The sequence below is a fragment of the Oncorhynchus mykiss genome, chromosome 7 (assembly GCF_013265735.2).
Source record: "Oncorhynchus mykiss isolate Arlee chromosome 7, USDA_OmykA_1.1, whole genome shotgun sequence".
Classification (NCBI taxonomy): Eukaryota; Metazoa; Chordata; class Actinopteri; order Salmoniformes; family Salmonidae; genus Oncorhynchus; species Oncorhynchus mykiss.
The window spans coordinates 43,868,557-44,103,295 of NC_048571.1; the positions used below are offsets into that span (position 1 = coordinate 43,868,557).

General features: G+C 43.3%; 9 protein-coding genes across 28 annotated transcripts; 3 read left to right on the forward strand and 6 right to left on the reverse strand.

Moving 5' to 3' along the window:
• Positions 1-223: 223 nt before the first annotated feature.
• Positions 224-91,988, reverse strand: LOC110527824 (forkhead box protein J3). The gene is made up of 12 exons (XM_021609355.2): positions 91,440-91,988; positions 63,433-63,890; positions 27,008-27,082; positions 20,921-21,004; positions 18,610-18,711; positions 13,496-13,624; positions 10,490-10,664; positions 8,468-8,971; positions 8,016-8,117; positions 4,825-5,025; positions 4,550-4,618; positions 224-4,075 (listed from the first exon to the last, which is right to left on the reverse strand). The coding sequence occupies exons 2-12, from the start codon at positions 63,754-63,756 to the stop codon at positions 3,963-3,965; spliced, it is 1,878 nt and encodes a 625-aa protein (XP_021465030.1). The 5' UTR covers positions 63,757-63,890; positions 91,440-91,988; the 3' UTR covers positions 224-3,962.
• A 3,932-nt stretch (positions 91,989-95,920) lies between these two features.
• Positions 95,921-98,313, forward strand: ppcs (phosphopantothenoylcysteine synthetase). Of its 3 annotated transcripts, none has more exons than XM_021609357.2 (4): positions 95,921-96,017; positions 97,097-97,638; positions 97,741-97,844; positions 97,931-98,313. In XM_021609357.2, the coding sequence occupies exons 2-4, from the start codon at positions 97,107-97,109 to the stop codon at positions 98,252-98,254; spliced, it is 960 nt and encodes a 319-aa protein (XP_021465032.1). In that variant the 5' UTR covers positions 95,921-96,017; positions 97,097-97,106; the 3' UTR covers positions 98,255-98,313. The 3 variants fall into 3 exon arrangements, with proteins under 3 accessions (XP_021465032.1, XP_021465031.1, XP_036839194.1); XM_021609356.2 differs by having other exon boundaries at positions 95,954-96,017; positions 97,105-97,638; XM_036983299.1 differs by lacking the exon at positions 95,921-96,017 and adding an exon at positions 96,088-96,219.
• Positions 98,314-100,351: 2,038 nt separating this feature from the next.
• Positions 100,352-108,413, reverse strand: utp3 (UTP3 small subunit processome component). 2 transcript variants are annotated; one of them, XM_021609360.2, is made up of 15 exons: positions 108,167-108,413; positions 107,759-107,846; positions 107,497-107,553; positions 107,340-107,396; positions 107,127-107,229; positions 106,933-107,001; positions 106,660-106,781; positions 104,817-104,957; positions 104,546-104,658; positions 104,365-104,461; positions 104,098-104,229; positions 103,639-103,778; positions 101,341-101,404; positions 100,949-101,056; positions 100,352-100,683 (listed from the first exon to the last, which is right to left on the reverse strand). In XM_021609360.2, exons 1-15 carry the CDS (start codon positions 108,181-108,183, stop codon positions 100,594-100,596), a joined length of 1,398 nt encoding a protein of 465 aa, XP_021465035.2. In that variant the 5' UTR covers positions 108,184-108,413; the 3' UTR covers positions 100,352-100,593. The 2 variants fall into 2 exon arrangements, with proteins under 2 accessions (XP_021465035.2, XP_021465036.2); XM_021609361.2 differs by having other exon boundaries at positions 101,341-101,401; positions 108,167-108,412.
• A 2,911-nt stretch (positions 108,414-111,324) lies between these two features.
• On the reverse strand, positions 111,325-116,841 carry fam83e (family with sequence similarity 83 member E). 2 transcript variants are annotated; one of them, XM_021609362.2, is made up of 9 exons: positions 115,546-116,841; positions 115,084-115,230; positions 113,738-113,862; positions 113,195-113,644; positions 112,683-112,745; positions 112,466-112,525; positions 112,070-112,316; positions 111,697-111,909; positions 111,325-111,534 (listed from the first exon to the last, which is right to left on the reverse strand). In XM_021609362.2, exons 1-9 carry the CDS (start codon positions 116,005-116,007, stop codon positions 111,334-111,336), a joined length of 1,968 nt encoding a protein of 655 aa, XP_021465037.2. In that variant the 5' UTR covers positions 116,008-116,841; the 3' UTR covers positions 111,325-111,333. The 2 variants fall into 2 exon arrangements, with proteins under 2 accessions (XP_021465037.2, XP_021465038.2); XM_021609363.2 differs by having other exon boundaries at positions 115,084-115,246; positions 115,546-115,904.
• A 1,890-nt stretch (positions 116,842-118,731) lies between these two features.
• si:dkey-264d12.4 (epithelial membrane protein 3) lies at positions 118,732-132,009 on the reverse strand. 2 transcript variants are annotated; one of them, XM_021609365.2, is made up of 5 exons: positions 131,777-132,009; positions 121,176-121,298; positions 119,766-119,868; positions 119,383-119,523; positions 118,732-119,179 (listed from the first exon to the last, which is right to left on the reverse strand). In XM_021609365.2, exons 2-5 carry the CDS (start codon positions 121,251-121,253, stop codon positions 119,004-119,006), a joined length of 498 nt encoding a protein of 165 aa, XP_021465040.1. In that variant the 5' UTR covers positions 121,254-121,298; positions 131,777-132,009; the 3' UTR covers positions 118,732-119,003. The 2 variants fall into 2 exon arrangements, with proteins under 2 accessions (XP_021465040.1, XP_021465042.1); XM_021609367.2 differs by lacking the exon at positions 131,777-132,009 and adding an exon at positions 123,694-127,443.
• Positions 132,010-133,999: 1,990 nt separating this feature from the next.
• si:dkey-264d12.5 (myosin-11) lies at positions 134,000-166,587 on the forward strand. 7 transcript variants are annotated; one of them, XM_021609368.2, is made up of 21 exons: positions 134,001-134,292; positions 134,531-134,578; positions 137,247-137,423; positions 137,597-137,717; positions 138,210-138,442; positions 138,773-138,856; positions 139,617-139,776; positions 140,071-140,142; positions 140,362-140,477; positions 140,640-140,711; positions 140,892-140,977; positions 141,144-141,540; positions 149,899-150,081; positions 150,401-150,537; positions 150,695-150,860; positions 153,339-153,451; positions 153,576-153,717; positions 159,067-159,203; positions 159,432-159,564; positions 165,738-165,799; positions 165,940-166,587. In XM_021609368.2, the coding sequence occupies exons 1-21, from the start codon at positions 134,278-134,280 to the stop codon at positions 166,178-166,180; spliced, it is 2,895 nt and encodes a 964-aa protein (XP_021465043.2). In that variant the 5' UTR covers positions 134,001-134,277; the 3' UTR covers positions 166,181-166,587. The 7 variants fall into 7 exon arrangements, 6 of the variants coding, with proteins under 6 accessions (XP_021465047.2, XP_021465043.2, XP_021465044.2 ...); XM_021609372.2 differs by lacking the exon at positions 149,899-150,081 and having other exon boundaries at positions 134,000-134,292; XM_021609369.2 differs by having other exon boundaries at positions 134,001-134,578.
• Positions 166,588-187,989: 21,402 nt separating this feature from the next.
• Positions 187,990-200,783, reverse strand: LOC110527833 (alpha-1,3-galactosyltransferase 2). Of its 7 annotated transcripts, none has more exons than XM_036983301.1 (6): positions 200,233-200,783; positions 199,921-199,959; positions 197,522-197,614; positions 192,316-192,411; positions 189,288-189,425; positions 187,990-189,143 (listed from the first exon to the last, which is right to left on the reverse strand). In XM_036983301.1, the coding sequence occupies exons 2-6, from the start codon at positions 199,923-199,925 to the stop codon at positions 188,456-188,458; spliced, it is 1,020 nt and encodes a 339-aa protein (XP_036839196.1). In that variant the 5' UTR covers positions 199,926-199,959; positions 200,233-200,783; the 3' UTR covers positions 187,990-188,455. The 7 variants fall into 7 exon arrangements, with proteins under 7 accessions (XP_036839196.1, XP_021465052.2, XP_036839197.1 ...); XM_021609377.2 differs by having other exon boundaries at positions 197,522-197,611; positions 199,921-199,995; XM_036983302.1 differs by having other exon boundaries at positions 197,522-197,546; positions 199,921-199,995; positions 200,233-200,782.
• A 2,269-nt stretch (positions 200,784-203,052) lies between these two features.
• znf362a (zinc finger protein 362a) lies at positions 203,053-215,241 on the reverse strand. Of its 2 annotated transcripts, none has more exons than XM_036983306.1 (9): positions 214,256-214,396; positions 211,424-211,487; positions 210,771-211,023; positions 210,260-210,385; positions 208,699-209,035; positions 208,361-208,585; positions 206,213-206,291; positions 203,558-203,716; positions 203,053-203,321 (listed from the first exon to the last, which is right to left on the reverse strand). In XM_036983306.1, exons 2-9 carry the CDS (start codon positions 211,484-211,486, stop codon positions 203,205-203,207), a joined length of 1,359 nt encoding a protein of 452 aa, XP_036839201.1. In that variant the 5' UTR covers position 211,487; positions 214,256-214,396; the 3' UTR covers positions 203,053-203,204. The 2 variants fall into 2 exon arrangements, with proteins under 2 accessions (XP_036839201.1, XP_021465050.1); XM_021609375.2 differs by lacking the exon at positions 214,256-214,396 and adding an exon at positions 214,976-215,241 and having other exon boundaries at positions 203,054-203,321.
• A 2,067-nt stretch (positions 215,242-217,308) lies between these two features.
• On the forward strand, positions 217,309-223,979 carry LOC110527834. Of its 2 annotated transcripts, none has more exons than XM_021609378.2 (3): positions 217,309-217,450; positions 221,252-221,401; positions 222,622-223,979. In XM_021609378.2, the coding sequence occupies exons 2-3, from the start codon at positions 221,254-221,256 to the stop codon at positions 223,779-223,781; spliced, it is 1,308 nt and encodes a 435-aa protein (XP_021465053.2). In that variant the 5' UTR covers positions 217,309-217,450; positions 221,252-221,253; the 3' UTR covers positions 223,782-223,979. The 2 variants fall into 2 exon arrangements, with proteins under 2 accessions (XP_021465053.2, XP_036839203.1); XM_036983308.1 differs by having other exon boundaries at positions 222,649-223,979.
• The last annotated feature ends 10,760 nt before the right edge of the window (positions 223,980-234,739 follow it).

The following is a 234,739-nucleotide window of genomic DNA, read 5'->3' on the forward strand; positions in this document are numbered from 1 at the left end:
CCGTTTCAACACAATTGCTGTCATTTTACACAGTGCACATAGAAAGTGCAATTCCACTACGCACAACTATTAGTTGAAATAGACTGCAAAACTCATTTGTGACTGATGGCAGCTACTTCTACTGTTCAAAATAGTAAATCATGCACAGGATAATTCACTGTAGCACACGTTTGCTTCATATAACTCGTTCAAATACATACAAAATATGACAAACACCACACCATTCCACAGTGAAGTTAACATATTTTATTTCTTTAAGTGCCATTCATGCATATTGGGGATGGGGGTGGGATAGACAATTCTAATAACACTGGAGTTATTTTACAGCACTAAACCAATACAAAGAGTAGCTGTGTCACCTCATTGGACAGCAAAAGTAATAAACCGTGCAATAACCAAAAAAAGGACAAAATGAAAACAAATACAAGAAATGACAAGACAAAAATCAAAAAACAGAAAAACAAACATTATCAACATTGAAACACTGAATGTAGAACCATAGTACAGGTAAAAGGTAGTGTCACACAAAAAGCCAACCATTTTCATCACATATATACAATATAGATATATACATACTGTGTCACCCTCTGATTGGACAATAACAAAATACTCTATTCTTTTCCCCTCCTCTCATGAGTAAGTCCCTCCCTTGCCTTGATGCCCCACCCCCAAGAGGAAATAGGGATGATTGAAAATACATGTATTTACAAGAAGCACAACACACCAGCACTGAATAAAATAGGCCTCAATCAGCAGTACTTGTTGGCAGTTCTCCCATGTAACAAGGCTTATTTTTTTATTTTTTTTGATATCATAGTAATCTCTCTGGCAGGTACATCTCCAGTGGTATTTTAAAAATTGAGTTAGTCTTTTCAAACAAAATGTACTCTCTCACACGGACAGACACACAGACTCAGTAAAGAGGGTGATGCATAAACATGACCCAGTCATAGTCTTTCCCTTACTCGTTAACGCGCATCACATCTATGAGCTCTTCCCCGCCCTTCCCATCTCCTCTTTGCGCTGTGGGGGGTGGGTTAACAACTACATACCCTTTGACGGTCCTCTAGTGTTTTTCCATTAGTGCCCTCATCATTACCAGTGATGAAATGCAACATACCAAACATGCCCTGCCAACCATGGGCTGCCAAGACTTCCCTATCACATTTAGATCCACATTCTAACACCCATTCCTTGGGTCAGTCTCAATAGAGTCTACAGGACCCACGCTGACCTTATCTAGCAGTCAAATGGTAAATTCACGATCACTACTACTTCATAAAGTATTCATTGTTCACTAATGAAGGACTCAATGGTTGAGAATCTGAAGTAACCTTGGCATTTTAACTGAATGAGCATTCTGACTGTTTTAAAGGGATACTATGAGATTCTGGCAATTAAACCATTTTTCTACTTACCCATACTCTAGCGTACCTGCAGACTTCCAGTCAATGTGCTAACAGAGGCTTGCGAACTACCTCCAACTTCCTTTATACTGCACGTAGAGACATAAAAAAGGGGATCCGCGAGTTCATCGGACTCTGGGTAAGTAGAAAAACAATTGTCCGAATCCCTCAGTATCCCTTTAAATGACTGACTGATTTGGGCCAATAAACAAAGCCTAAACACTCAATGGGTATCCACAGGCAAGAACATGAGCGAGCCACACACACACACAACGGTTGTTTAAAATACAAGGAACATTTGGGAATCTAACCCAAAACCAGCTACAGGAAAAGGTAGAAGTAGCAAGACATGATGGATAAAGACAGAGGAAAAGCAAAAAACAATTAGCCTAAAATATCAGAACAAAATGGGTAGTATGAACCATTTACAGAGTGAACTGGCTGGCAAAAGATCTGTACAACCTTGCAGACACGCCTGGCAGTATAGGTTTTTGTGAAAAGCTCTAGTTCCATCCAAGCTTTCCCACTTATGTCTTCTGCAACCTGTTTCAAAAAGGACAGCCACACAGTATCTACACATGTATACTAACTGTTACAACAGACAAAAGGTGTCTGGGCTCAGCTGTGTTAATGTGATACTACAAACCTTGTCGCGATTGTCGTTAGATCACACACACACACAAAAAAAAAGCAATGGAGAGAAACAAAATCCAACCCAAGCTAAAGTTTGTCTAAAGGGGGAGGGGGGGGGGCAACAGTGAACGTTTAGTTTATCTCGGTAATCCGTAGTGAAAGAAACAAAGTGAAAAGGTAAGCTGGACTGTGCTAGACTCAGCCCAAGCTCCCTTATAGGTTGCGCAAGCAACCATGTTGAGGGTTCAGGACAAGTCCGATTCAGTAGCCACTACGGGACATGACAGGTGAACAGGAGTGTTTCCAGCACTACTAGTCTCCCACCCATTTTTTTCTCCTCTCTCTCCCCCCCCCTTGGCTGTTGACCAGAAAGTGCTCATTTCTCTGAATAAGAAACCCTGCCTAAAAAAATGCATCTCTGCCTCTAACCGTTCATTTTTCTGTTTTTGTGCATCTGTTTTGTGCTCATTGATAGCATATGCAGATGATTGCAGCAAACAATCATAGCCCTAAAATTACATTAAAATCACACACTCTCACACACACACACCACATTCCCATTGTTTTTTATTTTATTGTTCATGATTGTATTACAGCATATTCTCTGCCTTGCAGTGCAAGTCTGACTGGGTCACAGCAAAGAAGATATTGGGGGAGATCGATACTGATTCAGATGTATAGCATCTGAATGAAGAACATTCCTACTGCATGGCTTGTAGTAGACCTCACGACTGAAAAATGAAGTTAGCCTGTCATTTCCTGCATCAGAAGAGAACAGGGAGATATCCTACAGTTCTTTGTGCAGCATGTGCACAGAATGTAATAGGTGAAGAGACACCTACAGACAATAGGGCGCACACATGTACTCAAATTCATTGTGTATGACTAGTGAAAGGATGTAGTGATTGAGAATGAGACTGTACTTGCAGTCTTAAGTATTATTCAATAAGTCAAACAAAGGACAGAAGGTGAAAAGGAGGTCTGGATTTCTTACAGTCACCCACTCATGCATCTTTTTCAGTCTTGTTGGAGTATTGGAGATTTAAAAAGGTATGATACATTGTTGACAGAATAGACAAAACCACAAATACTGCCGGTAATGTTGCTGAATTTCCACAATTAGCTTTTCTTTTTTTTTTTTATGGACCAGATGGGTTGGTTAAAGGACAACTGGATGGATTACTCTATGATGAAGCATCTGTGATCTTTATATCAAGCAGAGTTCAATGCAAAACACCCTGGTCATAACGTAACCTTAGCTACTGTAAACCTAACCTCACTACCAATAAACCCACCATTGGGGATCCATCGTCCACCCACAAGGTGACCAACAAGCACCATCACGTTACTCAAAAAGGCTGCCTGCGTTTTCCATAAAAGAACAACGAAAAAGAGAGAAACTCATCCAAGAAGCAGCTGAGGCCTAAAGTCAACACGAGAAGGATAACAAGCCGAAAAAGGTCGCTCAAAATCACACAACAGTTACGGACGGACCTGGGGGGGACTTTGGATAGCTGCTGGCTGGGAGGGGGGGAGGGGGGCGAAGGAGGCTGGCCGGAGAGGGCTGGCCAAGGGATGAAGGCTGGAGCATGTGTTTTGACATGAACGTGTGCTACTTGCCTCGTCAAGACAAGCACATAAGCCACCACTTTAAACATGTTTTACTAAATATGATTGTCTTCAAAGTAACACTTTTTTTTTTTTTGTAGGTTTTGTTTTTGTTTGTAAAAATGTCAGGACTCTGAAGTCTCTCTCTCTTGCTCTCTCCTCCGAAAGTGACACCTGTTCTATGGTTCTGTATCCCACCAACAACAGTTCCGTCTCCTTTTACTGTGAGCGTACAGCTCAGCCTGGCTTCTTCCTCATACACTCATCTCCTCTGCACCTCCTGGAAGCTCCTCGTTAGGGGCAGAACATCTAACGTTAGACAATGGAGTCCCAGTCAAAGTCATCCTGGATGTCATCTGCTGGCATGCGGTGCATCTGGAAGTTTCTGGGAGGGATCATGTGCTGCTGGTTCATCTGCGCATGGGGTCCTAAGAGGGGGAGAGAAGGGGAATGAGGGCATACTACATATACACAGTAGAAGCATCATTGGTTAAATGAGTCGTTTTGGGCTTCCGAGTGGCGAAGCGGACTAAGGCACTGCATCTCAGTGCTAGAGGCCTCACTACAGACACCCTGGTTCGATTCCAGGCTGTATCACAACCGGACGTGATTGGGAGGCCCACTGGCCCAGCATCATCCGGGTTAGGGTTTGGCCGGGGTAGGCCGCCATCGTAATTAAGAAGTTGTTCTTAACTGACTTGCCTAGTTAAATAAAGGTCAAATAATTGTTTTGAAATAATAGTCAAATGGGGAAAGGACCCGTCAAGGTGTTTTTTTTTTCCTAGTGCTTGTTTAATGTGGAAGGACAGGTTTGATGGATACCTAGTGTACTGTTGAGACCATGCCCTTGGCTGAGACCTAGTTTAGTGATTATTTGAATGGGGACTGCAGCTGTACTGTACCTGTCATGTGGGGGTACCCTGGGGGCCCCATCATAGACATGCTCTGTCTGGAGTCCATGTAGAGATTTCCTGTGGAGAGAAAGACCAACTTCACTGAAATACCATAATCCCAAAATAATGTATGCGCTAGCTTAAACAATCCTCCTCATCCCCAGCGTTATTGCAATGTAAGTTCACATAAGAGGAACATGTCGTCAATGTCCTGATAATGGGAGTGGTCTGAAATGCTAAATGCAATAATAGTGTGAGCTAGGATGTGGGTGAGGGTCACTGACCTGTGGTGATGTGCTGGCTGGGCTTGTTGGGGTGCATGGAGCCATGGCATACGGGTACGGGCGGCGGCTGCACTGCCCCCTGTGGCTGAATGACACCAGTGCGGGTGAAGAACTGGTTGATAGACGAGCAGAGGTCAGCGATCTGCGTGGGCTCCAGAGACCAGTTGTTCAGCTCCGCTTGTCTCATGCTCTCCTTCAGTCCTGCACGGGTTCAGACCCAAATGCAACATCAGCCAAGGAAAAAAGCCAGACATAGCCACCTCTGCAGCACACCAGTCAAACCATATCAGTAGTACTAGCTGCCAGTCACTGCAGTGACAACAGTGGAGTTCTAAAAATCACACCACATTAAAAAAAGGTCAAGAGGGTGTAGATAAGTTTATGTAAAAAAAAAAAAGATCCTCAAATGTATCCGCTTCATTATCATCCTTGAGATGTTTCTACAACTTGATTAGAGTCCACCAGTGGTAAATTCAATTGACTAGACATGATTTGGAAAGGCACACCTGTCGATCTAAGATCCCACAGTTGACAGTGCATGTCAGAGCAAAAACCAAGCCATGAGGTCGAAAGAATTGTCCGTAGAACTCCAGAGGCAGGATTGTGTCGAGGCACAGATCTGGGGAAGGGTACCAACAAATTTCTGCAGCATTGATGGTCCAAGAACACAGTGTCCTCCATCATTCTTAAATGGAAGAAGTTTGGAACCACCAAGACTCTTCCTAGAGCTGGCCAACCTAAGCAATCAGGGGAGTAGGGCCTTAGTCAGGGAGGTAACCAATAACCCAGTGGTCTCTCTGACAGAGCTCCAGAGTTCATCTGTGGAGATGTGAGAACCTTCCAGAACTCCAACAAACAGGCCTTTATGGTATAGTGGCCAGATGGAAGCCACTTTTCAGTAAAAGCCACATGATAGCCCACTTGGAGTTTGCCAAAAGGCACCTAAAGACTCTCAGACCATGAGAAACAATATTCTCTGGTCTGATGAAACCAAGATTGAACTATTTGGCCTGAAACCCAAGCGTTACGTCTGGAGGAAACCTGGCACCAAGTACAGAGATCCTTGATGAAAACCTACTCCAGAGTTGGGGCAAAGAATCACCTTCCAACAGGACAACAACCCTAAGCACACAGCCAAGACAACAAAGGAGTGGCTTCGGGACAAGTCTCTGAATGTCCTTGAGCCAGCCAGAGCCTGGACCTGAACTCGATCGAACATCTCTGGAGACCTGAAAATAGCTGTGCAGCAATGCTCCCCATCCCTTCCTGACAGCGCTTGAGAGGATCTGCAGAGAAGAATGGGAGAAACATCCAAAATACTGGTGTGCTAAGCTTATTGCGTCATCCCCAAGAAGACTCGTTGCTGTAATTGCTGCCAAACGTACAAGCATTTCGCTACACCCGCATTAACATCTGCTAACCATGTGTAAGTGACAATAAAAATAGATTTGATGTGCTTCAACAAAGTACTGAGTAAAGGGTCTGAATGCTTATGTAAATGTGATAGTTTTTTTTTTCTAAGTCAAGGGGTCTGAATACTTTCTGAAGACACTGTATCCCAATCAGATGCCATGGATTACAGGCAACATCCGTACTCGAACGCTCGTCGGATGTGGCAGGACTTCAAACTATAGTCCCTGTGCCCAAGAATGCCAATGTAACCCATCTATGGCCCCGTAGCACTCACATCTGTAGCCATGGGGAATTTTTTTTTGAAAGGCTGGTCATGGCTCACAAACACCATCATCCCAGACACCGTAGACCCACTCCAATTCGCATACCGCCCCAACAGATCCACAGATAATGCCATCTCTATTGCAATCCACACTGCCCTTTCCCACCTGGACAAAGGGAACACCTCCGTGAGAATTATGTTCACAGCTCAGCGTTCAACACTCTAGTGTCCTCCAAGTCAAGGACCCTGGGATTAAACAACCTCCCTCTGCATTTGTATATTGGACTTACTGATGGGCCGCCCCCACAGGTGGTGAGGGTAGGCAAAAATACATCCGCCACACTGATCCTCAACAAGGGGCCCCTCGGGGGTGCGTGCTTAGCCCCGTCCTGTACTCCCTGTTCACCCACGCCTACATGGCTGCACACGACTTCAACACAATCATTAAGTTTGCAGACGACATGACTGTTGTAGGCTTGATGACCGACAACGAGACAGCCTACTTGGAGGAGGTCAGAGACCTGGCAGTGTAGTGCCAGGACAACAGCCTCTTCCTCAACTTCAGCAAGACAAAAGAGCTGATTGGAGACTACAGGAAACGGAGGGCCAAGCACTCCCCCATTCACATTGACAGGGCTGTATTGGAGACGGACTAAGGACCCATCGTGGTCCAAACACACCAACATAGTCGTGAAGAGGGTACGACAACGCCTCTTACCCCTCAGGAGTCTGAAAATATTTGGCATGGGCCCTCAGATCCTCAAATGTATCCGGCAGCACCATTTAGAGCATCTTGACCGGCTGCATCACTGCCTTGTATTGCAACTGCTCGGCATCCAACCGCAAGACGCTACAGAGGGTAGTGCATACGGCCCAGTACATCACTGTCATGTCATACTTCAATCAATCACCTAACCTACATGTAGATATTACCTCAAGTCACCCCAGCTACCTCACTCGGGACTGGTACTCCTTATACATAGCCTCGTTATTGTGATTTTATTGGGTTACTATTTTCTTTATCCATTTGCAAATGTTATTCATTGTTAACTGCATTGTTGGGAAAGCGCTCGTAAGTAAGCATTTCACAGTCAAATCTACACTTGCATTCGGTGCATGTAACAAATAAAATAACATTGGTAATTGGATCAACTCTGTGACCTGCTGAGCAACACTGCATTTGGTAATTAAACTTGAAGGCAGCGTTCTTTAATTGAAGAGCTCCTTCAAATGAAACCCTTGATTGGCAACACTTCAGCACACCAACAAAAGAGCTCCAATAAACTTGCCTGTTGGTGCTCATCACAGGCATTATGGCATGAAATAATTTGGATAAAATGACTCGTAATCACAATAAACAGCTTTTGAAATGTTGGTAAAAAAAAAAAAAAAATACCACAGGTTGACAATAAGAATAATAAAAATAAAGACAAGTGTATAATTAGTTAGCTTATTGAGGCTTAAGTTGGATATGCCAATGCAATGGAACTGCATTCACAATCCTTCATGGCCGCACCTTGAAAAGGTGAGAGGTCGACATCAGCCCAGTTATAACTGCTGGCAATACGGCAGCTCTCTTTCAGTGCGTCCAGATTGGGGTACCAGTCAGAGGGCAGACCTGCAAACACAGAGAGGAGCACAGATTGATTTTTAGAGGCTGGAGAGGAATCAGCATTTTTTGTGTTTTTCTTTTGCAACAGTACTCTACTTTGGCCACGGGGTGGAGTCGGTTCCCTCTGAAAAGGTTGCAGGGCTCCAGAGGTACTGTCTGGATGCAGCATTTGCTTTGTTCTCATTACAGCAAACCGCATAAATCAGATGATAATTTACTGTCTGTTGACCAAAATCAGGTCTCTGTACTTAATGCAGAATAAATACTGAGGTAGCCAGGTCCAGCTGTGTCTCACTGGGTTATCTCTGAATGCATCTGAATGTGTGTGTGGTGCAGAGGAAAGAGGCAGGTCTTACCTGTGTTGCAGGCCATCTGTTGCTGGGCAGGATGGGGCTGGTGAGCCAGGCTCTGGTGCTGCTGCTGGGAGGGGTGCTGGCCGTGCTGCTGGGAGGGGTGCTGGCCGTGCTGCTGGGCATGTTGGGAGGGATGCGGGGTGTGCTGTGCGTGTTGGGAGGGGTGCGGCGTGTGCTGCTGCGGGTGCTGGGCATGTGAGGGGTGCTGCCCATGCTGAGAGTGTGGAGGGTGCTGTGGGTGCTGGGTGTGTTGGCCGTGTTGGCCATGTTGGTTGTGTGGGCCATGCTGGCCGTGCTGGGAGAGGTGCTGTGTGTGGGGCGAGCCGTGGCCCGGGTGGGTGTTCTGGCCAGGGAGCTGGGGAGGGTGGGACAGGGGCACCTGGCCACCACTGCTGGAGTGGTTGTTTGTCAGGCTGTTCTGGGTGCTGATTGTGCCACTGGGGGAGTGCTGATAGGAGCAGGCGGTATGGGTCTGCTGGGACGACTCCGTCGGCATGCCCATCAAACCTGGAGGTCCATATACACAGTCATACCTATTACTCTGTGCTTCAACAAAGTCATTATTTGATATAAAACATACAATGCAACAAACTACAAGAAACCACTTAAATATTGCAGGTAAGTCATTAACACCAAGGGGGCTTGTAGGTTTCAGTTGTAAAAGCACCCATTCAAGTTAACGACGACAACATCATCATGCAATCAGTGGATCTGGGATTCCCTTCAAGGAGCACTACACTTGACGACACAGCTGCCATTTTGAACGAGCAGCTGAAAGGAATGAGTCAGCGGCGGCAGAGCTTCTGAAAACCACAGAGAGCCGGGGCATTTCTTCTTCCGAACCCTGCAATTCTTTTGACACTGTGTTGCCGCACTATTTTGAAAAACAAGCACGACTGGAGCGCGAACATCTGCACATCCAACAGCAATAATCTGAGTGTAGGGGGAGCGGTTCTTAAGAGGCCCTGGTCCATCACGGCTTTGGCACGGTAAAACCTATTTCACTGGAGTGCTTTTAGAGCCGACTCCTGCCCTGCCGCAATCGCCCCCAGAACACTCACTGCAGGGGTGACAAAGGTACATCTCTTATCGGTACAGAAAGCCCATTGTCCAACCAGGGAAATACAGAAAGCAATTAGCGCGCAGCCCCAGAATAACAATGCGAGCTCATTACCTATTATCAAAGCCAGTGAATTAGCTCACTGTCTACAGCACCAGGGTGTGAAATCCTCTCGCTCGCATATTTACACTTTTTAATTGCAAGGGCTTGTCTGACTAAGAGATTTCACTTTTATGCATATATAAAATGTAAAAAAAAAAAGGTAACAACTTTAAACTAATGAAACCTAGATGATAGATTAAGGGAGAGGAACACTTTTGAAAACATTAGCATGAAATGCATTTGATTTGTGAAAGTAGGTTATACAAGAAAAAGCTTTGTCGGCGTTTGCCCATAACCCGCTTGTCAAGTGCTTTTTGTTCATCAGTCAATCAGATTACAAACAAAAAGCATTCCGTTCTAAAGGGCTGACAGGCTTTTGGAGTGCCACACTTAATCCGACCCTGTGCGATGGGCCTACACCATTATGAATATCATCGTTATGGAAATTGCGTCAACAGACAGAGGGTTTGATGCTGCAATCTTGTGATCGTCTGAAAAAAAAGAATAAAAGTATAAAACACCGTAAAGATATACGAGATGACAGGCAGAGTAACAAAGCTGCATCTACACGTTTACAAAACGGCATTATTCTGCTATGAACTCTTCACTCTATCGTGCATTCGCATTGGGAATGAGGCCAGAGGATTTAGCATGTAGACCGTGTAAACAGCCATATGGATTTGCACTAGAGCTACTGTCTATCGAATCCCGACTCATCCAACCCACTTAACCTAATTAGTGCCAATTCCACTCTCCTTCCACCAACTGTTTAGTGCAAAACAAAAAGGCCATAGAATCATCCTGGCCTCTTGTGCACAAATTTGTCCACTACAGTACCTGATGTGTAACCCTTCTTGACTCACCCTGTTGGCTGAAGGACTGCTCAAAGACAGACTTGTAAAGGCTGCGGAAGGAGGCACTGAGATCTTCAAAGTCGGAGAAGAGGAGTTGCTTGTCCCTCTCTGGCATACTGTACTGGGGCTGGGGCGGCTGCTGGAGGCTCATGGACTGAGACACCGACTCTTGATGGTTAGTCACCTGGGGAGGAAGAGAGAGCAGGAGAAAGAGGAGAGATAAAAGATTTGGGAGCCGTGAATTAAACCTATTCTGCTCTGCTTAGAACCTGAGGGCTCTTATTTCAGTCATTCAGAACAAGCTAGCGGTCACACCTCAGTCTAAAACTAACCACAATACAAACCTATTCCAGACAGACTACAACTTTCACTGTAACTGTTGAAGAGTGCTGATTACACCGTCAAAACTGACTCTCTCGACTGGGAAACATACTTCTCAGACATCGACGGATATCTGCACATAGATCTGCCGGAGAACAAGAGAGACACTGAAACATTTCACGCAAAACATGTTTCTCCATTTAGTGCAACAGATCTAGGCATATAGATCTATATATCTTAGTCCAGTCCACTAAGCTAATCAAACTTCTAAAGACATAATGGACATGTATAAGCAGCTAAATATCAGTGTTCATTCTTCAACCTATCGGCGACTTGCCTTTGACAGTCTTAAATCGCTGCTTGCAGCCTCATCTCAAATAGTAGCCAACACGAACACAAAGCCAATAACTCAGATGGCCGGCAAAATGTATTTAAAACAAAACAACAAAAAAAATCAATACCAAAGCCTTGTACAAATAACCATTCATTTTAGTCATGTCCAGCATATGCCTGGGGGTCGATTTTTATCTGCGGGTGTATGAGAGTGCAGGCAATGTTGCGCTCTAGCAACACTGTCTAATGAAGTTCATCATGAGAAGAACACTAACATGGAGTCACCACTATTCTATAACTGAGGACACAAAATGAGTCTTCATGATTTAACTCCACATCACAGAGGTAGCTTTCAAGCCATACCAGGTTTAACATTTGAAGGACACTAATAATTGAGCCATCACTACTCTATCGCTAGGGAGACTCCTTCAATTAATGTATGTTGGAGGCCACGTTATTTACAACAGCAAAGGCTTTGAAGCCTTACTCGTGGGCTACGGTATAGATTGCCTTACTATAGAATTCAGTCAGTGTGGCTGGCTGAAGTGAGGCAGTAATAAGAAGAGACTGGTCTCAGCAGCACTGGAGAAACATCCATCAGTCTGAACAGATCGATGCAGAGAGCCTGGAGCAGAGAGCACCCTGGGAAGCGGGAGGACCACACCAAAGAAGGGGGCATCTCTGGTGGGAGGACATCACAGGCAGCAGCTCTCCAAGAACGTGTACAGATCTCTCTTTCCCTTAACCCTCCCCCCTGGTCAGGGGCACGGCCCTCAGAGTGGAGCTGCTTCACTGTGTTAAAGTTCCAGGCTTTCAGCTAACTAACCGCTATGTAACTCTGTGATAGTGAGGTTAGGGATCGGCATGCACGGTCTAAATGACTATGTCTAGTGGTGAAGCAGACAGTTGCGGTTTTAGGATCTCAGTCTTAGAAGTATATGGTTGTCAGTGTGATTACAGATTGACATGTATAGTCTATATTACTATATGTCTAGCTGTGATACAGTGGCAGCGAAATGTGGTGTTTCTTTGGTCTTAGCTCGTGCTTAGCCCGGGGCACTGTGGTTAGAGGTTGATATACTGTGCATTCGGAACGTATTCAGACCCCTTAACTCTTTCCGAATTTTGTTACGTTACGTCTTATTCTAAAATGGATTACATCGTTTTTCTCCCCCCCAATCTACACACAATACCCCATAATGACAAAGCAAAAACAGGTAAACATTTTTTTGCAACCATCACATTTACATAAGTATTCAGACCCTTTACTCAGTACTTTGTTGAAGCACCTTTGGCAGTGATTACAGCCTCAAGTCTTCTTGGGTATGACGCTACAAGCTTGGCACACCTGTATATTTGGAGAGTTTCTCCCATTCTTCTCTACAGATCCTCTCAAGCTCTGCAGGTTAGATAAATGAACTCAGTACTTTGTTGAAGCACTGATAAAATGTAGGTGCCTTTTGGAAAACTCTAAGCTGGCTGCCATGTGCCTTTTACTGAGGAGTGGCTTCCATCTGGCCACTCTACCATAAAGGCCTGATTGGTGGACTGCTGCAGAGATGGTTATCCTTCTGAAAGGTTCTCCCATCTCCACAGAGGAACTCTGGAGTTCTGTCAGAGTGACCACCGGGTTCTTGGTCACCTCCCTGACCAAGGCCCTACTCCCCCGATTGCTCAGTTCGGCCGGGCGGCCAGCTCTATGAAGAGTCTTGGTGGTTCCAAACTTCTTCCATTTAAGAATGGAGGCCACTGTGTTCTTGGGGACCTTCAAGGCTGCAGAAAATGTTTTGGTACCCTTCCCCAGATCTGTGCCTCAATAAAATCCTGTTTCGGAGCTCAACGGACAATTCCTTCGGCCTCACGGCTTGGTTTTTGCTCTGACATGCACTGTCAACTGTGGGACCTTATATAGACAGGTGTGTGCCTTTTCAAATCATGTCCAATGAATTTAATTTACCCCAGGTGGACTACAATCAAGTTGTAGAAACATTAAGGATGATCATTGGAAACAGGATGCAGCTGAGCTCAATATCAAGTCTCATAGCAAAGGGTCTGAATTCTTATGTAATTTAGGTATTGTTTTTTAAAATGTTTTCTATATATTTGCAAAAAAAAAAATTTAAACCTGTTTTCACTTTGTCATTATGGGTTATTTTATGTAGATTGATGAGGGAACCAACATGATTTAATCCATTTTAGAATAAGGGTCAAGGGGTGGGGTCAAGTCAAGGGGTCTGAATACTTTCCGAATGCCATGTACATGGTCTAAATTGTGTGTAGCTGGAATCTTGTCGTCGTTTGTGGTGCTTGGTCTGAGAAGTGTGTAGCACTGTGGTTAGAGGTCGCAGTGCAACGTCTTACCGGTGTGTAGCTGTGCACGCTGCCAACACTGTTTAGATTGACTGAGGCCAGACTCTGGTCAGACAGGCTGTTGTTAAGGCTGCTTCTTGGGCTGTCACTCCCATCCTGATCTGGGTTGTATAATGCCACCTGAAATAAGATGAAGGCACTGCATTAGCTTTTCTTGCATACCACACATCCTGGAGATTCACCAACAGGGTTTTTACGTAATGACTGCATGCCATCTATAATCATTATCCTTCTGACAGTAAAAATGCATGCAAATCAGTTTGGTTCCGTAACAAACTGAATTTGGTGTGTGTGTGTGTGTGTGTGTGTGTGTGTGTGTGTGTGTGTGTGTGTGTGTGTGTGTGTGTCTAGGAATTCGATAACTGTGTGTGCGTAAAGCTGTTGTGTACTGGATGTTATCACTTGTCATTACTGCAGAGCGTTTTCTCTGAACTGAAATGTTGGCTGGCCTGGAACACCTTTACGGAGGCTACACAGCCAGCAGAGCCCCAGGGGTCCCTTCTGAATGAGTGTCCAGGTAAAGGCTCTTCTCTCTGGGTAGGTAAAGTGGGACCGCCCCCTTCTTTACTAAAGGTCACACTACTGGCCGTGTCAGACCCATCTGCTCACAGTGCGCAAATCGGTTTGGGACAACCAACAAAAGGTCTTCGGCGCAACCGAGACCCTGACCTTTCAATACAGCGACGCAAGCAGCCAGAGCACTTCAGAACACTTCATTATCATCATCTGAAAAAGGTTTTGCTAAGGGGGGAAAAGTGTATTGTGGCATAACACAACAGACCGCAAATAAGTAGCATTGGTGGTAGAAACAATCTGGTAATGAATATAATGAGATCCGGAGAGAATAGCAGTTGCATTCAGCTTTTTCCATAGTGTGGAATGGCAGCTATGTGGGATGCTGCTGGCTGGTGTGTGTGCAGGGTTTCCCCTCAAACGCATCGTGGACACCACTGCAACGTTGTTGTTTTTACAATAAAAAAAACACTAAACTTTGGATGGTATAATATTTTCAGTGGAAACGTAAACGACTAAAACAGATACAAAGTAAGTAGAAAAGATAAATGGACATATTTTGTTAATAAGATCATCTTTGAGAACTAACAATCACCAAAATAAAAACGAGAAAATCAGAAATTCCAAAAATGGCGTGGCCATTGATTTTGTTATGCCATCTGAGTGACTCAAACATTAGAACAAGGCATAAGCCATGGCAAAATGTGTAGAATTGCAGGACATTTGCCTTAGAAGCAGCAACATTTTGTCTCTGCATCCAAGAAGGCCTCTAAACCCTCCTCCCACTAACTATGCCACCGCAACTGAAAAAAAAACTTGGGGAAACACTGGTGTGACAAACCATGCAGATCTTGGCAGCCTCAGCCTGGATGGTGCTGGTGATGAATCCGAGTCTTGCCCAGTGGCCGGTCGGGGCTGCCTGCTCATCAGGCTGAGTGGAACAAGGCTGGGCTCTGTGCTCTGCACAATGAGACACACAGCCCTTGGGCCAAGTGGCTGTGGCCTGCCTGCGCCCTCTCTATAGCGCCCTCTGTCTAACACACAACAGCAGGACATGGCTGCTTTGCCTTCTGAGGCCAGAGGGAAGTCCAGGCCTGACTGCTCTCCAGTACTTGTGCGTGATTGAGCATGACGGGCACAATGGAAGTCACAAAAGTGAAAACCCAGAAAATCTCAAAAACAGGAAAGCTGAATCAAACTAAACGCTCAAAGTATTGATCTATTATGAAAGAAAACAAACATTAAAACCCAGATGGGGCTGCTGTCCTTATTGTTATGTCGCCAGTCTGAGCACAGACACCGACACGGAGCACTCTAAACTCAGTTTGAGCCGTCTGTCATTCTAAGCTCTCACTTTCTCAGCTAGAGAATGACACAAATGTTGTGCTTTAATGACAACAGCCAGAAGAGAGAGCATTGAATCCAGTATTGTATTGTATTGTGTGTGGGGTGGGGGAAGGGGATGCAAGAGAAGCTCATTAGTCGACTCTAGCCTTCCACCACTCAGTGTGGGCTGGGCTCCAGTGTTCATTAGCGTGAACGGGGAACTCAATGAGCGGCTAAGACTGAGGGCTTAGGCACGTCTGAGAATCAGCACTACAATGCTGATCAAACTCAGTGCGCTGCAGAAATATAAATGGTATGTGTAATGAAGTCATAAAAGAGGCTTTTAGCCTTAAGCTGCTCGCCATAAATCTATTTTTACTCTCCTCATCCATAAAGTGTGATGATTTCCAAACCTCACTGCTCTGTGGTTTTAAACAGACCCCAGAGACCCGGGAGTCAAGTCGCCCACTTGAGCATGTACGACACACAGTCACAGACACCCAATGTCATCATGTCGCACACACATGCACTGTTCTCCACACAAACAACCAAACAGCTCACCCGACACACACACCCACACACAGCTCACCCCAACACACACAGCTCACCCCAACACACACAGCTCACCCCAACACACCCCCCAGCTCACCCCAACACACCCCCCAGCTCACCTCACTCCAACACCCCCACCACACACACACACACATACATAAACACACACACCCCCCCCCCCCCCCACCCGCAGCTCACACACACTGCTCACCCCACATGCGCAGCAACTCCCTCAACAATAAATCCTGATGCGTGTTTGGTGGTAGCGAGTCAGTGTGTGTGATAGTCTTAGCCATGAATTAGGTAAAAAGCCAGGAGTATCTTTTACACGAGTCTAATCTGGAGCATGAGACACGGATTATGAAATCAAAGCGAGATTCACCCAGGTGTCGCTGACAATGCCAGCCAGTGTTCCTCATAATCCCTCTTCATGGGATTTAAGTAGGGAGAGAAGCAAAGCACAGGGCAAGACATTTCCTCGGTAAACACACGTCTTCTACAATCCGCCTTCCTTTATCACACTAGTGCCTGACTTCCGTCTCATTCACGCCACTGCAAACAGCTACCTCAGAATAGAGAAATAATGTGTGTTTGTTTGAGGGGGAATGAGAGAGGAAGAGGGCTACTTGAGAAATGTCTGAGGGATCGTGGGGGAAACACTCATTGGTTCTGTAGTCCTGACAACCTCACATTGACCTCAGAGAAGGCGGGAATTTGAGAGAGAGAGCAAATTCCTGTGGTTTGGCACAGCACACTGAAAGAGGCGTGGCCAGTTGTGTATTTACAGTGTACTACAATGAGAAACGAGCTCTCTGGCAAGAGCAGGGCTCCGATCTGCTGCTGCTATTTCTCCTATCCACTTGATCTTTGCTTTACCATAGCAACAGTTACAAGCAGGAGAACAAAAAGACACATAATAACATCCTCACACACAGCCCTGCTGTAACCTTGCCTGGAGCGGGCATGTTCAGAAGATTTGTTTTGTTTTCCTGCTCATGATTCTTAGCATGTGTGAAATCTAACTTTTGTTATTCTATGGAGGACGTCCGTGTTAAAATGCCCAACTGAGGTTCGAAACCCCGGCAAATCAATGACAAGTGCTTATTTGTTGAGATGAGAGGAGGAAAGACAGACGCGTGTGTGTGTGTGTGTGTGTTTACAGTGCCCCATCACCACCCACCCCAAGACAACAGGCAGCCACTCACACAAACAAGACTCCTTTAACTGCACACTGATTTTACAAGCACCCCCTCCCCCCCCCCCCCATTTATATTAAACCCCGTCTTTTTTTGTGCCTGCTGCAGTAAATTAATAAGCGTCTTGCAGGCTTTTTAAAAGTACTCCAGAGAGCTGCCCCCACTGGGCCCAGAGGAGAGGGCTTAAGGTTAAAAAGCCTATTTCAATTCCAGAGTGAACCGCACACTCAGAGCCATCAGCTTGCAGTCCCTGGGGTTTCTCAACATCTCTGCAGTATCGGCCCCACCCACACACACCCCTACAGCAGAGAGGGTAATGTCCCCAACCACACTTGATGGACAGAGAAGGACTGGGCATCAACTTCCAGGTGTGTCGGCAGTGGGGTTGGGGTCAGTTCCATTGCTCCTCAACAAGTAAACCAAATTCCAATTCGACATTCTCTTCATGGAAATTAGAAATGTCAGTGTACTTCCTGAATTGACCCCAACCCTAGTGTGTAGAGTATCACATTGCAAAGTCTGTGTAGGGTCGATCATATTGCAGAACGTCCAAGTATCGATACCGTATTGCATAGTACGAGTAATCCCTTGTTGTGGTGCTGTGTGTGTGAGCGGAATGAAGCGTGCCTAATTTGGCTGGAGCGGATTTTTAAAAAAATGTTTGGCTCGACCTTCCCCCCCACTCCAATTTTTCTCCGGTACCACTCAGCCACGAGCTCTGGGCTCTGCCCAGCATTTTGCTTCATTTCCTTCATCACGGTTCTTTTAAAAAGCCAGGGCCTCCCGTTGTATTTATTTAGCCTAACCCACCACTAATGCGCAGAGATGTTGACGTGAGTCGACTGAGAAATAGGTCACACGGCCTGTGTTATTGATGGCAAGACAACCAATGAGCCGACGCAGCAGCACGGAGATGTTTTGATTTCTATATAGGCTATTGTTAAAGAGGAGTCTGAGTTTGTAACTGTCCATCAACTGTCAAATGTGAGCACCACGGCAACTGAAGTATCCGATTATCAATTGATTTAAAAAAAATGATATATATTTTTTACACATCAGGTAGATAGATCCTTGTTGAATAGCCTGCCCTACAACATGTTGAAATGTTGACGATTGTTATGATAGCCAACTTCAAAACCAAATGGTTGAAGGAGTGACTTAAATTATATTTTAAACCCAAAATTTGAGAACATTTGGAGCAGCATTTTTATTTATTTTTTTTGCGGAGGAGGAGGAAAAGGACATTGACCGGTCTGAGCAACGAGGGTGGATTTCTGACCGCTCAACTCCACTCGCACACTCACCACTACAGTACTTTTGTATACAGTGCTTCTTGTGCTGCATTGCAGCTGGGCGTTAGTGTGAGATGTACTGGAAAGAATCTGTAAATGTGTGTATGTGTGTGTTTATCCCAGTTGAGTGCTACTCTCAGGGGGGGGAATAAGCTGTGGGTGGTTGGGTGTAGGGGAGGGAGGGTCAGGGCGGTGCAGTGTGTGCAGGTGCATGCTGGGTAGGTACCTTGTTCGTCACAGTGTTGATTGCCAGCGTTGGAGAGGCACTTCCAGAGATCATACAGTCCATTCCCAAAGACTCCGACTCCAGGCTGTACGGTGTGGAAGCCTGGAGGAGGGAGACCAAAAATAAACACTCTTAGCTAATTATCAAATAAAGGAGCACAAAAAAACAAAAAACATTCTAAACTAATTATCAGAATGATACAGGACCTCAAGCCATAGGTGGAGGTAAAGGTCCTAACACTCATGTTCCAGTGTTTGTTGGGAAGCTAGTTTTCCTTCCAGGCAATAGGGAGGGATGCAGATCTCCAGTATGGAAAATACACCAGGACCATTTATAAAACAACAAAAAGGAGCAACACCTTTATTTAGGTCACATCGGAAATATTTCCAGAGGAGATGGAGAGAAGAGCACAGCCCCCATTGCTCCCTGCACGGCTCGGTCGGAGGGAGATAACTCCACCACGCCTGTCTCCCAAAACTGCTTACTGTAAGAGGATTGGCTGGCAACAATACCATTTTTAATTCATGATAAACATAAATGAGATTTCACCATTTCTAATGTCGGAGGACTTAAATGGGATGCCTTGTAGGCAGCCAGTCAAAACTGTAGGGGAGGATGGCGTGCACGTGTCATACCAACAACATACATGTACAAACTTGAGTAAACACTGTGCATGTCATGCTTTTGAATTACACAACAATTACTATATTTAAGCTCATTTACACTGTGTCACACATGTATGGAATGTGCGTTGCTCTATCCCTCTCCCTATCTTACAACCGCAGATCGACACACACACACACGTGGGTGGTTAACGGAGTGAGTGGGTTTGCCTTTCCACTGATTCTTTGTGTCTTCGTCTCAGTGTTTCAACCGAAGCCCCACATGTCTTCTTGTAGCCTATGGCGGGCCACACAGGGGAGGCCAGACTGCAGTAGCCAGGGAGGAAGGGATGGATGCCTCGTAGCCAGGTCAATCTGGGCAGTTGACTAAACCAGTATATTACACTGGACACGACTCATGCATAATTAAAAGACAAACGCTCCCACTCAGAATAACCAGCCAGAGGACATCAATTGATGTTATATATATACATATATATACATATATATACATACATACATACATACATACACACAAAAGTATGTGGACACCCCTTCACATTAGTGGATCCAGCTATTTCAGCCACACCCGTTCCAGACAGGTGTATAAATAAATAAAAATCTGCACACAGACATGCAATCTCCATAGACAAACATTGGCAGTAGAATGGCCTTACTGAAGAGCTCAGTGACTCAACGTGGCACCGTTGTTACATTCCTGCCCTGCTAGAGCTGCCCTGGTCAACTGCAAGTGCTGTTACTGTTAAGTATTAGGCCCAACCGCAAAGTGGTAGGCCACACAAGCTCACAGAACTGCCGAGCACTGAAGAACGAAAAAAAAAAAAAAAAAAGCCTGTCCTTGGTTGCAACACTCACTACCGAGTTCCAAACTGCCTCTGGAAGCAACGTGAGCACAATAACTGTTAGTCGGAAGCTTCACGAAATGGGTTTCCATGGCCAAGCAGCCACACACAAGCTTAAGATCACCATGCGCAATGCCAAAATTCGGCTGGCGTGGTGTCAAGCTCGCCGCCATTGCATTCTGGAAATGCATTTTCTGGAGTGATGAATCACACGTGGCAGTGCGACGGCTGAATCTGGCAGACACCAGGAGAAGGCTACCTGTCCCAATGCATTGTAGGAATAATGGTCTGGTGCTATTTTTCATGGTTTGGGCTACGCCCTTTAGTTCCAGTGAAGGGAAATGAACACAACAGCATACAATTCTGTACTTCCAACTTTGTGGCATCAGTTTGGGGAAGGCTCTTTCCTGTTTCAGCATGACAATTACCCATGCACAAAGCAAGGTCCATACAGAAATGGTTTGTCGAGATCAGTGTGGAAGAACTTGACTGGCCTGCACAGAGCCCTTACCTCAACCCCATCTAACTCCTGTGGGATGAATTGGAATGCTGACTGAGCCAGGCCTAATCTTCCAACATCAGTGCCTGTCCTCACTAATGTGCGTGGCTGAATGGAAGCAAGTCCCTCTAGCAATGTTCCAACATCTAGTGGAAATGCTTCCCAGAAGAGCAGCAAAGGGAGGGGACCAACTCCATATTAATGCCCGTGATTTTGGAATGAGGTGTTTGACAAGCAGGTGTCCACATACTTTTGGTCATGTAGTGTATGTAAATAATGGCATGTGTTAAGTGAGGGTATCTACAACTGTAGACAAAGAATCATGGTGTGTTGTCTGGGGGACTTACCCTCTCTCCGGACCGTGGCCTCTTCTTCGGCCGTGTGGGCAAGGCGTCTTCCTTTGGGTTGGTGTCGATGGCCCAGTAGGAGCCCTGTGGGGGGGGGGGAGGACCATTGAGCACCGCAGTAAAGAACAGAACAGACAAAGCCTTGCCTGGCACCACAGGAATGTTAGCAATGGACATATGGCTTTCCATCTCAGGACAAAGAGTAAAATCTGACTTTTCTTTGGTACTGCCACATTAGTGCTTTGACAAAATGCTAGCAAAACACAATCTACACAAAAAACAAAAAAAAGTAATCCTGTGTGGGTATTAAGTGTGTACGTGGGTTTTGTTTGTAATTGGAGGGAGCTGTGTTTCGTGTCAAGGCTTCCCTTTGTCTTTGGTGCTCGTTAGTTAGAGACTGGGGCTGTTGAACTGGTAAACCCCTCCTGAAGCAGTGCTAGTGTATCCAACTGTAGCTGGCCTGCTGTCGTCAGGCGCGGGAGCAGCGCTTTGGGTTTCTGTTCCATGTCTGAGCCCAGCTAATCAAGGAGAGAATAGACCTGCTGGCTCGGAGGCTGCAGCTCCACACAACTCCACCCCGTGGCTGTATTATTTATCTCTGCATTCAGACACATTTAATTCATTTTTCAATGGCAATTCCTCCCTGAAGCCACAAGCATCACTGCTTACAGTGGTTAAAATGAGATTCTCACCCCCAGGCCATTACAAGTTGTGATTTAAAAAAATATATTTTCTATTACTCCTGATAGAATCATTCACAATTGTCCGGGGAAGTGAGATCAGGACCTTTAAAATGACTTCCTTAGCAGAGAGAATAATTGATATTTACAGAGAAATTGTCAGTCTAGACAACAGAAGAGAAAGTGCTGTTGCAACAACCTGTGTCTAAAGGCATCCATACAACACGTGTCCCGCAGTAGGCCCCAGTTCATACTCGTCACGATACTACTGCCATCTAAAGCACGGTCCTGTGTTTCTCTCCGAGCTTTCATTTTGAAACGCTGCAACTTTAACCCCACTGCTAAAACAACACAATGTTGAGAAAATATGTTTTCATATTTTTTGAAGCTCGAGGTCAATTAGTGTTTCCCTCAGAGGGAGAATAATTCACAATGGAAATTAACCAGAGACAATTAAGCGGTAATATTATACATATAGAAGTCAGAAGTTTACATACACTTAGGTTGGAGTCATTAAAACTCATTTTTCAACCACTCCACAAATTTCTTGTTAAAACTATAGTTTTGACAAGTCGGTTAGGACATCTACTTTGTGCATGACACAAGTCATTTTTCCAACAATTGTTTACAGACAGATTATTTCACTTATAATTCACTGTATCACAATTCCAATGGGTCAGAAGTTTATGTACACCAAGTTGACTGTGCCTTTAAACCACTTCGAAAATTCCAGAAAATTATGCCATGGCTTTAGAAGCTTCCGATAGGCTAATTAACATAATTTGAGTCAATTGGAAGTGTACCTGTGGATGTATTTCAAGGCCTATCTTCAAACTCGGTGCCTCTCTGCTTGACATCATGGGAAAAAGCTAAAGAAACTAGCCAAGACCTAAAAAATAAAAATTGCAGACCTCCACAAGTCCGGTTCATCCTTGGGAGCAATTTCCAAACGCCTGAAGGTCCCACGTTCATCTATACAAACAATAGTACGCAAGTATAAACACCATGGGATCACGCAGCCGTCATACCGCTCAGGAGACGCGTTCTGTCTCCTAGAGATGAACGTACTTTGGTGCGAAAAGTGAAAATCAATCCTAGAACAACAGCAAAGGACCTTGTGAAGATGCTGGAGGAAACAGTTATACAAGTATCTATAATCGACAACCTGAAAGGCCGCCCAGCAAGGAAAAAGCCACTGCTCCAAAACCGCAAGAAAAAAAGCCAGACTACAGTTTGCAACTGCACATGGGGACAAAGATCGCACTTTCCTGGTCTGATGAAACAAAAATAAAACTGTTCAGCCATAATGACCATCGCTATGTTTGGAGGAAAGGGTGAGGCTTGCAAGCCGAAGAACACCATCCCAACATCATGTTGTGGGGGTGCTTTGCTGCGGGAGGGATTGGTGCTCGTCACAAAATAGATGGCATCATGAGGCAGGAAAATTCTGTGGATGAATTGAAGCAGCATCTCAAGACATCAGTCAGGAAGCTAAAGCTTGGTCGCAAATGGGTCTTCCAAATGGACAATGACCCCAAGCATACTTCCAAAGTTGTGGCAAAATGGCTTAAGGACAACAAAGTCAAGGTATTGGAGTGGCCATCACAACACCCTGACCTCAATCCTATAGAAAATGTGTGGGCAGAACTGAAAAAGCGTGTGCGAGCAAGGAGATCTACTAATCTAGTTATACAGTGCCTTGCGAAAGTATTCGGCCCCCTTGAACTTTGCGACCTTTTGCCACATTTCAGGCTTCAAACATAAAGATATAAAACTGTATTTTTTTGTGAAGAATCAACAACAAGTGGGACACAATCATGAAGTGGAACGACATTTATTGGATATTTCAAACTTTAACAAATCAAAAACTGAAAAATTGGGCGTGCAAAATTATTCAGCCCCCTTAAGTTAATACTTTGTAGCGCCACCTTTTGCTGCGATTACAGCTGTAAGTCGCTTGGGGTATGTCTCTATCAGTTTTGCACATCGAGAGACTGACATTTTTCCCATTCCTCCTTGCAAAACAGCTCGAGCTCAGTGAGGTTGATGGAGAGCATTTGTGAACAGCAGTTTTCAGTTCTTTCCACAGATTCTCGATTGGATTCAGGTCTGGACTTTGACTTGGCCATTCTAACACCTGGATATGTTTATTTTTGAACCATTCCATTGTAGATTTTGCTTTATGTTTTGGATCATTGTCTTGTTGGAAGACAAATCTCCGTCCCAGTCTCAGGTCTTTTGCAGACTCCATCAGGTTTTCTTCCAGAATGGTCCTGTATTTGGCTCCATCCATCTTCCCATCAATTTTAACCATCTTCCCTGTTCCTGCTGAAGAAAAGCAGGCCCAAACCATGATGCTGCCACCACCATGTTTGACAGTGGGGATGGTGTGTTCAGCTGTGTTGCTTTCACGCCAAACATAACGTTTTGCATTGTTGCCAAAAAGTTACATTTTGGTTTCATCTGACCAGAGCACCTTCTTCCACATGTTTGGTGTGTCTCCCAGGTGGCTTGTGGCAAACTTTAAACGACACTTTTTATGGATATCTTTAAGAAATGGCTTTCTTCTTGCCACTCTTCCATAAAGGCCAGATTTGTGCAATATATAACTGATTGTTGTCCTATGGACAGAGTCTCCCACCTCAGCTGTAGATCTCTGCAGTTCATCCAGAGTGATCACGGGCCTCTTGGCTGCATCTCTGATCAGTCTTCTCCTTGTATGAGCTGAAAGTTTAGAGGGACGGCCAGGTCTTGGTAGATTTGCAGTGGTCTGATACTCCTTCCATTTCAATATTATCGCTTGCACAGTGCTCCTTGGGATGTTTAAAGCTTGGGAAATATTTTTGTATCCAAATCCGGCTTTAAACATCTTCACAACAGTATCTCGGACCTGCCTGGTGTGTTCCTTGTTCTTCATGATGCTCTCTGCGCTTTTAACGGACCTCTGAGACTATCACAGTGCAGGTGCATTTATACGGAGACTTGATTACACACAGGTGGATTGTATTTATCATCATTAGTCATTTAGGTCAACATTGGATCATTCAGAGATCCTCACTGAACTTCTGGAGAAAGTTTGCTGCACTGAAAGTAAAGGGGCTGAATAATTTTGCACGCCCAATTTTTCAGTTTTTGATTTGTTAAAAAAGTTTGAAATATCCAATAAATGTCGTTCCACTTCATGATTGTGTCCCACTTGTTGTTGATTCTTCACAAAAAAATACAGTTTTATATCTTTATGTTTGAAGCCTGAAATGTGGCAAAAGGTCGCAAAGTTCAAGGGGGCCGAATACTTTCGCAAGGCACTGTACCAGCTCTGTCAGGAGGAATGGGCCAAACTTCACCCAACTTATTGTGGGAAGCTTGTGGAAGGCTACCCGAAACGTTTGACCCAAGTTAAACAATTTAAAGGCAATGTTACCAAATACTAATTGAATGTATGTAAACTTCTGACCCACTGAATGTGATGAAAGAAATAAAAGCAGAAATAAATAATTCTCTACTATTATTCTGACATTTCACATTCTTAAAATAAGTGGTGATCCTAACTGACCTGAGACAGGGACTTTTTTTAAATGTCAGGAATTGTGAAAAACTGAGTTTAAAATGTATTTGGCTAAGGAGTATGTAAACGTCAGACTCAACTGTATATGTGAGTATAAATCCCATTATTCCTCACTGTTCTGTAGCCCAATTCCATTGTTGGTATATTTGGCGATGTTGGTCTTCACTGCAAGAGGCTGAGAGTAATGGACAGAGAAACGTCTAAGGACGCCTGAAGGTGAGCTGCCTGAGCTGCGTGTTTTGATCAAAGCATCTGGTTCACTGCTAGATGTATGAGGATTTTGGGGTTAACTGTTTCAATTAGAGCTCTTGGTAGACTCAGACTCACTGCGCCGGTGGAGAGACGGGCGGCGTTTCTTTTAATTAGGCAAAAAATATATAATCTTTAAGCACAAACCCTTGGGGAGTTTCTGCATTTCTCCACACGCCCCTCGAGACTCGACGGGGGAAGAGACTTCTTAAATAAATCACAAATGCACGGCATCATAGTGAAGCCGGCAAAGCAAGAATGTCTGTCCATAATGTAAGCTACAAATGTAAGGAAAACTAAGCTCTACCATCCATGTAGTCTCTACACAAAATGCCATGGACATGTGATGATTCCACCAGAAGCCCTGATGACCTGTTTCTCTCAGAGGCTGGTGATTTTCCTACAGTATTGTATGTCAACCTATTTTTTTTAATCACGGTGCACATTTAGCATTCCTAACCGGTTAACACGTGAAATAAATAGGTCTCTGCAGTGGGAGCCGTAACAGCACTTTTACCCCCCCCCCCCCCCACGGTGAAGGTGCACGCCACGCATGTCATCTCGCTCTCCATCTCAGAGGTAGACACGGTGCTCTCCTATCTCATCCGACCAGCACTGCTCATATCCCTGCCACATTACAATACTGATGGAACCTATCTAGAGGCTAGCACTTCTTTGAAGTTGTCTTGGGGGGGGTGAGGAAAATTCCAAATTAAGTTGGCCATGCATTTGGAATGGGACTCACAGCAATAGATTATTTTGTATTTAGTGCAGCTCCCAGGAGTGTCAATATCAGAGGATTACAGCAAAACATGAAATTAGCATTCAGTCCCCAACCTCTACAGTACATAGCTTGGCGTAGCTCTTCAAGCCACTTTGTGCCTGTTCATGTGCCTGTTCACCAGACAAAAACTCTTACATATGGTTCGACCAATTCACATAACCAGGATACACTAAATATAGGCCCACATGGTCCAACCACGTGAGAAACAAAGCGCAGTGAGAGATACTAGTAAGACAAGGGACAGGGCGAGAGATGGGAGCGATTGTGTGGTAAAACAGGCTGGTATGGGAGCTGGTGGTGTCATAGCAGCAGTCCCTGCCGGCCTTAGATGGGGCGGGAGAGGCAGGTGCTGTATGTGTCAGCATGGCCTCCCTCTCTGATCTGAGGGCTTTTCTCCTCATAACCCAGCCCGAGAGGCACTTTTGTAGCGTTACTCGAAATGCACTGACTAAGGCCTTATTTTGGACTATTCTCACAAGGACAGTGACTTATTATCACATCTTCGTACTTAGTCTGCCCGCAGGTCTAAAAAGCAAAAACATGGTCTTTACATTTGACATGCAATTTTGTGGGGGTGGAATGTTCAAAATAGATTACGAGCGTGCCATGCATTTCCAGACTGTCAGAGCACACTGGCAGGCGTTCACAGCAAACATGTTCCTCATGCAGACAGCATTAGATCATAATGGAGGACTACTTGCAAAGAGTGAGTCTAGACTAGTAGGTCTGTCTGTGGACACCAGCCGCTTATTTCCGCTACGTTCAGTCATCTCTGTATGTTGGGTTTGAATGAAACACGGTCGTCTTACCTTTCCCGGGTCGTCTTTGGAGCGAGGCACTTTGAGAAAACACTTGTTCAATGACAGATTGTGCCGTATTGAGTTCTGTGGGGAGAGAGAGAGAGAAATTTGGGGTTAGAGATAAGGGATTTCATTTTTTCCCCACTTTTTAAATCACATTAAAAAGTGAAGAGGTCTCGTGTCTTTGAGCAGAGAGCATGTCATAGCCACAATGGCTGTGCCATTGTGAGAAAGACCAAACAGGGACCTTCGTAGCATGGTACAACGTCATCCTTTGGTGTCAAGTCCCATTTCCTGTCAAAATACACTTGTTTTAAAAATGAAACCTTGGGAGGAAATAAACTGCTATATCTGTGACTAGATGTCAGTCTACACACTGAAAGCTACCAGGACCGGGCCTAATCTACCCGGTAACAGCAGACTGGCTTCTTCTACTTCTCAAATTACATGGGCGCCAACAATCAAAGCTCAGCTTGAATTAAGAGACACGCATCCCAAATGAATCCCTCACTGGGACGATGCCTGATATTAATTAATGCTACACAAGTCTCCTTGGGGGGGGGGGGGGAGAAATAAATTATGTAGATCATTCTGAAACTTAACTCATTACGGTGTTAGCTATTCCTCACCCACAGAGGCTGATATATATCTGCCTGGTCGGGGGCTCGAAGCAGCCATGATGATGGCTGTAGAGTGGAGCGGTGCTCCTGGTTTAGTATCAGTTAGGGTGGAGCCGGCCAGCCTCCTGGAATCAGCCGGGGCTGGGCCAGCCACAGGCTTAACGGACTAGCCGAATGCACACATCTCCACACCATTCTAGTATTGACAGATGGCTGCACTAAGAACCTTTGAGATCCTCAGACGAGTCGGACGGTCGTTGGGCAGATGTGTGATGTGTACAGCCCAAAGCCGATAAGATGGCGCTGATTGTAACAGCAGTATAGAGAAATACACCTCAGGAAGAGAGGACAACGACAGTCTTGTTATCAAGCTGTCAATCTCCGGTGGTAAAATCCCCTGAAATGCTAAAATCCAATACACCAAAACATACACAACAAAAAGTGGCAGGACCGTTTCAGGAAGGGCAGATTGTGTTCATTATAGAAAAATAAAACGTATTCATTTTTTAATTTATTTTTTAAACTCAATAACGAGGCTAATCAAACCCCAAAATCTGTGTCACCGTCTGATAGCACCAGTGCTGTATCTTCCAGTCTAGTGTGGGACTGGAGTGCATCAGTCAGTGTCCGTGGTTGATGGAGAGATGGTCCAGCAAGCCTGCCTGCTCTACTGGGAATCTGTTGGAGCAGCCGTTCAGTCAGGCCTGGCAGGGCTTCCTCACAGACGGCACTAAAATCAGTAGGATGGTCTGTATCCAGTCTGCCCGCCAGTCAGTCTTAGCCTACACGCCTCCTGCATTAGGGCAGGGGTTCTCCAAACGTTTTCACCTCAGGCCCCCCTTCCAGCATTGGGGAGCATTCAATATTTCAATTTGTGTGTGTGTGTGGGGCTGCCATACCCAACAGTTTGGGAACCACTGCATTAGTTGATATGACCACATGTCAAGTGGGGACACTCAGCTGTGTCTGACACCGTGCATGTGGATACATCTGTATAGACATACAGTAGACTATGCAGAATATTCATAGCCTACATTCAGGTCCAGGAACAAAAAGGTGTGATGCAAGCCATCAGTTTGGAAAACATTAAGGCCATTAGGTCCCTAGGAAGACAAAAGAGAGAGAAAGGAGGGCCCGAGTGTAATGCTGACCGTACAATGTCTTACAAGCGTAAGCACTTAAGACCGAAGTAAAACCCATCCACCTTCCACAGACTCAGCCGGCAAGGAGCAGGAGGGCATGTCGAGCACTTGTTGCCACGAGGTGAGAAGGGCAAGTAGCGCTCAGCGAGATGTTGTTCAGTCGCCATTTAGTGCCTTCTTGCAGGTCTAAATCATTGATACGGTCATCCAGGTCTGACCCAGCCTAGAGTACTGCCAGTGCATTAACAGGTTGACTTTTTAAATGAACTCTTCTCTCCGACCGTCTCTGTGCGCCAGCGACACACTGTAATCTATCAAACACGCTCCCATCTAAGCTTACAAGTCACTGGTGTGAAACTAACAGGCTGAGGGTCAATCATAGGAGAAAGGGTGAAATGGAGTGGATAGAAGCGTTTAACACGTTACGACCGCAGCGTCTCGCAGAGAAACGTCAGGAGAGCCACTTCGGCTCAATTTGAGAGACCCTAGCATCCTTGCAGGGAGGCAGAGCACAACCCGTCAATAAGATGACAACGCGCTGGTGAGAATCCTCCCAATTAAAGCCAGTTAGCTTTTCCAAAACAAACACTTTATGGCTATACTACAATTAGCCTTAGCATCTCCAGCATGCAGCGCATCATACGGACACACAATGATGACGGAGCAGCCAGATCAGTAACCCACAGTGTGGTCAGAAGTACACTGAGTAGAAGGATTTATTCCGTTAAGGCAGTATTGCAGGGGTCCATCCAAAGTACTGCCCAGCACCTGCAAACCCCACAGTGCGGTTCACGCCCAGCCGGTGTGCGTGTCTCCCACTGTCGCCTCCCACACACACACACACACGTCTCAAAACTAAACGTGGTGATCCAACGCCAGGAGAGCACCATCCCTGCCCCGTCCCGCCTTAACGTCACTCACCACCACCACCACCACCACCACCCTCCCGACGCCCCTGCGGCTCAGCAGAAGGGTAGCCAGGGGAAAGTAGGTCACGTTGACCTCGCGTCGCGTGTCAAACGTTCAGAGTGAGGCAAAGGGACAGGCCGTGTCACTGCCCTGCGCCTCACAGGGAGGAGTAAGGGGGTAAGGAGTGGGGGCCAGTGCACCCAGCGGTCCGCAGCCTCACCGGGATGCAACTGCAACGCAACTGCGACGCAGGGAGGTGGAGTTCTCTCACGCAGAGAGAACCCGTGGAGAAGAGGACTCTCCACAGGTCTAACGCAGTCCTCTGCTGCTGCGCCTCCACGTGTCCTATTGACAGGCATGCCAACACATGGCATTTCTCCCTCATGTAAAAGTTGAGTATTTACTTGTGAGCCCATTTAAAAATAAAAATAAACAAATCTTAGTAAGGGAAGGCCCAAACGAGCTCTTTAAACATTTAAACTCCAAATGGAACAGCGCTTCAATGCCTTCAGATTTGCAGCAGTGTGTGATCAATATGCTTTCCCACAACTGTGCAGTGTCAGGATTGGAACCCATTATATTGCATAACCCGGAGCTGTTGTACTGGAGTTGCACAGTTTCTTTTGACACTTTTCCCCAATAATAACAACACTAACAACGTTCCCACAAGTTCACTTTACATTTCCAAACATCTCTTCTCAACATTAACCATTAAAAACAGACAGCACCACAAGGCTTTTAAGAGCATCTTAAACATGCATGTAAAAAAAATTAATAGAATACAGGCCTTTGCAGCCAAAAGCAAATAGTACAAGGATAGCATGACCTTTAAATGACCTGTGGGAAAACCTCCATGTGAATGACTGAGGCAGACAAAAAGAGTTGAGCCACTGCTGCTGCAGTGCATACATCAGATCTAGTCTTGTTATACAGAAAAGGGATGTGATCTTTCAGATAAGGCCTGCAGCAGCATTCTGTGAGCGAGGACAGAAAGAGAGCGAGAGAGAGGACTGAGCCACAGCACAGCTATGATACAACAAAGGAAGGAACCAACCAGCAGTGAGGATAAAGCATTGGTACAGTAGATTTGTTTGCATTGTTGTTACACACATTCTATACAAGGTCCCATTCCTACACAAAACATAAACCTGACCTCAGCGTCAGAGATCTCCACAGGGGCTAAGGAATGTAGCACCTTTGCTGTCTATTTGTTGTGGGAAGACGTTGAACGCCACAGCGCGTGCACACACACATTCCTTCACTCCCCCACCTAACACAGTTCTCCCCCCAACCCCACGCACACCAACTGAAGAGTAGACGCACAGTCAAGCACAGGCTCAACGCACAGCACACACCGACAATCTCTCATAACCAAAGTACTGAGACCCGTAGCCCACACTTGAAGAACCACGAAGTCAACCGCAACGATTTTCAACTTGATTGTTTACAGGCTTCAAAGGCATATAATCTGCTTCCCTTGGTATCATGTAGCAGTCTTGGCATGCTAGGCTTTAAACCCCTTAGTTTCTGATCTTTACTCGCTTGTATGTCGTTTTAATAAAACATCAACAGTTTGCTTGCTGCAGCAAAACGCATGCCAAGGTATAACTAATACATTTAAAAAACCCTACTTGGCCTGACTCCATTTAGTCGACTAGTCAATTGTTTGGTCGATAGGCTGTTAGTCGACAGAGATTTTTTTACATTTTTTTAGTCGAGCCACGGCAAATAGATATAACTACACACATACAGTACCGGTCAAAAGTGTGGACACCTAATTCTGGGGTTTTAAGTTTGACTATTTTCTACATTGTAGAATAATAGTGAAGCCATCAAAACTAGAGGTCGACCGATTGATTTTTCAACGCCGATACCGATTATCGGAGGACCAAAAAAAGCTGATACTGATTAAAATCGGATAATTTTTATATATTTGTAATAATGACAATTACAACAATGCTGAATGAACACTTAATATAATACATTAAATATATTTAGTCTCAAATTATGAAACATGTTCAATTTGGTTTAAATAATGCAAAAAAACTGTTGGAGAAGAAAGTGCAATATGTGCCATGTAAAAGAAAACTAACGTTTAAGTTCCTTGCTCAGAACATGAGAACATGAAAGCTGGTGGTTCAATATTCCCAGTTCAAGTTTTAGGTTGTAGTTTCGCTCCATACCATTTGTATTTCATATACCTTTGACTATTGGATGTTCTTATAGGCACTGTAGTATTGCCAGCCTAATCTCAGGAGTTGATAGGCTTGAAGTCATAAACAGCGTTGTGCTTCAAGCATTGCTAAGAGCTGCTGGCAAACTCAGGAAAGTGCTGTTTGAAGGAATGCTTACGAGCCTGCTGTTGCATACCACCGCTCAGACAGACTGCTCTATCAAAATCAGACTTAATTATAATATACACAGAAATACGAGCTTTTGGTCATTAATATGGTCAAATCTGGAAACTACCATTTTGAAAACAAAACCTTTATTCTTTCAGTGAAATACGGAAACGTTCTGTATTTTATCGAACGGGTGGCAACCCAAAGTTTAAATATTATACGCAAGAGAAGTGACAATTTCCCTAGTTACTATTGCCTGCTAACATGGATTTTTAAAAACTAAATATGCAGGTTTAAAAAAAAAAAAAAATACTCTGTTTTGATTTTAAGAAAGGCATTGATGTTTACGGTTAGGTACATTTGTGGACAAAATGGTGCTTTTTAATCGGCAATGCTCTTTTGTTAAATCACCCGTTTGGCGAAGTTGAAGTAGGCTGTGATTGGATGATAAATTAACAGGCACCACTTTGATTATATGCAACACCGGACAAGCTAGTTAACCTAGTAATATCATCAACCATGTGTAGTTAACTAGTGATTATGTGAAGATTGTTTTTTTTATAGGATACTTACCTTGGCTCCATGCAGCCACAAAGTCCATTTGACGCTGCTTAACAGGTGGTCAAGCCTGCCACGCAGTTTCCTCGTGGATTGCAATGTAAATCGTCCAGAATCGGCATTCAAAAAGGCCAATTACCAATTCTGAAAAGTTGTAAAAGCGGCCCTAATTAAAATCGTTCGACCTCTAATCAAAACTATGAAATAACACATATGGAATCATTAAAAAAAATGCATTTCATTTAACTAGGCAAGTAGCTTAAGAACAAGTTGTTATTTACAATGGACGGCCTAGGAACAGTGGGTTAACTGCCTTGTACAGGGGCAGAACGACAGATTTTCACCTTGACAGCTTGGGGATTCAATCTAGCAACCTTTTAGTTACTGGCCCAACTCTCTAACCAGTAGGCTACCTGCCGGCCCCAATCATGTGGTAACCAAAAAAAAAAAGTTTAAAATCTTGAGTAAGGAAACACACCGGATTACTTTTGATCCCTTGCGTGAATAGCCGACAGCCGTGTCTGTCAGGAGCTCACTGGCACAGGAAACTGAGGGGCCAGGATATTTTATACAATGCTGCAAGTTAGCTAGCACAAACTTCAGGCTGGACCAAGTTAATAGTTGATACATTGTTTCAAGTTCCTTGCAGGCAGGCCATGGGTATCCAATGTGATTTATATATATTATTTTCAGCATTTTTACCTATGGGCTGCAAATGTTATTTGTTGGCTTTATGTAGGCCATTTTTACATACTGGCAATAGAAGTTAACTTTAGATTTGTACAATTTTCATTTAGAGAGAATTTTGATTAACCACATGTCCTTGATTTTGAGATATGAAGATAAATTCAAATGAAATGGTTCCATGAACATCCTAACTGGCACGCAGATCAGTAGAAATGGTATGATTGTCCTGTGGCCATGGTCGGCAGGTGTACGGTGTTCCCTCCGACACATTGGAGCGGCTGGCTTCCGGGTTAAGTGGGCATTGTGTCAAGAAGCAGTGCAGCTTGGTTGGGTTGTGTTTCAGAGGATGCATGGCTCTCGACCTTCGCCTCTCACGAGTCCGTACGGGAGTTGCAGCGTTAGACAAGACTAACTACCACGAAAACTGGGAAGAAAACAGGGTAAAGAAAAAGAAACCCAAAAAAATGAGAAGAGGTACAATAACTTGGCACTCCAAATGGAAAAGGTTGCCAACCGCTGGTGTAGCCGATCACTGGCAATTTCAGGAGCTTAATGGCTGCAAAGGACAGTGGGAGGAGTCAGGAAAATGTTTTTCCTCTTCTGTTTAGGCTATAAAGATCCGGGCTCGGCTCAGTCTTCATTTTTAAAATCACAGAGCTTAAAAGCTTCCGACGTGCTCAGTAGCTTTACATATAGTTGATTTTATTCAAACATAGGGTATCTATATGGAAAAATACACTTTTTAAAAATGTAGACCAAGCGTGCAAGTTGAGGCCATGTGAATTAAAAGACGGAGAAGGCAGTAAAAAAAATAGAAAAACATGTCGATCACAAAACGCACAGTTTGTGAAGCAGATCCTACCTAGCCTACCTGTGTGTAACATGTTGAAGTAGGCCTAATCTAAACCAAAAACCAATCCTCTGCAAAGTGAGATTATACCAACTGGAAATTCTATTTCAAATGGTTAGATTAAACCCATCCTTCACAAGTATATTAAAATGATGAAAGCGATAAATGCTTGCATATGGAAATTTAAAAGATAAGATGCATGCGCATAGCCGGCAGAGAAATCAGTGCTCAAAATAACCAGTGATAACTCCTGTTTCTACTGTACAATAAACTATTTGCTTAAAATCAGATAAAGCTTTTCAAAAACGTACTGACTATTTAGAAAGGTTTCTCCTTACCATTTGGTGCTGAAGAGCTTCAGATCCAGTACAATAAAAAGCAACCCACGCAAGCCGTTTTAACCCCAGTTGAAGCTGTGCCGTCTACACCCACTGGATAACCATGGTGGGAGTTGCCTGCTAGGGTCATTTAGTTCCATACAGATCTTAGATTCACTTCTGTATAGGCTGGTGTACATCTTCCATACATATGCATTGGGTCATGTTAGGTAATAGGCAGATGAGAGATGGGCTGGTTCCTGTCCATCAGGTGGGTATGGGATCATTAAGCCTCGCTTGCCAGGCTTAGAGAGCTACTAGCCGATATTAACTACACTTTAGTGCAGCGGTGAGCGAAATACGGTCAGGGGCCGGCCCGTCGGCTGATTAAATATGGACCTCGGTATAAACTCTGAAATAACTGCACCTTTTCTGGCCCGCAAACTGATTGTCCATTTTTTTTCTCCATTAAAAAAAAGAAATAATAAAATAGAAATACATTTGTGCAGCCTTCAAGACACAATTATTACCCACTCCTGCTTAGTGCGTGGCTGGCTGTGAAGAGGAGACATGACTGGGAATGAAAATAGGTGTGGGAGACACGGAGCCCCTCCCAGGCAGGTATGCAGGGGACAAGAAGATGCCAAGAGAGAACTGGACACCGACTCACACGCCAATCAGTCACGGTCGATCCAAAATGCACTGATAGACACTCTGCTATTCGAAACAGAATATTCCCCATTATCTGGCTTTTCAGACATCCATCTTCATCTGAAGTTACTTCATGAAAGTAATCCATACTTACACCCACATTCAGTTTAGGCACAGACAAAACTCCTATTCTCCGGAGTGGCACAGAAGTTTATGAAAGCTGCACTAAGGATGTTCCCTTTTCAGCAGTAGGAGGGGATTGGAGACCAAAAGCACTGCAAAGAAAGCGTTCTGAGCTCAACCTCGCTCACACCCACATCTTTACCTGCTTTGTTGGGTAACCTTGAGCTCAGTCTGCGGAGAAGGAAAAAAAAAATCCAAACTCTTCTGCATTATTTTCTGGATGCATTAAAGGTTACAGACCTGACTCTTCAGTGCAACATTTGAGATTTTTCAACGTTTCCTTTCAAAATTGGTAGCCAGGTTGGCTGCTGCAAATTATTTTTGAAAGGCTACAGGGGGAAATTTACTTAAATGTAACACTGAATGACAGGTCAACACAATGACAAAAGAGCTGAGCCACTCGTCTGAACCCTTTTAATCATAGTCCTTCAGGAGCGCTCTCTCGCCTGGTGCTGAGAGCAAAGCACACACAGTCAAAGGGCTTTCCACAGTCGCCAGAGCATAGCAGCTCCACTCATAACTAGAGCCTTTCAAATTGTTTTATTTTTGGCCTGATTCGGTTTAGTTTTCCCCAAAAATTGTGTTTCGTTTTTTCAGGTTTGAGGGCCCCCCCCCCAAGTTTCGCTCTCAAAAATCACGAGGACATGGACGTTGTTAAAAACAGTCAGAGAGAGGAGAATAGAGGAGAGGGATGGAGCCACTGTTCTGTCATCATTCACTGGTCAGCACAGCACAGGAGACTAAGAGAATAATTGGGTCTAGAGGAATGGACGAAAGAACCAGGTGGTCCAGAAGAGTTGAAAAAAAAAAAAAAAGTAGTGGACATGTAGGCCTAGCCTAGCGTTTGCTACGTTGCCCAGGTTCTGTCTATTTGGCTCCTCTTACCATTCTGGTGAGATTCAAATTGAACTGAAGGTCTCATACAATTGATTTGCAGACAAAATAAACATCTAAAAACAAGATCTGCATCATCTAGATGAAGGCCAATTGCACTTCCACTCTGACTTGATCCCCGAACTGTGAAACTCCAAGAGAAAACAAAAAGACAATTTGACAGGTTTTCAGAAGGGAAAACAATCCTCACACATTGCATTCACCATTTGACATAACATCGCAAAAAAAACAGTTCTGAATTCGCAATATTTGCCAAAAGAGAGAAGCACACAATAAGCCTGGCTATAAATTGGGTCTGTTCCATTCTGACGGATGCAAGCTTGCACTTTCGTGCTTCTGTGCAATACATGGCTCTCCCCTCCCTCCCTCTCTGCGGAGGCAGCACAAGGCCATGAGAGATTGGAGGCAAAGTGACGTCCTCCAGTTTATCCTCCCTGAAAGCCTTCGCATGCTCTCAGTTCCACATGAGAGATCTGATGAAAGCCGTTTGTCAGCACGCCACTTAATTATCAGGCAGTAGAGCGTCCGATAGTATCCTTCCACTAACAATAGCTGCTCACAGCAGCCCCCTATAGTGCCCACACTCACACCGCTCCATCGGTACCAAGTAGTGCCAACGGCCCACTTAAGAGTAGAACAAATGAAATGCTACAAAGACGTATTGGGTATAAATTCTGATTTCTATGGCCTTGTCCGTCTCTAGCCTTGTAAGCTGTGGAAAGAAAATAGACATATGTAAAATGTGGTTACCAGACAGATTTTTTGGACTAATAAAAACACCTTCTGTAAAAGACCACAATAATGCTGTATAACATAGCCCATGTCACCAAAACTAAATGCATTTACCCTTTGAGGTAGAGGGCATAATATTGAGAGGCAGATGACATGGTTTCAGGTTACATTTTATCTTGACCCGACCTCTTGGACGCCGATCTCCTAAAGACAATTGAAGGATCTGAGAAAATAATGTGGTCGTTTTGTTTCATGAAGTCTGGCAGAGAAACTAAACACATGGACCTGTAATTTACTTCCATTGAATTTAGAGCTTATACTCCCCAATAATCAAAACATAGAGCAAAATGTAGGCAACATTCTTTAGGTCTACCATTCTTGGCAGAGTCAAATTTGTTGACTTTTAAAAAGCCTGAGAATAGCAAAATGTCTCGAGGATGGAAGAAAGATAAAAAATAAATGAAACAAACACCATATCTAACGTAGCGAGAAGGTCAAAGTGGAATAATATGAGACTGAAATAAGGCATATGAATTTAGTATTCAATGTCAGAGAGACGGAAATGACTTGCCAGCCATGATTGAGCACCACTAAAAAAAAGGCAGGAGGAAGTACGTTTTGCGATTGGGATGATCTCTTCAGAAACATGGTGGAGTTCTCTGGAGGCATCATATATTCACTATGCCTGGTGAATGCAAACTGACTGCCTTTGGGAGTTTGGTTGTTTAATGAATTGCAAGAAAATAATATTCTCAGTGGAAATACAGGTCCATCGTTTCATATTCAGTCGTGTTCTTCTCCCGTCGCTCTTAGAGAACAAGCAGTGAAAAGACACGGATAAATAAAGGTTCACAAATAGACCAGGGGTCTTACGGTCCACATTTACCTCCATCCAAAGATGGGGGCGTCAAACTCATTCCATGGAGGGCCTAGTGTAGGGCTGGGCTGTATACAATATTTGACTCTACACACACACAAACATATTGCTGCACGGACCGGTTTGGGTTTTTACTTTGCCTTGTATAACTGTATTTCAATGTTTGGTTTATTAAATGTGATACGCCACTCGGCCTTGTGTCACGTCCGTTTTTATAGTTTACTATGCAACTTGAGTGAGTCGTCCTTCTCCGCCTCTCACCAAGCCCCGACCCGTCACTCAAGGAGCACCGTTGTTGTTGCTCGCCCACTTCAACCGACTTTAGTCTGCATGATCAACGCAGCAGCTGGCAACAAGATGTTGATGAAAAACTATGCTGCTTTCCACTTTGCGTCTTAAATGTATAAAACCACAGCGTTCTATGACATTATTAGTTTGTGCGTCTTACCGTCTGCAAAGCTAGTTTGTCTTTTCTTAGGTAGTTGTGGCTAAAATAAATTCTGTTAGCCACTTATCACTAGATAGTACATTTATTAGCGGAGTCAGAGCAAAAACATAGCTAGCTAATACAGCCTGATTAATACCAGTGCTGATGTAGGCCTAAATCAGCATGTTGCTTGTACAACACCTTCTAAAATCAGAGAGGAGTAGGTGAAGAATGAACATGTTAGCTACATGTACATGAAGTAAGAGAACATAGTTAAAATGTTGGCAAAGGCTATAGGTTTCCCTGGGAAACACATTGGTTCCCACCCTGACACAAATTCCTCCCTGGCTTTTTCAATAGTTGTCATGTCAAACTGTATTCAAAGTGACCAATATTATATTCCAACTATATATTTAGAATAATCATTATATTTCCATGATCGCAACGGTTCACCCATGTTTTGATCTAAATCAAAATTGCAACATTCGGGAAAATAGAAGCGCTTGATTGTTTGCCCAGACCTACGTGGCAGTGTAGAAATTCTCTCAAGTGCAAACATTCAGCATTTTCATCAATTTCTGAAAATGATTATAAGCGGTTAAGTTTGATTGAACAATATCAAACAAATCAGAATTGAGAAAGACCCATTGAAATCACTTAGAATGTATGTGTTGCCACCAATGTGTATAAACCCTGGATGACTGACAGGAGGCGTTGTATTGAAGCCACTGCACAGCCATCTTGGTACATCTCAAAATAAAGTTATTTATTCATGTCTACGTTCATTTGACAAATTTTTTCTACTACAGACTCCTAAATTTATCATTTAAAAGTATATGTGCGCCAAAACATTTTCCTTGGTATTTTTTTGTTGTTGTTGTGAGGTAATGTTACTGTCCCCACTACAACCAAAATATTTCAAAGCTTGTAATTTTGTCCTTTAACTGAAACTGTAGAATTGCATTGTTACCGTCAAAAATGTTTAAAAAAAAAAAGTTTAAAAAAAAATATATATATTGCCATTTATCACCCAGCCCACTGTTTGCTGGTTTTTCCTTTCAATTAAGACCTACAAACCAAATGAGGGGAGTTCCTTACTAATTAGTGACCTCAGTTTGTCAATCAAGTCCAAGGGAGGAGAGAAAATCTGCAGACACGCTGCCCTCCGTGAAATGAGTTAGAGGCATGCGATCTAAAGCCTCTGGATATACAACCAATCCACCAATAGGAGAAACTATCCTACCTCGGATTAAACTATACAGAATCAAATAAGTTCATATGGGGCAACCAAGCACATCATGCCTTTGCATCACAGGCAGACAGAGCATGACACAACCCCGTATCTGCGGTAGATCTCCCATGGTAACCTGTCCTCAGGGTGCACTATTCGTCCTTACAGGAATGTACAGAGGAACAGAAAAACAGCCTTTAAAATGTGAAGTGTTGCCTTAGCTTCCACCTTCAGACCAAACCAGAACTTTCCTGAATTCTATTTGACTTGCTACCGATTTAAAAAGCAGCTACAGACCTCCTTTTCAGCCCATTAGCCAAGTTAATGTTGAGCTGACAGACTCGCTGACCCATAAATAATACATGGCAGTGGTCAAGAGAGGCCAGACACCTCAGAGCACCCGTTCATCCCTCTACACGACCGCATTAATGGGCTAATTCAGAGGCAATTAACTGGTGGGGAAGAGGGCTGTGGCCTCGCGGCTGCAGGGCTCAAAGCCGGGGCAAACAATTGCTCTGAGCATTCACACACACACACCATCTCCCACACGGAGCCCCATTTACATATTGTACTAGGACAGAACTCCCAGCATCTAGATAGCGCCTGAGCAAAACCACAAGGTAACAGTAAACACGTGTTAAAACATTGGTTTCCGTTCTTCCTGGTCACGGCTAAGAATCCAGAGTACAATCCTGTCTCAACACTGGCGACTAGTAAGCATAGTCAAACTGTGCTGCTGTGAGCCATATTGGTTTTCTACTGCAGCCTTTATGCTTACACAGCCCCTGCCTCGTAGCAAATTGACTTAGACCATTTCTTTGATGTTTTTCAAATGGGACTTTCATTCGATAAATTAACTGCAGAAAACTTGCATTGAAAACGGTGACATTGACAAACGAGCAATTACAACCAGCAATATTCATGTGTCATATCCGTGGGTGTAGTGACCTGCGATTAGCCACACTGACGCTGGACGGGAGAGTCGTGGCTGTCAATAGGAGTGGAGGGAAGGCTGAGCAGCCCATTCTGACATGTCATCCATCACTGGTTCCGCTCTGCCGCCACAGCTGTGTCACTGTCCCCCTCTCCGTCGAGCACCGACCCCAATGAGGACATGCAGGCACGGGGCTCAAGTTTCTCACTCAGAGACCGTCCAGACATGAGCAAGGCTTACAGAGAGAGGCGTAGAAAAGCTCTCAGATGTGGCAATGACAACGTTAAAATAATCAACATGTCGCCACGTTCTGCTTTGCACATGGTGATATCTTGACATTCACGCCACATTCATGCCATTGCAGAAAGCGGCGATCGCAAGCGGCAGCGTGAGGTCATTAGCTCTGGGACAATGACCGAAGGGGTGATCAGGGTTACGTAATTACCATGGAGGCTCGAGGATGCATTAGAACAAAAATGAAATGAAATAAGCCAGGAACCTTCTCACTATAATTACTACCCATGCTGATTAGATGAACATGCCAATCATTAGGGCTTGTTACCTCTGCTTTTAATTCCTATCAGATGACGGTGACCTGCCGTGTGGCTGTATAGGCTAGTTAGCTCAGATAACCCTCCAGGTTTAACGGTATATGCTCAGTGAGGGGCTTTACCTCAGCCAGCCTCCAGAACTCCGGCCTGATCCCCAGTCAGTCAGTCTCATGATCCCCAGGACCTTCCCACAGGTTCTAATAATTAGTCCTGGCTGGAGCTTTATTCATTTTTTAATGTTTTTTTTTTTTTAAAGAAAAAAAAAAAAAAAAACAGGCGCACGAGAGAACAGCTGACAAATTAGCAGCGAGCTTCACGGGAGGCAAACGATCTACAGGGAGAACAGACTACCTCAATTATGGATATTATTAATGAAATCAAACAAAGACCGGGAGACAGAGAGAAGGGAAGAAATCCGTCACACATACTTTATTAAAAACACGAGAGCATTGATTGTTTGATCGTTCATGTTTTCTGGAGGATTTGTGAAAATAGTTTTTATATAGCAGAAGCCAGCGGCAGCAGCAGTAGCCAGCCTAGCCCAGCTTAGGTGGATTTAACAGGGAAGATTCAGAGTTAAAGGCGGATTCCAAGGACTTGGCTCTATTTATAGCATGTAGAATTCATCATGGCTCAGCGCCTCTCCACCCCTCTGTCTATTCCCCCTCTCTCCACCCACCCCCCCCCCCCCTCTTTCCGGGAGAAATCAAAGTACCTATGAGAGGCCATGCTTAGGCTCAGATTGACCTAACACCGAAAGGCCATGAGTAGGAATTGAATTCAAACGACGAGCTTAGGGTTTCAATTAAAACGAGACCGGCAAAGCAGGGGCTTTCATGATTGGGATTCAGTCTTATACTGAAGCCATGGTAAAGCCTTCAACATCTCTCAAACTAGGGTCCTGTGTTCGCGCGATCATGTGACATGCATGATTTTAACCTTTATTTAAAGCTTTTTCCATGAAACTTTCCCCCTTTTCTTTTTATGTCAGATGGTTTAGCACCATCCTCAGACAACCGCTTTCATTTTGTGTAAGGCTTTAAATAGAGGATTAAACTGATGATGTCACATGACTGCGCAAACCACAGAGCCCTGCACTTAGGACTGTTAAATGCTCGCTGCCCTTGCTACAATGACAGGAACACCCATAAGGCCAAAATGGACACCACCTCAGAAGAGCATCACATCTAAAAAAAATGAAATAAAAACATCAAAATTCGGATGGGTACAAAAAGGATGACTGAAGGATTCTCATACTCCCCATCCGTTTTCCCTTTAGAAGAACCTGAGGACTAGCTAATTCTTTTTCAAGTTTTATGAGTTCCTTGCAGTTCATAACTCTGTAGCTAGGGTGATTTCACCCCCGCCTCCCAAATGGTCTCCATTTCCAGCCTTACATCTGAGACAAAGCATGGGCACAGCCCATTGGAGGTGATGATCTCAGTCGCCACATAAGCGAACAGATCTGGAAAAGCCATAAAAATACAGAACCACCCCCTTTCTTCAGTTATTAAATACACACAAATAAATCTCAGCCAATCCAAATTCATCCCTATACTGTGCTTCACTGCGTTGCTGAGTCTCAGTCCAAACCCTACCCCCAGCTACTGAGCAGCTGTAGAGACCATTCTGCTTCCTCACTGCTCTAGTGTCGTCGTAGCACTCAGCGGCTGAGCAACATGCCCCCATAACACAGACCGAGACGCACTGCTTTTCAGATAGGCCAGGAGCAGGCCAGGAGCAGTGACTCAGCAAGTATGCACCCCATCCAGAGCTCAACAGTGGATCACTGTCCAACACCATCGGTGGAGAAATAAACAGCACAGCAGCAGTGCTACTACTACTGGGGTCTCAGTCAGGCAGCAAGTCAGGTATTGACTTTAAACAGATTTCATTATCACAGTCGAGGGAGCTTCAGCGATCAATTCGTGACTAATGACGGATGGTAAAATGTGTTGCTCAGCAGGGAAAGGAAAAACCGTAAAAAAGGTTCATATTTAGGCTAAGATATGCTTGTATGGAATGGAAGCTATAGATGAACTGAACTGTGAAGTCATGGTCATGAGCTGGGAAAAGACAGTTACATAAAAACAGAGCCAAAATCAGTACATATGGGCCACAAGAGACAGCTCCAGAGCCCCGAGCCCTTTCATGTTCCTCAATGTAGTCGACTCCTCACTCAACGGGGTGTGGGGACAACAGCTCCTGCCAAATGGATGCGAGGCATGCCAGCCAGCATGTCCTCCCCACCCACTCCAAGGGGCAGAGTGTGAGCAGTGGGGAGGCGGTGGGGGGAGGAAAGGTGAGGCTGGTGGGCGGGCAGCCAGGCAGGAGCTTCCTGACACGGGAACCCGCCACACAGCAGGATCAAACCGGCTGCCGAATGATTCACTACCACTCCCACCACCAACACAGTCGGCACCGGGCCTCCACACAGCCACTTCTGCTGCATCTACAATTAACAACAATCTGGGGAGAGACGGAGTTGCTAAAAATAATCCCACACGCATCTCAAAAAACAGGGCTCTCACTTTGCACTGTCAGTGCCTTTGATACAGCATGATAAGACCGTGTTCTAAAATGGTCGTATTTTTTGGGGCCGGGGAAAATAAGCATTAGTTACTCTAAATATGTATCTCAACTGCTGAATTATTGAATATCTGCAAAGCATTTAAAATGTAACTGCTTGCTTAGCGGGGTAATGGAGAAGTAGATGGAGGTATCAGAGTCTACCGTTGAAGCAATTTTACACTTTCACATTCCACACCCTGAAACCCAAGCTTGAGGTGGGAGATAGCAGGGGCAGAGAGAAGCGCAAAACACGCTTACCTGACTGATCACATTTAAAATAGGCAACAGGAGCTGCCTGGGATTTCTGTGCTGCAGTCAGTCACTACGTTAGTGAGCAGCAACATTATCTCCAAAGTAAATAATGTCCCGGAGGAACGGCAGCTCCCCAAATCACTTCTTAAAAAACAGAAACCGCTCCAGGCTGCTATTATTAAACTTGCGCCATCCAATGGGAAGGGGAACCTTTGATCCCTTTAGGGTGCAGCGCATTTGCATTTTATAATGAGATCAAAGAGGCTAGGTCTGTCCAGGGCCCCTGCAGAAGGCAGCGCCGTACCCCATCTCTAGTCTGCAGACTGGCCCGATTTATAGCCTCCTAGACACTGGAGCCGTTTCTTAATCAACATGACACAGTAGCTGTGAGGACATGTGGACATGCAGTAGGGAGATGGTGTTTGTAGGGCAATCGGCATCCATTATTTGCCAGCTTGCCTTCACGCAGGTGTGGAAAACATGGGAAAATCAGTCTCAACAATCTCCTCAACAGTTAAAGTTCAAGAGCAAACATTTCAAACCTGGTTGAGAATTGCGCCACGTTCTCTTTGGCATCCTTCACCTGCTAGAAACGCAGCAGGGAAAGAGTTTCTGCCTGCACTGGACGACATACGGCGTGGGAAGAAAGATTTGAGACGGAGGTGGGCGGCTCCACAGTCAGCGACTATTGGATTGGGTGTACATGCGTGCGCGGGTGTGTTCCATCCGAGAGCACTAACGAGTTGGTTAAGGGGTTGGAGCGGGCCGAACAGGAGCTCCGCTGGCGTCATCTGTGGGTGCTCTAGCGTCTATACATTTAATACCTTAACACCAAGGTTTATACTGAATGTGTCACACGTCGAAGAATCCCACACTACTGCATTTCAGCGGTAGCCTATAGGCTGTGTGGTCGGAGGAGCGAACAAGTCACTGCAGGGCCGAGGTATGAGACCCAAGCAGGTCAGGTATTTCCTATTAAATTCATTAGCGGTGCGCCCATCTGCCAAGGCCCGGCCGGACACACGTTTTCAGAGGGCCTGATCAGATTAGATGGCCGGTTTGAAGCGGGATTATAAACCTGTTTTGTAAACAGATTTCAGATCTCTGCAGAGCTTTTGCATGGACTGGGTGCCCAGTAACCCTCTAGTGTCTATACATTTAATACCTTAACACTGAGGTTTATACGGAACGTGTCACTAAACAAAAAGGATCCTACACTAATGCATTTCACCGGTAGCCTATAGGAGAGAACAAGTCACTGCAGGGCCAAGATATGAGACCCAAGCAGGTCAGGTAGAACTTGGATCGCTTTAAGTTCATTAGCGGTGGCTCAGGCAGGAGCCAGCCAGTGTGAAACTAATAACCTTAGAAACTGACCCACAGCCAAAACGTCTTGAAAAAAAAAAAAAAAGAAGTCTCATCAGCATCAAGAGCTTTGGACAAGCGAAGCAGGACATCTTAACCTGGGAGAGACCAGATCACACTGATTTGCCTTTAAATCTGTAGAAAGTCATTAGGGCCACATATCCTACACTGCAATGACAGACTGGAATGGATTAGTTTGAGCAGCAAGATTGCATTGGACTAGAGGGAACAGCAGACAACACAGAAGGGTCTGTTTTAGAATACAAGAAGCACTACCTACCTACATACATACATGATTCTCCCATGTAACATGCTCGGTGATGTTGGTACAAATATATGCTATGGGATGAAGGGGGGGGTGGGGGTGGACTATAGAAAGGATGATATATCCTTAAGCAAGTATCCATGTAGTAGGCATACTGGGCCAACATAAGTCAGCACTAGCCAGTGTTTCTCAAAGTACTAGCTATTCCCCAAACATCGTTCTCGTCAGCTAGTGTGACCTACAGCACAGGCCTATAAAAAAACCCAAGAGGTCTCTTTTTATAACTCTTCTGCATCGCTTAAGAGTGCAAAAATGTATCCAAAAGTGCTTTAGAGAGCTGGAGAGTTTAAGAAAGCCTCTGTTTAATTGCCTGCTCGTGGACGCAGTGTGCTTATTCACTCCTTCAAAAACAACCACGCTCATATTTTTTGACCTTGATGAATTAGCTGTTCCTATTGACAGCACTTATTGATATTTCTTAAAAGCGTGGGCTAATGGAGTTCTATGGAGATGATTAAATGCCTGGATTAGCCCGGTCTCATCTCGGAGGCACAGCCCGCATTATCATACAGAGCAGACGCGTGCGTGCTCTGGCTCCTAAATTCTTGCAGCCCGCCAACATCTCTCCAGGGGAATAGCGGAGTGATGACTGCATCCGACCTACATTCACCCCGCCCAGACATGCTCACATCAGCCCCTCACACAAACACGAAAGGAACTAGACACACGCTATCCACATTTTCGCATGTTGCTATGTGCACAGACAATGGAAGTGAAGGATTCGACTTAGAGTCCATTTTTTTTGAAGGAGTCAATTTCTAGTCTCAAAGTCAAGTAAACAAGTGAAATTGTATATGTATTTAGTTAAAGTTCGCTAATGTTAGCTATATCTACAAGCAGTTATGTTGTGATAATTAGGTTAGTTGTGTAAGAGTTAAAACCTCTACAGGATTGGTGTTTGTCCCGCGGGTCGGTTGAGCTAACATGCGTTAATGTGATTAGCATGACGTAAGTAACAAGAACATTTCCCAGGACATAGACATGTCTTATATGGACAGAAAGCTTAAATTATTGTTAATCTAACTGTAGTTTCCAATTAACAGCAGCAATTAGAGTGAAAAAAATACCATGCCTTTGTTTGAGAGCGCACAGCAAAATATTTTATCATGGCAACTGGTTTGATACATTCGCATCTGAAGGTAAATAATGTACTTACATTCAGTAATCTTGCCGATTTGTCATCCTGAGGGTCCCAGAGATAAAATGTTGCATTGTTTTGTTTGATAAAATACATTTTTATATTCAAAACATAGGCACTGGTTCTACAGTTTGAACCCCTGCTGTGTCTGCTCCGATCTAGATGGTTCTGTGAAGGTTAGTGCCTTTTCTGTAGGGAAGCCATCATTTATGACATACCTGGGAGTGTGTAAAACATATTTTTTTATTACCATATAATTTCTATATGTTCTCTTTAGTTATGTACTTAAATGTATCAATTGACCAATTTGGCACTTTTGGCTTGATACAAGATTTTGAACAGTAATACAATGGTTCATTGGATCAGTCTTTAACTTTGTACATACAGTGGGGAGAACAAGCATTTGATAACCTGCTAAATCGGCAGTGTTTCCTACTTACAAAGCATGTAGAGGTCTGTAATTTTTATCATAGGTACACTTCAACTGTGAGAGACAGAATCTAAAACAAAAATCCAGAAAATCACATTGTATGATTAAGTGATTAATTTGCATTTTATTGCATGACATAAGTATTTGATACACCAGAAAAGCAGAACTTAATATTTGGTACAGAAACCGGTTTGAAATTACAGAGATCATATGTTTCTTGTAGTTCTTGACTAGGTTTGCACACACTGCAGCAAGGATTTTGGCCCGCTCCTCCATAGACCTTCTCCAGATCCTTCAGGTTTCAGGGCTGTCGCTGGGCAATACGGACTTTCAGCTCCCTCCAAAGATTTTCTATTGGGTTCAGGTCTGGAGACTGGCTAGGCCACTCCAGGACCTTGAGATGCTTCTTACGAAGCCACTCCTTAGTTGCTCTGGCTGTGTGTTTCAGGTCGTTGTCATGCTGGAAGACCCAGCCACAACCCATTTTCAATGGGGAAAGGAGGTTGGCCAAGATCTCGCGATACATGGCCCCATCCATCCTCCCCTCAATACGGTGCAGTCGTCCTGTCCCCTTTGCAGAAAAGCATCCCCAAAGAATGATGTTTCCACCTCCATGCTTCACGGTTGGGATGGTGTTCTTGGGGTTGGACTCATCCTTCTTCCTCCAAACACAGCGAGTGGAGTTTAGACCAAAAAGCTCTATTTTTGTCTCATCAGACCACATGACCTTCTCCCATTCCTCCTCTGGATCATCCAGATGGTCATTGGCAAACTTCAGACGGGCCTGGACATGCGCTGGCTTGAGCAGGGGGACCTTGCGTGCGCTGCAGGATTTTAATCCATGACGGCATAGTGTGTTACTAATGATTTTCTTTGAGACTGTGGTCCCAGCTCTCTTCAGGTCATTGACCAGGTCCTGTCGTGTAGTTCTGGGCTAATCCTTCACCTTCCTCATGATCATTGATGCCCCACGAGGTGAGATCTTGCATGGAGCCCCAGACCGAGGGTGATTGACCGTCATCTTGAACTTCTTCCATTTTCTAATAATTGCACCAACAGTTGTTGCCTTCTCACCAAGCTGCTTTCCTATTGTCCTGTAGCCCATCCCAGCCTTGTGTAGGTCTACAATTTTATCTCTAAAGTCCTTACACAGCTCTTTAGTCTTGGCCATTGTGGAGAGGTTGGAGTCTGTTTGTTTAAGTGTGTGGACAGGTGTCTTTTATACAGGTAACGAGTTCAAACAGGTACAGTTAATACAGGTAATGAGTGGAGAACAGGAGGGCTTCTTAAAAGAAAAACTAACAGGTCTGTGAGAGCCATAATTCTTACTGGTTGGTAGGTGATCAAATACTTATGTCAAGCAATAAAATGCAAATTAATTACTTAAAAATCATACAATGTGATATTCTGGATTTTTGTTTTAGATTCCGTCTCTCACGGTTGAAGTATACATATGATAAAAATTACTGACCTGTAAAAACCTGTAAAATCGACAGTGTATCAAATACTTGTTCTCCCCACTGTACACTGCTGGCATCTAATTGCCTAAATCACACCTAGACTCCTAAGTGATATAATGGCCTTTCAATTGCATTTCAAATATGTTTTTTTTTTTTACCAGATCTAATAATGTGTTAAATTCTCCTATATTAATTTCACATTTCCACAAACGTCAGTGTTTCCTTTCAAATTGTATCAAGAATATAAACTCAGCAAAAAAAAAAGAAAAAAATGTCCCTTTCAAGACCTTGCCTTCCAGATAACTTCACAGATCTTCATTGTAAAAAGTGTTTAAAAACTGTTACCCATGCTTGTTCAATTAAATGAACATGCACCTGTGTTCCACAGGCACCTGTGTTCCACAGGGCAATAAGACACTAACAGCATACAGACAGTAGGCAATTAAGGTCACAGTTATGAAAACTTAGGCCTCTTAGTGTCCTATCTACTGACTCTGAAAAACAACAAAAGAAAGATGCCCAGGATCCCTGCTCATCTGCACGAGCGTGCCTTAGGCATGCTGCAAGGAGGCATATAGATGTGGTCAGGGCAATAAATTGCAATGTCTGTACTGTGAGACGACTAAGACAGCGCTACAGGGAGACAGGACGGACAGCTGATCGTCCTCGCAGTTGCATAACACGTGTAACACCTGCACAGGATCGGTACATCCAAACATCACACCTGCGGGACAGGTACAGGATGGCAACAACAACTGCCCGAGTTACACCAGGAACGCACAATCCCTCCATCAGTGCTCAGACTGTCCACAATGAGCTGAGAGAGGCTGGACTGAGGGCTTGTAGGGCCTGTAAGGCAGGTCCTCACCAGACATTACCGGAAACAACGTCACCTATGGGCACAAACCCACCATTGCTGGACCAGACAGGACTGGCAAAAAGTGCTCTTCACTGATGAGTAGCAGGTTGTGTCTCACCAGGGGTGATGGTCAAACTCAGCTTGTTGGCATTGCAGGCAATCTCAATGCTGTGGTGTACAGGGAAGACATCCTCCTCCCTCATGTGGTACCCTTCCTGCAGGCTCATCATGACATGACCCTCCAGCATAACAATGCCACCAGCCATACTGCCCTTTCTGTGTGTGATTTCCTGCAAGACAGGAATGTCAGTGTTCTGCCATGGCCAGCGAAGAGCCCGGATCTCAATCCCATTGATTACGTCTGGAACCTGTTGGATCGGAGGGTGAGGGCTAGGGCCGTTCATCCCCCCCCCCCCCCCCAGAAATGTCTGGGAACTTGCAGGTGCCTTGGTGGAAGAGTGGGGTAACATCTCACAGCAATAAATGGTAAATCTGGTGCAGTGCTTGAGGAGATGCACTGCAGCACTTAATGCAGCTGGTGTCCACACGAGATTGAGAATTACTTTTGATTTTAACCTGTTAGAGCTCTAGGGGCGCTATTTCATTTTTGGATAAAAAACGTTCCCGTTTTAAGCGCGATATTTTGTCACGAAAAGATGCTCGACTATGCATATTCTTGACTGTTTTGGAAGGAAAACACTCTGAAGTTTCAGAATCTGCAAAGATTTTGTCTGTAAGTGCCCCAGAACTCATTCTACAGGCGAAACCAAGATGATGCATCACCCAGGAATTAGCAGAATTTCTGAAGCTCTGTTTTCCATTCTCTCCTTATATGGCTGTGATTGCGCAACGAATGAGCCTACACTTTCTGTCGTTCGCCCAAGGTCTTAGCAGCATTGTGACGTATTTGTAGGCATATCATTGGAAGATTGACCATAAGAGACTACATTTTCCAAGTGTCCGCCTGGTGTCCTGCGTCGAATTCGGTGCGCAATTGCCAGCTGCTTCTACTTTACCATTTGATTCAGGGGAGAAAGCATGTGTCCAAGAACGATGTATCAATGAAGAGATATGTGAAAAACACCTTGATGATTGATTCTAAACAACGTTTGCCATGTTTTCAGTCGATATTATGGAGTTAATTTGGAAAAAAGTTCGCGTTTTGAGGAATGAATTTTCGGATTTTTTTTGGTAGCCAAATGTGATGTATAAAACGGAGCTATTTCTAATACACAAGGAATCTTTTTGGAAAAACTGAGCATCTGCTATCTAACTGAGAGTATCCTCATTGAAAACGTCAGAAGTTCTTCAAAGGTAAATTATTTTATTTGAAGGCTTTTATGTTTTTGTTAATGTTGCGTGCTGGATGCTAACGCTAATGCTAACGCTAAATGCTAACGCGAAATGCTAACGCTAGCTAGCTACTTTTACACAAATGATTGTTTTCCTATGGTTGAGAAGCATATTTTGAAAATCTGAGATGACAGTGTTGTTTACAAAAGGCTAAGCTTGAGAGATGGCATATTTATTTCATTTCATTTGCGATTTTCATGAATAGTTAACGTTGTGTTATGCTAATGAGCTTGCTGATAGATTTACACAATCCTGGATACAGGGGTTTTTTCATAGCTAAACGTGACGCAGAAAACGGAGCGATTTGTCCTAAACAAATAATCTTTCAGGAAAAACTGAACATTTGCTATCTGAGAGTCTCCTCATTGAAAACATCTGAAGTTCTTCAAAGGTAAATGATTTTATTTGAATGCTTTTCTGTTTTTTTGTGTAAATGTTGCCAGCTGAATGCTAATGCTAAATGCTACGTTAGCCATCAATACTGTTACACAAATGCTTGTTTTGCAATGGTTGAGAAGCATATTTTGAAAATCTGAGATGACAGTGTTGTTAACAAAAGGCTAAGCTTGAGAGCTAGCATATTTATTTCATTTCATTTGCGATTTTCATGAATAGTTAACGTTGCGTTATGGTAATGAGCTTGAGTCTGTATTCACGATCCCGGATCCGGGATGGGGAGATCAGAAAGGTTAACCCCCTCTGTTCAGAGACACATCATTCAATTTCTGTTAGTCACGTCTGTGGAACTTATTCAGTTTATATATCCGTTGTTGAATCTTATGTTCATACAAATATTTACACATGTTAAGTTTGCTGAAAATGAACACAGTTGACAGTGAGAAGACGTTTCTTTTTTTTTGGCTGAGTTTACATAGCCTTGCTTCAGGTCCTGAGCTACAGGCAGTTAGTTGGTTATGCCATTTTGAGGCGAAAATTGAAAAAAAGGTTCCGATCCTTGAGAGGTTTTAACTTCTTATGGCTGGGGGGCAGTATTGAGTAGCTTGGATGAATAAGGTGCCCAGAGTAAACTGCCTGCTACTCAGGCCCAGAAGCTAATATATGCATATTATTAAATTTGGATAGAAAACTCTGAATTTTCTAAAACTGTTTGAATGATGTCTGAGTATAACAGAACTCATATGGCAGGCAAAAACCTGAGAAAAAAATCCAACCAGGAGGTGGGAAATCTGAGGTCTGTATGTTTTCAAGTCTTTGCCTATCCAATATACAGTGAAAAAAATTGGTCCAATTGGACTTCCTAAGGCTTCCACTAGATGTCAACAGTCTTTAGAACCTTGTTTCAGGCTTCTACTGCAAAGAGGGAGAGAATAAGAGCTGTTTGAGTCAGGTGTCTGGCAGAATGCCATGTGCTCAGTCTCGCGTGCACCCGTGAGAGTTAGCTGTGTTCCTTTTCCTTTCTAAAGAAAAAGGAATTGTCCAGTTGGAATATTATTGAAGATTTATGAAAAACATCCTAAAGATAGAAGCAGATTCAACGAACTGTAATGGAACTGTCGTCTGAAATAAGTGCCTGCCCCTTGTGAATTTGGATTTGTGAACTAAACGAGAACAAAAAGGAGGTATTTGGACATAGACTTTATCGAACAAAACTAACATTTATTGTGGAACTGGGATTCCTGGGAGTGCATTCCGATGAAGATCAAAGTTAAATGAATATTTATAATGCTATTTCTGACTTCTGTTGACTCCACAACATGGCGTGTATCTGTATGGCTTGTTTTGGTCTCAGCACTGTACTCAGATTATTGCATGGTGTGCTTTTTCCGTAAAGCTTTTTTGAAATCTGACACAGCGGTTGCATTAAGAAGAAGTATATCTTTAATTCCATGTATAACACTTGTATTTTCATCAACATTTATGAAGAGTATTTCTATAAATTGATGTGGCTCTCTGCAAAATCACCAGATGTTTTGGAAGCAAAACAATACTGAACATAACACGCCAATGTAAACTGAGATTTTTGGATATAAATATGAACCTTATCGAACAAAATATGTATTGAGTAACATCAAGTCCTATGAGAGTCATCTGATGAAGATCAAAATGTTAGTGATGAATTTCTCCATTTCTGCTTTTTGTGACTCCTCTGTTTGGCTGGGAAAATGGCAGGGTTTTTCTGTGACTAGGTGCTGACCTAACAATCGTTTGGTGTCCTTTCGCTTTAAAGCCTTTTTCAAATCAGACACTGTGGGATTAACAACAAGTTTGTCTTTAAAACGGTGTATAATACTTGTATGTTTGAGGAATTTTAATTGTGATATTTCAGTTTGAATTTGGCACCCTGCACTTTCACTGGCAGTTGTCAAATTGATCCCGTTAACGGGATTTCAGCCGTAAGAAGTTTAAGGGCCATCAAGCCAATAACTATAAAAACAACGATAAAACTATAGGCTACAGGACTAGAAAATGTTGGTGAGTATCCACAAGAAAGTTCATCGTTCTACAGTCCTGCACCGGTCGACTGAGCAACACATCCTATTACATGTTGCCGATTAAAAAGGTGGCAACAAGACCATTCATGGCACTTAACACACTGATTCAGACCATTCAGTGCGTGTTGGTCAGTGACAACTGAAAATAATACTTTAATGTACATGTAGGCCTAAGGAAAAATAATATATATAGTAACTTCTATTTAAAAATAATATTTTTTATTTTATGTCGCAATTCAACCAAAAACCGCTATTTAGGCTGGGCTAGGGATTTCCATTTTTCTAACAGTTGTCAATTCCTCTGGGTCTTTCACTGTGCTCATCTAGGCTACGTAACAGTGTTATCATAAATGGCCAAAAGTGATCACACCAATGCACTTTGTCCTCAACTTTCCCCTACATGCATTTTATATGCTGTAGGCCTGTTTTACATTCAGCAAATTAGTAAAAGTAAGCCTGCTTCTTTCCCCAAAATAGGCCATTAGGCTTGAAATATCAAAAAAGTATTTAAAAAAATAAAAATAAAAAAATCCCATAGCTTTGGTAGCCTATAGCTTTCATGGGATTTCACGAAGAGAGGACTGGCCTATTATCGGAGAGGCTTGCATAGCCTAGAGCCTGTTGAGCACAGGAACAGCTCTAACAGAGGCTTGTGATGTGTAGCTGAGGTAAGAAACTAAATATTAGTTACCTATATTAGGCCATTCATTAGCTTTTGGTCACTTTTGTTTGAACACTTTTGAATTTAATAATATGCATATATTAGCTTCTGGGCTACTCAGGCCCAGATGCTAATATATGCATATTATTAAATTTGGATAGAAAACTCTGAATTTTCTAAAACTGTTTGAATGATGTCTGAGTATAACAGAACTCATATGGCAGGCAAAAACCTGAGAAAAAAATCCAACCAGGAGGTGGGAAATCTGAGGTCTGTATGTTTTCAAGTCTTTGCCTATCCAATATACAGTGAAAAAAATTGGTCCAATTGGACTTCCTAAGGCTTCCACTAGATGTCAACAGTCTTTAGAACCTTGTTTCAGGCTTCTACTGCAAAGAGGGAGAGAATAAGAGCTGTTTGAGTCAGGTGTCTGGCAGAATGCCATGTGCTCAGTCTCGCGTGCACCCGTGAGAGTTAGCTGTGTTCCTTTTCCTTTCTAAAGAAAAAGGAATTGTCCAGTTGGAATATTATTGAAGATTTATGAAAAACATCCTAAAGATAGAAGCAGATTCAACGAACTGTAATGGAACTGTCGTCTGAAATAAGTGCCTGCCCCTTGTGAATTTGGATTTGTGAACTAAACGAGAACAAAAAGGAGGTATTTGGACATAGACTTTATCGAACAAAACTAACATTTATTGTGGAACTGGGATTCCTGGGAGTGCATTCCGATGAAGATCAAAGTTAAATGAATATTTATAATGCTATTTCTGACTTCTGTTGACTCCACAACATGGCGTGTATCTGTATGGCTTGTTTTGGTCTCAGCACTGTACTCAGATTATTGCATGGTGTGCTTTTTCCGTAAAGCTTTTTTGAAATCTGACACAGCGGTTGCATTAAGAAGAAGTATATCTTTAATTCCATGTATAACACTTGTATTTTCATCAACATTTATGAAGAGTATTTCTATAAATTGATGTGGCTCTCTGCAAAATCACCAGATGTTTTGGAAGCAAAACAATACTGAACATAACACGCCAATGTAAACTGAGATTTTTGGATATAAATATGAACCTTATCGAACAAAATATGTATTGAGTAACATCAAGTCCTATGAGAGTCATCTGATGAAGATCAAAATGTTAGTGATGAATTTCTCCATTTCTGCTTTTTGTGACTCCTCTGTTTGGCTGGGAAAATGGCAGGGTTTTTCTGTGACTAGGTGCTGACCTAACAATCGTTTGGTGTCCTTTCGCTTTAAAGCCTTTTTCAAATCAGACACTGTGGGATTAACAACAAGTTTGTCTTTAAAACGGTGTATAATACTTGTATGTTTGAGGAATTTTAATTGTGATATTTCAGTTTGAATTTGGCACCCTGCACTTTCACTGGCAGTTGTCAAATTGATCCCGTTAACGGGATTTCAGCCGTAAGAAGTTTAAGGGCCATCAAGCCAATAACTATAAAAACAACGATAAAACTATAGGCTACAGGACTAGAAAATGTTGGTGAGTATCCACAAGAAAGTTCATCGTTCTACAGTCCTGCACCGGTCGACTGAGCAACACATCCTATTACATGTTGCCGATTAAAAAGGTGGCAACAAGACCATTCATGGCACTTAACACACTGATTCAGACCATTCAGTGCGTGTTGGTCAGTGACAACTGAAAATAATACTTTAATGTACATGTAGGCCTAAGGAAAAATAATATATATAGTAACTTCTATTTAAAAATAATATTTTTTATTTTATGTCGCAATTCAACCAAAAACCGCTATTTAGGCTGGGCTAGGGATTTCCATTTTTCTAACAGTTGTCAATTCCTCTGGGTCTTTCACTGTGCTCATCTAGGCTACGTAACAGTGTTATCATAAATGGCCAAAAGTGATCACACCAATGCACTTTGTCCTCAACTTTCCCCTACATGCATTTTATATGCTGTAGGCCTGTTTTACATTCAGCAAATTAGTAAAAGTAAGCCTGCTTCTTTCCCCAAAATAGGCCATTAGGCTTGAAATATCAAAAAAGTATTTAAAAAAATAAAAATAAAAAAATCCCATAGCTTTGGTAGCCTATAGCTTTCATGGGATTTCACGAAGAGAGGACTGGCCTATTATCGGAGAGGCTTGCATAGCCTAGAGCCTGTTGAGCACAGGAACAGCTCTAACAGAGGCTTGTGATGTGTAGCTGAGGTAAGAAACTAAATATTAGTTACCTATATTAGGCCATTCATTAGCTTTTGGTCACTTTTGTTTGAACACTTTTGAATTTAATAATATGCATATATTAGCTTCTGGGCTACTCAGGCCCAGATGCTAATATATGCATATTATTAAATTTGGATAGAAAACTCTGAATTTTCTAAAACTGTTTGAATGATGTCTGAGTATAACAGAACTCATATGGCAGGCAAAAACCTGAGAAAAAAATCCAACCAGGAGGTGGGAAATCTGAGGTCTGTATGTTTTCAAGTCTTTGCCTATCCAATATACAGTGAAAAAAATTGGTCCAATTGGACTTCCTAAGGCTTCCACTAGATGTCAACAGTCTTTAGAACCTTGTTTCAGGCTTCTACTGCAAAGAGGGAGAGAATAAGAGCTGTTTGAGTCAGGTGTCTGGCAGAATGCCATGTGCTCAGTCTCGCGTGCACCCGTGAGAGTTAGCTGTGTTCCTTTTCCTTTCTAAAGAAAAAGGAATTGTCCAGTTGGAATATTATTGAAGATTTATGAAAAACATCCTAAAGATAGAAGCAGATTCAACGAACTGTAATGGAACTGTCGTCTGAAATAAGTGCCTGCCCCTTGTGAATTTGGATTTGTGAACTAAACGAGAACAAAAAGGAGGTATTTGGACATAGACTTTATCGAACAAAACTAACATTTATTGTGGAACTGGGATTCCTGGGAGTGCATTCCGATGAAGATCAAAGTTAAATGAATATTTATAATGCTATTTCTGACTTCTGTTGACTCCACAACATGGCGTGTATCTGTATGGCTTGTTTTGGTCTCAGCACTGTACTCAGATTATTGCATGGTGTGCTTTTTCCGTAAAGCTTTTTTGAAATCTGACACAGCGGTTGCATTAAGAAGAAGTATATCTTTAATTCCATGTATAACACTTGTATTTTCATCAACATTTATGAAGAGTATTTCTATAAATTGATGTGGCTCTCTGCAAAATCACCAGATGTTTTGGAAGCAAAACAATACTGAACATAACACGCCAATGTAAACTGAGATTTTTGGATATAAATATGAACCTTATCGAACAAAATATGTATTGAGTAACATCAAGTCCTATGAGAGTCATCTGATGAAGATCAAAATGTTAGTGATGAATTTCTCCATTTCTGCTTTTTGTGACTCCTCTGTTTGGCTGGGAAAATGGCAGGGTTTTTCTGTGACTAGGTGCTGACCTAACAATCGTTTGGTGTCCTTTCGCTTTAAAGCCTTTTTCAAATCAGACACTGTGGGATTAACAACAAGTTTGTCTTTAAAACGGTGTATAATACTTGTATGTTTGAGGAATTTTAATTGTGATATTTCAGTTTGAATTTGGCACCCTGCACTTTCACTGGCAGTTGTCAAATTGATCCCGTTAACGGGATTTCAGCCGTAAGAAGTTTAAGGGCCATCAAGCCAATAACTATAAAAACAACGATAAAACTATAGGCTACAGGACTAGAAAATGTTGGTGAGTATCCACAAGAAAGTTCATCGTTCTACAGTCCTGCACCGGTCGACTGAGCAACACATCCTATTACATGTTGCCGATTAAAAAGGTGGCAACAAGACCATTCATGGCACTTAACACACTGATTCAGACCATTCAGTGCGTGTTGGTCAGTGACAACTGAAAATAATACTTTAATGTACATGTAGGCCTAAGGAAAAATAATATATATAGTAACTTCTATTTAAAAATAATATTTTTTATTTTATGTCGCAATTCAACCAAAAACCGCTATTTAGGCTGGGCTAGGGATTTCCATTTTTCTAACAGTTGTCAATTCCTCTGGGTCTTTCACTGTGCTCATCTAGGCTACGTAACAGTGTTATCATAAATGGCCAAAAGTGATCACACCAATGCACTTTGTCCTCAACTTTCCCCTACATGCATTTTATATGCTGTAGGCCTGTTTTACATTCAGCAAATTAGTAAAAGTAAGCCTGCTTCTTTCCCCAAAATAGGCCATTAGGCTTGAAATATCAAAAAAGTATTTAAAAAAATAAAAATAAAAAAATCCCATAGCTTTGGTAGCCTATAGCTTTCATGGGATTTCACGAAGAGAGGACTGGCCTATTATCGGAGAGGCTTGCATAGCCTAGAGCCTGTTGAGCACAGGAACAGCTCTAACAGAGGCTTGTGATGTGTAGCTGAGGTAAGAAACTAAATATTAGTTACCTATATTAGGCCATTCATTAGCTTTTGGTCACTTTTGAATGCTGGCGGTGCTTTCACTCTAGTGGTAGCATGAGAGCATGAGTCTACAACCCACACAAGTGGCTCAGGTAGTGCAGCTCATCCAGGATGACACATCAATGCGAGCTGTGGCAAGAAGGTTTGCTGTGTCTGTCGGCGTAGTGTCCAGAGCATGGAGGCGCTACCAGGAGACAGGCCAGTACATCAGGAGACGTGGAGGAGGCCGTAGGAGGGCAACAACCCAGCAGCAGGACCGCTACCGCCGCCTTTGTGCAAGGAGTAGCACTGCGAGAGCCCTGCAAAATGACCTCCAGCAGGCCACAAATGTGCATGTGTCTGCTCAAACGGTCAAAAACAGACTCCACGAGGGTGGCATGAGGGCCCGACGTCCACAGGTGGGGGTTGTGCTTACAGCCCAACACCGTTTGGCATTTGCCAGAGAACACCAAGATTGGCAAATTCGCCGCTGGGGCCCTGTGCTCTTCACAGATGAAAGCAGGTTCACACTGAGCACGTGACAGTCTGGAGACACCGTGGAGAACGTTCTGCTGCCTGCAACATCCTCCAGCATGACCGGTGGGTCAGTCATGGTGTGGGGTGGCATTTCTTTGGGGGGGGCCGCACAGCCCTCCATGTGCTCGCCAGAGGTAGCCTGACTGCCATTAGGTACAGAGATGAGATCCTCAGACCCCTTGTGAGACCATATGCTGGTGCGGTTGGCCCTGGGTTCCTCCTAATGCAAGACAATGCTAGACCTCATGTGGCTGGAGTGTGTCAGCAGTTCCTACAAGAGGAAGGCATTGATGCTATGGACTGGCCTGCCCGTTCCCCAGACCTGAATCCAATTGAGCACATCTGGGACATCATGTCTCGCTCCATCCACCAACGCCACGTTGCACCACAGACTGTCCAGGAGCTGGCGGATGCTTTAGTCCAGGTCTGGGAGGAGATCCCTCAGGAGACCATCCGCCACCTCATCAGGAGCATGCCCAGGCGTTGTAGGGAGGTCATACAGGCACGTGGAGGCCACACACACACACTACTGATTCTCATTTTGACTTGTTTTAAGGACATTACATCAAAGTTGGATCAGCCTGTAGTGTGGTTTTCCACTTTAATTTTGAGTGTGACTCCAAATCCAGACCTCCATGGGTTGATAAATTTGATTTCCATTGATAATGTGTGTGATTTTGTTGTCAGCACATTCAACTACGTAAAGAAAAAAGTATTTAATAAGAATATTTCATTCATTCAGATCTAGGCTGTGTTATTTTAGTGTTCCCTTTATTTTTTTGAGCAGTGTATATTAGGGCAATATTTACCCGTCAAAGTGCAAGGGGGGAAAAAAATAAAATTGAGATCTGTGGTCCCTGGGAACGCAAAGTTCCACTAGTGATTATGCATGTTTTTAGACAACAACTGCTATACCTGGGCTACAACAGGGCGACGAGGAATTTATTATGGTCATCTAGTGAATACACAATTATTGTCCATAGGTTGTAAACTGCAGTGACGTAGCAACCATTTGGATGAGTTTGGGTATATTCTTGACAGTTTCGAAGGACAAGGTACCATAGCAGGCCACTCATACGGTGTATTTTATCAGTGTTAAGATAATAATTGCCTAAAGTAGGCGTACGAACTTCCCCTTTCCATCTCCCTGCCCGTTCTTAATGCTGTAGCCTATTTTACATTCAGTAATCAAGCGCAAATCTCTCCTCCAATAGGCTATTAGGCAAAAAACTACATTTGAAATAAGTGTCCAACAAGCTTTTGTAGTCTGACTTTTCCTGGGACTCCAGGAATAACCATGGCAGCGGCGAGGCCAGGTGCATAATTGTGCAACAGAACAAAGACAGGCTGGAGATGTAATCTACAGCCTAGGTAGAAGTGTAGGCATATTAGACCAGAATTCATATAAGCTCAATGTTAGGCCTAATACCGCAGTGAATATATCAAGTCAATTTACACAGCGAAATAAAACATTTATTAGATAACGAAATCATAGGTAGCTACATTATGTGCCTCCAGAGGCTGCGCTGAGTGCGCTCCCTACCAGTCCAGGGGTACACAGCTGGAAAAGCTACCATACGTTACAATACAATGTAATGAAGAATGTTATTGTTTTCTAGTCAGTATAAAACTCTAGGCTGGAAACTGCAGTGAATAGCCTATGCAATTTGAATAACTGCTCAGATGCCTGGTGTTTTGAACACATCCCGGTATTCATTTCAAAAGAACTGCATCTAGACTGACTGATTGGGCAACCAATAATATCAGTTACAGGTTTTTTTCCCCCCCTTAGCAGTTTAGGTTCAGGCACATAAGGCCCAGAAATATGTGGTATTTTGTCAGGATGTTTCAGTTAACAGAAATGTGCTAATGTAGGAATTTCTAGTGACGCGCATACGAATTATGATAATGCATTAGCACGGAGGACGTCGTATCCATAGTCTCCACGTTTGGTTTCCGTGTTTTAAAAGCGTTCGAAAAGAAGTTATATTAGGTGTATACAGATCATATTCTCAGGACTATCAGCGGGCTAATTGAATTAAACGCTGTTGCTCCTGTGATTACCATGTTTCACCATCATCTAAAAAGACTTTGTCTTTGAAAATGTAAATTATGAATGAATAGACCGCAAAACATGCGTAGTGATACCACATTTTTCACATCACAGCCGCAATAGTCAACCTAAATACATTTCACCACCATACAGTAGTTATTTTTACCCATGTTCAAACTGTGTAGGCTAACAATGTGTTTTGTTTGTCATTTAGCAGATGCTCTTATCCAGAGCAATTTACAGGAGCAATTAGGATTAAGTGCTTTTCTCAAGGGCACAGACAGATTTAACCTAGTCAGCTCGGGATTCAAACCAGCAACCTTTTGGTTACTGGCCCGATCTCTTAACTGCAAGGTTACCACCCAGCCCACAATCCACCACTCCTTAGTAACCTCTGCAATTTCGACAGTAAGCATGTCAGTCTCTCTTAGCTCAAAGTAGAGGAGAGATTGACTCTGTGTTAATTTCATCGCCAATAACTAACTAAAACTGACAATAATGAGATGCCCCGAAAAAGAACCCCAATAACTTTTACAAATTTTAGTTGACAAAAGTGTGACGAGAATTCCACATGAGCCTACTGGACATTTAATTTGACAAGAAACTCCATTTCATCCGTTTTGTCAAATCCTAAACATGCACAATATTTAATGCAATGCATCGGCATCTTTCAGTCGTGTGGTCTGATCGAGCGGATCTGCCCGGCTCTCCCTCACAGCTCCCAGGTGGTCACTTCAATCTTTTAAACTGATGCGAATCCAGGACACTTGACTTGCAACTAACCTCAACTAGAAACAATGTTTACGCTCTCTCGTACTTTCATGTAGGCTATTTTTGCTTTGATCACATCAGAAGCTCTATTTTCCCATGTGTGCTGCTTTTCACTCATCGGTGTTGCGGCTGCCACGCCGCAGTCCGCAAATGAGAGTTGTGGTTGCTTTTTTCCTATGGGAAGAACAAAATGCTATTTGTTGAATATGAGGAGTACAGTAATACGTCTGGCATTTTTGGAAAGATCCCATTTTCCCACTTTCAAAGGAAACCACTGTTATTTACCCCCTTGTTATTTACCTCCCTTGACTGTTATGATGGTGTGTGTGTGTGTGTGTGTGGGGGGGGTAGTAGGGTTAGTTGAAAATGGCTATCTGAATATGAACATAATGGAAGATGGGGGTAGCCTAAATATTCATTATTTCACCTAGACAAATCTATACGGAACAATGTTTTTTTACACAACAATTTCAAAGACTTTACTGAGTTACAGTTCATAACGGGAAATCAGTCAATTGAAATAAATTCATTAGGCCCTAATCTATGGATCTCTCATGACTGGGAGTACAGAGGAGTCTTGGTCACAGATGCATTAAAATAGGTAGTGGTGTGGATCAGAAAGACAGTATCTGGTGTTTGCCTCGTGCAGCACGACATCTCCTTCACATAGAGTTGATCACGTTGACTGTGGCCTGTGGAATCTTGTCCCACTCCTCTTCAATGGCTGTGCGAAGTAGCTGGATATTTGGTGGGAACTGGAACACATTGTCGATCCAGAGCATCCCATATATATATTTCCTGATCTCCTAGATACAGGGGAAACACCTCAACCTTGTTTCTTATGATACATTGTTTGCCATTTATGGGCTATACTAGTAAATGCCAAATTCAATATTTTATCAAATAATTGTTATAATTTTTTATATATAAAGGGGCCCTAAAATTCATAATCAAAAAGCTAAATGATCCATAGTATGACCAGCTTAAAACAACTCCATTCGTCACCTTAGAACCCCCCCCCCCCCACCCCCCACGATCATATTAATCTCAAATGACTCAGGCAAATAGCAAATTACCTTTTAAATAAAATAAACCTAGTTATGACAAAAATGTAGTAAAAGTATTTGTCTAATATATTTGTTTTTTTTGCGCCGGACCAGAGGAAGACTAGCTGTCGCCACTGGCGTCAGCTAATGGGGATCCCACTAAAATCTCAATCTAAAATCTAAGACATTGCATATCAACATGGTTGAAATGAAGCCAAATCAACCCATTTAATGCTGGATACTTTCTTATCCCCTCCCCACATAGACGCACACAGGAAATGGGCTGCATACATCATGTCTGACTGCAATAAACCAGTGCCGCACATCCTACTTCCTATAAATGTCTACTGATTGGAAAACTCATTCTTGTATCACTTTCCATCTGGGCTCTTTAAAAGGCAATCAGCATAGCTTCATCTGTGTTGATCATGTGCTCCTTGAGATGATGACACAGCACTGGCGCTCTCCTACACAACGGCCTTCTCCCTATCAAGGCATCTGCAATGAATAATACCACCCATGAATGAGTTATTTAGTCTTTGTTTGCTCAGATCGGGACATCTCTGAATATTAATCCAGAATTTTACACTTCACAGTTCTCGCAGGGCTGCTCCTATTTTTATTTAATTTTTTTATTCAAAAGATGTACAGTTCGCTTTGAGCTTTACGGGAAATTACAGTGTGGTGCTTGTTATTAATGACATTGAGCTTTCACGTCCAACTCGATGTCTACAAAACTAACTCGATAGCATTCCAAAACCACACACAGACACCGGGTGATGTCATCAGCTGGGAATTGACATCCTTTCTACTCCAGCTCGTCTGTCTGTCCTCTTACAGTACGTACCTTCCAGCCGCTGCCTGCCTCCCGGTAGTAAGGGAAGTTGTCACAGATCCACTGGTAGATCTCGCTCAGAGTCATCTTCTTCTTTGGCGAGCTGTTGATGGCGAAGGTGATGAGGCTGGCGTAGCTGTAGGGCGGCTTGCCATCTTTGTGTTGCTGGACCTCCTCCTGGTCCAGCGTGGTGTTGGGGTCCAGCATGGCGTTCTTCTTGCCCATGCCCTGCCCCCCGTGGCCCCCCTGGGCATCCGCCTTCTGGATGGCAGCCCGCATGGTCAGCTGAGGCAGCCAATCCATGGAGGTCAGACTACTCTCCAGCTCCGACGTCATAGCGACGGCAGGCTGGGCTAGGCTGGGGGGGGGGCGGGGGGGTGTTGATGGGTGGAAAGCAGGCCAGGTGAGGTGAGTGGAGGCTGAGGGCAAGGCTCCCCCAGCTCAGCTGTCTAGCGGTCTCTGAGTGAGGCCTAGAAGATAAGACAGGCAGGGTTCAGTCCAACTACACACATTTTGAAATTACACTTTAACAATGAGGTTGGTGAGCATAAAAAAAAGACCATGTCTGGCAACTAGCTAGATATACTGCATTAAATTAGTATCATATTCCCTGTAGTAAAAAGGTAAATGTCTGATTGGTTTTAGGTACTTTCAAAACATATGGATGCTTCCCGTTTTACAGGATACTAGAAAAACAGGTAGGTTTGATTGACTCAGCCTAGCCTTAAATCCACATACTGGTAGTCAACGCTGTGCCACATATTTTGTTACAGAGATGGTTCACAATACCACACAAGGCTGTCTGACACACACTCCATAATCCCAATACCAGGCCAGCACACAGGAACTCAAGTCCAGGAGCCAGCAGCATCCCACTGGCTTGCTTCTGAAGCTAAGCAGGGTTAGTCCCTGGATGGGAGACCAGATGCTGCTGGAAGTAGAGGTGGAGGGCCAGGAGGAGGCACCCTTTGTAATTAAAAAAAAAAAAATTACAATGCCCCAGGGCAGTGATTGGGGACATTGCCCCTGTGTAGGGTGCCGTCTTTCGGATGGGGCGTTAAACATCGGCCCTGACTCTCGGTGGTCGCTAAAGACTCAATGGCACTTATCGTAAGAGTAGGGGTGTTAACCCCAGTGTCCTGGCTAAATTCCCAATCTGGCCTTCATACCATCATGGTCACCTTATGATCCCTAGTTTAAGATTGGCTCATTCATCCCTCTCCTCTGTAACTATTCCCCAGGCCGTTGCTGTAAATGAGAATGTGTTCAGTCAACTTACCTGTTAAAATAAAAAGATATCCCACCACCCCTGCAAGTTAGCACATTCACGCTCCCTGCTGCCCATAGAGCTGACGCGGAGTTAAATACTAGAGGGAGAATTGTTTTCACAACTGCCAGCCAAATGGGGGAATGGCTCAGGAGGAATTCTGACTGCAGGCTAGTAAACCCTCCTCCCCCAGGCGGAGCCTCTGCCGTAAACAACCAGCCCTGTGTCATCATGCCAACCGTCCTAGCCTATGCTCGGCCCTTTGTATCCGCCTTGATTTGCACACAAACAGCCCCTCTTGCTGGGCTCGATGCCCTCTCTGGCTTAAAATAGCAGCAGAAGAGAGGGGCCTAAAGTTACAGGCATAGCTAGGTGAAGGCAGGCAGCCATGCAAAACAAGCCCCTGTAAAGCACTGCACTATGGTGGGGGAGAAAGCCCCGCAGGAGAAAGAGAGGAATCTCCACTGTGTGTGTGTGTGTGTTGCTCACACGCCCACCCTGCTGTAATAAATACCTCCCAGAACTCGGAGGGTTTGAGGAGCAGCAGGAATGCCCTTCACAGAGACAAGGCTATACGCTGCAGCAAGTCACTGACTAGAGCCTCAGCCTAGTGGTAACTAAGACCCTGATCTGTGAGAGGAGACGTAGTAGCAGCACTTATGCAAGCTCACTGCTGCTTTATTACCTGAAACGACCAAATGCCACAGTGGCTCTGGAGGCACCCGTTTTAATTGAAATGAAAAAGGTGAGTCACGTCCTGCTAATGAGTCATTTTCCACTTTAAAAGAGATAGCAGGGTAACCAACCCTCTCCGAGATCAAATTAAAACACACTATTCTCATTATTTTTATGTACCATTGAAAATACGAATCTCTAATTGTTCTACCACCAATTACATTGTAACACAAGCCACAATACCCTGAAATACAACTAGCAGACTTTCCCCTGCATCTCTCACTCAGTGTGTCTGTAGCTGGCTCTAACCTGTGGCTCAGCAGCAGTGATCCGCTGCATCCTTACAATAGGATGATGAAGCAGGGCTAGGATGCAGCCAGACCCCGTTAGCTTGCCATGAGGCCAGCAAGCTGACAGACGGCAGGTTGATGAGTGGCTCCACCCGCAACACTTAGACGAACGCCATTTGACCCTATGCTAATGATCCAGATGTTTCAGAATCTGCAAGGCCGATCGTCTTACATTGGCGAACCCTGGCTGGGGCAGGAATGATGAAGAGCGGCAGCAGCGCCTCTGCCTTCATCAGGCCAAAGCTCTGTGAGAGGCAGCCAAGGCCAGGACCATCCAGAGGCCAGAGAGTTCAGGCTCCGACACTTAGGAGACCCAGGGAGGAGATTACCACTCCACACATGGAACCGCTTTGATCCAGCTGAGTCTGTCACTGTCGCTTTCACAAACCAGGGTTTTTCCTCAACTGTAATTTGTTTTGAGTGTGGTGCTCTGGGGCGCGTTTTACAACAGAGGAATAAACGCCTCGTCAAATTAGTTTCTATTCAGTGGCGCTTGAAGGGTTTTATCCCCCTCAGATTAATGGCAGATTTGGTATTGAAATATCTTAATCCAACAAGTTCCCTACCTTTTTATTACGCAGAGCACCGACAGTGATTCAGTCATGCCTCACTGTCAATAAGTCTGATGTGGCTCAAACACAGTGCAGCCATTGCGTAGTGCCAAACCCTTTTGTCTGTAGGCGTCATCCTCTGAGGCAACAGGGTGACTAATGATGGAGCCTGCCGTCCTCGCCATACCGTCACAGTAGATGACACCTTCACGGTCTTGAGATGGAGCGGAAAGAATTGGGTTTGAAACTCACCCCTTCCCACTGTCTGCTGCATAGCCTTACACTTGGCAAGCCGTCGTTTTAGTACCTGCTTATAGTTCCATATAGGCTACATTTCCTGGTACCTAATGCTTACCACATTCTCTTTACCTAGCTAAGGAAACCTGTAGATATCCAGAACCCTGAATCATTCCCTATCCCGGAGAAAGGGATATCCAGACTCCACATTCTCAGTCACACTTCCAGACGCAAAACTCTTGATAGGTACCAGACCAGTGTTCCTTCTAATGCACATATCTGCAATGAATATCCCCCCCCCCCCCCCCAATTCACTCCAGCCATGCATCTGTCACACTTAACACCTCAGCACAGCATATGTCTGCCTGGCTACACAAGACCATGAGACCCATGGCCATGATAGTGCTGCACATCTCCTTAAGACCCAACACAGTCATCGGTAGTTAAAAACTCAACAGTAAATATTTACACCACCGGTGATTAAATGCTGCCCCTGAGCATGTTGGAGAGAGAGAGAGAGAGAGAGAGTACAGAGAAACTAAGACGAGAAAGAGAAAAGCTTGCGGTTATAAGAGATATCTTCCTGTAGTGGGAGGGATGGCAGGTAGCCTAGCGGTTAACAGCACTGAGCCAGTAACCGAAGAAGAGCAGACTAGGTGAAACATCTGTTGATGTGCCCTTGAGCAAGGCACTTAACCCTAATTTCACCTGTAAGTCACGCTGGATAAGAGAGTCTGTTAAATGACACACAAAAAAAAAAAAAAAAGGTGTAATGTAACTTGGCGAAAGAGACGGGAATGGCTCAGCGAGTCCCCCTCTGCTACGCCTGAAGATCTGGCACACAACTCACAACAGTGATGTAACCTGGTAACAAGCTTTTGGTATCATCTTCACTCTCGACCGAAACCCAGGCCATACCTTCTATATCAACAGCCTTATTCCACTGCTTGAAAAGCCCTTGTTTTCTTAGAACCCCGCTCACCTGTCTGTCACTCAAAAAGGGAGATTCCTCACTTTTTCCCCAGTCCTGGAAGCAAACGGCTTATTGAGAGTTATTTTTGGAAGAACACGGCTGGCCATTGTGATTGGAATGCTCACGTTTGTAATCGTGTCGTGTGTACACCCCCAAGGGGGTTTCATCTTCATTTAAAAAAAATCAAGTAGGTAATGGCAGTGCCAAGGCAACGACTTTTAATTTCAATCTTCCTTCTCAATTAAAGGCTTAATGGTGCCGTTGAAACCACCGCCAGGAAGAGAGGGAGCATTAATAACCCAATCCTTACTTGCATTTTTTAGGATGTGTCAATTATCGCTTCACTGCTCAAACTGCTGAACACATTGTTCAGCTTATTGTAGCCCGCAGCCAAGCTGGGCTCAGAGACAGGGCCTGTGTTTGCAGATAGCTGCTAACTGTGCATTTGGAGTTCTGTTTCAGTGTTGGGAACCGGTCTATTTAATTGGTTGGGTGGTTATGTGAAGCAGTCTATGGTATACTGTAGGGGAAGTGGGTTCTCTCAGTTCACCTGCTCCCACCTCGCCAGTGACTTAACACCATACTCCATAACTATTCTGCCAATCAGTGGAGATTGCCACCATGCTGTGTGTGTGAGGCAGTTTAAAGCCTTGGTTGCTGAAATGTTTGGATTTATAATATCCCATTGATTCTTAAAAGAATATAACTTGTAAATACCTCATGACCAAGCAAAATTTACTCCAATGTTTGTGAACAAAGTAAATGTAAACAAACACTAACCTTAAAAAAAAAAAACGGGTAAAACGTTAATATCATGGATGGCCAGTCTTCGCAGCCACGGCGCTGTATGAAATTGAGAGCGGTTGCTTTTCTCCCACCGCTCAGCTTCTTACCAAAACAGAGGTGAGGTGATCATTTCAATTCAGGACAAAAGCGTTTTAAAAAAACACTACACATATCCAGGTCGAAAAAGACTAGTCTTTGCCCGCTTGCCCTTTTCATGCCACGTTGACATGAACAACTTGGCTCTTGTTGCACTGAGCAAAAACATACTAGTGGGGGTGCTCGAAGCACTCAGCATCAAACCAACCAGAGTATAATAGGCCGCATGGATGTGCATGTCTGGCTACATAAGCCGTAGCAGGCAGCTGACACCAGGCCAGCCAATACAGTCGGAGTTGGATGAGGCCCAGCCATGCAGCTCCAGCCTCAAGGCTGTCATGAGGTTACAGCGCAGACAGACTGTGACCCCCCACCCCCACCCCACATCAAGACCTGGTCAAACAGACACCAGGGGTCGCGTTAACGCCGATTGTGATTTTTCAGGCGTAAGAAATACCTTGCTGGGTATTGTAAACAGATGTAAAATGGTTATTGAAATCTCTGCTCAGAATCAGATTCATTTTAAGCTTCATTTGCACTTCTGCACTTGAATGAGAATCCAGGAACTGGCATTCTATCAGCAGACAGCGCTCTGACTGATGTGGAGCTACTTTTCTCTGGTATTTATCCTCTTGTAGCCTACTCTTCTCCGGTAAAATGCGAGCTCAACTTCAAGCAAAACATTCGGAAAATGTAGCCGGCTGCATTCGCTCCATGATAAACAGACATAGGATGGCCGTGCATTGTACTAACGTAGTGTCTGAGAATGTAAACAATAGCGATCAGGGGGGTACAGCTATAGAAGAAAACAAAAAAAAATCATAAAAACGCAGTTGAAACAGGGTTTAAAGACGCAGATTTCTGGACGGTCTGTTTTGAAACAGCAGACGTAAGGAAAGCTAACACGACCCCCTGGGTACTTGAAAACAAGAGAAAAAGGATTCTGAATGGAAGCTGCAGTAATTACGCCGTTTGGGGATATTAGAAATTAGCAGTCTGCCGTTATTCACGGTAGTGTTCAGAGCCTGGGCTTGGAGAGAGCTGCGCACGCAGGCAGGCAAACAAGGCCCTCAAGCTCATTGTGCAATCTGCAGCAGGTCCTCACACACACACACAAAAAAAGCACATACAGCATTCCAGTAATTCAATAAGCCTTTCCAATGAATTACACCAGTGATCAGGAGGGGTTTGTGTTTCTGTCCCTAACAGCTTGGCTGGGAGGTGGCCTTTGTGTAGGGAGCGGTGGGGGTGCCCTGACACCGACCATGCAAACCCAATTACCCTGGTCCCTGGGCCTGAGGGCCTGCATTAACACTCTTCCCCTGGGGAGCTCGACTCCACGCCAGCCTGGCAGCCGGAGCGGGAGACAGAGAGACAGACAGGACACAGAGAAAGACAGACAGGACAGAGAGGGGCTGCTGCTGAATCCCAAATAGACCACTTAAGGGACTGGCAGGAGGACTGTTTTGGTGGCATTCTTGAGCCTTTCCCCTCATCAGCATTCCCCAGATCGCATCCTATAGGCCACAATTAAATTCCAGGCACTGGGGTAAGGAGGGAGGCGCTGGCACTGCCTCTGGACCAGATATGATTGGCTCCAGTGTCACATCAGTAGAGATACAGCAAACTCACAATCAGGAAGTTTTCCTGCAATTAAAAAAAAAAAAACGCGTGGACTCTGCCAGAATAAGCTGCTTCGTCTTGACATGGAGTTCCAGCACCACGTTGAGCGTTTGGAAATCCCATATCACCGCCTTCACAAATAACGGTGCACAAGCGCTCTTCCTCGCGGCAACTGAAACGTGTTAAATAACGAGAACAAGATGAAGTTGCCAAAGCGTGAGTCGAAGGAATTACCTGGGTGGGCAGAGAAAGCTCAAAAATCACATCCACAGGAGCTGGAATAATGTCCTGACTTTCAAAATGGAGACAGGGTTCAGGCTAGGCAGCACACGAGGTTGTGGAAAGACGGAGAGTGATACTAGCGCAACATATAGTTACAACACTAGTCAGGCCTATTTAGTGCTTCAAATATAAATACAACGCCATTCTAACTGGGAGAATAAGGCACTTTGGTTCAGTCGTTAGAGGTTCTCCTCACGTAAGCCGAAAAAAATGTCTTCACCTGGGATGGCATTAACATTTGAGTTGAAAATTAAAACCGCTTTGCTTTTTAATCAATATCCACTCTCTCAGAAATAATGAACAGCTTATTAAAAGGAGTTCACTGCCTGACGGAACTGGATGCTGTTGAAGAGCTGCTCTTTGACTCCGAGTTCCATTTCAGCGTTTTACTGCACCTCCCTCCCCTCCCTCTTTAAAAATAAATAAATAAAACGCCACTGTACCCTCTACCCTGCATGAGATAACGCCGCCCAGTAGCCAGTGGAAAAACGCATGCAGCACAGCCCACAAACAGATAAACACAAACACACAACAAAAATAGTATGGAACAGGCTGCAGCCTTACAGACAGTAATTGACTAAGATAAAGCTTATGCTAGAGTGACCATGCACAATAAGAGCATGATGGGCATTCATGGCACATTGCAAAGGGGCTGGCTGGGCCACCCGTCATAAAACCGTGCCCTTTCCCTGGAACGATAATGCCTCTGCATTTGTGGTTGCACAATAACAGCGGAGATTAGAGGATTAAGTCACAGGTCAATAGTTTCATCTTTTGTTGGAGCGTCAGCTTAGCCTCTGCTCAGACAGCGTAGCCATTTGGCGCAGGGCAGGCAGGCTGAGGAGGCCATCTTTGCAGAGTGCTGCTTGATGTGACGTCGGAGCGTTCTGCGGATGTGCGCGCAAGGGGGACAGCATGCCATCACTAGATCTGTGAGTGACCCCCCCATCACTGGGTTACAGCCAGCACAGACAGTCCATCGGTGGCCCATATTCACTGCCAGGAGAAACAAATCATCCATTACAGAGCTCTACATTCTTTCTGGAGAGCGATCCCATTCCATTCGAGAGTGAGACTGCTGCTGTGTGTTCCGTTAGCCCTAGTAAAATGAGAGAGTTGACAGAGAGTGGAGAAACCACAATCAGCTGTGGAGTGGACCAGGGACACCAGGAGTCAGTCACCAGGACTCAGCCATGGTCAAACCTGGTTAGAAACTCCTCAGGTATTCTCTGGAAGCCTTCCAAATCAAATTCGATTTGTCACGTGCTTTGTAAACAACAGGTGTAGATGAACTGTGAAATGGAAACTTGTGGGCCCTTCCCAACAATGCAGAGAAAGGGAAAAAGATAAATAAATAAAATATTAACAAGGAATAAATACACAATGACTAACAATAACTTAGCTATATACACACACACACACATGACTAACAAATCCATGTTTTTATTGTTTATTTAACTAGGCAAGTCAGTTAAGAACAAATTCCTATTTACAATGACAGCCTACACTGGCCAAACCCCGACAATGCTGGGCCAATTGTGCACCGCCCTATGGGACTCCCAATCACGGCCGGTTGTGATACAGCCTGGAATCGAACCAGGGTCTGTAGTGATGCGTCTAGCACTGAGATGCAGTGCCTTAGACCGCTGCGCCACTCGGGAGCCCGATGTGAGGTAATTGAGGAAGATATGAACATTAAAAAAGGCAGGGACAAAGTGACTAGGCAACAGGTTAGATAAACATTAACAGCAGCATGTGTGAGGAGTCAAAAGACTTAATCGATCTGCATTAACCCTTTATGCACCAACTATTTAGCAGTCGGGTGGCTTGGTTCCAGACTCGGTGCATCCGTACCCCTTGCCGTGCGGCAGCAGAGAGAACAGTAGGACTTGAGCGGATGGAGTCTATAACAAGACTAGCTGGAGTAGCACGGCTTCCTGCCCTCTACCTGGCTGAGACTGAGCAACTTCAGAAGGCAGCTTCCTGGAAGCTTTAGGCCATGTGAGTGACTGAGAGTCGGAGATAGACAGGCATTCAGCATCGCCACCTGTCAACATCATCCCTCCCACACACCCTGTTCCAGGTTGCGTCAACGCGTTTGGTTTCCAAGAGACCACACTGTTTACCTGGGTGTGGAGGAGGAGAGGAGAGAAGGTAACTGTACGAGTCATTGTTGTTCTAGGCCTTTGCTGTTCAAATACCTCCAGGCAAAAGGGAATCAACATGGCATTGCTCATCAAACAGCACAATAGGGCATCACTAACCCAGAGGATTTATCATGAGACCAGGTATACGATTTAGATTTTAAAAAAGCTCAAAGTAAGCAAAAATCATCTCCCAAAGCCAAGTGCACGATGTTCAAATGAAGCAATGGAAATTTCAGACACGCTGTCCGAACAGCCGCTGTGCAGCAGTATCAGACTGTGAAATCACCATGGGGACTGAACTCATACTGCCTGGCAGAGCCACTGCCGACACGTCGCTGATCACAGATCTGATCTGAGAGATCACTCCACCTGCTGACCAGTCCACACAGTTGGAAATGATTTTTTAAAATGTTTTATAATAATAATAAAAACTGAACAATACAGTGTTGCAGACAATCAAGTCTCCTGCCCAGACCTGGCTTGCTGAACTTGTTTACTTACATTGAAGCTGCAAGGCAACAGAACAAAGCCACCAGCCACCACTCCCACATGGCAGCAGCTTCAGGAGAACAGCACCACAGTGTTGTGTCCAGTGACATGACTCAACGCTACGGTAGCCTGGCTGTCAAGACAGACAGAGGAACTCCCTCCAGTGTTAGGACGCAGCCATAGCCAGGTGGTAATCTGAAACTGGTGTTGTCAGAGAGAAGGCAGAAACCCATGCAGGCAGTGAGGAGAAGCATGCTTCTGCTATGGAACTCGCACTTTATGGAGGGGAGGAAGGCATGGGGGCTGCTTGACAATTCCTGAATCTGGTCATTAGCGAACTGTACTCGTGGGACAGACTGGTGTGGAACGCCCTCTGCTCCTCCCATGAAACAGCTGCGTCAAGGCTGTTTGTAGACGTGTGGTTAGAAACATCTGGGAGGCGCATAAAGCAGTGGACTACACTGAGTGTGTTGTCATCATAGCCACCATGTATCATTTATCCAATATTTTATGACATTATTTATAGAGCGATAAGTCTCTGGGTTGTCTAATTGCACTACTGTGGAGATTTTGTACAAATTGGTCTAGTATTTTATAGAAACCACCTAGTGAGCGCAGCCATTTCGCAGGGCTATAAGGACCTCCAGGGAAATTCCGATCAAGTCAGTGGCAGCTGATGAGGTTGTTCACCGCCGATCGATTTGCAAAAGCTCATCAAAAAAAAGTCTTAAGTCCTCAGTGTATTAACATTATATGACAACGGCTGAAGGCGATAAATCGTACATTGATCCAGGATCTTTACAGACAGCGCAAAGCTCATCTGCATCACGGCTCCAGAGAGCTATATGTCATGACCGAACATCAGACGTCACATGACATGCACCCCTGATGGATTATCACTTTCCAAAGATCAGGTAAAAGTACCCTGCACGCTTTGTAGCAAAGTCCACAGCAAGACTAAAAGCTGTTATGTCCCTGCCATTACTGTAATGGCTTGGAAAACCTGAATGTACTGCAGACGCGTACGGGGGGGAGGTAGGGGATTCTAAAACATCCAGACGAATCAAAAAAAAAAAAAAAAAAAAAAAAAAAAACTTTCAAAGCCCTCACAGTAATTCTCTGCGTGAAGCAATGTGCATTATTGTTGATGCTGGTTGGAAATGTAATCACCAAAAAACCCTTTGCAGCTTCACCCCAGAGTGTTTTAGCACCAAAGAGAGGGAGCCACGTCAGATATCAGAGGGGCTAATGAATGCGCGAGTCGAGAGAGGAGACTTCCTATCACATCTGACATACCCCTCAACCTCCCTCACAGATTACAAAGCCTTTTTCTCCCATTCTGCTCTGGCACGCTGCTGTCGGTTACTAACCTTACCTTCCTTTTACCCCACTTTAAAATTCCTGAGCATATCCCCATCCCCCTACACACACACACACACACACACACACACCACAGGCTGCGCTCATTAAAAGCGGATTTGCATGTCTGCTCCAGAGCTGTATGAGGGGAGATGAAACACAAGTCCCAGTTGCTGCCTCTGCCGAGCGTCACTCATCTGACAGAGACACCTTCACTTAGGGGCCCCAGAAAACAGCCAGCCAGCAGACACAGGCTCCCCTTAAAAAAGGGGCCATGCACACAAAACCATAGAAATAGGATTACTAATACGTCTAAGGGGGTACACACCGCCATTGTACAATACATAATATTCACAATGAGTGACAGCCATACGCCAAAAATCCACAGAAACCATGTCAACCCTATATCCTGCAGGAGACACTGCGTGCGCTTCATCAATCAGAACTGTTCAGCTGAGAGGGCGAGAGACCGCCACAATACGAGAGCTCCAAACCAAATCAGTCTCCATTGCCTCAGAGATCACATGCCCAAGACAACGATCACTTCTTATTTGTGCGTCTCAGCCTCTATGCCTGTCATTATGGTTTTATTATAGCCTAAGCATGAGAAAGCATGTGTTGGCCAAGGACAAACAGCTGTATAGGTTAATAAAACTCCCCATTGCTCTCCCGGGTCTTCGGCATGGCTTCTGTTTAACAGTGAGCGAGAAAGGAATTATACTTTAGAGCCACAGCAAAGATTCACTATGAATTCTACAACAAAATTGACTAAGACTTCAATTGATATAGCAGGATTAGTAAAACACAAGGAAAGCCAGAGAGTAGAAGGCCTTGGAGTTCAAATCAAATTCTGGGGGGAGGGGGGGGGGGGGGGGGGGGGGTGTATTGTGAAACAGCCATGGAGGACATGTCTGTCAGATAACAAGAAAGTGAATACATTATTTTTTGGGGGGATGATTCAAAAACAGATTAAATGCACAACACTATGCTGCTTTAAGTTCTCTGCCAAGATGGCTGGGAATATGAGAAATGTGAGAGAATTCTTGCAAAGGATAGGACAATGACGACAAATTGCATTGAACACCACTATGCTATACAATCCTCACCAATTCATGGTTATCAGAAAACAGAACACACGTGTACGCTCACAAACTAGGCTAATGACGAGACAGATTCGGAGAAGCTGATAGCGGACAGCATGAAGAAATGTATCATATGACCATTTACTGCAATTTTATAAAAAATAATTTCTCTGAAAGAGGTTCCTGGTTCCCCCTCAGCCTCCTCCATATGAGGCGCTTTTGTTAGAGATGACTCACTTGGCGAAAGTGGTGAGTCATGTGGTATGCAACATGACTCACTGGTTCAGAGGAGCTGTAGTGCAGCAGAGCAGACTGCTGACCTACAGAGCCTGTCCACCAGGAGCTTCAACGTATTAACAGTTCCAAGATCATGCCACTTACAGACCAAAACACTTATCGAATAGCCACACACACACACAAACACACACAATCATACTGAATGTATTCTGCATGTAGACTCCATCAACTGAATACAATTCCTGGCTCTCATGACTGTGTGAATTTCGAAAACATTTGTTAGCACTACAGTAGCGTGTATCACATTTTGGGGGGATTAATATTCAATTATCCATGAGTTTTGAAATACACTGCTCAAAAAAATAAAGGGAACACTTAAACACCACAATGTAACTCCAAGTCAATCACACTTCTGTGAAATCAAACTGTCCACTTAATAAGCAACACTGATTGACAAATTTCACATGCTGTTGTGCAGATGGAATAGACAACAGGTGGAAATTATAGGCAATTAGCAAGACACCCCCAATAAAGAAGTGGTTCTGCAGGTGGGGACCACAGACCACTTCTCAGTTCCTATGCTTCCTGGCTGATGTTTTGGTCACTTTTGAATGCTGGCGGTGCTTTCACTCTAGTGGTAGCATGAGACGGAGTCTACAACCCACACAAGTGGCTCAGGTAGTGCAGCTCATCCAGGATGACACATCAATGTGAGCTGTGGCAAGAAGGTTTGCTGTGTCTGTCAGCGTAGTGTCCAGAGCATGGAGGTGCTACTGCTATCTCCGCCTTTGTGCAAGGAGGAGCATTGCCAGAACCCTGCTAAATGACCTCCAGCAGGCCACAAATGTGCATGTGTCTGCTCAAACGGTCAGAAACAGACTCCATGAAGGTGGTATGAGGGCCCGACGTCCACAGGTGGGGGTTTTGCTTACAGCCCAACACCGTGCAGGACATTTGGCATTTGCCAGAGAACATCAAGATTGGCAAATTCGCCACTGGCGCCCTGTGCTCTTCACAGATGAAAGCAGGTTCACACGGAGCACGTGACAAACGTGACAGAGTCTGGAGATGCCGTGGAGAACGTTCTGCTGCCTGCAACATCCTCCAGCATGACCGGTTTGGCGGTGGGTCAGTCATGGTGTGGGGTGGCATTTCTTTGGGGGGCCGCACAGCCCTGCATGTGCTCACCAGAGGTAGCCTGACTGCCATTAGGTACCGAGATGAGATCCTCAGACCCCTTGTGAGACCATATACTGGTGCGGTTGGCACTGGGTTCCTCCTAATGCAAGACAATGCTAGACCTCATGTGGCTGGAGTGTGTCAGCAGTTCCTGCAAGAGGAAGGCATTGATGCTATGGACTGGCCCGCCCGTTCCCCAGACCTGAATCCAATTAAGCACATCTGGGACATCATGTCTCGCTCCATCCACCAACGCCACAGACTGTCCAGGAGTTGGCAGAAGCTTTAGTCCAGGTCTGGGAGGAGATCCCTCAGGAGACCATCCGCCACCTCATCAGGAGCATGCCCAGGCGTTGTAGGGAGGTCATACAGGCACGTGGAGGCCACACACACACACTACTGAGCCTCATTTTGACTTGTTTTAAGGACATTACATCAAAGTTGGATCAGCCTGTAGTGTGGTTTTCCACTTTAATTTTGAGTGTGACTCCAAATCCAGACCTCCATGGGTTGATAAATTTGATTTCCATTGATAATTTGTGTGATTTTGTTGTCGGCACATTCAAATATGTAAAGAAAAAAGTATTTAATAAGAATATTTAATTAATTCAGAGCTAGGATGTGTTATTTTAGTGTTCCTTTATTTTTTTGAGCAGTGTAAATAAAACGTAGTTAGACCTTAGGTTCTAAAAAGTGCATTTGCAACTTCTTGCCTTGGGTGCCAAGTTAGCATGGTAAGTAGGGCTGCAAAACAGCAAGAGTAGAAAACAAATAGGCTAACGCTAACCAAATAAACAGCGCCTGCTCGCTATGAACCCTTAAAAATGTGAAGTTTATAGGACAACATGAAAGTCAAAAGAACAAGAATGAGGCAGGCAAGGGGGTTTCAAAGCCAGTCATTTCTGAGGAGGGATAATGTGACGAGAGCACTATGGGGATTATGAGTCTTGAACCTCTCCACCCAGTAGTAAATCAGTATTAGCCAAAGAGGCACTACTCATTTCTTCATCCTCAATCATGATCACTTTTGTCAGAACATTAACTTTGACACTCTGCAGCTAGACATTCTGTGAGCTACAGAACTTGTGCGCTCGGTTTCTACAGCGCCCATTAAGTAATTAAGGTCCCAATGCCCACAGTCTCTCCCTCACCCCCCCCCCCCCCCCCCCCTACCGAACAGACTTTCTCTGCCTCCTGCATCTTAATGGGGGGAGAGAAACCAGAGGGGAAGGCATCACAGTATTAGAGAAAACCTAAGAAAAATTTGTGAACACACCCCCTGGAGCGGCCATGCCGGGTCCAGGGAGGTCATACTGAGCTGGGCCGATCGTGTCAAACTGACATTTCACAGCAGCAAAGCCTTGTACAAGGGAATGAGCAGCCAAGACGCCGCATTCAACAGCACAGCTTGTTTCTGCTTCAATGAGGCAACACGCCGAAAAACTGCAATTAGAGATTAGTTTGAGATGCTGTCCTCATAGGAAAACAGCACCGTTTTCCAATTAAAGCCAGCTCATATCAGACCGCTCTCATAAGCATTGATCTTCCCCGTGCTTCATTTTCAGTGATCACCAAGCTGTATGGTCCCGTCCCTTTTAAACATAATTAATGTAGAATCGGTTCTTCGGGTCTAGAAAGGCTGGGAATTGCCAAGGACCTCACGATACGATATTAACTTCGGTGCCGACACGATATGTATTACAATTGTCCTCATTCTACACGTCTTGCGATTCAATACTGCGATTTTATATCAAGTTGATGTTGCAAACATAATGCTCACTAATATACACACACACATACACACACACCTGCTGTAGAGATACGAGAGAAAGCATGAGACAAGTGTCAGTCAGGGGAAATGTGCCGAAAATATGTGGGCTAAAAAGATTGATAAGCTAGAGGATGAAAAATACCTGAGCTTTGGTGCAGGTAGGTCTGAGTGATTAGTGCTTTGAGGTCAGTTCGATCTGAGCCCTAGGACCATGGCTCAGGACTACCTGGCATGATGACTCCTTGCTGTCCCCAGTCCACCTGGCTGTGCTGCTGCTCCAGTTTCAACTGTTCTGCCTGTGATTATTATTTGACCGTGCTGGTCATTTATGAACATTTGAACATCTTGGCCATGTTCTGTTATAATCTGGCCACCCCACATAGCCTGGTTCCTCTCTAGGTTTCTTCCTAGGTTTTGGCCTTTCTAGGGAGTTTTTCCTAGCCACCGTGCTTCTACACCTGCATTGCTTGCTGTTTGGGGTTTTAGGCTGGGTTTCTGTACAGTACTTTGAGATATCAGCTGATGTACGAAGGGCTATATAAATAAATTTGATTTATTTGCAATAGGAAGCATGTACAGTCAACTAGCGGTAGCTAATGCTACCTACTGAAGCAAAAATATATACATTGTTTTTTTTTTTTACAAAATCGATACTTTGAGTCATATCTATAATAGTCCCAAAATAATAGCGCATTATGCAACTGTATCGGTTCTCCCCCGCAATTAATACGGTCTACGCACACGTATGGGGGTAGACCAAGATGGCCTAGGTACTATAGGGGTTTTCCCCTTCATGCCCAGTGCCACTACACTAACTAAAAGCCTTTGATAGATTGAATCATACGTCTGAGTGACAACATGCATAAATTGGATACATCAAACAGAAAGTATACCATTACGGACTTTGACAAGGCTAATTAGTTAGATGCTGACATTTTTGGAATTGGCTTGAGGGAGGGAGAGCCAATATAAAATTCAATCATTTGTTGCTAATGAGATATTACATCTGAAATGTTTGCAGAATGCCTCTGTGGCTCTGCGATAACGAAGGGAATTCTCTGAGGTGACTACCATGCTGACACAGCCTTTGGGTGCTTAAATCCTAAAATGGGTTTAACTTCAATTTAATTGACATATTTAACCACCGTATTCTCCTGCAAATATAAGTATCTCGGGCACTCTTAGAAGACATAAGTAGGTCACTCAGACTGAGTTATTGATCCTGGCAAGGGATCAAATAGTGCAGGTATAGGGAAGACAGGACTAAGCCGAGTGAGGCCTAATGGCAGTCAAACACTAACCGTTATCAACACTAATGTGAACGCCATGTGATTTAACTATACACCAATACAATTGAATACAGTTGACATAGTCATTGTTATATAGGCTATGTCAAATCAATGGAGTCTGTGCATTGTGCAAAGTAAACAGTAGCCTAAGAATTCCCCTACTATAAAAAAATATATTCTTCCTAGACGTCAAGGTTGGCAGATGTGTGTGTGTGTGTGTAGCCCTACTGCGCAAGACGTAACAAAGTGCACGCTTTGATGAAGGAATCTTAATTCCTGCACTGGACAAAAGACTAACACAACACCAAATTCCTCCAGAGATAGAGGCAGCAATTGCTTCAGACATGACCAGGTGCAGCAGGCTCCATCCTCTCCAGCCCCGGGGCCTGCCTGCCTCCCAGGCCCAGTGGAACATAGTCCTGCCAGGGTCAGCGGCTGGGCTTCCAGGCCATCAGTTTACCAGGGGATGACTCACCCTGGCTGACCATCACATCAGCCACCTGGGGACGGCCATTCTGTTGCACCATGGATCTGCCTCGCCTCAAGCTCCTTCACAGACACACTGAAAAGGGCACTATACACTACACATGCAGTTCTACTTAATCTTTTGTGGCTAAATTTTAAAAAATAAATTAAAATGTTGTACGTGTACAACGCTCCGACGCCGTTTGCATGAAGCGTGGCGTGGCCTTGACACTTCCTTATTACATTATAGGCCACTGGCACAGTGGCAGGGCACCGCAGCCATCCTGCCACTCCCCTCCCCCCACTGCACACCCGCTCATTCATCCACTCTGAGGGAGAAGCACACAGGCCAGAGGAAGTATGACTCATCTGTGTAACAAGATGCATTCTTCAGAAATCTCCACAGATGTGTTGTTTGCTAAGTGAGGAGCAGCGAGTGAATGTAGTGGTATGGGTTAGCAGAGAGAGAGAGGGGAGGGAGGGGAGTAAATCACTCATTGTGTCGGTTATGGCTCCACAGACCGACGTTTCCGCAAACTCCACAGAGATCCCTTGGCTTCATTCTGGGATTTTCTGAATCACAAATGAAACCTGTGTGCACATGAACTACGTGAAGAGCAATTTATTCGAGTTTCAGAAACGCACAATATAGTGGGGGAGACTTAAGACGTTCTGCTGGGCAGGCAGAAAACGTTGAGGCACAAGGGTAAAAAAGGCCATTTAAATTCATAAGGTTGAGACATCTAACTTAACACAGCAGCCCCCCCCCCCCCCCCCCCCCCCCCCCCTAAACTTGGCCATCATTCCTAAAGATCATGTGCATTGCACCACATCACAAGTCTAGATAAAATCTCAGAAATTAGGTGGAGATAATTTGTCTGGTCTGCATTAGCATTGAGAGAGAAAGATGAGAGGGAGAAGAATGAGCAGTGACTGAAGCCGTAGAGACGAGGCTGGTTGAATGGTCACCTGACTGGTTCAACCCCAGCAGGACTGACTTGGGACAGTGACCGTCACAGTGAGTAGCGTCTCCACATACTACGAACACATTTAGCCCGACTTTCCTAAAATTGAACAGAGAGGCTGGCAGTATAAACACACACACAGGTCATTGTATTATTCCATTGTTATCAATGCTTCCAGCAAAAGGACTTGGCTACAACTTTGTTTTGGGATGAAGATTCCTCTCTCAAAAAAGGTCATCTTTAGCAAGTTAAGCCATTTAACTTGGAGGTGAAATTTGCATTCGCTAAGAGCGAATAAGCTAGCCACTGTAATTAAAATGGATACTAAATAGCAGGAGGAGAGCTCCATTCTCATTACTTAAGCTGTGTAAGCTTAGCAAAAGCCGTCGCCAGCACACAGCTCACAAGTCTCTTAAGAGTGTGAATCGTATAGGCATATCAATTGCTTCTACTGAGCATAGGAAGAAAAAAGAAAAAGTCCTGCGATAGGCGATGACAACTCAAGGACACCAAGTACAATATGATGAACTAATGAAATCCTGTCAAGGTATTAGCAGTCAGTCTTACTCATTACGCATACTGTTAGTCTCACATGGCAGAGATGGCAAGGTCCTACTATGGGATGTTCTAATCTACACTTATATATGGTCAAACCTTCCCTGTAGTCAATTCCCCTGGAACATTTTTTTCTTGTGGTGGTTAGGCCTTCTTACAGCTGCCACGTGCAGCCTATTCTGAGAGAACCACAACAGCCCCACGTTGCAAGAGATGTATTCATGATTCCCTCTGTCCTCTCTCACCCACACGTTCTCGAGCGCGAACCCACCAGGCCACAGTGTGGGTAGCTGGTTCCTCTGTAGCGGCTTCAATAGTCAACATGGGGAAGGTTGGTCCAAAAACATGGCACCAGCACACAAACAAGGCCCTTATCTAAGCTAGCGGATGGCAATATGGACACATTAAGAGATTGAGTTAAAATGTGTAGACTTTGTTTCGATAATTCTGGGCAAGCAGAACAATTAAAACATTTCTTTCACTGATCAGTGTCCACAACTAGTTTCTTCCCAAATTTTACAGACACATTTTCAGCCTTGCATATTGGAGAGAGGGAGACCGAGTTAGGCAGTGTATTGCTAGATGAATAAAAAAAAACAATAACTCAAGCGTAGTTCAGTAAACTTGCTCTCTCCATCCCATGAGGAGGTTGGGGGGGGGGGGGGGGGGGTTGTTTGAAAACTCTGAACCAATGCTGCATTCCAACATCCAGCGAACGGCTCTTTAAAAATTCATTAATTTACAGCAAAAATAGATTAAAGCGCCCAGCTGAGCAAAACAAAAAAATTTGGCTTCTGAATAACATTAATGATAAAACATCTCCCACAAGCCCTGGGGGTTTTTGCCTGAGGGAAAGAAGTGCTGGCTTTCTTTCACCTTACAGCACCTTGAGAATAATTTATTTTTAATCATTACAAAAAATAATGCGTTTCTAATTGTTATTTTTAATTATGACTTTCCTTAGATGCAAAACAGCTGCATAAAACCTGCAAAACTAATTAAAATCCATCCTTGAACATTCCATTTCTACATAATGCTTTGCCAATGTCAATCTATTCACCATTTGATATCACAGCTTCAGAGTGTTCAATGACAGCTGCTGCAGGCCCCCGAAAATGCCTGGAACTGCAGTTACTGTAATTGCTCTGGCCAGCACTAAATGAGGTTCACTTAAGAGCAATTATCCCCCTCTGATCTCTCACATAAAGATATTTCTTTAACATGGAGAAGTGGGCTCACACAACTGCAAATAAGATTCAAATTGGAATCAGGGACGCATTTCCAGGAGATGAATGGCTTCATAGCTCATCTGCATTCTGGTGATGCACAGCGTTGCTAATGAAGACTGAGCTAGTCCCATCTCACCAACGCCACAACCAGGAGCACAAACTACATACTGGATTAGAGCAGAACATAGGAGAGATTTCAAAGGAACCCTTCAGAGTCACTTAGGCCTGAGCTGCTTCAGAGAAGGCGCCTGCAATAGTTTCCTGCCATCATAGCAACAAACAGAGGAGCATGCATGTGCCCACCCAATACCCAGCAGGAAGTCTCACGTATGAGTTATTTTTTTGGCAAACATTACAGATTAAATAAAATCATAGACCATTCGTTGCCCATAATTTCTCCATGGCACCAATAGACATTTTTGCAGTTGAAGAATTTCTTGCAATTCTACACATTTTTCCATTTTGCAGCTTTAAAAGCTAGTCCCCTGAAATTCTAGGCATTTTGCATGGCTAATGCTGTGTTATTTGCTCAAAACAATGTTTTGGGGGAATTGTCATTTCTCCCCGTCTTGCGTTTATATTGATTGTTAGTTCTCAAAGATTTAAAAAAATATATATATATTCTACATACTTTGTGGTTTCAGTTGTTTAAGTTAATACTGAAAGCATTGTTTTCCCACTGTTTGGCAGCCCGCCCAAGAATGGCAAAAAAAAATCCCTGGTTTTGAACAAAGATATGATCAATCAATAAGGACAATGCACCACAATATTGCAATTGGATTGAAGACATACTGCCCACTATACTTGCACTACTGCGGTCAGTCACCAGTCTATCAAAAGAATAGCCCAGCCTATAATATATAATAGGATGATGATTGCTAATCTTGACATTGACTGCTTGGGCTGGTCTGAATGGATAGCCTCCCTCCTGAGTTCTGTCTGTCCGATCCCTGGGCAGCAGGGGACTGGTATATTCAGCCTGCCGGGCCTGGGGCTCAGCTACCACCAGCCGTCGGGTTACTGAGTCTCACGGACTGCCATTTGAATAATCGCTTCAACAGGGGGAGAAATTAAAAAGCCTCTCAGTGAGACCGAGCTAGGCACAGGGCCACAGATGAATTCGAAATGAGCTGCTCGTATGTGAAAGGTGAGAGACTGCCTCTTACAAAGGCTTTGTCGGTTTGGAGACCCTACCCACCTCTCCACAATGGTGTCATTATCCTATTAAGCTTATTAAAAGAAATAGCACAATATTCAATACTGGATTCCGCAATTTTATGAAATGCAAAACCTGTGAAATACAGTACTTGCGGGTAGATAAAGATTAATACCATAAGCCAGTGAACAGGCTCCAATGATTAAAAAATAATAATAATTTTGTTTCATTCAGATGTTTGTAGTACCACTGTTAAGCACACCTGGATCAATCAATGCTGCACAAGATCTCAAAAGCCAGGGAAAATGCAGGTCTTCCACAGAGGGCTCGGAAAAGACAGCAGGCAGACTCAAACATGATCCTTGTGAGGGTACATCTGAAGCATTACCCTAAACCATCAGCACACTGTATAGATATTCCCATCCCTGATCACAAGAAAACCTGCCAATCTAGTTTGTGAGGAATGGAGTCTTTCAGTCCATAACAGTAAGGTGGAAATTGGGTGGGTGGTATAGCCCCTTTCAATGTGCTGGTTTTCATTTGTGGAACGCTTATGTTAAGCAGATTTAACCCCATAGTGCTTGCTTGTGGTCGCATTGTGCCTCATCTCCTCAAAATGCTGCACATCCTTGGATGGAAATGGTTACAGACAGACCAAACAAGCAGAGGTTGAACCTCTACTTCCTCAACTGACATTGTGCATTTATCCCTGCTTGGAGCTTATTTTAAGATTTTAAAAAATTAGGCCTACAATTTGAAACTGAAAGGGGTAGCCTAATCCTTAATTATTTGTGGATACATTTAATTACACAGGACCAACGACAGAGCATCTAAGAGGTGCCCAATTTAAAGCAGACAAACGTTGTGGCCAATACTGTTCAAAGTCTAAGCTACATGGTCCATACATTTGCATAGATAAGGAATATGAAAACCCTCAATAGAAGAGGTGAACACTGATGCACAGACTGATGGACTAATTTCACAATGCTCAGAGAACAGTTCAGCACACAAAGCCGCAACAATGCTGCATCACGCCGCACAATATCTCCCGCTCTACTACCCAGTCATCCAGAAACAACTCATTCACAGTTCATACAATTCCTTGAAAACACAGATTTTTTTTTAAAACGTGTGAATTTCTCACTATCATGTTGTGTGAAACTAACGGGACGTGGGGGGGTGCCAAAAAGTCTTAAATCTAATAAAAGATGATTACTCCACTTATCACCATCAAAACAGATTAGGTTATAACCAAATAGCAGACTACCATCCCTGTCCTAAAGACTCAAACTGTGGACAGCTTTAAGGATAGTACAATGTCGAACCCAAAGGGAAATTGGCGGTGGGGGTCAATAAAGAACACCTATACATCACTAGGGGAGGAGAGAGAGAGAACCTCAATGGCACATTGAATGACAATTTATATTATTTTAAATCACCCACATTTGCAATGTTTTTGTTACCGCTCAGTAACAAAAACTGTACTTTGAGGAATCAGACAAGTGTGTGACTTAGGCACAGTAATTTCTAAAAACCAAGTCAAAATAGAACAAAATACTAACTCAAGTCCTTAATGTAATGCCGGTGGAGTGATATCAATACTTGAACAGCTTCAAGGCTGCATGTACATGCAGACAGCACACTGTAGCTGCTATTTAAAGATGCACTATGCAGAAATCACGCCGCCATTTCCTGGTTGCTAAAATTCTAATAGTTCGTCATTTCAGTTTGTGACAAAACAAACAGTCATTGTACCATTAAACAGCTGTGAAATTAAAATGTTCCATAACCAAAAATGTTGTATACTCAGCTGTTTGAAGCAGATTTACATAACCGAAAGACTCAAACTTAACTTCAGAAAGGGAAGCAATGAAATAGCACACAGAACAGAACTACAGATTCTTGGAATTTCTTTCAATGGGAATTAAAGACCTAACTCACATTTGTGTGTGAATTTGGTCAGGTCACCAAAAAAAAGTGAAATATTGTAGCTATAAATAATGGATGATTAAGACAAACCCGGTCTGGTCTATCTTTGTGGGACTAAGTTTGAGATTTTTTTTGTATTTGTTAGTAGGACATATAGCAGAGATGGCACATATATAGAAACAACTTAACCTTGGTTTTGTAGACATGTGATAATAGAAAACTGTAGCTACATATTTTACACCAGATCATGTGATATAACCAAAGATTTTAAGAAGTACATTACAGGAAAGTCGCATACAAACCGCCGCCATCAATTATGCAACTAACCTGTTCTTGCCGATACTTTTTCTCTTCTCCAAATCGGGAACAAAATAAATTCTTCAAAATGTCATTTTCCAGTTGCAGGTGATTCTACAAAAATCATATTTAATATCTTTCTGAATTTATGTTTTGTATCGCGTGAGATACAGTGCATTAGGAAAGTATTCAGACCCCTTAACTTTTTCCACTTTGTTACTTTACAGGCTTATTCTAAAATGGATTAAATAGTTTCCCCCCCTCAATCTACACACAATACCCCATCACGACAAAGCAAAAACAGGTTTTAAAATGTGCTTCTTTTTTTACTGCAATATAACACTTACATAAGTATTCAGACCCTTTACTCAGTACCTTGTTGAAGCACCTTTGGCAGCGATTACAGCCTAGAGTCTTCTCGGGGCTCCCGAGTGGGGCAGCAGTCTAAGGCACTGTGTCTCAGTGCTGAGGAGTCACTACAGACACCCTGATTTGAATCCAGGTTGTATCACAACAGACCATGATTGGGAGTCCCATAGGGCGGCGCACAATTTGCCCAGCGTCGTCTGGGTTTGGCCCTGGGTTTGGCCGGTGTAGGTCTTCATTGTAAATAAGAATTCGTTCTTAACTGACTAGCCTGGATAAATAAAAGGTTAAATAAAAAAAGAAATGCTACAAGCTTGGCACACCTGTATTTGGGAAATGTCTCCCATTCTCCTCTGAAGTCCTGTCAGGTTGGATGGTGAGCGTCGCTGCACAGCTGTTTTAAGGTTTCTCCAGAGATGTTCGATCGATCGGGTTCAAGGTCGAGCTCTGGCTGGGCCACTCAAGGACATTCAGAGACTTGTCCCAAAGCCACTCCTGTGTTGTCTTGGTTGTGTGCTTATGGTTGTTGTCCTGTTGAGGTCCTTAGTGCTCTGGACAGGTTCTCTCTGTACTTTGCTCTGTTCATCTCTCCCTCGATCCGGACTAGTCTCCCAATCCCTGAGAAACATCCTCACAACATGATGCTACCACCATGCCTTCACCGTAGGGATGGTGTCAGATTTTCTCCAGACGTGACACTTGGCATTCAGGCAAAAGAGTTCAATCTTGGTTTCATCAGACCAGAGAATCTTGTTTCTCATGGTTGGAGAGTCTCTAGGTGCCTTTCGACAAAACTCCAAGCTGGCTGTCAGATGCCTTTTACTGAGGAGTGGCTTCTGTCTGACCACTATCATAAAGACCTGATTTGTGGAGTGCTGCAGAGATGGGAGAACCTTCCAGAAGGACAACTCTCTGTCAGAGTTACCATTGGCTTCTTGGTCACCTCCCTGACCAAGGCCCTACTCCCCCAATTTCTCAGTTTGTCTGGGGCAACCAGCTCTAGAAAGAGTCTTGGTGGTTCCAAACTTCTTGCATTGAAGAATGATGAGGCCATTGTGTTGTTAGGGACCTTCAATGCTGTAGAAATGTTTTGGCACCCTTCCCCAGATCTGTGCCAGGACACAATCCTGTCTCAGAGCTCTTCGACCTCATGGCTTGGTTCTTGCTCTGACATGCACTGTCAACTATGGGACTTCATATAGACTGGTGTGTGCCTTTCTAAATCATGTCCAATCAACTGAATTTATCGCAGGTGAACTCCAATCAAGTTGTAGAAACATCAAGGATGTTCAATGGAAACAGGTTGCACCTCAGGTAATTTTTTGAAGCTCATAGCAAAGGGTCTGAATTAGAGGTCGACCAATTAAATCGGAATGGCCGATTAATTAGGGCCGATTTCAAGTTTTCATAACAATCTTTTTTTTTTTTTTTACACACCTTTATTTAATCTTTATTTAACTAGGCAAGTCAGTTAAGACCACATTCTTATTTTCAATGACAGCCTAGAAACAGTGGGTTAACTGCCTCGTTCAGAGGCAGAACGACAGATTTTCACCTTGTCAGCTCGGGGGATCATTCTTGCAACCTTACAGTAAACTAGTCCAACGCAGTAACGACCTGCCTCTCTCTCGTTGCACTCCACAAGGAGACTGCCTGTTACGCAAATGCAGTAAGCTAAGGTAAGTTGCTAGCTAGCATTAAACTTATCTTATAAAAACAATCAATCATAATCACTAGTTAACTACACATGGTTGATGATTTTACTAGATATCATCTAGCTTGTCCTGCGTTGCATATAATCTGACTGAGCATACAAGTATCTAAGTATCTGACTGAGCGGTGGTAGGCAGAAGCAGGCGCGTAAACATTCATTCAAACAGCACTCTCGTGCGTTTTGCCAGCAGCTCTTTGTTGTGCGTCAAGCATTGCGCTGTTTATGACTTCAAGCCTATCAACTCCCGAGATCAGGCTGGTGTAACCGAAGTGAAATGGCTGGCTAGTTAGCACACGCTACTCGCTCTGAGCCTTGGGGTGGTTGTTTCCCTTGCTCTGCATGGGTAACGCTGCTTCGATGTGGTGGCTGTTGTCGTTGTGTTGCTGGTTCGAGCCCAGGGAGGAGCGAGGAGAGGGACGGAAGCTATACTGTTACACTGGCAATAGTAAAGTGCCAATAGTCAACGGTTAATAGTCAACGGTTAATTAAATACAAATGGTAGAGGGAAATAGTCCTATAATTCCTATGATAACTACAACCTTAAACTTCTTACCTGGGAATATTGAAGACTCATGTTAAGGAAACACCAGCTTTCATATATTGTCATGTTCTGAGCAAGGAACGTTAACGTTAGCTTTCTTACATAGCACATATTGCACTTTTACTTTCATCTCCAACACTTTGTTTTTGCATTATTTAAACCAAATTGAACATGTTTCATTATTTACTTGAGGCTAAATTGATTTTATTGATGTATTATACAGTATTAAGTTAAAATAAGTGTTCATTCAGTATTGTTGCAATTGTCATTATTACAAATACATAAAATAAAAATTGGCCGATTAATCGGTATCTGCTTTTTTGGTCCTTCAATAATCGGTATCAGCGTTGAAAAATCATAATCGGTCGACCTCTAGTCTGAATCCTTATGTAAATAAGGTATGCGTTTTTTATTTTTGAATCAATTAGCAAAAAAAAATCTAAAAACATGTTTTGCTTCATCATTATGGGGTATTGTATCTAGATTGAGGAAAATATGTACTCGATTCCATATTAAAGTTATGACTAACATAACAAAACGTGGAAAAAGTCAAGGGGTCTGAATACTTTCCAAATGCACTGAATACCTCTTACATGTGTGCAGAACTTTGTTTTTGGTCACATTGTATGACGAGCTGTCATCTACTACCTGGCTGCAGCCGTGATGCATTGAAACAACTAGTTTCTGCCAGGGTTTGGAACCGGTTCAGGGAAAATAAGTACATTTTCAGAGCAACGGAAACAGGACCAGGAACGAAAGTGACTTCTAGTGTTCCAGAACAGAATCGTTATTTTCAAATCTTGAGAACGTTATTTTTAGTTTTACATATTTTTTTCAAAAATATTGTCTATTAGTTATCTAATTCGGTGAAGTTATAGTGCTAGTAATAGCCCAATACATTCCAATTCCATCATGATGTTCAGAGCTTCAAGCCAATCCCCCTCTATGTCTGGCCCTCTCCCCGCCTGTGACATTTCAGTTACATCTAACTCCTGCAATTATCTGACCAATCAAAACATGTAAACAACTATCTTACGCGTTGCTGCTCTATTGGCGCTAATTGGAGTAAATTAATGAGCTAAAAGTAAAAACGATGTTTATTTCACACAACAACAAAAATATATATACGAAAACGAACTATATGAACCGTAACTTTTCGGGGGGTTCGAACCGGTTCCGAACTTTATTTTTTACCTCAACAGAAATAAAAATGATTTAAAAAATAAATACAAAATTCTGCTCACAACAGAACTATTGTAAAATAATTTCGGTTCCAACAGCTGGCTCCGGCAAAGATGCTGGGAAATGACATATGTGCAGAAGCTACGATGGCGAGGAACATCCTCACGCAATACAACAAAAATATTATCCGAGTTTTCGCTGGTTTTTGTATATCGACTTGTAACTGGAAATGAAAAAATATTTTTTTAAATTTCACGGAATCGAGAACTAAGAAAATATCGCAAAGAACAGCTAAATTGATCAAATCTATGGCGGTGGTTTGTATGGTGCTTTCATGTAACGCCCAGTATGGACACCAACAATATGTGGTTGTCACATTATCAGGCGTACAATCTGTAGCTAACAAATCAGGAGTTGGTGTTACATCCCTGGTTCTGGAGTCATCGGTTGTGCAAGTCAGAACTACTATAACCTGAATCAACTGATGAACAAAGCCTTGCTCTCAAGTGCTTTTTTTCCCCCTTAAATTCTTCACTTCAGTTAGCCAAACTAGCCAGTGACATTTTGACAATGCATACATTTTTGATGAGCTAGTTAAAGTACAGACGCTTAAGACCATTGATTATCATCCATATCTCGGGAAATCCCACAAAGTCAGACAACATTAAATTGACAGACGTAACGCATTCCAACAGCTGATGAAGGACCAAACGTACCAGCCAGTCAAGCTGGCTAGCTCGAGTTAGCTAAATACAGTGTGCGCACAGTGTGACCCCCTTCCCAAGTTAGCTAACGATAGCAACTTAGCTTGGATAAATGTTGCTAAAATTGCTAACCTTTTAGCAACACACCTTGTCAAAGAATGGTCGGGCTAATTTCCAATATGGCTAGTTAGCTAAAGATATGGAAAAACGAATGCTACCGTGGCGTTAGCTGTCAAAGTTGCTCAGTTGTCAATGGTGCTAACTGTCAAGTTCGAGAGTTATAGCTAGCTACCTACCTACGCATTGTGATCAAGCATGCTAGTTATCGTGTTAGGAAACGAGCTACCTGGATCGTTACGAATAATGTCCCTATACGCCCCGTCCCAGCAAAAAGAAAACTATCAAGGCCTGATTGCTGAACTCAATCCCCAGAACTTCAGTACAGCTCACTTCCCCCATGAAAGTCGTCCATTTCATGGGCCTCAGTTCAACTACCATTCCCATGTTCTTACAGCTCACTTACCCTGGGTATGTCAGGTCGTTACCTTGGTCCAGGGCAGTATTGAAGTATCTGCCCCCTCCCCTTTCACCTCTTCTTCAACAAGAAAGTCCCTCAGGTGCCTATGCTCTTGGAGTTTGTCCTAGGTAAGACCCGTTGAACTCTCGCCAGTGTCGTCCCTATTCGGCTTCTCTGCCTTTTCCCGTTCGCCTTTCTCTCGAGTCCAGTCTCGACAGCCAACATCCGGGACTCGTTTTCTACACAGGCTACAACAAAAAAAAAATACCCGGAACTACTTTCAATACAATTCAGAGAACGACGCAAATTACAAACTGCACTGGCTACATTACTGCACTCGGCGATGTACACAGCCACAAAAACTAGTCCTCTACTTCACTGTCCCCTCTCTCTCTCTGCCTCTGCTAGAACTACGTTCACAATAATAATAACAACACATATTTACTCAATCATTATAATTACAACAACATACGTGATTTAAAAAATGTTGTTTCTTAGCTAGTAATACTCGTACTACAGTACCACTCGAGGTTATATTTATCAGCAAGACATTATTAATTTAGCTATTTTCTTGACTTTCTTTAGATCTATTACACTGTTGTTAGACGCCTCCTGTCAGCTACATGGAGCATTATCTTAATAATGTTCATGAAACATGAGAACGACACAAATTACAAACTGCACTTGGAGATGTACACAGCCACAAAAACTAGTCCCCTACTTCACTGTCCTCTCTCTTCTTCAACTACTTTAATAAAAAACAACAATAGTAATAACTGTAGTAAGAATAACAATAAGAATAACAACACATATTTACTCAATCATTGTAATAACAACTAAATACAAAAAAAGTTGTTTCTATGTGTTCTTACGCCTCGATCACACCAGCAGTGCTTTGTATTTTGGTACACCAGAAGAAGTATATTCATTTCCAGTGGAACTCTGCATTAGCCATACTGCATTGCGTTGTAGAGGCTGTTGCAGTGCGTTCTTTGTGGTGCATACGTTGGAAATATCGAAGGTATACATCGAATTGTATGCATAGATCGATGGCTTGGCGGAAATGGTAGCATGTGAACGCTGAAATTTTGTTGCACACATATCCAGATGATGTTGCGTACCATTTTGCGTAAAAATACTGTAGGTGTGTTCGAGGTGTTAGCTCTTAATAATCGTATTACAGGAGTTACTACAGTACTACTAGAGGTCATATTTATTTGCAAGAAATTCATTATTTTGCTATTTTATTGACTTTAGATATTTTGCACTGTTTTTAGAAGCATCCTGTCAGCTAGGATCTTAATAATGTTCATCTTCATGAGACATGCATTGACATTTCGGTCAAACTCATCATACCTTGCTGGACTCAAAAACGTCTAATCTGAGCTAGTCTAGTTCAGTATCATTTCAGTTTCCTCATCCAGTAAATGAGGCAACAGCACCTCCAGTGGATTAACATTGAAAATGCTTCACTTGCGCCGCAAACAGGTTGCGATTCATATTTCTTCCTGTCCAAATACACATGACCAAAAGTATGTGGACACCTGCTCGCCGAATATCTCATTCCAAAATCATTAATACACTAGAATAGAATATAACTTTATTATCCATCCAGGATGGACATTTTTCTTTGGCATCACCTTAATTAAAGTAATCACATACACATACATTCTCACATCATACACATTTAAACCAGTCAGTCCATCATGTTGCATACACTAACAACATAGAGGACATTAATACATTCACTCCCAACCGACCACTGTCCCAACTGCACTAGATAGATAAGTACATATACCGATACAATGTACTTTGCATTTAGTAGTCCAACAGCACAAGGAACGAGTGAATGTTTGAACACGTTTTTCTTGGCCATGTGTAACGGATGTGAAACGGCTAGCTTAGCGGTGCGCGCTAAATAGCGTTTCAATCGGTGACGTCACTTGCTCTGAGACCTTGAAGTAGTAGTTCCCCTTGCTCTGCAAGGGCCGCGGCTTTTGTGGAGCGATGGGTAACGATGCTTCGTGGGTGACTGTTGTTGATGTGTGCAGAGGGTATGGGCGAGGGGACGGTCTAAAGTTATACTGTTACACATGGGCATTCTGAAGCACCGGCCAGAGGGAAGCCTCAAACTGAGGGTGGGAGGGGACGCCAACAACAGCCAGTGCCTTCTTTTTGGTTGCCTTGTGGAACAGAATTCTCAAATGTGCATGTGGTCGACCAATTACTTTGCTGGCAGTGTTTACTATTCTGGTCAGTTTCCTTTTGCTCCTCACACTCAGAATACCATAGCAGACTGTCATATTGAACTTGAGGATGCTCTCCACCGAGCTGCAGTACACCCTCTCCAAAGCATCCTGGCTGAACTCAAACCTCTTTCATTTCCTGATTAAGAACAGGTGTTGCTTAATTTTTTTTTTACAACTGCAGTCTGCATTCTCTGTAAAAACTTAGCTTGTTATCAATTTGTGTCCCTCGCTATTTAAAACCCTCAACCACCTCCACTGGTTGGTCGTTCAGAGAGAGTGGTTGGGACATTGGCAAGTTGTTGCCCTTGATGATCAGCTCCTTTGTCTTTTCCACATTGATGTGGAGGCCACTTGACCGACACCATTCTTGAAGGTTGTTGGTCTGTTTAAAATAGCTGTCCCCATCTGATCTTTTTAAAAAGAGTCCTACCAGAGCCATGTCATCCGCGTACTTTAAAAGGCTCACATTGTTTCCTCGGCTCTTCATCTCGTTAGTGTAGAGAGAACTACAACAGTGAAAGGACATACCCCTGTGTTCAGGGTCAGTACATCAGAGAGGGCCCCATTCATGAGGACCCTCTGTGGGCGGTCAGTTAAAAAGTCCTTGATCCAACCTGCGAGTCCTCCGTTGACATTTAGGTACAGTAGTCGTTTCAGCAGTGTGTGTATTTGCATTGTATTGAAAGCTGGACTAAAATCAATAAATAAAATGTGATGATATGATTTAGCATGTTGAAGGTGACTAGCCACCATGTTCACCAAGGTCAGGGTAGCAGCCTCAGTCCCCCTTTGTGCACAGGGGCATTGTCATGCTGAAACAGGATAGGGCCTTCCCCAAACTTTTGCCGCAAAGTTGGAAGCACAGAATCATCTAGAATGTAATTGTATGCTGTAGCATTAAGATTTCCCTTCACTGGAGCTAAGGGGCCTAGCCCGAACCACGAAAAAGAGCCCCAGACCATTATCCTGGCATCCGCCAAACCCAGATTCATCATACCCACCCCCAAAAACACTAACCTTCCCTGTTATTGTAATGGTAAGAGGTCAGCATGTCTTGGGGGTATGATAACTGTGCGTCTGTAGCTTTCTCACTCATCATTATTCACGATTCATTCAGGACTATCCGTAATCACAGTAGCGTCCATATTAATATAGAAGTGTTTAGAAACATATCCTATTCTTATTTACAATAAAAGTGACTCAAAAATGATAATACATTTTTTTACCATTCATTTCTATTGGGCACAAAATCATCTGAAACACATCCAAAACAAATAGCAATTGCATCCAACAAGTTTGTAGCGTCACAAGCTGTAATTGCTGTATTTTCTGAACAGTTCCCCCGATATGGATGAAAAGAGCCTCAAATTAAAGCTTAAAGTCTGCATTTTAACCTCTTAGTTATTGTATAATTTCAAATCCAAAGTGCTGGAGCACAGACAAAACAACAAAACATTTGTCACTGTCCCTTTTGGAGCTCACTGAAAGCGGATTTTAGCCTCTTTTTCTTCTTCGATGGGGTTTAACGGCGCTTGGGATCCAATATTAATGGTGCATTACCGCCACCAGCGGGGCGGGGTATTGAATGAGAAAATACAAATCCATTGCGTGAAAGACGGCAAAACAACGCCAAACAAAATACAGAAATTAACACTTCGACAAACAATATCCATCCCACTTATTCAATCACAACCCATTCATCTCTGTACTATTATCTTCACCCGACTCACTAGCAGTTTCAAACAAAACCTCAGTTTCTACTATCTTCTCCTATATGTTGCTTTCAGGACTACAGCATCTGCCAAGAGATGTGAACTTGTAGGTAGTGCACTTGTCCTGTCGCTGATTTTTAGCTCAGGTGTTCCCCCTGAATCACTTCATTGCTGGCAGCGGAGTGGTAATCCTGCAGTCTCAGACTTTTGTTTGAAGTTTGCCTTATTTGTATAGCCTTTCTAAGGAAGCTTACTACAGCCCCTGCCAGGTCTGGACCTTCATGGGACAGGAGGTTGTTTGCCTGTAACTAAAAGTATCTAGGAAAAGGGCCACTGAATCACTACGTGGGTTATTATTATTTCTGAAAAAAATGTTTAAGTGTGATAAATAACTGAAACACAATGTATAGGCTAGCCCCTACATTCCCTTTGTTGTTGGAATCATTTGTAATGCAGTCACTTGGCAATTCAACCTCCACGATGTTAGGCGGCGACATAATTCCGAGTTCTTTACATTCCAATGAATGTAGCTAATCGAAGAAGACATCACGCCAGACAGCATCCGGAAGTCGCCCGGTACCTCTCAATCATCAGCTACGTTTTTCCCTCGGTGCCTTTTAAAAGTAAGGAATGTTTCTATTAATGAATAAGATTCATATGAATATTAAGCTAATTCACTGATAACTGCAACATTAGCCGAATGATCTTAGGTGCGTGTTCCATGCCAATGAACTTCCTTGTAATAGCAGCTAGTGTGAACCGCATTTTCTAAGGTATAACGTTAACTGCTGTAAAGTGCAGTAAAGTTGTAGCTAGTAGACAAAGGTGAGTCTAACATACTTACGTATCATAGAGGCAAACCAGATACTCTTTCAAATAATCAACCAGTGACTACTGTTCGTCCCCTCAAAAGTGTGTCAAGGTCACAAGTATCCTTATTCCTACCAAAAGCGTACATTATCTTAGAGATTGATGGCTTGGCTCCTCTCCACGACTTTAACGGTGCACGGCCATTTCTTGGTTGTTAAAATTCGAATAGTTCCCCTAATTTCAGTTTGTGACAAAAAAAAAACAGGTATAGTGTTGAGAATCATTGTTCTATCTAAACCGCTGTGAAATATCTTGTCCATAACCAAAAATATTGCATTTTCAGCAGTGTAAAGCTGGTATACAAAACCAAAAGACGCAAAAACGAAAAATTAGAATGTGAAGCATAGAAATAACACAAAACAGTTCTACCGCTTCTTAGACTTGCTTTCGATGAGAAATATAGATCTAAAACTCACATTTTGTATGTGAATCTGGTTTGGTCACCCAAAAAGTTACATATTGCAGCTTTAAACCAAATTATATACTGGGGGGTTAGAGCCCTGAATGCTGATTGGCTGACAGCCGTGGTATATCAGACTGTATACCACAGGTATGACAACATTTATTTTTACAGCTATAATTACATTGTTAACTAGTTTATAATAGCAATAAGGCACCTTGGAGTTTTGTGGTATACGGCCAATATACCATGGCTAAGGGCTGTATCCAGTCACTCCATGTTGTGCATAAGAACATCCCTTAGCCGTGGTATATTGGCCATATACACCCCCCCCCTATTGCTTAATTACATACTCTGCAATGCATGTTAGGTTTCACATTCCTTTTCAATGTAATATTTGTCTTGTAAGCTGATATTCCCCCCTCTCCTCAGCCAACCAGGCATGGCAGACCCCAGGACCCTCACTGCAGAAGGGAAGCTGTCTGAAGAGTTTGCTGTTCCCTCCCATGTAGAGGAGGTCAAAGGGCAGATGGCAGCTTTTGCTGTGCAGCACAGGGCTGCAGGGCACAGGGTAGTGCTTATCACCTCAGGAGGCACCAAAGTCCCCCTGGAGTCCCGCACCGTCCGCTTCCTGGATAACTTCAGCAGTGGCCGGCGCGGAGCATCCTCGGCAGAGTACTTCCTTGAGTCAGGATATGCTGTGATCTTCCTGCACAGACACCGTTCCTTATATCCTTTCACACGCCTCTACTCTGGGATTAATCTGCTGGACAGCCTACAGCTGGAGAGTGGAAAGGGGGGTTCGGTCTCTGACCAAGTCGTGGTCAACCAGCAGGCACTTCCCAACATTGCCAAAATCCTGATGCGTTACCAGGCGGTGAAAAAGGCAGGGCTTCTTCTGCCTGTGGAGTTCAGCACCTTGTCCGAGTACCTGCACCTCCTCAAAGCAGCAGCACAGGCACTCAGCCCCATAGGTAGGACCTGACACTCAACTAGTGGTAGCAGGGCTTGTTAAGATGCACAGTACCTGCATGTGCAGGGATAACTAACATGCGCTCTATGTTCATTCCACTCAGGGTCCAACGCCATGTTTTATTTGGCTGCAGCGGTGTCGGATTTCTACATCCCAGCGTCTGACATGCCAGAGCACAAGATCCAGTCTTCCAATGGACCACTTCAGGTGAGTAAAGAAAGCCATCAAATACAACGGCACATGCTCTTTATTAGAGATCCACTGTTAAGTCAAGATTCTTTCCTGTCCTGTAGATCAGTATGAAGATGGTCCCCAAGATGTTGTCGCCGCTGGTGAAGGACTGGGCCCCTCAAGCATTTGTGATTTCCTTCAAGCTGGAAACAGACCCATCCATCCTGCTGGACAGAGCTCGGCGGGCTCTGGCCACCTATCGGCACCAGGCTGTGGTAGCCAATGTACTGGACACCAGACGAGGTTATGTAGTGGTGGTGACCCCTGACACTCAGGCCGAGCTGGTACTCACAGATGAGGAAGCAAGCAGAGATGTAGAGATTGAGGACAGGATTGTCAGTAATCTGACTGCAGCTCACAGTCAATTCATAACCCAACAAGGCTGAGACCCCAGTTAACCATGCTAGGGCTTTCCCCAACTAAATAAACATTTTGTTGACCGAAAGTTCTGTTATTTTGACCAGTTCATTATTTGAAATTTGTAAATGTGTATTTTTCCATATATAGACATACCTTATGTTTTAATAAATTCAACTATAGGTAGGCATTGATCTTCTGACGCTTTAAACTTAGTTTGATATAAGACATGCCTCGAGGGCACCAGAGATCTAGATAACCAGAAGGAAACGAAATAGCCTACATAAAAACATTGCAGCCTGCAGGTAGAAAATAACCTGATAAAAAAATATTCTATAAATCACTGGCTACACATGTCTGCAACTATTTTGAAACATTGTATCTACTATTAAGTTGGGTCTAGCCCAAAGCTTGCACTAGCAAAGTTGCAAAATTGTATAAAACATTGTGGGCCTACAGACACAGCTGTAGGCTATTTGCACTAGCATAAGAAGCCGTGCTTGACTTGGGCAGGAGCTAACCGGAGCAGAGTACAGGCACCTCAGTTTTTCTACTGCTTATATATTAGCTTAAAATAATTGTGGCGCTCCTGCACCTCAATATAAACAGTACCAGAACCTACACTACCATTCAAAAGTTGTCACTTAGAAACGTCCTTGTTTTTTAAAGAAAAGCACCTTTTTTGTCCATTAAAATAACATATTGATCAGAAATACATTGCAAATGACATAGCTGGAAAGATCAGATTTTTTTAAATGGAATAGCTAAATAGGTGTAGAGACCCATTATCAGCAACCACCTGTGTTCCAATGGCACGTTGTGTTAGATAATCCAAGTTTATAATTTTAAAAGGCTAATTGATCATTAGAAAATCCTTTGCAATTATGTTAGCACATCTTAAAACTTCCTGATGAAAGCAATAAAACAATTTTTAAAAAAGCAATAAAACTGGCCTTTAGACTAGTTGAGTATCTGGAGCGTCAGCATTTGTGGGTTAAATTACAGGCTCAAAATGGCCAGAAACAAAGAACTTTCTTCTGAAACTCGTCAGTCTATTTTTGTTCTGAGAAATGGTTATTCCATGCGAGAAACTGAAGATCTCATACAGCGCTGTGTACTACTCCCTTCACAGAAAAGCGCAATCTGGCCCTAACCAGAATAGAAAGAGTGGGAGGCCCTGGTGCACAACTGAGCAAGAGGACAAGTACATTAGTGTCTAGTTTGAGAAACAGACACCTCACAAGTCCTCAACTGGCAACTTCATTAAATATTACCCGCAAAACACCAGCCTCAACGTTATCAGTGTAGCCGGAAACATTATGGAATATCTACATCAACAGTGAAGAGGTGACTCCGGGATGCTGGCCGTCAAGGCAGGGTGGCAAAGAAAAAGCCATATCTCAGACTGGGCAATAAAAAATGTAAGGTTAAGATGGGAAAAATAACAGACACTGGAAAAGAGGAACTCTGCCTAGAAGGCCAGCATCCTGGAGTCGCCTCTTCACTGTTGATGTAGATATTCCATAAAATGTTTTTTTTTAATGCAGTTCCCAGCTACAATAGTCATTTACAACATTAACAATGTCTACACTGTATTTCTGATCAATTTGATGTTATTTTAATGGGCAGAAAAGGGGCGTTTCTTTCAAAACAAGGACATTGCTAAGTGACCCCAAACCTTTGAACATTAGTGTATATATACACACACACACACGTTACTGCTCAGTCGACTAAACAACAACCTCGGTCAACTAACAGCCCAATGACCAAACAATCGACCAGTTGACTAATTGGGTTCTGCCCTAAACCATGCTGCTTACTAGGAGACCTGGCTACTTGTAGAACACTAATGTACAGTGCAAGTCCCCGGGCTTGGGACAATCTCGTGTACTAAACTCGGTTTTAAATCTGTCTGTAATTCATGCTTGTCCAGTTTGGATCATTATTTTATCTGGCTTGGCTTTCACCCACCTAGATCAGACATTTATGTGTATGGGTAAGCAGGTTTCAGTACTCACGGTCTGCCTAAAAAAAAAAAAACATTACATAACGACAGCAAACCGATCCTTGAGCATCTTAACTTTGTTTCATACCATCTTGTCAGGAAGCAGATTACAACATGTGGGTTGTGGAACGGTAATGCCAAACGAAGTTTGACTTGATTAAGAAAAACTTTATTGCAGTTTCATTACAACAAAGTAGATTACTCTGACAATGTCAGACAGTATTACATCGGTAAAGTGACAGACTTGGGACATTAAACCCCAACTGTATGTTGGTATTACATTGTGCTGGAGAAATCACACAAATCCCCTCCAGTCCACAGGGAACTGTTGACAGTCTTCCTTAAAGGAAACAGTTGGGTTGGTTACTTGAGTTTGACACTCTTTTTAACTCCAGCACGAATACCAGACAGCTCTCCACTGTATCTTGTCTCCTCACGACGGACTTCACGAACCTGGAATACATTAAATACTTTCATGTAGACTTGTTTGAAGAACTAGGAATTCCAACAGTCTTTTTGTAATTTGGTCCATAATTGACAAGTTAAACGATACAAGTTGTCAATTTTGCTTTCAAATACTGTATATAATATCAGTACACAGCAGTGGTTCAGAAAGATCTGCCTGAAGGTGTCAGTAATTCCTGCAAAGCACTTATAGTCAATCATTCATAGGATGTGTGTACACTGCAACTTCCAAGTTTAAATGTAGTCTACAAACCTGTCCCTTTCTGCGGATCTTGGCTCGTCTGAACTTCTCTCTGTGTTTGACCCTGGGATTGCGGTCAATCTTCTTCCTCTTTGGTGTAAGCCCTTTGTTCTTGGCCATCTTCAGAAAGGATAGATCAGCATGTGCTAATTAGACTAATGGTTTAAACTAGGAAGGGAATATAATACTCTTCCATACAAAGTACAAGATCGATCTGAAGGCCATGTGTTGATGTATTGGGAGAATAAATGCCTCATACTGTGCTTTGTACAATGAAAAGGTGAACAAGAGACATGAACCAGTTCATATTGTACATAAAGGCTAAGATGTACAATAAATCATGGCTGCTGTATACTTGAATGTGTGTAACTCATTTCTAATTCTCAGAGGGTGTTACACTGTACCTGGTAGGTAATGCGTCTCTTGGCATCTGGATCCACATAGTCATCTTCTGCCGCCTCCAATCTGCTACGAGGAAACAGAGCTACCATCAAACCCTGCCCATCTCATTCCTACTCTTTGAACTTGTATAGAGAACCACAGTGTGTCCTAATACCCATCAAACCCAATATCCGGTCAAACAGGGCAATGGTTAGAATCGTTTTTCCACCATTCATTTTTCCTGTAGGGGATTTTAGAAACAGCCTTACAAAAGAGTGCCGTTTTGTAACTGCAGACGACTGGTATTTTGGACAAAGTAATTGCAGAGGATTGCAGTTATACCACACTAACTGCAGTTACACTACAAAACTACTGCAGTAAAAAAATACTTATTTTGGACGCAGTATTTGCAGCATACTGCACTCTGACTGCAATCCTTTTTTGTAAGGGCACTTAAAATAAGGGCTGTATTTCGTGAAGGCTTACCCTGGCGTGACATTTTGATAACATCAATATATTCGCTTGTATTTACCCCCAACCCATGAAATGCCAATTATCTCCTAATGTGGCTATCATAAAGAACTACAAATGCCATGATGATCTGGATGAGACTGACGAATCGAGGCAACCCTAAGAATCTCTGGGTTAACTATTTGTAAGCTAAAATGTTGTAATTAATAAATTGGCAACATTTCTTTAAATTGACAATTCTGTGAACGGTCTTTGGCAAGTTTTAAATTGACACGATACCTGTCAGCAGGAGCTTGCAGAGGTTTGCAGTATTGCATGATGTCCACACTCAACGACCTGTATAAGTCCATAGGAAAACAAGAAAATGCTCACCCAGAAGGGGCGCTCCTAGTGTGTACAAATTCTTACTTACACCAAGCTAAGGGCCCTGGGACTAAACACCTCCCTCTGCAATTGGATCCTGGACTTCCTGACGGCCCCCCCCCCCCCCGCCCCATGTCGTAAGGGTAGGCAACAACACATCTGCCACGCTAATCCTCAACACGGGGACTCCTCTGGGGTGCATGCTTAGTCCCTCCTGTACTCCCTGTTCACCCACGACTGTGTGGCCAAGCACAACTCCCAACACCATCATTAAATTTGCTGACGACACAATGGTGGTAGAACTGATCACCGACAACGCTGAGACAGCCTATATGGAGGCGGTCAGAGACCTGACAGTGTGGTGCCAGGACAACAACCTCTCCCTCAAGGTGAGCAAGACAAAAGAGCTGACCATGGACTACAGGAAAAGGAGGGCCAAACAGGCCCCCATTAACATCGATGGGGCTGTAGTGGAGCGGGTCGAGAGTTGAGTTCCTTGGTCTCTGCATCCACAAACTATCATGGTCCAAACACACCAAGACAGTTGTGAAGAGGGCACGACAACACCTTTCCCCCCTCAGGAGACTGAAAATACTTAGTATGGGTCCCCAGATCCTCAAAAGGTTCTACAGCTGCACCAGAGAATCTCCTGACCGGTTGCATCACCGCCTGGTATGGAAACTGCTCGGCATCTGACTGTAAGGCGCTACAGAGGTTAGGGCGTACGGCCCAATACACCAGCCACCCTAATCATAGACTGTTCTCTCTGCTACTGCATGGCAATCGTTACCGAAGCGCCAAGTCTAGGTCCAAAAGACTCCTTAACAGCTTCTACCCCCAAGCCATAAGACTGCTGAACAATTAATAAAATGGCCACCCGGACTATTTACGTTGACCACCCCCTTTTGTTTTACACTGCTGCTACTCGCGGTTTATTATCTATCCATAGTCACTTTACAAATTACTAACCTGTACCCCAGCACATTGCCTCGGTACCACCACCCCCTGTATATAGCCTCTTTATTGCCATGTCATTTTCTTGTGTTACTTTTTGATGATTTTTTTCACTTTAGTTTATTTAGTAAAACATTTCTTAACCAACTATGCAGTTCAATAAACAGAGTTAAGGGCTTGTAAGTAAGCATTTCACAGTAAGGTTGTGGTATTCGGCGCACGTGACAAATACAATTTGATAAGATGTCTAATGTGATGCTAATTAGCATTTTCGAATCTGAGTTTAAATAGAGCCGAATATATTGATAAAAGTCACCTTGTCTGAAAGAGAGAGATTTACACCGTTATCAAAACGTTACGCCAGGGTAAGCCCACAAGAAACACAGCCCTTTATTTGAAGTGTTTCTAAAATCCCCTACGGGGAAAATGAATGGTGGGAAAATGATTGGAACCATTTCCCTGCTTGACCACTAGGTTTTATGGGTGTTATGACACCACTGTGATGCTCTATAATATACTCGGGTAATGCTCACCCTTCCTCAGCCTGCGGGTCCTTGCCCTTCCTCTTCAGTTTCAGCCTCTCCTCCACGCCTCTGTAGAAACGCAGAGCAGCCTCCTCATCCAAGTCAGAGTATGAGTCTTCAGATGATTCCGCCCCAGCCTCTTCGGATACCTGACAACATAGGGAGCAGTCCAGTTTAAAGGTAGACCCGGCAAAATGACATTGCCACGAGCAGCGCCGCAGATATTGCGTTGAACGAGATGCAAGACTTCCCTCTCACACAGTATATGCGCACGGGTTTGCTTCACGCTGTTACAGTGTGGTAGCAACACAGCGGAGAAGTTTAGCCTCGTGCTTCGACGCTCAAACTTGTTGCAGAAATTGACCCAATTTGTTTACTTTGTGCATCTACGTCATATCGCTGAGTCCACCTTGAAGTATACGCAACATCCACATCACCCAATGGACCAACATCCAACTCATTTCTCACCTTGACCTTCTTGTTGGTGATCTGCTCGCTGCCCTCCGACGTTCTAGCGGACTTCTCCTTCTGGTCTGCAGAGAGCAGCTGGCGCAGCTGTGGGGCAAGCCGAGCGTCTACCTCACCCATCTCATTAATCAGCTGCAGGGACAGTCAGAGAACGCAATTATTGTAGGACACAATCAGAATCATACCAACTACATGACAAGCACTGTGTTAAGTTCACTACATACAGTATACCTACAATTGGATCAAATCACAAATGCATCTACTCACATTTCTGTAAGTCAACAGTCTTTCAATCACAGGGTGGTTGTGTGCGGGAATACGCTTTGCTTTCAGGACCAGGTAGAAACTGATGTTTGTACAGTAACTAAGGACAGAAATAACAATAAGCGAGGCCATTCTCATTGGCATTCTTTATGCAATTTATGTCACAAATAACATTCACACTTACTTTAGATAAAGCTGCTGTTTGGTCCTTAGGTAGTTGGCACCCTTTCCTGGTGGGATCCGTCCATCGTTGACCATCTCCAAAAGAGGCTGCAACTCGTCCTTCAGCTCTGCCAACTGCACACACCACCATTGGCAAACAGCACGGCATTACCACACAACACCACCATTAGTACTGTAACGCTTGTTACAGGCTCAACAACATTAAGTGTGGATTACACTATATTTCTTATCCTGTTGCACATACAGTAGTAGTGATGTTGTGGTTATCACACCTTTGCCTTAAAGTCCTGAATGAGCTCCAGTAGCTCTGGTGACTCTTTCTTCAGCAGCTTCATCTTCTCCTTCTGGGACATCTGCTGCAGGTCCTTCACAATCCTCTCCTTCTCCACCTCCTGCTCCTCTACAGCAAACTCCTACACATACAGAAACAAAATGAGGACAACAGGAAAATGTATTTATTTACTTCGATAGAGCTAGAGGCTCAAGCATGTACAGGTGAAGTCAGAAGTTTACATACACCTTAGCCAAACACATTTAAACTCAGTTTTTCACAATTCCTGACATTTAATCCTCGTAAAATTTGCCTGTGTTAGGTCAGTTAGGCTCACCACTTTATTTTAAGAATGTGAAATGTCAGAATAATAGAAGATAATGATTTATTTCAGCTTTTATTTCTTTCATCACATTCTCAGTGGGTCAGAAGTTTACATACACTCAATTAGTATTTGGTAGCATTGCCTTTAAATTGTTTAACTTGAGTCAAACATTTTGGGTAGCCTTTCACAAGCTCCCCACAATAAGTTGGGTGAATTTTGTCCAATTCCTCCTGACAGGCAGGTGTAACCGAGTCAGGTTTGTAGGCCTCCTTGCTCACACATGCTTTTTCAGTTCTGCCCACACATTTTCTATCGGATTGAGGTCAGGGCTTTGTGATGGCCACTCCAATACCTTGGCTTTGTTGTCCTTAAGCCATTTTGCCACAACTTTGGAAGTATGCTTGGGGTCATTGTCCATTTGGAAGACCCATTTGCGACCAGGCTTTAACTTCCTGCCTGACTGATGTCTTGAGATGTTGCTTCAATATATCCACATCATTTTCTGTCCTCATGATGCCATCTATTTTGTGAGGCGCACCAGTCCCTCCTGCAGCAAAGCACTCACACAACATGATGCTGCCACCCCCGTGAATCACGGTTGGGATGGTGTTCTTCGGCTTGCAAGCCTCCCCCTTTTCCGCCAAACATAACGATGGGCATTATGGCCAAACAGTTCTATTTTTTGTTTCATCAGACATTTCTCGAAAAAGTACGATCTTTGTCCCCATGTGCAGTTGTAAACCGTAGTCTGGCTTTTTTAATGGCGGTTTTGGAGCAGTGGCTTCTCCCTTGCTGAGCGGCCTTTCAGGTTATGTCGATATAGATACTTTTGTACCCGTTTCCTCCAGCATCTTCACAAAGTCCTTTGCTATTGTTCTGGGAATGATTTGCACTTTTCACACCAAAGTACATTCATCTCTAGTTGACAGAATGCGTCTCCTTCCTGAGCGGTATGACGGCTGCGTGGTCCCATGGTGTTTATACTTTATTGTTTGTACAAATGAACGTGGTACCTTCAGGCGTTTGGATATTGCTCCCAAGGATCAACCAGACTTGTGGAGGTCAATCATTTTTTTTATGGGGTCTTGGCTGATTTCTTTTAATTGTCCCATGATGTCAAGCAAAGAGGCACTGAGTTTGATTGTAGGCCGTGAAAAATACTTCAACAAATACACCTCCAATTGACTCAAATGATGTCAATTAGCCTATCAGAAGCTCCTAAAGCAATGACACCATTTTCTGGAATTTTCCAAGCTGTTTAAAGGCACAGTCAACTTAGTGTATGTAAACTTCTGACCCACTGGAATTGTGACACAGTGAATTATAAATGAAATCTGTAAACAATTGTTGGAAAAATTAATTGTGTCATGCACAAAGTAGATGTCCTAACCGACTTGCCAAAACTATAGTTTCTTAACAAGAAACTTGTGGAGTGGTTGAAAAACGAGTTAATGACTCCAACCTAAGTGTATGTAAACATCCGACTTCAACTGTATACTTTGTTGCTGATAATGTATACCTGAAGGAGGTTAAGATCATAGTCCTCCTCGCTAAGATCGGCAGCCAATCGTCTCTGAATATTCTTAGCTTCTTCCTCTTCCTCTTCATCATCTGCCTCTGCGTCTTGCTGAGATTTCCCCTCTGCAACAAACAAAAAAGCGAGTTGTTTCAAGGAAACAGCCTACGTCGAACAAACGTAACTACATCAACCAGATATAAACATTCAGGAATCATAAAAGACTACAGGTAACGGGTCTCAATAATATTAATGAATAAAATGTGAAATACTCACTGGCAGCCACATAGTCAGAGTCATAGAACATCTTCTTCCTGTTTCCCCATGCCATATCATTGGGGAGATCTAGGAGAAAACAACCACATTTAATATGTTAATTCAGCAAAATACACACGCAGAAAAAAAACAGGTTAATAGTTGAGTGGGTACAAAAACTGCTATAGTAGGTTGACATTGGGCTGTATAATTACAATCATCTTTCTTCCCCTCCAGATCACTGTCCATATCAGCCTCTTCTTCCTCCTCCTCCTCTTCATCCTCTGAGTCAGTGAGGTCCAGAGCCATCACTTCCTCCTGCAAACCACACGACACTCATCGGCTCAATGTGACGTTTGCACGGGTAAGTCATTCAAGTTCTGCTCTATTAGATACTGCTCACCTCCAGTTGTTGGCCTTTGACTCACCTCGTCATCACCATCTTCCTGGTCACTGTCCATCTGAACACCACGTGCCATGAGTTTCTATAGTGGCAAACATACGCAACATTAAGACGGAGTAGGGTTAAAAAGATAACCAGGGTTAAGAAGTTGAACTCTTCAAATATACAGATGGGAGACTCACCGAGATTTTGTCATCGTGGAACTCGTCGACCTTGTCCTTCGTATACTGCGAGGATCTCTTAAAAAGATTGTACGTTAAAAGGAGGTTGAACGGAAACTTTCAAAAATCGGTCAACAGCAACAATGACAAACAACTCTTGGTCAAGTAAGGGACAAGCTCCATAAGCATAGTTGCCCATCAACATTGTGCAGATGTTGATAACATGTGAAGTTAATCACACTTCTAGTCACACAGGCTTCTCCATTACATATATAGACTGTACCTTATCTGGGACAGGCATGTCCTTGTATGCTTTAGGGTCATATTCGTCAAACTGTTCCGTCTTCTTCACCGGAGGGGCGCGTTTGGTTCTGAGTGGAGCAGGGGGTTTAAGTTGTCACATCCAAGCCAGGGCCCAGTTTTTCGAAAGTAATCTATTTGGATTTCGCCTCTCGGATATGATTAAATGCATAGATATTGAATGAATAGAACGGACGAAACATGTACTTGAACGGAAACTCCCGTTCTATTCATATGCATTTGATCGTATTCGATAGGCGACATATAGATAACTTTTGAAAAACAGTGCCCTGGACATCATAAAGACTACAATCTTGGCATCTCATATGACAATTTAAAGGTCAAATGTCTAGCATATAACTGTTTATACAAAGAAATCTAGCTAACGTACCTTACCGCCCGAACCATGTTGAGAAGCTCAGTAGAATAACGTTAGTTTGCTAGCTATCTTACTAGTGGGATAACTTTTTCTGTTGCCTAGAAATGTGATCTTCCAAAAAATGCTGTCTCTATTCCGGTGACTCAACAAACGATAAATTGACTTATAATCGTTTGCAACTCCTAGCAGCCTCGCATTTTTTTGTTTTCTTTCCACGTGCTTCCGGGTTGTTTTCTTCCTCTTCTTCGGTGGGGTTTATCGGTTGGCATCCAACGGTATCAAAGATGTTCTAGTGAGACGTTATGGTGCGTTACCGCCACCTACTGTACTGGAGTGTGGGCCAGAGAGAGGGAAAGCTAAACTCTTAAAATAATAAAACAAAATATTTGAAACTATATTTAATGAAGTTCCACTCAATCTACTCTGAACTTATTTCCTGTATCCTCTTCTTCCTCATACTAGATGTCAGCCTCTCTCTTTCAATCTGATACTCCCCACACTGTAGCAATACATGCTCCACGGTCTCTGTTTCCTGTCAATAATCACACTTTCCTGTAGGATGCTTTCCTATCACATTTATGGTCTTATTCAACTGGCTGTGTCCCACCCTTAATCTTGTAAAAATAGCCTCCTCTCTTCTGTCCCTTCCTGCCGTCCTCCCCTCCCCGTCAGACAGCGCATCACATTTAGCACCTTCTTACTCTTTCCCACCACTTTCTCAATGTGTTCTGCCCAGGTCAGTCTAGTGTCAAAGTTTGCCCCAACGGACCTGAAGGCCCCCACCACTCACCAAGTTTCTTTCATATAGCATCAAGCATACCTCATCTCCCACCTTCCTCCTGGTAAAGAACACTGTCTGAGTTCTCTACAGAGAAACTGAATCCCCACATTGTGGATATCATGAACATACTCGTAATACTACTGCCCTCTGTCGACTGAACCAGAATATGACTATTTGGCTGAAAGGGATATACACTGCTCAAAAAAATAAAGGGAACACTAAAATAACACATCCTAGATCTGAATGAATGAAATATTGTTATTAAATACTATTTTCTTTACAGAGTTGAATGTGCTGACAACAAAATCACACAAAAATTATCAATGGAAATCAAATTTATCAACCCATGGAGGTCTGGATTTGGAGTCACACTCAAAATTAAAGTGGAAAACCACACTACAGGCTGATCCAACTTTGATGCAATGTCCTTAAAACAAGTCAAAATGAGGCTCAGTAGTGTGTGTAGCCTCCACGTGCCTGTATGACCTCCCTACAACGCCTGGGCATGCTCCTGATGAGGTGGCGGATGGTCTCCTGAGGGATCTCCTCCCAGACCTGGACTAAAGCATCCGCCAACTCCTGGACAGTCTGTGGTGCAACTGTTGGTGGATGGAGCGAGACATGATGTCCCAGATGTGCTCAATTGTATTCAGGTCTGGGGAACGGGCTGGCCAGTCCATAGCATCAATGCCTTCCTCTTGCAGGAACTGCTGACACACTCCAGCCACATGAGGTCTAGCATTGTCTTGCATTAGGAGGAACCCAGGGCCAACCGCAGCAGCAGCATATGGTCTCACAAGGGGTCTGAGGATCTCATTTCGGTACCTAATGGCAGTCAGGCTACCTCTGGCGAGCACAAGGAGGGATGTGCGGCCCCCCAAAGAAATGCCACCCCACACCATTGACTGACCCACCGCCAAACCGGTCATGCTGGAGGATGTTGCAGGCAGCAGAACGTTCTCCACGGCGTCTCCAGACTGTCACGTCTGTCACATGTGCTCACTGTGAACCTGCTTTCATCTGTGAAGAGCACAGGGCGCCAGTGGCGAATTTGCCAATCTTGGTGTTCTCTGGCAAATGCCAAACGTCCTGCACGGTGTTGGGCTGTAAGCACAACCCCCACCTGTGGATGTCGGGCCCTCATACCACCCTCATGGAGTCTGTTTCTGACCGTTTGAGCAGACACATGCACATTTGTGGCCTGCTGGAGGTCATTTTGCAGGGCTCTGGCAATGCTCCTCCTACTCCTCCTTGCACAAAGGCGGAGGTAGGTAGGTCCTGCTGCTGGGTTGTTGCCCTCCTACGGCCTCCTCCACGTCTCCTGATGTACTGGCCTGTCTCCTGGTAGCGCCTCCATGAATCTGGACACTACGCTGACAGACACAGCAAACCTTCCTGCCACAGCTCACATTGATGTGTCATCCTGGATGAGCTGCACTACCTGAGCCACTTGTGTGGGTTGTAGACTCCGTCTCATGCTACCACTAGAGTGAAAGCACTGCCAGCATTCAAAAGTGACCAAAACATCAGCCAGGAAGCATAGGAACTGAGAAGTGGTCTGTGGTCACCACCTGCAGAACCACTCCTTTATTGGGGGTGTCTTGCTAATTGCCTATAATTTCCACCTGTTGTCTATTCCATTTGCACAACAGCATGTGAAATGTATTGTCAATCAGTGTTGCTTCCTAAGTGGACAGTTTGATTTCACAGAAGTGTGATTGACTTGGAGTTACATTGTGTTGTTTAAGTGTTCCCTTTATTTTTTTGAGCAGTGTATATTCTATGGAAAATATATATATTTTTTGTCTTCCCTGGACTATAAGATATATTATATTTGCGAGGACAGAGATATAGTTAATCATGATAATAAACTAAATATCATAGGATTGAAAGTTATATTAAACAGATCAACCTGTGTGAATTAACATTATGAAAGGTTATTTTATTCAGTTTGACATATAATGAAAAACCGTCCTAATCCAATATTCCATAAGAAACAAATGAATATGTCAAGAAATCTATTGTTCTAGTCATCGACCTGTATGTATACATTTGTGTGGGGCCTGAAACCATGAAAACTGTGGCTATTTAGATTTGTTCTGCTGAGCATTTTACCATCTTGTAGGACCTACAACGTCTGTATTATGAGAGATGATCAACTGAGTTTACATTGGTCACATCCATTACGTTACATTACAATACATTTCAAACTGGCTGTCATTAACAGATGGCTTCCCTGCTTCATCTTCCAGGTAAATACAGTAAGCATTTTCACTGAAGTTGCACATCAATTTTGTCCATGTGATTCAACACTAGACTCTGCTCTCAATGCAGCTACCATTGTCTGTCCCATTCGCATCGTGACATTTCCCCGTTCTCTTCCATCCTCTTCACTCAATCACTTTCTATCCTCCTTCCCTAGATCCCAGTCACTCTGTGGCCTTCTCCAGTCCCTCTGGAGTCCAACACTGCCACTGCGAGGCCTGGTGGTAGGAGGCAGAAAGGTTTTGGGAGGCCTAAGGATCCCCGTTTTAAACTCATCATTCCTCTTCCTCATCAGGGCGAAGGCTGGGGTCATTCGAATAGGGTCAGAAAAGTACTGTCGGAAAAAGAGAAAAACAGGGAATGTCTCAGTAGATGGTCTCTATTTTTATCTTGCTCTCACACACACACACACACACACACACACACACACACACATACATACATACATACATACATACATACATACATACATACATACATACATACATACACTTACACTGGCTTGTGGTACTGATGGTCCCTTCTCTTTAAAGCCTGCGTCTGTATGCATCACACTCAGGTCCATCATGGAACTGCTGAGTTCTGACACGGTGGTCTTAGCACCCCTCCTTAGCTGGGTTGAAGAGCTCTGACGAGGCCGCAGCCTCCTCATGATGTCACTCAAAGAGCTGAAGCTTTCACTTTGAGGCACCTTCAATATCAGAGGTCTCTGCATAAGAGAAAGGCAAACCTTCACTGTCCATACTCTGTCCTTTAACATCTAACAGTATTTGATTTTATTGTACTCCAAATGAGACAGATTCGTATTTCCATACAGGATGAATCAGTAGCAGTGGGACTGTGTGTATATTTATAAACCAGAGGCTCACCCTAGATATAGAGGGGCTATCAGCACCAGAGTTGACTCTAGATTCAGTTGCCTCTGTGCCTAACTCCTCTGCCATAACATCTTCCCTTCTAGTTGGACGATCTCTTCTCTCTCTGGAGGGAAAGCCCACAGCTTCTTCTCGTGGGCCTGTCTCCATTTTGTTTTCACTGGGCCCCACAGACTCTTTCTCATCAACTTCAGAGCTCCTCTGTTTGGAGAGGTGTATGCCATATGTTTTGAGTTGGACCCTTCAAGAGAATAATTACATTTTAGTACTATTTACTGACAAAAGTATGGCTAGGTTTACTATGGTAATGTATCCATTTAATTAATTGGAAAGTTCTGAAAGTGAATTCACAATCACAATTATAGTCACAATTATCACAGCGTTACACACCTGTGTTGGGTTTCTGTTTCAGCGGACGGCTGGTTCTCTTCCTGAGAGGGTAAATCTCCGCTGCAAGATCATCCGAAACCAGACAGGTGTTATAACATTGCTACTCAAAGTATTGTGGAGAGTTATTCTGAATAAAACTCATTCTCTTCTTAAGGATATGCCAAAACATTGCAAACCGAGCATGTATGAGTCTCATACTTCCCAAAAATGGACTCACTTAAAAGTCGTTTGATTATCCAGCTGAATTTCACTCTCCGAACTGACATTGTTGGCCCATATTCTGTAACGTGAAAAGAACAAAATGACCTGAGCACCGATCATACAGAAACTGCTACTGTCCCCACAAGATAAAAGTATTACAGATAAAGGTGACACAGAGAGCAAATACAACCAAGACAGTGGCTCACAGTACATACAATCACACATTACGTGCGTTCTATGACTGGCTTCTTATGTTCTAGGTTTCTACACCCCGAAGCTCACAACAATATGGGCCTGCGTTGACACAAGGGCCATGTTTGCACCTGTTGACACGTTTAGAAGGGAATGAAAGGTAAACGATCAAACCTGAGTGCACGAAACTGACTTTTTTGTACACTTTAGAGCCGTACACGGGCGGATCAAAAACCTTTCACTGGTTTCAAATGGTTAGGAAATCTGGCCTTCTGTGGCATAAAAACAGGTATGGAAATCACATTGTGGCAATCCCTCTGGTTTCATCACACATACCTCCCCTCGTATGCATGCGTAGTTGTGAGGTGATCAACTTCCTTCGGACAAAACTCCTCCCCAAAAGGTGGCTTTTTGTTCACTGCTGTAAAATGTTGCAATGGTTCCTCCATGTTCACATTCATGTCCATGGGTTCACCGTGTTGATTGACAGGACTTCCTCTGTGGATGACGCCCAGGGCCTCCCAATCCAGGGTGTAGTCTGCAGGTGGGGGAGGAGGGTGGCTGTTGATAGGCTCCATGGGGAAAGACTTGGGCCGGTTGTTGAGGTCCAGGAGCACTGAGTGGTGATGGGGCTCATCTATTGGGGCCTTGGTGGTCTTCCATGTGTCTGGAACTGGAAGTGAGGCTGCAAAGAGGATCCGGAACTCTCGGTCGAAGGATTCCACTACCGGGCCACTCAGCACCGTCACCAGCTGCCGGTGCAGGTGGGCGTCTGACCATGTGAAGCTAGTGAACACAATAACAAGCTGTTATTTGATGTCAGAGGGTAACTGAGTATGTTAAAAGTTATAACCTGTGGAGAGCACCTAGCTGCTTTACCTGTAGCTGCCATTAACCACGGTCTCCAAATCCACCAGGAGGAAGTTGTCCTTCAATTCCCCCATCACTATCTTTCCCTCCCGCGAACAGAAGGTCTTTCCTCCAAGAACACGAACCTGTATATTCTGTGAAGTGCAGAATACAAGGTAATCAACTTTATTTCAACCCTGTCGATTCAGACATAGACTTTGAATTTACTTAAATACTGCCAGAATATACAGTATACATCAAATCAAATGTTATTTGTCACATACGCCGAATACAAGTGTAGACCTTACAGTGGAATGCTTACTTACAAGCCCTTAACCAACAATGCAGTTTTAAGAAAAAACACCTTAAAAAAGTAAGAAATAAATGTAACAAATAATTCAAGAGCAGCAGTAAAATAACAATAGCGAGGCTACAGGGGGGTACCGGTACAGAGTCAATGTGTGGGGGCACCGGTTAGTCGAGGTAATTGAGGAAATGTGTAGAAGCTGTTTTTGCTCCAGTACTGCTTGCCGTGCGGTAGCAGAGAGAATAGTCTATGACTCAGGTGGCTGGAGTCTGACAATTTTTAGGGCCTTCCTCTGACACCGCCTGGTATAGAGGTCATGGATGGCAGGAAGCTTGGCCCTGGTGACGTACTAGGCCGTACGCACTACCTTCTGTAGTGCCTTGCGGTCGGAGGCAGAGCAGTTGCCATACCAGGCGGTGATGCAACCCGTCAGGATGCTCTCGATGGTGCAGCTATAAAACCTTTTGAGGATCTGAGGACCCATGCCAAATATTTTCAGTCTTCTGAGGGGGAATAGGTTTTCTTGTGCCCTCTCCACAACTGTCTTGGTGTGCTTGGACCATGTTAGTTTGTTGGTGATGTGGACACCAAGGAACTTGAAGCTCTCAACCTGCTCCACTACAGCCCCATCGATGAGAATGGAGGTGTGCTCAGTCCTCCTTTTCCTGTAGTCCACCATAATATCCTTTGTCTTGTATATCATTACCACAGACGTGACGTGAGCCACACCAAGAGATGCACAGACTGACAAAGTAAATGCAGAACAACCTGTTCAGTTGTGTTGCTTCACCCAGATACATTCCACAAATGCCCAAAAAAAGGAGTTACCAGAGACTAGTCAGCCTGGGTGTGCATCAGCTTCTCAAGAGCCAGATGTCAGGTTAATGACTCCCCTTTCACAAAGTTCATACTGCTTTCATGAAACCTGATGCACTGTGACAAAGATTATTAAAATGTTGAGCTGTTGTTTTGGTACTGTGTGAATTAACAAGGTATGTGGGATTGGCTAAGTGGTATGAATGACATCAGGAGTCAGAGTCTGTAGTCCTTATATGGTGTAGTTACTCACCGGATGCCTCAGCCTGTGAGGGGGGAGGTTCTCCTGGCTGGATCTCTGGTTCAGGACAATGTAAACAGGGACTCCCCGGGAAGCGATAGTGCGTAGATCCCCAATCACAGTGCTATCTGTCAGTCTGTCTGTCACCATGGCAACAACCTGTACAGCAGACACTCTGTCAGAGGAATATTAATACGTGACAGAGTGGATATTTCTCCCTGACCAGGTCGCAAACCCTAACACAACATACTGAAGAGGCACCATTAACAACACTGACCCAGCAAAGAAAAGGCATTTCTGGATCCGGCTTGACAGCACCTCTAGGTCTCATTAAAGCCAGTAGCGATGAACTCAGCCATCCGCTACAAATAATCGTCATACAATCCAATATTTTTACTGATGTGCCAAGTGCATGTAGGCCTGATTATATTTTTGTGCCTTAAAAGTATATCATCTTCAATCATTCAGACATACCTTGCTAGCCCCCTGCAGTAGTCTTCTGATGATCTCTCTGACAGGAGGTTGTTCATCTGCAGGTGGGCTGGTGTAGACCATGGCGCGTCCCATTCCCACCCAGGTGACCCCCTCAGGCCAGCCCAGCTCCAGGCACGGTGCAGGGGTGTCTGAGTGGGTGGGGAAGTACCTGGCGGAGAGGTCTTGCACACCTGAGTTGCCACCCTCCTCAGCCCCCTCCAACTCCTCATAGCTGCTATGGTAGTCCTTGACCCTGCCACTGATCTGGTTCACCTCCTCTGGGGAGAGGAAGGGGACGAGGTGCTCTGCACTCAGCGTGGTGTAGAAGGCCTCGGGGCCCGCACTCAGCAGGCGTTCTAGCGCATAGCGCTCCCTCTCGCAGTGAAGGTACTCCGGGCTGGACTCAGACATCGGCAGAAATATCACATCCTTATTCAGACTCTGTTCCTGGGAGTTTGACATGGCCGAACAGTGTGTAGCCTCCTCGGTCTTTGGGAATGAGGGTTGTCTTTTGAACTCTGCGGGGGGGGGGGGGGGGGGGGGGTACACCCCCACCTACAAGCACTACTAGGGCAGCACAGGTCCAGCCAAAATCATGACACCAATTACACTAGCTGGTGATGATATGCTATTTGTTACTGGACAATTGTGTGCGGTAGAAGTCTCCTTTTCACTACCTCTGTTTACTCTGAGAGAAACGCAGTCACCAATGAATCTTGATTCTCGCATTAGATCTCATTGAAAGCATTGTCCAGAATCAGTTAAATAAGGTAAGGACACCGATATATCTTCAAGGGAACGATCTTGAAAACACAGGCAAAAAAAGTTCCCAGCCTTTCACAAACAAGTCACAAGTCCTTGTTGACGTAAGGAACAAATAGCTCTGAGTGAGTTATGATATATAATCACTAAAGAGATCATAACCACTAAAAACGATGAAATAATGATAGTGGCGATAGAAAAAGACAACTCACCCTTCACACTCACACTTCATGTCCTAAAATATGAAGACTGATTACCTCCAACTTATAACAGATTCTCTTATCTTCTTCCTCCCCCTTTCGTACAACTCCTCCCTCACTCTCACCTTCCTCCTCTCTCTCTGCTCACGTTGCCTCTCTCTCTGCTCACATTGCCTCTCTCTCTGCTCCAAGCGTTCTGCTCTGCTGACAGATCCTTTCAGTCTCTCGCAGCCACGATCGGGTCACGACCCTGTTTCCTCGAGAGAATCGCCACTTCTTACCCTGAAGTGCACAGCGGACAACTTTCAAATCCTCATGTCAACTTGTGTTCCAACTTGTGGATTCTGTGTGGCTATCTTCCAAAATAAAGCAGTTTTTAGGTGACTCCCTACAGAGAGTGTATGTAATATTTCTTCCTTTGTGTTATCTATTATGTGGTGATGAAAGAAAACCTTTTCATTCACTTCATAGTTGACTCCTGAGACCGGTCCAGCCAGACGGGCAGGTCTGCTAGCCACAGGAGCAGGACTGGAGTCCCACTGACTGCCTGGGGAAGCCTCGCTGGGGGCAGTCCTCTCTTCCCACACCTTCTATTGACTCTCATCGAATTTCCACCATCCATGCTCAGAATGATGTCACGAGATACGGGTTTCTACAAAGTGGAACAGTCAGCTAATGATGTTATTCGACCATAAAGTGTTTTTTTTTTTAGAGTAAGATAGTAATGTTGTGGTGTGAGTGTGGTAGCTACCTATGAATGCCCCTTCACAGGAGTGTCTCTGAAGCTCAAAGAACATAGTGGCACACCCTACAGAGGTTATTATAGTACGGCATACTGGAGTTCTTCACAACGGGCATGTGGTAGGAATTTAAAGAAGCTTTCACAGAGGAATTAAACACACAAGAGCCATTAACTCCACAACCTTTTTTTTTCTTACTGATCATGAGGAAGATTTTATGCAATCAAATACTTCATCACAGAAATTACAGAATTAACCCAAGCCGCAGCAATATTGCCTACAGTCAAAAAAAATTATATAAAATGAAATGACTCAATTGATAGATTAAATGAGAAAAAGTGTATTTCACAGATACAGTAATAGTATGCACACAATACATGCACTATATACTGTATATATAGAAGTATGTGGACACCCATTCAAATTAGTGGGTATGGCTATTTCAGCCACACCCGTTGCTAACAGGTGTATCAAATTTAGCACACAGCCATGCAATCTCCATAGACAAACGTTGGCAGAAGAACGACCTTACTGACAGCTCTCGTGGCACGGTCATAGGATGCTAACTTTCCAACAAGTCAGTTTGTCAAATTTCTGCAATGCTAGAGCTACCCCGGTCAACTGTAAGTGCTGTCATTGTGAAGTGGAATGTCTAGGAGCAACAACGGCTCAGCCGCGAAGTGGTAGGCCACACAAGCTGACAGAACGGGACCGCCGAGTGCTGAAGGGCGTAGCTTATAAAAATTCTGTCCTCAGTTGCAACACTCACTACCGAGTTCCAAACTGCTTCTGGAAGCAACGTCAGCACAAGAACTGTTTGTCTGGATCTTCATGAAATTGGTTTCCATGCCCGAGCAGCCACACACAAGCCTAAAATCACCATGCTCAAGGCCAAGCGTCTGCTGGAGTGGTGTAAAGCTTTCCGCCATTTGACTACTCTGGAGCAGTGGAAACGCATTCTCTGGAGTGATAAATCCCTCTTCACCATCTGGCAGTCCGATGGACGACTCTGGGGTTGGTGGATGCCAGGAGAACACTACCTGCCCCAATGCATAGTACCAACTGTAAAGTTTGGTGGAGGAGGAATAATAGTCTGGGGCTGTTTTTCATGGTTTGGGCTCGGCCCCTTAGTTCCAGTGAAGAGAAATCTTAACACAACAGCATACAATGACATTCTAGACGATTCTGTGCTTCCAACTTTGTGGCTACAGATTGGGGAAGGCCCTTTCCTGTTTCAGCATGACAATGACCCCGTGCACAAAGCAAGGTCCATACAGAAATGCTATGTCGAGATCAGTGTGGAAGAACTTGACTGGCCTGCACAGAGCCCCCATCTAACTCCTGTGGGATGAATTGGAATGCTGACTGTGAGCAAAGCATAATTGCCCAACATCAGTGCCGGATCTCACCAATGCTCTTGTAGCTGAATGGAAGCAAGTCCCTCCAGCAATGTTCCAACATATAGTGGAAATGCTTCCCAGAAGAGTTGATGCTGTTATTGCAGCAAAGGGGGGGGACCAACTCCATATTAATGCCCATGATTTTGGAATGAGGTGTTCGATGAGCAGGTGTCCACATACTTTTGGTAATGTAGTGTATGTAAATCCCATTGGAAATATATTACAGAGAAAATAAAGACCTCTCTTTCATCGTACATTGCGTCTCTGTTGTTGTTCACCACAGTCGAGTGATAACAGGATGACAGTACCAAGTAATATTGAATGATGCTGCTGATTGACCTCACGTCAGTCTTGGCTCACTGCCTCTTGCGCAGGTGGACATACAGAACTCCACTGAAGAGCAGGAGGGGTACACAGGACCATGCCAGGATGAAGCAGTAGCCAAAGTGACCCATGCTTAGGTCTCTAGAGTCCTGCAGGATCTCCTTACGGTGGAACGTGAAGATGAGCGAGGCGGCAAATGATGTGAAACCTGAAGGAGCAAAGCAGACAGAGGACAGGGAGGGTAAATTATCTTCAGAGAATAGACGTGTGTGAATCAACAACCACAATTAACAGAGAATGAGGAAGCAACTTATCTAGGTTAATGACAAACCCTCTAAAATAATATACAGTAAGTACACACACAAAATAACTGGCTGCCATAAACTGGTAAGTTCTGGTCCAGTACAGTACCTGCGAAGACCTGACAAAGGCCTGTGAAATAGAAGAGCCCGACTTTAGACAAGGTGAAGAGCTGACCCAGGAAGACCAGGAAGGAGATAGAGGAGAAGACCACAGAGAAGACCATCAGGGCTTGGACAGCCTGCAACCAGTCTGGAGGAACAAGAGATGAGCCATAAGACTCCATGTCATTGGGACAACACATAGACAGACACATTGAGTATAAAGACTACATTGGAAACACAAAACACAAACATCATGCACATGATCACTCAAAGGCATAATTACACAGAATAACGATGGGAAGTGGTGACATGAAGTGACATCCTCATTCACATGTAGACTAGATCCTAAAGACCACACGTAGCCTGGATAAAACGTCCTATTTTATTTACCATTTTCATTAGAGGCAGCACACAGCCAGTTTCCCGTTGCGTTGTCATGAATGCAGTTATACCAGAGGTCTGTGATCTCAGCATCGGTCCAGACCCACCAGGACTAGAGCGAGACACACAATAGAAGAAAGGTTTAGTTCAGCAGGCAATCCGCCCATATCATAAAAGTGGGTTGGCTACGTCCCACTGTTGGATTCCTTCAGAGCTTTCGATGTGATTGGATATCCATAAATTAAATTCCTGCATATTATATAAGGTCCCGGTAGGTTTATCTTAAGCACCATAGTGCTATCCGTAGGTTGATATTCAACGTTGTTGTAGTTTCTCTCTTCAGCCTTTGATACTCATATCAGCAACATATGCCAGGAAAAGGGAGTGCTGCAGAGTCGGATTAGGTATTTTATTAGGATCCCCATTAGCTGTTGCGAAAGCAGCAGCTACGCTTCCTGGGGTCCACGCAAAACATGAAACATGACATATTACAGAACATTAATAGACAAGAACAGCTCAAAGACAGAACTACATACATGTAAAAATGGCACACATGGCCTACATATCAATACATACACACAACATAACTAGGTCAAATAAGGGAGAGTCGTTGTGAGGTGTTGCTTTATCTGTTTCAAAAAAAGGTTGCTGTTCATTTAAGCAATATGAGATGGAAGGGAGTTCCATGCAATAATGTCTCCATAAAGTTATGTACACTTTCTTGAATTTGTTCTGGATTTGGGGACTGTGAAAGACCCGTGGTGGCATGTCTGGTGGGGTAAGTGTGTGTGTCAGAGAAAAAGCATTGTATTTGGGCAAACACAATTTTTACAATAGTTTGCTAAGAGCTGGCAGAAACGTCTGCTGTTAGAACCAGTAAAGGTTGTTTTACCACTCTTGGGTAGCAGAATTCCTTTGGCTTCCCTCCATGCCTGAGGACAATTTTTTATATATTATTATTTTTATTTAACCTTTATTTAACTAGGCAAGTCAGTTAAGAACAAAGTCTTATTTACAATGATGGTCTACATAGGCTAAACCTGGACGACGCTGGGCCAATTGTGCACCGCACAATGGGACTCCCAGTCATGGGACTCCCAATCACGGTCGGTTGTGATACAGCCTGGATTCAAACCAGGGTCTGTAGTGATGCCTCTAGCACTGAGATGCAGTGCCTTAGACCGCTGCACCATTCGTGAGCCCCCCGAATGGTGCAGTGGTGCAACTCCCTCTAGACTCTGATTAAAGATATGACAGATAGGAGTGGCCATAGAGTAAGCTACCATCCTCAGTAGCTTTCCATCTAAGTTGTCAATGCCAGAAGGTTTGTTATTATTGATTGATAACAATAATTGTTCTACCTCTCTCACACGAACTTTGTTAGTTGTTGAGATTGGCTAACAGTGGAGAGTGTCTCACCTTCTCCATGGTAGCGATGAACAGCATGGCCAGAGTGAGCAGATGCAGCACAGTCACAGACATGAGCAGGAGAACCATGATGGCTGCTGCTGGGAGCTTCCACTGAGGCCACACCCAGGGGTCCTGGACATAGACAGAGTCTTGAGATAGTTGCCTGAAATACTCTGGCTCTCTCTCTCTCTATCGCTCTCTCTCTATCGCTCTCTCTCTCTATCGCTCTCTCAGGGGGAAACATGTTCACTTTCATCATGCTCCTCAACATATGCCTGCAGTGATTATCTCTCTCTGCCTATCTATCAACCCACCACAGGCATCTTAGTCAGGGGAATAAGTCAGGGGAATCTAGAGAGCCTGAACTGCGTTTGAAGAACATAGCAGAGCTCCAACATGCTGTAGGTTTAGGAAGTAAATGTCCCGTCACTTGTCTGAAACCCCTGTCTGCTGCTACTATTATTACTATTATCATTTCAATCAGACTAGAAACATGTACAGTTGAAATCGGAAGTTTACATACACCTTAGACAAATATATTTAGACTCGGTTTTTCCTGACATTTAATTCTAGTAAAGATTCCTGGTCTTAGGTCAGTTAGGATCACCACTTTATTTGAAGAATGTGACATGTCATAATAGCAGTCGAGAAAATTATTTATTTCAGCTTTTATTTATTTCATCACATTCCCAGTGGGTCAGAAGTTTACATGCACTCAATTAGTATTTGGTAGCATTGCCTTTAAATTGTTTAACTTTGGTCAAACGTTTCGGGTAGTCTTCCACAAGCTTCCCACAATAAGTTGGGTGAATTTTGGCCCATTCCTCCTGACAGAGCTGGTATAACTAGGTTAGTAGATCTCCTTGCTCGCACTTTGTTGGCCTTAAGCCATTTTGCCACAACTTTGGAAGTATGCTTGGGGTCATTGTCCATTTGGAAGACCCATTTGCGACCAGGCTTTAACTTCCTGACTGACGTCTTGAGATGTTGCTTCAATATATCCACATAATTTCTCCTACCTCATGATGCCATCTATTTTGTGAAGTGCACTAGTCCCTCCTGCAGCAAAGCACCCCCACAACATGATGCTGCCACCCCCGTGCTTCACGGTTGGGATGGTGTTCTTTGGCTTGCAAGCCTCCCCCTTTGTCCTCCAAACATAACAATGATCATTATGGTCAAACAGTTCTATTTTTTGTTTCATCAGACCAGAGGACATTTCTCCAAAAAGTATGATCTTTGTCCCCATGTGCAGTTACAAACCGTAGTCTGCCTTTTTTATGGCGGTTTTGGAGCAGTGGCTTCTTCCTTGCTGAGTGGCCTTTCAGGTTATGTCGATATTGGCCTCATTTTACTGTGGATGTAGATACTTTTGTACCTTTTTCCTCCAGCATCTTAACAAGGTCCTTTGCTGTTGTTCTGAGATTGTTTTGCACTTTTCGCACCAAAGTACATTAATCTCTAGGAGAAAGAACACGTCTCCTTCCTGAGCGGTATGACGGCTGCATGGTCCCATGGTGTTTATACTTGCGTACTATTGTTAGTACAGATGAACGTGGTACCTTCAGGCGTTTGGAAATTGTTCCCAAGGATGAACCAGATTTGTGGAGGTCTACAATTTTTTTTCTGAGGTCTTGCCTGATTTTGTTTGACTTTCCAATGATGTCAAGCACAGGGGCACTGAGTTTGAAGGTAGGCCTTGAAATAAATCCACAGGTACATCTCCAATTGACTCAAATTATGTCAATTAGCCTATCAGAAACTTCTAAAGCCATGACATCATTTTCTGGAATTTTCCAAGCTGTTTTAACGCACAGTGAACTTAGTGTATGGAAACTTCTGACCCACTGGAATTGTGATACAGTGAATTATAAGTGAAATAATCTGTCTGTTAACAATTGTTGGAAAAATTACTTGTGTCATACACAAAGTAGATGTCCTAACCGACTTGCCAAAACTATAGTTTGTTAACAAGAAATTTGTGGAGTTTTAATGACTCCAAACTAAGTGTACGTAAACTTCCGACCTCAACTGTATGTAGACGTATGCCTTTCCTGTGAGCCTGTGCACATATATACAGATGTCTAGAAGCAATGCAGGACAAGGTTATATCCCATCCCCATCCTCATACTGTAAATAATCTAATATGCATCACCATTCAACAACAAATGGCTGGAATAAGAGTATTTCTTGAGAGGAGTTCATTTCGCAGTCTCCTCTAGCTTGCCCATTCAAGCTGGCCCATTCTGACAGCGCCTGTTTATGGGATGAATGCCAATGGAGGACTAGGTTCAGACATTCAGTTGCAGAATAGAGCAGACTGTGTGTGTGTGTACTGTTCTTCTCCTTTCTAAATTCAAATACAACACATACATGTTCCCCTGCGTGAAATAGTGAGAGGGAGATTTTTTCCCATTGGATTGGTGATGACTATTCTAAAAGGTATGTGTCTCGTCACATTCTTTATCGGGTTGGCATTAGGCTTTTTCACTGCTGAGGTAAACTGTACTGTTTATGTAGTACTTACCTAGTACGAAGAGGAGCAAACCTGAGGAATTAACATAGTAGGAGGGAGAATGTACAGTTATGAATATAGCTACTGTTCCCTGAAGGAGGGAATGAGGCAAAAAAATACTATGGGGAGTCAACGACCAATCATATTCACCTGAAGAAAACTGAAATCACTCCCAATGGGCCAATTGATGCCGAGACAGCCCTCGGAAGCCCCGCCTTCCTGGCTATAATACAGATGCTCGCATGTATTTCATCAATTCAGTACCACTCTTCAGAAAGCCCAAACCCCCTGACGGCGCGGGGCCAAAATATGTTATACCTCGCTCCCTCCTTTAGGGAACAGTAGTTATATTCAAAACTGTACGTTCACTTTCAGTTGGTCACTCGGTATGACATACTATGGTGATATACAATCTGTAAGAGGACCTGTAAGACTTACTGTAGTACTGTAGTCCTAGCAACATGGGAGGGACCGTGGCTGGAGATGAGCTGTGCGCCTCATCAGGAGCAGGTGGGGGCTTGTTGTTGGCTTCTGAAGCCCCCCTAACTGGAACAGGGATGACTCTTAGCTTAGAGACAGGTGGTGGCCCCTGGGCTACAGCTGGTGGAAGAGATACTGGGACAGGGGCTGAGGATCCCTGGGCTACAGCTGGTGGAAGAGATACTGGTGGTCTAGAGCTCCACGATGGCTGACTGCTGACTGATGCTCTGTAGCTGGAGAGGGTGGCCACTCTGGAACAGCAGCTGGCTGCAGGCTACTGTTGGCTAACGGTGGCAGACTGGAACACCTTGTCAGGAACAGGATGGATACCCATGCTGAGGGCAAAATGAGAACCAGTGGCAGGGACAGGTAGATACACCCTGGCACCATCAGCGGGCTGGTTCTCCACACTGGAAATGTTTGGGAGCTGATAGGTAGGTACAGTATGTCTCTTAGCTGGACCACTAATGGATGAATATCCTTCAGACAGGTGTGGTGAGTGCCGGGACTGAGACAATTCAGCTGCTGCTGGAGGAGGCTCTTGGTAGCTGCACTGTAGGCTTGGAGTGCCACTCTGATGACAAGGCAGAAGTGACTCATCACATGCTGAAGGCCACATTGGAGGGTCAGTCAACTCACAGTTGTCATACTGTCCATCACAAGCCTTATCCTCTTCATTGGGTGATGGCTCCACATGCTCAGCAAGCACTGATGCGGGCCGTGGTGGTGTCGGCAGAACTCTCTCTGCTGCAGGGATGCCTCAGGATGAGGACTCTGTAGAGGCTGGCTTAGTGGGAGAGAGTCTAGCTATGGACTGGGGTATGAGGTCTCTTCTTGTTGCTCACGTAGCTGAGTGAGACTGTCCCTCTGTTCTCGTGGCTCAGATGGGAGTCTGGGACGAACCTGTACTCTCTGAAGGTCTCCCACTCGTCTGGAGTTGTGTCCCATCTGGCCTGGCTGGAGAGGAAGGGACTGGGTGGAGAGGAGTGTTGTCTTGGCAGCTCCCTCAATAAGAGGCTGAAGGTCGTTTTCTTTCCCATGTGAATACTGTGCATACTGTGCATACTGTGAATACTGTGAATACTCTGCTGAGGTACTACAACTAGGATAAGGTTAGGCATGGCGCCGTGGATGATCAGAGTAAACACTTTAACCAGGTTTGAACGGACCACAATGTAGTGGAGGGCTAAAGGTGTATTATTCTTAGGTTGCTGGTTTGGTATGGGCGTGCTTGCATCTGGGCCTCGGTCAGGATGCACTGATGGGAAGACACAGTGAATAGTTGACTTGCAGTTTACTTCAAGATAGACCGTATGTAACAGCATCGTATGAAGGCAGCACAGCGTGTACAGAGCTACGGCTTGACACAAGGCACACTTGGGTGTGAAGGCGTGTGTGGATGTGTGTGTATGTGTGGTTTTCCTATAGGAGGAAGCAGATAACTAAAGTGCCATCAAAATCAGGAATGATATACAGCTATTATACAATGACATTGCATGACAAATATGGACTATATGACATCACTATAACAGGTTATTACACATGAAAGGCTTAAACTAAAGCACCACTAGTTGGCAATAACACATGAATGACTACACCATTACTAATAACCGAATGGATGGAATCTCACTGAATCCCATAAAGACATCGGAAAGGGTGGGACACAACACAATCACCGAAGTAACATGCGCCGGCGCCATGTTAGGCTTGACTAACTACGAAATGCTAACTGGATTAATACACTGGAAAGGCACGCTAAAGTGCTATCTTAACCCAAATAGTGTGCAAAAGCATACATCCATTTAATAGACGGGTGTACAATAACTCCTCATGCAGTATGACTGAAATGACGGTTATTGTTGTGACCCGTTGTCCACTAATAAAGGACTACCACGGACAAATATCAGACCAACTGTAACAACTTACAGACATAGGCACATAGGTTTGTTTTTAGGAAGACACAAATGCATTTAAATGACAGAGACATACAAGCGCCATAGATGAACTAGTAAATCCAATGTACCACCGCACCAAGTCCGAATGACAATCACATTCCTCAGTAAGAAGATCCTGGGGTTTCAAGCTGTTCTGGAGAGAATTCCAAGACCACCGAGCTGAGTAGTTAAAACACTTTTTTGCAATGATCCGTTCTGATTTTAGGGACCGTTAGAAGTAAGTAGGAGTGAGACTGTAACTGGTATTTATGTTCTGACCTTGTCAAATAAGAACAGAGATCAAGTGACAGTCTTCCAAAAATGGCCTTATTGATCATAGCATACCAATGTTAAAGCCGACGTAGAGTCAGCGAAGACCAGCTGACAGCACTATAGAGGTCACAGTGGCGTGTCAGACGCTTTTGGTCAGTAATAAACCTAAGAGCTGCGTGATACACGGAATCAAGTGCCTTCAGGGTAGTGCTTGAGGTCTGCATATAAATACCATCACGGTAGTCGAAGATAGACAGGAATGTACACCGTAGCAGCTCTTATCTGGCCTCCAAAGAAAAACAAGCCTGGAAAAAAACTGTTCTCAATTTGATCTTCTTTACCAGGCCCTCAACATGATTAGTGAAGCTCAGCTTCTCATCCGCCCAAACTCCTAGATATTTGTCTTTACTTGCTCTGTAGACTTCCTTTTCAAGGTAGTAATGACATGATTTTCAGAGTGTTTAGTATTGGAAAAATAACATGTATTTTGTTTTAGAGCAATTCAGAACAAGCTTCAAATCGTACAGATTCTGTTGAATGATGTTAAAAGCCATTTGAGTTCGTTTTTAAGCCAAAGTCAAACTACTGCTGCTTGAATAGAGAACAGTGTCATCCACATAAAAATGTACATCAGCTGTCTCAATGTCTCCCAATGTTGTTGATGTAGATACTTAACAACAGTGGACCTAAAATTGATCCTTGAGGCACACCTCTAGGATGTCAGATTTACAACTACTTGCCAAGATTTGGAAGGATTATTCAGATTATCAGCAGTAGATTTGAGATAGTGGTCTGCTTACACCAGTTTTCAGTCAGAACTTGCATGTAAGCGGTAACTAAGGGAATGATGCTATACACATGTTCTCTATGCATATGCACAATATGAAGTGCTACAGATACACAATGCTAGCTTACTTAGCTTATTAACACATTTAGCTGCTGACTACACAGGATTACACAGAGTAAACTCTGAGGGAAATAATATGTGCTAAACTCGACATGTGCATGACTAATATAATGTAAACAGTGACATGAAATGCAACTTACTGTTCAATAACACACACTTAAAGCTGCAATATGTAACTTTTTGGGAGACCTGACCAAATTCACATCTGTGTTATAGATCTGTCATTCTAATTGAAAGCAAGTTTAAGAAGCGGTAGATCTGTTCTATGTGCACTATTTCTATGCTTCCAGTTCATAAGTTTAGTTTTTGCATCTTTTTTGTGTGATTTTGTACACCAGCTTGAAACAGCTGAAAATACAATATATTTCACAGCGGTTTAGATGGTACAATGATTCTCTATCACCCACGTTGAGAGATCCAGGAAGATACGTCGCCCTGGGCAACAGGAAATGCGCACTGCTCCATTCGAGCAGATAACAGGCCATGTGTAGGAGTGAGAGAGACCTTGCCACCCCCATGCCTGTTGATGTACGCCACCACCGTCCTGTTGTTGGACCTTACCATCACATTCTGGCCTTCCAACATCGAAAGGAAACACCTCAGCGCTAGCAAAACAGTCAGGAGCTCTAGGTAATTGATATGCTGCGCTCTTTGCGCTGTTGACCAAATTCCTCTTTCCGAGTAGCCCACACACAGCGCTCCCCATCCCAGTAAGGATGCATCTGTCGTGATCACCCTGCTGAACACTACCTGGCCCATGAGAATCCCCTGCAACAGCAGTCACGGGTCCCTTAGGCACCACGGGGATACCTTGAACCCAACACTGAAACAGTCGCATCAACAGAAGTCCCAGAGACACCAGAGCTATCATAGAGGTCATCAGGCACAAGCGAAAAGGCAGAGAGTGCTCTAGCTGAAACCTTGCCAGACAGAGCCGGTATGCGACCCTCCTCTGTTGGGACAAAAACGCATGATTCAGAACCGAGTCCAGAACGACACCCAGAAACTGAATGCGCTGAGCCGGCGTCAAACAACTTTTCTTGTGATTCAGAGACTGAATATGGGAAACCAATGTGTGGAGCTCCTCCGGTTCCCTCGACACCGCTACGACCAGCCAATCACCCAGATAGGCCAATACTCATAGCCCTGGCAACACACCGGTGCCAAAGCCGGCTCCACCACCACAGAAAAGGTGCGGGTGATAGGGAGAGCCCAAAAGGCAGGACCAGAAACTCATAGGCCACACCCTCGAAATTAAACCTCAGAAACTTTCTGTGAGGAGGATGTTTAGCCACATGAAAATACCCATCCTTCAGATTTACGGATTTGAACCAATCGATGGGACGCACAGACAACAATAGCCAGAGGAGTGTGAGCATTTTGAACTTGCAAACCTTGAGGTGCTTGTTTAAAAACACAGAAGTCCAGGATGGGACACAACGTTCCATCTCTCTTGGGAACTAAGAAGTACCGGCTGTACCAACCGCTCTGTACTTCAGACATAGGGACCACCCGAATAGCCTGCTTTTGAGAGAGGAAATCTCTCTCAAGATAGACGCTAGGACCTCGGGGACCATTGACATAATGATGCCACGAAAAGGAGGAGGATGCACAGCGAACTGCAGACAGTACCCCCTCGTCGCCGTCCTCATTAACCAGTGAAACTGTGCATGCCAGCCACTGGACAGATCACGCTGCCAGTTTCCTAAACATTATCTCCTGAATGATAGGGATAATATTTTTTTTGTTGTCATGCTTGTTTTCATATCCACCACAACCGTGCGTCTGAATGTGCGGAATGCACACACCTGGACGATACCACACTCTCAATGCCCCTGAACACCGAGGAATCTTGGGTAGAAACAATGTGCTTTCATGGTACTGCCGTTCTGATACCCGGATCACACTGGGTTTGGGGACTTTGGCAACAAGTAACTTGCCCCCATTGACCGAGCCACTTGGGAGCACTGTTGTCACCGTAAATGCTTGGTGAGGGCCCCAAAAACACGCCTCCTCCAGCTAGGGTTGTGAGGTCTGCTTCTTTCACCCTGGTCTCCTTTGACCAAGCATGGCGCCTGTGCCAAGACGTCCGCCACTGCCCAGAACCTCGAAGCCGCCCCCTGGCCTGGAGCATCCTGCCTCTGGCCTAGACCCTTCCCATCACGCCTCGGGAACTGCCGAGGTGCCCCGGTGAAGGATCTTCATTGGAAAAAGACCCGTAGAGCTACATCCTGTTTTTGTTTCTCCCTGAAAGGGGCCTGTTAGAACTCCATAGCCAAGCTAAACAACCTTTTGGTGAAACTGGCTCATCAAAATACATATGCCTGTCCCTCTCAGGAATCCAGGACAATGTCAACCAGAGGTGCCGCTGAGCCACCACCGCTGCTACCATACTTTCCCCCCAACTAGGATAGTACAGTGGGACAGACGCAGCACAAAATCAGCCGTAGCACGGATTTTGTTGAGAAGCTCTGAAACTGGCTTCCCCACCTCCACAGTCGCATTCAGCTCCTGCAGCAAATCGATATGATACATCTGCAGCATTGTGACCACATTCAATGACCGGGCCGGCACACCCCTCACCCTGGTACACTTTGTCCATCTGATCTGCCGGCACGGTTTATTCGTAAGCACCCTGCTAGGATTAGCCCCGTTGTTAGCATCTGGAGCTCAGTTTCTCACCAGTTTTCCATCCATCAGACTGCAAATGTGCCCCGCCCTCTTCATACCCTCTACAATCACTAACTCGCTATAACCTGGTAGCACCAGCCTGGCTGAATGAGGGGAATCCCAGGTCGCCTTTAGCTCATCGGCGAAAATCTTTATACAGGGGTAAGTGATGCTTCACTGCGCTGAAGGGACAGGAGGTACCTTCTCCCAAACCTGGAGGAACTCTGCTGCGGGGGAGAAGACACCCAATCCATCTCCAGGTGATCTGCCACCCGACGACACAGCTCAATCAAAGGTGGATTAACCACCAATGGTTCACTCTCCACCACCAAATCCAAAGCTGGGGCTTTAGGCTGCCCCAGAGCTGCCCTTGAGCCAACCAGGCTCGTAAGACCCTTCACTGGTTTCATCGTAAGACCCTTCACTGGTTTCATCGTAAGACCCTTCACTGGTTTCATCGTAAGACCCTTCACTGGTTTCATCGTAAGACCCTTCACTGGTTTCATCGTAAGACCCTTCACTGGTTTCATCGTAAGACCCTTCACTGGTTTCATCGGAAGACCCTTCACTGGTTTCATCGTAAGACCCTTCACTGGTTTCATCGGAAGACCCTTCACTGGTTTCATCGGAAGACCCTTCACTGGTTTCATCGGAAGACCCTTCACTGGTTTCATCGTAAGACCCTTCACTGGTTTCATCGGAAGACCCTTCACTGGTTTCATCGGAAGACCCTTCACTGGTTTCATCGGAAGACCCTTCACTGGTTTCATCGGAAGACCCTTCACTGGTTTCATCGTAAGACTCTTCACTGGTTTCATCGTAAGACCCTTCACTGGTTTCATCGTAAGACCCTTCACTGGTTTCATCGGAAGACCCTTCACTGGTTTCATCGGAAGACCCTTCACTGGTTTCATCGTAAGACCCTTCACTGGTTTCATCGGAAGACCCTTCACTGGTTTCATCGGAACACCCTTCACTGGTTTCATCGTAAGACCCTTCACTGGTCCGACCCAAAGGCCTACTGAGCGTATTTCCACCCCAGGCAAACAGGACAACACTTGTGAGTATGCCCTAGGGTACGGTCGGAGGTTAAAACTCAGCTGGTTAGCCTTTACTCTTACCACTGGCCATCTTACTCAAGCAAGGAAGCACTGGTTACACAAGCAGAGCAGAAAGTAGTGGGTTTTTAGCAAACAAAAATCCTACCCAAGCAAGGAAGCATTAGCTGAACAAGCAGAGCAGAAAGAACAGAAAGAAGTTGACATTTATCAAACACAAAAACCAATACCAACACCCAAAACTCATAACATTTAGTGGTACCAGTACTCTCTCCCCAATAACAGACACCTAAGTTGAAGCCGAAAATTGCAATCTTTGTGTCCTTGAAAAGTTTGTAGATTGTGTGACCCTTTCTCCCTTTAGGTGAGCTGAGGAGCGAAGAATTGAGGAAATGAATGCGAGCCTGGTATTATAACCAGGAAGGCTTCCGAGGGCAGGCTCAGCATCCATTGGCCTGTTGGGCGTGATTTCAGTTTTCATCAGGTGAATATGATCGGTCATTGACATTGACTCCTCATAGTATGTTACACCGAGTGAGTGGCTGAAAGGGAACCGTGCCGTGAAAACAAAGTACATTGACTCTGATAACATTACACTCTAGATTGAGAATAACCATTTTAAAAGTATATATTTCAAAACACACATAATGATTTTGGTATATAGTATATTTGTGTCACTGTTAAATCAAAGCAAAAACACAATAGATATCACTATAACCAAAGATTTATCAAGACTGTCAAGTCAAGTTCAAAGCCTTGATATTGCGACTTACCTTAGATTGCAAATTTCAGTTCCAGGGGCCAAGTGGCTGGTTCTGTAACCCTCAGCAGCCCTGTCTTCTGCTGCAATCGGGCTTTTCTCACAGATGCCAATCTCCTCCCCCTCTACACTTCGTCTTCTCCCACACTCGGTCTCTAAAATTTAGAGAAAGACAGGGGTTGGAATGCAGAGTGGGATACAGGGGGAGTTTTAAACTTCCATTTCCTCTGCCCTCCCCCAAAGTCTACAGTCTGGACCAACTGACTAAAAATTACTACTGACTACCCACTGCACTGGACCCACCCACAGTCATGAACCGAGTCAATCACATGAAAAGCTACATATTGTAAACATTACATTCGTATGTTGGCATGGTATACATACAATGGGGAATAATTCATACTTTGCTTTCGATCTGTTCCATAACCCTGCAGCAAATTGTAAGAGTAGAAGGATGTAATGTATGTGTTCAGTATCAGTTTATAGAGACAGAAGAATCTTAACTGTCATAGCAACATACATTATTATTGCATTTGTCAGGAGCAATTTACCTCATGTATTTGTTTTGTCAAGTTGTATCCAAAGTCACACTATAGTTGAGTAGACTACCTGTTTAAAGTGATCCATTGCTTTGATCTAGGGGCAACTGTGTGGGAATATGGGAGATGTACTGTATAACCCATTCTGGGTTAGTCTGTCTCTAGTACAGTACAGCTACTGTTGCCAGGCTGGATTCAGTCAATGGGAGGAAATTACTTCTCATTAGAGACCACTTTTGATTCCTAGTGAGTGGGAAAACTGAGACCACACAAGAAACCTAAACAAGTAGGCTAAAAGTTAACACAATAAGACAAACAAAAATGTTTTCACGAAATCTGCTTTATTTGAATGTAAAGGCAATATTTGACAACAAACATACAATAAAATAGAACAATCTAAAAAAAAACACCAAATTAACAAATGTACATTTTTCCATAAAGTGCCTTGATAAAATTCAATGTAATTAAATTCCATTAAACTGAACACTGATGTTTATTTTGGGATATAATGACCCCCTATTTTGATCTGAATTGCAGCTTGGTCTATGGTTGCATACAGGTTTTTTGTTGTTGTTGAAAAATGCCATAATATAGCTGCAAAGGTAGTGGAATGATAGTGTTTCACAGTATTACTAACCCTCCAGTGATGTGATTGGCTGTGATATTCACTTATTGATGTCTCCCAACAGAGCTGCATCTGTTGTCAAAATGGGAAAGCTGCTTGTGGCTGTGTTATCTAGTGGAAATTGGGTCAAGTGGACAATGTAGAAATTCTGCTAAATTCTAGGTTTAGCACCGTTAAATTGGGAATTCAGAGGTGGGGGAGCCCTATTTGGAGGGGTTAGGTTAAGGTTTGAGCCAGGGTTGAACATAATGGTTATGCCAATATTAGGCTGATACTAGGGTTAGGGTTGAACTGGGACGTAGGCATGAAGCTAGGGTTAAGTTAGGGTTGAAGTGGGGTGTAGGCATGAAGCTAGGGTTAAGTTAGGGTTGAAGTGGGATGTAGGCATGAAGCTAGGGTTAAGTTAGGGTTGAACTGGGACGTAGGCATGAAGCTAGGGTTAAGTTATGGTTGAAGTGGGATGTAGGCATGAAGCTAGGGTTAAGTTAGGGTTGCAGTGGGATGTAGGCATGAAGCTAGGGTTAAGTTAGGGTTAAACTGGGACGTAGGCATGAAGCTAGTGTTAAGTAATGGTTGAAGTGGGATGTAGGCATGAATCTAGGGTTAAGTTAGGGCTGTGGTTAGGCTTGGTACTTTTATCCTACTGTCTATCCTACTATATCCTGACCACTAGCTAGCTCTATGTTTATAATTTATATAATGACGCCCCTATCTTGATCAGAATTTCAGCTTGGTCTTTTGTTGCATATATGCTGTGCATTATATGTGCGCCCTCTAGTGTTTATGCTGTTATGGAGAAGGGTTGATGCAAAGTTCAGAATCTTACGGTCATTCAGTTACATTCACCGTATTATTTCGATACAAAATGAAGATGATTTCCTAATTAAGTAGTAGGTCTGTGTATAAAAAAATATTCAACTAACATGAGGAATGTTAAAGCCTATGATTGGGAGAGTTGGCTACAAAAACGTACATATTCATAGGCCATGGTAGCGTGGGTATATGTATTTTTTCTCGATGTTTCCTATTCTGTAGCCAGAAAATAGAAGCGAATGGTGCGCTGGTATCCCGCTGCGCGTTCACGACTCCGAAACAATCCACCCAGTCAAAAATAACGGTAGCCTATGATGGGAAGGGAGTGAGACCAACTGTGCACTGATCCGTGGCATACCGAGACAGACGAAAAATAACTGCGATCATGACACGTAAAATTAACAATACAATAGATAAATGTATCATGTTTTGAAATAAGGTTTATAAAGAGAAGGGTCAGAGAATGCCTTGTAAAAAAACGTATCCTTGTTTGGAAATAGTGCTGGCTTGGGAGTCGTCGTCCATGCGTCTCGCTGGATGAGTGTTTCTACAGTAAGTCTGCTAACGCCTTTTGTATTCAGCCATGTCCGAACTAAAAACCCGTGAACTGCTCAATGCCTTATTACGCGATCCGTGGCTCTGGAATGCAATGCAACATTGTTGCGTCGCATAACGAAAATGTGTTCCACTTTAGAAAGCGAGTTTGTTCCAGCCATTTTTTGGGGGGGAGAAGCAAATCACTTCTATGTATTTTGGGGGATTAAACGCCTAAATAATAGTACTCTTCCAGTTGTTTCGAGTTGTCTCGCCTATCATGGAAGATACGGAGCAGAGTGAGGTAAGTCCCTCTTTCTTTCATAGTTTTACCATTTGATGTTGACGACTTTATACTATCCCATTTGCAACTGTTGATCAACATTTACCATTCAACTTTTCGGACAACCCGTCAAAATAAGTTTATAATGAGTACAGTATCTAGGCTACAAACCCTCCATGACAGTGACAGACTTTCTCTGGCAAAACTAGAATGATGACTATAATCAACTGTCATTAACCGCAGACTTGATTTTAACAGGCTTTACCTTGGGCATTTTTCTCATAGTAAATTATAAATGTAAGATTCCTTTCCAAAAACGGCTCTTAAAATAGTTGGGAAGGTCTGGTGGGCATTTAAACAGCTGCACATTTCAGGCAAACCTCTCCTGACTATCCCAACTGCAGCTGACGCTAATAAGCAACAGTTGTTTCCCAAAGTCATGTGGATCCATAGTCTCAACAGTATAGTCATCCACAGAGGAAGGAAAAGGCGATACCTAGTCAGTTGCACAACTGAATGCAGTCAACATAAATGTAGTCAACCTAAATGTGTCTTATGTATTTAACCCACCTCCTCTGAGAAAGTCTACTGTATGTTTTTCATACTGAACAGTGCAGTGCTTGAGATGTGGAAAAAAACATGAATAAATTATAGTTGAAGTCAGAAGTTTCAAACTAGTTTTTCAACCACTCCACACATTTCTTGCTAACAAACTATAGTTTGGTTAGGACATCTACTTTGTGCATGACACAAGTATTTTTTCCAACAATTGTTTACAGACATATTATTTCACTTATAATTCACTGTATCACAATTCCAGTGGGTCAGAAGTTTAAATACACTAAGTTGACTGTACCCTGAAACCTATTGGAAGATTCCAAAAATGATGTCATGGCTTTGGAAGCTTCTAATAGGCTAATTGACATAATTTCAGTCAATTGGAGGTGTACCTGTGGATGTATTTCAAGGCCTACCTTCAAACTCAGTGCCTCTTTGCTTGATATCATCAAAAGAAACCAGCCAAGACCTCATGAAAACAAGTCTGGTTCATTCGTGGGAGCAATTTCCAAATGTCTGACGTTACCATGTTCATCTGTACAAACAATAGTACGCAGGTATAAACCCCATGGGACCACGCAGCTGTCATACCACTCAGAAAGGAGATGCGTTCTGTCTCCTAGCGGTGAACGTACTTTGGTGCAAAAAGTGCAAATCAATCCCAGAACAAGAGCAAAGGACCTTGTTAAGATGCAGGAGGAAAAAGGTACAAAAGTATCTATATCCACAGTAAAATGAGCCCTATATCGACCTAACCTGAAAGGCTGCTCAGCAAGGAAGAAGCCACTGCTCCAAAACAGCCATATGGTTTGCAACTGCCCATGGGGACAAAGTCCTCTGGTCTGATTAAACAAAAATAGAACTGTTTGGGCATGATGACCATCGTTATGTTTGGAGGAAAAAGGGGGAGACTTGCAAGCCGACGAAAACCATCCCAACAGTGAAGCACGGGGGTGGCAGCATCATGTTGTGGTCATGCTTTGCTGCAGGAGGGACTGGTGCACTTCACAAAATAGATGGCATCATGAGGTAGGAAAATTATGTGGATGTATTGAAGCAACATCTCAAGACGTCAGTCAGGAAGTTAAAGCCTGGTCGCAAATGGGTCTTCCAAATGGGCAATGACCCCAAGCATACTTCCAAAGTTGTGGCAAAATGGCATAAGGACAACAAAGTCAACGCCATCACAAAGCCCTGACCTCAATCCTATAGAACATTTGTTGGCAGAACTGAAAAAGCATGTGCGAGCAAGGAGGCCTACAAACCTGACTCAGTCACACCTATTCTGTCAAGAGGAATGGGCCAAAATTCACCCAACCTATTGTGGGAAGCTTGTGGAAGGCTACCTGAAACGTTTGGCCCAAGTTAAACAATTTAAAGGCAATGCTACTAAATACTAATTGAGTGTATGTAAACTTCTGACCCACTGGGAATGTGATGAAAGAAATAAAAGCTGAAATAAATCACTAGTATTATTCTGACATTTCACATTCTTCAAATAAAGTGGTGATCCTAACTGACCTAAGACGAGGACTTTCTACTCTGATTAAATGTCAGGAATTGTGAAAAACTTAGTTTAAATGTGTTTGGCTAAGGTGTATGTAAACTTCCGACTTCAACTGTATGTGTCAGATACAGTCCATGCCGCTTCATCAAAGTGCCATTGACAGACTTCATATTACAACTTTTATAGGTAAGAATCTGCCTGGCAAGGCAGGTGATCTGACAAGTTCAGCATTTTCTCCTTCAATTAAATCAAATTAGTCTCAGAGAGTGCACTAATCTCTCTCAACACAGGGTCATGTTGCCTGAAGCCGGCCTTGAAACCTTGAGACGCTGTTGATAAGTGTCTCTCAGGTGCAGCCCATTGCCCAGTACCCAGAGCAGATCCCCAGCCTGTCAGAGCAGAAGGATGTTCTAGCCCAGGAGGAGAAGCAGGGAGAATGTGGTCTCCCAGAGTTTCACTTTGTTTTTGCCTTGTCTTTGGCCATCTTCATAGCAGCTATTTGCTTTCCAGCTGATAGTCAATCATCATACAATTGCAAGAAACAGCATTGAGACATTCCATTCAATGGAAGGTGCCTATCAGTGTCTGATCTCTGTGGTTGTCTCTCTGTCATGTTAACCCCAGGAGGAGCTGGAGCATGTGGTCCTCTGTCTGCAGGAGGAGGGCATGGCCCCCGGGGCCTCAGTGAAGGAGCAGCTGGGTTTCCTATGGAGGCTGTTCCAGCACAGCGAGGGTCGCCTCGTCGCCGTGACCCATGACTTGGACAGCCTACGAGCACGCCACTCTGCCGAGATGGCCGAGGTGAGCCATTACCCAGAGTTTTGTCTGTGATGCTACACTGTACTGTACAGGCTGCACATACATTCATCTCAATACTTTTTCTCTGATTGGCACCATGTGGTGGGTACAGGAACTCACTCATCTGGCTTCAGCCAAAGCTCAGGGCCTGAGCTGATGATATGTGTCTATCTCAGGTGCAGAGGTACCTGGAGCACATCCGTAGCCTATCAGAGAAGAGGGATGCCCTGGCTCAGGAGTACGAGCAGGAGAATGAGGTCCTCAGGGCCCAGCTGCAACGCCTGACACTCCAGCAAGGTGGGACATAGAACCCAGATAAGATGTGAAAAATGTAACTCTATGGAAACAAATGAACCTTTGGAACGAATAACCATGTTGCTTTAAAAAAAAAAAAATTGTCAACTGTCTTTTTTTTGGTATGTGTATTCCACATCAAATGTAATTATTGAACGATTATGTCATCACACTTCTCTCTTTCAATTGTACGTTCTAGTTTGATTTCATACATCTTTTCCTTTTTATAATGATTCATGAAATGATTCTATAAAAATACAATCTAAACGCACATATGGTTCTTTGTGTGTAGGATTCAAATGTGTATCCCATTCCTGTCAAACCTTCTAAATCAGGGTCATTAGTGTCCTTACCAATGTGTAATAGTCCCCTTTTTAAGTGAAGTGTTGTAGGTATTGCACTTACACAGTAAGGAAGAAAATAAAGTGTGTGTGTGTGTGTGTGTGTGTGTGTGTGTGTGTGTGTGTGTGTGTGTGTGTGTGTGTGTGTGTGCAGATGCCCAGATGAATGAGGTGGCTGAGATGTTGTACCAGGAGGGCCTGGCAGAAGTGATTCCCAGCAGCCACAGTGAACAGGTGGCCTACCTGCTGGTGGAGAGGGCCTCCCTGCTGGAGAGACCTGATGACCCCCAGGCCCCGCAAGTCCCCGATGCCCAGGCAGGCACCCCCTCTGCCAGCCAGCAGGAGACACAGTCCCAGACTCAGTGCACCAAAGAGAGCATGGACCAGGTGAGACCAACTCGCTGTCTCATGCTTTCTCTCAGTCCAAGATTATACTGAGTTTATATGAGAGGATTAGGGCTAACCAAAGTACTTTAGAAGTCACATTTATTTTCTTGTTCAGTTTGTTCCAGTGGTTTAGTAACTGTCACAAATGATACATGAAGATATATAGTTACATGGAGATACTATAGTTGGTTCATGTTGTTATAGTGAATTTGCTAAATCAGGGTGTCATAGACAGTGGATGTGCTGCAGCTCCGCTGGTAAGACCATGGAGAGAGAAGATGATCCAGTCTGTGACTAAACTGTTCATTCATTCCACTGTCTTTCCACAAGGGGGCACCCTCACGTGGCCAGAGCTCATGGAAGAGGCTCTTTGGACTCCGCAAGGCAGCTCAGAGCAAACAGGCGTTGGCCTCAGTATGTCCATTTAGATAATACTGCATCCCAGTTAACACTTAGCCAAGCCTGAATAAGATGCTCTAGTTTATGTTGAAACTCATCAGCATGGTGATGGGACCCCTTGTGCATGCCCTCTAATTGCTGTGTTTGCTGTATCTCTTTCCTGTTCTCTTTGCAGCTTGACGTTTATTGGGATGAGTCTTGTCCTTGAGGAAGAATTGTGCGATTTCTGCCAGATGGGTCAAAATTGGCTATATTGAAAAAAAAATCATCAAAACAAAAATATGCTTTTTGGTCTTGATTTAAAGTTACGGTTAGGCATTAGGATTAGCAGTGTGGTTAAAGTTAGGGTTAATGATTGTATGACGTTGTGGCTGTGCCAGCTGGTGACCACTCTGAAGAGCTGCCTCCAGAACAAGATTCATGAGGAAAACGCTAACTCTTTCTAGTTAACATTGTTCCATGTTTCTGGGTGTGTGGATGTAATGGGTAATTTGGAGTCTACACCCCTCAGTGTCAATGGTATCTTGTCTGAACCAAATGCATGTACTGCAAGTGTGATTTCCTGACCAATTTTTTTTTATCGAATGTTTCTGTTTATTCTGTTTTAACCTTCTCGGCGTGAGGAACAGCTAAGGCCTCGCAACAGGGATCTTTCAAATGACTCCACCTTTTCCTGCAGAGAATGATTCGTCAAATCAATAGTACTCCTGTAGACAGTGATGATAGATTCCTCTCCGTGCTCAGTGTTGTGGGTCTGCTCTCTTCCCCTCCCCAGGTTGAGCTCAGGCCGGGGTCAGGGCTCGGTGTGGAGCGTGAGTGGGCCCGTCTAGAGAGAGACCTGGAGGAGGCATCACGCCGCTTGGCCATGGCCCACAGAGAGATCCGACGTCTGACCGATGAGCTAGAGTCAGCCCGCATGACCCAGAGTGCCTATGGTGAGGCCAGATTTCACACAGCCCGTTTCTCTGCTAAGTGAGGGTACTAGTTACTATTCAAATCAAATGTTATTTGTCACATGCGCCAAATACAACAGGTGTAGACCTTGACGTGAAATACTTACTTACAAGCCCTTAACCAACAATGCAGTTAAGAAAAATATTTCCTAAATAAACTGAAGTAAAAAAATAAAAGAGCAACTGTATTAATGTGTGCATTTTTTTGTGTGCCAGTTGTGTGTTATGTGTTTCTCCGACGTCGGTCTTGAATAAGTATATGTGTGCTTTACCCAGAGCCAGAGCTGCAGGGAGCCCAGGAGGAGGTAGAACAGCTCAGGCAGGAAGTGGAAAAGCTCAAGAAATGTGGTAAGAAGATATTTACTTTACATTTTGGATTACTGTAAAACAAAAAAAACAAAAAAAATCCTTTGTGGAGCATTTTCAGAGAACAGCCTTTCAGAATGTCAAAGGAACTGCACCGTATCGCTTTAGGCTTTTCCAGAAGTATGACTGACTGACTAACTGGTGTGGAGACAGTGACACCTATAGTTTAGAGGGTAAAATTTTCCTTTGTCCCTCCTATAGACGTGGTGGAGTTGCGTAAGGCCACGGAGCTGAATGATCGTCTGGACCAGGAGATCAGAGCCCTCAGGACAAGGGTGCGAACCATGGACGCAGAGAGAAAGACCCTCCTAGAGACGGTAATCTGCCATTCCTGGATTCAGTTATCCCCCCTCCTTAAATTGTCATAAAGAAATGGATCATGGACAAGATGTAGTCATTTTGGCTACAATGTGTGAGGGGGGGGGGGTGAAGGTCACGATAGTTGCTGTATGTAATGTGCTCATACTGTTGTTCCCTAGCTGGAGAAAATGAAGCACTCTGACAACGCAGCTAAGATCCACCCAGAAGCACTGCAGCTTAACTTGGCTAAGGTACAACCAAACGCAGTATGGAGATGAGACCCCATCAAACTACAACAAATCAGCTATTGATATCACCATCTTTATAGAAATATCTGTTGCTTCAAAAATAATTGAAGTGGTCATGCAGTAGGTTTTGTCTTTCAAACATTGCCTGTCACTTAACTGCCTGTCCTGTGTTGTGTGTTTCAGGGAGAAGGGATAGCTGCCCCTCAGATGCACACCGTCTGTCTCCAGACAGAACTACTGCTCCTGGACCAGGTCAAGACCCATGAAAGGTCCCACCTCAACTTTGTCTCTAGAACTTAGCCCAAAACCAAACCCAGTATAATCTCAGATTTGTGTTGGCTGATAGTAGATGCTATTCCAGTTAATTCATTTGAAAGTGGAAAGGAAAGTGAAATCTGTTGTCAGATGGTGATGATGTGTCTCTCTTTCATGCAGACGCCTCCAGCAGTCCGAGACCAAGGACAAGTTGAACGATGTGCGGCATCAACTGCAGGGGCTGCAGGAGAAATACGATGAGCTGCTGAATGTTACGAAGAAGGCAGAGGAGTACGAGGACTACGAGGAGCTGAAGAAGCAGAGAGAAGAGGAGGAGAAGGTTCTGGAGCTGCTGATGGATAAGACCGAGGAGGTGGAGGAGGAGTATGAGGAACTGAAGACTAAAAAAGAGGAGGCGGAGAGGGTGTATGAGGAGCTGAAGATTAAGATGGACGAGGAGAAGAAGGAATATGAACATCTGGAGAATATGAGGGAGGAGCTGGAGTTGAAGCTGGATGAAGCTCTTGGCCGGAGCAAGAAGCAGCATAGTAGTCAGGCGGTGGAACTGCAGCTTAAGGTGAGGATGACTCCTGTCCGTCTGATGATGTAGTGCTATGCTGTGGCCACTAGCCGGGGCTACCGAGTTAGTGTGAATGGGCTGGTTGGGACCAATTATGTGTCTATGGTTAGGACCTGTCAATGTTTCTCAAATTTGTTAATGGAATGAACTTACAAGTTTTAAGTTTGATAGAATAGTAACATAACATCGACTTCTTACAGCAAATTGCTTAAATTCACGTTTATATTTAATCTTAAAAATCATCTTACAATTGAAAACCTCTTTCCTGACTACCTTTCCCAAGGAATGATGTAGTTTTGTTTTTACTGTCTATATCCCACACAGTGACCCATTGATTGAAAGCAGCTGATGTTAATGGCTTGTGCTGTGTTTTTCATGGATTTAGCGGGTATTCATTTGACATGGCAGCTTGGTTGCGCTCTCTTTCTTCATTTAACGTCACCCTCCATTGTGTGCCACAGACGGTGTATTGTGTACAGTAGCTGTGGGCGCAGGCCTGCTGTTGATGTATTGATGGATGATGGACATGTTGTTCTGGGTCATGACTGGTAGAGGAGATATTACCCAGTCAGCAAAATTACGTTGAGAAGACGTCTTTTAGACATCCTTTCCCGATGTTGACATCACATGCATTTCAGTGACTGAATGAAAGGTTCAAAGCCTATTTTTCAGGATGTTTAATAAACGTATTTTCCAGACATCGATAAAATGCGCCTTATACGGATGTCAAAAAGACACAGCCTGACGGTAAATGCGTAGTGGGTACCCTGAAATCCAGAACCTGTTTTAAGGTAACATTCCACTTCCTATAATCCTTGTCCTGTCAAAATCAAGAAGTGGAAAGACAGCAGAAACAGACTGGTACCCAGGCTAAAGAGATATTGTCTAAAATAGGGAAATCTCAGTTAATCCATGTTTTGATTAGAAAACAACCTGTTTTGAGGAGGTATCTTGCTACTTTATTGAGACAGTTCTGAAATTACAGAAGGGGAGACAGGTACATGGGAGAAACAGTTCGAAGGGTTGGAGTGAGGAATTAAACCCAAGTCTATGGGCAGAGGAGTGTATGGGCGCGTTCCTCTGCCTAGGTGTTGCTGACACATGCCAGATCTTACTATGCCAGGTTAGGTATTTTACGTATCATCTAACCACATATGCAATCTAGTGCCCAATGCCAGTCGATGGCATGGCACCCAACCATTGGTTGATGCAGGGGAATGTAACCTATATGGCTGTGTTTCCAAAGGCAGCCTAATTCTGATATTTTCTTTCACTAATTGGTGTGTTCACTCTGCTGTGATGGGTCAAAAGACCAAATGAGTGGGGGGGGGGGGGGGAAATCAGAATTGGGCTGCCTGTGTAAACACAGCCTAAGTGTCTATGCCTGTAGTGTTACCACTCGACCACAGGATCTGCACCTGAAAACAATCAGCTTTAAAGCTGAAAACTGCATATGTCGAAACAGCGCACTGTTCGGCCCAGCACCTTTGTTATTGCATTTGTTTTGTTGATGAAACAGAGGAGATCAGCTGTACATATGCTGGTGTTCTATCTTGCGTGCAATGATGTCAGAGGGAAAAATAACAGTTTTCGTTGTTTGAAGGAACTTCTTTGTTGTTATATCTCAAATAGACATAGCGGTTTCACCAAGTACCAAATGCTTCCTCAATAGGAGCCCGTTTCTTCAAGATGGCGTCGGAGGGGAGGGCTGCCGTCTTATCGGCGCTAACCAACCATGTGATGTTTGTTTTTTTCGCGTTGTTCATAACTTGTTTTGTACATAATGTTGCTGCTACCGTCTCTAATGACCGAAAATAGCTTCTGGACATCAGAACATTACTCACCTCGAGTTGGACGAAGAGTTCTTTCTTCTTCACTGAGTCGGACACGAGGGATATACTACAGACACCAGGCCCAGATCCATGATTCGCTGGAAAAGGAAACGTAGGTTTTGCGGAAAGAGATCAGGATGCCTTGTGAGGATCAGGCTAATCTGCCCCTGCCTTCCATTCTGCTAGATAACGTTAAATCGATGTCCCATTTATTTTCCAATCTGAAAGCACGTATATCCTACCAACGGGACATTAAACATTGTAATATCTTATGTTTCACCGAGTCGTGGCTGAACGACATCTTTAAGAACATACAGCTGGCGGGTTATACACTATCGGCGGGACAAAACAGCAGCCTCTGGTAAGACACTGGGCGGGGGCCTATGCATATTTGTAAACAATAGCTGGTGCACGATATCTAAGGAAGTCTCAAGGTTTTGCTTGCCTGAGGTAGAGTATCTCATGATAAGCTGTAGACCACACTATCTACCTAGAGAGTTTCTGTTTCCTAGCTGTCTACATACCACCACAGACCGAGGCTGGCACTAAGACTGCACTCAATGTTCCGCCATAGGAAGTATTCCGCCATAGGAAAACGCTCATCCAGAGGTGGTGCTTCTGGTGGTTTGCAGGGAAACTTAAATCAGTTTTACCTAATTTCTATCAGCAAGTTAAATGTGCAACCAGAGGGGAAAACTATTCAAGACCACCTTTACTCCACACACAGAGACGCATAGAAAGCTCTCCCTCCATTTGGTAAATCTGACCATAACTATATCCCCCTGATTCCTGCTTACAAGCAAAAACTAAAGCAGGAAGCACCAGTGACTCGGCCTATAGAAATTGTGGTCAGATGAAGCAGATGCTAAACTGCAGGACTGTTTTGCTAGCACAGACTGGAATATGTTCTGGGATTCTTCCGATGGTATTGAGGAGTACACCACATCAGTCACTGGCTTTATCAATAAGTGCATCGATGATGTTGTCTCCACAGTTACTGTACATGCATACCCCAACTAGAAGCCATGAATTACAGGCAACATTCGCACTGAGCTAAAGGGTAAAGCTGCCGCTTTCAAGGAGCGGGAATCTAACCCGGAAGCTTATAAGAAATCCTACCATGCCCTCTGACGAACCATGAAACAGGCAAGCGTCAATATAGGACTTAAATCAAATCGTACTACACCGGCTGACGCTTGTTGGATGTGGCAGGGCTTGCAAACTATTACAGACTACAAAGGGAAGCACAGCCGAGAGCTGCCCAGTGATACAAGCCTACCAGACAAGCTAAATAACTTCTGTGCTCGCTTTAAGGCAAGTAACATTGAAACATGCATGAGAGCATCAGCTGTTCTGGACGACTGTGTGTTCACGCTCTCCGCAGCCGATGTGAGTAAGACCTTTTAAACAGGTCAACATTCACAAGGCCGCTGGGCCAGACGGATTACCAGGACGTGTACTCCGGGCATGCGCTGACCAGCTGGCAAATGTCTTCACTGACATTTTCAACCTCTCCCTTTCTGAGTCTGTAATAGCAACGTATTTCAAGCAGACCACTATAGTCTCTGTGCCAAAGAACACTAAGGTAACCTGGCTAAATGACTACCGGCCCATAGCACTCACGTCTGTAGCCATGAAATGCTTTGAAAGGCTGGTCATGGCTCACATCAACACCATTATCCCAGAAACCCTAGACCCACTCCAATTTGCATACTGCACCAACAGATCCACAGATGCAATCTCTATTGCACTCCACACTGCCCTTTTCCACCTGGACAAAAGGAACACCTATGTGAGAATTCTGTTCATTGACTACAGCTCAGTGTTCAACACCATAGTGCCCTCAAAGCTCATCACTAAGCTAAGGACCCTGGGACTAAACACCTCCCTCGGCAACTGGATCCTGGACTTTCTGACGAGCCACCCCCAGGTGGTAAGGGTAGGTAACAACACATCCGCCACACTGATCCTCAACACGGGGTTCCCTCAGGGGTGCGTGCTCAGTCCCGTCCTGTACTCCCTGTTCACTCATGACTGCACGACCAGGCACGACTCCAACACCATCATTAAGTTTGATGACACAACAGTGGTAGGCCTGATCATGGACAACGATGAGACAGCCTATAGGGAGGTCAGAGACCTGGCCGTGTGGCGCAAGGACAACAACCTCTCCCTCAGCGTGATCAAGACAAAGGAGATGATTGTGGACTACAGGAAAAGGAGGACGAGAATGTCCCCATTCTCATCGATGGGGCTGTAGTGGAGCAGGTTGAGAGCTTCAAGTTCCTTGGAGTCCACATCACCAACAAACTAACATGGTCCAAGCACACCAAGACAGTCATGAAGAGGGCACGACAAAACCTATTCACCCCCAGGAGACTGAAAAGATTTGGCATGGGTCCTCAGATCCTGAAAAGGTTTTACAGCTGCACCATCGAGAGCATCCTGACGGGTTGCATCACTGCCTGGTATGGCAACTGCTCAGCCTCCGACCGCAAGGCACTACAGAGGGTAGTGCGTACATCACTGGGGCCAAGCTTCCTGCCATCCAGGACCTCTATACCAGGCGGTGTCAGAGGAAGGCCCTAACAATTGTCAAAGACTCCAGCCACCCTAGTCATGGACTGTTTGTTCTCTTTGCTACTGCACGGGCATGCGGTACCGGAGCGCCAAGTCTAGGTCCAAGAGGCTTCTAAACAGCTTCTATCCCCCAAGCCATTAAACTCATTAACAGCTAATCAAATGGCCACGCTGCTGATACTCTATAATATCTATGCACAGCCACTTTAATAACTCCACCTACATGTACATAATAACCTCGACACCAGTGCCCCCCCCCCGCATGTTGCCTCTGTACCGGTACCCCCTGTATATAGCTTGGCTATTGTTATTTACTGCTGCTCTTTAATTATTTGTTATTCTTATCTCTTTTTTTTTTCTTCTTAAAACTGCATTCTTGGTTAAGGGCTTGCAAGTAAGCATTTCAATGTAAAGTCTACTACACCTGTTGTATTTGGCGCATGTGACAAATCCAATTTGATTTGATAGTCCAGGAGGAAGAACACAAACTATCCAGACAGCAGCAGATGACTATGCAGGTTCTGACCACAGTGAGTCCACTTTACTGTGCCAACAGGACAACCCTAACCCATCAGTCACAGGATCACTAGGGGCCCAATTCAGACTTATGAAATGTATGCCTTTTCTACGCATTTTGATTTAAGCGCTTCTCAGTATTTGGTATTCAGACTTACCTTAGACTGTTTATGTTTTATTTATTTAACTTGGAAAGTCAGTTAAAAACAAATTATTATTTACAATGACGACCTACCAGGGAACAGTGGGTTAACTGCCTTGTTCAGGGGCAGAACGACAGATTTTTACCTTGTCAGCTCAGTGTAACGCTCGTCTGAAGAAGAGGACCAAAGCGCAGTGTGGGACGTGTTTATGATTATTTATTCAAACTGAACACGGAAACAAAACAACAAAGTGGAACAAAACGAAACAGTTCTGCCTGGTGCAAACACAAAACAGAAAACAACTACCCACAAAACACAGGTGGGAAAAAGCTGCCTAAGTATAATTCTCAATCAGAGACAACGATAGACAGCGGCCTCTGATTGAGAACAACACCCGACCAAACCCAAAGAAATAGAAATAAAGAAACTAGAATGCCCACCCTAGTCACACCCTGGCCTAACCAAAATGGAGAATAAAAACCTCTATCCCCCCACTTTGGTGGCACCTCTGGTGCGGGGAACCTCGCCGCCAACCCCGGACTGGGGACCCTCGCTGCGGGCCCCGGACTGGGCACCCTTAACCAAGAATGCACAAAACAGAAAACAACTACATACAAAACACAGGTGGGGAAACAGCGGCCTCTGATTGAGAACAACACCCGGCCAAAGAAATAGAAAACATAAAAATAAAGAAACTAGAATGATCTAACCAAAATAGAGAATAAAAACCTCTCTATGGCCAGGGTGTGACACTCGGGGATTCTATCCAGCAATCTTTCGTTTACTGGCCCAACGCCCTAACCACTAGGCTACCTGCCGCCCCATTTTTAATGATTGCATTTCGTAAGTGGCTAGTATGCATCAACTACCTTTAACTAAAACCACGGCAAAAGTTTTGCCTACAAACTTTGGTTTGAATCGTGATGTCCTCGGAATTTGTTTTTTTTCTCCTTATCGAAGTAAGCAGTGCGAAGTTCGTTCATCAATGCCAAAAGAGTCAATCATTGAAACCAGACCGTAGTCACTGTGTTGCCTAGGGTCGGGTTTTCTAAGACTAAATACGGTGTACATTTTATTCGAATTTTGTTGACAGACTCACTATAATATATAGAGAGAACGGGTTCAGAATATTAAGGATCAATGAAAGATAGCCATCAAAATATCTGTTTCAGCACTAATTGGTAAAATTACTTGATCTTGTATATTTTAGGAATCTACCTTCTTCATAAAAAATGTAAAACGTTTAGGAGAGCCTTTACACACTAAATATATTGTTTGATAAAAAAATACAACGGTTTGATTATTAATCCTGAAAGTTGCAATTCAGTTGTTCAATCCATTAAATACTGGAAGTGGAGAAGCGTGTAACAGTAGAAGTTGACCGAAGGTCCTATAAATCTACCCTAATCCTCACTGATCATGGAACTGATATGACAACAGTCCAGTCGTCGTGTGCCAGGCTCCAGGTTTAAACTGCCAGGCTTGGTTTGCGTTCCGTGACGATTCCATGAAGTGGGCGACATGTCACAAGTTATTGAACAACTTGTAATATGTTAAATATGATCTATTATTGCTTTTGAGCAATAGAGCTGAAACCTAAACATCTAGAGTGCACAAAGGTTAAATTTGGCCCAACTGTCACTCTTTGTGGATTTGGCTTGTCATCTCATTTGGCTTGTCATCTCATTTGGCTTGTGTCTCCAAGATTTATCCCTACAAGTAATATGGCCATACAATTTAAATTCTGTAAGCACAGCATTTCATATACTTCAGTGTGGGAACGGGGCACACACAGCCTAACTGTCATGTTGATATGCTTCAGTGTGGGAACGGGGCACACATAGCCTACCTGTCATGTTGATATGCTTCAGTGTGGGAACAGGGCACACATAGCCTACCTGTCATGTTGATATGCTTCAGTGTGGGAACGGGGCACACATAGCCTACCTGTCATGTTGATATGCTTCAGTTTGCTGCCATATGACTGGTTTCACATTTGTCTCCAAAGATCATGAGGTAAAATACATCTAAAACAATTTATATTTTATATTTATAATTTATATTTACAATCCCCTTATCCAAACGGATTGATAATTTACCTAGCTCCTATCAATAGCTCTCATCAATTAGTAAATTACAGTGCATGGAGAATTAGTGAATACCACTGGTTTTACAAGTTTTTTTTTTTTTACACACTTAGTGAAATAAATATGCCAATAGGTCTTTGTTGTAAATGTTTTGGTGCCAAACTGGTGGCAGTTGTGAAAAAAGAAAATAGTAGGTACCCAGAGTTACCTCTGCTGTAGAGGATAAGTTCATTATCCGAACTTCACCTCAGATTGCAGCCCAAAATGCTTCACAGAGTTCAAGTAACAGACACATCTCAACATCAGCTGTTCAGAGGAGACTGCGTGAATCAGGCCTTCATGGTCAAATTGCTGCAAAGAAACCACTACTAAAGGACACCAATAATAAGAAGAGACTTGCTTGGGCCAAGAAACACGAGTAGTGAACATTAGACCGGTGGAAATCTGTCCTTTGGTCTGATGAGTCCAAATCTGAGATTTTTGGTTCCAACCGCTGTGTCTTTGTGAGACGCAGAGTAGGTGAACAGATGATCTCCGCATGATTGGTTTCCACCGTGAAGCATGGAGGAGGTGGTGTGATGGATTGGGGGTGCATTGCTGGTGACACTGTCATTGATTTATTTAGAATTCAAGGCACACTTAACCAGCATGGCTACCACAGCATTCTGCAGCAATACCTCCGGGCTGTGTACGGGCTATTTGACCAACAAGGAGAGTGATGGAGTGCTGCATCAGTTGACCTGGCCTCCACAGTCACCCGATCTCAACCCAATTAAGATGGTTTCGGATGAGTTTTACCGCAGATGCTCCGCATATGTGGGAACTCCTTCAAGACTGTTGGAAAAGCATTCCTCATGAAGCTGGTTGAGAGAATGCCAAGAGTGTACAAAGCTGTCAAGGCAAAGGGTGGCAAATCAAAATGGCATATCAAAATAAATGTTGATTTCTTTTTTTTTTTTGGTTACTACATTATTCCATATGTGTTATTTCATAGTTTTGATGTCTTCACTATTATTCTACAATGTAGAAAATAGTCAAAATAATGAAAAACCCTTGTGTCCAAACTTTTGACTTGTACAGTATGTCAACAATCCTTCCTCCAAAGGACCATTTTATGGATTACATTTTGTGAAAACAAGTCATGGTTTCTCTGTATGTAAATGTACTGGTTGTGTGTGTGGTTGTGGTGGTGTTCAGGTGTGTGCTGAGTTGAAGCAGGGCCAGGCTATGGTCAGCCATCTGGAGCAGAGTGCTCTGCAGCAGGAGAGTAGGGAGCTGAGGGAGGGGCTGGCCCAGAGCAGCCAGAAAGCCCAGAGTTGCAGCCGTCTGCAGGAAGAGCTGAGCGCTGAGAGGGCCAAGCTCAAAGACATGGAGGTAGAGGTGAGACACCATGCAGGAGTGCAGTGTCATTCATAGTCTTCAGCCTATAGTCTCAAGCCAGGGGTGGCCAATCAATTTCCGCAGAGGGACAGTGAAATTTCTTCCAATCAACTTTGTTCCAGTTCATTAAACTAATTTAAATTCCACGCTGATTAGTTGAGTCAGCTGCATTACTGTGGATACGATTGGCACCCATAGAGAGAGAAATAAAATAAAATCTGTAGTTCTGAGCTCTCTGACCAAGCCAAACAGAATAATAGTAGTAGTACTTTTCACACAAGGTAAATTACCTCTTCCCTCCGCTGCCTCTTTGACTCAGATGCAGAGTCTGCAGCAGCAGCTGAAGAGCACAGAGCACCAGCTGAACGTGGAAAGAAACCGCAACACAGAGTCTGGCCAGCAAGAGGAGGCAGCAAGATACACGGCCCTTAGGACTCAGGACAACCAGCTCCACAGGTACCTTCTCCTACTAAAGGCCCCTCTGCTGCTTCAGTTAAACTGTTTAAACCAGCAACCAGCTGTGTGATGGTCAGTTATGGTCTTGTAGTGGTTTGCTTGTGCAGTTGTAGATATGTGGTCCTGGTCTAAAAGTGTGTGTGTTTGGTTCATTCAGGAGGATGTGGGAGCAGAGGGAGGAGGAGCTGCAGGATGAGGGGTGTTCCCTGCGAGAGGTGGAAGCCTCCCTGAACTGCACTAACTCAGAGCTGAGCCTCCGATTTAAAGGCCAGCAGACACAGCTAGATGTCCTACAGAGTCAGACAGGCACAGCCAGCCAGGAGGTGAGTGACCTGGCACCCTCTGACTATGGTTTGATTTGATTTGATTTGAAATACATTTGAAATTTCATAAATTTGATTTGATATGGGGCATGGCACTCTCTCTTCATTTCAAGAGAAAGCTGTCAAATAACTAAATGTATAGTGCGGCCCTTGATAAAGATTAGCAACAATGATTGTATAAAATAAATAATACAAATACTGAGCTATATTGTATGCCAAAATAGGATATTTACAGTGGGGCAAAAAAGTATTTAGTCAGCCACCAATTGTGCAAGTTCTCCGACTTAAAAAGATGAGAGAGGCCTGTAATTTTCATCATAGGTACACTTCAACTATGACAGACAAATGAAAAAAAAATCCAGAAAATCACATTGTAGGATTTTTAATGAATTTATTTGCAAATTATGGTGGAAAATAAGTATTTGGTCACCTACAAACAAGCAAGATTTCTGGCTCTCACAGACCTATAACTTCTTCTTTAAGAGGCTCCTCTGTCCTCCACTCGTTACCTTTATTAATGGCACTTGTTTGAACTTGTTATCTGTATAAAAGACACCTGTCCACAACCTCAAACAGTCACACTCCAAACTCCACTATGGCCAAGACCAAAGAGCTGTCAAAGGACACCAGAAACAAAATTGTAGACCTGCACTAGGCTGGGAAGACTGAATCTGCAATAGGTAAGCAGCTTGGTTTGAAGAAATCCACTGTGGGAGCAATTATTAGGAAATGGAAGACATGCAAGACCACTGATAATCTCCCTCTATCTGGGGCTCCACGCAAGATCTCACCCCGTGGGGTCAAAATGATCACAAGAACGGTAAGCAAAAATCCCAGAACCACACGGGGGGACCTAGTGAATGACCTGCAGAGAGCTTTGAACAAAGTAACAAAGTCTACCATCAGTAACACACTACGCCGCCAGGGACTCAAATCCTGCAGTGCCAGACGTGTCCAGGCTCGTCTGAAGTTTGCTAGAGAGCATTTAGATGATCCAGAAGAAGATTGGGAGAATGTCATATGGTCAGATGAAACCAAAATATAACTTTTTGGTAAAAACTCAACTCGTCGTGTTTGGAGGACAAAGAATGCTGAGTTGCATCCAAAGAACACCATACCTACTGTGAAGCATGGGGGTGGAAACATCATGCTTTGGGGCTGTTTTTCTGCAAAGGGACCAGGACAACTGATCCGTGTAAAGGAAAGAATGAATGGGGCCATGTATCGTGAGATTTTGAGTGAAAACCTCCTTCCATCAGCAAGGGCATTGAAGATGAAACATGGCTGGGTCTTTCAGCATGACAATGATCCCAAACGCCCGGGCAACGAAGGAGTGGCTTCGTAAGAAGCATTTCAAGGTCCTGGAGTGGCCTAGCCAGTCTTCAGATCTCGACCCCATAGAAAATCTTTGGAGGGAGTTAAAAGTCCGTGATGCCCAGCAACAGCCCCAAAACATCACTGCTCTAGAGGAGATCTGCATGGAGGAATGGGCCAAAATTCCAGCAACAGTGTGTGGAAAACCTTGTGAAGACTTACAGAAAACGTTTGACCTCTGTCATTGCCAACAAAGGGTATATAACAAAGTATTGAGAAACTTTTGTTATTGACCAAATACTTATTTTCCACCATAATTTGCAAATAAATTCATTAAAAATCCTACAATGTGATTTTCTGGATTTGTTTTCTTCTCATTTTGTCTGTCATAGTTGAAGTGTACCTATGATGAAAATGACAGGCCTCTCTCATCTTTGTAAGTGGGAGAACTTGCACAATTGGTGGCTGACTAAATACTTTTTTTCCCCACTGTATGTTATTTTAAACTAATATAATTGCTGAGAGGAAGACATTTTGTTAATAGTAATAAAAAATGTTTTCCGAAAAGGTAGAGGTCAAAATTATTGACAACCCTGAAGATTCTTATAAATAAAGTAGTCAAAAGTTTTTGATTTGCTCCCATATTCCTAGCACACAATGACTACATCAAGCTTTCAGATTATTTTGTGCCCAAACAAAATTTATGGTAAATAATGTATTGTATCATTTTGGAGTCACTTTTATTCTAAATAAGAATATGTCTCTAAACACTTCTACATTGTGGATGCTACCATGATTACGAATAATAATGAGTGAGAAAGTTATAGCGGGTCAAATGTCATACCCCCAAGACATGCTAACCTCCCCTGTTATTATTCATGGTAAGAGGCTCTCATATAAAACTAGCAAACTAGTATCAGTATAAAATATAATAATTTCTACAACAATTTTAGCATACAACACAGTTCAGTATTTGAATTATTTATTTTATACCGTCATTATTGTTCATCTTTATCATGCGTGTCAATAATTTCAGACCCCACTGTATCTGTGTTTCAGTCAGAATTGTATGGTATTGGAACAAATGTAAACTGAGACCCTCATCTAGCCTATGTAGATGTTGATCATGTCTTTCTGTCTGCCTGCCTGTCTGACTGACCACAGATTCCTGCTGATTATGTAAAGCTGAAGGAATGCCTGGAGGCCAGGCAGGAGGATTGTGAGAAACTAACAGAGGAGCTCATGGAAGTTCTCACGTGCCTGGATTTACAGAAAAGGTAAAGATCCTAGAGAACATCCTCAAAGCAAAACCAGGGACTTAGCCTAGCTACTGTAGTCACACTTTCACTCTCTTCTGGTGCTCAACAACGCTGTGTGGTTTGGTTTCCTCTGCTCCCACAGCAAGAACGCCGAGAAGCGATCTCAGCACAAAGCCAAAATGCGGCGAGCCAAACAGATTTATTTGAAGGAGACAGGATGTCGTGATGAGAGGATTCAAAGCCTTGAGAGAGACCTGGCTCTCGCCTTAACCTCATCCGCCAGGGTAAGAGGTCAGACCCGCCAGCCAGCTTGTTAGCCTGCACAATAGGGGTCCGCTCCCTTGCCTGGCACAACAATAGTTACCACCTGCTGTGTGCCTGACAACTTTGAGCCAATCAGAGAGCACAAACTTCTGCGAGAGGGAAAGGAGTGATAACAAGAAGGAGAAAAGAGGGCACTTTTCCAGCACAGACACTTTCATGTTCAAAACAGTTAACTAAAATAATCATTTTGACAATTTTGTTTTTGCTGTTGCAAGTCTTACATCGAGCTAAGGGAGTTTTGCGCTTGAAGGATAAACAGTATTTTGCTTAAGTTTGACAATATACAGTAATTAGCTAAGCCAATCACACTTCATAAAACAAATGGGAAAGCTTCCTCCATGCTAGCTATCTAGCCACTGTAGGTAGTAACCAATGGGGTTTATATACATCATTGGTTGTAACAAATCAGAGTGAATTTGGGCTGCATTGATTATTCATTAAAATCAACTTTAATTAGAATTACATTTGAATTTTCATAATCGAGTACTCGTCAAGATTGAATGTTAGCTCATTTTGCGTCCTCATAGCCACTGGCTCTCTTGTTGTATTTTTGGTCTCGTCTCCCTCGCTCTTTCTGTGCTCTGCACCTTCCCCCCCACAACACATACAAACCAAGCCCTACCCGCTGCCACTCACAACAAGCAGTTCCAACTCTTATGTGAATGCTAATTATGCTAACGCTTGCATCCGAGTGCTTATTCTACGTGAGAAAAAAAACGTTTTTATTGATTAAAATAAGTGGGCGAGGCTACATAAAGTGGTTAAGCAACTCGTTCTCATTCTGAGCTCCAAGCTGACAAGGTGAAAATCTGTTCTACCCCCACTGTTCCTCGACCGTCATTGAAAATATGAATTTGTTCTTAACTGACTTGCCCAGTTACATAAAGGTAAATAAAATAAAATGCTCAAAGCCTGTTGGTCAATGGGCAGGAGTTCAAGCAGTTCATTCTAGATATGCCAGCTAAACCTGATGTTATGTGTGCACGAAACATGGCTCAAACTGACTGTGGAGTTTTATCATACAGTATCAACCACTATGAACCCTGTATAGGGACAGAGATGTAGGGGGAGGACACGCTCTTGGGGGGAAATCTCCAAGTGATGGAAAATCTGATAGAAATGAAAGATCTGGGCTGCGTTTCAAACTCAAAGGTCGACAGCCCTTAACCCTTAACCCTCACCCATATGCTCTTGGGGGAATCCCCGCGGCCATATTTGTCATCGGTCCAAATGATTAGCCAAGCAAGGGAAGTTTGCAGCGTAAGACCCTCAGCCCTCGTTTTGAATGGAGTTTGCGAGTATACAATTATGTTCACTTCGGGGCCTGAAACGCCCCATAATTCAATTCGTGATGATTGTACATCTGCTAAGAAAAGTCAGCGAGAACATCAATGTCAATAAGGAGTCAACATATTGAACATTTTACTTACTAGGTAAGTAAAAACAAATGTAAATAGTTAGAAATTGTGCTACTAATGCACAAACATGTCTCATAAAAGTAATTCTGTTTTTTTGTTTGGTTTGCTTTTGGAAATTGTGGAAATAAAACATTTTTCTTATTCAGAAGTAGCTAGGCAGGATAACGTTATTTAGCTAATTAATTTGATAGCTATCATACAGTAGGCATATATTAATTATTATATAGTTAATATAAGTAGACATGTAATCATAACTGACTGTAGCTCATATAAAGCACCCACAAGCTACTTGGTGGCTGAAAACACAATCATCGCGGGATGAGCCAGTGACGAATTTCCAGGCAAGGGCGGTCCATTTAAAAAATCAGTCCTTCCTTCCTCGCCCCTTGCCCTGCAAGTGTATACTCGTCAGACGTCATGATACGTATTCTGAAGTGTCCACTTAATTTGAGGGCTGAGGGTATAGGGTGTGTCTTTTAAGTGTTTGGAATGCAGCCCTTGTGTGCCTGAATGATGGCCGAGGGACCAGGATTGATGTAGCCATAGGGAAAGAATCTGCCTTGGACCTCACTCTGGCATCTAATGCAATGGCAGGAATCTGTGAGTGGGAGGTATGGGAGGAGTCGACAGTAGGGAGTGATCATTACCTCATAGTATTCACAGTAGGGAGGAGGAGGTGTCAGTGGATGGAGTAGGCAGGTGGGTGTTTGGAGGAGTGTGGGACAATGGTGAGGAGTCGGAACAGGGCATTTAGAGTACTAAAAAGGACGCATAACTTCCATCTGATTCAGTATAAGCAGGCTCAGGCCCTGGTGAAGAGTACTATCTGTCAGGCAAAGAGGTTATGTTGGCGTCGTTCTGTGACACCATTGGAAGGACGACACCCATGGGAGAAGTGTGGGGGATGATTAAGAGGATGAGTGGGGTCAGAAGGGAGTGGGATTATCCAGTGTTAACGACTGGCAGTAACAGATGAGGAGAAGGCAGAGATGATGGCCAAAGCATTTGTCCAAGTGCATAGCTCAGCATATTTGTCAGAGGAGTGGCAGAGGGGGAGAGAGAGAACGTGAGAGGAGCATCCTGGAGTGCTGGATGGGAGGGAGGATGCAAATGATGCATTGAATGCACCATTTACCATGGTAGAGGTGAAAAGGGCAATAGGTAAGGCTGGGTTAACTTCACCTGGGGAAGATGAGGTGTGCTATGTTATGTTGACCCAGCTTAGTTATGAGGCCCTGGATAAGGTCAACACCTTATCCAGGGCCTCATAACTAAGCTGGGTCAACATAACATAGCACACCTCATTGGTGTTGTACAACAGAGTGTGGGAGGAGGGGAAACTACCAGGCAGTTAGGAGGCTGTAGTGGTACCAATCCGGAAGCCAGGGAAGGACCCAATGAGGCCAACAAGCTATCAGCCAATAGCTTTAACATCACCTGTATGTAAGATTATGGAATATCGCCACATCAGAGTGGATTCAGGAAGGGTAGGAGAACTATGGACCCAGTGCTCTGCTTAGAAGCAGAGGTCAGGAAGACTCAGGTGAACAAGGAGACTGTTGTAGCTGTCTTTTTTTGATGTGGAGAAGGTGTATAATATGATGTGGAGAAAGTGTATGATATGATGCAGAAGGAGGGGTCGTTAATCAAGTCGTTAATATTATGGCAGTAGGTGGAAGAATGTACAACTGGCTAAAGGATTTCCTGTTTGGAAGGTCTATCCAGGTGAGGGTGGGAAAGTCCCTATCAGGCACCTGGTGGATAACGGTACACCTCAGGGGAGCGTGGTTAGTCCTCTGTTGTTCTCAATCATGATCAATTGTGTTTACTCTCAGGTATAGCCGGATATTGGGAGGTTGTTATTTGCAGATGATGGGGCCTTATGGAAGAGGGGAAGGAATGTGCCTTACATAATCAGGAAGATACAGGAAGCAATTGATGAGGTAGTGTGGTGGGCATTAATGTGGGGGTTCAGGTTCTCTGTAGAGAACTCAGTGTTCTTTACAAGGAGGAAGATGGGAGATGAGGTATGCTTGAGGTTATATGGGAGAAACTTGGAAAGGGTGGAGCCCTCAGGTTCATTGAGGTATGCTTTGACACTAGACTGACCTGTGCAGAACACATTGAGAGAGTGGTGGGAAAGTGTAGGAAGATGCTAAATGTGATGCGCTGTCTGACGGTGAAGGAGTGGGGGGGCTGGGCGTTCCTCATTGAGGACCATGTATGTTGCATTGATCCGATCTGGTGTAGACTATGACAGTATAGCATCTGGTTCAGCAGCCTTGACCTCATTGGAAAGGCTAGATGTCATACAGGGGCAAGGACTCAGGATATGTAGTGGTGTCTTTCGGACATCCCCAGTGGCTGCACTACAGGTGGAGATGGGGGATATGCCATTTCAGATTAGGAGACAGCAGCTGGCACTGAATTATTGGATCAACCTACAGGGAGGGACAAGGGATGTCTCATCATGTGAAATTGATTTAATTGGCTAACTGGGCTATCTGCATTGTGTTACACCCACCACCCGCCAACCCCTCTTTTACGCTACTGCTACTCTCTGTTCATCATATATGCATAGTCACTTTAACCATACCTACATGTACATACTACCTCAATCAGCCTGACTAACCGGTGTCTGTATGTATTGGTTAGAGCCTATAAGTAAGCATTTCACTGTAAGGTTGTATTCACCTGTTGAATTCGGTGCACGTGACAAACTTTGGTTTGATTTCACAGGCATACTGGGAACATGAGCGAAGACAGAACACACGCATTGGGTGGATGGGTAATATCTAGGCGAGGGAGATGGGACTGTATGGAAGGGAGTTTAGCCCAATTGTAGCTATTCCTGTAAATCCACCATGGCTACTCCAGCCTCCAGTAGTTGATCTAGAAGTGTTGGAGAGACTACAGAAAGATAGGGAGGGTGTTGATCCATCTGATTTGTTTAAGAGACGTCTGGAAACTGTGTATCAGGATTTTGTGGTTATTTACACAATGGTTCAAAAGATACAAGGACAGGACCTACTGGGTCAGGATTTGTAGTCCAGGAACATGGGGTGGCAGTCAGGAAACGTATTACAGATCATCTGGCTGTATAGGGTGAAGGATGTAGTTACTTGCTCTAATTCATGTGCAGTGTTGATGAGTCTCCAGTCCTTTAGGTCCCGTAGCAGACCAGACCTGCTGTATGAGATGCTACAAACCCATGGCAGGATTAGACAGATGGGCATACAGACAAGTTTTACTTGGGTCCCAGCCCATGTGGGGGTGGAGGGGAACGAGGCAGCTGATATACTGGCTAAACAAGCACTTAGAAGTGAGGATGTTGTAGTTTCAATGATCGAGGCAGAATCAAAAAGCCTGATATGGACAGTGATGGTGCAGAGATAGCAGGAGCAGTGGAATAGAGATACTAAGAGCAGGCATTTATTTCAAGTACAGAGGAAAGTTGGGGAGGACGGCAGGAAGGGACATAAGAGAGAAGGCCATTTTTTACAAGATTAAGGGTGGGACACAGTTGTGGCTATCTAGCTAAAGTATGAGCCAGGACGTTATACAAATTCTAGCTAGTTAGCAACATTAGCGCATCAGAGCTAGTTTTGGCTATCTAACAGAACATGGACATACCAATGGGAACAAAGCTAGCAACGCTACAACCCGTTCTGGCCTGGAGTATTTTAACCAGGCTGACGGCCGATGTACTGTGCTATTTGAACACACACAAAAATGACTGCCGACATGCTGGGCAGAGGTACCACGGCCAACAGTCTTGGTGGTCTGTCCAAGCCCTAAATCTGCTGCTCCCTCATGTCACACACTCTGGACAATGCCAATTGATGCCATACATGCAAAACAGAACTAAGGAACTTTCTTTGTTTTCTCTAGGAGAAAGAGATGATAGTGAACATGAATGAGGAAAATGGGAAACTGCTGGCAGAGAAGAGGGATCTGCTCGGAAAACTGAATGACGTGGAGGAGAAAACAAACAAGAGTGTGCTTGCTGCCACTACCACTCAATGCAGGTATTCAGAACACCCCTCCCCCTCCCCTCACTAACACCACTCAATACAGTACTGAACCCCAGCAATGGTACTAAACACAGGTACTACTAATCACTTCCGATTTAGCACAGTAATGAGAGTACAGCTCCACCATTTAGCACAGCTACTGAACCTCCTGTCGTGTTGTTAAGTGTTGGATGTCTCTGGGGAGTGTCTAAGTGTGCTGTTTCCTATCGTTTCATTCTCCAGTGTGGATTTCCTGGAGAAGGAAAGCAAGCACTTACAGGACACCATAGTGGAGATGTCCGGTCTGATTCCTAACGGAGCAGCATTGCAGCACGCACTAAAGAATCTCCATAAAGCACGCAGCGCTAATGTACAGGTACATTGGGTGGCGTAGATTTTTATTTATACCTTTTTGTTTAACTAGGCAAGTCAGTTAATTTACAATGACGGCGTAGGAGCAGTGGGTTAACCGCCTTGTTCAGGGGCAAAATGACAGATTTTTTTTTACCTTGTCAGCTCGGGGATTCGATCTAGGAACCTTTTGGTTATTGGCCCAACACTCTAACCACTAGGCTACCTGCCACCCAGAAATGTGAATTGTTGTTTAAGTTGTCAAAGTATCCAACTATTTAGATTTCCCAGAGTCTGTGTTCTTGGAAAGCCAGTCATAATTGGACTTCATACTTAGCGGTGTTAAAGTTGCAATCTGCAGTTCAAACAATAACGAAGTGGCTCACCCTGCCACTTATTTGGTAAAAAGCTCAGGGATGAGGCAGGAGAAATGTAACCACTCAAATTCATAGACAGAGCTATGGATGCAAGGTCTGGCCATACATTGTACATGTGGCTGTATTGTGTTTGAAATGATCAAATAAATCAACAACAAAAAAGCTACCAAAATTACATTTTAATTAACCATGTTTTCAGGTTATACATTCTTCATCAGAGGAGTAAAACAATATTGTTTTGGTGCCTGATGGGGTCAGACAATGCAGCTAAGCTCATGAGGAATTTACAAGTTGTATTCTTCAAGAATCAATAGGGCATATATCATGAATTTAAAATAATACAAAAATTGATAGAGCAATAACAGATTCCCTTATAGGGGCAATGTAGCTGCTTGTTAAAGTGCAATTCCACCACTTCACAACGTCATATTCATTATCTCCAGCACGATACCAGTATCTACATACAGTGGAAGTCGGAAGTTTACATACACTTAGATTAGAGTCATTAAAACTCATTTTTCAACCACTCCACAAATGTCTTGTTTTCAAACTATAGTTTTGGCAAGTTGGTTAGGACATCTACTTTGTGCATGACACAAGTAATTTTTCCAACAATTGTTTACAGGCAGATTATTTCACTTATAATTCACTATATCACAATTCCAGTGGATCAGAAGTTTATATACACTAAGTTGACTGTGCCCTTAAACAGCTTGGAAAATTCTAGAAAATGTCATTGCTTTAGAAGCTTCTGATAGGCTAATTGACATAATTTGAGTCAATTGGAGGTGTACCTGTGGATGTATTTCAAGGCCTACCTTCAAACTCAGTGCCTCTTTGCTTGACATCATGGGAAAATCAAACGAAATCCAGCCAAGACCTCAGAAAAAAATGTTTGACCTCCACAAGTCTGGTTCATCCTTGGGAGCAATTTCCAAACGCCTGAAGGTACCACGGTCATCTGTAAAAACAATAGTACGCAAGTATAAACACCATGGGACCACGCAGCTGTCATACCACTCAGGAAGGAGACGCGTTCTGTCTCCTAGAGATGAACGTACTTTGGTGCGAAAAGTGCAAATCAATCCCAGAACAACAGCAAAGGACCTTGTGAAGATGCTGGAGGAAACAGGTACAAAAGTATCTATATCCACAGTAAAACGAGTCCTATATCGACATAACCTGAAAGGCCGCTCAGCAAGGAAGATGCCACTGCTCCAAAACCACCATAAAAAAGCCAGACTACGGTTTACAACTGCACATGGGGACAAAGATCGTACTTTTTGAGAAATGTCCTCTGGTCTGATGAAACAAAAATATAACTGTTTGGCCATAATGACCATCGTTATGTCTGGAGGAAAAAGGGGGATACTTGCAAGCCGAAGAACACCATCCCAACTGTGAAGCACGGGGGTGGCAGCATCATGTTGTGGGGGTGAATTGCTGCAGGAGGGACTGGTGCACTTCACAAAATAGATGGCATCATGAGGCAGGAAAATTATGTGGATGTATTGAAGCAACATCTCAAGACATCAGTCAGGAAGTTAAAGCTTGGTCGCAAATGGGTCTTCCAAATGGACAATGACTCCAAGCATACTTCCAAAGTTGTGGCAAAATGGCTTAAGGACAACAATAAATTGTGTGCGAGCAAGGAGGCTTACAAACCTGACTCAGTTACACCTGCTCTGTCAGGAGGAATGGGCCAAAATAAACCAAACTTATGGTGGGAAGCTTGTGGAAGGCTACCTGAAACGTTTGACCCAAGTTAAACAATTTAAAGGCAATGCTACCAAATACTAATTGAGTGTATGTAAACTTCTGACCCACTGGGAATGTGATGAAAGAAATAAAAGCTGAAATAACTCATTCCCTCTACTATTATTCTGACATTTCACATTCTTAAAAAAAGTGGTGATCCTAACTGACCTAAGACAGGGAATATTTACTCTGATTAAATGTCAGGAATTGTGAAAAACTGAGTTTAAATGTATTTGGCTAAGGTGTATGTTAACTTCTGACTTCAACTGTATGTGAAAACAGCATGTTTCTATCAAATCAAAGTTATTGCGAATGTAGTGAAATGCTTGTGTTCCTAGCTCCAACAGTGCAGTAGTATCTAACAGTGCAGTAGTACCTAAAAATGATTCACAACAATACACACATCTAAAAGTAAAAAAAATGGAATTAAGAAAAATATTAATATTAGATTGAGCAATATCTGAGTGGCATTGACTAAAATACAGTAGAATAGAATACAGTATATACAGTGCCTTGCGAAAGTATTCGCCCCCCTTGAACTTTGCGACCTTTTGCCACATTTCAGGCTTCAAACATAAAGATATAAAACTGTATTTTTTTGTGAAGAATCAACAACAAGTGGGACACAATCATGAAGTGGAACGACATTTATTGGATATTTCAAACTTTTTTAACATCAAAAACTGAAAAAGTGGGCGTGCAAAATTATTCAGCCCCTTTACTTTCAGTGCAGCAAACTCTCTCCAGAAGTTCAGTGAGGATCTCTGAATGATCCAATGTTGACCTAAATCACTAATGATGATAAATAAAATCCACCTGTGTGTAATCAAGTCTCCGTATAAATGCACCTGCACTGTGATAGTCTCAGAGGTCCGTTAAAAGCGCAGAGAGCATCATGAAGAACAAGGAACACACCAGGCAGGTCCGAGATACTGTTGTGAAGAAGTTTAAAGCCGGATTTGGATACAAAAAGATTTCCCAAGCTTTAAACATCCCAAGGAGCACTGTGCAAGCGATAATATTGAAATGGAAGGAGTATCAGACCACTGCAAATCTACCAAGACCTGGCTGTCCCTCTAAACTTTCAGCTCATACAAGGAGAAGACTGATCAGAGATGCAGCCAAGAGGCCCATGATCACTCTGGATGAACTGCAGAGATCTACAGCTGAGGTGGGAGACTCTGTCCATAGGACAACAATCAGTTGTATATTGCACAAATCTGGCCTTTATGGAAGAGTGGCAAGAAGAAAGCCATTTCTTAAAGATATCCATAAAAAGTGTCGTTTAAAGTTTGCCACAAGCCACCTGGGAGACACACCAAACATGTGGAAGAAGGTGCTCTGGTCAGATGAAACCAAAATTGAACTTTTTGGCAACAATGCAAAACGTTATGTTTGGCGTAAAAGCAACACAGCTGAACACACCATCCCCACTGTCAAACATGGTGGTGGCAGCATCATGGTTTGGGCCTGCTTTTCTTCAGCAGGGACAGGGGAGATGGTTAAAATTGATGGGAAGGTGGATGGAGCCAAATACAGGACCATTCTGGAAGAAAACCTGATGGAGTCTGCAAAAGACCTGAGACTGGGACGGAGATTTGTCTTCCAACAAGACAATGATCCAAAACATAAAGCAAAATCTACAATGGAATGGTTCAAAAATAAACATATCCAGGTGTTAGAATGGTTAGAAAGACCAGACCTGAATCCAATCGAGAATCTGTGGAAAGAACTGAAAACTGCTGTTCACAAATGCTCTCCATCCAACCTCACTGAGCTCGAGCTGTTTTGCAAGGAGGAATGGGAAAACATGTCAGTCTCTCGATGTGCAAAACTGATAGAGACATACCCCAAGCGACTTACAGCTGTAATCGCAGCAAAAGGTGGCGCTACAAAGTATTAACTTAAGGGGGCTGAATAATTTTGCACGCCCAATTTTTCCGTTTTTGATTTGTTAAAAAAGTTTGAAATATCCAATAAATGTCGTTCCACTTCATGATTGTGTCCCACTTATTGTTGATTCTTCACAAAAAAATACAGTTTTATATCTTTATGTTTGAAGCCTGAAATGTGGCAAAAGGTCGCAAAGTTCAAGGGGGCCGAATACTTTTGCAAGGCACTGTACATATGAGATTGGTAAAGCAGTATGTACACATTAGGGCGGCAGCCTCTAAATTGCAGGGTTGCGTAACCGGGTGGAAACCGGGTAGTGATGGCTATTTAACAGTCAAATGTCCTTAAGATAGAAGCTGTTTTCAGTCTCTCGGTCCCGGCTTTGATGCACCTGTACTGACCTTGCCTTCTGGATGATAGTGGGGTGAACAGACAGTGGCTCGCGTGGTTGATGTCCTTGATGATCTTTTTGGCCTCCCTGTGACATCAGGTGCTGTAGGTGTTCTGGAGGGCTGGTAGTTTTCCCCCAGTGATGCATTGATGCTGACCAACAGGATGCTCTCAATTATGCATCTGTAAAAGTTTTAGGGTTTTAGGGGCCAAGGCCAAATTTCTTCAGCCACCTGAGTTTGAAGAGGCACTGTTGTGCCTTCTTCACCACACTGTGTGGGTGGACCATTTCAGATCGTCAGTGATGTGTACGCCGAGGAACTTGAAGCTTTCCACCTTCTCCACTGCTGTCCCGTCGATGTGGATAGGGGCGTGCTCTCTCTGCTGTTTCCTGAAGTCCACAATAAGCTCCTTTGTTTTGTTGACTTTGAGTGAGAGGTTATTTTCCTAGCATCACTTTCCCAGGGCCCTCACCACCTCGTCATTGTTGGTAATCAGGCCTACTACTGTTGTGTCTTCTGCAAACTTGATGATTGAGTTGGAGGCTTGCGTGGCCATGCAGTCATGGATGAACAGGGAGTACAAGAGGGGGTTGAGCACACACCCTTGTGGGGCCCCTGTGTTGAGGATCAGCATAGTGGAGGTGTTGTTTCCTACCTTCACCACCTGGGGGCAGCCCTTCAGGATGTCCAGGACCCAGTTGCATAGGGCAGGTTTCAGACCCAGGGCCCCAAGCTTAATTATGAGCTATTGTGTTGAATGCTAAGCTATAGTCAATGAACAGCATTCTTACGTAGGTATTCCTCTTGTCCAGATTGGATAGGGTAGTGTGCAGTGCGTTGGCGATTGCATCGACTGTGGATCTATTGGTGCGGTAAGCAAATTGAAGTGTGTCTAGGGTATCAGGTTAAATAGAGGTGATATGATCCTTAACTAGCCTCTCAAAGCACTTCATGATGACGGAAGTGAGTGCTACGGGGCGATAGTCCTTTAGGTCAGTTACATTTGTTCCTGTACCCAAGAAAGCAATGGTGGACATCTTGAACACTCCATCCAGCTGGCCTGCGCATGCTCTGAGTACGCGGCTACGGATGCCATCTGGGCTGGCAGCCTTGGTATGGGGCTGCATCGGTGGCACGGTGTTATCCTCAAAGTGGGCGAAGGTGTTTCGAGAAGTTGAATAGTAGTTGGCCAATGTTTTACCAGCGCGAGTACGACAGAGTCAATGTGTTGGTAGAACTTCGGTACCATTTTCCTCATATTTGCTTTGTTAAAAAGAGAAGAAAAGTCCTAAAATTGCTTCTGAGAAATCACAGGGTAGGGTTAAAAGAAAAACTGTGATTTTCAAAACCTGCAATGAGTATTTTCTTATTCCCCACGTCACTGTGAATCGCATAGACATGCACCGTTTTCACACAGGTAGACACGGGTATTGTGCTGGAGATTATGACAGATGGAATCTCACTTTAAGGTAGTCAACAAACAACTCCAGTTGTGTGTTCAACATTCTCAAGTTTCCACATGTTTTCATGAGCCTAGACTTACCCTGGATGCATTCTTGCTATATGGAATTTATTTGATGATTTAATCTAAGTCCCGAAACACAGCACTGCACAGAACAGAGCGAGTTTAATTGATTGTGTGTATATGATGATGGATAAAGTTGTGGCTGGAGAGTGCTAGCTCGGTGTGCAGGATATGGTTCAAAGTGAGGTTGACTTGGAAGTGGGATTTTGCCTCACCATAACATGCCACGTTTCCTTCTTTAAAAAAAAATCAGGAATCGAAGAAAATGTCTCATTTTGAGAGCATACTGCTAACGTCTAGCCTTCTGGAAACCAGGTAGAGAAACTTCAGTTTTTTTCCAAACCGCCATTGTCATGAAAGGATACTGTGTTCACTTTAACAGAGCATCTTACATGCAATCTTTGTTGCACTTTCCTCAAAGTAAGACTGTATTGAATGTTTTCTGTGGTCAACAGAGTTCTGCCTGGAGCATTTGACATGAGAAGCCATTTGGACAACATCTATAGGTGCAAGGCCAGTCACACAGAGGAAGCCACCTCTCCACGCTCTTCACTGACCTCTCCACGCTCTTCACTCACCTCTCCACGCTCTACCCTGACCACACAGCCTGTGGAGATGGGCTATCTGAACCTGACCTCATCCCCAGGGGTGTGGGACAGCAATCTGAACCTGACGCCCCCCTCTGACCAGGGCTGACCACAACCTCTGACGCACTGAGCTCGGACAGTGATGAGGTGTGAGGACAGACAGGCAAATACAGCCAAACTTAAGAAGGGAATGCTGCAATGAATAATACCATGACAGGACTAGTTGTTTTATTTTTAAATGACATATATTCTATGCATTGTGGTTTAAGTCTATTTAAAGTTCATTTTGTGTCATGATATAACTTTTGATGTTTTCACATTGTCAGTATTTAAAGGGGCAATCAGCAGTCGCTATGTCCACTTTTGGACTTAAATGAATGACATGTATCCATTGATTCTTCAAGAATATAACAAATGCCTCTTGAGCTCAGTTCAACTGTCATACAACTGCTTGTTTTACTCCCAATGTTTGTAAACAAACACAAAACATGGTTAAAACTATAATTTTGATATCCATGGATGGTCAATCCTTGTATTCATAGCTCTATCTATACATTTGAGAGAGGTCAGATTTCTCCAGCCCCATCGGTCAGCTTCTTACCAAAACGGGTGGGCAGTGTTATGTTTGTTCCTTATATAATGACAAACCGGGGCGTAGGTTTAACTACTTTTAATGAACATATACTTCAGCTAGAAAACTCCATATTTAGTCATGCAAGGCATTCTTCAACCCCCTGCCCCCCACATAGCCTGCTGGGTAACGTAGTCTAAATGTTATTAACACATAACAACACATCTTCCTTCCTTTAAAAGGAAACTACTTTTCTATGTAACTACACGTCACATTACATTTGTTTACTCAACCTGCATAACACGTAATTTTCAATAACACATTTCTTTCCCCCCAATTAAAAAAAATATATATTTTTTTAGCAATTCTCAATAAGCCTTTCAGGGGCTCTGACAGTCCTTTTTGGTCGTTCTGCTGAAGTGCTTCCTGAAACAGTTGGACAGCGCTCATTGTCAGTCAGGGTGTTCAGACTGAATTGTCCATTGCTAAAGGCATTTGACGCTTCAGCAGTATCCTCCTGATGATCCTCCGTCCCTTGAGTGAATGGCTGAAGCCTTAGATCCACTCTGTTTCGTCTCAGTTGTGATCCACACTCCGTTTGGATCTCATAGGATCGCGGTGCAACTTCTTTCTGCACACACCCTTGCTGCATCCAGATTCCTGTGGTGATGTCTCGGAGTCGTACCTGATCTCCAGGTTTCAGTTCAGGTAAGTGTCTTGCACTTTTGTCGTGTCGCTGTTTTTGTTTGTCTTTCTGTTGTTCCTTCACGAGTTTGACTTTGTGAGCACCTCTGGGTGTTAGCAAGTCCTCATGGATGGGTAGGTTGGTTCTGACACGACGTCCCATCAACATTTGTGCAGGTGAAAGTCCGTTCTGCAGTGGTGCGCTGCGGTAGATCATCAGATTTTTTAGGAATTCCTCCTTTCCATAGTGTGCATTTTTCAACAGACCTTTAAAAATGTTGACTGAACTCTCTGCTAAGCCGTTGGACCTTGGGAAGTTGGGGCTGGAGGTGTTGTCGGAATCCCCAGTCGTCAGCGAATGATCGGAACTTGAGAACTGCGGGCCATTGTCCGAGTACAGTTCAGACGCAGCCCCATGTCTTGCGAAGACTGACTTCAGGTAGGTGATTACAGCTTTGCTGGAGGTAGTTGGCAGTGTTGCTACTTCAGGTTAGTTTGAGTAGTAGTCGGTAACAACAATGTGACTTTTGCCATTGCAGTCAGAAAGGTCAACTCCAACTTTGTAGTAGGGTCTGTTGGGTACTGGATGAGGCATTAGCGGCTCTGCTTGCAGCTTTGGCCTGTAGGTGAAACACAGTTCACACGAAGCAGTGGTCTGGCTGATTTCCTGGTTCATTCTTGGCCAGTACATTACTTCTCGTGCTCGTCGTTTGCATTTTTCCTCACCCAAGTGGCCCTCGTGTATTTTCTGTAGCATTTCTTTGCGTAGTGTCATGGGAATGACAATCTTGTTGCCTTTGAACACTGTCATCCACAACGGTGAGCTCTGCTCTGCACATCCAGTAATCCTGTATTCTCCTTGGACAGTTATTTTTCTGTGCGGGCCATCCTATCAGTGTTTCTTTCAACTCTGTCATTGTTTGGTCAGCTGTGGTCTCTCTTTTGATCTGCTCCATTCTCTCAGAAGACACAGGAAGTGATGCTACCATCATGTCAACGTAGGCCTGAATCTGTGTTTTTCTGTGTGATGAAGCTCTCCTTGTCTACTGCTCAAGAAAGAGTGTTCGGCGGCGAACATGAACTTTCCCGGGGTATAGATCATCTTCACATCATACTTTTGCAGTCTGATCAACATTCTCTGGATTCTCATTGGACAATCATTCAGTGGCTTAGACATGATTGACACCAATGGTTTGTGGTCGGTTTCTACTTCGAAGTATCGTCCGTAGATGTATTGGGGAAACCGTTCGCAAGCGTATGTGCTCACCAGTAGATCTTTCTCTATTTGGGCATACCTTATATATGTGCCTGTCAAGGCTCTGGACGCATAAGTGACGGGTTGCCATGTGTCGTCATGCTGTTGCAGAAGAACTGCTCCCAGGCCAAACTGTGACGCGTCTGCAGAAATCCTTGTGCTTTTCTCTGGATCATAGAACCTGAGCACTGGCTCTTCTGTGATTGTCTTCTTTAGGTTTTTGAAGCAGTTTTCCTGTTCATGGGACCATTCCCATTAATTTTTCTGTTCCAGAAGACATCTGAGTGGAGCGGACTGTGCTGACAGTTGAGGTATGAACAAGGTAGGTGATCATGCCAATGAAGTGTCTCACATCGTCCTTGTTCTTCGGGCGCTCCATGTTGTTGATGGCTGATATTTTCCTCGGGTCTGGTTTGACTCCATCCTCTGAAAGGACGTCTCCCACGAAGGTAAGTGTTTTCACACCAAACTCGCATTTGTCCTTGTTTAGTTTTAGGTTGACTTTCCGTGTCAGGTCCAGCACTTGTCTCACTCTCGCGTCTTGTTCTTCTTTTGTCATCCATCATGGTCTCCACTCTTGGAATGTGCTCAAAGATCATGTGGATTGTCTTGTGGTAGACCTCTGGCGCTGAGAGAATCCCATATGGTAGACGAAGAAATGTTTACCTGCCCTCAGGTGTGTTGAATGTGCATAGCCTTGAGCTTGCATCATCTAGCTTAATTTGCCAGAATCCTGATGAGGCATCAAGCTTACTGAACGACTTTGCCCCAGCAAACTGCGACATTATCTTTTCTCTGGTTGGCAACTTTAAATGCTCTCTCTTGATTGCTTTGTTGAGATCTCCTGAGTCTAGACATATCCTGAGATCACCGTTCTTTTTCACCACAATAACCAGTGAGCTTACCCAGTCTGTAGGTTCATCCATTTTTGTGATGATGTCCATCTTTTCCATGCGTCCGAGTTCCTCTTTGAGCTTTTTCCTCAGTGCAAATGGAACTTTTCTGCATGCATGCACAACCGGAGTAATTTTGTCATCAGTACATATTTTGTGTTCTCCTGGTAAACATCCAAGACCCTCAAACACATCCTCATACTCATCCAGTAGTGATTCTTGGTCATTTTCAGTCTGTGATGTCACTACATACACTTTTTTCAACAAATTGAGCTTTTCACATGCATTGATTCCTAGAATAGGCTGTATACACTTTTCCACAATCAGTAGCTGTGCTCTGAACTGTTTTCCTTTGTGCTGTAAAGTTACTATGCAGCTACATTTGACTGGTACTTTCTCCCCAGTATAACCAGTAACCTTCATTTTCACCGGGTGTATTTTGCTCTTCACCTTCAGTGTTTTGTAGTCATCCAGCGATTAACAGGTTTACCTGTGCTCCAGTATAAAGCTTCAATGGTATTATAGTTTAATTCACAGTCAATGGCACAATCCATTCAGCATTTACTGCATTGCATATTTCCACAGAATCAACAAAGAATTCTTCAATCTCCTTGATTGTGTGAACCTTTTTTCTTTGTAGCCTCAGCTTTGCAGCATTTTGAGAAATTATTATTTTTCCCACATGATTTGCCATATGCAGGGCAGTTTTGGGGCTTGTGGATGAATCCACATTTTCCACATTTATTGTTTTGATTTCTCTCTTTTGCTTGTTTTTGTTTTGTAAGGTGTTGTGTGTGTGGTGCTCCTCTCTTTTTATTTCATACACTGATGTCTCATCCCTACGCAGCTCTTTAGCTTGTGCTCTGGTGGTTTCAGCTGCCCGACAGATTCACTTTATCCAAAGTTAAATCTTGCTCACGCAGGAATCTCTCCTTGAGTCCATTATCAAGTATGCCACAGACTATCCTGTCTATCACTAATGAGTCTTTCAGATTTTTACATTCACACGTTTTGCTCAGAGTGTTCAGCTCAGCCAAATACTGGTCAAAACTGACTCCCTGTTTCTGATCATGAGAGAAAAACTTGTATCTCTCAAACGTGACATTCTGGCTTGGTACAAAGTACTCCTCAAATGTATCCATTAGCACAGTAAATGTCAAGTTTGCCACGTCTTGCTGAAAGCGATTGTAAATGTCCAATGCATCCTCTCCAATAACATGCAGAAAAATGGAAGCTTTCAATTTGTCGTCATCATCTCCCCCTGCACCACTTGCCGCTAGGTAGATATTGAATCTCTGCTTGAAACGTTTGGAAAATTGGAAAATTGTCAGCTAGATAGCCTGTTAACTGCATAGGAGTAGGAGGACTAAGCCTATCCATGATGGAGAACAGGAACAGTGTCAATTTATCTTACTTCAGTATGTTGCTCATCAACTTGCTCGTCAACAGATTCCAATGCAGCCTCGCTCTCGCTGCTGTCACTCTCGCTGCTGCGGCTCGTTGTCCTCGCTCTTGCAAGCTAGCATCTTCGACTACTCGCGTCACTTGACTTGTGGTAGAATGTTAAATTTTAGTTGCGGAAATTTGCAGAGTTACTCCTTTCTTATCTGTCTCGTCATAGCAACTATCAATCTGACACCATGTTATGTTTGTTCCTTGTATAATGACAAACCGGGACGTGGGTTTAACTACTTTTAATGAACATAGAAAACCCATGTTTAGCCATGCAAGGCATTCTTCAACCCCCTGCCCCCCGCATAGCCTGCTGGGTAAGGTAGTCTAAATGTTATTAACACATAACAACACAGGCAGCACGCTTTATTGTTTCAAATGCTCATTGGCGCTTTAAGTTTAAACCAAGGAGATGAACTAGTATTAGAACAATATTTAGACTTAGAAAACCAGCAATAACTTGTTTAAAATGGGTGTAAATACGAGAATCTGTCAAAGAATCGAGAACATCACCGTTTTCAATTCTGCCCACACGGGACCGTTGCCTGGCACTGCTGGCAGCACCCGCAGCACCCACGTCATCCCGAGCACAGCTGCACCTGTGCTGCAGTGCACGCTATCCAATCGTAGCAGCAGAACCAACCTACTGTCTGTCACGAGAATTTTCAATCCCAATGATAACTAACACTTATTTAAGTTTTGACCAATCCCCGAGGTTTGTAAGACCCTGGGTTTAATAATAATTAGGCAGACTCAGCTTATGCAAAAGGTCCGTAAAGTTTACTCGAGAGAACGTTCTAAAGTCCATAATACAAAGACATGCCATTTTATAAATCACTCCCTCCCTACTTACGCACATACCTACACACAAACAGTCGGTAGCCTACGCACATACATACACACGAACAGTAGGTGGGATGTATCCTTCCCCATGGTTCTCACCACTGTTTATCACTACCAAGCTGGCAGTTCCAGTCCCCCAAGATTAGAAGACCTTGATGGGACTCCCATTTCTCAGAGTTCTAGCCAGGTCAGGTCATACACAGTTTAATTGTTCTCTGTATTGTCTTAGTCACATACACACTCATTTCTACTTGTCTCGACCAAACCTTATTAGACTGAAGTTTATCATTCTAATTCATTATACATGTTACAGAATCTAATAATTACTAATAGTTACGTTTGTCTAATTATTCATTATATATGTTACATAATGTCATAATTACATTTCAGGGTGGTATTCTTTAGTCATTACCTTTTAAACATATAAATTCCCTTATCACTGTCCACCCTATTTATTTTCAGAAAGAACTACCAATCATTGCCAATGTTATGTTGAAAGAACAAGATTTGTTCTTTATAAACAGTTTCTTACACCCCCCCCCCCCCCCCCCCGAACTGAAACATCTAAACATTCCTGGGCTAACGTTAGCATCACAAAACACACTTATTCCTTTAACCAAAGTCAGAGATTGTATGGTGGCTTGGGATGTGTGCTGGAAATTCTACCTTTTAACTAATGAGAGGAAAAATCTATAATAAATCAAGGTATTACTTTTATAAAATTTATTCTAATGAGGCTGGTCGCACCACCCACGCAGGTGAAATGGAGTGAGAGCCTCCTGTACAAAGAGTACAGGACTATTTACAGTGGCTTGTGGAAGTGTTCACCCTCCTTGGAATTTTTCCTATTTTCTTGCCTTACAACCTGGAATTAAAATAGATTTTTGGGGGGGTTCGTATCAGTTGATTTATACAACATGCCTACCACTTTGAAGATGCAAAATATATTTTTTTAGTTTTAAATGTTTTTTTATTTTACCCCTTTTTCTCCCCAATTTCGTGGTATCCAATTGTTTTTTTAAATAGCTACTATCTTGTCTCATCGCTACAACTCCCGTACGGGCTCGGGAGAGACGAAGGTTGAAAGTCATGCGTCCTCCGATACCCAACCAAGCTGCACTGCTTCTTAACACAGCGCCATCCAACCAGGAAGCCAGCCGCACCAATGTGTTGGAGGAAACACTGTGCACCTGGCAACCTTGGTTAGCGCGCAATGCGCACTGTGCCCAGCCCGCCACAGGAGTCGCTGGTGCGCGATGAGACAAGGATTTCCCTACCGGCCAAACCCTCCCTCGGGGTGATGTGTTCGGTTTGCACCAGACATACCATTTTCCTTGATAGACAAAAAGCTCAAGGCCAATTGTGCGTCGCCCCACAGACCTCCCGGTCGCAGCCGGTTACGACAGAGCCTGGGCACGAACCCAGAGTCTCTGGTGGCACAGCTGGCGCTGCAGTACAGCGCCCTTAACCACTGCGCCACCCAGGAGGCCCTTGCAAAATATTTTTTATCGTGAAACAAACAAGAAATAAGACAAACTGAACTTAAGCGTGCATAACTATTCAGCCCCCAAGTCAATACTTTGTAGAGCCACCTTTTGCAGCATTTACAGCTGCAAGCCTCTTGGGGTATGTCTCTATATGCTTGGCACATCTAGCCACTGGCATTTTTGCCCATTTGTCTAAGGCAGAACTGCTCCAGCTCCTTCAATTTGGATGGGTTCCGCTGGTGTAGAGCAATCTTTGTCATACCACAAATTCTCCATTGGATTGAGGTCTGGGCTTTCACTAGGCTTTTCCAATACATTTAAATGTGTCCCCTTAAACCACTCGAGTGTTGCTTTAGCAGTATGCTTAGGGTCATTGTCCTGCTGGAAGGTGAACCTCCGTCCCAGTCTCAAATCTCTGGAAGACTGAAACAGGTTTCCCTCTAGAATTTCCCTGTATTTAGCACCATCCATCATTCCTTCCTTCTGACCAGTTTCCCAGTCCCTGCCAATAAAAAACATCCCTTCGGCATGATGCTGCCACCACCACGCCTCACTGTGGGGATGTTGTTTTCGGGGTGATGTGTTCGGTTTGCACCAGACATACCATTTTCCTTGATAGACAAAAAGCTAAATTTTAGTATCATCTGACCAGAGTGCCTTCTTCCATATGTTTGGGGAGTCTCCCACATGCCTTTTGGCAAACACCAAAAGTGTTTGTGAGATTTTTTCTTTAAGCAATGGCTTTTTTTCTGGCCACTCTTCCATAAAGCCCAGCTCTGTGGAGTGTACGGCTTAAAGTGGTCCTATGGACAGATACTCCAATGTCTGCTGTGGAGCTTTGCAGCTCCTTCAGAGTTTTCTTTGGTCTCTTTGTTGCCTCTCTGATTAATTCCCTTCTTGCCTGGTCTGAGTTTTGGTGGGCGGCCCTCTCTTGGCAGGTTTGTTGTGGTGCCATATACTTTCCATTTTTTTATAATGGATTTAATGGTGCTCTGTGGGATGTTCAAAGTTTTGGATATTTTTCTGTAACCCAACCCTGATCTGTACTTCTGCACAACTTCCTCCTTGACCTGTTTGGAGAGCTCCTTGTTCTTCATGGTGCTTCTTGCTTAGTGGTGTTACAGACTCTGGGGCTTTTCAGAACGTGTGTGTGTGTGTGTGTGTGTGTGTGTGTGTGTGTGTGTGTGTGTGTGTGTGTGTGTGTGTGTGTATACACATACACACTCTGACCATGTGACACTTAGATGGCACACGTGTGGACTTTAACTAATTATGTGACTTCTGAAGGTAATTGGTTGCACCAGATCATATTTAGGGGCTTCACAGCAAAGGGGGATTTTTCATTTCAATTCACCAATTTTGACTTTTTTGTGTGTTCATTACATGAAATCCAAATAAAAATTCATTTAAATGACCGGTTGTAATGCAAAAAAGTAGGAAAAATGCCAAGGGGGATGAATACTTTTGCAAGGCACTGTGTATTGTCAAGCTACCCCATGCAAGCGTCTGCGAAACACGTGACTCTATGTACTGTATGTGTATATTAAGGGAGACAACTGTGTGAAAAAGTTGCCTCAGTCTGTCACAACTGAGTGAGGTCAACAAGGGCCAGAATGACAGGAAGTCCCTCCACACATACTTCCTCTAACAGCAGCGCAACGGTTCCCCCAATTTGGTCAAGCAAGTGCATTCGACTGTCTGTCCAGATAGCATGTGGTCATACTGGTCACACACACACACACACACACACAAAACATGAATCTTTCACCCAGAAACAGGCTCCAAACAGAACAATTGTGCTATCACTGGTATGCAGAATACCACGGATACTGGGATATGGATACCCGGATATGGTCATGCTACACACACACAGAACAGTTAGAACAGCCCTCTAATTCGCACACACACATTTCTATCATATGAGTTTAAAGAAACTAACTCAAGCCCAATGCCTAGGCTTAAAGATGGATCATTTAGTACAAAAGCATTAGTAAGGTTTAACAGAAAATGCCCTCACATTCCCCATTTTTAAGAAATGAAGTTTATTTTAAACCTTCAGTTAAACCCTTACAGCGTTAAAACAATAAAATGAAAATAAGAGCGATTAAAAACCTTTCTGGTGCTCGGCCATGCCATACATGGTAAATAACCTCCCTTGGGAAACTGAGTTGAATCTCTTCCTGCCATCAGCACAGTCTTTTCTATATCAAATAATATTTAGGAAATGAACTGACTCTGGGACCACGTATTCCCTTTAAAACACCACCTACAGTTGCTCCTTTCAGGACTATGTATACAAACCAAATGGGCCATCAGATCAATTTGGGACCCGTGCTCAGGGTTTGGATCAAAAATGTAAGTTGGTAATGGATATAGAATCAAATAGATTTGACTCTCAGGATCAGAGTTCACCCTCTCCATTCACCAGGGCATGCTGAGTATAGTGTCAACATCTTCAGTACACAACTTCTTCACCCATGTCACAATTAGCATAACATCAATCGAAACAACAAATCCATAATACATGAATTGCGTTCACTCATATAGTTAACATACTCAAATCAATTGGTCAGTTTTCCCCCCCCAAAAATAATTCAGTTTCCAAATTATAATCAAAACCCAATTAATTATCCAACCCAAAAATTTGAACGACTTTGCTTCAGTGATTCACATTGGTCCGAGTACTCAAAGTAAAAAAAAAAGTTAAAGGCAGAACGCACAAAACGTACATTTATATTAACATACAGTATAATTATAGTATTCACTTTCTTATGATTATAACCACAGATCAGTATCCCAATGCATTCTTAATCTAAATGACTATACATTTAGCAGTGTGTCGACCTCTACAATCAACACCCCAAATTAAAGACAAGCCTAAATCATCTTTCTGGGCCAACCCCCCAGAAACAGAACAAGCAACACAACAATACACTCCTGCATGTACCACTCGATACACTCCTACATGTCACCATTCCCCCATTTTGACACAAGACTCACACTGTGTTAAAAAAAAACAAAAAAAAAAACACCACTACTGTTTAAAACAATTTCAAATGACAAAATCTAATTAGAATCACTAACAATAACTCCATAAAGATGTTTTATTATTTTTATACCCATACAGTCATAGGAAAATAGACTTAAGACAGCCTACCCTTATTCAAAGGCAAAACCCTCTCCTTCTTCCCGTTAGTCGGAATCACAAATAAGGAGATGAACCATAAACTTAATTATCAGTATTACAAATCACCTTAAATTGATCATCCAAATGGCTTTCCAGTGAGGGTGATCAAACCACACTGGAAAGTCAGGTCAGAGGTCAGACAAACCCTTCAAAGAAGTGTTTCTTACTATATTCGACTAATTAATCAAAAACAGTCTAACATTTCATACTGGAAACCTGGGATCCAAAATGGAAGTTTCCGGTACATTTCTTATCAAAAGAATGTACATGTGTTCAATTAAAACTCAGAAACACAAAAACGTTGAAATTCCATGTGTGTGCCCCTTTAAGATAATGCCAATTTGTGAAAACTCACGAACCCAAATGAAATAGTCCACTCAACAAAACACGGTATTAACACCACTAACAAATATTCATAGCAAATGTGTTGTGAGTGGGTTTTTACAAACCATATGGCTAAAACAAAATAAATGGCCAGGCCAGTTCCCTTTACAAATCTATTCCAGAACAAGACAACATTAAAAAAAAAATCTCACATGAGATTAAAACACCCAAGGTTCTGAGTATTTTTAATTTATTACCCTTTAGACTCCATTGTCGTTAATTCTCGCGAGGATTGTCCAACCCCAAAAATCGGCTCCATTTCCTCCCATGTCAAATGATCCTGGTGTCGTTACTGGACCAATGTCCAATTACATTGGTAATAGCTGTATCGCCCACTTCCGGTAATGTTATCATTTTAACCTGTTGCATTGATTTAGTCCAAATATAAACCTGTTTAACAAATCTAGAGCCTTCAACAAGTCTGTGCTGTCCTATCAGCGTTATAGTCAAATAAAACATTTACTTGGATCTACTTTCATTCTAAGCACTGTTCCCCGGCAATGGAAATAGATTATCGTTTGATAATTCATTAACTTTGTGCTGAAATTCAGTGGTGTTGCCTAAACCTATAAAACCCAGCAACAGTAATCAGAAACGATCAAAAGAACGTTTCCAATTCAACTATTCAGACCTCTGCTGCAAGTGTCCCACTGCGTCCCTTACAGCCCAGTGAGCACGACTCGCTTTCACCAGCTGACTAAAACATGGCATTAGTAGTCTATCCAAAAACCACCAATAACTAATAACATATTTCCATTCAAATTATTAGAAGGTATTGTTTTCATTTCAGTCTACCCAAACAATATTAGTCTGTATTTTTAATACCAACCTCTGCTTCACACTTGTTAATTTTAAAGTCATGGACGTTTAATTAATATGTAAATGTAACAAATTAAAATACATCCGTCAATTCATGAGGAAAAAAAGTTTGTTAGTGTTTCTCCGCAGAGATTTTCACGTGCAAAGTGGATTTATTAGCAGTCAATGAGTTGTTATATAAATATTCATACACATAGCTCATATAAACAAAGACATTCCGTAGTAAGAACACATACACCCAGCCATAAGACTGACCCCCTCTTCCTTATATAAACACACATCTCATCTCCCTCTAACTGGCCGGTCCCAAGAGCAAAGAACTTTTGCTGTGCACCAATGGGGCCCGCTCTGGCTAGAGCAAGGCCCGCCTCCAACCCTCCGACCAGTCAAGAAGACCGAAACGACAAGACTCCACCTACTTTATTCTATGTATAAAAATGTATGTAACCATTGTATAGGCCTCTTTTTCACCTGGCTCCTTGCCGAGTTATGTGAACTAGGTCCGTGCACGTAAAACTGCGGGACAAGATATCTCTGACTCATTAAAACTGTCTTTTGTTACAACTGAAATCCACTCTGTCCAGCGTCCGTGATTTGGTCTCAACTCTCCAGTATTTGAACACTAACAAAATTGGTAGCAGAGGATGGTTGTTCTTGAATTCGATCTATTATAAGTTAGTGTGAGAGGACGAGACTGATCACGGCTAAAAAATCAGACGGAAGAGTGACTTCCCCAGCCATTCATCTTGCCTCAGGAAATCTGATCGGAGCGCTCTATATAAAGGTGAGCAGAGCCCGTTATATCGAAATCTGCATATTGTATTATAGCCTAAACCAAATTTTGATCAGAAAGTACTGGGCGTGAGTATGAATCGGTGCCCAAATTTTTACATAAGAACCTAAGACATTGATCGGGGAGATCTTGTTTTGCTCGTTTTTATTTTTTATTTGTATTTTTATTTTTTATCAATTGGCCTATTATTAGAAGTGTAGTATGCATGTAAAAGTTCCTATTAAATAAGTGCTTACTGTTTAATTGGTTGTGTTTAGAAGTGTAGTATGCACGTAAAAGTTCCTATTGAATAAGTTCTAAACTGTTTAATTGGTTGTGTTTAGAGATTTAGTTAATTAATAGATCGACTGAATCTGCATGTAAAAGATCCTATTGAATGAGTTGTAAACTGTTTAATTGGTTATGTTAGAGGTGTAGTCGAATAGATATAGGATATGTAAGTTTGGCCTTCCACAAGACAGAGATCGGGAATGATGTGGCTATTGCACATCAAACAATAAACATAATATGAACCAGAGTTGACATTCCATGATTTGGAGATGGGGGAAATTAAATTGAAAGAAACGTTTGTCGCGGAGTAGGTTGGGATACGTAACTGGGCTATTATGCACACGTGCTGGTAGACAAAGCCACCTTAGTATCGAATGGAATACTGATTTTCGTTTTTTTCATTCCTGTTGATATTGCCTAAAGTTTAAAATTATTCTGACAATTGCTATAGAATCGCTGGAATTTACTGATATAAGTTCATAAAGGAACTTACTGAATTGTTTCTAGAAAGTATTTAAATAAGCCGCCGAGCTTAGTACAGACTTTGTTTGACAGACGCTAAAAGCTACACACTGATTTTTGGGTTTTTCTATTCTATCTATATTTCCTAAAGAGCTAGAATTACTCTGAAAATTTTTATAGAACCGCATATATTCACTGATATATTGTTCCAAAAGGAAATCGCAGAATCATTTATAGAAAATACCTAAACGAATCGCTGAACAAATTCAAATAAAATACCGGTGAAATACACACGTGGCGGGCGTCACATACTGATAACCCCCTTTGTCTCGACCAGGGACAGGCTAAGCATACAACGATAGAAATAAACACCACATAGTAAGGATTGGATATACCTAAATAACGCATTATACACATTATCAGACGACTTAGATAAAATGTCTGCAGCCATCACGCCCAAACAAATGATTGCAGTAGAAACTCAAGACCAAGGGGAGCAGCCAGATAACACTCAGATCGTGGCACAGACTGTCTCTCAGATGATCCAACAGCAGGCAGCCCCACCACCCCATTACCCTCCCCCACAGCGGTATATCCTGCAACGGCAACGGGCTCAACGAGGCCCTTACACTGGACCATACAGAGGGGGAAACTACCAGTGTTTTAACTGCGGAATTACCGGTCATTTTGCTAGAGATTGCATGAAACCACTCTCCCCGCAGCAACAGCAATGGAGAGCAAGAGGAAGTGGGGGAAACCCACCTCTGCAACATCAGCAACCAGGACCCACACCCATGCATCAGCAACAGCCAGCATACAACCACCCAGAATCTAGCCACATGCAGCAGGAGCAGCAAGATTACAACTAACCCTCCCACTTCAACACCTGATCACCCAGTAAGAATGATGAGGATGCCACTCCTGCCGATGACCACACTGTCTGAAGCCCAAGAAGTGTACTGGCTAAAATGCCTACCCACAGGGCCTGCCACCCCTCACATCCAGTTTAAGTTCAACCAACTGAAAGCTCAAATCTACACTCTGCACCCATATAAGACTCCCCAAGCTGAGATCCATTGCACACTCAATGCAACAGAAACTGATGACTGCCTCTACACTGCAGACTGGGATGAAGACATGATGCACCTGACCCCACCTATCAGGTGTTGTACCATTGGGTGTGGCCCAGAGGGGGTGGCAGCACCGGTCATCCTACGATCAAGGAACCTCCATGCACCCCTGGCCTGGACGGCTGAAGCATCAACAGCCATAGCACTCCTGAAAACAGATCTATCAGCGGCAGCAGCTCTGACTGCACCTGACTACAAGAACAAGTTCCATTTGGATGTTTCTGGAAGGGAAGGATTCACCTCATCCGTCGTATTCCAGAAACAAGAGGGGGAGAGAAGGGTCTTGATGTACTACTCTTCAAACTTGACCACATTGAGGTAGGACAGTCAACATGCTCCAGATACGTTGCTGCAGTAGCAAAAGCTATTGAAAAAACAGCTCACCTCGTGATGGCACCCTTCAATCAGCCATCATCCCTCAACCAGCATCGGCCAAATTAGCTGAAATCATCGGATTGACGCAGGTCCTCATCAGAGGAAAAGGAAAGACTGAATATCTATACAGACTCAGCCCATGCCCATGAAGCAGGCCACACTGATGGACCCAGAACTTTTATGAGAAACACATGGCCCCACACACGAAGGCAAACTAAAGACCCTCCAAAAAGGCCTCGCACATCTGGTGGCACCCTCACATAAAAAATATGACTGACTTATTTTATGACAATGATTTATTTTGTGACGAATGCAATGGTTGTGACAGACACAACCCAAAGAAACCATATCAAACACCAATGGGCTCATACGTAATACCTAATGCATGTTTTCAGGATATTAGTATAGACTACACCGACATGGGCCCCGAAAATGTATCTAAAGGCAAACTCTATCTCCTAGTCATAGTAGATAGGTTCTCCAAATGGGTAGAGGCAATACTAACAAAATGGGAGGATGCTAGGTCAGTCTTTGAGTGGCTACAAACCAAACCAAACTAATACCCAGGTATGGCATCCCAAGACAAATCAAATTTGACAAATGGCTTACATTTAACAAACACCTGAGACAGGTGGAAGAAAGATTTGGCATAACCCACAGTTTTGGATCTGTGTACAGGCCCCAATCCCAAAATCTGGTGGAACGTCAAACCAAAAGCAAAAGCTAAGATAGCTAAAGTATGTGCCTCATGGGATAATAACTGGTAGAGTCATGCATGGTTCACCAAGGGAGGGAGGTCATATGCCCGCCCTTGATGTACAACAAATTGTAATGTCTAATTATGTGAAAAAACTGACGGTTCTCTCTGCAGCACTCTCTACCCAGGTTCACAAGGTCCAGGAGGGGGAGCTGCCGGGGGACACGCCACTACTGAAGGTAAAGGTTGGTGACGGGGTGAGGGTTACAGTCCACAAGAGAAAGTGGCTGGAACCCAGGTGGACTGGACCGTACGAAGTGAAGGAGGTTACTTCACACTCAGTCCAGGTCAAAGGTAAATCAGGCACACCTTGGCACCGCCTTACACATTGCACCCCAGCCCCAATTCCTTCTAGAACACTGACTGAAGTCAGAGCTGATTTGAGCGGCCTAAATTCGATTCCAAATGAAGACACTCCTTCCTCAGGTGATGCGGCATCAAACTCCGCCTCCCCTGAGAAGGGAACCTCGCCCAGTTAGAGGGAAATTTCTCCCTCTCTGGGTGAGGCTGGGGATATCTGGTCCCTTATTTGTGATATTCATACTGATATTTGGAGTAACCCTAGGACTTTCACATGGTTAATTGAACAACTACTTCACCCTGCCACATCACATACACCAACCCCTACACATGTCCCTAACTCCTTTCCTGACATCACTCCCTCCAATCACTCCCGTCCCAAACGTAGCACTACACCTACAGACCCACCATGCAAACCAGACAAGGTTAGGAGCACCACCTTATGTATACCCACGATTGCAACCGCCACCTTTCTGCTATAGTTTTCACGTCTAATAGACGTGAAGAGGGGGATTTGTTATATAAATATTCATACACATAGCTCATATAAACAAAGACATTCCGTAGTAAGAACACATACACCCAGCCATAAGACTGACCCCCTCTTCCTTATATAAACACACATCTCATCTCCCTCTAACTGGCCGGTCCCAAGAGCAAAGAACTTTTGCTGTGCACCAATGGGGCCCGCTCTGGCTAGAGCAAGGCCCGCCTCCAACCCTCCGACCAGTCAAGAAGACCGAAACGACAAGACTCCACCTACTTTATTCTATGTATAAAAATGTATGTAACCATTGTATAGGCCTCTTTTTCACCTGGCTCCTTGCCGAGTTATGTGAACTAGGTCCGTGCACGTAAAACTGCGGGACAAGATATCTCTGACTCATTAAAACTGTCTTTTGTTACAACTGAAATCCACTCTGTCCAGCGTCCGTGATTTGGTCTCAACTCTCCAGTATTTGAACACTAACAAAATCCATTGATTTAACACCAGATTTTGCACCTTGTAATAAAAGCAGATTATTTTCTCAAGCAACCTATTTAAATTATTTCCCTGCATCACATTAGCTCCGTAATGATAATCAGTGGAAACCGTCATTTGGCTTCGTAAAACGGTTTAAATTATGTTGATCTTTCATCTTAATTCCATCTTAATTTGCTGTAACTGTTTGGGGAAAGGATTTATTCAATAAATATAGCAACTCATCTCCTACTGCGGAAAATACATTTCAGGCCTTAAGGGAGGTTCTCTAAATGTACAGTGCCTTGCGAAAGTATTCGGCCCCCTTGAACTTTTAGACCTTTTGCCACATTTCAGGCTTCAAACATAAAGATATAAAACTGTATTTTTTTGTGAAGAATCAACAACAAGTGGGACACAATCATGAAGTGGAACGACATTTATTGGATATTTCAAACTTTTTTAACAAATCAAAAACTGAAAAATTGGGCGTGCAAAATTATTCAGCCCCCTTAAATTAATACTTTGTAGCGCCACCTTTTGCTGCGATTACAGCTGTAAGTCGCTTGGGGTATGTCTCTATCAGTTTTGCACATCGAGAGACTGAATTTTTTTCCCATTCCTCCTTGCAAAACAGCTCGAGCTCAGTGAGGTTGGATGGAGAGCATTTGTGAACAGCAGTTTTTAGTTCTTTCCACAGATTCTCGATTGGATTCAGGTCTGGTCTTTCTAACCATTCTAACACCTGGATATGTTTATTTTTGAACCATTCCATTGTAGATTTTGCTTTATGTTTTGGATCATTGTCTTGTTGGAAGACAAATCTCCGTCCCAGTCTCAGGTCTTTTGCAGACTCCATCAGGTTTTCTTCCAGAATGGTCCTGTATTTGGCTCCATCCATCTTCCCATCAATTTTAACCATCTTCCCTGTCCCTGCTGAAGAAAAGCAGGCCCAAACCATGATGCTGCCACCACCATGTTTGACAGTGGGGATGGTGTGTTCAGCTGTGTTGCTTTTACGCCAAACATAACATTTTGCATTGTTGCCAAAAAGTTGAATTTTGGTTTCATCTGACCAGAGCACCTTCTTCCACATGTTTGGTGTGTCTCCCAGGTGGCTTGTGGCAAACTTTAAGACACTTTTTATGGATATCTTTAAGAAATGGCTTTCTTCTTGCCACTCTTCCATAAAGGCCAGATTTGTGCAATATATGACTGATTGTTGTCCTATGGACAGAGTCTCCCACATCAGCTGTAGATCTCTGCAGTTCATCCAGAGTGATCATGGGCCTCTTGGCTGCATCTCTGATCAGTCTTCTCCTTGTATGAGCTGAAAGTTTAGAGGGACGGCCAGGTCTTGGTAGATTTGCAGTGGTCTGATACTCCTTCCATTTCAATATTATCGCTTGCACAGTGCTCCTTGGGATGTTTAAAGCTTGGGAAATGTTTTTGTATCCAAATCCGGCTTTAAACTTCTTCACAACAGTATCTCGGACCTGCCTGGTGTGTTCCTTGTTCTTCATGATGCTCTCTGCGCTTTTAACGGACCTCTGAGACTATCACAGTGCAGGTGCATTTATACGGAGACTTGATTACACACAGGTGGATTGTATTTATCATCATTAGTCATTTAGGTCAACATTGGATCATTCAGAGATCCTCACTGAACTTCTGGAGAGAGTTTGCTGCACTGAAAGTAAAGGGGCTGAATAATTTTGCACGCCCAATTTTTCAGTTTTTGATTTGTTAAAAAAGTTAGAAATATCCAATAAATGTCGTTCCACTTCATGATTGTGTCCCACTTGTTGTTGATTCTTCACAAAAAAATACAGTTTTATATCTTTATGTTTGAAGCCTGAAATGTGGCAAAAGGTCGCAAAGTTCAAGGGGGCCGAATACTTTCGCAAGGCACTGTATTACCCGGACGGAGAAAATCCCATAAATCCCAAATGATCCATAAAAAAGGGGACCAACACAGAAAACATGTATTTATTATTTTCCCACCCGACGTACATCTGCGTCTGGGTGCGCAAGTTCATATATTACTTGTTTAGTTCCATCATTACTTAATCAAATCTCTAGAACAATTATACACACAGACAATTCATCATTCTTTTATTTTTATATCTTCACAGAATCAATATAAACTCAGCAACAACAAAAAACGTCCTCTTGCTGTCAACTGTGTTTATTTTCAGCAAACAATGTGTAAATATTTGTATGAACATGACAAGATTCAACAACTGAGACACACTGAACAAGTTCCACAGACATGTGACTAACAGAAATGGAATAATGTGTCCCTGAACAAAGGGGGGGATCAAAATCAAAAGTAACAGTCAGTATCTGGTGTGGCCACCAGCTGCATTAAGTACTGTAGTGCATCTCCTCATCATGGACTGCACCAGATTTACCAGTTCTTGCTGTGAGATGTTACCCCACTCTTCCACCAAGGCACCTGCAAGTTCCCGGACATTTCTGGGGGGGAATGGCCCTAGCCCTCACCCTCCAATCCAACAGGTCCCAGACGTGCTCAATGGGATTGAGATCCGGGCTCTTCGCTGGCCCTGGCAGAACACTGACATTCCTGTCTTGCAGGAAATCACGCACAGAACGAGCAGTATGGCTGGTGGCATTGTTATGCTGGAGGGTCATGTCAGGATGAGCCTGCAGGAGGGGTACCACATGAGGGAGGAGGATGTCTTCCCTGTAACACATAGCGTTGAGATTTCCTGCAATGACAAGCTCAGTCCGATGATGCTGTGACACACCGCCCCAGACCATGATGGACCTTCCACCTCCAAAATGAATCCCGCTCCAGAGTACAGGCCTCGGTGTAACGCTCATGCCTTCAACGATAAAAGCAAATCCGACCATCATTCCTGGTGAGACAAAACCGAGACTCGTCAGTGTAGAGCACTTTTTGCCAGTCCTGTCTGGTCCAGCGACGGTGCCCATAGGCAACGTTGTTGCCAGTGATGTCTGGTGAGGACCTGCCTTACAACAGGCCTACAAGCCCTCAGTACAATCATTCAGCCTATTGCGGACAGTCTGAGCACTGATGGAGGGATTGTGCGTTCCTGGTGTAACTCGGGCAGTTGTTGCCATCCTGTACCTGTCCCACAGGTGTGATATTCTGACATACCGATCCTGTGCAGGTGTTGTTACACATGGTCTGCCACTGCGAGGATGATCAGCTGTCCATCATGTCTCCCTGTAGTGCTGACTTAGGCATCTCACAGTACAGACATTGCAATGTATTGCCCTGGCAACATCTGCAGTCCTCTCATGCCTCCATGCAGCATGCCTAAGGAACGTTCACACAGATGAGTAGGGACCCTAGGTATCTTTCTTTTGGGGTTTTTCAGAGTCAGTAGAAAGGCCTCTTTAGTGTCCTAAGTTTTCATAACGGTGACCTCAATTGCCTATAAGCTGTTAGTGTCTTATTGTCTGTTCCACAGGTGCATGTTCATTAATTGTTTATGGCTCATTGAACAAGCATGGGAAACGGTGTTTAAACCCTTTACATTGAATATTTTTACGAATGATCTTTGAAAGACAGGATCCTGATAAATTGACTTTTGTTGTTGCTGAGTATATAACTTAAATCTAAAAAGATACTCACATTAACTTCTTGAGTGTAGGGGGCAGAATTGTTGTTTTTGGCTAAAAAACGTACCCATTTGAAACGGCCTATTTCTCAGGCCCAGAAACTAGAATATGCATATAATTGTCAGATTAGGATAGAAAACACTCTAAAGTTTCCAAAACTGTCAACATTTTGTCTGTGAGTATAACAGAACTGATATTGCAGGCGAAAACCTGAGGAAAATCCAACAAGGAAGTTCTGTTTTTCCTGAAAGCTCTCTGTTCCATTGGATGCCTTGCCTCCATTTAATGGGATATCAACCAGATTCCTTTTCCTATGGCTTCCTCAAGGTGTCAACAGTCTTTAGACATAGTTTCAGGCTTTTATTTTGAAAAATGAGCAAGAAATATCACATCATGTCAGTGGATAGCTGGGTGTTCGCAGAGTTTTCCTTGCGCAACAGAGTGGGGCGGCCATGGTCTCTCCCTCTCCTATTGAAAAAGCTACAGTCCCGGTTGATATATTATCGATTACCGTAATTGCTGGACTATTAAGCGCACCTGAATATAAACCGCACCCACTGAATTATTAAAAAATATGTATTTTGTACATAAATAAGCCGCACATGTCTATAAGCCGCAGGTGCCTACCGGTACATTGAAACAAATTAACTTGGTCACTATCTTCCTCCTCCTGTGCACTGAAACCACTGAAGTCATCTCCTTCGGCGTCGGAGCTGAATAGCCTCAGAATTGCTTCATCCGATGTTGGATCGTTTTCATTGTCGCTCTCGTCACTTTCATCCGGAGGCAAATTCCCCGCTGAGCTCATGCTGCCCCTTCAACACGCAGCAGTCCAGCCTTTCGAAACCCGTTGATGATAGTGGATTTTTTGACAATGCTCCACGCTGTCAGGACCCACTGGCAGACTTGACCATAAGTTGCTCTTCGCATGCAGACCGTTTTAGTGAAGGATTTCTCCCCACTTGTCATCCAAGCCTCCCACTGAACAAGGAGCGCCACCTTAAATGCACGATTTACACTGATGTCGAGTGGCTGCAAATACTTTGGGCCATCTGCTTTTCTTCCCTCTGAAAGCTTCTGAGTCAGTTCCTCACGCTGCTGTTTCCAACGTCTTATCATCGACTCATTAAGGCCAAGCTCCTGTGCAGCAGCTCTATTTCCTTTTCCAACAGCCAGATCGATCGCCTTCAACTTGAAAGCTGCATCATATGCATTTCTCCGTGTCTTTGCCATGATGAGGTTGACAAAATTACTACCGTAATCAGAATGATGGGAAGTTTGAGCCCGCTCGATTTACGTCACATTATGTGACGGTGCTCAGTTTTTTGGCGGCATGAATCTTGTGAAAGCGGGAAAAATTCATAAATTAGCCACGTCATTGTATAAACCGCGAGGTTCAAAGCGTGGGAATAAAGTAGCAGCTTATAGTCCGGAAATTACGGTATATATCTTAAAAACAACCTGAGGATTATGTTTGTTAGGACATCTCTCTCAGCAGACATGTGGCCAGTAAATCCTTGTCCTTTGAGGCATGCAATATCCCCAACCTGAGATGTTGCCATTTTTAAACATTTAGGCCTAGATTCAATCTGTAGCGCTACTGATGGAATCTAGCCCTTATTTTGGAGTTGGTTTGCAATGTGTGGATCCTTCTGACAAGTTCTTACACAAGTTTTTTTTTTAAGGTATCCATCTTTATTTGTAAAAGAAATTATACATAAAAACAATTTCCAATATCTAATACAACTTTAGAAAACAGATTTTTACTTCTAATCCACAAATATAAACCATATAAAAGAAGCAGTGCAAGCATAGTCTATTTCCCCATTTGTTCAATCCCCACCAGCCACAGACAGCAGACTTCGTGGGTGGAGAGACAATACCACCAGACAACTGAAGCAACACAGGAGAACCAAGAAACGTACTACTTGCAAGATCATGTTTCAACACACAAGCCAATAATTCCACAGTTTCACAGCTCTAATAGTCTGACAGCCCATTGTGACACATTTACAAGCCTCATTGCTCTGAACAAGGCATGGGCATAAATCACATTGGGCTGTAGACTATCGCAGCTCTGTACTGTGGACCATGTTTGACGCTTCAGGGGCTTTTGCTCATTAGATTATTGCACACAGGTTCTGATTACTCAATCTGTAACCCGGAGTGTGCCATATTTCTTCTCTGACCAGAGCAGGCGGGCCACATGTATGTCACCACGGAAGCCAATGTTCCTGTCCCAGCAGTACTCTGGAGACAGCACTTTGCTGGGCTTATGGAGCCACAGGTACTTGTTGAGGTGACTCTCGTCGTGCCACAGAGCCTCCACCTGGTTCTCCTTGTCCTTCATGATGGTTTGGTAACAGGTCTCCGTCATATTCTTCACAGTTCGCCACGAGCCTCCGAACACAGCAGCATGATAGTAGAAGTCCCCAGTCTCCATGTAGGCCCTGGACCTGGGGTTGCGGTCGTAGGCGTACAGGCTCTGTGGTCGGTGGTAGTAGTAGGCGTGGAGCAGAGCAACAGAGTCTCCCAGAGCCTCGGAGCCGAACCGACCCACAAACACCTGGTCCACGTCAAAGCAGAAGACGTAGTGGCTGTGGTGACGAATCCGTGACTCGATGGCATCTGCGATGGCCCTCATACGCATCATGGAGATGTCCTGCCAGCGAGAGTGTCTCTGCACCCTCACAACTTTCAGGCTCCGCCCAGGACCCAGATGGATGTCTGGTACCCTCTCGGGAATGTCCGTGAACACATAGTATGTCACAGGTAAAGCCTCCATAAAGTGACGCTCAGCAGAGAGAAGGAATGTCTTCAGGTAGGCATCTAGATACCTTGGGATGGGAAGGAGTAAAAACTCTGGTTCAAGAAGAACATATCAAAATGTTGTTTAAGTGACTGAGAAGCGTTTCATAAGAATTGATGAGTTGATATTTAAAAAAAAAAAAAAAAGAAGGTAACTGAGTTGAAAAACTGACCTGCCCACAGCGAATACAGTGAGAGAGACAGATGAGTGGTTCTTCCTGTGCTCCTGGTCGTAATGATCTGGGTCAAACATCCCATCCCAGATCACAGGTGCTCCCCAGTCAGTGCAGGTCTGAACATCACCTCTGGACCTGGTTGGAGAGAAAAGAACAGATTGGGTTTCAGAACAAACAATGGTAAAAACAAAAGTGGCTTCACTGTAGTGTGTACTGTGTGGTATATGGAATAGGAGAGGAAAACGATATAGAATGAGAGTAATAAAGGTAATTAACTCCCTATTCTAGAGACAGTGGGGGATATGAAGCAAGTTAACATGCTGTCAATGCTCAAGGGATTGGCCATTTTTAGTGCATTTGAATATAGCAGGACTTACAGTGCATTTGGAAAGTATTCAGACCCCTTTCCTTTCTCCACTTTGTCACATTACAGCCTTATTCTAAAATGGATTAAATCAATAACAAAATCCTCAATCTACACACAATAACCCATAATGACTTTTTGTTGCAAATGTATTAAAATAAAATAAATCATTTATTTACATAAGTATTTAGACCCTTTGCTACAAGACTCAAAATTGAGCTCAGGTGCATCCTGTACCCATTGATTGTCCTTGATGTTTCTACATCATGATTGGAGTCCACCTGTGGTAAACTCAATTGATTGGACATGATTTGGAAAGGCGCACACACACACTTGTCTATATAAAGTCCCAAGGTTGACAGTGCATGTTAGAGCAAAAACCAAGCCATGAGGTCAAAGGAATTGTCCATAGAGCTCCAAGGCAGAATTGTGTCGAGGCATAGACCTGGGGGAGTGTGCCAAAAAATGTCTGCAGCATTGAAGGTCCCCAAGAACAGTGGTCTCTATCATTCTTAAGTCAAAGAAGTTTGGAACCACCAAGACTCTTCCTAGAGCTTGTGGTCTTTGGGACCTTCAATGTTGCAGACATTTTTTGGTACCCTTCCCCAGATCTGTGCCTCGACACAATCCTGTCTCGGAGCTCTACAGACAATTCCTTTGACTTCATGGCTTGGTTTTTGCTCAATTTCATTGAAGTGGAAACAACGTTGAGTCAACCAGCATGTGCCCAGTGGGGTAGTCCGGACCTCGTTAGGTAACATTTGAATACCTCTGCACTGAGGCATGAAGCATTTGACTGTGGGCTGACTTGATAATTCTTATGCTATTCATACAGGGTCTAACAAACATACATTCCTCTAACTAAAACCACTGCCCCTTCTCCCAAATACGCTGCCAAGCAGGTTGAAAAAGCAGATCATGTGGTTGACATTGCACTAAGAAACCTATTACAAGGATGTACAGTGGGGAGAACACGTATTTGATAACCTGCAAAATCGGCAGTGTTTCCTACTTACAAAGCATGTAGGGGTCTGTAATTTTTATCATAGGTACACTTCAACTGTGAGAGACGGAATCTAAAACAAAAAATCCAGAAAATCACATTGTATGATTTTGAAGTAATTAATTTGCATTTTATGGCATGACATAAGTATTTGATCACCTACCAACCAGTAAGAATTCCGGCTCTCACAGACCTGTTAGTTTTTCTTTAAGAAGCCCTCCTGTTCTCCACTCATTACCTGTATTAACTGCACCTGTTTGAACTCGTTACCTGTATAAAAGACACAGGCTGGGATGGGCTACAGGACAATAGGCAAGCAGCTTGGTGAGAAGGCAACAACTGTTGGCGCAATTATTAGAAAATGGAAGAAGTTCAAGATGACGGTCAATCACCCTCGGTCTGGGGCTCCATGCAAGATCTCACCTTGTGGGGCATCAATGATCATGAGGAAGGTGAGGGATCAGCCTAGAACTACACGGCAGGACCTGGTCAATGACCTGAAGAGAGCTGGGACCACAGTCTCAAAGAAAACCATTAGTAACACACTACGCTGTCATGGATTAAAATCCTGCAGCACACGCAAGGTGCCCCGGCTCAAGCCAGCGCATGTCCAGGCCCGTCTGAAGTTTGCCAATGACCATCTGGATGATCCAGAGGAGGAATGGGAGAAGGTTACGTGGTCTGATGAGACAAAAAAATAGAGCTTTTTGGTCTAAACTCCACTCGCCGTGTTTGGAGGAAGAAGAAGGATGAGTACAACCCCAAGAACACCATCCTAACCGTGAAGCATGGACGTGGAAACATCATTCTGCGGGGATGCTTTTCTGCAAAGGGGACAGGACGACTGCACCGTATTGAGGGGAGGATGGATGGGGCCATGTATCGCGAGATCTTGGCCAACAACCTCCTTCCTTCAGTAAGAGCATTGAAGATGGATCGTGGCTGGGTCTTCCAGCATGACAACGACCCGAAACACACAGCCAGGTCAACTAAGGAGTGGCTCCGTAAGAAGCATCTCAAGGTCCTGGAGTGGCCTAGCCAGTCTCCAGACCTGAACCCAATAGAAAATCTTTAGAGGGAGCTGAAAGTCCTTATTGCCCAGCGACAGCCCCGAAACCTGAAGGATCTGGAGCAGGTCTGTATGGAGGAGTGGGCCAAAATCCCTGCTGCAGTGTGTGCAAACCTGGTCAAGAACTGCAGGAAACGTATGATCTCTGTAATTGCAAACAAAGGTTTCTGTACCAAATATTAAGTTCTGCTTTTCTGATGTATCGAATACTTATGTCACGCAATAAAATGCAAATTAATTACTTAAAAATCATACAATATGATTTTCTGGATTTTCGTTTTAGATTCCGTCTCTCACAGTTGAAGTGTACCTATGATAAAAAATTACAGACCTCTACATGCTTTGTAAGTAGGAAAACCTGCCGAATCGGCAGTGTATCAAATACTTGTACTTGTATGTGGTATAGAACTGTGTAGAGCTTTGCCCCATACCTTTACCAATAACACTTTGGTATCAATGCACGCCATTAAAAAGATTAGGATTTCATTGTCGGCCTCCAACACAAAACAAATAAAAGTAGTGAACACAGTAAAAGTAATTGCATATTCTGTGCATGTCATTGTTCAGACAATCAAATTTTATAGCCTACCAGAGGTCTAGGGAGGCATCTATACTGTTCCCCAGCTTCAGCTTCTCTGCAGGGGCTTGAGGACATCGGCTCATGGGAAGGAACCCCTCCAAGTACCTGCAACCCAACATGTTGAGTTAGAATGTACACACCTTTCTGTTTGTAGGTGAAGTGTATGGATTGTTTCTATAGTGTGTGACTGGTAATGTGTTTCTGGTTATGGAAAGTTTGCCATACCTTCAACATATGGATTTACTGAAAAATGTAAATATATATATATATATATACTGCTCAAAAAAATAAAGGGAACACTTAAACAACACAATGTAACTCCAAGTCAATCACACTTCTGTGAAATCAAACTGTCCACTTAGGAAGCAACACTGATTGACAATAAATTTCACATGCTGTTGTGCAAATGGAATAGACAACAGGTGGAAATTATACGCAATTAGCAAGACACCCCTAATAAAGGAGTGGTTCTGCAGGTGGTGACTACAGACCACTTCTCAGTTCCTATGCTTCCTAGCTGATGTTTTAGTCACTTTTGAATGCTGGCGGTGCTTTCACTCTAGTGGTAGCATGAGACGGAGTCTACAACCCACACAAGTGGCTCAGGTAGTGCAGCTCATCCAGGATGACACATCAATGCGAGCTGTGGCAAGAAGGTTTGCTGTGTCTGTCAGCGTAGTGTCCAGAGCATGGAGGCGCTACCAGGAGACAGGCCAGTACATCAGGAGACGTGGAGGAGGCCGTAGGAGGGCAACAACCCAGCAGCAGGACCGCTACCTCCGCCTTTGTGCAAGGGGGAGCAGTGCCAGAGCCCTGCAAAATGACCTCCAGCAGGCCACAAATGTGCATGTGTCTGCTCAAACAGTCAGAAACAGACTCCATGAGGGTGGTATGAGGGCCCGACGTCCACAGGTGGGGGTTATGCTTACAGCCCAACACCGTGCAGAACGTTTGGCATTTACCAGAGAACACCAAGATTGGCAAATTCGCCACTGGCGCCCTGTGCTCTTCACAGATGAAAGCAGGTTCACACTGAGCACATGTGACAGTCTGGAGACGCCGTGGAGAACGTTCTGCTGCCTGCAACATCCTCCAGCATGACCGGTTTGGCGGTGGGTCAGTCATGGTGTGGGGTGGCATTTCTTTGGGGGGCCGCACAGCCCTCCATGTGCTCACCAGAGGTAGCCTGACTGCCATTAGGTACCGAGATGAGATCCTCAGACCCCTTGTGAGACCATATGCTGGTGCGGTTGGCCCTGGGTTCCTCCTAATGCAAGACAATGCTAGACTTCATGTGGCTGGAGTGTGTCAGCAGTTTCTGCAAGAGGAAGGCATTGATGCTATGGACTGGCCAGCCCGTTCCCCAGACCTGAATACAATTGAGCACATCTGGGACATCATGTCTCGCTCCATCCACCAACAGTTGCACCACAGACTGTCCAGGAGTTGGCGGATGCTTTAGTCCAGGTCTGGGAGGAGATCCCTCAGGAGACCATCCGCCACCTCATCAGGAGCATGCCCAGGCGTTGTAGGGAGGTCATACAGGCACGTGGAGGCCAGACACACTACTGAGCCTCATTTTGACTTGTTTTAAGGACATTACATCAAAGTTGGATCAGCCTGTAGTGTGGTTTTCCACTTTAATTTTGAGTGTGACTCCAAATCCAGATCTCCATGGGTTGATAAATTTGATTTCCATTGATAATTTGTGTGTGATTTTGTTGTCAGCACATTCAACTATGTAAAGAAAAAAGTATTTAATAAAAATATTTCATTCATTCAGATCTAGGATGTGTTATTTTAGTGTTCCCTTTATTTTTTGGAGCAGTGTATATATACAGTTGTATGAAAACGTTTGGGCACCCCTCTGAGGCTGCATAATAATTTACTCTGTTGTCACAGAAAATGATCACAGTGGCATGCCATTCATTTTCTAATAAAAGCTGAGTACTGGGGTATTGTCCAGATTTTTAGTGTAGCAATTTAAGTTGTATGAAACTAAATCAGATGTGAAAAATAGGCTATGCAAAAATGTGGGCACCCTTGTCATTCTGTTGATTTGAATACCTGTAACTACTTAGCACTGATTAATTGGAACACACAATTGGTTTGGTGAGCTCATTAAGACTTGAACTTCATAGACAAGTGCATCCAATCACAAGAAAAGGTATTTAAGGTGGCCAATTGCAAGAAGTTGTTCTCTTTGACTCTCCTCTTGAAGAGTGGCAACATGGGGACCTCAAAACAACCCTCAAATGATCTGAAAACAAAGATTGTTCAACATTATGGTTTAGAGGAAGGCTACAAAAAGCTATCGCTGAGATTTAAGCTGTCAGTGTCCACTGTGAGGAACAGTGAGGAAATGGAAGACCACAGGCACAGTTCTTGTTAAGGCCAGAAGTGGCAGGCCAAGTAAAATATCATAGAGGCAAAGGCGAAGGATGGTGAGAACGGACAAAAACAGCCCACAGACCACCTCCAACATCATCTTGCTGCAGATGGTGTCACTGTGCAACGTTCAACAATTCAGCGCACTTTGCACAAGGAGAAGCTGTATGGGAGAGTGATGTGGAAGAAGCCTCTTCTGCACACACGCCACAGAGTCGCTTGAGGTATGCAAACGCACATTTGGACAAGCCAGCTTCATTTTGGAATAAGGTGCTGTGGACTGATGAAACAAAGATTGAGTTATTTGGTCATAACAAGGGACGTTATGCATGGCGGCAAAAGAACACAGCGTTCCAAGAAAAACACTTGCTACCCACAGTAAAATTTGGTGGGGGTTCCATCATGCTGTGGGTTCCATCATGCTGTGGGGCTGTGTGGCCAGTGCCGGTACTGGGAATCTTGTTAAAGTTGAGGGTCGCATGGATTCCACTCAATATCAGCAGATTCTTGGGAATAATGTTGAAGAATCAGTCACAGAGTTGAAATGATGCCGGGGCTGGATATTTCAACAAGACAACGACCCAAAACACTGCTCAAAATCTACCCGGGCATTTATGCAGAGGAACAAGTACAGTGTTCTGGAATGGCAATCCCAGTCCCCAGACCTGAATATCATTGAGAATCTGTGGGATGATTTGAAGCGGGCTGTCCATGCTTGGCAACCATCAAACCTAACTGAACTGGATATGTTTTGTGAAGAGGAATGGTCCAAAATACCTTCATCAATAATCCAGACACTCATTAGAGGCTATGGGAAGCGTCTAGAGGCTGTTATTTTATCAAAAAAGGAGGCTCTACTAAATATTGATGTGATTTTTCTATTGGGGTGCCCAAATTTATGCACCTGTCTAATTTTGTTTTGATGCATATTGCACTTTTTCTGTTAATCCAATAAACCTAATTTCACTACTGAAATATTACTGTGTCCATCAGTTATTTGATAGATCAAAATTAAATTGCTGATCCAAACACCCAATTATTTATAAATGGAAATCATGGAAATTGTCAGGGGTGCCCAAACTTTTTCATACGAATATATATATATATATATATATATATATATATACTCCCCACTGTGTGGAGAACAAGTATTTGATACACTGCCGATATTGCAGGTTTTCCTACTTACAAAGCATGTAGAGGTCTGTAATTTGTTTTATCATAGGTACACTTCAACTGTGAGAGACAGAATCTAAAACAAAAATCCAGAAAATCACATTGTATGATTTTTAAGAAATTAATTTGCATTTTATTGCATGACATAAGTATTTGATCACCTACCAACCAGTAAGAATTCCGGCTCTCACAGACCTGTTAGTTTTTCTTTAAGAATCCCTCCTGTTCTCCACTCATTACCTGTATTAACTGCACCTGTTTGAACTCGTTACCTGTATAAAAGACACCTGTCCACACACTCAATCAAACAGACTCCAACCTCTCCACAATGGCCAAGACCAGAGAGCTGTGTAAGGACATCAGGGTTAAAATTGTAGACCTGCACAAAGCTGGGATGGGCTACAGGACAATAGGCAAGCAGCTTGGTGAGAAGGCAACAACTGTTGGCGCAATTCTTAGAAAATGGAAGAAGTTCAAGATGACGGTCAATCACCCTCGGTCTGGGGCTCCATGCAAGATCTCACCTCGTGGGGCATCAATGATCATGAGGAAGGTGAGGGATCAGCCCAGAACTACATGGCAGGACCTGGTCAATGACCTGAAGAGAGCTGGGACCACAGTCTCAAAGAAAACCATTAGTAACACACTACGCCGTCATGGATTAAAATCCTGCAGCGCACGCAAGGTCCCCCGGCTCAAGCCAGCGCATGTCCAGGCCCGTCTGAAGTTTGCCAATGACCATCTGGATGATCCAGAGGAGGAATGGGAGAAGGTAATGTGGTCTGATGAGACAAAAATCGAGCTTTTTGGTCAAAACTCCACTCGCCGTGTTTGGAGGAAGAAGAAGGATGAGTACAACCCCAAGAACACCATCCCAACCGTGAAGTATGGACGTGGAAACATCATTCTTTGGGGATGCTTTTCTGCAAAGGGGACAGGACGACTGCACCGTATTGAGGGGAGGATGGATGGGGCCATGTATCGCAAGATCTTGGCCAACAACCTCCTTTCCTCAGTAAGAGCATTGAAGATGGGTCGTGGCTGGGTCTTCCAGCATGACAACGACCCGAAACACACAGTCAGGGCAACTAAGGAGTGGCTCCGTTAGAAGCATCTCAAGGTCCTGGAGTGGCCTAGCCAGTCTCCAGACCTGAACCCAATAGAAAATCTTTGGAGGGAGCTGAAAGTCCGTATTGCCCAGCGACAGCCCCGAAACCTGAAGGATCTGGAGAAGGTCTGTATGGAGGAGTGGGCCAAACTCCCTGCTGCAATGTGTGCAAACCTGGTCAAAAACTACAGGAAACATCTCTGTAATTGCAAACAAAGGTTTCAGTACCAAATATTAAGTTCTGCTTTTCTGATGTATCAAATACTTATGTCATGCAATAAAATGCAAATGAATTACTTCAAAATCATACAATGTGATTTTCTGGATTTTTGTTTTAGATTCCGTCTCTCATAGTTGAAGTGTACCTATGATAAAAATTACAGACCTCTACATGCTTTGTAAGTAGAAAAACCTGCAAACTCGGCAGTGTATCAAATACTTGTTCTCCCGACTGTATATAGCCATTGATTGGCAAATGGGAGGAGTTATGTTTGATTAGGGAGAGGGTATGTTAATTGTTTGGTTAGGGAGAGACATTCTCACCTTACTGACATGGGTGTGAAGTAGGCTATGAAGAGCAGCACAAAGGCACAGAATGCAACTGTTAATACACACTTTGCCTTGTACATGAATCTGCTGGAAAATAGACAAGAAAATATATTTTTTAAATGTGCAATAGAGAGTCAATGCAATAACTCATCAATAGGCCTATATTTCCTGAACACATGGCAAAACGACAAAATACCAGTTTAAGACTGTTCTGACAGTGAAATATCATTGTCCCAACATTGTGACCCTTTTATTGTGATCACTTTTATTAGTTCAGGGGATATGAGAGGGATTTTACTTAAAATACATATTGTTTTCGAGTTTCCTAGTTCCAACTAGCACTTGAATCTGGGGAGTTTGGATTAGCATGGTCAAGGTGTTCATTTTTTCAAATGAATGAATACATCAAAATGAATTTAAAGTAAATATAATTAATGGGTAATTTCCTTTATCTTAAAAAATAAGTCTAACATTAATGACATACAGTGGGGCAAAAAAGTATTTAGTCAGCCACCAATTGTGCAAGTTCTCCCACTTAAAAAGATGTAATTTTCATCAAGGAGGAAAAAAATCCAGAAAATCACATTGTAGGATTTTTTTTTATTTTACCCCTTTTTCTCCCCAATTTCGTGGTATCCAATTGTTGTAGTAGCTACTATCTTGTCTCATCGCTACAACTCCCGTACGGGTTCGGGAGAGACGAAGGTTGAAAGTCATGCATCCTCCGATACACAACCCAACCAAGCCGCACTGCTTGCGCCGGAGGAAACACCGTGCACCTGGCCACCAGGAGTCGCTGGTGCACGACCAAGCCCTCCCTAACCTGGGCGACGCTAGGCCAATTGTGCGTCGCCCGGGCTCTGTCGCCCAGTTACGGCCGGTTACGACAGAGCCTGGGCGCGAACCCAGGGACTCTGATGGCACAGCTGGCGCTGCAGTACAGCGCCCTTAACCACTGCGCCACCCGGGTTGTAGGATTTTTAATTAAGTTATTTGCAAATGATGGTGGAAATAAGTATTTGGTCACCTACAAACAAGCAAGATTTCTGGCTCTCACAGACCTGTAACTTCTTCTTTAAGAGGCACCTGTCCTCCACTCGTTACCTGTATTAATGGCACCTGTTTGAACTTGTTATCAGTATAAAAGACACCTGTCCACAACCTCAAACAGTCACACTCCAAACTCCACTATGGCCAAGACCAAAGAGCTGTCAAAGGACACCAGAAACAAAATTGTAGACCTGCACCAGGCTGGGAAGACTGAATCCGCAATAGGTAAGCAGCTTGGTTTGAAGAAATCAACTGTGGGAGAAATTATTAGGAAATGGAAGACATACAAGACCACTGATAATCTCCCTCGATCTGGGGCTCCACGCAAGATCTCACCCTGTGGGGTCAAAATGATCACAAGAACGGTGAGCACCATCAGTAACACACTACGCCGCCAGGGACTCAAATCCTGCAGTGCCAGACGTGTCCCCCTGCCTAAGCCAGTACATGTCCAGGCCCGTCTGAAGTTTGCTAGAGAGCATTTGGATGATCCAGAAGAAGTTTGTGAGAATGTCATATGGTCAGATGAAACCAAAATATAACTTTTTGGTAAAAACTCAATTTGTCGTGTTTGGAGGACAAAGAATGCAGAGTTGCATCCAAAGAACACCATACCTACTGTGAAGCATGGGGGTGGAAACATCATGCTTTGGGGCTGTTTTTCTGCAAAGGGACCAGGACAACTGATCCGTGTAAAGGAAAGAATAAATGGGGCCATGTATCGTGAGATTTTGAGTGAAAACCTCCTTGCATCAGCAAGGGCATTGAAGATGAAACATGGCTGGGTCTTTCAGCATGACAATGATCCCAAACACACCGCCCGGGCAACGAAGGAGTGGGTTTGTAAGAAGCATTTCAAGGTCCTGGAGTGGCCTAGCCAGTCTCCAGATCTCAACCCCATAGAAAATCTTTGGAGGGAGTTGAAAGTCCGTGTTGCCCAGCAACAGCCCCAAAACATCACTGCTCTAGAGGAGATCTGCATGGAGGAATGGGCCAAAATACCAGCAACAGTGTGTGAAAACCTTGTGAAGACTTACAGAAAACGTTTGACCTCTGTCATTGCCAACAAAGGGTATATAACAAAGTATTGAGATAAACTTTTGTTATTGACCAAATACTTATTTTCCATCATAATTTGCAAATAAATTCATAAAAAACTCCTACAATGTGATTTTCTGGATTTTTTTTTTCTTCTCATTTTGTCTGTCATAGTTGAAGTGTACCTATGATAAAAATTCAGGCCTTTCTCATCTTTTTTAAGTGGGAGAACTTGCACAATTGGTGGCTGACTAAATATTTTTTTGCCCCACTGTACATGCATAATCACAGAAGTCACAGCCTACCTCATTGTGTGGCCAATGCGTTTTTTTTTCTTCCGAAGTCTGTTTCAGATGGTAAAAAGGAGTGAAACGAATATGCTGAGGGAATAACATTTACATAAAGTGAATACCAATCTGATGTTATTATGGCCATGACGAACAGCGCATTGTAAAGATAAGTCATTATTTACTTGGATTTAGGATAATAAAATGTAGGCTATACATCTGTGATACTAAAGTAGCAATAATATGAAACCAAAATATGACTAAGAGCGTTTACACAAATGAAAAACAGCAACAATGTCATCAGGTGTAGATGGAAATGTTGTAGCCTACCTGCTCGTTGACGCGTCTGTAATAAACTGACGCTGCTTTCAAGGGCTAGTCAGAACAAAAAATGTATAATTTTTCCGATTTGCTAACTGGTGGTAGTTAAACAAATGCAGCGTTCAACGAATCAGAACTTGGCATTCATCTCAAGAGAAGAAGTATCCTGTACATGGAGGGTTGGATTGGTTGCCATAGTTTGGTTGAAAAGGTAAATGGTAGGAAACAAACATTTCTCCGAGTTTCCCTGTAATTACCATTTAGAGGGTCGTTAAAATGACATTTCCAATTTGGAACTAGGAGCTCCAGATAACTCGCGGAAAGTACGTGAACGCGGCATCTTTCCCCATGACAACATGACTCATCGGACCATTCGTCGGATTGTCCTGAGCTCATTTGACATATCACACGACGGAGCGAGATATTTTCGAGATGAGGCGTGTGTGCCAAAGCAACAAGGGAAATAAATAAAGAACAGTCTTAAATAAATTGCGAGTTATAAAGCGTGGTGCTGAACGTCACCAGGCGTGTATCAGTCAAATGCTTGTTGGCATCAAAAGGTCATAGAATGGTATGGGAGTGAATTTGGGGGCATGAACAGGCATGAGGGAATCTATTGATTCAGGTGGATGAGCTGACCATTCCTGATTGCAGTGCATACCTTACACAGGTAGCTTACCTGAAAAGTCAAGTATCTCCAGCATCATATACCTATTTGAAATAAATGTTTGCCAAGGAATAACAGTTGATATCAAACGCTGATGTAGGTCTTGAAGTATAATTTATACATTATTATGTAAGGACATATTGGCCAATAAAAACAATCCCAAACTATTGGAACATTTGAATAGTTTTATTTTTTGCTCATTCTTACACAAAGTCAATTCACTCTAAGTCTTGACTGCGTGTAATGTGGACATGGTACCACAATGCATGACAAATGAAACAATGATTTTTGTAATAATAGCTAGACCTATATAATCATTTACTATAGAAAAGGGATTAACAGTTAATATAGTTTATTTACAGTATATTCCATGCTATGAAATAAAATGCATAAAACACTGGGTACAGAGAGGCATCAATATGGGGCAAATAAAATGTAATACAATGATACAAGTTAAGGCTTAAATGTGTATAAAATTAACAAAATGTTAATCATTCATATTTAGACATGAGAGCAAAATGATTACAAGACACAAGGAGGTCTTTTTGTACATAAAGATATCTATACATATTTCATGGGACACCCAAAACAGGAATTTACTCATTTTCAATTTAAACATTAAAGGGCATAAAATAACCTGCAGGACATAGATGCAGAATATATGTACAAATAATCACTCAATAGAAAAGGAGACAGTGAGGAGGCAGCACATGTTGTTCTTCCGCAAAGAGCTTCACAGGTGTTAACCAATGAAAGGCCAGGAGGTATCACATGTTGTAATGTGCTCTGACATTTTCTACCAGACAGCACACCATATCCATCACTGGCAAACACGGGGAAAATATACAAATTAAGAAGGATTACATTCATTTGGTTTCAAACCTGTGGATTCTCGTATTTGTACTTTCTATTCCTATTTCATAGGTAAGATAAAAGGAAATATGAGGAGACCCCTTCCTCATCAACGTCGGCAAACAAATCTTTGTAGCACACAGGCAGAGCTCATGCATGTAATTGACCACATCATGACACATGGTAGAGGGTTCAATCGAGTCACATTGAAATGTTACATATAATGGAATGTGTGTTAAGATATTTCATACATTTCGATTTTAAATGAGTTGTCTGCCTCCATTAAAATCTGGTTGAAAATCTGTCAGGTACTGTAATGGCTTGAACCAACAAATATGTCAGTTCCATTATGGACAATTCTTTGTGCTACATTTCTTCAATACGTCACCAAAATATTTTTACTCTTACATGCTGAGTTTCTACAAATACCAACATCAGATTCAAAATATATTTTGGTGCTTTTCAGGATTGCCTTAAGCAGTGTCCTTTTTAATACCATGGACAATAATATTAACAAGATGAAAACTACAAGAATAAAACATAGGTATTGGCCCTCCATTTTGAAAGCCTTTTGTGTGCATTGTTGTCTAAAAGACATACTTAAGCGTTATAAAGCTTACATGAGAACAATTCCTTTTTAAGTAACGAAAGTGATGCAAACATTGACATTAGGCGTGGCAAAAAAAAAATGCTTGGATACATGATTTAGTTGACCTAAACAAAAGGAAGGTAAAGTTCCCAATGTAAATATACTTTAGCAAAGCGTAAAGAGAGAAAAGGACAATATAGAAAAACATAGTAGGAGTGGTCATTTAATGCATTATAACACCTATGGTTAACTTTTTAGCTGCCTGGAGCAATGCCTTTTATTGTCTTAGTAGACTAAAAACCTTTTTGGCCAATACTATGAGGCCTGAAAGTGCTGTAAAATCATCTTTGGATGTCCCAAACATTACCCAATCACACCATATAGATGACAGAAAAAAAAGTCTACCTCTTGATAAGGTACAAATACAGTTTGACCCATTTTTGAAACCCACATGGGGTATACAAACAAACAAATAAAAGCCAATATCTGGGATTGATTACGCTTAAGTGGAGGGGTGTGACCTTACAGGGAGTTCCTCTATGGGTGTCAGGGGTAGGGTGTCAGGGTAGGGTGTCAGGGGTAGGGTGTCAGGGGTAGGGTGTCAGGGGTAGGGTGTCAGGGTAGGGTGTCAGGGTAGGGTGTCAGGGGTAGGGTGTCAGGGTTAGGGTGTCAGGGGTAGGGTGTCAGGGTAGGGTGTCAGGGGTAGGGTGTCAGGGTAGGGTGTCAGGGGTAGGGTGTCAGGGGTAGGGTGTCAGGGGTAGGGTGTCAGGGGTAGGGTGTCAGGGAAGGGTGTCAGGATAGGGTGTCAGGGGTAGGGTGTCAGGGGTAGGGTGTCAGGGCAGGGTGTCAGGATAGGGTGTTAGGGCGAAGTGCTCAGATGAGGGAGATCCGTATGGGGATACTGGGAGACTCCGTCCTTTGTGGAGAGTGATGGCTCACCAGGTGTTCCACCACCGTGTGTTTGGACATGTGCTTCATAAGGTAGGTCTCCTGAGGACAAACATCAAATAAAGGTTCAATTAACACCAAGCTTCAGTAGACAATGAGGTATGAATGATTCCCCAAAAGTGTCATTTTTAAAAGAGCGATGAGCTACAGTACCAATACTATTTATATATTGACTGAGAATTAAGAAACAACACTAGGACTCCGTCGCTAACGACATTGAGCATGTTTGCCCACATCCTGTGAAAACATCAGCTCATGCGGCCGCATAGCCTACTCACTGAGGTGTAGGCTCTGCCACACATGCTGCAGCAGTAGGCCTTGGCGTTTTTGATGGCATGCGCAGACAAGTGGATCTGCAGTGAGGCGGAGTCCGAGTAGGCACGGTAGCAGTTCGGACACTTGTAGGGCTTGTCTTTGTTGTGCTGTCTCTGATGAGACTGAGGCAGGGAATCAGACGGACACAGTGATCACATTACACGATTCAAAGACCTATCTAGACTTTCAGGGTAGGGAAACTTTATCTTGCTAGAAATGCACTTCCTGTCAAACCAGGCCATCATCTGACCAGAATTATGAGCGGTGGGAATAAAGGAAAATCATGCTGAAAATCCAATAACTCAAAACATAAAATAACAATTATCTCCAAAGGTTGTCAATATTTTCAGGTATAATAGCATGTGTGTGAAATATAAGAAGAATGAATAGCATTGTTGTCTGTGACTATGTGGATTTGATATGCTTTTATTGCCTTCTCTGGGACAAAATCCTTCGGTTGAAGGATCTACAATCCCGCCTGACAAGGCCAATGCAATTCGTTCCTCGCTGGAAGCCCCGCCTTCCACAGGAGATAAGTGTGAGGCTCGGATTCATTCCTTCAATTTAATACCACTCTTTACCAAGCCAAGGAACAGGCAACGCGGGGCCAAACAGTTGTTTTACCTAACTTCCCTTTTCACTTTCAGCGAAAAGTAATTAGTCATAATAACGTTCCGTTCCCTTTCAGTCAGTCAACTTCGGTACAGCATACTATGGGAAAACATAATCACGCCCCATGCTGACCCCAACAGATACTAAATGAAAGGGCCGATGGGATACCATCCAGACCTGATGCTCCCAAATGCAGGCAGTCTAGGTATTGCGTACATGGTGCGCTGCGTAGTGACTTTCCCCTGTCCCAGCTGTAAGTACACTGGGAGCAGTGACATCGAATAAACCTCACAAAAGTGTTTGGTGATGCCCAACTTGCTGCAGCACCATTTTATTCTATAGAGTACCACAGTATGAGTCATAATACCCATAAATACCCATGCCAGCTAGAGATGACATGCAGGAGCTTGCATGAATTTGTAGTCTTTGCATGATGTCTACTTTGATTCTAATTAGCATTTTCAAATCTGAGAGTAAATAGAGCTGAATACAGTACCAGTCAAAAGTTTGGACACACCTACTCATTGTTTTTTCTTTATTTTTACTATTTTCTACATTGTAGAATAATAGTTAAGGCATCAAAACTATGAAATAACACATATGGAAACATGTAGTAACCAAAAAAGTGTTAAACAAACTTCGTCAAAGTAGCCACTCTTTGCCTTGATGACAGCTTTGCACACTCTTGACATTCTCTCAACCAGCTTCACCTGGAATGCTTTTCCAACAGTCTTAAAGGAGTTCCCACATATGCTGAGCACTTGTTGGCTGCTTTCCCTTCACTCTGCGGTCCATTTATTTGGGCTGCAATCTGAGGTGCAGTTAACTCTAATGAACTTATCCTCTGCAGCAGAGGTAACTCTGGGTCTTCCTTTCCTGTGGCGGTCCGCATGAGAGCTAGTTTCATCATAGTGCTTAATGGTTTTTGCGACTGCACTTGAAGAAACTTTCAAAGTTCTTGTTTCTTGTTGATTTACCTTCATGTCTTAAAGTAATGATATACTGTCATTTCTCTTTGCTTATTTGAGCTGTTCTTGCTATAATATGGACTTGGTATTTTACCAAATAGGGCTATCTTCTGAATACCACCCATACCTTGTTACAACACAACCGATTGGCTCACACGCATTAAGAAGGAAAGAAATTCCACAAATTAACTCTTAACAAGGCCGTTAATGCATTCCAGGTGACTACCTCATGAAGCTGGTTGAGAGAATGTCAGGAGTGTGCAAAGCTGTCATCAAGACAAAGGGTGGCTACTTTGAAGAATCTCAAATATAAAACACTTTTTGGTTACTACATTATTCCATATGTGTTATTTCATAGTTTTGATGTCTTCACTATTATTCTTCAATGTAGAAAATAGTAAAAATAAAGAAAAACCCTTGAATGAGTAGGTGTATCCAAACCTTTGACTGGTACTGTACATACTACTTCAATTACCTCAACTACCTCATACCCCTGCACATTGACTCAGTACTGGTACTCCTTGTATATAGTCTCGTTATTGTTATTTTATGTGTTTCTATTTACTTATTTTGCTAAATGTTCTTACTTTTTTAACTCTGCATTGTTGGGAAAGGGCTCGTAAGTAAACATTTCACTGTAAAGTCTACACCTGTTGCATTCGGGGTATGTGTCAAATTAAATTTGTTCCAATTGTCTATTTTAGTAGTGTGATTCATGCTAAAATTGTTCCTGTTCACACCGAGGTGAAGAGCGGTGTAACCGAAAGAATAAAGCCTAGCCTTACGCTTATCGGATTTGTCAGGCGTGATTGTAGGTCCTTCAACCGAAGTCGCAAGAGCGTGACTTCCCCATAGTACATTTTACAGAAGTTGACTGACTGAAAACTAGAACAGGTTTGATGTGTATGTGTGTGTGTGTGTGTGTGTGTAGGTTGATGGAAATGTTGTGGCCCGGGGAGCAAGAGGTGTGGTTAAAAGACCAGGATGTCGTTAAAAGACCAAGCATGAGGTTAACTGAAAACCCAGTCCAGTTCATACCTGCAGATTGGAGAGCTGAGTGAAGGCTTTTTCACAACCTGGATGGGCACATTTATAGGGCCGATCTCCAGTGTGAATCCTGTAAAAGATATAGTAAAGAGGAGATTTAATGAAGCTGCAGCACCGTGTCTACGGTGTCGACATAGGAAAAAAATCTGGCCTACTGCCCTTTGACACAACCCCACTCTATCTTTCCCTACAGTAAGCCTCTCTGTCGGTTCAATAAAGTCAGAAAATATCTTAATATATACAGTTGAAGTTGGAAGTTTACATACACTTAGGTTGGAGTCATTAAAACTCATTTTTCAACCACTCCACAAGTTTCTTGTTATCAAACTATAGTTTTGGCAAGTCGGTTAGGACATCTACTTTGTGCATGACACAAGTAATTTTTCCAACAATTGTTTATAGACAGATTATTTCACTTGTAATTTACTGTATCACAATTCCAGTGGGTCAGAAGTTTCCATACACTTCCAGAGTTGTGGCAAAATGGCTCAAGGATAACAAAGTCAAGGTATTGGAGTGGCCATCACAAAGCCCTGACCTCAATCCTAGAACTGAAAAACTGGTACTCTATAGGCCTACAAACCTGACTCAGTTACGCCAGCTCTGTCAGGAGGAATGAGCCAAAATTCACCCAATTTATTGTGGGAAGCTTGTGGAAGGCTACCCAAAACGTTTGGCCCAAGTTAAACAATTTAAAGGCAATGCTACCAAATACTAAATTGAGTGTATGTAAACTTCTGACCCACTGGGAATGTGATGAAAGAAATAAAAGCTTAAATAAATCATTCTCTCTACTATTATTCTGACATTTCACATTCTTAAAATACAGTGGTGATCCTAACTGACTTAAGACAGGGGATTTTCACAAGGATTAAATGTCAGGAATTGTGAAAAACTGAGTTTACATCTATTCGGCTAAAATGTATGTAAACTTCCGACTTCAACTGTATACACTGAGTGTACAAAACATTAAGATGACCTGCTCTTTCCATGACAGACTGACCAGGTGAATCCAGGTGAAAGCTATGATCTCTTATTGATGTCACTTGTTAAATCCACTTCAATCAGTTTAGATGAAGGGGAGAAGGCAGGTTAAAGAATGATTTTTATGCCTTGAAACAATTGAGACATGTATTGTGTATGTGTGCCATTAAGAGGGTGAATGGGCAAGAGAAAATATTTAAGTGTTTGCTAAGATAACTTCATGAGTCAAATTATAAACTATGTGAGGAAATACAAAAAAATATCTTAGCAGATGTGCGGAAAAATACTAATTTGTATTTGTAGGGCTATTTATGGGAATCGTTCCCAATCACAGCCAGTTCGGCTGATTTTAAGGAGCGGGGCGGCAGGAGCGTTGGGCCAGTAACCGAAAGGTTGCTAGATCGAATCCCCGAGCTGACAAGGTAAAAACCTGTCGTTCTGCCCCTGAACAAGGCAGTTAACCCACTGTTCCTAGGCCTTCATTGTGAATAAAAAATGTCTTCTTAACTGACTTGCCTAGTTAAATAAAATAAAAACTAAATGCACAAAACCATGTAGCTTGCAAGTTACTAAAGCTCCAGGATTGGTTGAAGTATCCTGTTGCTGCAAATGGAAACAAAATACACAGCAAAGGATCACATCAATAATTGAGTTAAGGTTAGGAAATGGGTTGTTAGGTGTGTGTATCAAGAATGACCCATCACCCATAGGACTCCCAGGCAACTTGACACAACTGTGGGAGGCATTGGAGTCAACATGGGCCAGCATCCATGTGGAATGCTTCCGACACCTTGTAGAGTCCACGCCCCAACCTATTGAGGCTGTTCTGAGGGCCAAAGGGGGGTGGGGGGATGCAACTCAATAGTAGGAAGGTGTTCTTAATGTTTTGCAAACTCAGTGTATATTAAAAACACAGAGGGGCGGCAGGTAGCCGAGTGGTTAGAGCGTTGGACTAGTAACCGAAAGGTTGCTAGATCGACTCCCCGGGCTAGCAAAGTAAAACTTTGTCGTTCTACCCCTGAACAAGGCTGTTAACCCAATGTTCATTGGCCGTCATTGAAAATAAGAATTTCATTATCATTACACTATAGAACCTAGTTGGTGAGTACATGAAAACAGTATTAAACTGATGATCAAATTAGTCCATGATTTGACCTGGTGTGCTGCTGCAGGTGGGAGAGTTGGCGGAAGCATTTCTCGCAGTAGGAGCAGTGATAAGGTTTGACGCCCAGGTGTATGCGGAGGTGCTGGGCCAGGTAGGATGCGTTGGCGAAGGATTTGGAGCAGTGAGGACACTTGTGAGGCTTGGCCTCTGTGTGGGACTTGGAGTGGATCTGCATGTCTGACTTGGAGAAGAAGGTCAGTGGGCACGATTTACACCTGTGCAAAACAACACGCACATGGAAGACACCGGAAGCAATCAATATGACAGTAAGACATTTGGAGGATAATCAACATGTAGCAGTCTGTAAAAGGTTCATGTGTGCTCATGCCTGTAGCATTTGCCCTGTTTGGGGGTGACGGTGTGGCAGGATTGGTCGTTGCCTGAAGCGAGGATTGGGTAAGGCACCACCAACAGAGAGCCACCACCGTTCTCAGCTTTTATCTTCTTACGCCCTCGCCCCTCCATCTTGGGAGGGGGCCCCAGCAGTCCAGCAAGGCCTCCGTTACTTTTGATTTGCTCCATCCCAGGGCCACTGGCCAAGCCTGAGAGGACATGATGTGGTGAGGGGGCTCCGCCTAGTCGGCTCAGACTATTGGAGGTGGGTGTGGTCAGAGTGACGGCCTCTGAGGTGTTATGGTTGCCCATTCGAGAGGAAAGTGGCAGACCTGGCAAGTCAAGAGGTAAAAATGACTCACAAACTAAATAATCACTGCATAATTATGTAATGACTAATCTCCAACAGAAGAATGCAGTCAGTTACATGTATACTTCTTAAAATTGTGCATACTTTTTCAGAGACAATGCTCAAAATTATCTATTGACATGTTCCCTTTTAGTTATTCGCTCAACATAGGAGAACTCTTTGTGCCTAGTTGTTGGCTGAAGTAATTTGAAATCACGTTGATACGCCAAAAGTCCTGTCACATTTTGAGAGGCCTGGATTAGTCTAGAGGCCAACAGTACAGGAATCTTGGAATGGGCTATGGAAGCCTCTCTTTCCGTGTGCGGGAGAGTTGGGTAAGTTGAGCCATTTTTTACATTCAGCATCACTCCATCAAGGGAAATATAGTATTATTTCTAACAAAGATATCTACATATATTTTAGGGTGTTGTGTATCCCTGTAAATAATCTGAATTCATGAAAACATAGCTTGTCTAAAAAAGTTGTATCTTTGCACGAATTACTCCGGATGGGGGACAGGGTAAGTAAAGATGCCTACAATTTCTGTAATGAATTAAATATTACCACCTTCTTAAAACCATGTCTATCTTTATTTCCCAAACACAATTAATCACAATAACTTTTTTTTTGCCTTTTAATCATTTTAAGCTATTTTTTACATTTGCTTAACACCTAACAAACATGTAGTACTTTTTTTTAACACCTAACACAGGCCAGGCCCTGTTGTTACCTCATATGCCTTTCATTACGCCTGGGAAGAAAACACTTAAATATGCTCAACTTGCCATTGGATGAACTTACCCCAAGACAAACATTTTGACTATATTAGCCCACACAACTACAATGATTCACTTTCATGCTAGGTTTAGGACCTCATATTGTAGCTTATAGAGACCCCCAACTGATGTATAGAATTATTTTTAAATGACCTACTTTGGTTTAGATAGAAGCATCATGAAACCTCTTAACACAATAAATGAATTTGACGTGGTGAATTTTTTTTTTTTGGACCTAACTTGCTTAACACCTTTTCCATGTGGTTTCTTCCTTTACAGACTCCATGAAATGATGACCTTGGTCAAATTATACATTTTGTGTATGGTTTCCTAGAAACAAGCATGGCTCAACTTACCCCTTTGGCTGAACTAACCCCAGTCTCTCCTATGTGCCAGACGGGCATTACTGTGTCAAAAAATCATGTGATTACCTGACAGGTGGTTCGTTCTAGAGGGTTGGTCTATGATTTGACGCAAATGCCAGTCTTCCCACAATCCTCTAGCTTTTATAGCTGTTTTATCATCCAGATTAAAGTTTACATCACCAAGAATACGTCCTGTTAGAGATGTGCAGAAAATTCACAGAATTTACACAAAAAAAAAACTCTTACCATGGAAAATTAACAGGAAATATAAAGCCTGGCTCATACAAGGCTCAACAAGTATTTTCCCCATCCATCTATCAACGATAGAAAAAGATTATAAGTAGGCCTATTACAGTAATGACAAGTGACACAAAAAGTATTTATAAAAAGTGAGGGGATGTGTGCCAATCACTTGATGAGATTGAGGAGGATGGGAGGGGGTGTGATCACAAGACATACAGTAGAGACGCATTCTGATTTGAACCGCCTCTGAGAATAGAAGTGTGTGAGTGGTGGTGGTGGTCAATGGACAGTGGAGCCTGGCCTGGTGAAGGGAGGTGGTGGGCGGTCAGGGTACCTGCAACAGAGCTGGAGGCTGGCCGGGCGTGCAGGGCAATGTCTGGATGGGACGGGCTGTGGGCATGGAGTTCTTGTTGCATCTGCTGCAGTTTCTCAACTGACATCTGGACATGCTGCCCAGCTTCTGTCTGTGTAGGATTCCCCAGCAGTTGCTGTTGGGAGGGAACTGTGGAAGACGGCAGGTGAGGCGGTCTGATCTTCTCAGCCATCAGCTGTTCCTTGATCTTGTTGATCAACACAAGGTTATCCAGCTGACAGCAGGGAGACAACAACACACAGAGACAGAAGAACAGTCCATAGTTAACGTCTGTGTGGGCTTACATTAATTTGTTCTGCTTTGGCTCCCTCCAATGGACTCACAGGCAAACAACTCTACAATGTACCCTAAGCACATTAACAGTAATCTATGTCCTCTCTTCAAGTGAGTCGTAAAAAATAGTGCATACTTTACATGGACATTTGCATGACAATCAAGCAGGCAAAATACCTTTCACTGCTCATGGGTCTCAATGTTACATCACCTAGAATAATAATTGACAATCTTCACAGTCTACTGTCCGCCATCATCATCATCATCCTCTTCCTCATCCTCTTTTATACTAACTACCCTGTTGTTGAATGCGAGGGTAGTCTTAGACAGTCAGTACTCACCTGGCCAGGCATGTTGGGTGGTGGGGGCCAGAAGTAGGGATTATTAAAACGAGGTTCAGCCATCCTGTGACGAACAGACCAGATGTAAATACTACCTTATGCACACAGTCCATATAAATAGATATGACAACAACAACACAGCTAATTCAGCCTCACAATTCATTCAAATGCTTGCAGCACTTTAATGAGTTCATAAATAGTTGCTGAATCTCCAATAGACTTCTTGCAGTAGACACATGTAGTTAATGCTGGCCATTTAGCCACTTGCCAAACACTGGGCGTACGTTTGTAAATGTATTGTATTCTAGCCTCACGATTCAAAGTAAATGGAACTACTTTCTAACTTTCTCCCCTCCTCTTCCTCCGTCATGTCCACCACGGAAGTTGTGTTTCCAGTTCCACACGCACTGTAGCTAAGTATAGAGCTTAATAATCGCACTTTTCTGAGTCACAACTTCCCGACCGTCGCCCAAGACAGCTGAGAATTTGCAGAGGATTCAATTCCGCAAGAAATGATTCAAAGAAGGAAAAATAAAATAAAATGTGTGACTCAACTGGGATCCCCTCATTAGGCAGGGAAATACCCATGAGGCCTTGTTTATTCTCCCTCTCCATCAGCAGACACTCTAACCATCACACTGCATGATGGGCATCTCCCCAAATAAACACCATAACATCACATGGGAGCTATAGCTTGTTAAGAAACACTTGTCATATTGGCAGTTCCCTATACCATTTTGTGATTAAAGATAGAATTGCATTGATGGTTGAGGCGTTTGAAAATAGATGGTATTTCTGTAGCCTCCACTGTCGATATTTTCATAGGGAACAAAATAACCTATATCCCTGCTCCCTGACGTTCCACTGAATCAATTTAGAGTGAATGTCATTGAACAGGCTTTTACTCCAATCTCTCTATGAAAAAGTCACATTTGGAAGAATTTGGGGCAAGTGGCATTGCTGCTCTTTGTCCCATGGTAGATTCTGCTGCTCTCTCATAGATGTCTGCGATCTGTGGGCTTTCTTTCCATCGCTTCTCTTTTCAAGCCTTATTCATTTCTTTATATGACATATTGCATTGTGTGTTTTGGCACAGTCCACCATTCTAAAGTCTGTTTGACTTAGCAGCAGCGTAACACAGTCCACTTGCATCAGCCAAAAGAAACTAAAATGATACGTCCAGCCGTATGAACAAAAACCCAGAAAATATTTCCCTAATCATGCTGACAGGGTGTCCATTTCACTTCCTGGAGGCACTCTGAGTCTCCTGGGCAAGAGCAGAATATAGGTAGAGAGTTGATCATCTCCCCCATATGACGGCTGTCTCTGTCTTTGATATGCCATGTTTGATGTTGGTGATAATAACAACACATTTTCATAAGCAACAGAGGAAAGTGTCAAACTATATTAAAGTAGAGTCCTTTGTGTATTCGAGATGGAGTGTAGAGCATCCGGAGGCTGTAACGCCTACAAATGTATTACTGCCATAATCAACAATCAAACAGGGGGGGGGGGGAATCTGTCTATGCCATGGCAACCCCTAGAACCAAGACTGTATACTGTTTTCAATAAATCAATCACATTTAACTCGACACTAAACTGACAGACTTTTTAAAATGTTATTTCAGGGATAACATGGACATGGTTGAGAATCAAGCCTTGGATCAGGTCCAGCTGCAAGATCATTAAAAAAAGATTCAGTGCCCGGAACGTTCTGTGTGCAGGTTTCAATCTAAATCAATTACTCCATTAGCAAGACAATCAAATAGATTAAATCTTAACTATTCCACGTAACTAAGGCTGCAGAGAGAATAGGTGATAATAGGTTGCTAATCTGATATACTAACTATGTTTCTTACTGTTACTCAGCTGGAGTAAAATCCAACACAGTTCTACACTTTGGGTCCCCGGGATCAATGTTGGGAAATTAACACACTTCACTCTTGTTATTGACTGAGCCCCTTGAAATCCCCATAATGCCTAATTCCGATTGAAGCCACACTCTGTAAAATGTGCCAACCATCAAAGAGTTGACCACTGCAATAATGTTTAACAAAGGAGCAAATGTATCCCATTACCTTCCCACATGCAAACATGGCTTGATTTCCATGATGTATAAGTAGTGCTCAAGTTGCTATTCAAGGAGAGCAACATTACTTTTTAATAACAACAACAATAATTTAACCCACATTTGTGACAGTATACAATATTGAATCAAATTTCAATTGTATTGAGGAATCAAGTCTTCAATTGAAATACTACACTATTTTGCATTAGTTGTTACAGACAGTGAAATAGCCACCTAAACTACAGACAGTGAACCACCTAAACTATTTGAGTCACCGCAGAAATAGCTGCATGCTGAAAACATCTGTGGTGAGAACCGCAGATTTAAGTCAATTTGAACCGATATCAGTGATTTTATCGTTCTGTGTCATGCCCATACGCAATAAAAACCCAAATACTGCTGTTTCTCAAAATGGTGTCTATTGCTTTTCGCCAGTCAGATGTACGATTTTTAAAATTACTGTAACCCATAGACCGAAATGTATAGGCTAGTCGTGTTTAAGGAAATTAAAAATATTAGGCTGCAGGTTATCCATCTTCAGACAATTAGCGGCAAATTAGATAGTCAGCCTGTGTCAATCGTGCAACATTAGCCCAACGTCATATTTGCAATACGAATACTATAGGCTATTATTTGCTCTATAAATCATTATCTTAAAACAGAAAATAAATGAGTACTCAATTATCAGCCTATAACAAGGGTAGACAAATCACTTGAGGCTGGTCTAGACTTGTGAACTAAAAACAAAAGTTAGCCTACTTAACTTTTCCTTATTCTATCTGGACGTCTACGTTTATTTGCAGATCCAAAATAAAATAAAAACCTTTAGAATTTAAAACGCTAACACATCACAAAGATAATTTTGACTGCAGAGCAACTCTGATCCCCCCCTGGTGCCTCGCTCCACAGCCTCTCCCACATTCTCAGACAGTTTTATTTAAAGAATTCAGACAAAAGGAAAACAAAAATGGCAGCCTGTCTTATTTTTTATAAGGACTGGACGCCATATTCTGCAGATCCCAAATGTACAGTACTAATTCGCCTAAAAAAAGTAAACGTGTCTCGATGCATGCACATTTGTAATCGATTTCTTTGCATTAGCGTAAGTGTTCGGATGATTGTTTACTTAGATTTGCAGGTTTGAATAGCCCGGCTCGAGGAAGAAGAAAAAAAGAGACACTTCCTACAACAATCATGCCTTGCAAAATGCAATGCGTTATGGACAACTGGGTTCTCTCGCTATGCAAATCCATCATTTAGTTCCAGAATAGTAGCATAACTGCATCTCATCTGCCGCATTTCCGTGTGCTATGCACAATATAACTAGAACGTTGTCCTTTTCAAATATGCTCTGGTAATGGCTAGTATTTTTTTATTTGAACTTTTTGACGACTCAAATGGTAGCGATAACTGATTTCAAAATAGCAATGCAGCCGAACGTTTTTAAATTTGCACACAAGAGAGGAGTAAAAATGTATACAAACCTGACACCTCGATGGTAGATTTAATGATATTTTATAAAATAATAAGATGTTCCTTTTGCTTGCCTTCAGTCGGAGTTCAGACCTTCCGGGTCGCCTACTGTTCACTTCTGGGTGCTGCAGGCGAGGATTTGCTTTCACTGAAGCAGATTTTGGAAATATAAAAACTACAAAATAGGCCTAAAGATATTCAGAATTGACATAATTGCTGCGATATAAACTTGGTTTAGGATATGCCTCATTGTAGTGACATAATTGGTGACAGCTTTTCGTTTGACAGGCTGTCAACTGTCTGCACCATAATATCAAGGCATCATCTTTTCTCAACTGCTTTACGTGAGGGATGACCAGGGATGTTCTCTTGATAAGTGTGTGAATTGGACCATTTTCCTGTCAAAATGTAACGAGTACTTTTGGGTGTTAGTGAAAATGTATGAAGTAAAAAGTATAATTATTATTTTAGTGAAGTAAAAGTTGTCAAAATTATAAATAGTAAAGTACAGATACCCCCAAAAAACTACTTAAGTAGTACTTAAAAGTATTTTTACTTAAGTACTTTACACCACTGGGTATCAAAAATCCTCATAGTAATACGCTCTCACGCTCACATAGTGTCTTCACTACTTCTCAACTCTAAAGAATTTGAGGATGAGGCCAGGGTTCAAAAACAGGGGGGGTCTCCGTTAAATTACTGCCCATGTAGCCCCTATATCGCAAAGTAGAATATTTGGTTATACCCTGAAACAATAATAAATACACTACAATAAAAAAGGCTATACATTTTGAATAGGCATACATATAATGCATTACCATGTAATAACCATTAGTTGTGTGATTTAATCAGTTTGTTGGTAAACCATGATACATTTAGCCACTTTTCATTCCATAACATTTAACATTCTAGTCATTTAGCAGAGGCTCTTATCCAGATAGCTAGGTGAGACAACAACATATCCCAATCGTAGCAAGTACATTTTAATAAACTCCATAAAGCGAGCCTAACTCATAAAACCACATTTTCCAACTAAAAGTGGGGGCTTCAGGGCAGGGGTCAATTCGAATTGAGGGCTGTCAATTCAGGAAGTGATTTTAATTTAAAATCCAAAAATGGAAAAACATTTGAAATAAATAGCTCAGTTGATCGAGAAGTCATTGTAAATAGATTGTTAAAAAATGCTTTAATTGTTATTTAAGTTTACTTCCTGAAGTGACGACCTTAAATTAGAATTGACCTGCAGCACTGCTATCAGAGATGTGTTTTTGCAACCTGAACGCTATGTGCACGTTTCAGCATGAGATGGCAGTACCGAATTATTAGATAAGAATATCTGAGTGATCACATTATGGACATGTAAAACAGTAGTCTACTATCAATGGCAATGTTGCCCAACAACAAGCTTTCATTTCTCAACAGAACACATCAATCTACAAAGGACACCACAGAGGTGCCAGTTTCACTAGACAGACAGACGGAGAGACAGGTGGAGACAGACAGACAGATACGAACACAACAAATCAAATTGTATTGGTCTAGTACCCATATTTTGTAGATGTTATCACAGGTGCAACGAAATGCTTATGTTTCTAGCTCCAACAATGCAGTAATACCTAACAATACAAAAAAAGGACACAAATCCTAAAAATTAAAACAAAGGAATTAGGACATATCAAAACCAGCAATGGCATAGTCCGGAATATAAATATATATGTATATAATGGTGTGTATAGACAGTATATGAATAGAACAGTTGTGTACAGCAGTAGTTTTACAAGATTAACCTTGAATATAATATTGTATTTACATATGAAGTGGGTAAAACAGTATGCACACATTATTCAAGTAACCAGTGTTCAATGATTATGTACATAGGGCAGCAGTCTCTAACAGTACTGGGCAGAGGCCGATTAGTGGTTAGTGGTGACTATTTAAAAGTCTGATGGCCTGTATATAGAAGCTGTTTTTCAGTTTATCGGTCCCACCACCTGCACTGTCTCTGCCTTTTAGATTCTAGATGGTAGTAGGGTGAACAGGCCGTGGCTCATGTCCTGGATGATCTTCTGTAACATCTGGCGACATAGACCTCCTGGAGGGCACGTCTACATCCAAAAGGATGGCAGACATTGGGTGAATATTAAATGTTAATATCTTCGGCTGTGAGTGATGGAGAAAAAAAATCGGCCACAATGAAAATAACTGGGAAAATTCAATGGATATTTTTGATACAAAGGTGATAATGAAAGTGTATTTTTAGGAATTTTAAAATTGGACTTCTCTATGGGGCAGTCTATGGGAATTGTCCTTTTGGTCTTGGCTTCAGCTAAAATGCAGTACCGAAAGTGCCCTCTGAGCACAGACCGGAACCCTGCCCCCCTGGACTGAACATGTCCCACAGGGGGAGGGGCGTGGGGAGGTGAATAGAAAGGAAGAGAGCTGTTTGGCTCACACTGACGTGCTGCTGGAGGCGCGTGTGTGCACAGGTAAGGTACTAATTCAAACTTCACAACGATTTTCATGCAAACTCACTCCTTGACTGAATTGGGATCATTGACCGAACACCACTATGCATTGCCGTGGGCTGTAGTTTAGACTCATCTGTTCGATTGTTGCTAGGATTTAAGATGGTGGAGATGGGCTTGAGAGTGTTAGTTTGCTTAAAGACAGAAACTGGCAGTGAGGCATAACTCAAAACAAATCAGACATGGGGGAGGAGTGTCTGTTCGTGTGCTAGAGTTCTCATGACATTTGCGTCATTTCAGCTAAACCTACAGTATGGCACATTTACAACCACCACCAATGATTAAAAATAAATAAAGTTAAAGCTTATTTACTGCATTTCTAAACATTTAAAACTCAAATGATATTCGGAGAAGAGCAAACACAATAAACATTTACTCTAGCGATTATCAATTTGGTTGCAGTAGGGACATGCATAACTTTCTACAACAACATATTATACATTAATTAGCTGCTACGCACTAGCTCAACACCGGGATTAAACACTAGTTTCGTTTCATGTCAAGTCAAACAGAAGTTACCAAGCCATCTACAGACGTCTTCCACCTCTGCACTGTTTAGAGAGGAAAATCGTGCTGTTCACTGCAGCCAGAGTTGCTGGATATAATGACGAGATGCTTGTGTCTCCGCCCTAAGAATGGAATTCGTTGTCCACAGAGCGGAATGGCAGGCTGTCAAGTTTCAGCCAATTCCTCTCTTTAGATTGGTGGATACATCTCATAATTTGAAAACATTTTGGAATATTAGGTGAGGGGTGTTGGCGTCAACTGCCTGTATTCAATGGAGTGTGAGATCCCAGCTAACAACAAACGTTCTCACAACTTTAGAGAACGTTCCCTTACAGTCCCAGGTAATTACCTAGCGTTTTCATAGGAATCTTCCCATGACATGTCAAAATTACCATTCCCCCTAATGTCAAACAGAATTGACCCAGAACGTGATTACTATGTTCTCAGAATATTCAATAATAATGTTTTAGACATGTTTTACGGGAACGCTGCAAGCTCATTCCTGTGGTAAGTTTTCTAAGGGCTAGGAGAAAATTACATCAAGATCCCACCAAACATAGATAGAACATGGTTACCATTTTCTCAGAATATAAGATATCATCTGCGACAGCTGAAAGTCGTACACAATTGTGTTTTTCCAACAGCAAGGCTCAGATCAACATGGCAGTGTTGCCATTGTTTTATAAAATGGTATTTGAAATGAACGTGTTTCCCCTGTGCACCCCCTGCCGAACCACTGCGCCCCTCAGTTTGTGAACCACAGTGTTGTTGTACCTTCAACAGTCAACAACCGGACAGTGAGATTGATAGAACCATCTCAGAAGATTACGAAGTCATTATAGCTGTCCAGTGATGATGTGATACTGACAACACACACACGTCTCGGAAGGGTAAAAAGTCATTACATCGCTCCAGTGATGTTGTGATGTTGACACTAGTGTGATGACAGTTGAATCCCTTCAGGATTCCAGAGGGGATAGAACATAGAGTTATATAATACAGTGTTCTAATCACTGCTTTTCCGCAGTTATGTTAACATTACGGCGAGGGAAGTAGCTAGCTAGAATGCTGTGCACCAAGATGTTGCGTGTTCAAATCCCAGGTGGGGACATGTAAATAATAATTACCGTATGAATAAACATGCACAATGTAATTATGTATGTCACATATGTCGGTTGAAAAGACTGACAACAGACTAAGAGCTGTGAAGAGCCTTTGTACCTTTTTAGTTATAGGTACATAGTTGTACAATTGCAGTTCGTACCTTTTAAAAGAGCCAATAGTGTACCTTAGCGATAAGATGGTACAGGTACAAGAACTTACCTTAGGAAAAGTTACAAATATGCCTTTTTAGATTACCACCACAGTGACAAAGTTCCTTTTTAAGTGGCAAAAATGTTCATCTAAAAGGGTTTTTGGGTGTTGTTTTAACACTATAGGGTATAAAACCTTATTTGCATATATCCCAGTGTGCCTTTTTAAGTTAATTTTATAGTTACCAGTACCACCCATGACTGTGTTTGCAAGTGACAAAGACATGGTTGTTGCATTCAATGGCTTTCAGTCCTGTAGCCTTTATCAAGTGAGTGCCTAAGTGAATATTTTATCATTGAAGTTAAACTCATGAGTCACAATACATTACATACCGTATATCATACTTCGACAGTTTTACCCCAACACAGTGGTCTGAAACTCCTGGTTTGCTGGCGACATAGTCACATTATGTTGGCTCACACGCAACCTGCATTTAGAATGACTGCCAAGTTGGGGAACATTTCTAAATTGGACTACCTAAACAGGAACAACCATCTCAGTAAATGCATATTATTGATCTTCTGCTAGACAAAATAAAATCAATCAATGTGCATGCAAATATTTGTACAAATCTATCTGCAAAAGAGCATGCTGGGAAATATGATAATGATGGGCATGTTTTTTGAGTGTGTGATGATTGTACCTTTTTTTATATTCAGAATATTGGGTACACAAATTTACCATCATACAAAATTATCCGCACATGTACCCTAAAAGGTACAGAAGAATACCATGTGAGATTATGTGTACCTCTGAAGGTACATTTAAGTGTATTTGTATATTTTTGTACTCCCAATAATACTGTACCCTAACCGTACCCTTATTACAGATGATCGAAATAAAAAGATAATACATAAGTTTGTTATGGATCTCAAAAGTTGAAAGGCCAAAAAAATGACCTAAAAAAAATCATACACTGATTTCATTGCTGTCTATTGACATTTCAGTGACCAAAAACATTCATGGGTGGCTGAGAAGGCCATGGATTAATGCTAATTTATACAAAGAAATATTGATCTGTTTGCAGCAGATTGATATCATTTGGATGACAGCGTAAAATTATTTTTAAAAGTATTGCTTGCATATATTTGCTACAGTATTTCACATGATGGGTCTTGAGTTAAACGCCCACTGCAATCCAAATATTTTTTTCCTGTTATTTGTATCATATTGTACAACAGCTGATAAAACTAAGGGCTCTATTCAATCCGTATCGCAGAAATACAGCTTTAAAGCGTGATTGAAATTCCAAGGCAATGTTCCCACCTTAGCAGAGATTGCATTCATGTCGGTAAACGCTGCAGATGACGGCCCAATAGCGCGCTAGACATTTTAAAGGTAATTTCCTATCTGTAACACTTCAGCAATACAGATTGAATAGAGCCCTAACACTGTAAAAGTGAACATTTGATCAGTGTTATTTCCTGAAAGTTGCTGGTTGAAAATACATTCTAATCAGCACGTTGTGCATCTGTGGAGTTTTGGCTTGCCCGGATGTCACCAGGTGGTATACGTTTTAGTTCCAAACCTCTCTGCACTTAGACACTCCAAGCAAAATTCTTGTTTGAGAAAAAGCTATTTCTGTATTATCTGCTACAATTTTAATGGAAAACTTTTACAATAACGTACTAAATTGTTATCCCTAAAATATATATGATATTGAGATAAAAATGGCTGCATTGGGCCTTTAAGTCATTCTAGGGGTCTAATACATTGAGTTTAGATGCTATGTTTTGTACGTACAGTAAGCTGTCTCAAACAGTGATTATTGCCCTTGACTCTCAGGGTGCCACCAAAACAGAGTTTCAACACCCAGGTCCTATATAGTGAAAAGACCTGGGTGGTGATCAGTGTATGCGCCAACTGGAGTAGAAAAAAATCCAGTGATAATCCAACAATGGTTTATAATATATACCTCTTGTCTGTGCTGTTTTGTTTTAGCCATGGATGGTGTGTTGGAGGGAGCGGCTGTGGTGTGTGTGTGTAAACTGGCCTGCAGTCTTCTCTTCCTGCCCATGGTCACTGCTTCTCTCAGTGCAGTCAGCTTCTGCTGCAACTGCCTGCTGCTCTTCACAGACCTCGTAGTCACAAGTACGTTTCCACCTCTAACCCCATCTCTGCTGTGTACAGCTACAACCACCTGTTTTTCCTTGTAATAAGAATTGGCTGGAAAACAGAAAGGGGAACAGTTGCTAAAGTCCATGAATAGAGTACATTTTGCGCACCTTTTGAATTTTAAAAGCCTGGTATACAATACATCAAATTCTTTACATGAATAAAGACCAAAAATCTGCTGTTTCTCCACGTTTTCACCGTCATTGTAAAGCCCTAGTCATGTTCTTGCTTTGACAGTCACTTCTGAACATTATTATTTATTTCATGTGATGAGTGACTCATTTACGTCTGTCCCTCATTTTAAGGTCAACCCTGAACTCTCGTTTTAATATGGTGAAAATATTTCTTTTTAAAAATGTTAAAAGAAACATTGAAGATCTAATAGTCAGGCTAGACATGTTTTAACAGCTTACGTTGTTTTGTGAAGCATTCAATAGCTCTCCCTGTTGCACACGACAAGCTTCCATTCCTCCAGTCACAAGGGGATTTACGGCTGATTTTTAAGATGAAGTCGTCAACCCTGCTACCGTCAATCCTGTTACTTTAATGCACTTTATTGGCACTTGCTATAGTCATTTTTTAAAATTTTATTTAACTATTTGAGAAGGGGAAAACAACGTTTTTTTTTTAAATGAAATTGAAAATGTGTTACAATTAGGTGAAATGAACACGACCCAAAATGTACTCTATTCTTGGTTTGGTTTATTACAAGTTCCAACAGGGCACAGACGCACCTTGTAAACCCAGCACAGAAGAAGAGAACACGCCCCTGGAGACGGGCTGTCAAAACAAAAGGCAGTGACTTTGTCAGCTCCTATAGAATCATACAGTGTTCACAGGATGTCAGCGATAACAGTACAACAGTGAATAATCAGTGTGTCCTTGGTCATCCAGTCTGGCCTCAACCGCTATCAACAGATGTGAGAATAAGCCATGTGATTCCGTGTCAAGTCTAGTGACCTTCAACCTGCACCTTCAGTGTCGTAAACACTGGAAACGATGTGTATTACAGAAAGGCAAAATATATCAATGTGCTAAACATTGTGTTAATCACTGAATTTGAATTTTAGTGATCTTACAATTTAAATGGGAGTTCTTTATACTCCTATGGCCTACTTCAGTGTCCCAATCCTCATGCTTCTAGTCCCATCCTCCACATTTCTCTATTTGATTGATTGGTCTTTGTTGTCCCTCAGCTATCCTGGTTGTCCTCTGGTTTGCAGACCCCTGGCTACCTCAGTTTTCCACGTCCTCTGATGTCATTGCCCTGCGCTTCCTGCTCTTCCTCAGCCACACCTACTGGGCGGTGCTGCTGATGACCACTCCTCTTGTTGCCGTGGAGACTGCCATGAAGTTGCAGTGGCCCCAGGTCCATGGTGGCAGAGGTAGAGCAGTGGACGGGGACACAGGCGGACGTAGTAAAACTCCAGGCTCTAAAGCTCCTGCACATCACCATGGGGTGACAGTGGAGGTAGAGGACGGGCAGAGCAGGGACACAGACAGCCAGAGAGGAGGAAGAGAGGACCAGGAAAAGTGCCTGCCCCACATCATTTACTTCCTCTGCTGTCTGCTGGTGTGGGTTCTCTGTGGTGTCTGTGGGGGTCAGAGCTGGAGACTTTGGGTGAAGGTCTGCATGGAGAGGACCAGCTCCCTCACTATGTGCCTTCCCAGCCTCCCCAACAATGTCCTGTCTGCTCTGGGTGAGCCCTGCTGGGCCCTGGCCACCGTGACCTTGGCCCTCCTGCTGGTGCTGACGGTGGGCTGGGGCCTGCTCAGACGACACCTGGCCCACACAGAGACGGACACACACTCAACGACACACAAGGAGGAACATGGCACTGACATTCAACTGCCCGCACAAACATTCGCTGCACCATGCATGGCTGTAAACCCTGCCACGTCAGCGGTGCCAGACACACAGTCTGTTGACCCAGAGACAACACGATCCAGATGCTCCCTTCACAGCCCATGTTCCGGGAACAACATACAGCTATCACTGGCTCACCATGGATACTCTGTCCTCTTATCGTTGGAGTGTTTGTCAGCAGACATACTAGAGGAACACAGAGAGACAAAAGGACTAGGAGACATGCCTCTCAGCACTACAGTGGAGGAACACACAGGCTCTACCTACAGGAGCCAGTGTGGGATGGGGCAGTGGGGCTTTCCCTGCCTGGGGGTAAACGTAATGACAGGGTTTGTGTGTCTGCTCATTGTCTGTGTGTTACCTCTAAATCTCAGCGTGAACATCCTACTGATCAGGCACATAGAGACAATGCTGGAGTGGAGTTTGAAGCTCTTATTGTTTGTACCCAAAGAAGCCACAGACAACACAGGGCTCTCCCAGTCAATGTAACACAGGCATAAAGTCAGTGTACTGGACAATAAACCCGGATGGGGGTAGTGTTAGATACTAAAGTGTGGCTTGGGAATGGGATTGTGTTGAGAGGGACTTATTAGGTATTGTCCGGGGGTGGGATCAGATGAATATTACATGTACTGTAGACAGCTGGTCTACCTGTCAATGATAAAAAGTAAACGATTCCCCCTTTGACTGTGACTGTCTATTCATGCGTGCCGAGTGATCTCTGGGAAGCTGCAGAGGAGTGCTGAAAAAGTCAGGTTGAGGCTTGCTTTCCAGATCTATAGACATGCAACCCAATAATTAGTTTGCTGAAACAGTAGATGGGGGGGGTTCAGTTATCTGAAATGTGATTTTAGAATAGTTTGATGGGAGATGATCTGACTTCACCTTACCTCAGCAAAAGGCAAGTGATTATAATGCATGCTTAACAAGAAGTGGCTCTAAACACTACTGCCATTGGGCTGTAGCTAGGCATGAAACGACAACAAAGCTTTCTCTTCACTCAGGGGTTTTCTGAGTCGAGGAATAAGATTCCGCTTGATCACAGGCGCAGCAGGGGGCTGAATAACATTGAGAAATTCAAGGTATTAACACACACACACACACAAACAGCCGTGTTCATACAGGTACCACGTTGCAGACACATGCTGCATACCTCCTAACATCAGGTTCAAATGTCTTCGGAGTTCAGAGGAAACGCTGATATTACCCAGGCCAACACCAGAGGGCAGCCTGCAGCCAGCAACAACCCCAGGTAGCTCACAACGGAGACCTCTGAAGCTCCCAGGCTAGAATGTATATTACATACAGTACAGTGAAACAAGAGATGGAGAGGGGATTTCTCTAAACAAAGGAGTAACGTTTAGGTTGTGCTGCCCTTGAGAGAGCCAGAGGGCAAACACTGAGTCAACAGCAGGTAGGGCTAGTTAGCTACATCTTTCTGGCTGCCAAAGTGTTCAGACCTGTACAGACAGATACACAGCAAAATAGTGATTCAACCCAGAGCCCAGAGTAGATCAAAATGAGGCTGAGCTCATTCTCTAAAGTCTCTGGCACTGGATATAGATTGAAATATATATATTATTAAAGGTGTAGTTGCAGCCATATTTATTGGCACCTTTGCACTTTTCATAAATAATTCGCTATTTCTTCTAAAAGAAGTGAAATAAATATTTTTTTAAAGGCGTTATTTGATTTTCAACATTGCAGAACTTAAGTTTAAAATTTTAATTGATAAATTAAATAAAAATGGCATTGACAAAATGAATAGCACCCCAGAGCGAGTACTTGGTTGCACAGCCTTTGGCCATGATAGCTGTAGTCATTGTTGGACATGATCTGACTTGAACCGTTTTAAATGCATAATCCACTTAGTAGTAGTAATACCTTGTTATTGGTTAGCATGTTGGAGCTGGAGACTGTTATTACAGTGGCAAAGGGAAGTACAGAAAGTCTCTATGTCCAGATATGTTAATAATATTTCTAAGGAAGTAGGTCGAGCCACAGTCGAGTCTCAGCTCCTGGTAAGGTCAGGCTAGTTTCTGTGGAACCAGGACAGTGAGAGATGTAGAGTTCAACATCGAGGTGAGCACAACAGTTGAAGAGAGAAGAAACCTCTAGGAGGGGGGCTAGAGGGGCCCATCCTAACAATAGTCCAAAAGTCGTCTTATCTCACCTCCCTGCCCAGGAAAATTCTGGACTCGGAGGACAAATCAAATCAAATCAAATCAAATTTATTTTATATAGCCCTTCGTACATCAGCTGATATCTCAAAGTGCTGTACAGAAACCCAGCCTAAAACCCCAAACAGCAAGCAATGCAGGTGAAGAAGCACGGACAAACATCAAGAGGAGGAACAGACTCAGTTCTTGCCCAGCGACAGAGACTGATTGTTTATACTAGACATACATTTGGTCACGTAGTGTATGTTATTAAATGTTTTTATTTAACTAGGCAAGTCCGTTAAGAACAATTTCTTATTTACAATGACAGCCTACCACGGCCAAACCCGGACGATGCTGGGCCAATTGTGCTCCGCCCTATGGGTAGCGTTCTCCTGGCAGCCGCCAAACCCAGATTCATCCGTCCGACTGCCAGATGGTGGAGCGTGATTCATCACTCCAGAGCCTTTGGTGTCCGACTGGATTTGTACCAGAACCTAACACCACCAATGAGCTTGCTGTACCTTTTTACTGGCAATATGGCCCACTCTTCAGCACCAAGCTGATCTAATTCTGCTGTTTTCAGCTCTCACCATAGGTTTTGGAGGAGATCTGGACTCATCACTGGCTACTCCAGAACAGTCCAGTGTTTCTTCTTGAACCATTCCAGGGTGCTTTTTACACCGTTTTTGGACACTGGTTTGAACATTGCACTCAAACACCTTGATAATGTGCTGATTTCATGATGTCTTGCACACATTCAAGGCAGCAAAGCAACCCCACAGCATTAACAAACTTCCCCCATATTTGATTGTAGGAAGGTTGCTCTTTTCTTTGAACGGTTCATTTGGTCGTTGGTGAACATAAGAAGACCTCACTGCTGAAGGAGTCAAAAGAAACTCACAGGGCACAGACGTCTGTTCAATGTCTAGTTTTGATTGGCATTTGGTTGTTGTGAATTCAAAGTGATATTAACCAAAAATGTCACCATTTCATTGGATTTAGGTTAAAAGTTGGGTGAAAAAAAAGACGAAACGCCCTTATGTTGATGACTTTTTGCAAATCCAGTCAGTTTTCCACGTTGATTCATAATCATCACGTCTATTTTTGGGGGGAGTTGAAATGACGTGGAAACAAAGTTGATTCAACCAGTTTTTGCCCAGTGGGAAGCCTGATTAGATTTTTTTTTTAACTCACCTAAAGAAGCCTACATCCTGGAGAAAATATTCTGTGGACCAATGAAACTAAATCAGAGCTCTTTGGAAGTTCAGATCAGCGTTGTGTTTACTGATGATCAAATGAAGCATTCAATGAAAATAACACCCTCCCTACAATCAAAGATGGGGGAGGTTTGTTAATGCTGTGGGGTTGCTTAGCTGCCTCTGGGACTGGGGGCCTTGAATGTGTGCAAGGCATCATGAAATCAGCAGATTATCAGGTGTTTTGTTCAACACAGTGTCCAAAAAACTGGGTCTCCATTGAAGTTTGTGGGTCTTACGGCAGGACAACGGCCTCAAATACACATCAAAAAGCACTCAGGAGGGGTACAGAAGAGATGCCGGACTGTTCTGGAGTGGCCTGCGAAAAGACCAGACCTGAACCACATCCAAAATCTATGGTGAGCTCTGAAAACAGCAGTTGGTGGAGGGAATATTGAAGAACTACAGCATTTTGCTGCTGGAAAATGGTGCTAATTGTTAGTACAAAGGTGCCGCAAGCCCATTGATGACAAGAAGTATTTGTTATTTTGGCCAAAGGCTGTGCAACCAAGTACTAGCTCCGGGGTGCCAATCATTTTGTCAATTGTCTAAATTAAAATCATAAAATGAAGTTTACAAAAATGAAATTGGTTTTGCAATGTTAAATCCAATAACAAGGTGTGGTGGCCAAACGTTTTTATTGAAGAAATAGGGAATTATTTAAGAAAAGTGCAAGGGTGCCAATATATTTGGCTGTAACTGTATATGTGTTATGTACATTTATACAACAGGTGGTTCTAATCCTGAATGCTGATTGGTTAAATCTATGACGTTAAAATGCCTATTTACTCTGTTCCATCTGAATGTACATACACACTTACTTTTGAAAGAGAGTGTGTGTGTGTTTAGCACTGACAAACTGAAGTTCAGGAGCCGATGAAACGATTAGGAAATGTCTTAGCTGCTACTTCTGCCACAGGGCATTTTGATTCAATCAAGAATTCAGTGATTCTGTTCATTTCCTTGCTAGCTGAACAGAATATCTGTACTGGGTCAAATAATTTATTCAAATGAATGGACAAATCAAAAAGCGTACAAGGAATATGAGTCCCAGGCATGAAGTGAGGTGTTACATGCATTGGGGAAATGCAGCCCTCATTCCACAAGATGCAAAATCCCAACTACGATGCTAATGTAGAAATGCACAACACGGCGATCAGGGATGCTATTAACATACGCTTAATCGGTGTGTGGTTAATTCTCAATACACTGTGACACTGCCACATATCTAAGAGTGCACAACAATCCACGTGATAGAAAGAAATCAGCTTTGAGAAACTGTATGAAATGATTCTCTTTCGTATGTTAAAGTAATTCCATTCTGTATGGACGATAGACATTGTGTCCGAAAAAGAGCGCTGCCGCTTTAATGGCACCCGAAAAATGCATGAATAGTGGAATATTACGCAATATTAGTGTTTGTGAAAATGCTACATTGAATTTATATTATTTGTGGATTTCTTTTATTTTCTTATTTCTGAAGCACATCGTGTGTTGAGAAAAGGGTTTGTGTTGGTTTTATTTATATAAATACATATTTGAACTGACAAATCACCTGCTACATTCCCGTATTTTCGGTTGTTGTTACTTTAAGTCCTCTGTGGTCACCTCTAGGGCAGAATCACTCCCACGCAAAACATCTCAAACAACCATTACTGCCGTATAAGACTTGAATATGCCCTTCAGGCGCTACATTTACAACAAAAAAACGATCCTGTTCTGAATGCGCCTTTGTGCAGATATCTCTCAACTCTGTACTCATTTACTGTCTGATCTCAACTCTAGCCACAAACACACACACTGAATGTGGTCTACTCATAGTGTCTATGGCATCATTTGCTTTGATAGTGAACGCTCGCTCTCCAGCTCATTCAGTCACTACAGTTATGGTACCTGTGAGAGAACAGCCCTGCTTACCATCAGCTCACTGTTCTTAAGACAGTGAAGCCAAAAGCTCACACTACACCCATAGCTGAACCATATGTACCTCTATTAAATGGTGAGGGTTTCTTAAAGATCTCCCCATGGCAAAAAATAAATAAAATCCCTTTTATTTGAATGGACAAATTGTCCCGAGTTGAAGTTAGATAGTCTGCGCCTTTACAGGAGTGTAAGTGAGAGGAGAACTAAATACTGTAGAGGAGAAGTACTGAGATCTGATCCTGGGGTGACTGACGGTTGTTAGCTGCTCTGCTGCTAGGTCCACAGCTCCTCTGTAATAATGATGCAACTGGACTCAATCAGCCCTGAATTAGCACGTACAATGGAGCATGAGGTAATGTCACGCTACAAGCATAACCTTTCCTCCAACAACGGCACCGACATCAAATAGCTGGCAAACCGCTGCTTCTCGCTTCCGATGTTCACTTTATACAATGGTTTCATTAAAAAGAAAATGAGAATGAGTGGGCTGGCCTTTTTTTAGAAGGAATTCTCCAATCTCCAGGCATCCTCACAGACAGCAGACAGAGAGACAGTGAGTGAGGGATCAGCCCTGCATACAGCACAATAAGGCCATGCCCTGCAGTGAGGTTGTCTTGTGTTCAGACAGTGTGATCCATCACAGGGTTACTCTCAGCTTTGTATTAATCTAGTTGAAAAATGCCTCAGCATGAGAAGGGGAGGAACAAAGGGAGTACATCCTCACTGGCTTGTCAGAGAGGCTTTCACAGGGCTGGGATTTGGCACAACTCAGCTGAAATATGCACCTCGACACAGAATGTACACCAGCAAGCACTGCCTCATCCCATTCGGTACAATTCTGATAGATTATAGCTGCTCTCTAGTAATGAGTTCTGTTAAACATGGTCTGAGAAAGCATTTCACTTGCATTTTGGTCAAAGGACTGAGCCCCGACAAATCCATTAGTACTACATGTTAATGTACTAGTATGTTAAATCAGTGCTTCTAAAAGAAAGTCAAACAAGCATGTTGGTTTTTTACCACTCTTTAATTGTACATTAAAACATTTCTCAGGAACCACGGGCAACAAGCACACCAGGTGTGGGTTCGCACAATGATGGTTGCACAGCCACCAACATCCCGACACAATCATTAAAAGTGGTATTATAAATCACCACCACCAATACCAGTTACCCACCACCACCCCACAATAATCATCTTTCTACTTCTTATCCATATCACCGGACAACAGTCTTGCTTTTATTAGACCCCACAGGGATCTGCATCATACTGCACATAGTCATCAGAACACACCAACAACGCATCCAACAAAGCAGGGCACTGCCCCAGTTCTTTAAAGTGGACAACACAGACAAGACACACACAGACACAAGGATGCAAGAGCAGGGATATAGGGGGATCTTTTATCACTGCACCTCACAGACAAGAGGCCAGAACATACAGTGCCTTCAGAAAAGTATTCACACCCCTTGACTTTTTACCAAATGTTACAGCGCCTGAATTTAAAAATGTATTAAATTGAGACGATTTTGTGTCACTGGCCTACCCACAATATCAAAGTGAAATTATGTTGAGACATTTCTCCAAATTAATTACAACTGAAAAGCTGAAATGTCTAGAGTCAATAAGTATTAAACTGCTTTGTTATGGTAAGCCTAAATAAGTTCAGGAATAGAAATTGGCTTAACAAGTCACATAGTCACTGTGTGCAATAGTAGTGTTTTTTTTAATGACTACCTCATCTCTGTAACCCACACATTCAATTATCTGTAAGGTCCCTCAGTCGAGCAGTGAATTTCAGACAGTTTCACCCATAAAGACCAGGGAGGTTTTCCAATGCCTCGCAAAGAATAGCTCGCACCCATTGTTAGATGGGTAAAAAAAAAAAAGACATTGAATATCCCTTTAAGCATGGTAAAGTTATTAATTCACTTTGGATGGTGTATCAAAACACCCAGTCACTACAAAGATACAGGCATCCTTCCTAACGCCGCTGCCGGAGAGGAAAACAATTACAGAGTGTAATGGCCGTGATAGGAGAAAACTGAGGATGGAGAAACAACAATTACTTCACAATACTGACATAATTGACTGAGTGAAAAGAGGGAAGTCTGTAAATAATAAAAAATATTCAAAAACTAGCTTCCTGTTTGCAACAAGGCACTAAAGTAATACTGCAAAAAATGTGGTAAAGCAATACAATTTTTGCAATGAATACAGGCTGTATCATATCCGGTCGTGATTTGGTCGTCCAGGGTAGGCCGTAATTTTAAATAGGTGGTGGCTGCCTCATGTTATGGATATGCTTGTAATCGTTAAGGACTGAGGAGGTTTTCAGGATAAAAAAATGAATGGAATGGAGCCAAGTACAGGCAAAATCCTTGAGGAAAACCTGTCTCAATCTGCTTTCCACCCGACACTGGGCGATTACTTCACTTTTCAGCAGGGCAATAACTTAAAACACAAGGCCAAATGGAGTTGCTTACCAAGAAGACAGTGAATGTGCCGAGTTACAGTTTTGACTTAAATCTACTTGAAAATCTATGTCAAGACCTGAAAATGATTGTCTAGCAATGATCAACAACCAATTTGACAGAGCTTGAATACTTTTTAAAATGGGAAAATGTTGCACAATCTAGGGGTGGAAAGCTCTTATGGACTTACCTAAAAAGGTCGCAGCCAAATGTGCTTCTACATACAGTTGAAGTCAGAAGTTTACATACACTTAGGTTAGAGTCATTAAAAATCGTTTATAAACCACTCCACAAATTTCTTGTTAAACTATAGTTTTGGAAAGTCGGTTAGGACATCTAATTTGTGCATGACAAGTAATTTTTCCAACAATTGTTTACAGACAGATTATTTCACTGTATCTCAATTCCAGTGGGTCAGAAGTTTACATTCACTGAGTTGACTGCCTTTAAAACAGATAGGAAAATTCCAGAAAATGATGTCATGGCTTTAGAAGCTTCTGACCACTCAGGCATCATACCGCTCAGGAAGGAGACGCATTCTGTCTCCTAGAGATGAACTTACTTTGGTGCGAAAAGTGCAAATCAATCCCAGAACAACAGCAAAGGACCTTGAAGGTGCTGGAGGAAACAGGTACAAAAGTATCTATATCCACAGTAAAACGAGTCCTATACCTGAAAGGCCACTCAGCAAGGAAAAAGTCACTGCTCCAAAACTGCCATAAAAAGCCAGACTATGGTTTGCAACTGCACATGGGGACAAAGATCGTACTTTTTGGATAAATGTCCTCTGGTCTGATGAAACAAAAATATAACTGTTTGGCCATAATGACCACTGTTATGTTTGGAGGAAAAAGGGGGAGGCTTGCAAGCCGAAGAACACCATCCCGACCGTGAAGCACGGGGGCATCAGCATCATGTTGTGGGGGTGCTTTGCTGTAGGTAGGACTGGTGCAATTCACAAAATAGATGGCATCATGAGGCAGGGAAATTACATGGATATATTGAAGCAACATCTCAAGACATCAGTCACGAAGTTAAAGCTTGGTCGCAAATGGACATTGACCCCAAGCATACTTCCAAAGTTGTGGCAAAATAGCTTAAGGATAACAAAGTCAAGGTATTGGAGTGGCCATCACAAAGTCCTGACCTCAATCCTATAGAACATTTGTGGGCAGAACTGAAAAAGCATGTGCGAGCAAGGAGATCTACTAACCTAGTTATACCAGCTCTGTCAGGAGGAATAGGCCAAAATTCACCCAACTTATTGTGGGAAGCTTGTGGAAGGCTACCTGAAACGTTTGACCCAAGTTAAACAATTTAAAGGCAATGCTAACAAATACTAATTGAGTGAAGTAAACTTCTGACCCACTGGGAATGTGAATAAATAAAAGCAGAAATAAATAATTCTCTAATATTATTCTGACATTTCACATTCTTAAAATAAAGTGGTGATCCTAACTGACATAAGACAGGGACTTTTTACTAGGATTGAATGTCAGGAATTGTGAAAAACTGAGTTTAAAGGTATTTGGCTAAGGTGTATGTAAACTTCCGACTTCAACTGTAGTTGACTCAGGTGTAAATATTTACGTAAATGAGATCTGTATTTCATTTTCATTAAATTTGCAAACATTTCTAAAAACATGTTTTCACTTTGTCATTATGGAGTATTGTGTGTAGATCGTGAGGGAAAACTTCAAACTTAAATTTTTTAAAATTCAGACTAACACAAAATGTGGAATATGTCAATGGGCATGAATACTTTCTGAAGAAACTGCATATATCCCAGCAACATGAGCACACACTAACATACAGACAGCCCGCCCCCTGGCTCTAGGCTCTCTCAATGCTGGACTTGGCTAAGGGACAAGAGCTCTCATCTTAAACCAGGAAATAACAAGAGCTCTTGGTGCATATGGGGCAGAGAAGCCAACACATACCTGAGCCTCAGAGAATATATATTGGTGTGTTATGTTTACACTGCAACAGCCTTATGGAACTAAATGTAACATTGCCAACAAGATGCCAACAGCCCAGGCCAAGGCAGTATAATAATGTAGTGTAATATCGCTTTCTTTGGCCATTTTCATATCCTTAATGTTATTAAACTACACTGAACAAAAATATATGAAATTGTTGCATTTGGTGAACAAGTGAACAAAGAGACAGAATGATTAAAGACCTTCCAGAGCTCATTAATTCCAGTGTCATGCTGCTCGAGTTGTCAGTGGTCTCTGCCCCATAGGCTAACTGTAATTCAGCAGATGTCAAGATTCATTTATTCTGATTAACCTCCTCTCACACCTATGATGTCGACGTCGAGGGAGGGAGGAGGCAGGGAGATGGAATCCACAGGTTTGTGTGTCAATGACGTTTGATCTAAGTTTCAATGGAGGTTTCAGAAAACAGCATGGCTCTTCTACTGCAGCAACAAAAGTTGTTAATGATATTATTGATGCCACAGGGCGAGAAACGGCACAGTCTCCCTTTTCATCGAGCTGTCAGAAAGGCATTCGACGCCGTTGATCATGACGCGTTGCAAAGACTTGGATAGGATCATCTGATCGGGCAGTCTCATGATTCAAAGGTTAACTATCAGATAGAACTCAGTGTGTTCAGTTTGATGTTGTGTCATCAATTGTCCTAACTAAGCTGTCAGCTGAAGTTGATTTTAAATGACAAGACAAACGTTATGGTTATCACCTCTTCCACGTATAGTCAGAGTAGCAACTTACAAGTACTTGGGTTTCTAGATAGATGAGTGTCTCACTTTCAAAACCCCACATCGAATGTCTTTGAGGTCAGGAAGAGGCTATTTTCGTGGCTGTAATTAATGATGGCGATTTTTTGTACATGTACGCTTCTGTAACCACATTGTCCAGCAGACAAATTAGGGGGGGGGGGGGGGGGGGGGGGGGGGAGTATGCCAGTTCACTGCCCCTTTCACTTGGAACGAGCTTCAAAAAAGGTCCTGAAATGACAGGAGCTCGTCCCTTTAAATGAGATTAAAACTACGTTAAACACTATGATGGGAAATTAGGTGAGAGGGGGGTGTTGCGGTCAATGTTTTGACCCCTAGTTGCGCCATACTTTTTTTCCAACTGTAGTGCTTTGTGTTTTATTTTGTAAACGTGTCTGCAACTTTGTGCACTGCTATTTTGGCCAGATCTCTCTTGCAAAAGAGAATGTTCATCTCAAAACGAGACTAACCTGCTAAAAACAAAAGTACAAACAAATATGCAACATAGGTACATGCCAGGTAGAGTAGAGCTCTCATGCTGGAGTGGAAGAACCCAACAGAAACCACCCGGGGGGGGGGGGGGGGGGGGGGGGGGGAGAGGTCCCCACTCGCACAGCGAAACACATTTTCATGCCACACACACACAACCTCTCCAGGCACCCCCAACGAGACAGAGAGGTGTAGGGAAACGAGGGAAGGGTGAGGACAGCAAGCACCACAACAGTGACCACGCACAGAGTGACCATCACTAGAGCACACAGACCACGAGGCTGCCGTTGTCAAATGACGAGTATCAGCCACGTCCAGCACTTGGACTGACTCGACAGTGTTGACTGTGGAAAACTGGACGTGTGTCCTGAGGGAAAGGAGTCAAGAGATGCGACATCATTTC

Bases quoted from the DNA above. Each gene is read 5' to 3' on its own strand.
- LOC110527834 (XM_021609378.2), top strand. From the start codon at position 221,254: ATGGATGGTGTGTTGGAGGGAGCGGCTGTGGTGTGTGTGTGTAAACTG. The intron at 221,402-222,621 runs GTACGTTTCCAC...GTTGTCCCTCAG, and splicing joins CACAGACCTCGTAGTCACAA to CTATCCTGGTTGTCCTCTGG.
- LOC110527824 (XM_021609355.2), bottom strand. From the start codon at position 63,756: ATGACGTCGGAGCTGGAGAGTAGTCTGACCTCCATGGATTGGCTGCCT. The intron at 27,083-63,432 runs GTACGTACTGTA...CTCTCCCCACAG, and splicing joins AGGCAGGCAGCGGCTGGAAG to AACTCAATACGGCACAATCT. The intron at 5,026-8,015 runs GTGCGGCCATGA...GAACCCGTGCAG, and splicing joins CGACCTCTCACCTTTTCAAG to GACTGAAGGAGAGCATGAGA.
- fam83e (XM_021609362.2), bottom strand. From the start codon at position 116,007: ATGTCAAACTCCCAGGAACAGAGTCTGAATAAGGATGTGATATTTCTG. The intron at 113,863-115,083 runs GTGAGTAACTAC...TGCACTTCACAG, and splicing joins CTCACAGGCTGAGGCATCCG to AATATACAGGTTCGTGTTCT. The intron at 111,910-112,069 runs GTGAGCCTCTGG...TCTCTTATGCAG, and splicing joins ATAGCCCCTCTATATCTAGG to AGACCTCTGATATTGAAGGT.
- si:dkey-264d12.5 (XM_021609368.2), top strand. The intron at 137,718-138,209 runs GTGGGACATAGA...GTGTGTGTGCAG, and splicing joins ACGCCTGACACTCCAGCAAG to ATGCCCAGATGAATGAGGTG. The intron at 153,452-153,575 runs GTAAAGATCCTA...CTGCTCCCACAG, and splicing joins TGCCTGGATTTACAGAAAAG to CAAGAACGCCGAGAAGCGAT.
- si:dkey-264d12.4 (XM_021609365.2), bottom strand. From the start codon at position 121,253: ATGGTTCTCCTGCTCATGTCTGTGACTGTGCTGCATCTGCTCACTCTG. The intron at 119,869-121,175 runs GTGAGACACTCT...GTCTCGCTCTAG, and splicing joins TCATCGCTACCATGGAGAAG to TCCTGGTGGGTCTGGACCGA. The intron at 119,524-119,765 runs GTAAATAAAATA...TTGTTCCTCCAG, and splicing joins TGCTGCCTCTAATGAAAATG to ACTGGTTGCAGGCTGTCCAA.
- ppcs (XM_021609357.2), top strand. From the start codon at position 97,107: ATGGCAGACCCCAGGACCCTCACTGCAGAAGGGAAGCTGTCTGAAGAG. The intron at 97,639-97,740 runs GTAGGACCTGAC...CATTCCACTCAG, and splicing joins ACAGGCACTCAGCCCCATAG to GGTCCAACGCCATGTTTTAT. The intron at 97,845-97,930 runs GTGAGTAAAGAA...CCTGTCCTGTAG, and splicing joins CTTCCAATGGACCACTTCAG to ATCAGTATGAAGATGGTCCC.
- znf362a (XM_036983306.1), bottom strand. From the start codon at position 211,486: ATGGCTGAACCTCGTTTTAATAATCCCTACTTCTGGCCCCCACCACCC. The intron at 209,036-210,259 runs GTAATCACATGA...TTGACTTGCCAG, and splicing joins TAGAACGAACCACCTGTCAG to GTCTGCCACTTTCCTCTCGA. The intron at 206,292-208,360 runs GTCAAATCATGG...TATCTTTTACAG, and splicing joins CACCTGCAGCAGCACACCAG to GATTCACACTGGAGATCGGC.
- utp3 (XM_021609360.2), bottom strand. The intron at 107,397-107,496 runs GTGAGTCTCCCA...TTGCCACTATAG, and splicing joins TCCACGATGACAAAATCTCG to AAACTCATGGCACGTGGTGT. The intron at 104,462-104,545 runs GTAAGTGTGAAT...TTCTGTCCTTAG, and splicing joins AAACAGCAGCTTTATCTAAA to TTACTGTACAAACATCAGTT.
- LOC110527833 (XM_036983301.1), bottom strand. The intron at 189,426-192,315 runs GTAGGCTATAAA...CTCTCCAACCAG, and splicing joins GATGCCTCCCTAGACCTCTG to GTCCAGAGGTGATGTTCAGA. The intron at 189,144-189,287 runs GTCAGTTTTTCA...TCCCATCCCAAG, and splicing joins ACTGTATTCGCTGTGGGCAG to GTATCTAGATGCCTACCTGA.